This window comes from Phocoena phocoena, chromosome 8 (genome assembly GCF_963924675.1).
Source record: "Phocoena phocoena chromosome 8, mPhoPho1.1, whole genome shotgun sequence".
Lineage (NCBI taxonomy): Eukaryota > Metazoa > Chordata > Mammalia > Artiodactyla > Phocoenidae > Phocoena > Phocoena phocoena.
Genome location: NC_089226.1, coordinates 5,503,110 through 5,791,467, shown reverse-complemented (window position 1 = coordinate 5,791,467; position 288,358 = coordinate 5,503,110). Strand labels below are relative to the sequence as shown.

General features: G+C 41.3%; 2 protein-coding genes across 4 annotated transcripts; one reads left to right on the top strand and one right to left on the bottom strand.

Moving 5' to 3' along the window:
- The first annotated feature begins 6,293 nt into the window (after positions 1–6,293).
- KCNJ5 (potassium inwardly rectifying channel subfamily J member 5) lies at positions 6,294–30,392 on the top strand. Its single transcript, XM_065882016.1, has 3 exons — positions 6,294–6,515; positions 25,128–26,066; positions 29,587–30,392. The coding sequence occupies exons 2-3, from the start codon at positions 25,130–25,132 to the stop codon at positions 29,907–29,909; spliced, it is 1,260 nt and encodes a 419-aa protein (XP_065738088.1). The 5' UTR covers positions 6,294–6,515; positions 25,128–25,129; the 3' UTR covers positions 29,910–30,392.
- A 47,828-nt stretch (positions 30,393–78,220) lies between these two features.
- ARHGAP32 (Rho GTPase activating protein 32) lies at positions 78,221–247,001 on the bottom strand. Of its 3 annotated transcripts, XM_065881481.1 has the most exons (23): positions 246,886–247,001; positions 229,311–229,419; positions 202,351–202,442; positions 201,763–201,804; positions 201,301–201,385; positions 178,316–178,402; positions 160,119–160,256; positions 157,978–158,070; positions 157,016–157,138; positions 155,396–155,473; positions 144,725–144,806; positions 114,114–114,263; positions 109,823–109,925; positions 101,783–101,927; positions 101,250–101,332; positions 93,675–93,782; positions 92,919–93,064; positions 92,109–92,304; positions 90,412–90,557; positions 86,763–86,834; positions 84,046–84,921; positions 82,393–83,366; positions 78,883–81,135 (listed from the first exon to the last, which is right to left on the bottom strand). In XM_065881481.1, exons 1-23 carry the CDS (start codon positions 246,999–247,001, stop codon positions 78,883–78,885), a joined length of 6,297 nt encoding a protein of 2,098 aa, XP_065737553.1. The 3 variants fall into 3 exon arrangements, with proteins under 3 accessions (XP_065737554.1, XP_065737555.1, XP_065737553.1); XM_065881482.1 differs by lacking the exon at positions 201,763–201,804 and having other exon boundaries at positions 78,221–81,135; XM_065881483.1 differs by lacking the exons at positions 144,725–144,806; positions 155,396–155,473; positions 157,016–157,138; ... (6 more) ...; positions 229,311–229,419; positions 246,886–247,001 and adding an exon at positions 131,802–132,076 and having other exon boundaries at positions 78,810–81,135.
- Positions 247,002–288,358: the final 41,357 nt, after the last annotated feature.

Here is a 288,358-nt window from a genome sequence, read left to right as displayed (position 1 = left end):
GGTGGAAAGATAAAGTTGAGGAAATCTACTGGAACATAGAGCAAAACACAAAGAGATGAAATTGGGAGAAGAAGATAAGGAAATGAGAGTTTTCTGAGTTCCAACATCTAAGTGACAGGAATTCCAGAGTGAGAGAATGAAGAAAATAGGAAAAAGGAAACCATCAAAGTAACACGGCAAGAGAATTTCCCAGAATGGAAGGCAATGATGAAAAGAGCTGCCTAGTGCCCAGCAACAGGTATAAATAGTCCCACACCAACCAGGTCCCATCACTGTGAAATTTCAGAACACTACGGACACACAGAGGGTCTCACTTGTTTTCAGAAAGTGAAAAGAGGGCACGTAAAAGGATCAGTTATGGAACTGGCTCTGGACATCTCAACAACGTGATGGAAAGGTGGAAGAAAATGAAGACACCCCTTTAACATTCTGAGGGAAAATGATTTCCAATTTAGAATTCTATACCTAGCCAAGCTGTCAATCAAATAAAGTAGAGATATTCTCAGATAAGCAAAGTCTCAGAAAATTTACCTTGAATGCTCTCTTTCCCACAAAACAACTATAGAATGTGTTCCTCCAAAGTGAGGGAGCGAACCAAGGAACAAAAGTTCAGGAGACACAGGAAACAGAGGATGTGATACAGGAAGGGGGTGTGGAGGGAAAAGAGATGCCGGAGGCCAGCTGTGCATCGGCAGAGGGCAACCTATCCAGACCAAAGGGAGTGGATGGCTCCTGGGGAGATTTCTCTAAGAGATGAAGTAAATAAGACACATTACGTATCTGGACATCTTGAGAGGAGATTGAAACCGTAGGTGGAGAATTTTCCTTGAGACTGGTGATGAGAACAAATAGAACCAAGAAAATTAGTGACTCCACGGAAAACTAAAAGTTGTGCAGGAAAGAAAAAGTAATCTGGCTTACTGCATGGATCAGCTATGAGTAGAGTTTTATAGACTTGATAACATTAGACCTGAATATTATCCAAGGAGAATGGCGATACCACTCCATTGGGAGAATGGAGCACGGGAAGAGTGTGCACATGTGATAGGGATAGGGGAGGAAAAAGCTAAGTTCCATCTTCAGTGATAGCCTCTAAGAGCGAAGCATCTAAAAGTACGACGATAAACATAGTAAGTACTTAGACACAATGGGTAAAACCAAGGGGGAAAGATAACCAAAGAGGAAAGATGGTAGCCTCTAGGGATTGAACGAAGGAGGAGGAGGAATTCTGACTTTTTCACATCAAACTAGTTAGAACAATGTGACGCTTTGACTAAAAGCATATGTTACTTTCATAAAACCAAAACTAAAGGTTAAGATAAGTGAATGAGTCAATAAGGTATTCTACCTACTGAGAAATCCTTTTCAGCCACTAGATGGTGCTATTGGCCACTTGTGGAAACTGCCAAAGCAAGGCCAGTGCTGGCTGGTCGGTAACGCTGTGGTGTTTTCCATAAAACAGAAGAAAGTGAGATTTGATCAATAAAGATAGGAAGGAAGTAAAGTTGTTTGTTTTCTTTCATCTTCAAATATTGTCCCTCTCGTGGAGCAGGAAGGAAAGATTATTTGCTCCTAGTGTTGCAGTAACTGAAAACTGGAATCTGGCGACAAAATCCAGAGTCCTCAGGCTGTTGGGTTTCCCCTGCCTCCAGGCACACAGGCGGTGACTTAAAATCAACCGTGCACCCGATCGTGGTAAGTGTCTCCCTCGGGCACCTGGGCCCAGACTCAGGAATAAGAGGAAACTCGGGAACTCAGCTGTTGTTAGAAAAGCTGGAGCTACAGTTGTGCTACAGCCAGAATTCCATGAAAGTCCCTGAAAGGTGATCTGGTATCCTCTCCCAGCAGGTAGATGCTTTTCTACTCGGGGAAGCAGAGGCACTGGCATGGCGATCAGGCACGAGGCATATTTAGCACCAGCACGAGGCATATTTAGCATGACCTGCGAAGTTACTAGTGACATCTGGAAAGCCGGAGCAGTGGCTTTTACCCTCAGCTCTACTGTCCCTGATTTTTCTGGCTCTGCGGTCAGGAGGACCTGTGGGTACACGTTTCTTGCCCCCCTGCTGTGTTGAGCACAAGTCTTCATGAGATAAGTACCATTTAGCTAATATTTTATTGGAGATGGAATCCGGTACACCGCCCACTCTGAGGTCTTGCCACCCTCATCCTTTCAGGGTGGTGCCACCACACGGGTCATTCTGATCACAGCCCTCTGTCCCCTTCTGGACCCGCCTCCTCCTCCCTCCCCCCAGGTGTGAGCATCTGGCCGCTTCTCCTATTCCTCTCCGCCCTCCTCCAAACATCTAAACTGGCCTCAGAGTCCCAGTCTCCTCCTCTCCGTAGATGGCATCCCAAAGTCGACACCTCTGTCCCCGATTCCCTCAACCCCAGACGCCCACTCCCTCCTCTTCTCAGACAATTCCATGCGGGCGATGCGCCCAACCTTTGGTTAGCACATACTCTGCCTAAAACCACACTCTGCATCTCTGCTCTCCAAGCGCCCTGTTCCTCTTGCCTTTCGTATTCCCATCATCAGACATGCATGCTTTCAGTAAGCATTTGCTGAATAAAAGAGAAGGTGCCAGACTCTGCGAATTTCACGGATTTGAAAAAGCAAGGCCGTCAGCCTCAGGGAACTTAGAGATTCCAGGTAGAGGAAAGAGACAGGAAACAGACGCCCCAGCACGCGCCGATCAGAGCCGTAGTGCGGGGACTAGAAGGGGCTCCATGCGCACAGGGAGAGCCCAGCCTCAGGGTCCCTGGGGATTCTGGGAAGCTTAGCCCAGCTCAGCAACAAGCCCAGCTCTACTCCTCCTCTCCCTGTTCACCGGTGCTATCAGGCACTGGCGTGTGCCGGGTCTTTCTCAGCTGTGTCTTCTCTCTCTCTTTCTCAAACCCCAGCGTGCGTGGGAATCACTCGGGGATCTTGTTAAAATGAAGCTTCTCTTTGAGCAGGACTAGGGCGGAGCCTGAGACTCTGCATTTCTTACAAGGGGCCCGAGACGGTGCTGACGCTGCTGGGCTGTGCACCACACTGTGCGTCCTCAGGGTCTGTCCCCCCCTGCCCTCGTCACCGCAGGGCAGCCCCAGTGCGTGGCCCACGAACGCGCCTCCTGCCTCCAATCCTAGACTGTGCCACGTGGGAGCCACCAGCCGTCCTGCTTATTTCAGTGAAAACGGAATAAGATTTAAAATTCAGTTTGTTATCTGCAGCAGCCATATCTCAGCCTCACTTCTTACCCTTGAGCTCCCCTTCGTCCCAGCAGCAACCCCCCCCTCACTGCGGCTCCCTGAGTGCTTGCCTCCCCGAGGCTTTTTCAAACAAGCCCACTCCTCATGTTCCAGTGTTATTCTCTTCCTCGTGCCCCACTTCTCTCTGCAGTGAGATGTCAGCCCCTCAGCTCCCTCTCCAAGCTGTGTTAACACTATTATCAACTCTACACCACCATCCCGTCAATTAGCACCTGGGAATTAAAATCCCAAGTTGTTAATTTTTCTGCTAACTTTTCTTGCACGTAGGCTGACCCTCCCAATTAGACTGTCAGGCGTTTGAGATCAAAGCCCACCATTATACTTTTTAGTGCCCATCAGAGTGTCAAAAACATAGCAGACCTTAACTTATATGTGGTCAATAATCACTATTCAATATACACATTCTATATATACAAAATGTATATATATGTGGGGAGTGGTCTTAGCGTAAAGAAACCATGAGAAAGAGAAGTACCACCGACTGAGACAGATCTGCTGTTTATAGACGAGGTGATTAACAGGCACAGCTAATGTATAAAGAATTCTCCTGACATGAAAAAAAATACTTAGAATACTTGTCTTAGAAGAGTTTTAGTTAGGACTTCAGAGTCCAACTCAACAAACTCTTTTAATTAATATTTTATCTGGCTCATTACCATCCTCATAAATGCAAATGGAATTTCTATAAATAGGAGAAAAAATAATTTCCTGTGTGTCATATTCTGAAGAGAAAACTTTAATTGTGAATTCATCTCTTGCTCGACGAAGGAAGGTAAGAAGCAGGGCAGGGTGCACAGAGGCAGGGGTTCTGCGCGCTAATTACCAGTGATGACACACCTGAATTCCCCCTGCTTTCGAGCCCCAGCCTCATCAATTTTCAATGAAAGATGCACTTATACCTTCCAGGCCCCCTGAGTAGTTCTTCAATTGTGTCCCCCATGCTCCAATGTCCCCTGTGATCTTTGAAGGATTTGGACGTGAAACAGTCAAGGCTCACCTAATTCTGCAAAAACCAGCCAGGAATAGAATCCTATTTCAGGTCTAGGCGGAGAACTAGGTTCTCCGCCTCCTGGTCCAAGGTCCATCACTGTGAGAATATTTACAAAATAACATTTTCTTACCCTACGTTTTGCTTCGCAATCAGCCGGGCTCCCTCCATCACGGCAGAAGAAATGCCATGGTCTTTATACTGAACCCAAAGGCAGCTGCCACCCCAAGACAGAGCACCTCCTGGGCTCAGTAGACGCTTACAGCATGTGTCATGTGGTCCACAGACCTACACTGCCAAGGCCGCTCTGAGAACTAGGACTTCGGAATTTTCTTCCCAGAGTGATAACCCCTAAGATCAACCTGGGATGGATGAGCGGAAGACAGGCTACATCCCCGAAGGGGCCGAAGAGATGTCCTCGTTAGTCGGAACCATTGCAGCCTCACTGGATAAAGACCCTCTGCAGAGACAGGGGAGGGGCATCCAGGAGACCAACCCCGGCTGCTCTGAGCTCTATCCCTGGGGACGGTGCCTAGACGGTGGCTGTGTACACGCTGGTCCACGGCAAGAGGAGCCCCCAGGTTGCCACCGAGAGACTAAGCTGCTTGGTCGCTGCCGCGTTACCGTGCATGGAGGAGAGGACAGGTTTGGGGCATCTTAGCCCCGGGGACAAGCATCTGTCATCTCGTAATTAATAAACCAGTTTTCTTGTTTTTGACGATGTTCACTTGATAAATATTCACTGAGCACCTGTGCTAGGTGCTGAGGGCACAGCAGAGAACATGACAGCCAGGGTCCCTGCCCTGGCGGGCACTGGTTTCACACGCCTCATCTGTTGTGCCTGCCCCTGAGGGGAGACAGGCTCGGGGATTAGGGCAGGGGTGTGGATCCCCAAAGGCTGGGCAACAGGCAGAGACAGGCCAGGAAGGGCCCCCCGATGGACCAGTCCTCGGAGAAGCTTGCAGGCCCTGCCCAGACAGCAGCCCTCCCTTTGGAGGGGATGTGACGTTAGCAGCTGGCTTTCCTATAACTCACAGGAGTTACAGAATGAATGTAGGCACTCATCTTCCCCCAGGCAGGGAGGAGCTCAAAAAGGGAGGGAAGGGAGGCGGCTGCTAGGCGATGGCTCTGCATCTGGATTGCTCTGGGCTTCTCCTCGGGGCAGAGAGGACATTTCCTGCTATTCCTGCCCGGCCACAGGCCACATGCCTCCGGAGAGGACGGCCAAGGGTGAGCACAGAGCCTGGGAGCCGCAGGCCTGTTTCCTGTCTCTGGATCTGCTCCATCTCCAGCCCGTGAGTCAGGGCACCCCAGACCCTCACTCCACCCATGGGAGCAAGGTCCGTGGGGCTGGGGATGCAGTGCCAAGACTGTGGCCCCTCCAACTTCCCGAGGAAAGCCTCTCACCTGCTGGGTTCCATCTAAGAAGCGCAACTAAATTTCGCCAACCGCCCCATCAACGCACGGCGGAGTGAATGAGCAAGGCTCTGATCCAAGATTTCTGCTCGCCTAGTTTCTTCCTTCTTTCGGTCTGCGGCACCGCACCCACTAGACACGCGTGCACACGCTCACACACGCGCACATGCGCGCGCGCACACGGATCTCTGTCCTTGGCACCTGCACGACCAGAAGCAGCCCCGGCACCAGCAGCAGGTGTGGCAGGGAGGTGGCGGGAACCTGGGGGAGGGACGGAGGGGGCGAGGCCCGCGGGGAAGGGAGCGCAGAGCCGCCGGCCCCCTCCCCGGGGGTGTCTCTCCGCCTTCCCCCTCGGATTCATTCAGAACTGACGGCGCCCCCATCACGTCGCACTGAACCCCCGCCCGGCCCCGGCCCACCTCCCCACCGCTTCGCCCGTGTTCCTTTACATCGGTTATTACACATCAGTACACAGAGATTCATTGTTCTGGGGGCAGAAGGGGAGGAGAACCAGGGGAGAGAAGAGGGCGGAGGGGAGGTAGGGAGGAGGGGACGGACGGACGGAGGGAGGGAGGGACGGAGGGAGGGAGAGAGCGCGCGCCTCCTGCCACTGTCGCTGGAGAAAGGGAGTGACTAGTGGCTGGGACTGGAGGGGCTGGCGAGGGAAGGGACAGAATGGCTTAGAAGCCTCTGCCCACTGGACCGCACGCAGGGAGAGGCTCCCCGCAGAGTCCGAGGCTGCCGTGATGGCTGGGGCTGGAGTATCCCCTCCCGGGCCCTGAATGCTCCCGCACCGCCTCGGAGGGGCACCCCAGAAGTTAGCATCAGTGTGACGTGGAAGCTCCGATCTCAACAAGTAAGTTGTCTTCTTTCCTCCTCCGTTTCTCCCCGGCTCACCGGTTCTGGAAGGCAGGACGGGCACTCTCAGGGTGCCCACTGCCCGAGCAGCTGGCTTTTCCCCGGCACCTGCCAGTTTGGGAGCCCTGGGGACAGGGAAGGGCTTAGGATGGGTCCAAAGTTCAGCCAGGAAGTCTGAGCTCCCCGAAGACTGCGCGCTGCCCTGGGCTGCGAGCTTAGGCTTTAGAGGGCTGTGAATGTAGCTCTTCTGCTCTAGAGCTGGGATCCTGTGGCACCAAAACCCGCATCAGGGTGGGCGAGGCCGGGGCAGCGGGGAGGGGAATCCTTCCCCTGGGCAGCCACTCTGCCTTCAAGTGCGGGTGTGGAGAGCCGGGGAGGGCGACCAGCCCTTTTAGCCTTAAATCAATCCTCACCTTAGTCTTGCTTCCTTTTAAGTCTGGCCAAATTGGCAACATGGCCTTGCTGATTCTGCCCTCCTGCCGCGCCGTTCACCTCCTGCGTGCCTCCGTATCTCTTTGTAAACATCTTTCAAACTGTTCAGAAAGGGTGGGGGGGCAAAGCTCCAAGGACAGGCTTAGGGACTAGGGAATGGCACCATTATTCCCGTGCTCCCCAAACCCACATATCTCCCTGGAGAGCTGTGGTGCCTCCCCTCAACCAGGTCTCTCCTCCTCCCTGGACCACGGGGCAGCCTGTGTGCTGCCGGCTCCTTGGACCAGCTCTGGCCCCGAAGCTCCAGGGTTTGTGCCAAGCATCGGGTCAGACAAGGTCAGCTCAGCACCTGCTCTGAGAGTCCTTTCAAACACCAGCAGACCCCCCAGGCACATGAGTGGTTGTTTGGGGTCAAACCATGCCAAGCACTTTGCTCTCCTCTGAGGCTTTTAATGGAGCAGATATCGCCATCCTCGTTCTACAGGTGAGAAAGCACAGCTGAACGAGGCTACGTAACTTGCTGCAGGTCCACAGCTTTCAAGTGAGATTCTCACCTGGGCCTGACTCCCAACCGTACCTCTTTTTCATCACTAAGCCATGCATTGTAGCGCTTTCTGCTTCCCAAAGTACTTCTCCATGTGGGAGGGAGGCAGTGAAAAGAAGCTAATATTTATGAACCAAATACCGAGCTGGACACGCTCCTGTGCGGTAATCTGGACTCCAGTCCTGTGACACGGAGCTCATCCCACCCACGTTATAGATGAGGCTGAAGCTTGGAGAGCTCTGAGCGCTAGTAAGCAGCCATTAACTTCTAAACGCTTGTCCTCTGGCTTCAAATCCGGATTGTTTCCACTGTCAGACAGCAAGCCTGAAAGGTGTTCTGGCCTCCCGTATCTATACCTTTCCTTAAAACCCAGGTGTAAATCCCATCAGCTGGCTGACAGAGGCCCTCGGGCTTCCTAAAATCTGGTGGGAGGATCAAGCAGAGCCATTGGTATGGGCGTTAGAGAGAAGGGCCCTTGGCTGGGCTCCGACATGAGAAGCCTGGTCAGCCTGTGATTTTCAACTATTGATCCTGCCTGAGATGCCCTCACTCCAGGTAGAGGAAGGCATGGCCCTCAGAGGAAGTGCTGGGGTGCAGGGTAGGGGTGCTTCGGGGCACTGATATCAGGGAATCGTCACTTATGAACACTTCCTGTGGGACCTAAGGCATTTTATGTATGAGGAGGAGGTTCTGCTTTTCTTTTCCCATCCAGTGCTTTTCCTACTATTGCTCCCAGCCTCCCCTGACCTCACCTCCTCCAGCCCCCCTACACCATCCTATACCCACACAAGCTGAAACCAAGTGTCACAGAGTAGAGATTTGGAACCCAAGGCTAGAAAAAGGCAAGCATTCTTTTACCTTGGAAGGAATATTTTGGGGCATTTATCAAGTGTTTACTACTTCTCAGGCTCCGTTCATTCACCACAAGATTGATAATAAATTGTTACAACAGCATCAATTATTAGAACAGCACCAGGGCCATCGCTGAAAGAGGAAACAGCCCATAGAGAAAAGGTCTGTGCTTTCCACGAAAGCACGGGGCTCCCAGTTTCCCCAAACCACATTCTAGACTCCGTGTCTAGCTCTCCAACAGGAAGGATCACTCAGACACAGACTCTCCCGCAGCCTTCCTTATTTAAGTAGCCCGCCGACAGTAAGCAGAGATGGGTGAACTCCGTGCAGAGAGCAGCGCGGCAGGAGGCAGAGGCAAGGGTGAAAGGGGAGGGGAGAGAAGGGTCCGCGCTGCCCAGGGTCAGATCCCAGTGGAACTCCCCGACTTGGCTTCCCCGGAGTCTTTGGGCACATCCTGAGACAGGCAGAGCTCTTCCCTCTATCTGTGGGCCAGCAGAATCAGTGTGGCCCTGTCACCAGCATCCTTCCCACCCCACAGGCTGCGTAGCAAGATCCCCCTGGGGCTCTCTGCCGGCACCCTCCTGGGTGTCCCATCCAGGAGGCACTAGAGGTGCCCTAGTGGCCCGTGAGGATGCTGACGTCAGCGTGAGGTGACAGCAGGGGTGCCACCCTCCCTCCTGTTTGCTCCAAATACGGCCAAGCTCTCGTTGCGTCCTGTGGTCAAAGCCACCAGCAGTGTCCTGTGCATTCACGTACTTGAAAACCGCGTCTATGTCTGTTTTTTGTGTTTAAATCAATTCAGCAACCGTGGATTTGATCTCCTAGCATGCTCCAGGAATAATTAATTTTTGAAAACCTTGGAACGTGATCATTCGGACAGGGAGGGTTATGCTTTCCACTTAGGAGAACGTTAGCAGAAGTTTGCATTTTCTGAGCAATCCTGGTGGAGAGAAGGGTGTGGCCCGGGAATCCATTAGGTGGTTGGAAGGAGCCATTTTTAGATTAAATTTCCACTGTGTCTGAGCTACAGATGGGCCACTGGGAGCCGGGGCCCATCGTCAGTTGTCTGTAAGACTGTGGTCAGCCGTGGAGGAATTGCTCTGTTTTTCCTAAAGACAAGGTAAGAAGGATGGGAGAACCAACACAAAGGGCTGTAGGGAGACATTTGAAAAAAAAAAAAACAACAACACCTGAATGTATTTCTCTAAGAGACCTGTGGAGTGGCTTTCAATTATTTTAAACCAGAGGGGACAGCTTCCCCTTCCGGAGCCCTGGCTGCTGAGGGACCGAGTGGTGGCCTCTGCCAGTGCAGCCCCGCTTATCTAACGCCTCCTACCTTGACATTCTGATAAGTGAGCTATTCTAGTCCCCAGAGCCCAGGACGGCAGCTACACTGGCCAACGGCCCTGTTGAGCTAAATGTCAGAGCCAAACCTTTAACACATGACCCTGGAGATCCTGGCTTGTGCATCCATGTTAAGTTCCATCATCATTCCAGACCAGAGCAGGCTGAGGGGCAGAGGTCAGGGATACCTGACCAGTTTGACAGGTGGCAACGGCACTTCCGGGTCACCAAGGGTCAATCCATATGGTGGCCAGAGAAGCTGGTGGGGACACTGAAAAGGGAAGTGGACGGGGGGTGGTGGTCAGAGATCAATGGTGACAAGGACAAGCTTTTAGGTTCTCACTCTCATCTCCTGAGACTTGGTTGTTTGGGGCTGTGTGTGCCACCTGCCACTATGCCCTCTCTTACGTTTCAGGCTCCCAGCATTTAAAGTCAGGTAGACCCTAGTGCCATCATCCTGTATTATTTCTTGCTGCTCATAAAGGAAAAGAGGGGAAAAGGCAAGAGTGGAAGCGTGTCATCCAGAGCTGAACCTGTGCCCCACGTCTTGCACTTGGAGTCTGCTTCCCCCCTTCCCCAAGACTGGGCTGTTGAGAACTTGATCCCCAGAGCCTGGCTGGGGGATCACAAGAGCAGCAGGGACCCGGTGCCACCCCTGCCTCAGGAAGCTGCTGTCCAGCTGGGGTAACAGGTCCATGGGGGCCCAGGTCCAAGGCACCTCTCTAGCAAGGCTATGACAGCCAGCGCTCCTGGGCTATCGCAGACGACCCCACTGGACATTAGGGAACACAGTCCCGAGTCAGGTTGCCTCAGTCACTTTGGAAAGTGCCCTTTATTGGATGAACTTAAAAAGTCGCTCGCGTGTTCCTTCAAAAATGTGTATGGAGCTCCTACCACAGGCCAGACCTTGTGTAGGAACTTGTGATACAGGTTGGGTCATGTACACACCCTGTCTGTCCTGCCTGGAGCCTCTCCCAGGACTGACTGGGGGAAGCAGCCGTGCCACAGCATCGGGGGGCGGGGAGCATTGCCAGAGAGATGCAGGGGCCAAGGAGGTCCCACTGAACCACAGAAGGCTTTCCAAGGGGCTTGAAAAACCACATGGTCTTGATCACTGTGCCTGTATAGTAAGTTGTGAAACTGAGTAAACTGGCTTCTTCCATCTTATTCTTTTGCAAAATTGTTCTCCCTATTCTAGTTCCTTTGCCTTTCCATATAAACTTCAGAATAATCTTCTCTGTATCTACAAAAAAATCTTGTGGGAGGCTGATAAGAATGGCATTAAATCTATACATCAGCCTGGGGAGAGCCGGCATCTTTTCTGTGTTGAGCCTTCCCGTTCATGAACAGAGCATGTGTCTCCATTTTCTAGATGTTCCTTGGTTTCTTTCATTGTCATTTTGTACTTAACATGGTTCCTTTTGATCTGCCAGGAACTGTGTGACCTTGGGCGAATCCCTTAGTTCCTCAGACCTTCATTTTACTTTCTGTAAAATGGGTATAATGGCATTGCAAAGGGCAAGTAAGATAGGCTGATTTCCCCTTGACTGATTCTCTTCTCTGTTCTTTCTCCCAACTCACGTTCTGATGCCCTCACTCACTTCTCATCACTGTGTCGTTTCTTTTCATCCTGTGTTACCTTAAGCGTCTTTCATGCTCAGCCCTTTACTCAGTTCTCTTTGCTTCCTGTTTCTCTTATTCTCACTGCTTCTCCTGGTCACTCAGCATCCCGTGATGTTCGTCTTCTTCCTCTTTACTGCATCACGTGGAGGCTCCCTTTTCCTTCTTTTCCGTAGATGTAGTGTGTGACGCTAGTGCCGGTCAGCCTGCGTTCAAGTCCAGATCCACGACACTAGCTTTGGGGCAGTTTACTCACTCTCTTTCTTCATCTATAAACAGGGGAAACAGTACCTATGTCACATCTTTTCTGAAATGATTAAATGAGTCAAGACATATAAATCACTTAAAATACAATCTGGGATGATACTATTACTGTCGCGCCCTGAGTCTCTGGTCCTTTCCCACTGGTTCTCTTACCTTCTTGTCACCATACCATCTTTTCACTTGCATGTAAGTCTGTTTGTATTCACATTATCTTGCTTTCTTGCTACCGTCTCTCTGCGCTACTGTATCTCATAGTCTGATCGTCATTGATAAATCGGCACCAGCCCAGGAAATCTGTCCCTGGGGCTGTTGAGAGGAAACAAGTGGTTTTTCGTTTTGATTTAATTATTGATCTGCTTTATTCTTTAATGCAGGATACATACTCACAGTGCAGGGTTACAGTGAAGAGAATGTATTATAACGATTCTGCTCACTTTCAGAGAGCTGGCCGGCTTAAAAGGGAAAAGTACTGGATGGACAGACATGAATGTGGGGAAAATGTAAAATGAATTAATTTGATTTTCATGCCCTTTTATTCGTGATTTTTCATACTTCTCCTGCAGGGGGCTGGGAGGGTGAATCTGGATTGCGGCCAGTAAACCATGGCTGAATATTAAGACGAATAGATGTAAGGACCCATGAGGGCCTGCAGCAGTCTGCCAAGGAGGGCAACAAATGTTCCGTCTTAAGCAAATGGGAGCCAAACGAGTTGGGAGCTTCAGTCACAGCTGCAGTTCCATAGATGCATTGCCCAACAATTAGGTGCTTACAAAACGTCAAATTGCTTGACAGGTACATGTGATTAAGCCTTTCAAATCCATAGTCCATACCTCAAATTAAGCCTGATTTTCACCCTTTTAAAAAGTAGTGAATAGGGACTTCCCTGGTGGCGCAGTGGATAAGAATCTGCCTGCCCATGCAGGGGACACTGGTTCGAGCCCCGTTCCAGGAAGATCCCACATGCCGCGGAGCAACTAAGCCCGTGCGCCACAACTCCTGAGGCTGCGTGCCACAACTACTGAAGCCCGCACACCTAGAGCCCGTGCTCCACAACAAGAGAAGCCACCGCAACGAAGAATAGCGCCCGCTCACCTCAACTAGAAAAACCCTGCACGCCACAATGAAGACCTAAAGCAGTCAAAAATAAACAAATAAATTTATTTTTTAAAAAATTAGTGAATATATTTGGACTCACTCAGATATACTCAGCTAGATCTTTTAAATGCCGCCAAAATGATCTTTCTGTCTGTGTTTCCTCCAAAGAACTGAACTCCACAAGCAAATGACAGATCTGTCTGCTCTCATTTCAGACGAGAACTCTGTCTTCCTTTAAAAACCCTTCAGTGAAACACCATTTAATCCTCTCTTTTCTTTGTATGTGTATCGCAAACTCCCCGTGTTCTTGTGTCTTTAATGACAAAGTAAGCACAGGATTAGCCCACAGCACTTCAAATAAGGTTCACGTTCCTCTCCAGATACCAAAAACATAATGCAGAAGCTTTTATTCCTTCCTTGGAATGGTGGTGGAGACCCGTCCGAGGATGCAGTCTGAATGAGTGGCCTGGCCTGGGCTGCCCGAGGTCTGAGGGCTCAGGTTCACCCTTTTGGCACTGACCAGCCCCTTCTCTGTGCGGCCAGGGGTCAAGGCCACCTGCTAGACCTATTGTTAAATCTTTCTTTTTATTACCCAAAACCTCATAGTCTGTGTTTCCATGTCAAGTGTCATCGTCGTGGGAGCGATTTAACCAGCATGTGCGTGTCCTTGGACAACTAGCCAACTACAGAGTGGGACTAAAATCATAGGATTCTCATGAACCAGTCCAAGAGTTATGAATGGGCCCCACAGAGATAGCAATTACCATTATTATTCCATAATAATTCCATATAGTAATAACACTGCTATCATTTCATACCTTATACCTGCCCTTATCCAGTAACAATTCGGATTAGGGGGCCGAGTGCCTTGTACTGGTATCTGGTGGAGTAAAATTTTCCTGATAAAGTAGCAGGTATTTCACTGACACTACGATTCCTGTGGATATTTCCATTTCTCATACAGGAAAGAGACCCAGGGTAGGGATCTATGGAATGGTGTACGGTTCAGGGCAAGGTACGTGGTCAGGAGAGTTGGGATTATAATTCAGGATCAAGACTGCATTCTGTCTAGTGCTCCGGACTTGGATGGGCGTCGAGTGGCAGAGCAGGAGAGCGTGGACCCTGTGGTCAGCCCAGTGTCGGTTCAAGCGGGTCCTGCGGCTTCCCAGTCACGTGACCTTCCCTGAGTCTCAGTCTCCTTATCTGTATAATGGACGCATTGCGCTTTCTCCATAGTGTTGCGGAGAAGATTAGGTGAGTGGACACACATAAGGTTAATACACATCTGGTTCAGAGGAAAAACACCACACACACACACACACACACACACACACACATTGCACTTCTAGGGCTATTTAAATAAAATAAGTCAGCACAACCCACTGCAGGAAGTAAATTGAACACATATTTAAAACAAAAACAAAATGAGTGCAAAGGGCATGGGGGAAGCAGCACACGTGGGATAGATGCTCCCTAAAGAGCTGGCTCTGGTCGGGGCATGTCTGAGGCGAACCTAGGGACAGGTGACTCACCTAGGAGTGACCCGGCCCTGCAGCCACACCTCTACCTTGACTTTGCTTAACAATCCCACCCATGCTGAGGGACCAGATTCAAGGGCTCCCCTGGGAGGGACAGAGGCAGCCCCAGGAAGGAGACCCGGGAGGCCTCAGCAGGTGGGGCCGGGGAGTCTGTGGCAGCTCCCCAGGGAAGGTCATTCTGAGCAGTCGCAGGCAACACAGGACACTCATCCCCTGAACCCCCCCCACCTTACAGAGCGGCCCCGCTGCAGCAGCCTCTCAGCAGCTCAACAGTCAGGACGGTGACGCGCAGGGACACCGCGGTGACCAAGGGTCCCGCCCGGCGAGACCTGTTCCTCCATCCACGTGGTCCCGCCTCCACGTTCCGCTGAAAGCCCCCCACCCTTCTCCTGGTACATGCCCCCCTCATGCAGTCACGGGACTGTTTAATTTTTATTGGCGTATAATTGATTTACAATGTTGTTAGTTGCAGGTGTACAGCACAGTGATTCAGTTATACGTATACATATATCCACTCTTTTTCAGATTCTTTTCCCACACAGGTTATTACAGAGTATTGAGTAGAGTTCCCTGTGCTACTACAGTAGGTCCTTACTGGTTATCTATCTTATATATAGCAGTGTGTATATGTTAATCCTAATCTCCTAATTCATCTCTCCCCACCTTTCCCCTTTAGTAACCGTAAGTTTGTTTTCTACATCTGTGCCTCTATTTCTGTTTTGTAAATAAGTTCATTTGTACCGTTTTTTTAGATTCCACATATAAGCAATATCATATGATATCTGTTTTCCTTGTCACGGGACAGTTTTGCATCTCAGAGAGAGGGGTGCCGACGTTCAGAGTGCTGTAGCAGACCTCGGCAGAATCCTCTTTCTTGGGCATTGGTCCAGGAGCAGGGCTAAAAGGAGCACACGTGTCCTGAGCCCTTGTGAGCCTGCGACAGCAAGAAGCCTCCTGGGCACAAGCCAGCACCTGGGGGCCACCCCGCTCCTCCCGCTGAGTTCTACAGCCCTCCTGGCTCCGGATCCCCTAATGATGGATGACCAGACTCCATTACGTCCCAGCCAGGGACAACTCCTGACCTGATCCACCTCCTGGCCTCACAGCCCACCTCCCCACCCCGGAGGGGGCGCTCCCTCCACCTTCTCAAAGCAGTTATAGTCAGAATCTCTTCCCACTCGGAACCACTTCTGCCATCAGTGGAGAACGTAAGCCTTCCCGGAGACCCTGCTTCCTGCAGCATAATTGCAAGGGGTGTGATTGGGAGGGGAAGGCAGGTAGGCAGAGGATGCACGGTGAGAAGAGGGGGGCCACGGCAGCCCTCTGCACGATGGAGGGGTCTGGGGAGGGGGTACAAGGCTATGGGAGGGGGCACGGGGCTGGTTAGGACCACGGTGGGAACGAAGCAGCAGCCCATTCCCTGTCTCTTTGCTGTCGTGTGAGTCCTACATCGGCCTCCTGGCTTCCTCCGTACTGAGGACTGACAGGCTGTGTACATGGCAGACTCATTAGTGCAAACAGGAGGCCCTGAGGAGAATTTATTGGCATGACCACAACCCTTAACACCACGCTCAGCATAACTCAAAGTCCAAGCCAACATGTCCACGTGGGGAAGGAGCCTCTCTCTGCCTCGGGAGCTCAGGAGTATAAATTGGCAGTTGACAGACCGAATCTGACTCACAGACGGATTTTTTTTGGCTCGCTCGGTGTTTCAGAAATCGTTGAATTAGTTGTCAACATTGAAAAAAAGAAATTTCCTGTTGAAAAGTCTTCATTTCTAGCTTTTCTAGAAAAAGAAAGTGGAAGATGTTGCAGAACCAGCTCCGCATTCTTGCGTGACAGTAATTAGCTGGAGCTGAGTAACACTGCCCCCTGTAGCACCACAGGTGTACTTTGCTCACCTCAGTCCCCACCACTCCCTATAGTGTCCCCAAGACACAGAGCAAGTTTTTTTTTGTTTTGTTTTGTTTTGTTTTTTTGCGGTACACGGGCCTCTCACTGCCGTGGCCTCTCCCGTTGCGGAGCACAGGCTCCAGACGCGCAGGCTCAGCGGCCATGGCCCACAGGCCCAGCCACTCCGCAGCATGTGGGATCTTCCCGGACCGGGGCACGAACCTGTGGCCCTTGCATCGGCAGGCGGACTCTCAACCACTGCACCACCAGGGAAGCCTCCCCCAGAGCAAGTTTTGATTTACCATGGGTTTGTATAATTGCTTTTCCTAGAATAGGAATTATATCTTTTAAAATCTTTTTCTTTATCAAAAATGTGGAAAAGAAGGTCTGAGAAGTCTCACATTTGAATAAAAATAAGAGAAAGCACATTGTCTGGTCAGTACGCACATGAGGTGTGTCTGTGTTCAGAGAAGCAGCAGCTCTGTTCGCTGACCTCACTCATCTGCCTTTGGAGGCGGCAGAGTTGGGCACCAGCCTCCTGGGTTCTGGTCACTACAGCATGCACATCCCATTCAGGAGGGACAGGTATTGGATCCACTCCTGGCAGAGGCAGGCACACCTGACATGCAGGAAAGTCCAGCCAGAGTCATTCACAGCGAGATCAGTGGCCACCGGCTAGTGGTCTCTGCCCTCGGAGAGCCCAGAGCATCCACACAGAGATGCTTCTGGGAGTGAAAGGGGCGCTTGGTGATTTACACCAAGACACCCGGTGTTGGCTGGGATATGTGGACACCCTGTCTCCTTGGAGCAACTGGGGACCTGTGTGAGCAAATACTGCTGCGGTGAGAAAATGTCCAGGAGCAGATGTAAGCACGGGGAGCTTTCAGCTCAGGAGAAAAGCAGGAGGGTGGATGGAGGAGAGGGGGGCCCCAGCTCCACTCTGCAGCCCAGGCAGAACGGGTAGCACAGCAGTAAATCATGAATTGGTTTCCAAGCACGGATCGGAATGTGTCGTCAGCTGCCTCCTGGACCAGGTGTTTTAGAGCTGCATTTAGAGTCAAACATGTCTAGTCCTGCCTCTTAATAACTGAGTGGGCTTAAGCGAGTTACTAAATCACTCTGCTTTTGTGATCTGTAAATGAGGCTGCTGAGATATCTGAGCACTAAATGAGACAATGCACTAAAAGCACCCAGCACAGCGGTGGCATGTAGTGGGTGTTAAGTACATGAGCTTTTATGAGGGGCCCCTCCCGGGTCTCATGTCCAGAAGGCTCACCTCGAGGGGCTTCCCTGGTGGCGCGGTGGCTGAGAGTCCGCCTGCCGATGCAGGGGACACGGGTTCGTGCCCCGGTCCGGGAGCATCCCACATGCCGCGGAGCGGCTGGGCCCGTGAGCCATGGTCGCTGAGCCTGCGCGTCCGGAGCCTGTGCTCCGCAACGGGAGAGGCCGCAACAGTGAGAGGCCCGTGTACCGCAAAAAAAAAAAAAAAAAAGAAGGCTCACTTCACCCCACCCGCTGGTCATCCTCTTCAGCACATCTTTCCTTACTCTTCCTCGCCCACTCAGGCCAAGCTGAATCAAGAACTGTGCCGTGGTCCCTCTGTCACTCTCCATCGTACCGTCTGCCTGTGTGTCCCCACCATTCCGTGAGCTCCTTGAGGGCAGAAAATAGAGCAGGGGTCCTCAGTCTCCATGGCCATGAGAGTGGCCAGGCTCGGGCTTCTGGGCTGTGGGACCCGGGCCTCAGCATGGCGTCCAGCCCCCAGCTGACCGGAAGCATCAAGGTCACTGGGAGCTCCTTGAGAAAAGGCAGATTCTGGGAACCCCAGAGCTACTGCATCCGAATCTGCGTTTGAGCAAGAGCCCAAATGGAAAGCGCAGGAAAGAGGTGAACTGCCACTCCACCTCCTACAGCCCCAGGGCGATCATGCACGTTTGCAGGGGATGTTCGGTGAGGGTCACCGGCTCACTGACTGACTGACTGAATGAATGACTCTCGTGTGCCACGGTTTCCAGCGGGCTTTCACACGTGTGGTGCCACCCAGATACTTTTCGAGCTTGGGTTCAAGAAGTAAAACCACAAAACATCCAGGAAATAGAGAATAGACTCGCACCTAAGTTGATAGCTGCAAATAGCTGCAAAATGATGAGGTTTTTAAACAAAATATCCGCTGGGTTTTTCAAGATGTATTACTTCTGACTCTTGGCCATTAAACCTCAGAATGCACTACAAAGAGTTCTGTTTTCGTTTTCAAGGTTAGTAATCGTGAAAGCTGGGAAGCCAGGGCTGGGAGGAGCCAGCCCATCGTGCGGTTTGCGCCCAGGCTCTAGGGGCTGGAGCTGCTGGCCGATTTCTCCCGGTTGAAGAGGGATTTGCTCCGCCATCAGTTTCCGGGCCAGTCCCACCCATGCTGGGCCAGCCCCTGGGTCTCCCGTGTCCATGGGCCCTGGCCTCTCTCTCTGCTGTTTCTACACCAGGCTCCAGGTGAGCGGCCCGTGGGCTGAGGCCAGGCGCCTGCAGCTTCTTCCCGGGCCTCTGAACTGTCCGGGGACCACAAGGCAGGAAGGAGGCCGGAGCTGCCCTTTCCAAGCCCAGTGGGGGTATTTGGCCCGAGACAGGTGGCTGGGAGAAGAGGGGTCCTGGTCACGGAAAGCCAGGCTGGTGACCCAGATTCCATGCTCAGGCCACTGCGCTCAGGGGTCCCCTGTCCCCCAAACCCCGGTGCCTCCCCTCCGCCTCTTCCCACGCTCCTGTGTGGAGAAGGCAGGTCCCAAGCAAGAGAAACGCCCTGATCTGAGCACCGGAACCGTCTCTGCCTCGGTGTGAAAAGAACCTAAAGTGAAGGTTCTTAAAAAGTTCTTCAGGCACGGCTTCTGGGGAAAGAGAGTGAGGGGTTCCCCACCAGGACCCCACAGAGACCAGAGCCATCTAAGACCTCTGCACCAATCTGGTGCAGCCGCTGTGGAATCTAGACACTGCGTTGGGTCTTAGCTCCCAGCAGACGCTGTGTGACTCTGGGCGTGTTATTTAAGCTTTCTCCTAGCTCCTGCCTTCGTAAAATGAAGACGATGCCCTCCTCGCAGGAGTGAATGAAATGAAGCCACACGGCGGCACGATGCTGGTGCGGCAGGCACAGGGCCCTGGTGGTCCTCCTTCCTCATCCTTAATGCTTGAAGCTCTCCTGCCCCCCACAACTCCCACCCCCATCCCCAGACAGAGGATAACAGAGCTACCACTTCGAAGAGCTCGCATCAGCCATGCACTGTGCACACACCTTTCATTTCATCATCGCAGCAACCCTCTTTGCGGCCCTATTATTGTCCCCATTTTACAGATTAAGTAACTGAGGCTTACAGAGAAGTCACTTCCCTGGAAGTCCCTCAGCTCAAGGTAAAGTAGGAAGCTGGGCAATCCGGTGCCTAACTTGTCATTACCTGGTTTCCTCTTCTGTCGTGTTTTAGTTGCTTATTTCTGCCGTCACATCTGACCACAGACATACTGGTTTAAAACGCCATTGGTCGGCTCACGGTTCTGAAGGTCAGAAGTCCAGACACCACGTGATCACGTTCTCCACTCAGAGTCTCACAAGGCCAAAACCCAGGTGTCAGCGGCTGCACGGCATCTGGTGCTCAGGCCCTCCTCCGGCTCCTGTGCTAGTGGCAGAATCTCGTTCTTTGAGGCTGTAGGACTGAGGTCCTCGTTCCCCTGCTGGCTGTCAATGAGGGGCTGCTCTTGGCTCCTGAGGGCCACCCACATTCCTCGCCACAATGCTCCTCTGTCTTGAAAGCCATTAAAGGAAACACCTGTCTCGTCAAATTCCTCTCATGCCTCCAGTGTCCTGCTTCAGGAAAAGCCCAGTCTTTTTAAGGGCTTCTCTGACTAGGTCTGGCTCACCCCCAAACAATCTGCCTTGCTTAGAGTCAACTGGGCTAGCACAAAACCCAGTCACGAGAGTGAGAACCCCATCCCCACGTCCGGGGATGTACAGGGAGTGTATGGGGGAAGGAGTCATGGGGGCCTCTCAGAATTCTTCCTATTCTCGGGACTTCCCTGGTGGTCCAGTGGTTAAGAATTCGCCCTCCAATGCAGGGGACACAGGTTCGATCCCTGGTCGGGGAACTAAGATCCCACCTGCCACTGGGCAACTAAGTCCACGCACTCTAGAGCCCACACACGGCAACTAGAGAGAAGCCCGAGCGCCACAACGAAGAGCATGAGTGCTGTAACAAAAAGCGTGCGTGCCGTAACTAAGACCCAATGCAGCCAAATAAATAAATAATTTTTTAAAAAAAAAGATGTAGGTAAGATTTAAAGAATTCTTCCTACTCTCATGTGCTCTCTCTGTTCCAAGTACATACTCTACTGGTAAGACCTTTTATACTTCCTGCTCACCCTGAGGGTCTTTGAGGGCACTGGAGCAACTTATTCATCAACGAGGTTGGAGTCTTTTCATATGTAACAAGCAGTACAGCCGTATAGACTCATATAGAACAGTAGACAAGTATCTCAGTCTGAGAACTGGGTATATTCCCTCCATAACTCTTCCTCCAATCTCACACCGAATCCCAAATCTCAGGGAACTCAGACTTTGATCCAGTGTATCTAAGAGAGAAAGGAGGAAATTGCTAAGAGCGCCTGCTATGCCCATTTCACAGTAGGGAAACTGAGTCTGAGACAAGATTCCCAGGCCAGTGCTGTCTTCAGGAAGCCCTGCTGGCCCCCAAGTTCAGTTTCTATCAAACTTCTGCGTCCATGACTTTCTAAAATACCCCCATGACACAGAGTTTTCTTCACTGGGGCGTGAGAGGAGTTTTGGGAATTCTTAATGCAGAGGTGCATTTAAATGGGTGTCAGATTCACTCATGCATTATCTAAAATACAACTGCCTCTGACTGTGCCTCTTTTGATTCTTTCTCCACTTGTGTTTTTATATCAAAGAGATTCAAGCACTTTGCTGGACTTGAAGCTCTGTCTTTCCCAAGACCTTTCATCGTGTCTCGGCACAGCTTTCCATTCAGGGACGCGGGAGGGAATGAAAGATGAAGATGAAGAGGTGGGCTTGCTGAGACTGAATGGGATTTGCTCAAGTCAGGCCCTCTTCCTGGCTCTGCAGACAGCGGTGCCCACACGCAGCTGGCCACGGCCAGGCCAACACTTTCTCCCTGCCTCTGTCTCCACAGACCCCTGGGTTCAAAGAGGCAATGCTAGAATACAAACTATACAAGGCCTGGGTCTGCATTCATCTTACTGCTTTGTCACAAGCTCTTAGCATGCAAGTTGAACTATTAATAGCTCTTCAATTAGTGTTTGCTCGATGGATGCATAAATTAATAGAATGGATCTTGGAAACCCGATTAAAGAATCTTCATTGTCTGAGAAAACCCTTTGACTTGTTGGGCCACAGCGCTGGAAACCAAGATTTCTAGGGTGGGCAATTTGCTTACCCTTAGAAGGAATCCAGGTAGTCAAGGGACCCTGCCTGATACCTGCCCTGCAGGTTGCACACTGGAGCTTTAAATACTTGACTTAGATGCTCCCGGACTCTGTCTTCTTTAAAATGGTGTTATTGGGAAATTGCATTAAATTTCAGTTCAAGGAGAGTTTGTAACTCTTCACATTTATACTTATACTTACGTTTATTTTCGTATATTCTTTCCCTGGGTCCCCGTAATGGCCTCCAGGACTGGAGGGGTGGAGAATGTTATCCGAGGTTTATAGCAGATTCGACTGAAGCAAAGAAAGTTAAGACTTTTACTTTGGATCACAGAGCAGGTGTGCTGGAAGCTGAGCTAGAATCCAGATCTCACCCTGGGTGGAATGAGCAATAACTCCCGCAGAGCGTTCGAGCTCGCGTGGAGAACGGGTGCCAATATCAAATCAGAAGCCAACCTCTTTTCCTGTCTGCTGGACACAAAACGTTTTCAGATCCGGGCTGAGGTGTCCCGGAAAGCCTTTTTCTGTTTCCATCACAGAACAAGGCCTTCTCCTGCAAGAACGTATGCTGAAAAGTAAAGAAGGAAGCAGAGCAGAAAATCAGAAAGCTCCTTTCCTGAAAGAGCTGAGGGCAGCTAATGTGTTTTCCAGGCGCCCTAGCCGGTGACTCATTCTTGCCGGTGCTGACCCTGCCCTGCCCAGTCACGGGCAGCGCTCCTCACGGACCCCCACCTGCGTTCCGGCAGCTGGGGTCCCCAGGAGCACCCAGAGCCTCAGGATCGGCAGCCTTTCTCCCCATTTCTGGGCACTCTCTGGTCGAGTGTTCAGTACACGGTCTCCTGGCTAAGGGGCAGAGCAAAATCGTGCTTGGGATTCTGCAAGGCAGCAGCAAGCATGCCCTCCTAGCTCCAGTTATCTTTGCAACTACCACGCGAGGCAGACGAGGAGCAGGTGGCCTCTGCAGAACGGGAAATGGCCGGTGGACGTCTGAGACGCACAGCACTTCCTACGACCCTTCCATATGATGTTTTAAAGGTTACCCTGGAATTGCTGCAGCCACTCAGGCAGCAGAGGAAAGGTCTGCCTCTCTGTGATGGGTGAGCTCTCCCTCACACAATCAGGCAGTTGGCTCGTGGTTTATAGAACATTCCTGTAGGTTGTGCTATCAGGGACACAGTTTCCTGGGCAGGGACGTAACTGTGAAGTCAAGAACTTGCTTGTAAAGATGAAGAAGGGCTGAATGATAGGATCCCCAGGATCAGAAGCTCCTAGAACCTTCTGGAAGGAGCAGCTCATCAGTCTCAGTCTGCTCCTTGGAACCTCAAGGTCTGCAGGCCACTGGGTGTTGGGGGCTGTGAACCCCCTGGGCTGGAGCCAGACAGACCTAGATCCCAAACCTAAGTCAGCCACTCACCACCCGAGCTTCATTTTCCTCGTCTGAAAATGGAGTGATGATAACAGTACTGGAGTAAGAGCTCTGTTGTGAGGAGTAAATGAGCCCATATGATATTAGTATCTTAGCGAGGTGCCTGGGCAGACACTGAAGCTAGTGCTGTTGCGATCTCACGGTCCTGCCCAGCTTCATCAGGGTCTTGGGAGCATTTTAAATGACTGTGGGCACAATATCAGAAACACGGTAGACTGAATACTACAGGATTCTGGGTGTTTAAAGGGCAGCATATACTCCAAAAATATCTTCTAGCCCTTTTGAAAACCTTGGGGCATTAACATCCCGCCCATCTCAATTTCTTAGAGGGCAGGGAATTACTGTATCCGAATTTTTAATGGTGGGTCTACACAGCAATTTTTCATATTCGTAAAGGTTCAAACGGCCACAGACCTTCGGCTCAGACGGTAGGAGTGAGCGCAAGGTGAATCAGACACGTGTTGCCTTTTCCTTTCTGTCTGCTGCTAAGATCTCAGGTGAAAAGACGGAAGACAGGGAGGGATAAAGGAAACAGCATAGACTTTGGGCCTGACCAGCCAGAACCCAGATATCAGCTCTTCCACCTGGATGTCACTTATCCTCTTTGGGACTCATTTCTTATTAATTCATCCATTTATTCAAGAGTAATTTTTGAGTACAAAGTATGTGCGAGGCTCTGCTGTGGGTACTTGGGGTGTATCAGGGAACAAAACAGACCCCAAATTGAGCCGGGGGGTGGGGGCTTACATTCTATAGGAGGGAGAGAGACTGTTGGAAATAAGCCTGATGCCTGAGCAAATAGTGCAGTCTTTCTATAACGGAGATCTCAAGCTCTCCCTCCCACCGGTTGTTGTGGCGATGACAAGTGACTGTCCACGTATCAGGCATGGAATACGGTAGCCGTTTAATAAAGTGTTGCAATTACTAGTTTTTAAATTGCTCCCAGATTTCTTTAAACCCTTTAGACACTAAATGTGGAGTTTGCACCTGGAATGTGTTCATTTATTCATTCAACAAACAACTATTGAGCTTCCATTATATGCTAGAACCTGTACTAGGCACCAGGGATATAAGTGAATAATATAAGAGAACATGGTCCCCGCCCTGAGCATCTCCCAGGCTGCTGCTGGTCCACATCTATTGGTCCATTGTACACTAGAGGAGAGGCCTTTGAGGGCACAAAGGCAGAGTGAACTTGAAGTTCAGGGTCTCTGAATCAGAATGGTCCACCTCACTGATGATGTTTTTTTTTTTTTTTTTATTGACATATAGTTGATTTACAATGTTGTGTTAATTTCTTCTGTACATCAAAGTAACTCAGTTATACATATATCTATTCTTTTTCATACTCTTTTCCATTATGGTTTATCACAGGATATTGAAGATAGCTCCCTGTGCTATACAGTAGCACCTTGTTCTTTATCCATTCTGTATATGATAGTTTGCATCTATTAACCCCAAATTCCCATTCCTTCCCTCCCCCCAGCCCCTGCTCCCCGTTGGCAACCACAAATCTGTTCTCTATATTTTGAGTCTGTTTTTGTTTGGCAGATATGTTCATTTGTATCGTATTTTAGATTCCACATACAAGTGATACCATATGGTATTTGTCTTTCTCTTTCTGACTTACTCCCCTTAGTAAGTTAATCTCTAGGTCTAACAATGTTGCTGCAAATGACATTATTTCGTTCTTTTTGATGGCTGAGTAATATTCCATTGTATATATATACCACATCTTCTTTATCCATTCATCTGTTGACGGACATTTAGGTTGCTTCCATGTCCTGGCTATTGTAAATAGTGCTGCTATGAACATTGGGGGTGCACGTATCTTTTCGAATTAGAGTTTTCTGCAGATATATGCCCAGGAATGGGATTGCTGGATCATATGGTAGCTCTATTTTTAGTTTTCTGAGGAACCTCCACACTGTTCTCCACAGTGGCTGCACCAACTTACATTCCCACCAACAGTGTAGGAGGGTTCCCTTTCCTCCACACCCTCTCCAGCATTTGTTATTTGTAGACTTTTTAATGATGGCCATTCTGACTGCTGTGAGGTGGTACCTCATAGTTTGATTTGCATTTCTCTAATAATTAACTGATGTCGAGCATCTTTTCTTGTGCCTATTGGCCTTCTGATGATGTCTTCTTTAATTCAGCATACCCCAGCTATGGCTGGCGATTCTAGGAATGCCATGAACCAGGATATGGAGATTGGGGTCACTCCCAGGGACCCTAAGAAGGTTCCCAAGCAGGCCCGCGATTATATCCCCATTGCCACCGACCGCACGCGCCTGCTGGCGGAGGGCAAGAAGCCCCGGCAGCGCTACATGGAGAAGAGTGGCAAGTGCAACGTCCACCACGGCAACGTCCAGGAGACCTACCGCTACCTGAGCGACCTCTTCACCACCCTGGTGGACCTCAAGTGGCGCTTCAACCTGCTCGTCTTCACCATGGTCTACACCGTCACCTGGCTGTTCTTCGGGTTCATCTGGTGGCTCATTGCTTACATCCGGGGTGACCTGGACCACATCGGGGACCGGGAGTGGATCCCCTGTGTCGAAAACCTCAGTGGCTTCGTGTCTGCCTTCCTGTTCTCCATCGAGACCGAGACCACCATCGGGTACGGCTTCCGGGTGATCACGGAGAAGTGTCCGGAGGGCATCATCCTCCTTCTGGTCCAGGCCATCCTCGGCTCCATCGTCAACGCCTTCATGGTGGGGTGCATGTTCGTCAAGATCAGCCAGCCCAAGAAGAGAGCCGAGACCCTCATGTTCTCCAGCAACGCCGTCATCTCCCTGCGGGACGAGAAGCTCTGCCTCATGTTCAGGGTGGGCGACCTTCGCAACTCGCACATCGTGGAGGCCTCCATCCGCGCCAAGCTCATCAAGTCCCGGCAGACCAAGGAGGGGGAGTTCATCCCGCTGAACCAGACCGACATCAACGTGGGCTTCGACACGGGGGACGACCGCCTCTTCCTGGTGTCCCCGCTCATCATCTCTCACGAGATCAACGAGAAGAGCCCTTTCTGGGAGATGTCGCGGGCCCAGCTGAATCAGGAGGAGTTTGAAATCGTGGTCATCCTGGAAGGGATGGTGGAGGCAACAGGTGAGCTGCTTTCTCCTCCTCGGCCCCTCCCCTCGGGCCACTGCCAGGACTCCAGAAGGTGGAGTCTCCAGACGGCAGCTGAACTGCCCGACCCCTGCATGGTGATCTGGGGGGTACCGTTCCTCAAGATGGAGGGATGAGAGCAGCTAAGGTGTACAGAACCCGCCCAATGTCTGGGCCCGTTCTAGACTCTAAACTCGCAGTAGCTCAGCGAGTGAGATAGTTTTCCTTCAGTTGTAGATATGGAAACAGAGACACAGGCAAATTATTTGCCCAGGAGCAAGGGCTCCTAAGTCATGGAGCCAGGATGCAGGTCAAAGCCAGGTGACCCAAAGCCAGCATTGGTTTCCAACAGGCTACACCTAACTGCTATCGTGGAGGTGGTGTCACCCAAAGAGACTTCTGTGAGCAAATAACTTTGGGAAACTCCCAGTTAAACAAAGGTGAACCGGCTTCTTACTGTAGGACTTGGCATTGTCTTTTTACGTGTGAATTACCTCCAGAGGAGAGGACAGGGTACGGCATTTCCCAAACCCAAGGTTCCCAAAGTCACAGAATCCTCTTTTGGGAGAGACACCTATGGGCCCCTGTGGGCACCTGTGGAGCAGGCTGCCCCTCATCTTCCCTGTGGAAAGGGCTCCATGAACACGAGGTGTGCAGAAAACAATGCATCGCACCCACACATGTCCGGCCAGCCCCTCCCTGCCCAGCAACTGACTCACGGGCAGCCGAGCGCTTCCCAAGGCCAAGCTCCGTGCGGGGCTCGGGGAGCCCAAGGCCTGGGGGACCCCGTGTCCCCGCTGTATTCCCTGGGCTGAGGAGCCCCCGTTAACCTTGCACCCACCTCTGCTTCCTCCCCCTCTCCTGCCCCCCTTCTCTTCACTCACGAAGGAGTCTGAGCCACAGGTCTGACCCTAAGGATGGCTTGCAGAAATCTCACCCGAGCTCGGAATATACATATTTTTCTAATCTGAAAACAACACTGGAGGGCTGGCTTTAAGCTCCTGTTAAAGATGTGGTAGCAGCTTTCTGCAGACAGGAAGGGTTCATGCTCAGGTCTGTGACTACAGCTTGTCTGCCACACCACACTCTCCCCCAAAACGTTGGGGGTCCGGCACAAAGGTGGCCAAACAAGGCTTCCTGGCCTCCTGAGAAGCTGGGTGGGAGACTCGGACCGGGCAGCCACAAACCCTCCCGATCGGAGCCAGTGGAACCGGCTGGGGTGCGAACAGGCTCCAGAGGCCTGGACGGAGGGGGCTGCTTGGCCATCTGCCGGGGGGCCGAGGCTAGCCACGCGGCATATGGTGGCAGCCGAGGGAGCCCTAGGGGCCAGGACAGCTGGCATGCAGGGAGCCTCCTCCCACAGGGCCAGGGGCTTGCGGGTCACCCTGACCTTGGTGCCGGGCTCGGATCAGAACGTGGGCTGAGATTCTGGGAAAAGAGCTCCACTTGGAGGCCACAAAGGAGGGGTCAGGTCAGAGACGCAGGGACAAACAGGAAAGCAGTGCCTAAGCACGGCCCCTCATGCCCCAGCCCCGCCCTCACTGCCACCTGCTGGCCTCTCCCTCACGATGCCTCAAAGTCAGGCCTGCCCCATCTGGCTGACCTCCTCTGCCCGCATGACCTGGGTAATCCTGGGTCTGCAGGGAGACAAGAGAAGGAGACCACCCACCCACACTGGCTCTGATCTCAGCATCTCTAAGAGCTTGGTTGCCACGCCTATGGAGCCAGGGGCGGGCTGTGATTCAGGCCGAGGTTTGACCAGCGCGGCTCTGTGTAGCCTGCCTGTGAGTCTGGGCAGATCGCTCAACCCGTTAGCAAGATGAGGCTGATAAACTTCACAGGCTCACTGGGGTTAAGTGATGAAATGGAGTAGCATGTGGGAAGCACAGTGCCTGCCACCCAGAGCGGTTTCTGTCCTTTCCAAGTGCATTGGAACATGGATGCCAGATACACAAGTAGGTTTCCAGCCATGGGGCAACCCCCTCCCAAGCGATGGGACAGAAGGGTAGGAAGACCCCAAGAGGGTTGGCCCAAAGCTTCCGTGGAGGTCCTGTCCTGCTGTTTTCCCTGAGGCCCCAGAGACACCTGGCCCGTGTCTAGGCTGGTCAGTGCCCAGCTTGGGTCTGTGCACCTCTGCTGAGCTGGGGGGCTTGTCCAAGGACCGAGGGGAGAGGCCTGGTGCAGGCAGCACCCTGAGAGCAGAGAACAGGCTGCGAGCCGCAGCATGTGGGGCACTGGAGTTGCCCAGCACCGGAGCGCCGAGTGGGAGTAGCCTCTGCCCTGGGTCTGGTGTGTATGAGACTCCCGCCAGAGAACGTCCAAACTGGGGGGCTGGAACTGGTGTCTCCTTCAGTCCCTGAAGAGCACAAGCTAGGACCTTCCTTGGCCGAAAGATTAAATATCAGAGAGCTGCTTCCCCATGACCCTGAGCTCAAAGGCGTCCTCATCCATAAACAAAGCTGCCCTCTCTGGAGAGAAAGCAGCACCTAAAAATAACACAGGCATGCCGGGGCTGAGCGGACAGGGAATAGAGACATTGGAGCATGATCCAATCAAGGAGCCATGCTGTGAGTTTGTGTGTGTGTGTGTGTGTGTGTGTGTGTGTGTGTGTGTATGTGTGTGTATTTGTATGCACATGTAGGCCCATGTGTATCCACCCAAAACAACCCCTGGGTGTTCTAATTGCCTGTCAGTTTCTCTGGGTTCAGCCATGCTGAATTTATCTTTGTTCAAACCCTTTTCCTGTCTCTTTTCTTGTCTCACTCTTCTAGAACTTAACTCATTTTCAGGAACGACGTCCATTTCTGAATTATCCACTCCAATCTCTAGGAACCAACTCCAAAATCTTGCATTGTTAATTTCTAATTTTCTGCCTCCATCACCCCTCGAGCTCCTTCGGGGCAAGGACCGTGTCTTATTCAGCGTTCTATCTGCACCATGCTTAGCACAAAGCAGATGTTCAACAAGTGCCTGATGAATGATTGGATGGATGGAGGGATGGATAACAGGGTGGATGGATGGATGGATGGATGATGGGGTGGATGGATGGATGGATGGATGATAGGGTGGTTGGATGGATGGATGACTGATTGGTGGGTGATTGGATGGATAGGTGAATAGATGGATGGATGGATGGATGGATGGATGGATGGAGGGATGGATGGATGATAGGGTGGATGGATGATGGATGGATGGATGGATGGATGACTGATTGGTGGGTGATTGGATGGATAGGTGAATAGATGGATGGATGGAGGGATGGATGGAGGGTTGGAGAGATGGATGGATGGATGGATGATGGATGGATGGATGACTGATTGGTGGGTGATTGGATGGATAGGTGAATAGATGGATGGATGGAGGGATGGATGGATGATAGGGTGGTTGGATGATGGATGGATGGATGACTGATTGGTGGGTGATTGGATGGATAGGTGAATAGATGGATGGATAGATGGGTGGATGATGGATGGATAGCTGTGGCCACTCCTAACACACGTGCCTTCTGTTCACCCAGGCATGACTTGCCAAGCACGGAGCTCCTACATGGATACGGAGGTGCTCTGGGGCCACCGATTCACTCCAGTCCTCACCCTGGAAAAGGGCTTCTATGAGGTGGACTACAACACCTTCCACGACACCTATGAAACAAACACGCCCAGCTGCTGTGCCAAGGAGCTGGCAGAAATGAAGCGGGAAGGCCGGCTCCTGCAGTTCCTCCCCAGTCCCCCACTGCCAGCAGGCTGTGCTGGAGCAGAGCTGGATGCAGAGGCTGAGCAGGATGGAGAGGAAGAGCCTGAGGGTCCGAGTGGGTCCCGGGAGACCAGGGGCTTGGTGTGAGGACGGTACTCTCCCCGCGACCTCCCCTCACGGGCTCGTGAGCACAGATGCTGCAAGGCTGGGGGTGGAGGGTGAACCAGCCGAGTGTGCTGGGGGTCAGCCAGGAGCCGTTAGGCTCTGTGGGGAGGAGCAGTAACCCAGTCCTGGCACCTCCCAGCTCTTGCCTGGGTCCCCGTGGCAGTGCTGCTTCTTCTCCCCTGGCCTCTGTCACACTGGCTAAGGGCCAGGCCAGGAGGGGTTGCCCCACAGTGAAACACACAGGTGGCCTCTGTCCTCACACCCCTCTCTCTGCCAACTGGCCCGGATCACCTTTCTCTTTGGGTTTCACACACCCACTGGCAGAACCCCTCCTGGGATGACACCTAGAGAGGGCTGTCACCCCCTTCCCCTCATTCTGATCACCCTGGGGCTTGTGGATTCAGGGCGGGGAGATTCTGCCTGCCCGGAAGCTCAAACCCCCGGCCCTCGGGGGAGCTCACAGACTTCGGGGTTAAGGTTGATCCACGTCTTGCAGCAGTTCCTTGCAAATCTGTGACCAGTGACCACTTAGTGCGCTACAGAGTGCAAGGCCCTTGCTGGACGATCCCTGCATTACCTGTGAAGTGTGTGTTTTCCCCTGCTGTGTTCTGCGTGTCTAACGTAGCCTACAGATCACTGCTTTCCTTTGGGTAACATTTAGTCGGGGCCCTGGGCTGCAGAGCACCTTGGACACATGCAGCCTCACCGTCGGTCACTCCCTGGCCTTCCCAGCCACACCGTGCCTGCACCTCCCACCAAAGAGAGGACCCCAGCAGCTGGATCTTTGCTGGGACTGTCGGCCCAAGAATCTCAAAGTACTTCTGAGCTTCACTGTGGTTTAACTCACAATCTCAGAAATCCCACGGTGCGATCCAGGGAGAATGCTGAGGTCAGAGGACAGGATGAGCCAGTCGGTGTGAAACAGGGAGGGGGAGGGAAGAAACACAGAGAAAGGCGGGCAACTCGAATTTTAAAAGCAGCAGCAGCAGCAATTTTCGCTGAGATCGCTGACTTCAGTCTCTGTTACCAGGCGATGTATGGACGTGAAGCAACGGGAGAGGTGCCCGCAGAGGCGGCGTCACCTTTGAACCCAGGCTGGCCACCCTCAGCTGGCGCCTAGGCCTGGGCCCTGGGCCTCCCTCCCTCCGGCAGGCGGGAGTCTAACACGGCGGCTGGGCCTGGAGAGCAGAGATGATGGCCAGGGGAGGGGGGTGGCGTCACCCTCACCTTGCAGACACGGAGAATCAGGGAGGGGGTGAACGTTAAGAGAGAGTTGAGTGGACAGTGGCATGGGACTTCCCTGGCAGTCCATTGGTTAGGACTTGACACTTTCGCTGCCAAGGGCCCGGGTTCAATCCCTGGTCAGGGAAGTGAGATCCCACAAGCCATGTGGCAACAACAACAAAAAAAATGACAATGGCAGGAGGTTTTCCTTTCCGGTCTAGAGGCGCAGGAAGAGGATGGACAGACGGTGCAGCTGTCACAGCGATGGGGCACGTCTGGCATGGGCGGAGGCCGACAGGTTTCTCATTAGCTGACCTAGACCTGGAGAGAGCTGTCAGATGTTCTGGCCACAGAACTAGGGAGGCCTCACCACCACTGCACAGCGCTCGGCTGGCCTTTGAAAATGGAAGCACCTTCCTGCCCCAGACACGAATGGCTTCCCTAGGACTGAGAGCAGGTAGCTGAGGCAGAAGCAAGGGGACTGGGTTTGGATCTCAGGCCCAGTTCCCCTGGGGCTGGGTTTTCCAGGTCCTGGGGCTGCAGAGAAGAGACGCAGGCATCCACACTTGGGGGGAGGGGCACCCTGGTGCTTGGGCCCGGGGGCTGGACCTGGACAGGTGGGCGCCGGAAATCAGTGAGCAGTGGGCACCCGACAGAGGCGTGGTGCTGAGTCCTGGCTCCTGGCCTCCTTCTGGGTGAAGCAGGGCTTGGAGGGAACGGGGAATGAGCTGGAATGCTGCCCTCTGGGGGAAAGGGAACAGGCAGGCTGGCGCACCCCAGTGGGGCACTGCTCACAATCAGGAATCTAAGGCAGGGAGCCTGTAACGAAGAGCGGATGCCCTGGGGCTGGAGGAGCTACAGCTGGAACTGCCAGACCGGAGGGCCTCAGCTCAGGCTCGCCAGGTCCAAGGCTTGCACTTCAGGACTGTTTCCTCGCCCCTCCCACCCCCAGCAGATCTAAATGCTGCTTTTGTCAAAACCGATCAGTGCCTGCAGGCTTAGAGCCCTCGGTGAGGCAGCTAAGCAAGGATGGGGAAACCATGGGAGAAGCTAGCCTTGCAGCTGGACTGGGTCCTGGGCCTGTTTCACACCTGCCTCCTTAGCATCCCCAGGTGGCCACACGAGCCATCCTCCTGTTCCCTAGCTCGGCAGTAGCTTCGAGGAACCTGGGCCACAGCACGTCCGTCAGCCAACTACAGACACTGTGGAGGCCACAGAAGAGGAAGAGAAGAGCACAATCCTATCCCAAAGCCCTCTGATGGGCCGGAGCTCACCCTACTGGGATGAAGCAGGTAGTAAGCCCAGTGTACACGTTAGCTGCTTTGTCTCAAGAAAATTCAAACGCAAGACGACTGCCCTTTGTATCCCAAGGCAAGCCTTTCTTGATGACCAATTGATCTAACTAAAGTTTTGAAACATTCTTCAAATCATTTTCCGGAAGTTCTTGTATAAACATGGGCTCACTCAATGTAAAGCCTGACGAAGGTCAGAACCTCAGTGGAGGTCACTTTAAAAACATTGCATCGGCCCACAAGCCACCTGTGGGTCCTAGCCCTTAGCTGCATGGCTCTGAGATCGCCCATCGCCTCTGATGGGCCACAGAGAGGTGAGCCAGGCTGTAAGGGGGGCTTCCCACAGGCCTCAGCATCTCCTAAATCTCAAAGAATGTTCTCACGGGTCAGACCCTAAAAGCCTTGGGAGCTAACTTCCTGCCTCAGCTTCCATGTCCTTCCTATCTGGAGCCGTTCCCTGTAAGGGAGAGCCCCCAGGAGCTCAGAAGAAGGTAAGTCCCCCCTAGTCATCCTCTCGCCATCAGTCTGACACCCTGCTAGGTCTCCACAGCCTTGCCCAAAGGCCCCTGGTCCTGGGCCAGGTTGAATGGGTTTTGCCCGTGACTCTCCCCTCCAGGTGCCACCCTTGCTGTGCAGTGCTGTGCACTTTCTGTCATTTCCTCATGCTGCTTGAGGCCCTGGCCGGAGCAGCTGGCCTTGACGGAGGGGAAGGAGCCCTTGTCCGTCTGGGGGAGCCCTCCTGCTTGTGATCGGTAAGAGCCGGCACCTTCTGCGACATGCTGGTCCCACGCCTGCCTTCCAGCATGCCTCAGCCCTGTGTCTCCCGCGAGCTGAGAGCCACAGAAACGAAGTTTTTGTACGGAAGCTGCCAGAAACTAAAACGAACCCCCCCACACACCAAAAGTTGCCTGTTGTTGTCTAAGAATATGCCCTGAACACATCTCTGCGCAAACACCATTTACTGTGCACCTACTACGTGCCCAGCGATGGGTTAGGCCCTTGCCCGGAAGATGGCACTGATTTCTCAAAACACTGCAGAGAAGCTCTTGGGAACCCCTTGCTACCAAAGACATAACTGAGGTTCAGCAAGGTTAGTTCGTTTGCTCAAGGCCACAGGTAATCAGAGGAGGCAGGGCCTCTGGGTCCAACAGAGTCTCCCAAACAAACACAGATGTGCCATCATCCTACATAACGCCCGCCCCCAGGGCAGCTCCTGAGCTCGGCTGCAGAGGTAAGGCCGCCCACCTCTTCCGGCCCCCTGTGCCCTGCTGCCGACTGTCAGCTTCCAGCCCCCAGCAATGTTCTCCTGTGGCAGGATAATTGGGAAACACCTCTTTTCTGATCCTGAGAGAGTTAATGAGCTGTGAAAAGAGATTAGATGGGTAGTCATTGCTTTGGGGAAGAAGCCACTTATTCTGCTCAACTTGGTTTTTGCTAATGACATCCTCTTAAACTCCTGTGTCAAATCCCTTCTGCCCAGTGTAGGATTCGTCAGTCTTCTTATTAAAAAGAACACCATTACACTGCTAAAAAAAAAATCATACAATAAAGTGGATTTGATCTTAACAGAACTTTTTCTCGTTTTAAGTAGATGGCCGTTGGTTTCCCATTCGAATTCACTGCCAGTTTAAGCAAACTTGTCCGTCTTGTTTTCACCAGTCTAAAAACACAGTATCAATATCTAAACTAGAGTGGAGGTGGATTCTGGGTGAGGAAACTGGAGGTAGAGAGCTGGACCAGGGGTCAGGGCTCAGCCTCAGGCCAAGGGCAGGATGAGGGCACCATCACCCAGAGGATGTGAGCGATGTGTTTCTCCTGCACATTCATTCCCTCCCCCAGATCATTCTCACACACTCTTTCATGTTAAATATTCAGAAACTGGGACTTCCTTGGTTGTCCAGTGGTTAAGACTTCACGCTTCCACTGCAGGGGGTGTAGGTTCTATCTATCCCTGGTTGGGGAACTAAGATCCTGCATGCCATATGAACCAAAAAATAATAATAATAATAATAATAAATATTCAGAATCTACACTACCTAAATAATGAGTGTCTCAAAAATAAACTCAAAATGGATTAAAGACCTAAATGTAAGGCCAGACACTATAAAACTCTTAGAGGAAAACACAGGCAGAATACTCTATGACATAAATCACAGCAAGATCCTTTTTGACCCACCTCCTAGAGAAATGGAAATAAAAACAAAAATAAACAAATGGGACCTAATGAATCTTAAAAGCTTTTGCAAAGCAAAGGAAACCATAAACAACACCAAAAGACCACCCTCAGAATGGGAGAAAATATTTTCAAACAAAGCAACTGACAGAGGATTAATCTCCAAAATATACAAGCAGCTCATGCAGTTCAATATCAAAAAAACAAACAACCCAAGCCAAAAATGGGCAGAGGACCTAAATAGACATTTCTCCAAAGAAGATATACAGATTGCCAACAAACACATGAAAGGATGCTCAACCTCACTAATCATTAGAGAAATGCAGATCAAAACTACAGTGAGGTATCATCTCACACTTGTCAGAATGGCCATCATCAAAAAATCTATAAACAATAAATGCTGGAGAGGGTGTGGAGAAAAGGGAACCCTCTTGCACTGTTGGTGGGAATGTAAATTGACACAGCCACTATGGAGAACAGTATGGAGGCTCCTTAAAAAACTAAAAATAGAACTACCATACGACCCAGCAATCCCACTACTGGTCATATACCCTGAGAAAACCATAATTCAAAAAGAGTCATGTACCACAATGTTCATTGCAGCTGTATTTACAATAGCCAGGACATGGAAGCAGCCTAAGTGTCCATCGACAGATGAATGGATAAAGCAGATGTGGCACATATATACAATGGAATATTACTCAGCCATAAAAAGAAACGAAATTGACTTATTTGTAGTGAGGTGGATGGACCTAGAGACTGTCATACAGAGTGAAGTAAGTCAGAAAGAGAAAAACAAATACCGTATGCTAACACATATACATGGAATCTAAAAAAAAAGGTTCTGAAAAACCTAGGGGTAGGACAGGAATAAAGACGCAGACATAGAGAATGGACTTGAGGAAACAGGGAGGAGGAAGGGTAAGCTGGGACGAAGTGAGAGAGTGGCATTGACATATATACACTACCAAATGTAAAATAGATCACTAGTGGGAAGCAGCCACATAGCACAGGGAGATCAGCTCCGTGCTTTGTGACCACCTAGAGGAGTGGGATAGGGAGGGTGGGAGGGAGACACAAGAGGGAGGAGATATGGGGATATATGTATATGTATAGCTGATTCACTTTGTTATAAAGCAGAAACTAACACACCATCGTAAAGCAATTATACTCCAATAAAGATGTTAAGGGCTTCCCTGGTGGCGCAGTGGTTGAGAGTCCACCTGCCGATGCAGGGGACACGGGTTCGTACCCCGGTCCGGGAGGATCCCACGTGCTGCGGAGCGGCTGGGCCCGTGAGCCATGGCCACTGAGCCTGTCCGTCCGGAGCCTGTGCTCCGCAACGGGAGAGGCCACAACAGTGAAAGGCACGCGTACCACAAAAAAAAAAAAAAAAAAAAAAAAAAAGATGTTAAAATACTACTAATAATAATGAGTGTCTAAAAGCACCCAGTGCAGCGAGCCCCTGCACTGGTGTCTGCGTTCATCACATTAATTAGCAAAAGGATTGATTTTACTGAAGAATGGGGGAGGGGCAGAGGAGGCTGCGGTGTGTCATGGGCACAGGACTTCAAGCATTTTCAAGTGAAGGCCAATCTCTCTGCCAAGATTATCATTAGAGGATTTACAATTGGCTTCCCTTCTGCTCAGTCCACCCGATGGGAATTGAACAGTTCAGATCTACGAAATAGGTTAAGGAAACGTCCCTCACTTAAACCATTCTGAAAGGATAAAACAGCTCTCCAGGGCTTTGATTTAGGATGGGACGCGGTATTTTCAGTTGTGGAGGAAATGCAGCACTGATGTATGGGAGCATCTTCCTTGTCTGGCTCTGTGGCCCACCCATGTGCCCAGGCATGGCTTAGGCTGGTCCAGCTGCTATGACAAAAATACCACAGACTGGGTGGCTTACACAACAAACATTTATTTCTCACAGTTTGGTAGGCTGGGAAGTCCAAGATCAAAGTTCCGGCAGATTTGGTGTCTGATGAGAGCCTGCTTCCCGGTTCATACACGGCTGTCTTCTCACTGTATCTTCTCACAGTGGAAGGGGTGAGGGAGCTCTCCAGGGTCTCTTTTACAAGGGCACAGATGCCATTTGTGAATCACCTAGTCAGCTACAAAGACCTCACTTCCTTGTACCATCACCTTAGGGGTCAGGATTGCAACATGTGAATCTGGAGGGGACACAACCATTCAGTCCATATGTAAGCAAAAGCAGATCAGTGCATGTGACCAAGGCCGTAGCAGGTAAATTAGCCTTGGGCAAAAGCACCTGGTAATACTGAGGGTGAGATGGCCTTCACGGTGGTGATGTGGAATACAAAACACGCACAAAGGCCAGGAAGTTCTGGGAACGGCTGGCTGTTTGCCTGCAGGGATGCCTCTTTGCTGGGGATCGTACCGCAAAGACTGTTCAGTATCAGAAGGGAAACTCCAAGTCAGGGGACAACCAATGTCCCCTCAATAGACACATTTGCCACTCAAGCCTGAATCACAATTTGAGGAAGGAGAATTACACACAGGTTTCTAGGAAAACGCAAAAATCTGAACCTTTTCCTCAGAAAACCGACCTTGCCCAGAAGGTCCAGTCTTCGCTTGTGCCAGTCAGAGAAGCAGGGTGAGACGCGTGCCCTGGGCATCCCTTTGGACCCTTAGGTGCAGCTGTAAAGCGTGCTGACTTCTGTACGGCGGATAAATGTCTAGGAAGGAGTTTCAGAAACAGAAATATTTTAGACTTTTTCTCTAAGGAACTATTTACATTTACTCAGAAACTGCTACTAAAATAACCTCGACTCTCTTAGTGAAGGCAAACACCCTAAATCACAGGGGAGGAATTAATGAGAATGTGGGCACATGGTACTTTGAGCATCATTCTTCTATCCCGTGGCAACAGTGTAAGTGGAGAAATCCAGGGCTGAGGACGTGAGGCCGCTGGTAGTAAGAACGTGGTTGATAAGTGCACGCATTAAGGAGCCCTTTGTGTGCACACACCGAATGTCATGGTCGCATTCCACATCGCCTCTTAAATAACCATGCTCACGGATCATATGCTAGTTCTATATTTAGTTTTTTTAAGGAAACTCCATACTGTTCTCCATAGTGGCTTTACCAAGTTACATTCCCACCAACAGTGTAGGAGGGTTCCCTTTTCTCCACACCCTCTCCAGCACTTATTGTCTTTTCACTTTTTTTTTTTTTTTTGGCCACCAAGCTGCGTGGCTTGCAGGATCTCAGTTTCCCAACTAGGGATGGAACCTGGGGCCACAGCAGTGAAAGTCTGGAATCCTAACTACTAGGCCACTTGTTGGTAGATTTTTTTTTTTTTTTTTTTTTTTTTGGGCTGCATTGGGTCTTCGTTGCTGTGCAGGCTTTCTCTAGTTGTGGCGAGCGGGGGCTGCTCTTTGTTGCAGTGTGCAGGCTTCTCATTGTGGTGGCTTCTCTTGTTGTGGAGCACGGGCTCTAGGCACGCGGGCTTCAATAGTTGTGGCAAGTGGACTCAGTAGTTGTGGCTCACGGGCTCTAGAGCACAGGCTCAGTAGTTGTGGCACAGGGGCTTAGGTGCTCCGTGGCATGTGGGGTCTTCCTGAACCAGGGCTTGAACCCATGTCCCCTGCATTGGCAGGTGGATCCTTAACCACTGTACCACCAGGGAAGTCTGGTAGATTTTTTGATGATGGCCATTCTGACTCCTGTGAGATGATACATCATTGTAGTTTTGACTTGCGTTTCTCTAATAATTCACGATGTTGAGCATCTTTCGATATATACACACTACTATATATAAAATACATAACTAATAAGGATGTACTGTATAGCACAGGGAACTCTACTCAATACTCTGTAATGAACTACATGGGGAGACAATCTAAAAAAGAGTGGCTACATGTATATGTATAACTGATTCAGTTTGCTGTACACCCAAAACTAACACAACATTGTAAATCAACTATATTCCAATAAAAGTTTTTTTTAAATAGTAAAACTAAAAAAATTTGAAAATAAAAAAATTTAACCATGCTCATGGAAGAGACTACAGTCAGCCCTGTGTGATTTGACCCTTCTCAGCAGTGACCATTTTCTCTCCTAACCTGAGGAAGCCATCAGCCACGGTTATTGAGGAATTCGCCCACCATCTGTCTGCTCACAGAGGAAAAGTCCAGCTGGATCTGGTCCATGGAGACAGGTGGGAAGGAGGGGAGGGGTGTTTGCTGAATCCAGATGCACCTGATGGGTAGAAACCTGGCTGTTTACCTGCCTGTCGTTCCCATCGGAACCGGCCTGGGTGCAGCCCTCACCTTCCTCCTTTCCAGGGTGAGCGCCAGACGAGAACTCTGCCCAGCGGACACACCCCCACCTTCAGGGGTCCTTGTGGCCTTTTCATATATAAGGAGAGAATCCCGTGGGGTAGCTGCTCTTCAAGAGCGTCCCAGGACGCTCAAGTGGGTCCACGGTAGCAGGAGAACCTGGACCCTGGTTCATCCTGACCTTTCCCTCCAGGCTCGGCGGAGGTGTGCTCGGCATACCAACGTCATCTCATCCGTTAAAGGTTAAAAACTACTCATCAGAAAACATGACACCAACTCTGCACACATCCAAAGTATCTCTGATTTCATTGCCCCAATCTTCCCACACATTCCTCAGTCAATGTTCACGGAGCACCTTCTAGGCACCAGAGGCAGGAACAGGCACTGTGGATTCAGCAGCGATGGAGACCGATATGTCTCTGCCCACCCTGGAATTTCCCAACTGGTGGGGATCATGGAGCGAGACAGAGAAAGTCCCAAAAGAATGAGAGGATGAGAGTTTGCAAGAAGGGCTGTGGAGGAAATACGCAGGGGCCTGAGGTGGAGAACGGTGGGGCTGGGACGGGCACGTGAGGAGGGATGGGCTGCCATGTGCGGTGGTGGCACTGAGTGATTCTGAAAGGCCTGCAGTGGAAGATACTGGGAGGAAAGGCCAGGAGGCTGCAGCCCTGGGGGCGGGGCAAGTAGAGTTCAGACCTGCCTGACCGGGAGACAGGGCTGTGAGCGTGGCTTTTATTCCAATGACAGCGGAAAGCAATGCAGAGAGTTTATCAGATAGGCGGCCAGGCACGCTTCTCTTTGAGATGTTGCGGGCTCAGGAGCGGGGGGCCCTTTCCCCCCCCGGGGGCTCACAGGTTCTCGGCCACATGGGGACGCTTTGAGCTGCTCAGTCTGGCTGTTCTCAACCTTGGACCTTAAGGTCTAAAAAGCCACAGATAGTTCTAAATACTTCATCATAAATATTAACAAGTTGTAAACTCAGGAGCCATTCTGAGCAAATTCATTCCGAGTATGACTGCCCATCCCATACACGTCAGACGCTGATCAGATTGTGTGAGGACCCTTATAAGTGCCACAAACCACACCCATGTCCACCTGCTGCATTTCCCACCTGTGCCTGGGCTGCAGCTTCACGAGCCCCCTACACGGGCTGTGCTCTGGCTCCTTAAGGATGTGGAAAAAGGCTTCCTCCTGTGTGGCCCTGACCTTGAGCTCTTCCCATTTCATCTCTCACAGACGGCAGGCTCTCTTCGCGGCAACACTTCCAGGCAGCATCCGAAAGAGAAAACTAGTCTCTTTTCAAAGCCTTTCAAGTTTCCACTTTAAAAAAGGAAATTTCATTCCTTAAAGCGCTGCTCGTGTATATGACCTGTGCATGACACCTCGAAAATTGGCGTTGCTTTGTGTGATGCCCAGAGAAATCCAGCTCTCACTCTGCTCCCAACCCCTCTCCCTCGCAGGATCTCCCTCCCCAGTTTCAATCATGAGCCCCCGAGATGCCCACACCCTGCCCTCCCTCCCCACCCACTTTCTGCCACTTAACGCCTCATGGCTCCCTAAATTTTTTTCTCTAAAGGCTACTCCAAGGATGTTAGCCTCAAGTTACACTTACTTCTCCTTCCTCCTCTGCATATGCAATAAGGTTGTATTTAAGACAACAACAGCAAAACCAAAACCTTTTCAGGATGAAAGCGTTCAAGGAGATGGTTCTTTACGGGTGGAATTAGGACGTCCCCAGAAGTCTTTTCAGGCATCCTTTCGGGACAGACTTAACCTGCGATCACTTCCTCAGCAAACATTTGATGGGTACCTCCTATGATGTGAGCATCCTGCCAGGAGGTGGGGACACAGAATTGACTAAGACATGGTCCCTGCCCTTAGGGAGCCCACAGCAGAATTGGGTAGAGTTGCTCTGATTCATCTCATTGACCAGTCATCTCAATCTGTTTTATAGGCACAGAAACGCCCATGTTGTTGGCGACTAGAGGAAAGAACGAGGTAAAATACATGAACACGTTCATGAAAAATTATTGAAAGACCCAAAATGCAGGTGCTGTCTATAAAGTCAGTGATTGGCCATCAAATCAGTGCTAATGATTTAGCACATGTAGAATGTGCTATTAAAAGGCATTCCAGGCCAAACCTTCATACCCTCCACACCTAACACTTTCAGATCGTGTTCAACGTCTTCAGCTTAGTCTGTGGAGAACTGGTCGACCAGCAGCACTTAACCCTACATTCCATCAGCCATTTACCATCTGCGATGTGTACAGAGCTCACAGTATGCAGAGAACAAGTCTGAGTATTAGGATTTTTCCTGGCTTCCTCCCGGCTAAAACATAGGCACGGATTGGATCCATGCATCACTTTTTCTGATATAACAATTGTGAGCACAGTTTCCAGGATGTTTTTCATGCTCCAAGTAAAAATAAAGGAATCACAGCCTTTCCTCTACAGACCTGGAAAAACTCTGGCCATTCTGCCCCGCCCTCTCTCATTCATATCCCTGAAGATAGCCAGAGAGAGGCAGTGTTTCCCAGCTGGAAACTCAAGACCCACAGAGGGAAACAGCCCTCTCACTCACACACCCATCCTTGAGCAAACTCCACGGAGCGCCTGTACTGGTAGAGGGAGGACACCACGAACCTGGTACAGCCCTCAAGACTGGAGTCTCCACACTGGGCAAAAGAGACACAGCTCTTGTCTCTGAGGAGCTTATATTCCAGTGGGGAGCCAGGCATTCATTTAATAAAGTCACACGTAGTGTAAACTTTTGGTCTGTCCCGTGCATATGGTGCAATGAAAGTACAAAAAGCATATAACAGGGGATCTTCTCTGGTCTGGAGAAGCAGCACTTGAGCTGAGATCTGAAGCATGAGAAGGGCTCACATTGGGTGAGGGGGGGAAAGATATTCTGGAGGATCTAAAAGGGAGGTGAGGGGGACAGCATAGGGGCGGAGGGAAGGTGTGGGAGCCGGGGTCTTGTGGGTGGCAGGAGCTGGGCCATACAAGGCTGTTGTGGTGGTGGAGATTTTGATTATCTTAAGACCCATAGAACACTACCAAAAGATTATCATTTAAAAAAATAATTACTCTTGATTAAGAGTGGAGAACGGCAAGAGGATGTGTTAGGAGACCAGTTGGTCGAGAAATGATGGCAACTTGAACTAAGAAGGCAGCAGAGGAGCTGAAAAGATATAAGTAGGTTTGAGAAAATACAAGAGGAATAATGTACAGAACGATGGGACCCTGGGGAGAGGGGAGTGTTAGGGACAACCCCCAGGCCTTTGGTTTGCAGAACCACCTGGACAGCTGGGTCATCCCCTGAGCCTGGCTGCCCTGGAGTAGAATCTAATCTAGGTGGTGGTGGGAAGGGAGAGATTAGTATGAGCTTGGTTTCAGAGCAAACCACCGCATTTGCATGTTTGCCTTTGAGGTACGGTTGAGGACACTCAAAATTAACCATTTGAATATATAAGTTTGGAGCCCAGAGGACAGAACAGTAGATTCTATCAGCATAAAAGTGGGAACTGGAGCGGAGTTCACAGACGAAATTGTCCTTGAAGAAAGTAGAAGCGGAAAGAGAAGCAGGTGTAGGGCTGATCCTTGAGGTCCTGCAGGACATTTGGTCCTGCTGAAAACACCCATAAGCCATTTGGTCCATGCCAAAAGGTACCTGAAATTCAGTTCAGTCCAAAAGTTCACGAGCATATTTGGTCCATGCCGAGCGGTTTTGGATGGGACCAAATATCGAGGACTTTTGGCATGGACCAAATGTTTCCATGGATGTTTGAGACGGGACCAAATATGACTAAATATCAAGGGTCTTTTGGCTTGGACCAAATGGCTTATGGACCAAATGTCTAATGGACGTTTTGGACAGGATTAAACACCTGCTAACCGCTTGAGGAACTCCTTCATTTAATGGACACGCTGGAAAGGAGGAGTCTGCAAAGGAACTAGAGAAGATCTTGAGGGCCCCTTGCCTCCAGCACTCCACGGAACGATAGCTTCAGGGAACCTTCCCACAGACGTGCACAAATACTGCTTCTAGAGCCCACAGGATTCCATGGAGATGCTGAGCAAGGGACCCATGGAAGAGCCATGAGGTGAGCACACAAAAGGACCCAACATTTATCCACCCCGTAAGCAAAGCACATTCTTCAAAGTTCCCACCACGGAGACCTGCTTGTTTTCAAGCACGCCAGCTCCCGAGAAGCCCAAACAAGAGAGGATCCATCTTCAAACAAGAGGATCCCTGGGTTTCACGCGGATAACCTCTTCTCCTCCCTCTGAATCTGGCCTATTTTGCTTTCTTTCTTGCATGTTGCGCCGGTCTAGATTGCTCTGAATTTCTCTCCTAATTAGTTCTTTTTTACATTGTAGCTTTGCAACTTCTTTTGATTTCCACTGCCCATTTAAATGCCTTATTTTCATTTTTGAAGCATTCTTTTAAACTCACGTCCCCTCGTTGGTTTTTATTGTGATATCTGACAATAAAAAAGTGAGGTAGCTCGCTTGAAAGAGTGGAATTTCCACAGTCTCCTTACAGATTTGCATTTTCACATCAACTGGAGAACAGACTGTTGAATGCTTTGAAATAGCTGGTGGGCAGAAAGGTGTACTGAATCAAACAATGGGCTTCCTTTGCAGTATGAGACTCAGGGAAGAAGACGTAAGGAATTAACCAGGGGCGAAGAAGTTGATCAATAGATAATATAAGATTTGATTCCTACATCACTGCCTCTCACTCTACCCCATATCTCTTAATTTATATTCACTATGCCTAGAATAGCCTGTTCTGGAAGGTAATCCAGAAGCGGGCTCCGCTGTAGTTCAATGAACCGTCCCAAATAGTTCCACTTTATTAGTTTTATTCACTTAAAGATGGCCTTCGTGTGTTATGAGTCAGGCCTTCCTTTTCCAGGGCGACCACCCATCATTACTCTTCACTGGCAGGACAGTCGTGCTTCAAGTTTCTGTAGCAAAATCCTTCAGCCACGTTTTAGAAAGAGCCCAATAGATGGTGATTTTTTCATTCACCCATTTACAGCACAGATACACACACCCCTCCAAGATGCGCAGCCACCATTAATTCACGATTCTTTAGCTCACTTTTTTCCTTACTGACCTTTGAATTGATTATAATAACCATTGCCTTACTCACTGATCTCAGTGAGAGTTATAAATAGAAAACCATGCACAAACGTTAATATCCTACGGTTGCGTTAACATCTCACCATTATCTTTAAATGCCACACAGCTGAGGAGCAAGACGTGCTAACGCAGGAAGTGTCTCTGTCTGAACTTGGAGCGTGCACACCATCTCGGAGAGAGAAAAGCCTTTTCGGCCATATTAAACCTCCACATCTCTTTCCCTGCTGGAGAACAGTGATAACTACCTCACAGAATGTCATAGAATTATATGAGATTTCATGGGAAGTGCCCCATTCAAAGTGGCATCTCTGTAAATATTAGCTCCTCTCCCTTGAAACTGCTGGCCACCTGCAGAGAAAGGAACCTTCATTTTCCACCCTCCTCTCCCCTCAGATCCCCCCTCCATTTAACCAGCCTCTAAAGGAGGCATCCTAGCCCCTCCCACCTTTCCCTCAGTCCCTCCTGTTCTCTTGTGCTTTACTTCTCCATACCAGCGTTTTCCACCCAATTACTGGGCTTCCAAGAACCTCCTGGGCCTCCTACCTACGTCTTATGCACACGACAGCCTTGTTCCTGGGCTGGTCCTCTAAGCAGGACCTTCTGCTCCCTGACTGCGAGGGTCTCCTGCCCCGCCCCACCTGCTTGCCCCTCCCCTCCCCCCACACCGGCTTCCTCCTCCCCTCCCCCACACCTGCTTGCCCCTCCCCTCCCGCACACCTGCTTCCTCCTCCTCAGCAAAGGCATCTCGGCCTTTCCTTCACTCCCTGATTCTTCCCTGATGTACAGAGCACGTACCGGGCTCTGTGCGAGGCCCTTGCTCAGGGTTTGGAATCGGGATTTGAGGGACAACCCAGCCACGCTCCACACCTACGCTCTGGTGCAGGGCAGCCAGGCATTGGCCCCTCCTGGCCAACAGGGTTCAGATCCCCTTTGCTCCTTCACACAGGGCAACAGTTCTGAGGGAGGGCTCAGCTTCCGCAGGCTGGAGTCATCCAGGGCCGGCTGTGCTCAGAGACCCACCAGGTCCCTCCAACCTCCTTTCGCTTGCTCAGCTGCCCCCATCTGTTGACCTTGGAGGGGTGGGGGTCCCCTGTCCTGTCACTCAGGGCAGTGGCGGGCGAAGGCACAGGGGGCGGCCCTGGGGGCACGTGCTGCCTTTGGGGTGGGGCTGATTGGGACATAGTGCCCTAGGGCTGCAGCAGTGCTGGGGACCCTGCCCTTCTGAACTGTCCATGGTAACCGGTGTGAGCAGAGGACCTGGGAGATCCACCGGGGCTCTGAGGGCTCTGACACGCCCAGATGCTGATGGCCTCGGGCATCTGCCACACATGCACTGTGGGGCTGCCACCCACTGTGGTTCCCAACCCTGCTGTCTCTCAGCATCCTGGACAGCACCGCTTCTCCATGGCCTCACAGGTTCGTGATTAAGCATACGGACCCTGGGGGAAGCGGGGGAAGGGAAAATTGGGAGATTGGGATTGACTTATACACACTACTATATATAAGCTAGGTAACCAACAAGGACCTACTGTGTAGTGTGGGAACTCTACCCAATACTCTGTAATGACCTATATGGGAAAAGAATCTAAAAAGGAATGATAAATACATATGTAATTGATTCACTTTGCTGTACACCTGAAACTAACACTACATTGTAAGTCAACTACACTCCAATAAATATTAATTAAAAAATAATAAAAGCATACGGACCCTGGAGCCAGAGAACCTGGAGTTAAGCCCTGGATCTACAGCTTGCCCGTGTTCTAGAGCCAGTTACTTAATCTCCTCTGCAAAAGGACATAATCATTTCCCTTCGTGACAGACCGGCTGGAGGAATGCAGTTAGCTGATAGCCTACAGCTGCAGGTGACTCCAGGCTCTGCCTCAGCTTTCAAACCCAAAACCAGGAGCTCCGCAGGCAGGCAATCAGTTGCTGGGTCCGTGAGGCTCCCCTGTGAGCACCACTCCCACACCCCACTCCCCGGGGCCCCCAAGAATTTCTCCAAGCCGCACCGCAGTCTGGGGGTCTTCCTGCCCCCTCCTCCTTCCTTCTCCCCCTCCTTTCATAGACTGCAGACCCACATAGTGACCTGGGAGCCCTCTGCCCACTTCTGCTTAGTCTCCCCTCTCTCAGGACCATCCCTCCCCACACATCTCCTGGACATTCTTCCTGGAAGATGCTACTTGCTCACCACTGGCCCACGGAGAGAAGCTGGCGAGGGGACTCACACACCAATGCTCTTCCCTCATCAGTTGAGGGTGGCCCTGGGGGTTTTCAATCCCCAGACTTTCAGGGCTGGGCTGCCCTGCACACTGGCTGAGCAAGCTCTTATTGTACTGAAAAAAAAAAAAATACTCTCAGGCAGAGAAGCAGAGAGAAGCAAGAACTTGTGGGCAGGAGCAGAGATTGCCCGCTGCATCTGTGGAAACCCCAGAAGTGGACCACAGGCATGCGGCTGGGCCTCAACGTCATCTGTGATGAATGACAGCAAAGCAGCAATTCTCAGACTTAGGGACTCGTATTTCTGGGAGTGCATGGTGGTCATGGTGGTTTGTGAAGGCCCCACGGTCAGTGTGAGGTAAGTGCTTGCAGCATCCATCTTCTTGCAGGTTTTTGTAGGGAAGCACAGTTTTGTTATTTTTTTCGCAAATGGATACTATAGATTGGAATGCAGACCTCACATGCGTTTTTAAACAACAACACGAGACTTCAAGCAAACGTCGTGCTTGACACTGGCGGCCTTATGGGGCCTCCTAGTTCCCCGTCATCCAAGTGGAAAGGCTGACAAGTGGAGCTGTGGGTCATTGAAGCCACTGAAGAGTTTTAGGTGAGAAAGTGCAGCGGGCAGATCCGTGGTTTGGAGGGTGAAGCTAACAGCGGAGAGAGGTCGGGTGCCCTAGGGATCACGGAGGGCCTGGTGTGTTCAAGACCGACCAAAGTTCTCATTCTGGGGCGAGGGGGGGGGGACTCCAAAAAGTGATTCTACAACGAGTGTGGAATAAGCATTTTGAGGTCTGCTCTGGACCGTGGGCTGCGAGAGAACATATAGCAGGAGAATGAGGGATGCTGGGCACGGCGGTCACTGACCAATTCCTCAAGGTCAGAACACTGGACTTGCGCTCCAAAGGACCAGCAGGAATGAGTTAGGTAAAGGTTTAGAAGAAAACATCCCAGGGAAGAGCTTGTGCAAAAGCCAGGAAGAGGGGGAGCCTGGGATGTTGGAGGAACGGGCAGGTGTGAGCCCCAGTGTCACGTGGGATGTGCCTGGTGAGGCTCTTGGGAGTGGCCCCGCCAGGCCTCCAGGACACGTGCAGGGATCTGGTCAGAGCAAAAAGAGCCTGCTGGCAGGTTTTGCACAGGGGAGCAAAGAATTATATTTGTAACTTTGAAAAGATCAGTTTGACTGCAGTGTGGAGAATAAGATGGAGGAAGGGCAGGAACAGATGTGGGGAAGTTGCTTAGGAAGGGATGTGCTTGTCCAGGGGGGAGATGCTGGTAGCTTGGACTAGCGGAGTAGAAGTAAATCAGTAGATGTGTGTATCAGTCAGGGTTCTCCAGAGAAACAGAACCCATGGGAGGTTCTGCCGTGTGTGTTGTGTGTGTGTGTATATATGGGGGGTTGGTTTGCAGGAAGAGAATCAGTATTGTCTTGCAAGACAGTTGCCTCAGGGGAGGCCATCACGGTTTCTCCAGGCAATGCAGGGTTAATCCCCTCAGATGGGGGTGAGGATGCCACTGCCTCTGGGGTGGCGAGTCCTCTCCCACCGGTAAAGATGACATTATCAGAATTCAGGAGATTAATGTCCCCAGCCTCATCACAATCTTCCCACGGGTCCCCATCCCAGCTCAGGATCCCGTCCTTCCCCAACCAGTGCCCGCACTTTAACAGCAGACACCCTGGGAGGCTGGGAGTTCAACTTGCGTAGTAAGTCAGCCTTTGCGTAGTAAGTCAGCGGGAAGAGATCTGCATTTGACTTTCAGCCGTCTCAGCCCTGCAGCTCCGGGAGCTGAGGGTGTCATCAGGGCACACCCCGATACTCTCGGGTCCTATGGCACTGGAGCTGGGAATTCCAATCCCTGAGCTCGGCCTTTTCTTTTGCCACTTTGTCCAGTGACATTAGGAGCAGCCACCTAAGGTTATTATATGCATTTCCAAAAACGGTTTCCAAATCAAAAGTATATACACGGTCACCCAGCATCCTGCTTCCTCCTCAACTAGGGGTATCTTGGTCACCTTACTTCTTAATCGACTAGGAGTATCCAGTGAAGATATTTTGCACATCTCCATAAACAGTTCATGCCATGACCTATCTGTGCTCTCTTTACTACTGGAAATAGAGTGATTAGCATTTTTAAATCTAATCAAATTAGAGAACCAGTTCCAGAAACCCCACAACCAATTCAGAAAACCCATCCTTCACATTGTTCCTTTACAACCACTGTCAGTACCCACATCTGTATTGGTCAGGGCTCTCCAGAGAAACAGAACCAACGGGAGAGTGTGTAGGTATGAATGCAGGTATGTATGTATGTGGGTATGTATGTAGGTATGTATGATGAGGAATTGGTTCATGTGATTGTGGAAGCTGACAAGTCCCATAATCTGCCATTTGCCGGTGGTGTAATTCAGTCTGAGTCCAATGTTCGGAAAACCAAGGGAGCCAGTGGTTTAGATCCCAGCCCCAGAGCAGGAGGGGATGATACAAGGTGTCCCAGCTCAGCAGTGAGGCAGGAAGAAGGGGTAAATGCCCCCCACCTCTGCCTTTTGCTCTATTCGGCCCGTCATGGAATGGAGGATGTCCACGCACATTGGGAAGGGCAGTCTACTTTACAGAGTCCAATAATCCACATGTTAATTTCATACCTAGAAACAATGCTTGATCTAGATATTCTGTGGCCAGCCAAGTGAACACACAAAATTAACCTTCACTATAAAAAGAAGTGGACAGCGTCAGGTGATATTTAAGAGTTAAACTTGGCAGGACCTAGTAAGGAATGAGAGAAGTGGACAGAGTAGGGTGAGAGATGTAAAGACTGACTCCCTCACTTGGGGCTTGAGCCACTGGATGACCGTGATAAAGTAGGGCAGTGGGCGTCTGGAGAGAAATGGATGGGGGAAGACAGTTTTAGAGTTTTGATTGTGTGCTGCTGTTTTAAGATGCTACAGACTTAGTGCATTTAAATGCTGATGGGAAACATCAACCAAAGAGAAGCAGACAACGCCCAGCAGTGAAGGGATCATCGACAGACAATCCCAGAGAAAAGGGGAGGGTGGGAAACGCAGCACAGTGGACAATCCCTCTCCGAGAGATGTTCACTCTTCCCGGGCTTTTCCCATCACCTCCTTCTCCCTTCCCTTCGCCCCTTTTAAATCCTGTTCATCCTTCATTGCCCAGATGAAGTTAGCACCCCTTTCTCTTCTTCCCCAACCCGACCTCCGTCCTCCTCGTCCCACTGAATGCCCAGGGGCTCTGTGGCGCTCATCACTTACACCAAATGATGACCCATGTCCTCTGGATGTGCCGAACACCTACCGGCTAGCCTGTCCATCAAGGTAGCATTTCCTTTCTTTCATTGACTCCCTCAACACCAACCTCTGACCTAACATGAAAGATAAAGGGGATTTTTACTGCCAAAATGAACCCATACAGGAGTCAAGGTAAGGAGGAAACCTCATAGCTCCCCTATGCACATCAGGACTCCAGCCTTTAAGTGATGCTCAGAGACAGACGGATGTCCTGCTAACAAGGTCCTCATTTCTCAGGAGGATGGTAGGGCTGAGCCACTGGCAATGAAGAAGAAGTGCAAAACGAGAGCAGGATGGTGGACCTCGGAGAGCCTGGGGTGTTGACAGCATCCCTGGTTCTTGTCTGTGTTCTCCGGCCTCATCAAACGTGGCCAACTGAGATAGGAGCTAATCTCAGAAGCCATTAGAAGGTGCTAAGAATTGACGAGGTGAGAACACCATGGCGTGGGCATGTCCACCACGCACAGGCATTAATCAGCTGCTCAGTGAAAACAGCAGGGAAGGAGCTTGGCAGGAGAGAGAGCGGTAACTAGCCCCAGGCAGCAAAGAGCCCTGCCTAGGCAATGTCCACTGCAGGCATTTCTCACCTTCAGATGACTGGTTTGTCACATCTGTCTTCGGAATTCTAGGGGCAGGTTAGGAAATTGAGTTAATTAAGAAAGTGAATCTATGTAAAGTGCTTAGAATAGGGCCTGAAACACAGTAAGCATCAGTGTTAAATATAATAATGAAATAGCAACAGTAAAAACTATTAGTATCCTTGACAAGCAAGAGCTAAAGTCAGAGAAACCTGCATTTGAATAAGGCATCTTCTAGTTTCCCAGAGTTATCTACTATTAATAATAAGACATATAGACTCAGATTTTTTTGTCTTCATTTGAAAAGTGAAGTTATTCCAGCCTATGGTGCAGGACTACGGTGGGGACAACAGAAGATACTACTGTAAAGTCTAGCCAAGCCCTTCAGGATTTCCCAAGGGAGGGGTGGGCTCTCCAAGGCAAAGATGGTCTTGACAAATGCACACCCTTCGCACCAGGAATCTCCCCTATAAGTCACTGCGATGGTGAATTTATGCGTCCACTTGGTTGGGCCAAGGTGCCCAGATATTGGGTCAAACATTATTCTGGAGGTTTCTGTGAGGGTGTTTGTGATGAAATTAACATTTAAACCAGTGGACTCTGAGTAAAGCAGATTGCCCCTTCTAATGTGAGTGGGCCTCTCCAATCAGCTGAAGGCCTGAACAGGAGACTGATGACCCCCAAGCAAGAAGGAATTCTGCAGCAAACCTGAACTGGAACATCGGCTCCTTGCTGGGGCTCCAGCCTGCTAACCTACTCTGCAGATTTTGAACTTGCCAGCCACATAATCTCATGAGCCACTTCCTTAAAATAAACCTAAATACTCATCGTATTGGTTCTGTTTCTCTAGAGAACTCCGTCTAAAACAGACACAAAACTCCCTCTGGTTTTCAGAATGATGCAGGTTGAGATCCCCTACCTCCCCAACGTTGCAGGACCAGCTAGAATGTCTGTCCTGATGGCTAAGGAGAAGAAAAGGAAAGGACTGCGCCTCTAGTACCAGTGCTGTTTGTCTGCCTGATTCAGCTGAGCCCACACTGATGATCACAATGGCAAACCTTTCATTACTAGGACTCCAGGAAGAGAAGACCTAGAGAGAACTTATTTAGTCTTTGCAAAAGTATATGGTGCCCCTTATTGACCAGAGACTGTGCTGGAGATGGGATAATAACAACAATAATGGGTTTAGTTGGATCTGAAACACAATCCATCGTAAGGCACACCATATTTTATGTTCCCAGAAGACAGAAAAAAAAAACACCTTCAGATTTCAGAGATGTCAAAATGGGGAAGAAATGCATCTCAGAATAAATAAAATAGGATAATAATGATAATAATAAGATGTCTAGGACTTGCTATGCACAGGTACTGTTCTGAGCACTTTACGTGTATTAATTCTTTTAATACAGCAAACTTATGAGATAGAATCCATTATTGTCCCATTTTATGGATGCGGACACTGAGACTCAGACAGGCTAAGTGCCCTGCCCAGGTTTACTCAGCTCTTAAGCAGCAGAGCCAGGATTTGAACCCAGGCAGACTGGCTCCAGAGTCCGTGCTCTCAACAGCTCTATAAGAACCGCAGTTAGGAGACAGCTCATCCCGAATCTGTCCCATTGTCCAAGGACCTGCTGAGCGGCCCACGGCCCATTCTAGAAAGTCCAGGGGCTGTCAATCGGCTTGACTGTAAGCGACCACTCTTAAATGTACCGCTAGCTTTTTCGAGAAGTTCAAATAAAATATATCTACAGCAGTTCATGACTCTGTCATGAAGTCACTTTGTCAGATGGCCAATTTGGGGAGAGGACAGAACTCAAGGAGCCACGTGTGGTCATCTGGATTTACTGAGAGGACATCACATCACTCCATCTTATCATGGCCCTCACCCATGAATTCACTAAGTAAGAAATTATCACACCAACCAGGTTCAGGACAGCTGCTAAGGACCAAAGATCCAGATGCAATGGAGGAGACCGCCCGTTCCCCACGGCCTCCCTGAAGTGGAGGACGCAAAGCGAAAGACCTAACTCAGGAGAAGACGGAAGCAGAATATAAGGAAGGGCCCTGCAGGGTAATTTCTGAGATGGTTTATTCTTCTCTGATAGTTTTCTCCTGGGTATTCATGGCATCCTGGGGGCATCTCACCTCAGTGGAGAGATGACGCTGCCACTCCGGTTCCCATGGAAACCGAACTGGGACAGAAGGAACAGAAGGCTCTTCAAGGTCATCAGAGCACAGGAGAGAGGAGACAAGGACAGCAAGGAAAGGGAGCTCTTCCTCCCACTCATCACTGAAACACGTGGCTCCATCAGCAACACGACCTTGGGGCCCCAGGCGGGGAGTTCTGGGGGAGGAGCCTGTGCGCCTCTCCCTCGCCAGCCCCCGCCCCCCGCCGGAAGTGCAGGGGCGGCCCAGGACCAGGCTGGGGGTGCGGGCTGCTCCTCCAGCCTCCCGGCCCATCCCTGAGTCTGGTTTCCAGGAGACGTGCCCTGCAAGTTTTGGAGATGAATGACTGTCCCCATGTGCCCTCCCCCCTCCTCAGAGCCGCTAGGCTTCCAGCGCCATCTTCGTTATCAGCTTCCGGAAGATGTCCTGGAGTCCAGGACTGCCTCTCTGAGGATCCTCTGATCAGAAAGCCGAGTGTGGGAGGGGCCAGCTCAGGGCCAGGGCCAGAGAGATGCTGCACCGGCGGCTTCATCTCGCTTTCTCGTTCTTGTCACCGCGCTTCCCCGCGTGTGTGGCTGTTTGCTGCAGACTCTCTCCTTTCAGCCCTTCCTTGTTTAACACCCCGGCCGTGAACTTCTCCTTCCTTCCAAAAGCCTCAAGAAAAGACCTTTCTGCCTCCCAGCCGCCCAGGCTTCAGAGCAGGGCTGGCCGTTCCCTTGGAACTGTTTGTCAGGCCTGTACATCCCCAGCTCTGTCCGGGCCCAGAGCTGTGGGGTGGGGGGACAGGTCACCAAACCTGAGGACCCTGCCACCAAGGCACGTGAGGCTGGGAGTCCAGGTATCGGACTCAGAGACTGAAAGACTTAATGGGGACAGAGTCTTCTGGCAGTGACTGGCAAAGACAAGTCCACGAGGTCACTTCCGGTTTTCATTAGGCTGCAGATTGTGCCAGGCACCTGCAGCATCACCGTGGGTCTCTGGGTCTCCCAGCAGCCCAGGCCCTGCCTCCGGACCCCATTGCCTGAAGCCTGAGCATCTCTGAGCTCCCTGGGGAGATCCTGTCTGCTGAAATTGGCTTCTCCTCATTTGTCATTAGGGCCAGCACTTAAGAGGTTAAAAAAAGTGCAGGATACAAACAGAAGTGGTGGTGGTAGCACTGGGGTAATAACGATTATTAATATTGTTACGGTTGGTTTATTCCTTCTACAGTTTTCCTTGGATCACCGGGGGAGACGTCTATCCACCCAGAGTGATATTGCAGGGCTGGGCTATACTCACGCATCTAGGCGATGCTTTTACAAACTCAAAAGCTTGGACTGGGTTTGGGGGAAGGGCGCGGGGTAGTGGGGCCCACAGCACAGTCAGCTACTAGCCTACTAGCCCTGTGACTTTAGGGACGGCAACAGCCCTCTGTTTCCACAAGTGTAACATGTGGGCTATAATGATTCTCTAAGGCCGCTTCCAGCTGCAAAATCTTATGATTCTCCGGAAAGAAATTATATTAATGATTAACATTCACTTCATCAGGGCCCAGGCTTAGGGCTGAAAGCTGCCTGCCCGAAGCTGAACTCCCTGCACCATCTACCTGGAGACCACGTGCCAGCTGTCCAAATGGAGAGCTGTGGACCGAGCCTCTGGCAGCTGGAAGGGGCCGGGGGCGGGGTGGGGGTGGGGAAGTTCAGGTGGAGGAGGAGGGGAAGGTGGGGAAGGAGGAGGGGGGAGGGGGAAGAGGAGACGCAATGACAAGTTTTGTGCCCATTTCACAGGTAGGGAAAGTGAGGCTTAGAGAAGTGATAGGTGGGGCCCAGAGTCCCAGCTGGGAGGGTGGAGACATGATTTTGATGCCAACGGTCTGGCTTCAGAGTCCACACTAAGAGGGCCTGGCCCCGCGGAGTCCCAGCGGAAACAGATGGCACCTTCCAACACGACGACTGAGGGATGTGAGTGACAGGGGAGCCCGGGGACGGCACAGTCTCTGGAGCTGGGGTCAGGGCGAGGGCAAGGTTACCTGCCGCGGCAGGGCCGGAGCCCAGGCCTGTGTGCGGGACGCAGCCAGCCAACCCGAGCTCGCGGAGGGCGCCCCGCTCCCGCCGCCGCGCGCCTCTCTGGGCCGGGCGCGAGCGCCCTCCGCTGGGGACAGTCCCCGGAAGCGGCCATTCTCGGGGTCGCCGCCGTACTGCTCCCCGCTGCCGGGCGGGACACGGCCCTGAGGAAAGGACTCCCGGCGAGGCCTTCGTGCCTGACACCGCGGCTAAAACTACGCCCGAAAGCCGGCGGGGCCCGGAGAGGAGCGAGGAGGTGGGCCCCGCGCGTGAGGCCGGGACACGGCCCAGCCCCTGGGCCCTCCCGCCGCCCGCGCCGCCCTCTCCGCGCCTCCGGACCACGGCCCCCGGGCCTCCCGCGCCCCGGCCCGTGTCCTCCCCGAGGAGAGCCTGGTGCGGAGCCGGCACCCCCGCGGCCCCCCGGGCGAGGCGGCTCTGCCCGCGGGCGCTGAGCAAAGAGCCAGCCGACGGCGCCGGACAGAAGCGGCGGGGGGATGCGCGCTCCGGCCTTAGGCTGAGAGCGGCGGGGTCAGGCCCTGGGCTAAAGAGGACGGGCAGCGCCTCATCTCCCCCGGCCCCAGCCCCCAGCCCGAGTCGGACGAATCTGTCCTCTCAGCCGATTTGGTGAAGACCATGCTGAGTGCCTGCGTGGACCGGCTCCCAACATCCTTCCTGCGATCTGAGCAAGTTCCTTCCCAATGTGATCAAGGAACAACCAGACTCAGAGGGAGTTGCCCAGTGAGCCCAGTGAGTGCCCAGACTGGCCCACGTGATCTGAAGGACAGAAGAGCTGAGTTAGGGCCGCGCCTCCCTCCGTGCCTACCAGCCTCTGGGAACCAGGTTCTCAGGAGTTCACGCCCGTCGTCCGGTCTTCCTCCTGGCGTTTTGTCCCGCGTCAGCTGCGGGACAGTGACACGCTCTCCTCAGGGACCACCTTCACCTCTAGACCCAACTTAGGGGATTTGCTTTCCTGTCCTGAACTGCTTGGCTCTCTAAGAGTTCCTGCAACAACCCATCTTAATTTAGGAGGAAGATGGGTCAGAATACCTGGGTGGCTTTCCAGAAACGTGATGCCTCCATGCAATGAAAAGACAGCTGCTTCTTTTGAAGAACTGGGTGCTCCTACCTCCAGCTGGCTGCATGGCTGGTGTTTCCAACTCATAAGTGGCTTAAAAATCAGTTTTCATGTCAAAACAAGCTTTATTCTCTTTCCATCTCCTGTTGGAAAAGCGAGGTAACTAAGAGCAGTAGGGGTCCCAGCTGTGCTCGTGGGGGTTCAGACGGCACACGGCTCAGAGGCAGGGTTTCAGAGGCAGGCCCAAGTCGAGTTTCAAGGGTAGCGCTTCCACTGGTCGCTGGAATTTATCACCGCCCTCTTCCCTCCCGGTTCTGGACCTGCCTAGAGAGTCCTCAGTAAGGTGCCCTGGGCAGCTACTCTCGAACATCTGGGGGCTAAATATGAGATGCAACCCCTTTGCCACCCCTGGGCTGTTATCACAATGAACCTCAGGGGCTCCTGGATGGGAACCCACTCCTTGGAGGACTCAAGGGCTAAGTCTTGGTCAAGTCCCTGAGCTGGTGTTGGAGGGGAGAGGTGACCAGCCTCTCCTCTGTCCCAGCTCCCAGGGCAGGGAGGACAGGCGGCTTCGGGCTCCCTTCACTGGCGTGGAATTCGCACACCCGTCTCAGGCAGAAATGACCTTGGGGGCCCTGGCCCCGGACAGCAGGCCTCCTCAGGGGCACTGGCTGTGGCGGAAGGGCCTTTGGCCTGCACGGTTGTGGCACCAGCAGCATCAGAAGGGGCACCCACTATGAGTCAAAGCAAGAGAGGAGAGATGCGGGGGCAAAGAATCACCTCCAGTGAGGCCCCCGGATCACATCCTGGGGACTCATAAAACTCCTGGGAGGGATGGAAGGAACGGGGCTCGGGAGTGTAAGGGGGCAGAGCTAGGAGAGCGGAGTGGGGTGGACAGTGGGGGGATCGCCGCGGGGGAGGGCAGGCGTCAAGAGAAGTGAGGGTGACAAGAAGCAACAGCTTTCTCTCATCCACTCTGGCCCCAGGAGGTGGTGTTCTCTGCAGTGGGACTCACTCTTGAGAAGATGAAACCTCAGTATCTGCAGATCTCTCTCCTGATTGGCTTCTTAGAAAGTCCATCATCTTCTCTGTGTTCTCTGCCTTCACCCTATGCCTTTCCGCTCCTTCCTCTGGCCGATTTCCATGGGTTTTCCAGGACAGAATAGAACGTATTTCAAGGACGACTTTGCTAACCACTTGCCAACTGGGGTGAATGCCTCCCTCAGGGCCACCATGCCTTCTCAATTCCAAAAGGCCATTCACATTGTAGTCTAAGTAAGTGGATCGCTGGCGTGTGCAGTTATCAATTTCTTGAGTCTCAGCTCCAACTGCACCCTTCACTGCCTTACTCTGTGGTAACGAAACGGGGCCTGTAAATCTTTCTTCTTCGCCAGCAGGCATGATGTTAAGCTTGCACAGGGCACTGGCAGGACATTGCAGAAGGAAGGGGCCCCTCTCCCGGGTCTGTGCTTCCTTCCTGCTTACCCAGGGCTGCCAGAGGTGTGGGAGCTGAACACGCCGTGGTGCTCACCTTCCAGCAAGTGTTGTTGCCAGTCCCCACCTGGGTCCCCGGCCTGCTGGCTCCCCAGGAGGGCTGGCCAGCCTTGGCCCGTGATCCCCAGCCCACCCTCCTTGGTCTCCTGCTAACCCAGGGGGGAGCTCACAGCTTGCCAGTCCCCATCTGCATTTCCTCGCTCTCCAACCACAGTCTGCCACCTGTGGACCAGCTGTGGCCCAGAGCATCCCAGTCAGCTTCTCACCGTCCAGCAGGCTTCAGCCTCACCCGCTCCAAAGAAAGCTGGAATTCTAGGCTCGGGGTGGCGAGGAGGCCCCCTTGCAATCATCTGCCTCACTCAGCCTTGGGATGGTTTTCAGAGCTGCCTTATTCCTTCTTCGTAGCTAATCTCCTGCAAAGAGTTACTAGTATTTTATATCAAACTTTCCTGTACAAATTACATGTGGGGATGTAACCCACGCTGATACACCTGGAGTAGTTTTGCTCCAAAAATAGGGATGGGAGGAGGGGGTGCCGTTTACCTCGACCGTTACGTGACGAGACCTGCGCCCCTGCCCAGAAGTTGCATGAACAGGAGCCCTGCATCTCTCCCCTGCCACGGCCCCGCTGCCACGGCACTTCTCACAGATCAGGTGGCCGGCCACTGTCTGTGTCCCCACATACTGTGGGCACCTCTGCGTCTCACCATGCGGGCTCCGGACCTGCAGCAGCAGTACCACCTGGGAACTGGTTGGAAACGCACATTCTCGGGCCCCATTTCCGATCTGCTGAATCAGAAACCCTGCGTTCTGTGCTGTCACGAGCCCTTCAGGTGAATCTGATGTTAGCAAAGGTTTGAGAACCACTGGTATGAAGGAACTTAACTCCTTAGGCCTTACCTGCAAATGGTAATGATTATATCTTCCTCACATAATGGTTGTGAGGATTTGATAAGATGGCACAAAGTAAGAGCACAGTAATGGTGGCAAAAGTACAGACATAGAGGTAGAGAAATGATATAAGGCGTCCAACCTTCTTCACTGCCTCCTCGGCACCCCTCCTCTCCTTCCTAGAATTTGGAGGTCCTATGAAAGTGGTCTCCTGCACACCGTTCCCCAGTTGACCTGGGGTGCAGGGACAGAGGTCAATAGGCAACGGCCGGGTGAGCAGGGACAAGGTCGCTGCCCAGCCAGGAGCTGGGAAGTCAGCCCGCGGCAGGGCCGGGTTTCCATGTGCAGGTGGTTCTCACGTGTGCCGGGGAAATCGGGGATCTCTCCAGAAAGCTGATTTTCGCACTGCTCCATGTCTCTTCCTCAGCTTACAACAGGCCTCTCTCAAGGTCCATGAAGGCGCATGAAGGCCAGGCAGGGGGTGTCCACTCAGCCTCGGGAAATTGACCGCTCTGTGTTCACCCTACAGAGTGGTTCCCGCCCACACGGGCCGTCCTCAGAAGCTGCCACCCATCCCTGGCTTCACCGTGACCTCATCTCATCCTAATTACCAGGCCCGACCAAGAGATGCAACTCAGACCCCAGGTAAAACGAGGGACGGATGGGAGGATAGCAGGTGAAAGGGCAGCTTTCTCTGAGAATGGAGCTGGCCGTCGTGTGGATCCTACGTTTGGACCAGCTTGAATATACTTTATCGTTACCCCGTGAAATGCTGGCTCCTATCTGGAAGGGAGACACATCTGATTCTGAATGAAGCACTACCCACTAAAGGTATTATCACAGGCGGAATATTAATTTTTATCCCCCATACATGTTTCCGACCTTCAGAAGTACAACTCCTTTTTCTACCTCCAAATTCTTGGAAAGATGCTTATATTTGGGAGCTCTCTATTCCCCGTCTTGAGGGGATTTCTCACTGACTGTGTTTCTATTACAGAGAAAGGAAAACTGATGGGTTGAATGCTCACTGGATAGAAATCCTGGGGCTCTTAATTAAACCGGATGAGACATCTTACCCTGAGAAACACTCTCATTTGCTTCTTAAAAATTCATTTACATTCTCTGAGAGATGTAATTTGCATTTCCCTGTCTCATTCCTGAATCAAAAGTTATAATGTTGCAGAGAATGGTTTTTGCCTAAATATGTTTTCTCTCTAGTATCCTGAAGAGTCTGTGATAGCAAGGAGTGTGGGCCTCTGTCCACGAGGGGCTCCGCTTCCATCGCTTCTCCAGCAACCTGGGAGCCACAGGTGTCAGGGAGAGAACCTCTGCGCTCCACCCAGGCTTCCCGACCTCCCCTGACACCCTTCCAAAGCGAGGCAAGAGAAGTTCTACTTAGCTACGTTCCACTAGGGAGCCGTTACTGTGGCTTAACGATTGTAGCCATGTGTGGTACATCTCTTATTAAACTTTGTGCTCCCAGGCAAGAAGCACACCTTTCTAAGGCTGTCCCCTCGAACAGACTTTGGCGACCGTCCCCGCTCTCAGATCGCTGCCGGGCACAGGCCGGCCAAGCTCACCAGTCGGGCGCGTGAATTGAGGGCGACTTTCTAGACTTGGACGCTGTTGATGGGTGAGGGGTCTGGCTTCCTTCCCTTCATCCGCTGCTCAGGAGTGTTCAGCATTTCCATTTTTATAAGAGAACCATGAATGCAAGGTATTGGCATAGTCTGAGCTATTGGTAATATGGTACTTTTCTCACTTTTGCCTATTACAGCTTGGACGTAGCGCCCCTCTTGTTAGATCTGCAAAGTGAGAATGAGTGAGCAGCAGGCCTCTAACTCAGGCCTAATGCCATCCTGGGCTTGACCTTGAATGCTGGGTTTTAGGACGTGAATGGGAGAATAGACACGGATGAGGTTAGGTGAGTACATGGCAGAAAGTAACACGCGCTTGTGCCATTCCGAGGGGTCGGGACTGTCCTGCAGCGTACTGCCTCTCAGAATGCGACCCAGAGACCACCCGTACAGAGCAGCCTGCCGTGTTTGCTAACAGTGTCATTCTTGAGCCCTGTTCCCAGGTCTACTGACTCTGAATCTTTGTGGTAGATCCGGGACCCCATGTAGTCACAAGATGCCTGGGTAATTCCCAAGCACACTTTACTTTGAAAACAATGGCACCCTTGATCGAGAGGTTCATTCAAGAACCTAAGCCAAGGGATGACGTAATCAGAGTGATCACTTTGGTTGCACTTTGTGGGACGTATTTTAAAAACTGGAGGCCAGACAAGTGATTATCTTAATTCTCCAGGTGAGGAATGATGAAGGTCTGAACTGAGCAAGTGTGGTCAGCTGACCTGAGGAGGTCAGCTCTGGAGTTTCCCACTTCAGTGATTGAGCCAATAAAGGATAATTAGGGGGTTTCGAAGGAAATGTAATTTGTGGAGGAAAATTCTTAGTTGCTTTCGATATGCTGAGTTTGAGGAGCCTGGGGTTACCTCGAGGGGAGCAGTCCAGGGGGAGGTTGGACGGAAGTTCGGACTCAGGAGGAAATTCTGAACAGAAGATACAGAGAGGTGGGGAAGGAAATCCTTGGCGGCGATGTGATTTCTCAGGAAGAATGCGAGAGCAAAGAAAAAGCCTGAGGACAAAATGTTTAGGACTGGGGCTTCCCTGGTGGTCCAGTGGTAAAGAATCTGCCTTCCAATGAGGGGACACGGGCTCGATCCCTGGTTGGGGAACTAAGATCCCACATGCTGCGGGGCAACTATGCCTGTGTGCTACAACAAAAGAACCCACAACGAAGATCTGGCATGTCACAACTAAGACCTGACACAGCGAAAAATAAATAAATAAAATTTTAAAATATTTTTAAAAATTAAAAAAAAAAAAGTTTAGGACTGTCAACATCCAATGGTGAGGCAGAAGAAAAGTTGCCTGATGAATGGGGCTTAGAATTAGGGGAAGTAACTTTTTTAATGTCCATTTTATTATTTTTTAATTTGAATACAAAGTGTTTTAATAAACAAGAATGTAACCACTGCTAAATTATCCGTATAAATTATCAAGGCAAAAATGTCACCCTAATTAAAAGAACATAGACATGACAGTCCATGAAGCCAGTGGGATGAAGTTAAAAATAAGAGTTTAATGTCCATTTTAGATCAATTTAAATTTTAACAAGACGGCATGTTTGCGTAGGTAGTGATTAATAAATACAACTCTATTTAAATATTTATCCCAGGCTATTTAAGACATTTAATGAGATGAATGCAAGCACCAGAGTTAAATGTTGCAGGTGGGGCAGGAGGAGAGAATTGAGTTGGGTGGGAGAACAGCCATATCACCAGTGAGAGTTCAGGTGATGCGGACATAAGTGAACCCTCTTCATTAAGGCTGCACACAAAGTAAAAATGCTTTCGGTAAAATTGCCTTCAGTAAGAAATGCCACCAGCCAGTTCTTCCAGGCATGAGTGTAAGAAAAATCAAAGAGATATTTTGGAAGGACAAAGTGGAAACTGCTTTCCTACACCTCACATGTGAGTGGAGGCAGGAAGGCTATTGGTTTAAACAAACGTCTCTTGGCTGGGAGCAAAATGGATTTTCCCCTTTCCTTCTTTATGTGTATGCTGTTGCTAATAATTCACAAAGTACTTTCCTATTTACACCTCAATGCCCCCAAGTAAATGTTTAACCATGATTACAGAAAAATAAGAACTTACCCTGAGAGAGTTACCATGACCCAGAATTGGTTTTCAGTGTATTCTTTCTTTTTTTTTTCTTCTTTTTTTTTCTTTTTTTTTTCAGTGCCTTCTTGATCTCAACTCATTCGTTCTGCACAAGCATGTTATAAACTAGGTACACTCATCCTTATTTTATAGAAAAGTAAGCAGAGGGCTGGGGAGACCTAACCAGGGTCACCCAACTAAGACATCCACGTAAAAATTCACACCCAGGCAGTCTATCTCCTGTGCCTGTTCCTTTGTCTATCATTTTATTCCACTTTTAGTTCATAGGTCCTAGTGACTATTAATACATAGAAGCTGCTTAGATTACCCAGTTACTTTTGATTTTCTCAGAGGAAGCCCAAGGTAGTCAGTAACTAGGAACTGCCATGAGAGTTTATGATAAATAATCAGTGAGGCAGCATAACTCATAAATGTTCTCTCTTGCTGTTAGGCTCTATAATATATGTACATTTCATTACATGACCCTATGCATATTTATTACGTTAGATGGTTTTCACCTCTCTGGTTTTAGCTAGATTATAAATTCTCTGAGGCAAAGTAGTACATATTCCTAATATTCAGAGCCTAGCACAGGAAAGCAGTGAAAATCCACTGATGCATCTTTAATGAATAAGTCAGGCAATGAAGGGGAGCTTGGAAGAGCTTCTTTTAGTCACACAAATATTTTTCAGTTATTTTCCAAATAGCCTGAGTTGGTAAATCTAAAATATGTTTCAGGGCTTGGTATTTATTTCTCTTTTAGAAGATATTTTGAATACATTTTTACAACTTCAAGAGAAATGTATCCATATAGACATGATTCATTTTGAAAGGACCCTATGGTATCCATGGTATTAAGAACTTTTTTTTTTTTTAAAGAAAAGAATGAAATTTCTTACTTGAGCCAATCTCTGAACCAAAGGGCGGTAGCTGAAGGTTGATTGTGGTTCAGAGTTACCCCAAACTCTTGAACCACCATACTGAATGCTCCTCTCTCTCTCTCTTTCCATCAAGTATATTCTCAAATACAACCCCTGCCTACTGGAAATGTTTGATACGAAATGTTAAAGAATAAATGCTGGTGGCCAGAGGCCCTGTGCTGAAAGCCCCAAGAGGACCTCTGCTTTCGGTAAATGGAGATTCAGTAATTCAGAACAAACCTCTGACTGAGGACAAATATAAGAAGTAGATAAAAATCTTTTAAAACTGCTCTCAAAGGCACTGTTAGCTCTTGATAGTAAGCTAACAAGATCATGATGAATTATTGGGAGAAGATCTAGGAGAGAGAGCAGAAGCCCAGAGAGGTAAGCCCAGTAGTTGGGACCATTTCCCCTTTCGGAGTATGGGTTAGTTCTAGAGGAGTTGGCTGAAGGGCACATTGCATATTGCATGTGGCACATTGCAGGGCTTAATGCACCTGAGTTGGAGTGTGGAGCTCACCAACATAAGGATGAGCCAATATATAGGGGAGTGGCCTGATGAACCCAGTTCCTTTTGGGTTGAGAAAGTCTGCACCCTAGGAGCAAACTGAACAGAACCAGATTGTTCGCAAGGAGACTGCAATTCAGCTTCAGGCTCTCTCCATGTCTGGTACTGGATTAGGTAGCTCCAAGTGTTGGCATCTGTAGATGTATAGCAGAAGCAAGCACAAATTCTTTCTGGAGGAAGGTGATATTATTCTAGTCCTCCAATTATTTTAGCAAACAATTTCTCGAAGAGAATGTTCAGCACACAATAAGAAATAGCTAGTGCCAAGAAGAAAAGAAAACAAGCTAAGAGAAAAAATAGACGACAGAAAGAGACTTACAGGGACCACAGAAATAGCACTTATCAGACATAGACTTTAAAATATCTATGCATATGTGTTCAAGATGACAAAAGACAATATCGAGAATTTTGGCAGAGAAGTAGAACTATTAAAGGAGAAAAGGACATTCCAGAACTTAGAAATTTTTAATGTCGATTTTTAAAACTCGGTGATGTATTAAAAAATAGATTACTCTGAAAAGCTAAAAATCTGAATTATGAACTGGTGAAAAGAAAATATCCAGCATAAAGCATGGAGAGACAAAACAATGGAAAACAGGAGAGTAGGAGACAGAGAAAATATAGCGAAACAGTCTCACATACGTGGAATCCCAGGAGAGGAGAGCGAAAACAAGGCAGAAATGATATTTAGAGATATAATGGCTGAGAACTTTGCAAAAATGCTGAAGAATATTAAGCCATAGATTTTAAAAGTTCTATACCCCTAAGCAAATTACATTAAAAAATATATTACATGTATTTGTATAAATACACACACATACACACACACATCATCATCATCATCATCTCCATATCTAAGCACACTATTGTAAAAATACTAAAAAAAAAAGATAAAGAGAAGATCCTTTTCTTTTTTTTTTTTGAGAAGATCTTAAATGCAGACTGAGGGGTGAAAAAACAATACCTTCAAAGGAGTAACAATTAGACTTACAGCTGACTTCTTCATAAAAATAATGGAAATCAGCAGACAATGGAAAGAAAATAATAGCCTATATCCATGAAAATGTCCTTCAAGTATGAAGGTGAAATAGAAACATTTTCAAATAAACAAAAACTAAGAAGTAATTAACATCAGACCCACACTAAAGGAGATAGTAAATGTTATTCAGGCAGAAAGAAATGATCCCACATAGAAGCTCAAAGATACAGTGAGGTATGAGCAGTGGAAATGATATGAGTGAATCTCAATGAATAGACAAACATTTGATTTATAAAAACATGGCATTGGTGAGCTTTGGGTAAAGGAAATATTTTTCAATAATTGGTGTTAGACAATTATATCCATATAGAAAAAATAAATACTAAGCTGACCCCATCTCACATTATATGGAAAAATCAGTTCTAGCTAGATTTGAGTCACAGGATAAAAGGTAAAACAATAAAATTTCTCAATTTGTGACCTCATGGTAGGGAATGACTTTTTAATAGGACATAACATTCACTGATCCTAAATGAAAAAATTGATATATCTGACTAGATGAAAATTAAGACTTTGTTCTTTAAAAATTAGGTGGTCAATACCAGAAGACTGGGACTTCCCTGGCAGTCCAGTGGTTAAGACTTTGAGCTTCCATTGCAGGGGGTGTGGGTTCAATCCCTGGTTGGCGAACTAAGATCCCACATACCTCGTGGGGCAGCAAAAAAAAATTTTTAATAAAAAAAAAAATACCAGAGACACACCTACAAGAATTGAAGAAGTTTGCTCTGGGCAGTAGAAATTGGAAAGTGAGTGGGAGCTGATGTTTTATTATACGGTTTGTGATCCTGTTTGACTTTCAAGACTAATTACGTGAATGATTTTCGTTACAGTAAGTCCCCTACACACAAACCTTCAAACTGCGAACTTCCAAAGATGCAAACGTGCGTTCGTGTGTCTAATCACTTACGTTGGTTCAAGTATCTGGCCTACATTGTCACGTGTGCGCATCCTCTGAAAGTGGTTGTACTTTTGTGTACTTTACTATACAGTACTGTGTAGAGTACAGTATCTTTATTTCAAGCCCGGGGTGTCCTGAAGCAAGCGTAAACAGCAGCGGTGATACAGCTGGTACTGTTAAGAAGCACCAGGAATTGGAGGCCCAGAGGAAGGACGAAGAGAGACAAGAGGAAGAAGTAACTAAAGAACCGAAGAGAGTCACGATATGGGAAATGGCAAGGGGTTTTTCTTTATTTGAGGAGGCACTGTTAGTTCTTGAGGCACAGGACCCGAACGGTACATGAAGGTTGCAGCAGCCGTTCAGAATGCAGTCCAGTGCTACCGTGTCATCTATGATGAGAAAAAAGAACTACTTTTTCCCCAGACATCACTGGATCATTTTTTCAAGAGGGTAGATAGAATTGAATCCAGCAAGGAACCAGAACGTGTGCCATCACTGTCAGGCGTGAGTGGAATCGCAGCTTGCCCTCTGTCTCCTATTGCTGACGATCCTTCAGCTCTACCGTCTCCCACCTCCTCTCCCTCCTGCAGTCAGTAACTCCTCTTGCCTGTTCACTCGATGCCAGACCCTGGATGCCAGCTGTTGGACTGTATACTACTGCACTTTTCAAGGTACTGTACTGTAGGATTAAAAACGTTTTCTTTATGTTTTTGTGTTTGTCTTTTATGTGTTATTTGTGTGAAAAGTATTATAAACCTATTACCGTATAGTACTATATAGCCTATTGTGTCAGTTGGGTACCTAGGCTAACTTTGTTGGACTTACAAACAAATTGGACTTACGAATGCGCTCTCGGAACGGAACTTGTTCGTATGTAGGGGACTTACTGTGCAGAAAAGTTGTTACAGATGACAGCTGATTATGATAATGGTTATAAATTTATATGCCAGCCTGAAAACATTCCACTCTTTGGAGCTATTGGACTAAGGCTCACGTTCTGCTGGATGCACAACCGCCTCTTACTTATTTGGTACCAGAGCACTTTCTCAGATAATGAGGGGCTTCATTAGTCCCTCACCGCTTCTGAGGTTGTCCTGACTGTGATCACTCTCCCCATTTTACAGACAAGGCAATGGTGGCTTCAAGAGATAGAGTAACTTAGCAAAGTCCCATGGCCTGTTCCCTCGAATTTGGTGTGAAATCAGGTGGGGATAAATAAGGTGGTCACATTATTATTAATAAAGCAGCTGCGGCCAAAACCAAAAATTCCTGACACCCAATCCAGACCATATTCAACCAGACATGTTTCCTAAAAAGTGTTCAGAAGAAATATTCTGTGAACAAACGCTCTACAATCCAACACCAAATACTCCTTCTGAGAGGTTTTCATGTACACGTGCCATGTGGATCTCCAAGAAATTCTGCAGTCAAAAAACCAAACAAACCTATTTAATCCATTATTTTCCAAACTTTGGGACCATGTGGTCTTTGTGGGCTGGGGAGACTCCCATTTACAGTGACGACCGTGAAACATAACTTGTGACACTGCACTGGTGCCAGGTGAGCCCTGGCCAAGCAGGGGAGTGGTGGGCAGAGCCGCCTGGTTCCAGAACAGAGCCTGGGGGAGGCGACGGCTCTGCTCTGGGAACGATGGCATCTAAATCACGGATGACACGGATTCTTCTGAGGAGTTCCTTTTAAAAATACAAGTTCTGTGGATATATGTATTATATACATATAGCTGATTCACTTTGCTGTATACCTGAAACTGACACAACATTGTAAATCAACTATACTCCGATAAGAATTTTTTCATCCACATCAGAGTTTGGAAACTCTGCTGGGGCTCAGAAGCCCTGTCTGGACTTAGTCTCTAAATGTTTATGCCATTTCCTAAAAATAGCAATAAACAGTATTCGAGAATTGAAAACCATGAAATCATCCTTAGAAATCACGGAGTCTCCTAATGAAAGCAACCCCTCACCAGCGTTCTTGGGCGGATGGCGTTTTTATCCCAGTGCTGTGCGTCACAGCTCCAATCTTACCCTCCTGCTTTCAGTACTGGCTCCTCACATCAGCTCCGAACCTCTGCGGCCGGGTCCGTGCCCTTGAAGTGCCTGGACCTGTGGTAGTGGATGAGAAGAGAGGAGGGAGAAAGCAGCCTATGGAGCATCTGGGGGCCCCCAGCCGCCCTGGTCCACACACGGGACGCTTGCGAGGAACGAGCGTGTCACTAGCGCCATCTGGCGGCTTCTTCAAAACCCCGCTCTCCAGGCAGCAGGAAGATCAGGTTTTGGCATCCGGAGACGCCCCTGGTTACAAAGGCAGCCCTTCCGCGCAGGGCTGAGCATGGGCAAAATAAGTTTCCTAAAGTTCTTCTCTCCAAGACCCCTTTCTTTCTTAAAATGATTTATTTATTCATTCGTTCATTCAGCAAACCTGTTTGCATATGCACCGTGTGTCCCCCGCTCGTAGGTAGGGCTTACAAACTAGTTAAGAGATGCAATTAGTAGACAATAAATACAAACCATTTCTGAATAATACGTGCTATTTAGAGAATTAAGAGGGGGAGATGATCAAGTGGCCTTGAACTGGGTCATCAAGGAAGGCTCTCTGATGGAGTGAGAATGCCGTGAAGAGAAGTGGCCTCCCGTGAGAAGGGCATTCCTGGCAGACCTGGGATGTAGGAATGAGAAAAAGGCAGGTTCTGACTGTGATGGGAAGTGGGGAGGGAGAGAGGCGTCAGGGAGCCGGATCATATCGACCAGGCTGAAGAGCTGGCATTTAAGGTCAAGTGCTCTTGGAGCTCTTTGGAGGGGCAGCGGCCCGCAGCGGGAGAGGGAGAAGGGTTCTGCAGGTGCAGAGAACAGGGCATCACCGGGTGGCAGAGCAGGTGGCTCCCAAAGGACCTCCAGGTGGCATCGGCCACCAATCATCAAGATTTCAGGAACACCGCACACCCTCAGGGCTCGGAGGGTCTTCGAAGGCCTGTTCTACTTGCCCATGCAACATTTCCATCCCTCTTACAGCATCCTTGCTCATGGCTCTCACTTCTGATTGCCTCTGCCATTTAAGGCCAATCAGAACAAGCCTACATCCTTCTCTCCAGAGAACCCTGTGTGTACGTGGGCTGTGACTCTCATGCTCACCTCCTCCCTCCCAAGCCTCCCCTCTTTCACTGGGATGTGGTGACAGGTGAGAGGAGCTCGTTGCTGAAGAACTGAGGAGAAGCCAGCGCAGATGATCAGGAACCTCCCTGGACGATAAGGAGGTCTTTGGACAAGCATCCCATTCTCTAAGACAGGGGACAAAAGGTGCCCATCTCTGTGAGGTGTAATCACACCAGAAAACCAAGGAAATTACCTTAAAGTAGGAAAGTGATGGTATTAGCAGGACCTGTGGGGCCTTCCCGAGCACAAAAGCCTTCCTGCATCCCCTGTTTCTTGTTTGTAGGAAAAAGGTTTTCAGCCTCCTAGACCTTCCTTGAGTTCCAAAGGGCTGATTCAAACAGTTACTAATTAGAGTGAGGGGATGCAGAAACAAAGGAAAGGCAGTGAAGAAACAACAGTGCAGAGATGGGGCAGAGTCCTGGTTCCTCCTCAAGGGATATACAGAACAATATATAACAATCTCTGAGTTCTTCTACAGTAATGAAGGCCTCCACCCAGGTGGAGGATGGTAACTTCAGACCGAGCGGACTGGTTGCAACCAGAAGGCTGATGATTGAGATTCCTGGATCACCACCCTGTGACCTCCCCACCAACCAATCAGAGGGAGGTCATACACCCTGCAGCGCTCCCCACAAATTTTGCCCATAAAAACTCTTCCCTGAAAACTTGTGCTTTCTGAGCACGAGCCACCCTTTCTCCTTGCCTGGTCCTGCAAAAGACCTTTCTCTGCTCCAAACTGATGTTTCGGTTAGTTTGGCCTCACTGTGCAGCAGGCACACGAATCTGGGTTTGACAACATTCATACACTATCCTGGAATACTCATATTAGGGTAGCAAAAGTTTTTTCAAGTCCAACATTGGCTGCTTTTGACTAGAAGCTATTCCTACGTGTTCTAGGTTTATTTAAGAGTTAAGATAGCCTTTGGCACCCTAATCATCATAAACTCTGGTAGGAAGAGAACCATTTCCTCCCATTAATCAGTATAAAACACTTGCTAAGTGGCATTGAGAGGAGCACCAAGAAGAAGGGTGGTTCCTACATCAGGAGGGGCCAGGCAACAGTGAAATCCAGAGCCAGGGCAGCTCCTTTCAGAGAGTTCCGGGGGGCCAGCGACTTTAACCTGTAGGGTCCAAGTAACATCAGTGAGATGGTTTCCTATACTTTCTATCCCCTTTAAGCTCCTGTAACTTAGAGAAGTGGGTCACTCAGGGGCTCACCTATTTATGTTTCTGGAGGCTCTCATCCCTTGGTACATAGGTTACCCTGTATGTTTGTTGAAAATGATTCAAACCTTGATTTTTCCTTCTTTTCCAAAGTTGCCGTGGCCTTGAGGAAAAGGGTTCGTTCCATCTTCTCAGGCCCACACTCTAAAATGCTTTGTAGGGTGGATGTGAAAGTGGGAGGGAAGTCTTTCCTGCGCACTTAGAACATCTCCATTCCTCTCTTCCAAGTAACTCCCCTTCACTACCTTGCAAGCGATTTTCAAATCTGACCTCCTTTAAAAGAGATTTTCTGACGAATGCTGGTAGCATCTAGTGACTCTGGCAGTTGAAGTTGAAATAACTTAAGCTAACTTGCTTTCCTTTGGGGGCCATCAAGCAACACTACTAGTCCAAACGTGCTTGTAACACATGAAAGCAAAGCAAACGAGGTTGGGTCCGTTCTTGCCGCTGAGGAGAGCTAACCGGTTATATTCCACTGTCCAGACTAAGGGTTCTGAGCTCACATGTTGCACTGCATTACCGTGGAGGACAGGCACCCATCGGTCCTTCGTTCAATAGGCGTCGAGGCACATATTCTGCTACAGCACTGCTTACGGCGCGAGAATATCATAGTGAACAAAGTCCTTGTCCTCTCGGAGTGCACGTTCTAGAGGAGACACGGATGTACATCTATAGCATAGGAAAGCGGAGGAAGTGGACTGACAGCAGTAAGAGATGCTATTTGAGATGGGGGGGGGGGTCAAGGGGAGTCTTTTCTAAGGAGGTGACACTTGGGCAAAGATTTAAAGTGAGGGAGCAAGACAGGTGAATACTGGGACCTGAGCGTGCAGGGGAGGGACGTGCGTGCGAAGGTGAGACGAGGGGACGCGGCCCGTCTACGGAGGAACAGGAGCTGCGTGAGGCCGCAGTGACGGAGCGGGTGAGGGGTGGGCAGAGCGCTGTTTGACCCTAACAGCCTTCACAGAGCACCTCCGCACAGCAAGCCTTCCTCCGTTTGTCGGGACTGAGCGAGGTACACCGGCTCCTTACCTCCAGAGGCTTTTCTCCGACCAGTGACCGGAACCTTGTGGGTACAGGGCCAGCTTCTTGCCACCGTCGCAGGTGGGCTGAGAGCCGAGCGGTGTGCAGAGCGCCGAGCTGCCCGCTGCTCTGGGATGGCCTCCTTCCAGGCGCGCGGCAGCCTCGCGGGGCCTGGGCGCGGGCGGGGCCTGGAGACCAGCTCTGGTCCAGCCGTGCGCGGGAGCCCCTGCCTCCCCTCGGGGCCGCCTTCCAACTCCTCGTCCAGGACCCTCCAGCCGCCGCCCCAGGAACACGCGTCTCAGACGAGGCGGCTCAAGGGGGGCAGCCGGCCGCCGCATAGAAGACTGTTCCCGGGAGAGTCACCCGACCTGCAGCAGACTTGGCTAGAGCAGAGAGTACACCGTTTTTGTGTGAAGGTACTGAGGTGTGGGTGACGTCACCACAGCGTGAGCCTAGCCGAGCCCGAGGCGGGGGTGAGTTCCCTGCAAGTTCACAGCCCGGTGTCTCGGCCGGTCCAGGGTTAGGGTGTTCGTGACCTCTGAAAACCCCCTTTGGGCAGGCAGCATAGAAGTGATAAAAGTGCAGCCTCCGAGTCAGAGAGCTGGGCCCTGAATCCCCCAAGCCTCAGAGGAATGAGCTCGGGCACATCACTGAAACTTTCTGGGCCTCAGTCTCTTTGTCTGTCAAGTGGTATACAAGTAAAAAAGCTACTTCACATAACTGTTGGAAGGCCGAGAGAGTACTAATACGTGTAAACACCTAGAAGAGCCTGGTATATGGTATCGACCAATAAATTGTTAGCGCGACAGTTACCATCACTTCAGTCACTACACTCTCTCCTCTGAATAAGCATTTCCTTCCACGGATCCTGAATCAAGAAAAATGGTCGTGTGTTTAAGAATAATGGAAAGACCCTTATAACTGACCCTAAGTTTTCCTTTTCAAAAATGGAGAGACAAAGTCATCTCGCTTTAGCCACTCTTGCGTAAAGCAAGCTGTCTGTCTCCCCCTGTGATTTTTCTGCGGCAAGTCAGAGCGCGGCTCCTGTTCCTGCCACCGTGTGCTTTAACCAGCCCGCGAGCCGCTGGGGCCACACAATGAAGCGAGGCCTGCTGACAGCTGCTCCGCTAGTAGAGAAGGCACCACTCCCTGGGGTCATAAGACCACTTCCCTGAGCTGCAGTTACGAGTCAATGGAATGGGACGGAGAGAACCCTGCTCTAGCACAGGACGGATGTAGCGTCGTCAGTGGTCGTAACCAGGGCGGTCTACATAAAGGTGTCCGCAAAACAACTGCCAAGGATCTTCAGAAAGCAAGGGCTTTCTCCACTGCCAGTCCCACTCCAAGTCTCACTCTGAAGTTTCCTTTTAACCACTAAATTACATCTTGCGTCTCTACTGGTCAAAATTCTCTTCCTGCAGGATATATGTCAACTATGTGAAACCTTCCAGTTTTTCAGAAAAGTTGACCCAACTGATTAAATTCTTAATGATACAATTGTAGAAGCATAACATAACTTCCCCTTAACTGCTGTGTGGTCTTGCACTATCTCACAATACAAAGCCTGGATAACTTTTATTGGGTACTTGCTCTTTTGTCAAGCCCTTTAGGCACATGTATTATCTAATTCAGTCCTCAGAGCAACCCCAAGGGGTAGGTGATATTATTATTATTCCCATTTTAGAGATGAGGAAGCCACGGCTTAGTATGAGTTTTAGAAACAGTTTTAGAAGGACTTCGTAGTTCAGTTAAGGATTTTAGAACTAGTAGCAGTTGGGACTCAATTACCCAACCTTAAAGGCTGCTTTTATTAGAGCATAAACTCGTGTCAGGAGAGCCTGGGTCTGGATCTCAGCTCCTTCACTCTTTACCAGCTGTACGACAGTGGGTGAAGAGTTGAACCTCTGTGTGCCTTGGCTTCATCTATAAACCGATGAGGAACAAATGAGTTAACAGATGTACAAGGCTTACAGCACTGACTAGCACTGTAGATAGTAAGCAGTGTCACCACTGGCTGTTAAAAACATTTCTATACCATTGCCCACAACTGATGACATACATGAAACTAAAAAGTCCAATAAGCTAATTATGTGCTGGTGGTTCTTGTAAAAGTTTTGGTGCGAAGGCAGATCACTTGGTTTTAAGAGTTATTTGTTTCCCCTGAATATAGTATTTGAGTTGGCTGTCTGAATAGCAATGTGCGTGAACTACACTTCCTGACCAGCCTGAATGGCTCACACCCAAGACTTGACTATGTAAGTATATAATGGGAGTTAAGGACGGTCATGAGCATCTTACCAGCTTTAGAACATGTTAAATTGTTTTCGATATTGCTTGTCAGCCCAATGACACCTAATTTCTATGTGTCATTGCTATAAATAGTTGAACCTGGGCTTAGTATGTAATCACCGGGGACAGAGAAATTAATGATAAACTTCTGTTCTAGCCATCAGTAAAGTGACGGGGAGCCAAGGTGCAAATGCGAAAAAGTGGCAAAGCTCTATAAACTGGAACCGGTATACCCTCTGCGAGAAGCCTATTACAGCTGCTGTCTAGTTATTTCTCAACCACCTGTACCAGAATCACACAGTGGTTGCTAAAATTGTAGATTCCTGAGTCCAGTCCCAGACCTACTGAATCAGACTGTCCGGCGGTTGCTCAAGGAATCTTACGTTTAGCTGGCTATCCAGGTGCTGTATATGGATTCTGAAGTTTGAGAACTTCTTGCCCAGTTTGAAACATGAACAAGTGGCTGAGAATTCTCAGGGTGTTTTGCAAAATGCTTTTAGGGGATTTAAAGAAAAAGGGCACTAATTGAATGACTTGATGACAGCTGAAGCTGTATGTGCCTGGCACTCCTTTCTCTCTTCCCACTGGAGTTCATGGTGGAGCTGGATGTCTTCTGTGGGCCAGCACTCCTCTATGGGGAGTTATTCACATGGAAAATGCCAGTCTGTCTAATCACGTAGCTTGCTCACAAAATGTCAAATGCAGGGAGAACTCTTAAGAGTTTTTGTTTTATTCTCCCTTCTAAGCATCTTATATAATCATCTCACCTTCTGAAACTCGGCTATCCAAGCACCTTGTTAGGAGAAAAGAATCAGAGGCTCCAAGTAATGAAAAACAGATGACACAAAGTCCCAATCTTTCAGGGCCCCAGTTCAGAATTTGTTTTGCTCACCAGTTTGACAAGCTTATTTATTTTGAATGGTTATTTAGAGGAAGAGGAAGTTTTACAGGTACCACGTAGACAGCAGCAGGCAGTGACAGCAGAAAGAAAAGGAGGATATAGGAAATTAAAAAAAAAAAAAACTGCAAGAACATAATAGGACAGTGGTGGTAGAGCATTTGGTATAGAAGCGAACACTTTTTATCTCAGTGTGTCCCAACAGTATCACTATCTTGTGGTATAGTGATCCATAGATGTAAATGGTGAATCGTTAGGTATACTGACAGCAAAGTTTGTGGTTTGAAATATATTCTGGAAATACTTTAATTAAAATATTTAAAATAAAAATTAAACCTCACAATTTTCTTTTTAAGAGGTACACTCTCAATTATGTGAGAAACATAGCAACTAAAATGTCTTATTTCAGGTGGATGCAGGTGCCCCAAGTTTTAATGGAACAGGGAGTCAGTATCACTTTAAAGTGTGCCTTTTCCCACAGGACCATGAATGACTAAAATCCCAAACACCACCAATGTATTCTTCACTGATTCCTCAGTGACAAATAAATATACATTTTTAAGAGGTAGGTACTGTATTTTCATCAGTATGAAGGAAATTTGGTAATGAAATACTTGGTATTGAGAATTTCAGAAAATTAAGTAGAAGACCCAGTGGCGATGTCATACATGTCTTTAATCCCATCTGAGCAGTTTCCGTGGGAACACATGTTCAGGCTGGGAGTGTTTATTGAAAGCAGATGTTATATCTTGCTTCCGGTCTGGAGTGTGGTACACAGATATATAAAAGATGGCTGGCACGCCAGGGTCATCTGTACTAATGGGCAACTTCCCTTTTACTGGCAAAAAGGGACAGGCCCTAATATTTTAGGACGAAGAATAATTTGTAATTTATCATTCCTAGTAGGAAAACTAGGATTCCAATAGCTTAATATTGAAGTGTTTTGTTTTTTTTCCTTCACAAAGTCCTGGTTGATACGAAGTATTTCTTTTGAGAAGAACGTTGGCACAGGAAGTCGTCTGGACCCCCATCAGGCAGGCGGGTTACTGGCAGCAGCTGTCACATCTGAATGCTTTATCTTTATCCACAAACCACCTGGCCACAGGTGACTGCGTGTAGGAGTTGATTCTTTTCTGGTCATCTCACTCTGCAAAGTACACAGGATGTCCAAGATGCTGCGTGGGAATCTTTAGAAATATGGTTGTTATTCAGAGCCCCCTTCGGGGGAACCCTGAGAAGCCAATTCAGCCTCCTGGAAACCGCAAGCTTGGGAGCCAGGCGGCAGCCCAGTGCACAGATGCCTGAGGGCAGCCCTGCGTGCAGCAAGTCTGCCCATGCCCTCCAGTGCAGGACGAGGTTTCTGCAGTTCTGAAGGTACCATCTTACCTGGTGAAAATTCGGCCAGGCAACATACTGTGACAGATAAAAACAGGAGACATTAAATCGCTTCCCTCAAATAAAATAATATTCCTTTTGGTATAATAGTCTGTGTCATACAAATGCTAATCTTTTGGTCTGAACACCCCCAATTACCCCATCTATTTTGTTATAATTCATATTAGGTTAAAAAGGAAACACATACACAAGGAAGTCTGTTTTAGCCTGAAATAATTTTGTTGATATCTGAATTGCTTTCAGTGGGACATTTGCTTTAAACCACAAGGTATCTCCATCTGGGTTATCAGAGTACAAAATCCCTTCGCTCCCCCCACCCCCATCCAAAACAAACAAAGAAACAAACAAATAAAACCCCAAACCCACAACTCAGCTTCAAATAACTTTTGAAGAAATGAGACTCTAAATATTTACATATGGGGCAAGAAATAAATCACAAACTATTTACAAAAATACACAAGCTTATATGCATTAACAATTTACACCAGTTCACAAAAATATTAAAACATAAAAAAACACTATATAAATTAAAGAACTCAGAAGTATGATCTAAGACTTCCTAGGATGCTTGTCTCATGCAGGTGATGGCTGAAAAATCAGATTTTGCTACCTTGGAATCTAAACTGTAAAACAACCGTTTTTATTCTTTGAACACTAACAGCACTAATCGAAAAAGGAAAAAAGACCCTCTGTGCACACGGACGTTAGCTCGCACACAGGTAAAATATACCATTCCTGACATTTCCGTCACACACAGTACTAAAAATCACATGCCTCTAACCATTTGGGATCAACTTTCTGACATCCTTTTGCTTTCATCATTACTTCTTACACACACTGCTCAGACGATACTTTGCCAACATATTGAATGGGTGACTGACAGGGCTGGGAACAGATATATGGACTTTGCAGGCTCCTTTTTTAAACTAAAGGGCAAATTTCCAATTTACACCTTATGTGTCTACTGCTGCTTCAGATGTGGTGATAGCCTATTCTTCTATCCCCACTCACATTAATGGTCCCTCTTCTTTACAGGATTAGTCCTAGAATATTTCAACGTGACCCTTTTAGAAAAGGCTTTGCCATTATAAAAATGTGCAGGCCCTATCCTGAGACCATCCCCAGGGACTTGCGTGTTTGGAAGGAAACTGACTACAGGAAGCGATAAGGCTCAGATGAAATTTACTGAAAGAAGATGGCATCTCCGGGGCTGTTAGCAAAGTCTCTGGCCAGACATCCAGGGAATATTTATTTCAATCAAACAAAGCTGTGGTATCAGAATTTTGCCAAAAAGTGTAAAATCTGGAGACATGGCTGTGGAAATACCAACAGAATTAAATTCTGGGTTTAATGCATACGGCAGGTCCATGTTCTCATCGTAATATGCTCCGTGTCAACACAGTTACTCAGTCTGCAGTCACACACAAGGTGAATTATACTGAGGTAACCGGGTCACAGTGACCTGCCGTCTACCCACAATATGAGAAAGGGAAGGATACTGGCAAAGTCCTTCAAATAACTGAACCCAGAGTTAAGGCTGTACCTACACCAAGTGCAGCAACTGTAGATTTTACCTAAAGTTTGTGTTTCACACTTACACCAGGAATTTGAGTCGTTATTCTGTATTCAAAATATTAACCTGACATTTCTAAACCCATAGCACTTTAATAAAGTAACCCCCTTCAAGAATTAACCTTAGTATTTATAAAATAGACCTTCGTTTCAGGAGTAAATAATGTGTGTGACAAACCCACAAACGTTAAAACTGGACACCTTCAGCCACATCCTTCTAGGCTCTCAGTTCCTAAAGCCATCTGTATCCCCAGGTCACACCAGCTCCGCTTCCTAGTCTCCCTGCTGTTGGTGAGAGCTTACAGGGCTTGTATTATCTCAGGGGGACAATGGATTGCCTACTGACAAAAAGATGGCTGTGGCTGAAAAAACATTAGTGCCGCATATTCACCAGAGAGCCAATACCTGCACAGAGCTCTTGATGTGTGTGTGTGCTAAGTGGAAGTATCCTATCAGGTTCCCTAACACTGTGACTATATACCAGGTGGGTCTGCACTTTTCATCTAGAGGTCTGAATTTCTGCAGACCTTTTCCATAATTTTAGGACTTCTACCATGATCTTCATTGAATCTCTCTGATCGATTCTGGGGGAACGAAAGAAAACCTTACAGCATATTTCCACATATAGATAAATGTGTTGCTCTTCAAACTTTATTTTTTTCTAAATATAAACCCTTAAAATGCAATCACATGATATTTTAGATTTAAAAAAAAACTGGCATGAATCCTAATCTTTATACAATTTCACAGCAATAATAGCAGCATGAATTTAGCCTCTTAAAAGATTTTTCTTTGCTCTAAATAAAAGCTAATTCCAAGTTTTAAAAAGCCAGAGCAGCAACCATCCAGTAAATGGAATGAAATTCTCCTAGTATCTTCTACAAACTGAGCATTTAAAACATGTGAATGTATAAAAATCAAGTATTATAAAGAGCTATGGAATGACATGACAATCTCAACTCGTTTTATAAATACAGGACTGCCTTCTAGTCTGGCATACGTGGTGAGGTGGGTTGAGAAAATGGAATGCAACTTTCAAAAGAAAGCCCTGGGTACGAACATGTTTAACATGTCTCCAGCGTTGTAAGGACTATACCTGAAATGCTGGTGTGGATGGCAATTACAGTGAGACTGTGATCGCACGAGGACAGAGGGAAGAAACAGTACGTTCATTCCTCAGGGTGTAAACGGTCACTGCCCAGAATTCCAGCAGGTGAAACGGGCTGTGCTAAGTGGTTATTGCAGGAACGCTCAGTTTACTAACAGATAACCTGTAGCTACTTTAAGAATTCCCAGGACACCTGGTTTAAAAAACAAATTAACATGTAAATTTGTAATCATGATAAATTATGTGTTTATCCAGTCAAACCACGCTTTTTTTTTTAAATGAAAAACAAAAGTTGCTTTAGGAAAAACAAATGGTGTGAAATATTTCACTAGGATCACAATTTACCAAATATTACTGCGAATAAAAACAAAGAACTGAAGGCAGGCAGCAGCTTAGAACCACTGATGTCGTTTTCTGGTACTAACAAAGGTCACTGACTTCCAGCTAAGAAGGTTCTTTAATTCTAGCTTACAAATCCCTCTGCAGTGAGAGGCGTCTGCCCGCTGCGCTGCGAGGAGCAGCTATGGAAGGGTGTGACAAGCACAGTTCAGCCTGGATCTAAGTGGTCTGACATTTTGTGATGGTTATTAAATACTTAAAGTCTTAATTCCTTTTTTTTGTTATAATTTTCTAAATGTCCAATAGACGTATGTGAAGGATCAAGGAGAAGTTTTTCTCCACTCTAATATAACACACAGCCCCTTCTAAGACAGGGGGAATGAAGTTAGAAAAACGGGTGTCCCTCTAGGCAAGACATGGCTACTGGGAAAGCAAGTGGGAACAGACAGGACACACAAAGACCTTCAGGGAAGTGGGCATCAGGCTCTGAAGGACACAGAATATGCTAGGAAGGACGAAGTCAAACTCAAATTCAGTTAAAGGCAGTCCTCAGGCTCTTACAAATCAGCCCTTATATATGGCAAGTATGGTCTGTAACAAATTTCTTTATGAGATTTTCAACACAGTGCTGTACAATCTTTCAGATCTTTAAATGACAAAAATGACAGTTTGTAGATGGAAGAGGTGGTGATGAAGCAGGGAAGGGGGAAAAAGATGGTGATTTATTTTTCTTCTTATTTTTAAAATGTGGTCGGGGGTTCTGTAGCCTTTTTTTTTTTTTTTTTTTTTTTTTTGGTTACTGAAAAAAATAGAACAGTCCACTGTCCAGCAGAGGCTGCTTCAACTCTATTGCTCCCGGGGCTCATTCCGCATGGACGTGTGTCTCAGAATGCTGCAAGGACAGCTCTGTGGGCAGGAAGGCGCCCTGCCCCAGAGCTGTAGCGTATGTCCTGTTCTGTGGGTAGGGAAAGCTGGGGGGCACATACGTGCCCATCGCCGCTGCTCCGAAGCCTCCTCGCTGGTGCTGGGGCGGGGAGTGGTAGCCCTCCAGGTTATCGTACTGGGGCCCGACAGTCCCACTGCCCTGGCGCCTGCCGTGTGTTTGGTACTGGTACAGCACGCCGGGGTCCCTCTCCACGTTCTGGGTATGGTGGAGCTTCAGGCTGTGACTCCTCTCTGGCTTAGGGGGTGGGACTGCTGCCTGCGCGAGGTGTTCCCCCTCCTTGCAGCAGTCTCTGGAGTGTTTCTCTGGGGCTGCAATCTGCCTAGCCCGAGGCCTCTCCAGCTCCTTGGGGAGCCTCACCTCTTTGTGGTTCAGTCTTAGAGACTCCTGCCCTGATGGAATATATTTCCCTCCAGAGTTATGGTAGCTGACTGGCTCAGAAGTGTCCGGAATCCCTTTGGGCCCATAATCTAACTGGCCGGCTCCCTGTAGGTAAGGTGGCCCGTTTTTTGATTCACACAATTGCCTATGGCTTGCTTCCTGATGTGCCCTGTGCTCAGGGAGACTACAACCCATGTCATGCAGCTTCCGGTTCCTGAGGCTACTTTGCTTCTGAGGGAGGGTCGGCTTCTCTGACTGCCCACTGCCGTGTCCTCCATGGTGGTGGGCTCTGTCGAACTCTGGCTCCAGATGCTTCCTATAGAGGCGGTCATCTCCCTCGGGACTGAGGGCCTTGGCTGGGTGCCGCCCCTCCTTTCCTTCTGCCACCGAGAGAAGTCCAGTTTTCCCAGGATCTGATTTACTCCGCAGGTGGATGACATAGATCCCACCCAAGTCATCTTGCACCACGGGGGTCATGTTGTCATACTGGGACATAACAGGCCCTTTCACCTTCTGCCGCGCACGGCTCTCCCTCCGGATGGACTGCAGGCGGTATTTTTCCATGTCCTCAAAGTCCCATGAGGTGTAAGTGTGCTTTACCTCGGTGACTGGAGGCACGTTGACTACACTGTGGTCATTCGCAGAGAACGAGCCAGTCACGTTGGCCCGGGGACGTGAAGGCAAAGCAGTGTAGCCGTACACGTTCTTTCCTTGCAGCCTAGGGTTGTAGAAAGCCAAGTCGCGGTTGGGCAGGCGGTGAAGGGGCCTCAACTGCACTGTGCTGTAGGCATCCACGTCACACAGGGCCCCGTCTGGGCTGTAATAGGAACCAGAGCTGGAATAGGGGCTGTAGCGGTAGTGCACCCGGCCATTCTCAAAGTAAGGCTGGAGCTGAGTCACGTGATAATCTGAGCGGGCCTGGGAGGACTGATATGGCTTATACTGGTACAGGGGTCTTGGGCAGTAGGCTGGTTCATCATCTGGGGGCACCTCTGTCCTCGAAATGGGGACAGAGCGAATCATGGACGACGGAGGGGTGTGGAGAGACTGCACCCTGCGGATGGTGGGGTACAGGGGCATTTCTTCGGAGTAACAGCTGCCCCTAACGGAGGAGCTCAGAGAGGACACGTATTCGGCCGGGCCGCATGGCTTCGGGTGGTGTCCAGACACGTTTCTTCCCGGGGCCACGTACGTGTTGTAGCGAGGACCCATGGAGGCTGGCGGCTCTGATCTGGAGCCGTACGCTTGCTGCTGCGCCACTTTGCCGTGATGAGGGGGGACGCTCTGGGGGCGGTGCTGGCAGCTTGGAGTCATACTGAAATGCAAACAGTTTTCTGGACCAAAGGGATCAGTGGTGACGTCAGGCCTAGCAAAGGTGGAATAGGCAGTTTTCTGAGAGGCATGCTTGGCTTGTGGGACAGGGACTGGGAAAGGCAAAACGTCCTCCACGGAGGCTGAGGAAGTCGTGACAAAGGTGTGGTGCCCGGAGCTGCTGGACGTGTCTGGGCAGCTGGAGTGGATGGCAGCGGCGATTTTACTCTCCATGGTCCTGGTGGGGGGCCCCGGGGTAGGGAAGCCACAGGAGGAGTGCACGGGGACGGGCTCGCCGCGCAGGTGCAGTGGGGGGGCCCTGGCACCTTCCCGCACCTTTTCGGGAAGGCTGGGCTGGGGGGCGGGCGCAGAGGCGGGACACTGCGCGGCGGCCCCACCGTCACCGGCCAGGACAGGCGTGGGGTCACCCAGGGCTCTGGGTTCAGGCGGCCTCTCTGGAGCCAGAACTACTCCTTGAACCTATTGAAAGATGATAACAGTGTGAGTTTGTCTTTTCTGCTCCCCTCTATGGAATCAAACGCTATTAAACTCACAAGTTGAGGCCATTGGGGCAGCAGCTTGAAATTTCCCAAGCTGTGCGGATACACTGCACAGGACAGAGACCGACCTGTCCCCACCGCCACAGAAAGAAGGCCTGTGTGGCCATCTGGTGTAGCAGCCATCCCATCTTTGGAGAGCTGTTCTCATTTATGATAGGTTTTTAACGTGAGATGAGGTGGCCCATGACACTGTCTTACTGTGCAGACCGAACAGAAGTTTAGCCAAATAACCACCAGGCTTAAAAACATACACCCTGTCTATGCAGCTCAGTCTCAACACCAAGAACATTCTGTTAAACAAGAAGCATTGGTTCTATCTGGAGAGGTTTTTAAAGTGACTCACGGCTGCCCAGTGGACAGTTTTTAGCCCCCAGTCCAGGGAAGGACAGAAAGGGACTTGTCTAGGTGGCATCCAACAGTCCCTGTCTCTCCCTCCCTCCTTGTGCTCCAGCCGGTCTGCGGCATTAGAAGCCAAACGTGGTCCTCACTGCAGGGCTGCAAACACTCTCCCCTTGAGAAGCAGCCACTAGAAGGAGCACCCCGCACAGAAGACTAGGTATGAAGTCCTTTTAGTTCAAGGTGGCCACAAAAACCCTTATCATTCTGCGTGTAACATTCTCTCATCAAAACAGGTGCTTAACTATAGAACAATCTGCTGGTTAATGTTGAGAAAATAACAAGTCCTAAGACACTGTCATCTCTGATATTGCTAAAAAGTCTGTAAGGCAGAAAGTCTTTCAAATGTCCTGAGAATACAGCGCTTTGGTAGTGCAGATGTGAGTAACTGGCAGAGATGGTTGGACGACTTGCCCAGAGCCACAATGAATCAGTGATGGAGCCGGGAAAACCCTGCAACCCTGACACCTAAGGCCCAGCTTGACTCGTTTGTTCACAATCTCTTCGTATCTCCATGAAAAAACTACCTACATGCTTAGGAACTAAAGGGAGCAGGTATCGTTAAACTAGAGCCATCGAGTAACCACTCCTTTTTCAGAGGAAAACTAGCATCACAATAAAGGCAGATCCCAACCTCAACTGGGAAATGTTTCATGGAAACCTGCCACAGGACTTAAAGGCAGATGTCAGATCTCACTTAAGGTAACAACACACCCTGCTGGAGAGTGACATACCTTCGGAAAAATACACATTTCATCTCACTGACTTCCCCCCTTCTTACCTTGTGGGCGCTGTTTAGTCCTATACTGGCTGCGGCTTGTACCTGCCCCAGGACTGGGAGCTGCTCTGAGGGTCTCTGGGAAGGAGGCGGGGGGAGGGGACGATTAGTTCTGTGACCGCGCTGGAGGGTGGCAGCGGTGAACCCTGCTGCGCTGGGCTGTTCGACCACATCCCAGTTGGCTTCTCTGGCGCTCAAGTCAGCTGCTGCTGGAGCAGTGGTCATGTAAGCCACGGGGACTGTGCTGGTATTCTCTTCAGGGGACCCAGAAGGAGGGTAGATTTTGTCCCTAGGCAAATTAGAAGGTGCGGGAGCTGTGTCTGCAAGTTCTGAAGGGTGAAGGGGCTTATCCACACTTGCACCAAGATAAGAAGGAGGCTGGTCTCCACTGTAGAAACGAAGCTGATCCTGGCCCACAAAGGAGACAGTCGGCATACTGGTCTTCACAGACTGGTCTTCAGGGAAACTTATGTGATCATCAGACTCAGAATCTATTAAGGGAACTGAAGTGACTCTGGCTTTTTCTGGGTCCCCAGATAAACAGATTCGAGGCGGCTGATTGCCTGGTATGTCTGCTGGGTGTCGTTGCTCCCCAGATTCAGTGGCGCTGGAATGGGTATAAACCCCAGTAGCTGCCATATCCGGTGCTGGCTGGTCACAGTTTCCGGAGGCCTTGGTCTGGAGGTGGAACTGCTCAGCTGGCCTATCGGTTTGGAAATAGGCTTTATCTAAGGTAGCACTAGAGTAGGCAGTAGGCAGTTTCTCTTCAGTCGCAGCCACTGCTGTGTCTCCATAATGGGTACAAGCAGCCTGGGAAGCGCCCGGTCTCTTCAACGACTGGGTCGAGGCTTGCTGTGCAGACTCAGCTAAGGCCAGCGCCAACAGGCGGGCAGCATTTTTCGGAGGCGGTGGTGGTGGGATAAGAGAGACTGAACTTACAGGAACGGAATCCTGAGGGGGGTCATGGGTATCTGCTCCTGGTGGGAAATTGGGAAAAAAAATGAAAGTGAAAAGGTAGCTTGTGTTATCCTATACGGAAAGCCAAACACTCCCCATTTCATCACTAAAAAAATGGGTGCCTTCCATATTTCAAAATGGCAATCCACGATCTTCTATCCCACATGCAAATGCTGTAGAAAACACATCTGGTTCAGAAGGAAAACTAAAACAAAAGAGTGTTTAAGATTGCAATCTCCTCTTGGATTGCTACAGAGATGGGGGGTGAAGCAGGTCCCTCACCTGGCTCAGAAAAGATTGCTTAAAAAACAAGCTTCAAGCGCTTGCAGATTGTCATTAAGAATAGTTTTTATATTTGACGGTGTAGGCTGGCTGGTTAACTTGTAAGGCTATAATTTAGGTATTTTATCAGAAGAGAAAACAGAATCAAGAGCTACGAAGTTGTGCAAAAATTATCCAGGAATTCTGACTGTCCAAGGGGACTTTATGAAGGTTTGAAGCAGGACCACTGGCCCTTTGGGGGATTTTCTGTTTGATTGATTTTAATTTAGGGCTTTGAACCATCAGCACCACCTAGAAAAACATTCTGTTTGATTAAAGGCTAGCTGTGGAGTAAATTTCTCTTAAAAGGCACAGTTGGCACACGGGATTGAAGATCCCTCTTAGCTTAAAGAAAGAATGGAGGAAAACAAATGGTACCTGTCTGAGTCTGTCCAGAAGGTACAGCCTTACTCTGACTGCTTGAGGCAGGCTCCTCCTTCCCTGGCGGGTCTGCGTCTGCAGCAGCCACCTGGTCCAGGGGCTGGACTTCAGACTCACACCCTTCCTGGGCCTCTCTCTCGTTTGCTTTTATCTTTACTACCTGGGTGGGGGATCTATTTATGACATCACTTTCTTCGCCACTTTTGTTCCAAGCTGGAGAAGGTGCGTTCTGGGCTGCTGTGTTTGCGACGGTACCGATGACTTCCGACACCCGAGCGGGAAGGGTCACTGAAATTGGCTCAGATATGTTCAGAGAGGGGGATTTGCTTAATTTCCGTCCAATCTTTGGAGAGAAAGCATAGACGACCTTTTCAGTGAACGAGGCTGGCTTAGATGATTTCTCTTCAGTTGGGCTCAAGTCCAGGGTAAAGAATGGACTCAGTTTCTCCTGAAGAGGTGAGACAGGTTCAGAACTTGCAGTGCTTCCTGGAGTCTGAGACTGGCTACCACCTGCTTCTGTGTCCTTTCTGTTGGTACCCTGTTTATCCTTGGAGTATCCCAATGAGTCTAAAAAGGAAGCCCCGCTCTCCAGACATTCTGATTCGGCCTTAGGAGGACTGCACTGAAATGACATCGGATCAAAATCCAGGCTGGCTACCCCGATGTCTGGTGGGCTCAGATCAACATCCTCAGCTGAATGAGGAGACACGAGAGCCGGAATGTGCAGCAGCCCTACTTCCTCCTCACTTCCATTGTTGTGAGGCAGATTATCGTAGGAATTACAGCGGTTCCCCAGCATCTCTCCATTAAAAGAGGCACTCAGGGCATCACTGCTAGATCTGGGTCTTCTGGGTCGGAACAGCTTGGAATCACCTGGTAAAAATGGATACAATATCACAGTATGAATGTCATAGGATACACGGTGCCGTGAGAAATCATCTACTCCGTACAGCAGAAACATACCATATAGAGTAAGAAAACATAATTGTCTCTTGGGGCACACAGATGGAACTCCCAAAGCAAATGCTAAGTAACAAACACATCTGATACAATCAGAGGAAGAATGCATTTGATGGTTTCAATAGGAAAAAGGACTCAAAACTCTTAGATTCTATTACTAGCCCAACACTGACTCTTGTGACTTTGCCCAAGTTTTTCATTTCTTTTTGTCTGATTTTATCACTGACCTCACACATGATTTGTGAGGTAGAACTAACCACTTTAAATGGTACTTTGGATATACAATAGCAAAAAGGGTTTTCTGTTTGTTTTTCTGAGGAAAAATCCTCATACCCAAATTACTACAAAATTGAACTTCTCAAAAAAAAAAGTGTTTACATATATTTAGTAAAGGATTCCTTTCAAATACTTAAAAATAATTTTTTTTTTCTTTAACAAGAACAGGCTTTAAGTTTCTCAAGGAGAGGCCTTAAGAGTGGTAGAGTATTACCTGATTTTATGATACTGCTAAACGTCTAACTGGTAGAAGAAGTCCTCTGTCTCGTTATTCTATTACAATGACTAGAACTGCCATAGTGAAAATGTACTATAAGGAGGCACTGTCTTAACACAAACACATCCGCTAGCGTGCTGACCACTTATAAAACTAATCCCTACTCAAATATTATTTGCTGCTTAATACAAGCACCTACCCAGCCCACTGCATTGTTTTTGTGAACCAGTCTCTTGACTTCAGTGAAATGGAAAATCTTGGAAAACCAGTAAGATGTCAGACACCCAACTGGAGTGAAATGCGAGGATTTGTTGAATCACAAGCAGAGCCATTGGTCAATGAGGACCTGGCAGTTAGAAGTTATAAATGAGGATGAGAAGGTTGACCAGAAGGAAGACACCCCAGGAAACTTCAAAAGAGCACAATTTCAATATCAATGGATTAAGAAAAGTCCGTGGGATACATCAATGCAGCTCTTGATTATTTTTGCAACAAGTGCCTTTTTTTTTTATCATACTGCTGCACAAGCCAAACACGACGTGGAGGATGTCCTATTTGCTAAACTACATGGTTTTGTCAAAAAAGTTCTACCTCCCTCCAAGTCAACATGGAAGTAATCTTTGTTCATTCTAAAAATTAGTACAGAGTTGCAACTATAACCCGATTTATCCTAAACGGAAGCTAAAAAGTTATTTTCAAAAGTTTTAAGTTTTGTTCTTCAAGTTGCAATCAAATCTTTTTGTACTATTTACCATAAAATTTTGGTCCCCATTTTAAGCAGATTCACTTTAAGTTGCCTTCTCCTGGTACTAATCATCCTCAGATAATGAGGGCTACCTCTAACCAAAGTGATGTATGAGATTTAACCTCAGGTTAAATTTGCAAGACAAAAGACTACTGGTCTAAACATCAAAACTGCTTAATTTTACACTTTGTAACAAACATTGTGCTCTCATTGTGAAATTTAAAGAAATACTATTAACACCATTTCCCACTGGGCCTTAATAAATATAAATGGTTAACTTAAAACACTCACCTATTTTTATGTAAATTGAATAGCAATCATGTCAAAAGTGAAGAAATTAAAGACTTACCATATTAAAACATCAATGGACAACACTAAATATCAACAGATTCTAGTATTTTTAGGAAATCATAGTCTATAGCCTATTTATTAAGCATGTACTTATAAAATATACTTAATTGTGTGTCCTTTTATGAAATATATTCTAGAATAAAACAACTGATGCTTTAGTCTTACCTTCGGCTGCGTGGAGAGAAGAGAGAGACTCCTCACTCTTAGCTGAGCGCAAGGTCCCTTCTGCCCTGCCACCTGAAGAGTCGAAACCAAACAGTGTCAGGCTTTATTCACCGTTACATATGTACTGAAAGGGAACAGTGCTTTCTGTGCATATATTTAACTTCCAAGAGTAATTATATTTTTGCAACCATATTCAGTTTTGCATTGTATTTTATAATGTGTTGTACCGTTCTCAAGTGGTTTCCTATGTGAAAAATCTTTTCTAAAGGATTATGAACTTGAGAATAGAGATGAGTTTTAAAACTTGCTTTTATATTTCCTAAAGATCAGTATGTCTTGAGATGATCTCATACTGTTGCAGTGAAAATAGAAATGAGACTTTTCTGATAAACAAGAAAAATAAGCAACAATGAACAGGCTGGGGAAACAGCATAAACAGCCCTGAAAGAGTTAAGCGATCCTGGTTATTCTTTAGCTGTTACTACTAACAAATACTTGTAGCTAGACATGTCCTTCACAAAGCGAATTTACTCTCTGATTCCATATGAACTGTACCCTGCACCTGGCATTTACTCTCTGCTGCGTTCTCTTGTAGCAAATCACCCCTTGTAGCTGTTTACATTTCAGAAAGAAGGTCGCAGGCTGATAAGCCAGAGACCAACGGACCCAATTAACAGGCTGCCTGACGCCAGCAGTGACTGGTTTAAAATACTGGAAGAAGAAGAAGAATGCAAGACCTTCACCACTTTGATCCTATCACTTATCCTTGGGAGTTCCACCTATAAGAACCCCTGTAATTCCCCAGGACAGGGGGGCACAGCTCTTGAGGCACTAGCCTGCTGTGTCTTCCCTTCTGCCTGGCAGAAAAATAAAGCCATCTCTCTCTTCCTCCAAAATCTCTGTCTCCATATTTCTGTTCGGCATCGGTGCACAGGGAAGCCGATATTTCAGCAACAAAGCTGGATTTAGGGTGAGCCCTAAATCCAATGACTGGTATCCTTTTAAGAAGAAAAGATGCAGAGAGACAGAGCAAAAGCCACGTGAAGATGGAGGCAGGACTGGAGTGGAAGCACCGCAAGCCAAGGAATACCAGGTGTCCCCAGAAGCTGGAAGAGGCCAGGAAGGATTCTTTGGATCCTTCAGAGGGAACATGGCCCTGCTGACACCCTGATTTCAGTTTTTAGCCTCCAGAACTGTGAGGAAACAAATTCCTGTTGTTTTTATCCACTCAATATGTGGCAATTTGTTAGGGCAGCCCTAGGAAATTAACACAGGTCATTTAATTAATTACACATGTTGAATCTTCTTTGTTAAACATCCTCATCCTCTTTCAGCCTCTTGGCAGTGCTCAAGGCTGCTGACACTTCCTTGTAAGCCCTTCCTCCCTGACTTCCGCTGCTGGCGCCCAGCTCTTGTTCCCTGCCTAGGCACCGTTTGTTCTCACTCTCCTTTCATGACAGCTCTGCCTTCTCCACCCTCTAAACACTGCTTTTCTCCAGGACTCGCTTCCCAACTCAACTCGCCTCCCAACTCAACAGGCCCCAACTCGCTTCCCTCACTCAACGGGCTCTCCTTTGGCCATAGAATACATCCCTAGGGTTTTCACCCTTGGTTTGCTGATGACTTTCAAATCTGCATTTCTAGTTAGATTAAACCCCTTTATTGAATGCCAGATCTATACTATTAATCACCTCTTGGGCAGGTCCAACTCACTATGTCCAAAATTACATTATTTTTCTTCCCCAACCTACTGTTCCCTACAGGCATAATGGCACTACCAACTCCCTTACCATTTAATCAAAACCTGAAAATTATCTTTCTCGTTTTTCACCACCATTTGGTCACCCACCCCGTAGATTCAGCTTCCTGAACACTTCTCCGATCTATTTCCCACTCCCATGGCCACTGCTTATTCCAGACACTCATCGTTTCTTGCCTGCACAATTTGAAGTGTCTCCTGATTTACTGTCCAGTCTCCAGGTCTTGTCTTCTTCCCATATATTCCCTATGCTGTTGCCAAAGTCATCTTTCTTAAACCCAAACCCGATCATGTTATATACTGAAGGTGTAACAGGGAAGAGACAAACCGGGACTACATGTTGGATCTGTTTCTTTCACTTTAACCTTTGCTCTCCGCTGCTTTGGTTCACTAAAAGGATACTGTCTATACGTAATGGCCTGCCTCGGGGAACCCTGCTCCTCTGCCTGAAGGTTAAACCAAAGTGCCTTTGTTCAGGGAAACATCCGGACCCTGTCCACCTGGGGATGGCTGCAAGAAAGAAGGAATTAACACGTCCCCTCCCCGAGGCTGGCCATTCCAGGTGATATATGCAAAACTTACAGCCTTTTTACTTTACTTCCTCATCTCCTCCCCCTCTCTGTGCTATACATAAAAGAAGCTGGCATCCAAACCCCCGATGAGATGGTTATTTTGAGACTTTAGTCTGCCATCTTCTCGGTCTGCGGCCGTATTCCTTGCCTCAATACCCCGTCTCTGATTTACTGGCCCGCTGTCGTGCAGCAAGCAGAGCGGGCTTGGACTCCGTAACAAAGCCATTCAATGACCCCCCCGCCACAAGGAATGCAGGACAAAACCAAAACTCCAGCAAGCTTCCCGGGCCCCTAAGAACTGGAACCTCTTTGTGTACCATCCCACCAGCCACCTTCGTCATGGCTCCCTGTTCCACACACCAGCACACACTCTGCTCCCACTTCCTGAAATACCTTTCTCAGTCCCTTGTTGATCAGGTGAATCCCTACTTATCCTTCAGAACCCAAGTCAAGGTTCTCTTTCCTCTCCCCACATGAACTGACAATTCTTGCCATAAATACCTCACATAAGTCTCTATTTCAATAGCTATGATTCTGGATGAAATTTATTTTCTTACACATATGATGTCCCACATAAGACATGGAAGGCAGGGGCGGTGTCTTAATTTTCTTTCTATCTGCAGAAGCTGATAGAATCAAAATATCTAGCACTTGCTTAGTACATGATTGCAAACTGAATGAATGATGAATTAAATGAACTGAATGTTGTATTTCTAACATTACCCAAGAAGTAAGCACTACTTTCCTTCCTAGATTCAGAACCTGTTAACATCAGTACATTTAAATGATTTTTAAAAGGGCAGTACTTTCAACAACACAGTAATAGATTTATCTATCCAATAAGATACTCTCATCAATGAATATCTGGTAAAAAGATACCTTCTTTGGTTATAAGACTTATAAACTCTTAGAGGCATGTCGAAATATGATTTTGTCATTTTTAAAATCTATAAATATGTAGACTAGTAAGTTTAAATACCACAGCAGTTATTTTTTATTACCAACAATATACAAACTACATCACAAATATATTGTGAATTTTTAAACACATTTACACTACATATTATCTATATAGTTTCCAAAGGAATTGGGAACTTCTACACACATATATAATATGTATTTGGGGATAAAACACTGGTAAAAGAAGACAATTCACGTGTAACAACACAACTAGGACGTATCCTGTTGAAGCCTGTTATAACAATGTGGTGAGTTTGTGTCTGAGTTAGAGAAGAGCCGCATGACAGGCTGGGAAGCGTGGCCCTGCAGGCAAACTGCTCCCACAGCGCAGAGAGAAGGGAAGGTGTGACGCACTGACCTTTCAGAGCCATGGCTTTCATCTCTGAAGGCTCACTCTCATTACGTTGCAACTTTCGTTTAGAAACAGATGATGATTTCCCCAGGTTGAAAAAGGAACGCCAGCTGCCCACAGGAGACTTTTTCATTTTATTTTGAGGCCTCCTCCTATGAGAGAAAATAATCTGTATAAAGATACCCAAGGGGCTACCTTTACTTATGGACAATGAATAAATGATGGAAAGAAGCAAGCAGCCTGGAGAGGCCCAGCTGACACAGTAAACCTCCACCTTCCACAGAGCTCACTCTACTCAGTGCGGCTGAGCTGTGCAGCTACATGAAGCAGGAAATGAAAATTAAATCCATGAATTTTAATAGCAGTCACCAGTTTCACAGAGATAACTTCTATACAGATTTTCATATTTGGATCTAACCTCACAATCCATGAAATAAGTGAGAATAAGACATATTTGGGAATAGAAAATATTAAAACTCCAAAAATAAAACAGAGTTGAAGAAAATGATTTTAGCTGTGAGGAAAGAGAATTAAGCCAAAAAAGAAAGGTATTAAGAAAAATAACTAACATATATTGAATGCCAGGCACTATGCTAACTGTATATGTAGTATCTCATTTAAGTTATATAAAACCATATGAGGTATTATTATTCTCACTTTACAACTGAGGAAATTATGACCCTAAGGAGTTGAAGTGACTTCCTTAATGTTGTAAAATTAGTAAATAATGCAGTCAGAGTTGGAACCCAGGTCTATCTGTATCCCAACATCGACACTCTTGATTACTATTCTATAAAGAGGTTTTTGAGAAAATTACAGAGGTATCATGTAAATTCAAGAAACTGAAGATAAACTTAGAATGACAAAGATGTTCTAACTTACTATTGTCAAGGGAAATGAAAGGAATTTAGAGAAGTATACTAACATGCGGAAATAAGTTCTCAACTTTCATTAGTACTATCCAAACCCATGGAGTTGAAGTTCTCACATTCCTATGTAATAGCCAAAGCAGTAACCCGAGGTCAAAATTAACTCACATACATTAGTCTTCCCACAGTAACTTAGTAAAGAAGATATAAAAACCATGTTATTACCATTTCTTTAGAGAAACAGAGAATAGGAGCTGGAAAGGACACTGAGAGAGTGAACAGTAGCGGTTCTCAAACTTTGTCACACATCAGAACCACCTGGAAGGTCTGATAAAAGACTGACTGCGGGACCCCAGCCCAGAGTTCTGGTGCAGTGGGTCTGGTGTTGGGGCTGGCCAAGAATGATCCGCCAGTTGGGAGATGCGCTGTGAGGAGCACTGGTCTACTGTGAACTCAGTGGGAACCCATGTCACGCCATCATCCATTCACTGTTTTTTGAATAAACTGTCGCAGTGTTTATTTCTAACCAAATTTCTCAACAACATATTTCAGAGAGAAAATGACACCCTACATAGAGGAAATGTATCATTTTCCTAACAATATTCCCTGTACAGCAGACTTTCCTCTCCTTTCCAACAATGACATGATGTTGTAATGCTTTTCGAGAATCCTTCACATCAGCCCCTATGAGGTAACATCCGGAGTCGAAGGAACAGGTTTTTCTGGGACTGGCACAGAATCAATATAGTAATACTAAAATGCAAAAGTAAAAGAAAAGAAAATTACAAATAGCCATGAAATGCACATTTTTGAGGAGGACTAAATGAATTTTACCTTTCAGGTGGGAACTCAATTATGGTGTGAAATTTTCCCTGAAGTGCAGCAGGTCCTTCTCCTACTTCGATATATTTGTTTTCAGTCACAATTGGAGAATTGACCTGAGCCTGTGTTCGTGCCTGGGCCTCCTCCAGTGTCAGCAGTTTGGTGGATGGAGATGAAACCAGCAGGGACTTGGGTCTTGATAGAGAAGCTTTGGAAAGAAAAAAAAGCAATGAAGAGAGTCAAACTTCATGACACGGTGGGGGGGGGGGGAGATATAAATATCTGTGGGTGTATATAACAATCTGCTTATCTGTCCATCCATCTATCTCCCTTTCTGTGTTGTTTTACATTTTCTTCATTAAGTTTTTTAAATGGTAAAAGTAATACAGCCTTATACTAAGTGAGGAATAGAAGATTACATACCAGGTTATTAACAGTGATAAATATAAAATTCCTTAAGTAATTTAACTATTTTCTTTTCTTAAAAGATTCTAGGCAAGGCCTAGTATCAGTCATGTATTTTTAGTTTTGGAAGGAATTTTACTTCTGCTGCTCTATATTACACCTTTATATACATCAATAATAGGTGACATGATACATTTTTTATGGGCCCTGAACTTAGATCGTGATAGGTCTAATACTTAGTAATCACTAAAAACATACAAACTAACTGTTATATTGTGCATTTTGGGGAACAGATATAAATTAGCTGCTTTCTACTAAGACAGATTTATTAAATTGAGATAAGAAATGCAGTTTCCCAATCTGGTAGAGGTTTTAATACATGTTCCTGGTAGTGAACAACATCTGTTAGAGCCATACCTGCCCCTTCCTGAATGACCGCGCTGATCTTCCCACTGAAAAGGACGTCAACATGATTGAGGATGAACTCAACAACGACAGACTGAATTCTCACTTCCATGAAAGCTGCTGTCCCACTGAAGCAGGCCGATTCTATCTGTTTTGATCTGTGGGGTAAACAACATTACCATCACAGGGTCCCCAAAACAGCAGTCTTAAAGAGCATTACTTTTCGCTTTATGTGTAAATCACAGACAAACCAGAGGAAGAAAGCATACTTTTACAGTGCCTTGGCTAAACCCCGATTGCCTGTTTTAGAAAGATGCTCATAAAAACAACATATTAGTTTTACTTTTAAAAATTATCCTTGGACTTCCTTGGTGGCACAGTGGTTAAGAATCCGCCTGGCAATGTAGGGGACACGGGTTCAAGCCCTGGTCCAGGAAGATTCCACATGCCGCGGAGCAACAAAGCCCATGTGCCACAACTACTGAGCCTGCACTCTAAAGCCCTCGAGCCACAACTACTGAGCCCACACGCCCCCGTGCTCCACAACAAGAGAAGCCACCGCAATGAGAAGCCTGCGCACTGCAACCAAGAGTAGCCCCCCGCTGGCCGCAACTAGAGAAAGCTCACGCGCAGCAACAAAGACCCAATGCAGCCAAAAATAAATAAATTAATTAATTTAAAAAAATTATCCTTAAGGAACACTGATGAATTACTTTTATTTAAAGTCACTCTGCTTCTGCTTCAGGTCATAAGTCAAATGCAACTTACCTTAGCAGGTTTGGAGCCCAAACAATTGCTAGGTTTTTTGCATGCATATTTGTGATGGAACAATAGTCAGCTAGAAGAGACAAGTGTCTCATTAGGAACTCCAGCGTTCTGGAAAATGAAATACAACATATTAACAAAAAGAAACACCAGGTATCAGTATACAGCATAAAAGCTCTACTAATTAACTTGTAAGTTTTCAGTGGCAAAATGGAAAAAGAAACCATAAAAACCCCAGCAAATTTTTTTGCTGCCTATTACGTTCGAATATTATTACTACTACAGAGCTGTCAGAATATTACGGACTCTACATTTTATATATGATAATTACATCTACAGAATACTAAGACAAAAAGTCTAAGGCAGATGCAGTAAGAAATGAAAGCTTCTGAGAGAAATGGCTCAGAAAACGAAACAGCCTTAGTTTTAAAGAAATCTTTAGGAATATTTGCTCCTGCCTGTTAGAAATTTAGTTTCAGGGACACCAGTGAAGTGAATCCTCCACAAAATTTAGTTTCTAAACAAATACTATCAAGAAGTTATGCTATTCTACTTGCAGCAGACATGCTAACAGGAAGGAATTTAAACTTTTCTTCTGTAAAAGAAAACATTTCACAAGTCTAAAAAGAGTTGAAAGAAAAATTCCAGTAGGTACCCAAGAGGGAAAATATTTGAACAAATAACATGCTCTTGGGATAGAAAGCCTACTTCAAATCCTAATATCCTGGTTTATCTTATACATTCTAAGTGTGATTTATTTAAATAATTTTTTATATATAGAGAGATTAAACAGTAGGGCAGAGTATTTTGGGAAATAAAGCATGATCAGCTTAAATGTAAGTCAAGTCAGATAAACACAGAGGTATTAAAGACAACGAACAGGAGACAGAAGTTTAAGACTATTATTTGAAATTAAATTGTGGTCAACATATAAGGCTTCAAGATTCAGACGAGCCTGACATGAATTTGAGAAAAGGAAGATAACAGCTCAAGGCACTGTTCAAGAAGCCTCTACAGGGGATCTCACCAGATTCTCACAACAGACCCCACAAGCACAGTGTTACCATCCCCCATTTTATGGGTGAGAGAGCCAATGTTGGCCCAGGTTACAGAGACAAGCGGTGCTGGAATCAAATCCAGGTCAGCTTGGCTCCAAAGTCTGTGCTCATCAATAGCATTGAGTATCTACTCTAGCTGGCAAAAAAAAAAGGGGTAATTTTTGATCCCTCTTCTGTACAAGTTAAATAAGGAAAGACACACAGACAGAAGTGAGGCTGGCCTGGAGACAATGTAGAGACAGGAAGCTTGAGAAATGTATTTAGAACACAATGTAAAATTTTATTATTTGGAGTCGGAGGAGTAGAAGAAAGAAGGTAAAGATTAAAGCACTTCAGAAATGTATTTTAAAAGAAATGCAAATTAAAACAAAAGACACCATTTTATTCACACACCTAATTGTAAAGATTTACATCTAAGTGTAAATCTTTACATCTAATTGTAAAGATTTTTTAAAACCTAAGGGGGAATTTTAGTCAGAGTGCCATGAAGTGAGCATTTCGTATTTAGCAGAGTATAAACTGCATATACCTTATGGAATACAAGTTGAAAACTGCTTTATGTTGGGAAGAAACTTTTAAGATCTTTTGATTTCCAAGAATTCCCAGATTTTTATCCAAAAAAATAACCCTGATTCCCCAAAAGATTCAGGTAAATGGATGGTCCTCATAGCAGTGTTCAAAACTGGAGAAAAACTCCCACCATACAAACAGATTAAATAGGCAAATTAGGGGAAAGGTTTATATAACATACGGCTCATTCACATGAACGAACACTATTAAGAATCACGTTTTTCAAGAACAATTAAGGAATTAGAAAATGTGAACGTTAAAATCTTAGAAAGTCTGAATCAAAAGAGATATATGAAGTACAAGATACACAACTTACATAGAAGAAACTAGAATATAAAAACACATTACAGAGGAGATAGATGCCAAGGAGGAAATATGTATACAGTGAGTAATATGTATGAAGCAGGTGGGCATCATGGTAGGTAAATAATGCACATCAGGAGAAAAGAGGATAATATTAGGATATACGTATTCCATATACACAGACATATATCAGCAATCTATAAAATATATAGTGTACAAAATACGTAAAATGCATATGCAATGAACCGCACATTTACTACGTGCAAGGTTTCTATTCTGAGAATACCGTGATAAGACAGGATTCGTGACCTCAGGGAGCTTAAACTTTAGAGGGGTTATATCTAGAATAGGCAATACAGTAAATATAAAAAACATATAGAAGGATATTTGTACAATATATAATATATAACAGGAAAGGTATATAATGTTCAAGAGGGAAGATTAAATAGACAGCAAGGGAGCTATACATGTAATTTCCTGGGGAAATACCTATGTATTATTAAGAAATATCTATATAATAAAGAAGAATATATACTTTGGTAGAAGAAAATAAATAACAGTAGAGTAGAAAAGCATAATATAGTAAAAAAGTTATATGTATCAATATAGTAGGAAATATATATGTATGTGTGTGAGCATATTTTTAGGTATATATATTCACACACACATTTGTTTCTGTGTACGTGTGTTTGTAGAGATAAAATACACAACAAAGTAAAAACATAAAGATACACAGCAGACAATAACAATGATAATAATAATGGTTATTAACTCATATAAATAGTAATTATTTAACAGGCCTTGTTCTGAGTGCTTTCCTTTTAATATTCGTAACAATCCTATGAGAAAAGTACTATTATCTCTCTCTTACAAACAAGGAAACTGAGCCCAGAGAGGCAAAGGAACTTGCCCAAGGTCACAAGGTCAGACAGCTAACACAGGCCATTGGCTCCAGAAGCCCTACACTATAATTTCTATAATTTCTATATAATAGAATAATAATAATATATAGAAATTATATATAGTAGGTGATATAAATGTACTACACTGCAGGGAATAAATATATAAGGAATATAAATAAAACGAATTGTACTTCACTATATGAGAAATATATATATGTATATAATATACACATATATGTATACATATGATATATACATACATACTCTTTCTCTCTTTATATACACACATATATACTCTCTCTCTGTATGATATATGATAGGGTTTCTTCCTACTCTTCTTAATGATGTTCTCTTAATTCACCCACAAGATTAACCAATAACACTCTCACTTCCCTCTGTAAAACGTACTGATGATTAATGTCCAAGGCACAATAAGTTTCTTTGGCTAACATACTGAACACTTCGACTAATATCATCTGAATTACAAGCTTACCTAAAGCCAATGTTAAGTATTTCTATGACTGTTTATGCAAGGTTATTTTCATTCATAGTTAAGTTAAATGCCATCAACATTTATAAAACAAAATTTTAGAAAGATTTCTACGAAACCTCAGTGGGATGCTCTGCAAAGTCTTGATAAAGATGAGCCGCCAAATGAGGAAGAAACAAGTACCGTGATGAGCAGAGAACAATTTAAAACCAAACCAAACCTGTAATTATCAATAATATTCTCACAGAGGGAAGAGATATATCCATGAAATAAGAATAGAAGAGGATGCTATAAAGGAGAAATATTCAGACAAACAAGAATGAGGGAGGAAGGGAAGGTGGGCAGTTAGTTCTCAGAAGTAATTTTTTTTTTTTAATCATGAGATGGACTGGAGGAAACCCATATGTGGAAACTGACAAAGAGAAGGTGAGAAACTAAAAGAGTTAGTTCAAGAGTTAAAACAATTCCAGAAAGAGAATAAAGAAGAACAGGGATGAGGTTTACATTGCAATGAGAACCATCAAGGAAATAATATAAGAAAACGTCTCAGAAGTTTCCAAAAAAGCCCAGTGAGTGCCCAGAGCAAAGAATGAAAAAGAACCCAATCCAAGATGAGTCACTAAGGAAATGGACCACTAGGTATGTTCTAAATTTAAAAACATCCAGAAAGGATATACACAATACAAAACAGATCATATAAAAAAGTAGCACTCTCGCGTCAGACTTTGCTGCAGCGTTTTTGCTTAGATGCCAAATAGTGTAATACCATCAAAATTATGGGAAAATACTATTTACAGACTAAAATTCTATAGCCAACTATCAGTCAAATATTGAGGAGAATAAGAGCATTTTCATATCAAAGTCTCAAAACATTTACCTCCCATACACCTTTTCTCACAGAGCTACTGAAGATGTACACTAGGAAAGCAGGGAGTAAAACATGGAAGGTGACAGCCAGAGATCCAGAAGAGAAGGGATCTAACTCGTGAAGAAAGTTATGGAGGGAATTCCCAGGAGGAAGGTGAAGGGCTGGAGCTGCATGGAGATCCAGGGAGCAATCAACCCGGACAGAGCAGTGCGACGGAAGGCACCAGGAGGGGTGTTTTCATGGGGAAAAACTTCTTTTAAAAGGTTGCTTGATATGTTTAAATACAACTAAGAGAACATCCACAGTTCTGTGAGAGAGACAGGGGACAGACTAGCAATAAACAGATACTCAGCAAACCAAAAACAGGCCATCACTCCAAGAAAACACAGTTATCCCAAAAGGGAAATAAAATCCTAGTATACTATTAGATGCAGCTGTGAATAACAAGTAGTTACAACAACGTAGAAAATAAACTCTGGCTGCACACCAAATGCTGATACAACCAGACTAGGAAGAGGAGAGAAGGGGCCGTGTGTTTGTGTGCTATTGGGGATGGGGAGTTACAGCTACACTCTCATTTACCACAAAATGAAGGCGAATAATTATACCTAAAAATGAAAAATCAGGAAATAAAAACATAAGCATGCTATTTAGAAACAGGGGAGTAAACTCTAGAAGTAAGAGTTGAGAATAGTAACTTCTGGGTAAGAGAAATTAGAACAGGGAGAGGAGACTGCCGCTTATTATTTATTTATTTATTTAATTTATTTTTGGCTGCATTGGGTCTTCATTGCTGTGCATGGGCTTTCGCTAGTTGCGGCGAGCGGGAGCTACTCTTTGTCGCAGCGCGCGGGCTCCTCGTTGCAGTGGCTTCTCTTGTTGTGGAGCACGGGCTCTACCGTGTGCAGGCTTCAGCAGTTGTGGCATGAGGGCTCAGTAGTTGTAGCTTGCGGGCTCTAGAGCGCAGGCTCAGTAGTTGTGGTGCACGGGCTTAGCTGCTCCGTGGCATGTGGGATCTTCCTGGACCAGGGCTCGAACCCGTGTCCCCTGCATTGGTAGGTGGATTCTTAACCACTGCGCCATCAGGAAAGCCCCAGGACTGCTGGTTTTTTGCTGCCAGCTTTGCATAAGCGTTTGACTTTTTAAAACTATGTACATAAGTTATATTGACCATTTTAATTTAGAGAGAAAAGATATTCACGTAGTACCTCATGTAAAACTATAAAGAAGCCTCGGCTTAAATCTAATCATCTGTCTTTCTACGCTTTATACTAAAAAAAATATTAAAGGCCAGACTCATTCACACATTTGATCTCATTACATTAAAAGGCATCCTCTTCAGAAGGCACTGTTAGTATTGTTAGTATTTTCACATATATGGAGATTGATGCTTGGAGAGGCCACACAGCTAGTAAGTGATGAAGCTGGAAATTCAAACTTGGGTCTATCTACGAAAACCAATATTCTCAACCTATTGCGCTAGGTTTCTTTTTCTGGTAAGTTAAAGAAAGTCCTGGTCCCCCTTAAAAATATTTTTTAATAACTGTGTTGATCAGATTTGTCTTCTCAACCTTCTTTTTCAGGGCTAAACACCTAAATTTCTTAAGCTTGCTTCACAGAAGTTCTTTTGAGGTTTTTTTTCACTCTTCAGTGGGTCCTTAAGACCTCCTCAAAGTTCTCACATTCCTCCTAAGAAAGGCCACAGTAACAGGACAAGCCAATGCCGAGTTACCTCCTGACTCGACTGCCAGGCATTTACAGCTACAGAGTTGACTAAAAAAGGTGTTGATTTTTAATGTTGATTGAAAACTTTCATGTTGATTTAGTGCCAATTTAAAAAATATATATATGAACAATGTCATCTTCAAAAGATCAGCACAAAATTACTTAATTTGTGAATTAAAAAAATCTACTGAATTTGATTTCTTGTCAATAACTGAAATTTTAAAATTTTATCTTTTTGCTTCTTTGTACACTATAATCAATCCGTAATTTATGCCATTTTCTTTCTCTCACTAAGCGGCAGTCATCCTCCATTTTATTCTGTCTTCTCAGACATAGCAAAAGTATCTCTGAGAGTCAAAGCTAACATACAAATTAAATTGGGTTTTAAAAAGCAGCAACAAAAGAGAGGGCTCAAAATGGTGGTGCAGGAAGATCCCGAGCTTACCTCCTCGCACGGACACACCAAAGCTATAACTAGATACCCATAGGATGACTCTCTCCACAAAAGGCCTAAAGGCTGGCAGAGCAGCTCTTCTACAGAAAGGACAAAAAAGCGGGGTGGGAAAGCCCCACTGGGATGGAGAGGAGGGGAAAGATGCAGTCGTGCCAGTTACCCCCACCCATGGCAGGTGGCCCACAAGTGGGAGGGATATGACAAACATGGAGCTCCCTCCTCCCTGAGCTCTGACCCCATCTCTGCCAGATCTGGAAGGTGTGAGCAACCCCCTGAATGCCTTGCGTTTCTGAGCCCCAGAGCACTGAAATAATTGGACAGACAGATGTTGTCAGGCTATCACCCCCAGGGCACTGCAGAGACAACAGACCCCCCCCCCCAATCTCTCAGCAGCCACTCCTTCAAAACTGGAGGAGACAGCTGTTTCAACTAATACGTAGAAACAAACACAGAGGGTCAGGCAAAACGAAGGGAAAAAGGATTATATTCCAAATAAAAGAGTAAGACAAAACCTCAGAAAAAGATGCTAATGGAACAGAGATAAAGAGTTCAAAGTAATGGTCATAAAGATGTTCATTAAACTAGAGAAAAGAATGGATGAACACAGAGATCTTCAACAAAGAGAAAAATACAAGGAAGTTCCAAACAGAAGTTACAGAGCTGAAAAATAAAATAATCTAACTAAAAAATATACTAGAGGGATTCAAGAGCAGGCTGGATGAAGCAGAAGGATGGATTAGCGAGCTAGAAGACAAAGCAATGGAAATCACCCATATAAAATAGCAAAAAGAAAAAAGGAATTTAAAAAAGTGAAGATTCCTTAAGGGTCATCTTCTGGGTAAACAAGTAAACAGGCACCCAGCACTGCGTCAATATTTTGGATTTAAGCAAAGCAATTCACGAAGTATTCACACCTGTGCTCATACACCCACGACCTTCAGCAATTTCTCAGTGTCTCAAAAAACATACGAACAAACAGACCCAGTCAACCATCCATTTGTTCATTCATTCATACAACATTTGTTAAGTGCCTACTGGATGCCAAGCACTGTGCCAGACCCTGAGAATACAAAGACAAATAAATACAAATGTATGGAAAAACAGAAGTTTAAATAGTTAGAACTCCAAGTAAATTTAAACAGAAGCCCCAGAACCCACTTTTACACAACCGACTTCTACTTTTGGCTGTTATTTTACATGTGGTTTACCTGTAGTGTGGAGGGGGGAGCTGCTGGATGACATCATGAATTTTTATCAGCCTTTCTTCATCTGTTGCTGCTGAAACAGCATCCTAGAACAGCCACAATGCAAAATAAACTATTAGGCTTTGTTGGTAAAAATGAAAGCTCTTCATTTACAGTTCAGTTTCACTTTGAGATTAATTGACTTTACTCTTTGATGCTGAACTACGAGGAAAAACAACGCAGTATTCAAGGAAGTAAACTTTGTTTCCACACTATATGGACACTGAAATCTATTAAAAGATAATATTTTTAAAACTTTATGATAACCAGTATCGAGGGTTATAAGATTAGTGGCTCAAAGTCAGAAACCGAAAGAGTGAAAACGTGAAAACAGTGAAGACGGTGGACCAGCTAGCAGTACAGTGTTTTTATTTTCGTTAAAGGACCCCTCTTCCTCATACAACTATCTCATAAGACCAAACCAATCTTCACACATTTTGAACAAAACCACAGGAAAACTCCAAACAGAACTTGACCTAAAAGTGACTTGTACTCACAGAAAACTTCTCATACAGCTGGTAGGTGAGCAAAGGGTTTGGGAGCTCTCGGAAATACAGCTTACACAGGGATCCCACGGAATGGATGTCTTGAACGTAGGGTTCTTTTGTCAGGTCGGGAACATGTTCAGAGTCAAATTCATGGCTAAAAAGATAGATGAGAGACAACAAAACTATTTTTTTGAAAGAAAAGCAAATATGACTTTAAAACAGAAAGGAAAGGTCCAAAGTATTAACCTCTACCTCAGTGAGTTAATATTTTCTTCAAATGACTATATTTCATAGAAGTTATATTTGGACTTCAGTAGTAATCAAATGTCTGATCATGAAACAAGTGTTTTTCTAAATGGAAATTAAGGGAATAGCTATAATATTAAAATGGACAGAAATCTCTGAAATATGTGTGAAAGAGCAGCTCTTACCACAGAGATCTGAAAACAGGACTTCTAATTCCTAATGGTTTAAATACCCAATGTTTTGGCAATTCTGAAAACTAGAGTTGAACGGCAGCTGGTCCATGTATGACTATGTGCAGAAATTCCTCAGGTACAAGAAGTACAGTTCAGGAATGCTTTATGGATGAGGGATAAGGAAGCCAGAAACAATATAAAGCAATTCCCAGCCAACACCAAATTTTAAAAGAAAGCAAAATGTGCAGCATTAAAGTGAGTGAAATAAAAAATTGTGCTCAGAACACTAAGGCAGATGAAGCTCACGCTGAGGAGGTTAACTAATATTAATCTACAGACAGGAGACCACTTATGAACCTAGAGGATTAACGTACGTGGACAATCTGAATATGAGATCTGCTGCGTCCAATCAAAGACTCAATTTGAGGAGGCGGAGTCAAGATGGCGGTGTGGGAAGACACAGAGTTAGCATCTCCCCACAACTAGGGCACCTGCCGGCTGCTGGTGGGGGGCTCTGACCCCAAGGAGACAGGAGGAACCCCCAAGTGAACGAGTAGGACGCAGGGGGACTGAGGCGGGAGGAGAAGTAAAGGCCAGACAGGATCGGCGCCCCTGAGGGCGGCCGAAAGGCAGGCAGGGAGGGAGCCTCCCAGACCGGAAGAGCAAGAGAGGAGAGGAGCGCAACTGCCTCACCCACTAATGGCCCCGCCCCCACAGCCCCCAGGGCCTTTTCCAGCCCTCTGGGTCCTAAACATAGGCCCCGCCCACCACCCAAACCTTGCCCTTCCTTAGGCCCTGTCCTCCACAGCCAAGGCCTTTTCTCCCGTTTAAACACTTTTTTTTCCTTTTCCCTCCTCCTCTTTTTTCACTATTGTGGTACTGAGGTGTCTTCTGGATGTTGATTCATCTATATTTTTTTAATATCCTTTCTAACATATCTGTTAGTTTCCTAATTTTATTTTTTACTTTGTTATTTTTTTTTTTTTGCCACCCCACATGTCTTGCGGGATCTTGGTTCATGAGCCGGGGGTTGGGCCAAAGCTCCTGTGGTGGGAGCTCTGAGTCTGAACCACTGGACTAACACAGAACCTCAGACCCCAGGGAATATTCATCGGAGTGAGGTTTCATGGAGTTCCTCACCTCAGCACCAAGACCCAGCTCTACCCAACAGCCTACAAACTCCCATGTTGGAAGCCTCAGGCCAAACAACCAGTAAGGCAGAAATACAAGCCCACTCATAAAAAAATTTTTTTTAAAAAATGAGAAAGCAAAAAACTACATCACAGATGAACGAGCAAGGTAAAAACCTACAAGACCAAATAAATGAAGAGGAAATAGGCAATCCACCTGAAAAAGAATTCAGAATAATGATAGTAAAGATGATCCAGAATCTTGGAAATAGAATGGAGGCACAGATTGAGAAAATACAAGAAATGTTTAACAAAGATCTAGAAGAACTAAAGAACAAACAAACAGATGAACAGCACAATAACAAATGAAAAATACACTAGAAGGAATCAATAACAGAGTAACTGAGGCAGAAGAACGAATAAGTGAGCTGGAAAACAAAACAGTGGAAATAACTGCCAAGGAGCAGAATAAAGAAAAAAGAATGAAAAGAACTGAAGACAATCTCAGAGACCTCTGGGACAACACTAAATGCACCAACATTCGAATTATAGGGGTCCCAGAAGAAAAAGAGAAAAACAAAGGGTCTGAGAAAATATTTGAAGAGATTATAGTTGAAAACTTCCCTAACATGGGAAAGGAAAGAGTCACCCAAGTCCAGGAAGCACAGAGAGTCCCATACAGGATAAACCCTAGGAAAAACACACCAAGACACATCTTAATCAAACTAACAAAAATTAAATTCAAAGAAAAAATATTAAAAGCAGCAAAGGAAAAACAAAAAATAACATACAAAGGAACCCCCGTAAGGTTATCAGCTGATTTTTCAGCAGAAACCCTGCAAGCCAGAAGGGAGTGGCAGGATATACTTAAAGTGATGAAAGAGAAAAACCTACAACCAAGATTACTCTACCCAGCAAGGATCTCATTCAGATTCGATGGAGGAGTCAAAAGCTTTTCAAACGAGCAAAAGCTAAGAGAATTCACACCACCAAACCAGCTTTACAACAAATGCTAAAGGAACTTCTCTAGGCGGGAAACACAAGAGAAGAAAAAGACCCACAAAACAAACCCAAAAACAATTAAGAAAATGGTAACAGGAACATACATATTGAAAATAACCTTGAATGTAAATAGGTTAAATGCCCCAACCCAAAGACACAGACTGGCTGAATGGATACCAAAACAAGACTCATACATATGCTGTCTACAAGAGACCCACTTCAGACCTAGGGACACATACAGACTTGAGATAGAGGGGATGAAAAAAGATATTCCATGCAAATGGAAATCAAAAGAAAGCTGGAGTAGCAATTCTCATCTCAGACAAAATAGACTTTAAAATAAAGAATGTTACAAGATATAAGGAAGGACAATACATAATGATCAAAGGATCAATCCAAGAAGAAGATATAACAATTATAAATGTTTATGCACCCAACATAGGAGCACCTCAATACATAAGGCAAATGCTAACAACCATGAAAGGAGAAAACGACAGTAACACAATAATAGTAGGGGACTTTAACACCCCACTTACACCAATAGACAGATCATCCAAACAGAAAATAAATAAGGAAACACAAGCTGTAAATGACACACTAGATCAGAGAGATTTAACTGATATTTATAGAACATTCCATCCAAAAGTGGCAGAATACACTTTCTTCTCCAGTGCACACAGAACATTCTCCAGGATAGATCACATCTTGGGTCACAAATGAAGCCTCGGAGAATTTAAGAAAACTGAAATCATATCAAGCATCTTTTCTGACCACAGCGCTATGAGATCGGAAATCAATACAGGAAAGAAACTGTAAAACACACAAATACACAGAGGCTAAACACTGTGCTACTAAATAACCAAGAGATCACTGAAGAAATCAAAGAAGAAATAAAAAAATACATAGAAACACATGACAATGAAAACATGCCAACCCAAAACCTATGGGACACAGCAAAAGCAGTTCTAAGAGGGAAGTTTATAGCAATTCAATCTCACCTCAAGAAGAAAAATCTCAAACAATCTAACCCTGCACTTAAAACAACTAGAGAAGCAAGAACAAGAAAACCCAAAGTCAGTAGAAGGAAAGAAATCAACAAGATCAGAGCAGAAATAAATGAAAGAGAAATGAAAAAACAAAAGCAAAGATCAATAAAACTAAAAGCTGAGGGCTTCACTGGTGGCACAGTGGTTGAGAGTCCGCCTGCCGACGCAGGGGACACGGGTTCGTGCCCCGGTCCGGGAAGATCCCACATGCCGTGGAGCGGCTGGGCCTGTGAGCCATGGCTGCTGAGCCTGCGCATCCGGAGCCTGTGCTCCACAGTGGGAGAGGCCACAACAGTGAGAGGCCCGCGTACCGCAAAAAAAAAAAAAAACCGAAAACTAAAAGCTGGTTCTTTAAGAAGATAAACAAAACTGATAAACCCTTAGCCTGACTCATCAATAAAAAAAGGAAGAGGAGGCAAAACAATAAAATTAGAAATGAAAAAGGAGAAATCACAACTGACACAGCAGAAATACAAAGGATTATAAGAGAATACTACAAACAACTGCATGTCAATAAAATGGACAACCACAAAGAAATGGACAAATTCTTGGAAAGGTACAATTTTCGAAGACTGAACCAGGAAGATTTAGAATATATAAACAGACCTATCAAAAATAATGAAATTGAAAGCATAGTTAAAAATCTTCCAACAAACAAAAGTCCAGGAGCAGATGGCTTCACAGGCAAATTCTATCAAACATTTAGAGAAGAGCTAACACCGATCCTTCTCAAACTCTTCCCAAAAACTGCAGAGGGAGAAACACTCCCAAATTCATTCTATGAGGTCACCAACACCCTGATACCAAAAGCGGAAAAAGATATCACAGAGAAAGAAAATTATAGACCAATATCCCTGATGAACATAGATGCAAAAATCCTCAACAAAATAATAGCAAACAGAATCCAACAGCACATTAAAAGGATCATACACCATGATCAAGTGGGGTTTATGCCAGGGATGCAAGGATTCTTCAATATACGCAAATCAATGTGAAACACCACATCAACAAATTAAGGAATAAAAACCATGTGATCATCTCAATAGATGCAGAAAAGGCTTCTGACAAAATTCAACACCCATTTATGATAAAAAGTCTCCAGAAAATGGGCATAGAGGGAACCTACCTCAACATAACAAAGGCCATTTATGACAAACCCACAGCAAGCATCATACTCAATGGTGAAAAACTGAAAGCATTTCCACTAAGATCAGGAACAAGACAAGGATGTCCACTTTCACCATGCTTATTCAACATAGTTTTGGAAGTCCTAGTCACAGCAATCAGAGAAGAAAAAGAAATAAAGGGAGTACAAATTGGAAAAGAAGAAGTAAAACTGTCAGTTTGCGATGACATGATACTATACATAGAAAATCCTAAAGATGCCACCAGAAAACTATTAGAACTAATCAATGAATTTGGTAAGGTTGCAGGATACAAAATTAATGCACAGAAATCTCTGGCATTCCTATGCACCAACAACGAAAAATCAGAAAGAGAAATGAAGGAAACACACCCATCTACCATTGCAACATAAAGAATAAAATACCTAGGAATAAACCTGCCTAAGGAGGCAAAAGACTTCTACTCAGAAAACTATAAAACACTGATGAAAGAAATCAAAGATGACATAAACAGGTGGAGAAATATACCATGTTCTTGGATTGGAAGGATCAATATTTGTGAAAATGACTATACTACCCAAAGCAATCTACAGATTCAATGCAATCCCTATCAAATTACCAATGGCATCTTTCACAGAACTAGAACAAAAAATTTTACAATTTGTATGGAAACACAAAAGACCCCAAATAGCCAAAGCAATCTTGAGAAAGAAAAACAGAGTTGGAGGAATCAGGCTCCCTGACTTCAAACTATACCACAAAGCTGCAGTAATCAAGACAGTATGGTACTGGCACAAAAACAGAAATATAGATCAATGGTACAGGATAGAAAGCCAGAGATAAACGCATGCACGTATGGTCACCTAATTTATGACAAAGGAGGCAAGAACATACAACGGAGAAAAGACAGCCTCTTCAATAAGTGGTGCTGGGAAAACTGGACAGCTACATGTAAAAGAATAAAATTAGAACACTACCTAATACCACACACAAAAATAAACTCAAAATAGATTAAATACTTAAATGTAAGACCAAACACTATAAACCTCTTAGAGGAAAACACTCTTTGACGTAAACTACAGCAAGATCTTTTTTGACCCACCTCCTAGAGTAATGGAAATAAAAACAAAAATAAACGAATGGGACCTAATGAAACTTAAAAGCTTTTGCACAGCAAAGGAAACCGTAAACAAGACAAAAAGACAACCCTCAGAATTGGAGAAAATATTTGCAAATGAAACAACAAAGGATTAATCTCCAAAATATACAAACAGCTCATGGAGCTCAATATCAATAACACAGACAATCCAGTTAAAAAACATGTGGAAGACCTAGGTATACATTTCACCAAGGAGGACATATGGATGGCTGGGAGGCACATGAAAAGATGCTCAACATCACTAATTGTTAGAGAAATGCATATCAAAACTACAATGAGGTATCACCTCAAACTGGTCAGAATGGCCAGTATCAAAAAATCTAGAAACAACTTAATGCTGGAAAGGGTGTGGTAAAAAGGGAACCCTTCTGCACTGTTGGCAGGAATGTAAATTGATACAACCACTATGGGAAACAGTATGGAGGGTCCTTAAAAAACTAAAAATAGGACTTCCCTGGTGGTGCAGGGGTTAAGAATCCGCCTGCCAATGCAGGGGACACAGGTTCAAGCCCTAGTCCAGGAAGATCCAACATGCCATGGAGCAACTAAGCCTGTGCACCACAACTACTGAGCCTGCACTCTGGAGCCCATGAGGCAGAATGATTAAGCCCGTGTGCCAGAACTACTGAAGGCTGCATGCCTAGAGCCCATGCTCTGCAACAAGAGAAGCCACTGCAATGAGAAGCCCACACACCACAATAGAGCAGTCCCTGCTTGTCACAACTAGAGAAAGCCCGCGTGCAGCAATGAAGCCCCAACACAGCCATAAGTAAATAAATAAATAAATTTATTTATTTATTTAAAAAAACTAAACTAAAAATAGAACTACCATATGACCCAGCAATCCCACTACTGGGCACATACCCTGAGAAAACCGTAATTCAAAAAGAGACATGTACCACAATGTTTACTGCAGTACTATTTACAATATCCAGGACATGGAAACAACCTAAATGCCCAATGACAGATGAATGGATAAAGAAGATGTGGCACATATATACAATGGAATATTATTCAGCCATAAAAAGGAACGAAATTGGGTTGTTTGCAGACATGAGGATGGACCTAAAGTCTGTCATACAGAGTGAAGTAGGTCAGAAAGAGAAAAACAAATACCATATGCTAACTCATATATATGGAATCTTAAAAAAAAAGGTACTGATGAACCTAGTTGCAGGGCAGGAATAAAGAGGTAGACATAGAGAATGGGCCTGAGGACATGGGGTGGGAGGGGGAAGCCGGGGCAAAGTGAGAATAGCATCGACATATATACACTACCAAATGTAAAACCGTTGGCTGGTGGGAAGCAGCAGCATAGCACAGGGAGATCGGCTTGGTGCTCTGTGATGACCTAGAGGGCTGGGATAGGGAGGATGGAAGGGAGGCTCAAGAAGGAGGGGATATTGGGACCTGTGTCTGCATATGGCTGATTCGCTTTGTTATGCAACAGAAACTAACATGGTATTGTGAAGCAATTATACTCCAATAAAGATCTATTAAAAATAAAGAAAAGAATCAATTTCAGTTATTTTCCAAACATGTATTCCTGAAAATAGAGATGAACTCCGTGGTCAAATCAGAACATTAAAATGCTGTAGAATAATGGCAATTATCATGCACCACAGTGAACAATAAAGGATAATAACATGTTAAGAATAGACTAGAATCTAAGAGATTAAGCAAAAATTAAAAATTCTACTGCTGGTGTAAAGGATACCACTATTCTCGTCTCTGAGACTATAATGGGAGAGGATGTGCAAAATGTAATAAATGCACACTTGAACATATACTACAAAGCCCAGGTGAAAGGAGATTAGAAAGTTCGCTCTCATCAATTGTAATTAACTAAAGAATAATTCTATTATAATGTAAATTATCATCTCTCATGGTTATCATAGGTTCAAATTCAATTTTTAAAAATCTTCAAATATTGCAAAGAGAAAATACAAGTACTGAAGAGATTAAGGGACGTGGTTTTCTGATACTACAAATGAAGAGATGGAATTTAGGGAAATATACACAGAGAACAATATGGATATTATTTCCTACTTTATCTAAACTATCTTACGGAAAATTACGGTTATCACTATATGTGACTGAATTTTGAAACAGTTTCATTTTAATGAATTACAGTAAGAACGAAAAAGAAAATGCCATATGAGGTTTTACCGTAGTCTCTGGATATTGGAGGCAACGCCAGAGAGACGATATATTCCATCCACAATGCCATATCTCTCAATGAACGCTGTACAGCTTTGAAGAACCTGGGGCACTAGAGAGAATTTTTGAAGACATGGGTTAAATTGAGAGTATTCAGTGGAAACAAAGTCACAAAAAATGAGAATGTCTTAGCAAAATGAAATTGGCACAATTAAAGTTTTAAGGGGTGGAGATTAATCTACTACAAAAACTGACAAGGGCATATTTAATTAATTTCACATCTATGCTAGATAAGTGGTCACATATGGTCACCTAATTTATGACAAAGGAGGCAAGAAAATACAATGGAGAAAAGACAGCCTCTTCAATATGTGGAGCCGGGAAAACTGGACAGCTACATGTAAAAGAATGAAATTAGAACACTACCTAACACCATACACAAAAATCAACTCAACATGGATTAAAGACCTAAATGTAAGGCCAGACACTATCAAACTCTTAGAGGAAAACATAGGAAGAACTCTTTGACATAAATCAAAACAAGATCTTTTTTGACCCACCTCCTAGAGTAATGAAAATAAAAACAAAAATAAACAAATGGGACCCAACTAAACTTAAAACCTTTTGCACAGCAAAGGAAACCATAAAGAGGATGAAAAGACAACCCTCAGAATGGGAGAAAATATTTGCAAATCAAGCAACGAACGATGGAATAATCTCCAAAATACACAAACAGCTCACGGAGCTCAATACCAAAAAAACAAACCAACCAATTAAAAAATGGGCAGATGGGCTTCCCTGGTGGCACAGTGGTTGAGAGTCCGCCTGCCGATGCAGGGGACATGGGTTCATGCCCTGGTCCGGGAAGATCCCACATGCCGCGGAGCGGCTGGGCCCGTGAGCCATGGCCGCTGGGCCTGCGAGTCCGGAGCCTGTGCTCCGCAACGGGAGAGGCCACAACAGTGAGAGGCCCACGTACCGCCAAAAAAAAAAAAAAAAAAATGGGCAGAAGACCTAAACAGACATTTCACCAAAGAAGACATACAGATGGCCAAGAGGCACATGAAAAGATGCTCAACATCACTAATTATTAGACAAATGCAAATCAAAACTACTATGAGGTATCACCTCACACCGGTCAGAATGGCCATCATCAAAATATCTACAAACAATAAATACGGGAGAGAGTGTGGAGAAAAGGCAACCCTTTTGCACTGTTGGTGGGAATGTAAATTTATATAGCCACTAGGGAGAACAGTATGGAGGTTCCTTAAAAAACTAAAAATAGAATTACCATACGACCCAGCAATACCACTACTGGGCATATACCCTGAGAAAACCATAATTCAAAAGGGCACATGTACCCCAATGTTCACTGCAGCACTATTTACAATAGCCAGGACATGGAAACAACCTAAATGTCCAACGACAGATGAATGGATAAAGAAGATGTGGTACATGTATACAAGGGAATATTACTCAGCCATAAAAAGGAACAAAATTGGGTCATTTGTAGAGATGTGGATGGACCTAGAGCCTGTCATACAGAGTGAAGTAAGTCAGAAAGAGAAAAACAAATATCGTATATTAATGCATATACGTGGAATCTAGAAAAATGGTACAAATGAACCTAATTTCAGGGCAGGAATAGAGACACAAATGTAGAGAATGGACATGTGGACACAGAGAGGGAAGAGGAGGGTAGGACAAATTGGGAGATTAGATTTGATATAAATACACTACCATGTGTAAAACAGATAGCTAGTGGGAACCTGCTGTATAGCACAGGGAGCTCAGCTCAGTGCTCTGTGATGACCTAGATGGGTGGGATGGGGCGGGTGGGAAGGAGGTCCAAGAGGGAGGGGATATAGGTATACATATAGCTGATTCACTTCACTGTACAGCACAACATTGTAAAGCAATTATACTCCAAAAAAAAAAGAAAAGAAAAAAACCTGATAAAAATAACGTACCATCTGTCAAAAAGTATAGATAACTTCCCTGGGATTCTTACAACCATGTGATATTATATTCATACTTGCTTATGTTCTCCCAAACAAGTAGGGAAACTTGAAAATATGGGGAATTAGAGGTCTTTCCCTGATTATACAGCTAAGCCTCTACAGACATCATACTTCATGGAAAACATCTGAACTGTTTCTTTACACTTTATGTTCCCTAAGTAAAAGGACTGAATGTCCAAAAAACAATCACATCATAGAACTTCATAAATAAAACTATATAACTGAACATTGCTATTACTTCGGATTTTAAGAGAGACTAATGAGACATATAATTAAAATTAGTAGCAAAATGAAAGAGAAGAGCATAAACTTTCATTTTGAAAAACAGAGAGTAGAAACTGAAGAACAGTATAGGAAGATAAAAAGAGAAAAGATCTGAATTCTTTTTTTCACTAACATAAGAAAGTAATATGAGAACCCAATATATTATTAGAAGAAATCCTAGTACAAAAAGGCATTTTATTAACTACCTTTTCCCCTCAAATCATCTAACCAACCAGCCAAGTGCACATTAAATAATAACCCAGTCAAAACATAACATTAGAAACCTCCAAAATGGTTCTTCCAAAAGGTGATATAACTTTTTTTTTTTTTTTTTTTTTTTCAGTACGTGGGCCTCTCACTGTTGTGGCCTCTCCCGTTGCGGAGCACAGGCTCCGGACGCGCAGGCCCAGTGGCCATGGCTCACGGGCCCAGCCGCTCCGTGGCATGTGGGATCTTCCCGGACCAGGACACGAACCCATGTCCCCTGCATCGGCAGGCGGACTCTCAACTGCTGCGCCACCAGGGAAGCCCAAAGGTGATGTAACTTTAAGAATTATTCCCACACTCTCCAAATAATACACTTCTAAATCACTCATTTAATATTTTTAGTACTTTTTAATCATCAAATGACAATACAATAGGAAGTAAATGTTTAAATTAAACTGATGACCCTTAAGATTAGAATCATGGCTAAAAGTATAAGTAAGTATGACAAAAATTGGTCTTTTATTTTTCTTGACAGTTTCAGTTTCATTTCTGTTCTTTTCTCTTCATTTATTCAGTCAGTCATTCCCTTTACACATTCAGCCATTATTCAGAGATCCCTTTTATATGCCAGGCATCATGCAAGCATTGTGTAACATAGACGAAACAGTCAAGTTCCATCCTCAAGGCAGTGGCTTCTGGGCCAGGAGTACACGGTCCAGTGTTACACATTAGAATGTGCATCATGATTTTTGGTTAGAAAAATACGATTACCTAAAGGATTAATTTCAGGGGTTATTTGGGCCTTGCTTGTTTCTAGTGTGCTCTGATTATCAACTCCCCGTATATTTACAATAGTTTAAGAAAGCCTCTTGTTGAAAGGGCCAAATAACCTCAAACAGAAATACATTCGGGCAACAGAATTTCCTCACCTTGAGTTTTAGAATACTTTTTACATTTTGTACCTAATGTAGTTTTACCTAGTTTTCTACAAAGTTCTCACTTTTTAAAAAAGCTATCTCATTTTAAGGATATTTGGCTTCAAGTATGTGCAGCACATAAACAAGTCCTACGAAACAATCATGACACCTACAAACCCTTGGTTCCACTGGAATAGATTTTATCATAGTTAGGGAATATATAACCATTACAGTTATTAAACCTGTTATTTTTTCATAAAGAAATAATATATTGGCATCTGTCCTCTCTACCACACTTACTAAGAATGGAAACACAACCAAACCTTCTAAGCACAACTAAAACTTGCTGAATTGATATTTGAAAGCTAATAACAAACTGGAAAACACTCCCTCATAATGATCACATTCATCCATTCATCTAAGCACTGAATTCTTGAATAGGAATTTAATTTACAGAAAAAGGAATTGAAATTTCTAGTTATAAAAGTTGGGAGGCTGGTCTTGGTAATATACAGTCTCAAAACTGACTTTTTTTTTCAAAAGAGAAATAAACATTTTAGAATAAACTGTGAGAGGGAAAACTGGCTGAGGAAGCTATCTGGACAGATATGAAAATAATGTAAACTAGCATAGCTACTATACCCTCTGTGTGAATGTTTCCCTCTTCCTGAACAGATCACAAGCATCTCTGATGCCAAAGTGCATTCCTAGACCCCTCTTGATTCTCGGCTGCCCCAGAACTCAGGTGAGTACCTGAGAACGTTCAATACGTGCTGCTGAACTTACCTGGGATAGGTACTGCTTGCCTAATCTACTTTAATTGATTACAGGAAATCAACAGGGAGAGGTCAGAAACTAAAATTATGAGTTTATAAATTTTATTTTTACCTTCAAAACCAGAATTCAGAAGGTGCTCCCCCAGGTCACAACCAAATACCCTTTCTTTCAAGATCCCACGCTGCTTCAACTTCTGTTTTGTTGGACGAGACTTCATGAATGTCCGTAAGAAAGTAATGAGCTTGCCGTGCTTTTTAGATACTAAAAAATAATAATAAAGAGAAAATACCTTAGTTGGGGCAAGAGGTCACATTTTTACTTAGTGTGAAAAGAAATGCAGATCTCAATAGCTGACTACAAAATAATCTATTACAAGTATACTTTATATTCTGTAGGAAATTTTCAGCAGAAGTTGAAGAAACAGTTGCTTTACAAATAATATCAGGGTTTTTGCATGTTCTTCTCACCAGCCTGTGATCTTATTTGATGGGATTGTGAGCAAACTGAAGTATTATAATTTGTGACTTCTTTAAATCAAGCGTGGTAAATCAGCCATCTTCCCAATGCTACCCAAGCGTGTTACAGGATAACTGGGACCTGAGTTTTATATTGCTTTGGAGATCTTCATGGTAAGTAAGACTTAAAATGGTGTAAATTTAAAAACTGCATTTCTAGTTAATTTCTAAAATATTTTATTTAGTGGTTAGAAATTTTCATGACATTTACAATCTGGAAAGTAAAACTGAAAAAATAAACAACTCCCTCGGGGCTTCCCTGGTGGCGCAGTGGTTGGGAGTCCGCCTGCTGATGCAGGGGGCGTGGGTTCGTGCCCCGGTCCGGGAAGATCCCACATGCCGCGGAGCAGCTGGGCCCGTGAGCCATGGCCGCTGGGCCTGTGCGTCTGGAGCCTGTGCTCCACAACGGGAGAGGCTCACGTACCGCCAAAAACAAACAAACAAACAGAAAAAAACCTCCCTCTTTCTCATTGCATTATGATATAGATCACACTTGTCAAACTAATGGCTATGTAAGTACAAGACACACACACACATAAAAAAGCATTAGATTTTCTATTAACATTCATCTGTAGTCTACCAAATATGTCACCTTAAATCCTTTGTAGATCAAGGCAAGAGATAAGTAAATTACATATAGTAAGATATTTCCACTGACTTATATGTTAGAAAGATAACAGCGAAAGATCTGAAAGCAAACAAATCCTTAGAAAACTGACTTTTGCTGAGAAGTGCAGCCTGCAGGGAAAATTACTCTAGAAGTCAACATACAACAAATTACCATAAGATCAGAGATTAGCTGCAGGACAGAACACTAAGCCACATGGCCTCAATCCTCCTACTCAGTTTGTATATGATCACAGGAGTCTTACTGAAGCCTGCTATAGTTTCTTGAGGGAACCCAAATCATAAATCCCTTGAACTGATGAATCCCCCTGTAGGAATTCTGCGTACTGAGATTAATTTGTGGCCTAAATGGACCACCAGATGGGTTACTCTGACCAGATTAAACACTCTCTTTACATTTTGGGGAAACTCTATTTACAGACTTAAGCCTCTTTTCTATGAACTGTACAAAGGTGATCAACTGTAACTGGCCCATAACTGAGAGGTTTCGTGGGACATGAGCCTTTCAGTGCTAAAACCAGGAAAGTCCTGAACAAACTGGGACAAGGCAGTCATCCTAGACTGTACACAGATTAAAGAGGAAATTTATTTTTTCTAAACCAATTAGTTAAAGTTTACTTAGAATCGTCAGTATAATTGTGATGCTATCTCTAACATGATGTGACACTCTGGGTAAATTACAACCTCACTTGTATCTGAGATCCTTGCTACAAAGTTAAATGACATGGTCCCTCAACTGCTGAGACATTTATAGCACATTGGGGTAACTTCAGAAGTATGTCACACTTGTAATATTAGTATATTAAAAGTCACTGAACTTGTATGAGTTTTATTCTCCCCTAGTCGCTAGCAGACTGTGTGTTATGAATCTTTGTTGTTAAAGTGTGGCCATCAAACCATTTCTGTTCATTTTTGAACATTCTCTAACAAACTTTAAAATAATTTTGAGAAGATTAATGAATAAAAACAAATGAGTCTGCTTTATGGTAATTTAATATTATATTTATATATTTGGAAGAATTTTAATTTCTATAATATTCAATATTTCTACCTGGAAACAGGGTGTGTCATCAGTTTTCTAAAGCTATTATATCTCGCAGTAAAGTTTTCTAATTTTATGAAAAGACACATTCCACATATTTCTTGCTAGGGATGCTGCTAAGTATTTTACCTTTTTTTTTTTTTGCTGCTTTTGTAGAATAATAGTTTTCTTCAATTACAGTCTTAACTGGTAGTTACTAGTACACTGGAAAATTATTTCTTTATGTATGGCTCAAATCTGATCATTTTCTAAACTCCCAACAATTTTAGGAGAATTTTAGTTGATCCTTTCGGATTTCATGGATATATAACTGTGTTAAAGCAAATATGGTAATTCCATCCTGTTTCTGAAAAGAATAATTTCTGATTTCTTTTTCAGATTTTAATAATTGACCAAAACTTCCAAGGCACATGCTAAAAAGTAGGCATTTGTACTTTGATGCTGAATTTGATGAAAATATCTGTTGGATTTGGCAACTGCATATGATGTACATGAGAAAGCATTCTTTTAGTCAGATTTCCAGGAATGTTTCAAAGGGATGGGAACTGAATTTTAGCTATTATTCATTTAGCAACAAACATGTAAGTGCCTCCTGTACCTCAGGAACTGAGAGTACAGTGGGCAACAAGTGAGACAAGCTCTTGCTGTCAGAGCTTACTGAGGAGAGAAGGAATGAACAAATAATAATACCCATATAGCCGGCATTTATTTTATGCTTAGTTACATGCCAACAACTGCATAAGTGTTTATATTTATTAACCATTCATTTCTCATAGGATCCTATAAGGAAAATACTATTACGACCCCCTTTTTAGAGGAAGAAACTCAGGCACAGAGTGCTAAGTAACATGTCTAAGGTCATGGAACCAGGATTAAAAGTCAGATGGTCTAGCTCAAAACCCAAGTTCTTAGCCACTGTATGATATAGCCTAAAATTAAGACAGCAAGGTAATTTCAGATTGCTTTTAACTGCTAGTAGGAAATAAACAGAGTGCAGTAATAGTGATGAGAAAAAGAAACTATTGGGTGGGCCAAAAAGTTCCTTTGGTTTTTAAGTAAAAATAAAAGACACATTTTTCACTTTCACCAAGAACTTTGTTGAAAAACCTATTCACCGTTTTGTTCCACTACCTTCTGCCATTTTTCAGGCAACTTCATAATTCCGTCTTCCCAGAATCTTTTATCTTTTTGAGCAAAGAACTGTTCCAGGTACCTTTTATAGTCTTCCAGGGAATTGAAATTTTTCCCATTAAGAGAATTTTGTAAAGACCGAAATAAATGGAAATCCAAAGGAGCAATGTCTAGTGAATGGAGCAGATGAATCAGAACTTCCCAGCCAAGCTGTAACGGTTTTTGCATGGTCATCAAAGAGACATGTGGTCTTGCATTACCCTGATGGGAGATTATGCATTTTCTGTTGACTAATTCCAGACGCTCTTTGTCGAGTGCTACTTTCAGTTGGTCTAATCGGGAGCAGTACTAATTAGACCTGTTGGAATGAATAGTTTCGTTTTCTGGAAGGAGCTCATAATAGAGGACTCCCTTCCAATCCCACCATATACATAACATCACCTTCTTTGGATGAAGACTGGCCTTTGGTGTGGTTGGTGGTGGTTCATTTCACTTGCCCCACGATCTCTTCTGTTCCACATTATGGTACAGTATCCACTTTTCATGGCCCATCACAATTTGTTTTAAAAATGGAACATTTTCATTATGTTTAAGTAGAGAATCACATGCAGAAATACGGTCAAGGTTTTTATTCGCTTAACTTATGTGGAACCCAAAACATCAAAGCAATTAACATAACGAAGCTAAGACAAATGATTTTCAGCACTTGATTTGAATATTTTCAGTATGTCAGCTACTTCCCGAGTGGTATAACACTGATTGTTCTCAATTAATGTCTCGATTTGATTTAATGTCTCGGTTTGATCGCTATCAGCTTCAACTGGTCTACCCGACTGCGGAGCATTGTCCAGAGAGAAATCTCCAGCATAAAACTTCGCAGACCACCTTTGACACGTTCGATCAGTCACAGCACCTTCTCCATACACTGCACAAATCTTTTTTTGCGTTTCGGTTGCGTTTTTACCTTTCTTGAAATAATAAAGCATAATATGCCGAAAGTGTCACTTTTTTTCTTCCATCTTCAATATTAAAGTGGCTACACAAAAATTCACCAATTTTGATAAGTTTTTTTTAAATACACGCTGATATGACAGCTGTCACAATACAATCTAACAAAATTGTTTCGAACGAAGTTGAAGACAACTAAGCGCTACTAAAGCCATCTTATGGAAAAAACCGAACAAACCTTTTGGCCAACCCAATACCTTGATAAGGTGGTCAGGGAAGGTCTGAGGAAGCCATATATGAGCTGGAAGATGTGAGTGTAGTGAACAAGTTAGACTGTGTGAAATGAGGCTGAAGAGGTAGGTAAAGGTCAGCACTAGAGGCCATAATACAGAGTCTGGATTTTATGCAATGAAAACACACTGAAGAGTTTAAACACTTTAGAAAGGTTACTTTAAAAATAACCCGATAAGTGTATTAGAAACCTAAATGTGCATTAACAGCAAACTGATTGAATATTAATGGATACATCTGCACAGAGGACTGCTGTTCGGGTTTTTTTTTTTTTTTTAAAGAGGATCTCTACCTATTGATATGAAGCAATCCCCAGAATATATTAAGTCAAAAAGGAAGGTAGGGAACAGTATATTTAGCATAAGAAAGGATATGGAATAACTACATCACACACACATAAATTCATAATACATAATAAACACATGTATGTGTGTACATAAGAGCTTAGTTTTACAAAGAGAAACACTGGAAGGATAAACCAGAAATTAATAATAATGGGTAAAAAAAATGGGTGGGGAAAGGGTGGGGATAAAAAATGAGACTGTTCTGAATATACCTTTTTATGTAGTTTGACTTCTGAATTATGTTAATGTTATTTCTACACGTTCAAATATAAATTTAGAAAGTTAAAAAAGCAAATCCTAAGACTGGAAATAACCTAAGAAATGTATCTAATAATATATCAAATTGGTAACACTGTCACCAGAGAGAAAATATTTTAAATGCCTTGTCAACAATAAACTAACTGCACATGATTACCGGGATATATTCTAGGGACAAAACAACTACCAAGTAATATTTAACTTCTTTCAACTGTGTGAGAGAAAGGAGATACAATAATAAAATAAAGGAATTTAAGAAAAAATATCCCTAATGTTAGCTATGAGTTGGAAATGTGAACATGAACTCAAAATTAAAATATATACACATTTTCCCTAAGCTCTAGCTACTGAAAAGGCTTAGAAACAATGACATTCCAGTTGTATGAACACCTTTGGTCTCAGATCTGGATTTCTAAATATCATTCCCTAACAAAATAAACCAGGACTCCTTGGAGAAGTGCCTGTTTGCAAGTTGACAGCAAGCAAGCACAAGGTGAGACTGCGATATTTTTTTGAGACAGAAAGCAGGGGAAGCACCCACACCCATCAGGAGCCATGTCAAAAGAACTGAGTTGAATGGACTCCCACTGGCCAGCTTTGGGACGTCATAAAGATATGAGTATCATGAAGAACGACCATGACTTCGTAAAATACTCCCCAGAAGGAAAGAAGGAAGGGAGTGACGATTTTCAGCATAAATGGAGCGAGAGCATTAAAAAAACCTGCCATGATAGTTTGCCATATTGAACTGGGCTCCCTGCAAGTAGAGAGCAATAGGCTTATTTCTTTCACCTCAGTTGGCAGTATCGTATCTCGAATTACTGATTGAAATTAATTATATATTAACCAGGAAATACGTTCACAATTCAGCGATACCTGTAAGGAAATAGATTTGTATTCATGCTCCTCCGACCAAACTCTCATACACAATAAAATTACATTAGTCAGAGGGCAACCTGGGTAGAACTGGACTTTCCAGGACACCTGGTAGCTTTGACTGTCTTTGGTGTCCTAAGTTTGGCTCAAGAAGAAGGAAAGCTGGCTATCTTTTCCTGTAGGGTAAAGACCATTCATATTTATTTTTCCTAAATAATGACCTAAGACTCAAGTAGGAGCTTGCAGTATGACACAAAATTAAGACCAGTGGAGAGTGTCATTAGCAACTCTGTGCCCCCATCTGGCACTTGTGGGTTCTGGGAAATTGTGCTGATATACGCGTAACCTGGCTTCTACTCGGCGTGGCCATGCTGCTTCTGTCACCTTTCTAAAAACACTACTAAATAAATTGGGAACTTTAAACCTAAACTTGTAATGGGAATGAGGGGTGGGTGTGGTCTCTTCCTGCCAACCTATATCCCAATGTGAGATACCAAAATAATATATTCATGTTATTCATAATGGTGACCAGACATACAATCTTAAATAATTTCTAAGTCTTCAAAGAAAGACTGAACTATGTTCTACACAGTTTTACTGTTCCTGTTATTGTTATTACAACTGGCATTCCAATTTAGAGATAGTAATGGTGAAAAACTCTGGCATCCATAAGTAATCAATCGATTACCTATTGAGATAGACAAATTTCACTGCACTGGAAATTTAAACTAATAAAAATACTCAATTTAGTTACAAACTTGAAGATCTAACAACACTTCCAAATATAAATGTCTCTTCATATTAATTTTTTCTTCACTTTATATTTTCTTCCCATTTCTTAGACAGTAAAATGGCTTTTGGACACTACACTGCCCCCACCCATTTTCTTATAACAAACTAGTAAACTTCTTAGTAAAACCACCTTTCGAAACAGAGTACGGAATACTGTCAATGAAATCAGGAGACTTCTCCTGAGGAAGGGAGAGTGGGGGACTGGCTTTAGACAGGTAAGTGCCTATAAACCCACTTCAGCAAAGGAACCTTGGAATACAGTGCAAAGTGTGTTAGGGTTAAGGTCCACCAAATATGGTGGATCAGAGAAATGAAAATGATAACAGACATTTCCACAGATAAAAAAATACAACACAAAACAGTACTTAGACAAAAGCAAATCATACCACTGTGTATTCAAATTCCCTACTCTAGGGTTCAAATGCAACATGTGCCACAAGGCTACTTTCTTCCGTATCATTTAGACAAGATTTCATGCTTGCAATTGCTTCAAACTTGACACAAACGCAACCAGACCAGTTCTTCCAGTAGTTAAAAGCTTTAGCAGTATGACACACAACTTGGTATCTCCAAGGTAAATCTTTATGATACCAACAACCAGTTTATAGGGGCACAGTGAACCTTGACATCGAGAGGCAGGGCACCAGGAGTTTCTAACTACACAAGTATTTCTCCAGCAAATCCTAAGAATTCTCCTTTTCTCATAATACTTCAATTAAATCAGAGTTCTCTAAATTGGGTCTTAGAAATCTTCTAGACTGACGTGAGAGAAGTCTGGGCTTGAAGTAATTTCTCAGTAAATTAAATTAAAGGAAGATGATTTGTGTCAGATAAGAGCCTCGGCATTAGTTTTATTTGATTATATGCATCAAGTTCTAAGATCTGTAATGAATTCATATGGCCAAGCAGACAGAGTGAGAGGGTAGAGGTGGGATGCATAATACCCGAGGAGATTATCTTGGTTAACCTAAGGTATAATAAAGTATGAGTGTAAGGTTTACATGTCCAATGGATTTTCACAATTGTTCACAATGTCCTGCCTTTTGCTCAAATTTTTACAAACATAGATTAGATGACCATTTGATGGAAATTTAAGAGACCGGAATAGAAATACAGGCAACTGGACTCTGGGATATTTAAGGGTCTTTATAACCTCTCAAATTCTGTCTCTGTTGCATACTTTGAAATATTTTATGTTAAATAAATATGAAAAGATTCAAATTTTAATACAAAATTCCATAAACTTGCTTTCATTTAACGCACAACAACATATATATTCATACCAATAGATATGGAGAAAGGACTTTTCTCTAAGCAATGTCAAATTGATTTTTCCCTTACTTTGTTATTATATCCACAGACCAGTTTTCTAAAAAAAATTCTGCTCTTCAAGATCAGCCAAGATGGTGTAGAAAGACTCTGAGCTTGCCTCCTCTCACGGGCTCCCCAGAATTACAACTATTTGCAGAACGATCATCGATGAAAAAGACCAGGACCTACCAGAAAAGATCTTCTACAACTAAGAAGAGAGACAGGTAGGAGGGGTGGAGTTGCAATACAGTCAAACCTTCAGGGTGGATGAACCACAGCAGGAGACTAGTAATAACTACGGAGCTTCTACCAAAGAAGTGAGGGGTCCAAGCCCAATGCTGGGCTCCCCAGCTCAGGAGTCCTGCACCAGGAAAACAAGCCCCCAGAGCATTTGGCTTTGAAGGTCACCAGAGCTTACTTTTGGGAGTCCCGGAGGGTTGGGGGAAATAGAGACTCCACTCTTAAAGGGCACACAGAATCTCACACACTGCGGGACCCAGGGCAGAAGCAGTGATTTGAAAGGAGGCTGGGTCAGACCAGCCTGTTGATCTTGGAGAGTCTCTCCAAGGCAGCGAGCAACTGCAGCTCCCCTGGGGACACAGACACAGGTGGTAGCCATTTTTGAGGAGTCCAGTCTACCACGTGGACACTGGTCCTGGCAAGCACCATTCTGGAATCCTCCCTCTAGCTTATCGGCCTCAGGACCCAGCCCAGCCCCCAACCCATCAGCCTACAGGCGCCAGTGCCGGGGTGCATCAGGCCAAGAACTAACTGGGTGTAGAAACAGCCTCACTCACCAACAGACAGGCTGCTTAAGACTCCCAAAGCCCACAGCCGCCCCTAGACAAGGCCAGGCCCACCAGAGGACCCAGGACCCGGTCTCACACAACACTGCACAGACAATAAACCTGGGACCCCCAGGGACCTCCAGAAAGAGACCCTGGGACCCAGCTCCAACCACCAGAAAGCAGGCAGCAGGCCCAGCATCCTCTGGGCCTTGGCCCCATCCTCCAGGCGGCTAACACAAGCTCTGGGACATCCCAGCCTCCACAGCCAAGGGTGCCAGGAAGCAGCGCTACTCACCAGCCATCTGATACCAGCCCTAGGACCCCTGGGCTCTGCAGCCAGAACCCAGGACCCAGCCCTGCCCTACAGGAGGCCAGCACTAGTCCCAAGACCTGGCTTCACTCACCAGTGGGCAGGCAACAGCCCCGGGCTCTCCTGAACCCTGACTCTGCCCCCAGTGAGCCAGCACTAGCCCCAGGCCCCCACAGGGTTCCACAGTCAGCCGCTTGTGACCCAAGCCCAGCACAAAGCTCTGGTGATGAGAGGGGAGTTCGCTGCTGGGACACCAAGGACACCTCCTACAAAAGGCCACTTCTCCAAGGCAGGGAAGTGCAACCAACCTACCAGATACATACAAACAAAAACAACAAATATTTTCTCCCATTCTGTGGGTTGTCTTTTGATTTTGCTTATGGTTTCCTTTGCTGTGCAAAAGCTTTTCAGTTTAATCAGGTCCCATTTGTTTTTGTTTTTATTTCTGTTACTTTAGGTGATGGATCCAAAAAGATATTGCTGCGATTTATGTCATCATTTCCATGCATGTTTTTATACTTTAGCTGTACATGTATACAGCCATAAGCAATATATATTATTCTGCATGTTTTTAAAATTTGTAGAAATGGAATCATACTATACCAAACCTTCCTCAAAGTTATCTGTTTTGAGAATAGTATAATTGTGGCTCAGTATATCCCTTTTAATTGCATTACAGTATTCCCCTGTCAGTATATACTACAGCTGTACTCCCATTCTGTTGACTGTCATTCAGAGAGTTCTGAAGTTTTTGTTATTACAATCAGTACTGCATTGAGCAATCTGGTGTCTCCTGGCACAGCTGAGGGTATTTCTCTGGCACTCATGCTGAAGACTAGGACAACTGGGCTGTAGAGTATGTACTTTTCAATCATATTTCAACTCTGCTAGAATATTCTCTAAAATGATTTACCAACATAACATTCCCATAGGGTGTACTTCAGGATTCCACTCTTCATTTCTTTGTCCTATTCAGTTCTGTCAGACTTTTTCATTTCTATCAATCTGATCAGTATGAAATTTTATTCCACTTTAAAGTGCACTTCTGTGCTTGCTAATGAGATCAGGCATTGTTTCATGTTCATTGGTCATTCAGTCTTCCTCTTCAGTGAAATAACTGTTCACACCCTTGGCCCATTTTACTATTTGGTTGTCTTTTTCTTACTGATGGGCAAGAATCTTTATATAATCGGGAAACGAGTCCCCTGTCAGTTACTTATGTTACAAACGTGTTCTCCCAGTCTTTGGCTTATCTTGTCTAAATTTCTAATCACGTCTTTGTGTATGGTTTCCATGCTTTAAGATATCTTTCCCTACCCAAGGTCATAAACATACTGTCTTATTTCTTTTAAACCTTTTATTTCCTACACCTTTTTCACTTTAAGGTTTTTAATTGACTTTGAACTTTTTTGTATGTTTAGGATGAGGCAGAGATGTAATCACATTACTTTTTTCTTTACGCACAACCAATTATTTCATCACCTTTTACTGGATAATTCTTTCTCCACTGATTTGTAAGGTTAATTCTTATATGAAAAATGTGTATAGTATGTGAGGGGTCTGTTTCTGTGTTCTCTCAATCCTACCAGTCTCTCTTCATCAATTCCTCACTTTCTTAATTTCTAGCATTTTATAGGTCTTAGTACCTGGAAAAATGAGTCCCTCCACTTATTCTTCAAAACTGCCTTTACATTTTTTGTTTTGTTTTGTTTTGCAGTACACGGGCCTCTCACCGTTGTGGCCTCTCCCATTGCGGAGCACAGGCTCCGGACGCTCAGGCTCAGCGGCCGTGGCTCACAGGCCCAGCTGCTCCGCGGCATGTGGGATCTTCCCGGACCGGGGCATGAACCCGTGTCCCCTGCATCGGCAGGTGGACTCTCACCCACTGCGCCACCAGGGAGGCCCTGCCTTTACATTTTTAGCCCTTTACTCTTTCATATAAATTTTAGCATCTGCTTCTCTAATTATAGGAGGAAAAAAAACTTTGGGGAATTTGATTGAAGCTGCATTGAATTACAGATTATTTTAGCGGAAAACTGACTTCTTTTCAATATTGAGCCTTCCTGAGCATGAACACAGTATATCTCTCCACGTATTTAAGATTCTTTTATGTCCTTCAGTAAGTTTTTCTAGTCCTTCTCCATAAAGGTCTTACTTACTTTTGTTATAGCTATTCTTAGGAACTTTATGATTTTCATTGCTATTGTAAATGGTACTATTTTCTAAATGAGAGTTTCTAATAATTTATTACTGGTATATAGAAACACAATTGGCATGGTGTGACAGACTACTGAGGTTCCAATCATGCCTCTGCGACTTCTAGCTGTATCACTGTGGACAAGGTACCTAATTCTCAGACCTCATTTTCCTCATCTATGAAAAAGTTAAAAACAGGAATTACCTAATAGGATTGCTGTGAGAATTAAATATAAAGCACTTTTTTTCTGCTGGATAGAAAAAAAAACCTTAATAAATATTAGGTACTCTGTTGTCACTGTATTATTTATCTTTCATTCAGCAACCTTGCTCAACTCTGTTTTTACTTCTAATAATTTGACAGTAAATTCTTCTGGATTTGAAGACAGTCATCTACAAATAGTACGTATTTATCCCTTCCATGTCTTTTTGTCTAGTTTCACTGAACCTTGAATAAATGATGATCTTGTTCTTGACTTCAAGTAGATTGTTTCTTATGTCTCACCATTAAGAATAAAATTTTCTTGGGTTTTTGGGTAGAAACCTTAAATAGATTTAAAAAACTCCCTATTCTTAATTGCCAAGATACATAAAATGAACAAGTACTGACCTTTATCAAATGATTTCTCTGTATCTATTAAGATAATCATTTAGTTTGTTTTGTTTAGTTTTTAAGTTTTGAACGTGACAAACTAGATGCACTTTTTTTTTTTTTTTTTTTTTTTGCGGTACGCGGGCCTCTCACTGTTGTGGCCTCTCCTGTTGCGGAGCACAGGCTCCAGACGCGCAGGTGCAGTGGCCATGGCTCACGGGCCCAGCCGCTCCGCGGCATGTGGGATCTTCCCGGACCGGGGCACGAACCCGCGTCCCCTGCATCAGCAGGCGGACTCTCAACCACTGTGCCACCAGGGAAGCCCTAGATGCATTTTTAAAGTCTTGCTTTTATACTCATGTCGTAAATCTCCTTTACTCCTACTTGCCCTGTATCCATTGCAGGGATGTAAATGAGTACGAAAGACTGGAGAAGGCAAGTGGCAACTTAATAAACTAAAGCCTTAAGCCAAGGGAAGAGTCCCTCTTAGAAATTGTAAAAAACACAGGGATTCTGCAAACATATTAGAAGTGTCTTTCAATAAAAGAACACAAACATAAAATTCTATAGGGTACAAGTATAGACAAAGAATTCTAAAAACAGGAAAACTGTAATAGGTTGCTGATGCCTTAAATAGCAGCAAAGAAATATGACATAGATTTATATTTACATTCTTAATCAAAGAGCTGAAGTGAACTGTGTTACTCAGCATTTTCAAATTTATTAAAAGGGATATTGGGAAGAGATGCCAAAATTAACTTATTTTTAGCATGTCCTGAAAGGATCTGTCAGCAACTCAGCAACGTAGCTTTTGAACCAGTTTAGTCAGCACTCATGCTGGGAAAAATATGATATAATATTTACTTAGTTTATAGCTTTGAGTATATCAGTTAAATTAGTTTTAAACTAAACCAACAAAGCTTTTATTTGAAAATAAACGGACTTAGAAATTAAACTGATTCACTAGAGTAGTAATTTGACAAAATTTTAAAGAAAAATTTCTATATGAGCAAGATTATGTTACTCAAATATTAAACAAACTGAACTAAAAACACTTTTTCCAGTAACTGAAATATAGAACCTTTTGTAACTTTTCCTTTTTCATAATATAGAAGAGCTTTAACATAAATAAAGCAAAAGGATGAAAAATGATGTAAAGGAAGTTCTTCAAGCCAGTGACTGAAAATACACATGAATGATTCTGATGATGTGTTTTTTTTGTTTTTGTTTTTTGTTTTTGCGGTATGCGGGCCTCTCACTGCTGTGGCCTCTCCCGTTGAGGAGCACAGGCTCAGCGGCCATTGGCTCACGGGCCCAGCCGCTCCGCAGCATGTGGGATCCTCCTGGACCGGGGCACGAACCCGCGTCCCCCGCATTGGCAGGCGGACTCTCAACCACTGCGCCACCGGGGAAGCCCGATGATGTGTTTTTTTAGTCTTACAAAAAAACAGCATCCAAATCAGAGTTAAAGAGTTTCTTGCAAACCAAACTCAGAGTAGGTTTTTATTTGATGGAGTAAGGACACATCTAAGAAACTCTGTCACTGACTCTCTCTGTAAATTTTTCTCTCTGTAAATCTTCTGGTCTATCTTGCTAGATCTGCCCTTTCCCTGGCTCCACTCACTGGCATCTTCCCAGTGCTAAAAAAGGCAAGATGAAGAAAAAGATAAACTGAATCCTAAACTAGATCTCCAATGAAAACTGAAGGAAAATACAGAAATTCCAGTAATTTCATAATATATGATACACTACTGTTTCTTTGATTTATTTGCTAGCAAGTCCCTGGTGAACACTACAATGGCCATTTATAATACTGCTTTTACTAGAAAGTGCCATATACTTTATAAAGATTAATTTTTGAACTATGTTTCAGGAATTCACTGTAGTAAGAGAAAAAAAGGTAAATAGTATCTATACGTTCTGAATTTCTGAAAACTTATATTCTACCAGGTTGATACTCAAAATGCAAAATCCTCACTGTCTCTCTAGGAACTACTGAGTTTTCTTCTAATTTTTAAAGCAGGAATAAAGCAGTTTCAGCCTTGAGTTTCACTGACGCCCCCCCCACCCATCCCAAAGTAGATGTCAAAGAAAATATGTAGATGTCAAAGAAAATAGGGAGATAAGCTTGAGTATTAAATCTTAACATACTGTTGAAGTTATTATGAAATAAGAAAGTAGAGAATCATTTCTGATCAATATATCATAAACAATTTCAGAAGTAAGAGAAAAAGCACAGCTCTCTAAATGATGTGTGTAACAGCTGCCAGGGTAATATCTGGGGCCAGCCCAGGGATGAGGTTCTGGAATGTGGACGACTGTAACAGTTTTGATATCTGTACATTCCAACCTCAAAGGGAGGAAACCAGGTATTTGAGAAATGTCATGTACATGCAATACTGAATTTAAAATAGCACTGACAGTGATGGCTCTTGTTTGAAAATTTGTAAAGCTACTAACAGTTACATAAGTCAAATAGGCTTCCATTTACTCATAAGAGAGAAGAGGAGGCATTTCAAAAGGCACTACTGAGTGGAATGCAAATGGATGACACTAATAGATATGGAAAATAAATCTGTAGTAAATTTTAGAGAAGAGCTTTTCAGACACAGGAGATGCGAACAATTCACCTGGAAAAAGAGAAGCAGAAAACTGTCAACCAACTGCTTCTTCAGAATATCCAACACAACTCTTACGTGGAATAGCATGCCTGTGGTTAACGAAAATATTTGAGTATTTGAATAAAAATACGTCTCTTTTTCAGGGTTAAGAATGAAACCAAAGCAACCTCATGGCGTTGCTCTTGCTAGAGCAGGACATCAACAGTGATAAACCACAAAGGGCGTGCTATGTTGAAGCTTTAAAAATCATAGTTCCCTTGGGAAAATGGGCATCAGGTTCCAATAAGACATTATTTACATGATCCTTTTACTGTTCTCGGAGCTACGAATTTCAGAAACCAACATGGCTTTGTGACCACCTGGAGGGGTGGGATAGGGAGGGTGGGAGGGAGAGGCAAGAGAGAGGAGATATGGGGATATATGTATATGTATAGCTGATTCACTTTGTTATAAAGCAGAAAATAACACAACATTGTAAAGCAATTATACTCCAATAAAGATGTTAAAAAATAATAATAAAAAGAAAGCTCAAATTTAGCTTATGTGATTTTAGGGTAATATAAGTAAATTTTACATTCTTCCTGCTAAAACTGATATTTATTTTTTTTTTTAAATAAATTTATTTATTTTATTTTTGGCTGCGTTGTGTCTTCGTTGCTGAGCACGGGCTTTTCTCTAGTTGCGGAGAGCAGGGGCTACTCTTCATTGTGGTGCGCGGGCTTCTCATTGTGGTGGCTTCTCTTGTGGTGGAGCACGGGCTCTAGGCGCGCGGGCTTCACTAGCTGTGGCACGTGGGCTCAGCAGTTGTGGCTCACGGGCTCTAGAGCGCAGGCTCAGTAGTTGTGGCACACGGGCTTAGTTGCTCCGCGGCACGTGGGATCTTTCCGGACTGGGGCTTGAACCTGTGTCCCCTGCGTCGGCAGACGGATTCTCAACCACTACACCACCAGGGAAGCCCCTGATACTGATTTTTATATTTTAAATTATAAATTAAAACAATATATGTGATTGGTTTTGTTCCTCAACTCTGTACAAAAACAAAGTAAGAATTTTTTTTTTACTTTACCCCTTTAGTTATATAAAAGACTCTGACTAATTTCATTTCTAAATACAGAACAGAAAGATTTGCATTTTAGCAAAGGAGAGTAGGAGGAAACATGAGGCGGCTATAAATTCCTGACACTAAAGGATTCTAATACTAGAGTGGGTTATAATAAAAAGACTATAGAAGCCTCTCTGCTAAGAATTTTTAAATGATCTAAGCACTTATTTTTCCAGGATGAACTAGTACTATTTGATATGAAGCTTAAAAACTAGTACTATTTTAAGAGAACACTTATTTATAAATTATAATAACTACATATTCTTAAGAAATCAGTAACATGATAAGGTTCTAGAAGTCTGAACATGTAGAGCCTTAATCTTAACAGTGTGAAAATACTTTTCTTGAAATTCTTTCTTTTTTTATTAGATTAAAATGTAATCATATTCAGTTTGATGTCAAATAACCCTCTGCACTTTATGAGGCTATGAAGTTTGGTGTGGAACACTGATATGATCAGGGTGGGTTTTGTTTGTTTTTGTGGGTTGTTTCTCCCCAACCCCAACATTTTCTTTTGCAGGGGCTGGAGGGGCAAAGCTCCATATTTGAAGAAGACAGAACTGATAATAAGAACTCTTTATTTAAAGGCAGAAGTCTTAGAAGCCTGCCCTACAAAAGACCTGACCTTTGGCATGAGAAATAAGAACATGGGCCTTGCAGTCAGACAGACCTAAGGGCTTGAATCCATTCTCTAATCACTTCCCAATTTGCAAGGTCTTGAGCAAATGACCTATTTAAGTCTCAATTCCCTCAAATACACAGTGAGAATGACTATAACAATACCATCACTCGGGGTTACTACAACGCTTACATGAAATTACATATGCCAACCACTTAACTCTGCAAGTGTCAATAAACAGGAGTTACTTCACCACTATAATTTCCCTGAACACTTTCAGAATCTTCCACGGTACAAGGCTAATCAGACCCTGAGTCAGCTTTCCAAACCAGGTTTGATCACATCTGGTTGTACCTCCTAAATTCAGGGCTGAGATCACTAAGGAAGGGTGCACACAAACACAGGGTCACTTCCTAGTTCTTCCCCCTCTAATTGTCTTATGTGTAAACTTAACCTAAGAAACTTTAGATTTCTGCTGTCTCCTACTGAATATCATATAGTACTACATAATATGTTAAAAAAGAGAAGTTACAGTCTCAAACCATTATCATATGAGCAACTAGTGCCTCTTTAAAAGTTGACAGTGAAAAAGAGCTCTAAATTCTGAGGTTCCCCCATTTGTGGTTTTGAAAATTAAAATATCAATATTATTTAAAGAGTAGTAGAAAAGAAAAATGTTCAGCTTCTTAACAGGACTAATCTGTGATTCAGAGAAAATTGTGGTCTCCATGTTATCTTAATGAAAAGCATTTATAACCAAGATCTGAAGAAGCACCATATAAATATGGAATACTACCCTAACGGTAAGAAAATCTCTGCAAGAGGAGAAAAGAGTTAATACCAAAATATCATGGATAGACAGTTATCCGTACTAATGCCAATGAGGGAAAAAAAGAAAAACAATACTTGAAGATAAAAGGGCAGAAGGGTTACTTCTTTGTGCTAATTTGAACAGTCTCTTTATACAGTCTACCAAATTCTTTATGGTAAAGCAGTGCTGCCTATTTTCTATGAGTCAATAATTGAGATGCTATTTACCCAGCAGGGAAAATCTTTTAAATATGATATATACTTGTTGCTTATGAAACAAAGGTATGTTCTTTTAAACATGCAAACCTTTGTACCTTAACCTGAGGTCTAGAAAGCATTAAGAAATAAGCTGATTTGAAATTTTAAGATGAGTATTTCCTAAAACTAGGAAAGTAAGAGATAATACCTACGTAGTACGATCTACTTGAAAAAATGATCATCGCTCTACAAACATGACAAACCTTAAAGCTCAATTATTCAATTTTTTGGATAACTAAATAATTAACCACTCACCTAAAAGCAGCCAAGGAAGCATGTGCCCAAATGTAATATAAAAACAGTCTCAGGGAAATATTCTGAGTATCGCTGGGGTCAAACGTTTGAATAATTGATTGAGATGTCCTTACCTCTTGCTGTGGCACAAGTTTTAGGATCAGTAATTAAAATTATTCCAGATGATTGCACTTGGCAGTAGACTCGACAGGATACCACGGCTCAGCATTCCATGCAAACGTGTGCCGAATGAATCAAAATCACACTGGCTCAGACCTTATCCACCGTGGGATAACTCCAAGTCAGAGCTTCACGGCACTGAGGTTCCAGCTCTGCTTCCGGGCCCCCTTTCAGCAGTTTTCTTGGCCCTGTTTCTGGTCTTTAGTCAAGCCGAGCAGCTTGTGTGTGCGAGAGCGCTGCTTGGAGGAACTTAATCCTCTCTCTCTGCACATCCTGCTTTGCAGTGCAGGAGAACTGCCCCAGCCCAACCACACTTGCAGAACAGGCTTTACCAGTATGACTCCACCCACCAGCTTCACACAGGTGCATATTTTCTGCTCAGAATAACACCACTATGAAATTGATATTCAGTCTTTAGTTTTTTAAAAAGCCACTTGCTGTTCAGTTGTTTATATTTGCTATCCACATGGGAGACAATGTATCCTATAAAAATGATGGTATTTACGCCCAAATAAAATAAGAAAAGTAACTGATCAAGCAGGAAGTATTGTCTGTAAAAGGCTGAGTCATTAAACTGGCAGCAACAGGCTAGGAAAACGTAACTTTGAATATCTTTGCTGATAATGAGCTGTGACTGTTTTCTACTTAGACTGACCAAAAAAATGATCAATTTATACTGCCTCTGTGTGAAAAATTCTGAGATTGGAATGCACAATTTTTTAATATGCAAATAAAAAGTTTTAAAACCTGAAAAGTTTTTTTAGGACTAAAAATCCAGAATTGTGCAACAGTATAAGTCAGCTATACTTCAATAGCAAAAAAATCCAGAATTAAATTTTCCTGATTATGACCTCCTCCTTTATACACTGCCCCAGTGTTAAAATTGTAGCTCTACTTATACAAACATTGAAAAGATTCATTATTTATACTTAGTAACAGTACTGCACTGTGTTAGCCCAATTAGAATTAGTTGAAGAAATAAATGAATGGGAAGAGATTAACGTATTTTCTGTTCCAAATGACTTTTTACTTATACCAATGTAAATTCATGTTCACATATTTATTTTCAGTTAACAAAATAATGTTACACGTGCCAGACAGATTTTAAGTACTTTACAGATAGTCTTCATTATAACCCTATAAAGTTGATTCGAATACTATTCCCATCCTAGACACGAGGAAGCCAAGGCGGAGGATTAAGCAATTGCCGAGGTCAAACAAGTAGGAACTGTTGAATTCAAGACACCCAGGGAGTAGTTATCACGCACAGCGCCCAAATCTGCTACTGATCAAATGTATTCATTCCTTCCTTTCTGCTCGTAGCTCTGAATAAAGAAGTGTTGATAACTGGTAGGCCACAATAAGAAGAACAATGAATTGATGTGACTTCACAATCTGAAAGACCACAAAGAACTCCAGTGTGTGGCAGGAACGAAACATGTTCATTTTCACCAGTGGGACAGCTGTGCATTTATGGATTTTGTTGAATAGGAAATGAGGCTCTTAAAGTTTATTCATGGTGGAGAAAGCAAAGCCACCCCTCCTTCTACCCCCTCTCCCCAGCACTGAAGACAGCAAGGGAGGGCAAGGGAAAGAGGAACGAGAGAGAGCGAAGGAAGGGGGAAGGGGAAGAGGAATCCATGCTGTAGAAAAGCCATCTGGGGGAATACTCGGTACAACTTAACACATGAGCACAGAGAGGAATAAATAAATTCGACGGTAGTTTGCCTGAGTGCAGGAGAGTGACAAAATGACCCTCACCTGCAACCTAAAGGCTGCACTCTGTGCCACATAAAAACACGAGGTAAGGATGAGTTGTGCCGACACTGGTGAAGCTGGAGTGACGTCTGTCAATCTGGTTCCCTGCATTGCGACAGTGCCGATTTCCTGGTTTTGATAATGTACAGTATAGTTATGTAGGGTGTTACAAGTGGGAGAAGCTGGGTTTTGAGTATACGGGGCCTCTCTGTACTATTTTGGTTACTTCTTTTGAGACTATAATTATTTCAAAATAAAAAGTTAAAAAATATGGCTGACTGAAAAACATTATGCTCTGTCTTCTAAAGACTGCTGATGGCACAGGAGAGGTCACCTGTTATTTTTCTCTTGTAGGAGGTTATCCTGTGAAGGACTAAGATGTATCTGTGTGGGCAGTGGGGGCAACAAGACAACTCACTGGAAAGGCAAAGGTTACCTTCCAATCATTCTGTCATAAAAATTACCCGAATTATTCAAACCCTTGACAGTACGTCTGTAAATTCTGCCAGTTTCATGGCCAAAAACATATCCAGAATTAGATCACATCTCACTCCTTCCACACTACCCTCACGGTCTAAGCCACCAACATCTCTTGGTGGGCTCATCTCCACAGCGTACACCCATGTCATCTCCTGTCCTGAACACAGCAAGCAAGGTGATCCTTTACGTAAGGTGAGGCAGGTCACAAAGCTCTGCTCAAAACCTTCTAACGTCTTCCCATCTAATTTTAAATGAAAGCCAAAATCCACACAGTGTCACCCGAGCCCCAAGGAGAATCTGATGCCCTTTCACTTCCAGACCTCATCCTATGTCTTGACTCACTCACTGCTCCAGTCAAACTGGCCTTCCCACTGATCCTTTAACAAGCCCCGAAACACACTCGCTCGGTGTCCTTACACTTTCAGTTCCCTCTCTGGGAAGCTCTTCCCCCAGGTAACGTGCGTATCTCTACTCCTCATCTCCTTCAAGTCTCTGCTCAAAAGCTACCTTCTAATGAACCTGTCCCCAACCACTCTACCCTCCTTTGAGGTAGGAGGGGTACCCTCCTACCCCACATGAACCACATCCAGTACTTCCTAACCCCTGTACCAACCCCCTTTCTAGGCTTAATTTTTCTCCAGAGCACTTACCTGCCTTAGTATATATGTAATGTGTTTGTTTGCCTCTTTCTCTCCCTCTCATCCCACTTAAATACCAACAACAAAATAACACTATTTTTGTCTGTTGTGTTCACTATTTTAGCCCTAGTACTTGGTATGCACTCAATAATTGTCTGATCAGTGAATGAACAAATACTAGAAATGATCAGAAACAGAAAAGTTGCTTTATTTATGGCAAGGATTAGATGGAGCCCACCCCTAGCACTGGCTAAAACATAAATGGGAGTTTAGGAAACATGTTTGATAACTACAGTGGACATTATTCTTGTTTATAATTATTAATCAACCGGTGTAAAACAAACACTATGTATAAAGGATACAAATTAATATAAAATAGAATATCTATCCACGAGCAAAACAATCTAAGTGAAGAAGAAAGACACACAAAAAGTGAAGTATCAAATTCAAAATAACTCATTGCCCTACACTATTTCCAAGTGAGTGACACAAAGAATAGCTACTGTAGGCTGAAATGTAGTCCCTCGTTATTCAAAACAGTCTTAGGACCAGTATTATGGAATTACCTGGGAGTTTCTTAGACATACAGAATGTCAGGCCCCACCCTAACGAATGATGGTCTACAGTTTCTAACTCTCTCTCTCTCAGGCAGACTGAATGCACAATCAAGTTCGTGAAGCAGCAGCTTAAGGAGCCTTCGTGAAGAACAGAGCAAGTCATCTCAGGCAGAAGGAAGGTCACAGGCAGGGAAAGGGGCAGACCCAAAGTATAAATGAGTGGAGAATAAGGAAACATGTTCTGATGCTGAGCAGAGAGGAGAAAAGGAAAAAACAGGTTACAAAGATAAATGAGTTCTCAGTATTTATGGAGCATCTTAAATTCTAGGCTAAAGATTTTGTATATAATTCTGGCACAAAGGGAAATCACTGAGGTTTTCTGAAGTCAGGGATTACAAATTAAAAGCTGTATTCTAAAATTTTATTTTAGTAGTAAATATTAAGATAAAGTAATTCTACAGGCATTAATTGTGCATCCACTGTGCACGTATCCTGTGGGGGAGACAAGGATGAATGAGACACACTTGTCAATTGTGAGGAGACCGCAATTTCGTGAGCAAGTGGAACAGGTGCTGTTAGATCTGACTTGAGGACAAACAGGACACGGGCCTAGGGAGAGGCGGGCCAGGGAGAGACAGGCCAGGGGGAGACGGGTCAGGGAGAGACGGGCCAGGGAGAGACAGACCAGGGAGAGACAGGTCAGGGAGAGACGGGCCAGGGAGAGACGGGCCAGGGAGAGACAGGTCAGGGAGAGAAGGGCCAGGGAGAGACGGGCCAGGGAGAGACGGGCCAGGGAGAGATGGACCTAGGGAGAGATGGGCCTAGGGAGAGATGGGCCTAGATAGAGACAGGGCAGGGAGAGACGGGCCAGGGAGAGACGGGCCCGGGAGAGACGGGCCCGGGAGAGACGGGCCCGGGAGAGACAGGCCCGGGAGAGATGGGCCGGGGAGAGATGGTCAGGGAAACTTTCATGGACAAGAAGATTATGGCCTGAGTCTAAATACAAGGAAAATTTTAACTGGGCAAAACGGGGAGGAGGGCATTTCAGACTGTAGGAACAGTCGGTGCAGTAGGAGCAGAGGGAAAGCTATGACACCACGTGGTATGTGCTGAGGACACAGAAACAGAGCCCAGTGAGCACAGGGAGAGAGAGCAGAACGGGAGAACGGAAAAGGAAGATGGCCGGAAACGACACAGTAAAGTAGTCCGGAGGTATGTTTTATATGTAATGAGGAACTATGGAAAGATGTATTTTAATTAATTAAAGAAGTCTTAGAAAGAATGATGGCTGAAACAAAATAAGCAAATTAAGTAGGTTCCTATAAGCACTTCTTTTCATCTTCCATTCAACACATCTTTTGCCCTAATATCTCTTCTGTTCATATACAGAAATACATTTTTATTTACTCTTGTTGTAATAAAAAACCAAAATATTCGTTTTTAGAGAGAAAACAATAAATTTTACCTCTATTCAATGTCCCATGGTGGGAAAATTCTGGGTTTTGAGTTAAACAATCGCAAATGAGTGTAATCCATCTGGTGCACAGCCAGGGCTACCTAGGTGTGGACAGTGGTTACTAGGAGAGGTCAGAAGACTTCTGCAAGTTCAGCTCTGAAAGCTCAGGCACAGCGTGGAGCTTTCTGAGTCTCAGTTGCTCCACTAGTTAAAAAACTAATAAGAACCTGCTGTATAAAAAAATAAATAAAATTCAAAAAAAAAAAAAGCGGTGTGTGGGGGACAGAAATACATTCCGCATTCTTAGTACACTGCAGGGCTGTATCGAGATTCAAATTCCCATTTAAATAACAAAAATACAGTATTCAAAAACTCTAAGGCAACTACAAATATGTGATGTTATGAATTTTCTGTTTTTCCCTGATGCAGGGTGAGAAAGTATTATCTTGATGTATCCCTTACCATGTATTCCGAGAGAAAACCACCCGGGCATTCTAGCATTTTGGAACTCTTTTAAATCTTATATCAATGCCTCCTAGGGTACTGATTTTCATATCTGATTCTTAAGGTATTTGCCTCCAGAGTAATAAAGTAATGTGTTCAATGGGAAGAATATTTAGTACAACATTCCATTTCAGGTAAGTAAAAACCTGAACCTTTTTACTTGCTATAGAGTGGTCACCTCATACTAAAGTGATGTCAGGAAACATGGTTACAGAAGAGCAAAGTGCTGGACACTCAAAGAAAGAAAATGGAAATAATCCAGAAGAAAACAAATGAAAACAAAAGAAAAAAAACTATAATTAGGCAAAACTGCAAATAAAACAACAAAACACAAGATACTAGAGGACCAGTTTCCTAAAAGGATAACACAAGGACTTTTTCATTTCAAAATTATGCCACAAATTCAGGCTGTGTTACCTTATAAACTACTTATAAGGATTTCATCAGCATTACATCTGATTACTAAGTCTTCCCCCAAAAATGAAAGCCTCAGCTACTTCTATGTCTGCTAACAAAAAATTCAGACAAAAATCTGTGATGCAAACTCTACTCAAGTGGCCATCCAGAGAAGCTCCTTTCCTCACCGTGGTTCCATGAAAACTACTGCAATTCATTTGTTTCCGTGGTATACTGTGAAATATTTGCATATAGATTTATACCAACAAATAATATATTAAATAAGCACCTACATAAACTAAATAGACCTAGTTTCAGACACTCCTGAATTTAAATGATATAACATAGTAAATAAACATAAGTCGACAAAAAATAACAGCTGATCTTTATTAAGTATCCAGGGGCTTTAAATGCCTTATCTCTAATCCTTAAAAGAATCTTGCCTCACTTCTTAGATGAGGAGATTTAAAATCAGAGAAGCCAAATGACATGCATATGGATAGTAACACATGGCACAGGGATGAAAATTCAAGGCTGAGGCCTGTGCTCTCACCTCTTTGAGCTGCTTTTCACATAGGTATATACATTAAATAAAACATCTGCATTAAATCTGTTATCACAAAATATCTATTTTATGAGGCGGTTGCATTAAGACTCTAAGAAATTACCTATTTGGACAGGGTGGAGTGAAGGGTAGATTATAATCTATGTAAAGTAATATATGATCATTGTAAAGGAGTTAAACAATACAGGAGCAGAGGAAAACAATGAAATGTCTCTTGTTATAGCTACAATCTCATTCCGCTTTCCAGTCAGGTATGTATCCTTCCTAATCCTCTTCTATGAGTTTACAATGGGATTATACTGTTGGCGTGATTTGCTTTTTCATTTAACAAGACATCACAGAAAAAATCCCCTGGGTTAGCACATAGGCTTCTACCTCATTCCTTTTGAGGGTTGCAGAGTATTTCACAGTATGGAAATATAAAATCTATTTTGAAAAAGTAATTTCAAACATTTGTGTATTAAAGCGATATTGTAAGGAATATTTACCTGGATAGGAGGTAAAAAATGCAAAGTGACCAATTCAAAAATGACAAAGGACTTGAATAGACACTTCTCCAATAAGCACATGAAAAGATGCTCCACATCATTACATTTCTGTATAGTCACCATCTGGATCAACAGAACATTACCAGCACTTCAGAACCCTCTCTCCTACCCATCTACTCACTCTCCTCTCCAAATGAAACCACTGTCCAAACTTTATCACCACAGAACAGTCTTGAACTGTATGATTTTGAACTCTCTCTTTATATACATGGCATTACCCAGTGTAAATGTGTGCATAAATCCGGCTTCTCCCACTCCGTATTTATTTTTGTGAGACTCATCCATGTTGCTCCACACAGACATAACTCATTTCATTTTCATTGGTGTAGAAGAATCCACTGAATGAACATGCCTTTATTTATCCATTCCACTACGGATATACTTTTGAGTTCTTTAGTTTTTTGACAATTAGGAATAAGGTTGCTATGAACATTCTATACACATACCTAAGAACGGAACTGCGGGGTCACAAGGTATACACATGACAAACTTAGTAGGTAGTGCCAAACAGTGCTTGTCCTGCATTACGCTTCCCTGGCAGTGTATGAGAGTCCCCACAGGTTTACATCCTTGCCAACTTTTGGTATCGCTACTCTTAAATTTTCAGCATTCTGGTGGATGTGTTTTGTGAGTTAATTAAGTTTTTACTTGCATTTCCCTAAAGACTAATGATGTGCAACATTGTGTCATGCGCTCATTCCGCATTTTGGTATTTGTTGTGAAATACCTGATCAAGTTTTCACTCAATTAAAAAAATCAGTTTATCTGTCCTTTTCTTACTGATTCTTCACACACTGGTTACGTGACCTTTGTCAGATATAGATACTGCAAATATCTTTCTCACCGTGTGATCTGCCTTTTTCACTATCTTAATAGCATATTACAATGACATTCTGAACTTTAATTAAGTTTAATGATTAAGCTTCTCAGTTATTATTATAACTGCTTTATGTCTAACCCTAGGTCATGAAGATATTCTACAGTATTCTCTTCTAAGTCTTGTAGTTTTACCTTTCATATACAGATCTATAATTCTCCATGACCTAGCAACTTTTACTGAAACGGCTGTCTTTTTCATAATGCTCTGCAGTGTATGAATCAAGCATCTATATGGACACAGGTTTGTTCCTGGACTCTATTCTTTTCCACTGTTCTATCTGTCTATCCTTGCATTAATCTCAGTATCTTAATGAGTGAAGCTTTAACAGTAAGTCTTGATATCTATTGTATTAATTTTCCCACTTTTTTGTTCTTCAAAACTGTCTTGTGTGTTTTGGGCTCTGCATTTCTATACAAATTTTAGAATCGATTTAGAATCAGTTGTCAATTTCTAGAAAAATCCTAACTCAAAGCTTGGGGCATTATCAGCAACTCTGCCCTGTTGGGCTCTGAACTCCATTTGTTGTTCCGTGAGTGCTGCGACATTCTCTACTCCATCGGCTGATACCCTAGGGGGCTAATGTCCCCATACACTGGGGTCACGTATCTGGATGTCCTTCTTCTGCTTAATCTTAGCTCAGTAATTGTTTACTACCTTGTTAACTCTCCAGTCCTTCAAAGAGATCTTATATTTTTACATTTCTGTCCAAATTTTCTGTTTTCAGAGGGAGGGTTTGTCTACATTCCCTAGTCCTTCATTTTTAGAAGCTCATGCTTCAAAAGTAAGCTTTGCTTTTCTTCTCTCTTCACCCTCCTCCCTCCACCTTCCGCCCTCTCCCTCCCTCCCCCAAACCCCCTCTTTCTTTCTTTCTGGAAGAAAAGGTGGATACGGTGGGAAGGTGGGGACTCCACCATGGAAATTATAAAAAAGACCAAATGTTGATCCTAGAAACAAAACACCTGATATGAGAACTGAAGAATTCATTAGATGGGCTTCAGAGAAGCCTGCACAGAGGGAAGAGGTCAACAGAAAGCTCCCAAGCTGGAGAGAGGACCAATGAGCCAACATCAAAGACGTAACTGACATGTGGAGGAGGAGAGAGACAGAAGGGCGCAAAACAAATATCCGAGGAGATAACAGCCGAGAACACTAAAAACGTGAAGACAGACACCAGTAAATAACTGCTGGGTAAATGCTGCACAGGATAAACACACAGAAATCCTCACCTGCTTCCTTCCTCTTCCTCCCACCTCAGCCTCACCTGCCATTCAACCAGAACCTGTGGGGACTGAACTAAATGCCAATTTCTTTGGGACAAGCGTCTACCTTTCTTCCTCTTTTCTTTCCTCTTCTTTTCTCCGCCCCCTCCGCCCCACACACGTTCTTTTCCTTAAGGCACCATGGATACATGCTATCTTGGTCAGGACACAGTGACTCATTCATTTTATTTTTACGTACACAAATAATTGGACATATGGAGAACACTAAGAAGAGCTCCAAAGGGAAGGTTTTCCCCATTGCCCTTGTTGTGCAATAATATAGGGAGCTTTAAGTTGCAGTCTTAAACTATCTGCATCTTTCAGATCTGGCATCTAACATGACAGATGGCAATGTTAAAAATAAAGAGAACATTAAAGTTATTTGTACTGCAGGCAAAGACAGTTTTAAAGTGTGAAACAAGCCTGAGGCTGATAGAATTCACATCATCCTTTTCAAAATGTATTAAGAATGCACATTTTCCTATGCCAACCCTGCAATGTTGCTCACAAAAGATAAAATACTAGCTTTTGAAGGTGTGCTGTCATTATGTATCATTACTAATTTAGAATTAACAATGCCATACAGGTCTATTAACAGAAACCTATTTTCTAGAACTGTCAATAACTGATTAACTTTCTCAAGTTTTAAAAGTTTTGGACATTATCACTATTAGAAAATCACTTTCATATTCAGAACATGAGAAAGTATAATATTTGATTGATACAATGTAATATCAATATTAAGCTAATATTTAAATACAGTATATCTCTGAGGTGAAATTATCAAAGATAAGACTTTATAATTAATAAAAGTTAAGCTTACACAGCAGAAATACATAAAAATAATGTACAAGAAATAACAATAAATTTTTGATGTTGAATTTTAATAACTTTAAAATAGTGACCACAAAAACCCATGATCATCTCAATAGATGGATAAAAAGTATCTGACAAAATCCAACACCCTTTTGTGATAAAATCATTCAACAAACTAAGAATTGAAGGGTGCTTCGTCAACCTTATGAAGGGCATCTATGAAAACCCCACAGTTAAAAAGTTACTTAACGGTGAACAACCAGATGCTTTCTCCTAAAATCAGAAGTAAGACAAGGATGCCTGTACTCAGAACTTCTATTCAACAATGTAACATATCCAGGGCAACTGGAAATAAAAAACATCCAGACTGGAAAGGAAGAAGTAAACATATCTCTATTCACAGATGACATGATCTTATATTTAGCCTATCCCAAGAAATCTACTAAAAAACCTATTAGAACTAATAAAATTTCAGCAAAGTTTCAGGATACAAGATTAATACACAAAAATTAATTGTATTTCTGTGCACTTGCAGTGAATAATAAGAAAATGAAATTAAGAGAACAATTCCATTTACAATAACATCAGAAAGAATAAAATAAATTTAACAACAGATATGTAAAACTTATACTCTAAAAAAAACTACAAAATATTGAATGAAATGAAAGGTCTAATAATCAAATGGAAAAATATCCACGTTCAAGGACTGGAAGACTTAATGAATACTGGCAAGAAGGTAATACTTCCCAAATTGATAAACAGATTCAATAAATCCCTATCAGAATCCCAGCTCTCTTCTCTGTAGAAACTGACAAGATGATTCTAAAATTCATATAGAACTGCAAGGTACCCAGAAAAACCAAATCAATCCTGAAAAAGAATAAAGTAGGAGGACCTCCCAATTGAAAAATTTACTACTAAGCAATGGTAATCAAGACAGGGTGGTACTGGCATAAGAACAGACATAGAGATCAATGGAAGAGAACTGAAAATCCAGAAATAAACTCGTATGTCTAAGGTCAACTGATTCTCTACAAGGGAGTCAAGTCAATTCAATGGGGAAGGAATAATCTTTTCAACAAATCGTGCTCGGACAACTGGATACCCAATGGAGTTGGACCTCACACCACACACAAAGATTAACTCAAAATGGATCACAGACTAAAATATAAGATCTAAAACTATAAACTTAGAAGAAAACATAGGAGTAAATTTGACTTTGGGTTAAGCAACATCTTCTTAGATAAGACATCAAAAGCGTAAGTGACAAAAGAAAAAAATAAATTGAACTTCATCAAAATTGAGAACATTTCCACTTCAACAGACATCATCAAGAAAACGAAAGACAAACCAGAATGGGACAAAATATCTGCAAGTCATATTATCTGATATAGGACTTGTATCTGGTATGTATAAAGAACACTTACAACTCAATTAATGAAAAGACAACTCAATTAAAAAATATACAAAGGATCTGAACATTTCTCCAAAGATATACAAATGGGGAATAAGCGCATAAAAAGATGTTCAACATTATTAGCCATCAGGGAAATGCAAATCAAAATCACAAAGATATATCACTTCATACCCACTAAGACAGCAATAACCAAAAAAAAAAAAAAAGTAACAAGGATATGGAACAATTGGAATTCTCATACACTGCTGGTGGAATTGTAAAACAGTGCAGCTACTTTGTAAAACAGTTTGGCAGTTCCTCAAAAGGTTGAACACAGAGTTACCACATGGCCCAGCAATTCTACTCCTAGATATATACTCAAGAGATGAAAACATACATCTATACAAAAACTTGTACACTAAGTATTACATTATTCGTAATAGCCAAAATGGAAACCCAAAGTGAATGGATAAAAGAAATCTTGTATATCCATACAATGGACTATTATTTAGCCATAAGAAAGAATGAAGCACTGATACATGGATGAATCTTGAAAACATTATGCTAAGTGAAATAAGCCAGTCACAAAAAGACTATATATTGTATGATTCCATTTATGTGAAATGTCTAGATTTGAGAAATCTAGAGACAGAAAGTAGGTTAGTAGTTGCTTAGGGCTGGGGGGAAGGGAGAGGATGGGGCAGTGTCTGCTAATGGGCATAGGATTTTTTTTTTTAAGTTAATGATGCCATATTTAAACAAGGAAAGAAAACTACAGCCATCACAACCACTAACGAATAAGTACTCACTGAGAAAGTGCTTTTATGTTTAACAAGTTTACCCAAAGAAGGGGGATTTAACAGAGGATAAAAATGCCTTGAAAAGAGACTGAGAATCCCACGGTGAGGGTAGAGAAGGGCAGAGGGAATGTAATACAATCAGGAGAAATACACTTGATTACTCCCTCCTCCTTCTAAAATCTTTTAGTCTTTGTTTTTATTTTCTTTCCAAAAATTTACATCACATTAAAAGGTTCCAGATGAGGTATTCTGTAAAATTTGTCTAGATTAAATCACCCCAATAAAAACAAAAATTTCCAGTTTTAAATTTTTACCCCCTGTAACACATTGCTCTACATATCTGTAAAGTACTCCACATACTTATACAGCACTGTAAATATACTATATAAATGATAACAAATGCTGTTTAAAATCGTTTTGATGTTCACAGGCACTGATAAAATATACATTCCCTTCATTTATTAATTTTCAGCTAATCATACTATCTCCGTGTCAGTTCTTTAAACCTGGTATTTTCTTTTTATCGTTTTATTCATTAATAAGCTACATTCCTACTATATAATTGTAAAAACAAATAATGACAAAGCTTAATGGAGCCAACAGTTCTTAAAATTGTCTAAAATTTTGAATGCATGTAAACCTCTGTGAAGTGATCAATAGAGAAAAAAGAATCTATTAAAAATCAAAACCACATAAAATTAAGAGTGCATATTATGACAATAAATGCAAAGAATAATTAGACAAGCTATGTGCTTGACTGCAAGAGAAAATCTGAATCTTTAAGCAGCTGATAAATAGTCACATTCATGAAAAAGTGTACTCACCGGGTTTTGGCACTGAGTTGGTCACTGACTGGGGAACTTTCTGATTAATTAACTCAACACAGTGTCCAGGGAAGAGTCCCACCTAAAGAAGAAAAGCAGCAAAGAGAGGATTTTAAACCAGAGAACAGACCAGTGTATGAACACTGCCAATTCAATTCCAGTAATGTGCTCCACAGCCCCTCCCAATGATTCTGTTATTCCAAGACTCTAAATCACTGATGATGCCAATTACACAAACAATAAAACAATCTGTTGCTATGAGTATATCGAGTTACGTGTTTTATTTGTCTTAATATCTATGTCTGCTTTCCTAGTTTTACCTTTTAATTTCCCAAGCTTCTTTTACACCAATTAAAATATTTAGTCTGATACCAAGCTGTGCGTGCAAGAGGTATAATTTATACCTGTTAATAACTTACTTTGCTGAAATTTCAATCTAGCTGTGTTAACACCTCTACTGTCAACTTTCATATTTACTGATTTCTCTATATGATTTTTAAAAAATCAGCACTAAACCTCATTCAAATTTTTTTGCAAATTTTCTCTTCTTTCTCTCACAGGTTCCATGAAAAATGACAAGACTAAAATAAATTGGTGAAACAATCGCTCACTTAAAATCCTGGTATCCACTGTTGTTAAAGAGCCCAGTAGTGCGTGCATAAGTGGGAAAGCAAGAGAAGAAAACAACCAATCTCGGCAGTGGTAACAAACTCTGGCTTCACACCAATTTGACATGGTAGCAGGATTGCTCATGGTGTTAGGTAGATTCCCAAGGAGCTGTATTAGTAAAATATTGAGCTCCAGATCACCCAGAGATACTACATAGCCAACAGAATGAATACAGAAACAAAGAGCCAGGAAACAAAAGTAAAAAGGGAATTTTTACCAATATTTATAGATGTTTTCTTAGATGGGAATATAATTGGGCTGCCAAGCAGCAGATGTTAAAGCTGAAACAAGAAAACTACATCACTTTGTACATCCCTCTGTTGTCAAGACTCTGGGGGAGAAAGGAATGGTCTTCCAAAAGTATGATTCATCGTGAAGTTCTGAGCTGTGTAATTTCCATCTGTGTGGGATTATTTTCACGTGCTCACTTGCTGCATTCTTACTTCAATTTCTTGATCGATATTCTATGTTAGTTCTTAAAATTATGAAGATGTAACTAGTTATCAAGAGCTGAAAGGGCTTATTAACAAATTTTCAGTTTTGTTTGAAAGATTTGAAACTTGGGTCTTAGAGTTCCTATATGCTTTGCTTTCCAAAATGATGCTCTAAGTATTTGCTTTTACTGGTGAAATTCTATATCATACTTTACTCAACTTCCTATTTAACTAATAACAAGTAGAAATTCTTCCAAGATTGGTTAGAACAAGAATCAACTTGAAAAATTATTCTCATTCTCTCTTACGCAAATCAGTTATAAGATAATCACTTATGGTTAAGTGTAGCCCCAGGATTAAGAGGGCCTGGGTTCTACTCCAGGTCTGCCACTTACTGGTCGGGTTTATAACTTAGCCTCTGTGTTTCGGTTTCTTCCTCTAAACATAATAATACTGTACCTAATTCATAAGAGTTGTTATGAGAATTAAATGGATCAGTATAAGCAAAGTGCATACAGCAAGCACTTGAGAAACGCTGTTTATTCTTTATTATCTCAATATGCTGGCCACTGGAAGATCTAGAGGGTTCCAGCCCCTCCACTGTATGGATATGACACACAACACCTACCACCTTTTGCCTGAGTATACTTAAGTTTCCTCACTGTCAAATATCATCCTTTCCATAAAATTCGAATTCACTTCGATTTGTGAACATTTTCTGCAATCTGCTATAGAGAAAAGACCCCCATTTACTAGGCTCTGTGATCTGCAGCAAACTGCCTAACGTGTCTCTTAATTTGTAAAAATGGGACAACATTAGCTACCTCAATAATGTGTGTGAAAGCACCTAGCCTGGTTTCTAAACTCAAGCATCTGTCAGCAAACAAAGCTAATTTTCCATCACTTCTTCACAAAGACTGAACAAAGCTTAATGATCTTCTTTGGGGAACTGTATCATACAAACTAGTTACACTTTCACCTTTTGAATGTCTCAATGCATCAGGTCTAGGTATATGGGGGAAATGCTACTGTGTACTATGTAGAGGTAGGTCCGTGATAGGTTCATCTGACGCCTAATTCCAATCCCTGCTCACCTGTCTCCCTTTATTATAAAGTGCAATATTACTAAATATTAGCTGAACTAAATATTCAGTTTCCCAGATTCCTTGCATTCAGGTGTAGCCACGGCACCTGTAAAAAGCTTTACTGCTACTATTCTGTCTCTTCTTTATGCTGTGTACGTAGGTATTGGGAGTGGATCTGCAGTAGCCATCATTTGACCTTAAAAGGCCAAGAGAATCTTAGAGAATTCTGCCTAGCATCGTTGAGCTGCTGACTCAACTGCAGCAATGCTACCTTTTCTGTTCACTTTTGTTTCTTGAAGCCAAAATCACTCTTAACTGTAACTGTTTACAGTTAAGGTAACTGTTTTATTTAAAGGAGTTAATTCTGTATACTTGTGAAAAGCAAATAGATTCTGTTTTCCTATTATAAAATTTCCATCATAAAAAATGAAACTGTGTTCTATTGAAAATATACACATAATATAACTAACCCTAAAAATATAGTTAATGAACATTTATACTTTTCTGATGTATACTTAAGCTAGTATTTCACCAAATATAAATAATTCTAATAAACTCAAAATGTCCAATGTTAAAAGTGACTGGAACTCTAACAATATGATCTATGAACTACATCATCCTGTTTTATTCACATTAAGTTATATTATTATAATTATATTCATCACATTATTCTTTCTGCTGCAGTGGCATTTTCTAAAGCTCTAATGTAAATGGCTAAAAAAGGTGAGGGAAATTCAGTATATTTTGCAGGACTCAAAATGAGTTTCTACTCTAGGAAGATGGGAGGAAAAGAAAAGACGAGCATCTAGGGCCCATGAGGGTAGAGGAGCAGGTAATAAAAATATAGTAACAGAAGAAAAAGATAAGGCAGGAACAGGTTAGGGATGGGCTTAAAGGAGAGAAAGAGAACCTTCAATTTAGTCGTTTTTCCCCAAGTCAATTTGGCATGAGGAAGAAAGAAAAGTGTATGAATGTAAGAGACACAGAGGTAGAAAACACAGGAATTATCAATAGCATTAGATACATGAAAAGTTAAATCAGATGCTTCTGCAGTTCTTTCCCACTTTTACTGACAAACTGTGCATATTTAAAGTGTACATTTTGATAAGTTCTGGCACCCATGAAACTGTAACCACACTTAAATTTATGAATATATGTATCAACCCCCAAAGTTTCCGTGTATCTCTTTGTAATCTCTCCCTCTCCCTACCAGCCCCTACCCTTGCCCACCAGGCAACCACTAACCTAGTTTCTATCACTAAACATTACTTTGCAATTCCTACAATTTTATATGAATAGAGTCATGCAGAATGTATTCTTTGTCGTCTGTTTTCTTTCATTCAGCATAATTATTTTGAGGATCATTCATGTTGCTGTATTTATCAATAATTCTTTCCTTCTATTCCTGAGTAATATTCTACTGTATAAATACCACCATTTGTTTATGCATTAATCTCTTGTTCATGAGATACCTGGGTTGTTTCCAGCTTGAGGCCATTATATGTAAGGCTGCTATGAACAGTCATGTGTGAGTTTTTGTATGAACGTAAGCCTTCTTTTCTCTTGGATAAACACCTGGGAGTCGAATGGCTGGATCATGTCATCAGTGTATGTTTAAGAAACTGACAAACTGTTTTCCAAATTGGTTGTAACATCTTACATTCCCCCCAACTGTGTCAGCGTTCTAATTCCTCCACATCCTCGCCATTCTAATAAGTACGTAGCAAGACTTCACTGTCATTTTAATTTGCATTTCTCTAATGACTACTGGTGTTGAGCATCTCTTTATGTGTCTGTTTGTCATATATCTTTTTGGTTAAGTGTCTATTCCCACTTTTGCTACTTTTTAAATTGAGTTCTGTTTTCTTGTTGAATTTTGAGAGTTCTTTATATGTTGTGGATACAAGTCCTTCATCAGATATAATCATCACAAATATTTTTTCCCAGTCTGTGGTGTGTCTTTTTATTGTTATAAGTAATGTCTTTCAAAGAGCAGAAGTGTTAAATTTTGATGAAATTCAATTTATTATTTTATGAATTGTTCTTTTGATATTACATCTAAGAAACTTTGCCTAAGCCAAAGTCACAAAAGTTTCTCCTATGCTTTCTTCTAGAAGCTTTGTAGTTTACGCTTTACATGTTGGGTATGTGATCCATTTTGAGTTAACTTTTGCATATGGTGCAAGAAATAAATCAGAGGATTTCTGGAGGCATAAGGATATCCAACTGTTCCAGCATCATTTGTAAAACAGGCCATGTTTTCTTCACTGAACTGACATTGAACCTCTGTCGAAAATAAGCAGTCCATGTATGTGTGGGTCTACTTCTGGAATCTATTCTGTCCTGTTGACTTACTTGTCTATCTTTCCCCTAATGCCACACTCTCTTGGTACTGCAGTTTTACAGTTGAGTCTTCAAATCAATTAGTGTTAGTTCTCCAACTTTGTTCTTCTTTTTCAAATTTGTTTTGGCTGTTCTTTTCTAGGTCCTTTGCATTTCCATATGAATTGTTTAATCTGCTTATCAATTTCTACAAAAAATCTACTGAGATTTTGATTGGGGTCAATTTGAGAAGAGATGGCATCTTAACAATATAAAGACTTCCAACCCACACACAGGGTATATAATCTCTTTTCTAAAATATTCTCTAATTTCTCTCAGAAAGGCTTTGTAGCTTCCAGTACACAGATCTTTTGTATCTTTTTTCCGATATATCCCTAAGTAGTTCATAGTTTTGATGCTATTACAAATAGGTTTTATTATATTTTCTGACTGATGTTAAATGCTACTGGTCTGTGGACTAGATATGAAATAACAAGACGTCCATGCAGTTGTCCCAAGTATATATATTTTAAATATACACTGTGTATTTTAAATACACAATTACTTTCCTTTTATTTCTCCTTTATATTATATGTGACACATTATACTGACTTTTTTGAAATTGTGTTTGTAGGTTGGTATATCATTTGTAAATTTCATTTCAGGATCATAAGGAAAGATTTTAGAAATTATTTATCATAACAAGGGGGTACAGGGTTTGATGAGGTTAAGAACTACTACTCTAAGCCATTTTGTCAATAATTTCCATGAAACTGAATGTTTAAGCATCATTTGCTAGGACATATTCTGATGTTACAAATTAACAAAAGGAGCTATCTAGGAACTAATTTCTCTCTAAACATCAGTGGCAGCTGCTAATGGCACCAATAAGAAAAATAAAAAACTGCAGTAAGTAACACAGAAAATAATTTAAGAAAATTTACAGATTTTTGTGATCCAAGGGGGGGAAATACAAAATTGGAACTCACCAAGCTTGTGTTCTGGCTATATCACTGACGTACTGTCTTTGTAAATCAGAACAATCTATCTAAATTCCTTTGTCTCAGGATTTCTATAATTTTAAAATGACAGTTTAGGACCAGATGATCCACTACCATCTTTTCTAATATAGAAATCTATGATTCACACATGTAGACAAGCAGAAGCCACTAGAAGTTCATTAAATTACTACTATGATCTGTTCTTTGCCCAGAATGCCTAAATTTCTACCTAAGCTCTGACACTAAACAGCGAAATAACAATGGGCTTGCAGTTTAGCCCCCTTTTGCTTTAGTTTCCTCGTCAGTAAAAGAGAGGTAATAATAGTACCTTCTTCACAGACTGTGAGAATTAAAGGTTAATGGAAAGCACTTAGAAAGCACACGTAAAAGCAGCAATTGTTACAATTCCTTATATTGGAGTACCACATACTCCCTCTTCCCTTGAAATTCTATAACATTACAGATGAAAAATTACAGTATGTGATTTCCCATTACTTAACTGGAGAGGAAATATTTTGCTCTACTTAATTTTGAGTAATGAAAAGGTGTAGCTTTGAATTCCGTACATAAAATGATGGTCTTCATAGAAATAAGTGGGTAAACTGTCTTCCTCTATTAAACTACTTACTACAAGGGACAAGGTTTCCAAATATCTTCCCTTTGGGATAAAGAATACGTTTCTGAAAATAAGCTACCTGGAACCACATTAAACTCCTGAGGTAAGGAAATGTTTACTGCCCAAGATTTGCTTCTCTGTCATTGTACACAGAAACCCTCACACAACCTTCTGGGGCAACTTTGAAAAATAAAATAGCCGATCCTTGACCATCTTGAGGAGAACCAAGAGAACATGAGCTGTACAGAGTTCTGTCACTCTCTAAATGGTATTTTATCTCTTAGATTGACTGTATCCCAAATATGTTTTAGAAGATTTTCTGGGGGGAAAGGAGAACACTCACTAAACTGTGTTTAATTTCTTCCTTTATCTGTGCACAGGATAAACAATGGGAGGCTGGGTCAGTGGTTCTCACATTTTGTGCTTATTCATCACCTGAGGAACTTGATAAAATTCAGATTCGTCTCCCCATCCCCAGAGATTCTGATTAGTAATATCTGGTTTCAACATGTTTTGGGGTCATTCTGATGCCAGTGGCTCCCAGATAAAATTTTGCCAAACATGGCACTAACAAATAATGCTCAAAGATTTTAACATTTTACATTTGTGTTATGGCTTTTACATAAGAAAAAAAGACTTTCCAGACACCTCACCTCACATTTCCAACCACAGTCCCCAGATAAGTACAAAAGCTAATGACATTTATTTTTAACAAGAAAGAAAAAGCAAAGAGCTTTTTTTTTTTTTTTTTTGCTGAAGTATAGATTATATGATGAAACACCTCAGAAAACAGAGGTAAAAGATTCAATATACTCTTTAGAAGACAAGTAAAAAACAGATTTCGGAATTTCAAATTACTATAGTTAATATAATTTCACACTTCCTACTCCCAGAAGTTTAAGAAAAGAAACATAGTCACAGTATAATTTAAACACATGGATGAACTAATCCTTCTGTTCCCACAGCAAAATTATGGTCGAGGTTAAAACAATACACAGATGGGCAGAATGCTGATCTTTATCAACCACCTGCTGATTGGTAGAGTCTACCTACAGCTCAGAGTAAGCACTGCTTCCAGAAGAGTGGTCTGAGGAACACCTGGGCCGGAATCACATGGATAAAAATGCAGTCTTAATCCTGTCCCACAACCAGTGAAACAGCATTTCAGGGCTTCGGTCATAGGATTTTATGTTTTAACATGTTCCCCATGTAACGTGTCATAAGCATATCAAGTAAAGTTTGAGAATCAGTGGCGAAGGGAGGGCAGAAGGAGTTACTGGTAACAGAAAAGTGAAGATGGCAGAACAGCGCCCTTAACTATATTGGTAAATGCTACTCCTTGGACTGCTTTTATTTGCAGATTAAGAGAACAATGCAATAAATACCATCACACTCCTATTAGAATGGTTAAAACAACAACAACTGAGAACTATCGGATGGGGATGAGAATGCAGAGCAGCATCACCGCTGTTGCTGGTGGGAAGGCAAAATGGTAACAACTACTTTAAAACACAGATTGGTGGTTTCTCACAAAGCTAGACAGGATCTTACCGTACAATGCAGCAAGTGCACTCTGCGGTATTTACCCAAAGGAGGGGAAAACACATCTGCACAAAAGCCTGCACATGGATGTTTACAGCAACATTATTCATAAATGCTCCAAACTAGAAGCAACCAAGATGCACTGTAAGAAGTGAATGGGAGAATAACTTCTGGCGCATCCACAACAGTGAGCACCTGACGGTGGGAAAAGGAACTATCAAACCGTGAAAGACATGGGGGAACCTAAAACGCATGTTGCTAAGTGAAAGAAGCAACTAAGTGAAAGAAGCTAAGTGAAAGAAGCCAGTCTGAAAAGGCTACATACCATATGATTCCAATTATACGATGTTCTGGAAAAGGCAAAACTATGGAGACAATAAACAGTCAGTGCTTGTCAGAGGTTAGGAGGAGAGAAGAGAAGGATGGGTAGGTGAGCACACATTTTTAGGACAGTGAAAATACTCTGTATGAAGCTGTAATGGTGGATACATGTCATTATGCATCTGTTAAAACCCACAGAACTACATACATCACAAAGAGTGAACCTTAATGAAAATATGGATTATAGTTAATAATGATGTATGAATATTGGTTCATTAAAGGTAACAAAGAGCAAACCCCAAAACTGTTTCCATCATCATGGAGGAGGACGTGATACTGACACACTTTATTCTTATCCTTGTGATTCTGGCCCCAGCGTTCCTCAGACTACTTTTCTAGAAAGAGTGCTTACACTGTGCTGTATGTAAACTGCTAATCAGCTTGTGGGTAATAAAGTTCAGCATTTTGCCAATTCTATTCAATGAATTGTAAAGCAAGATGTTAATAGGAGAAACTGTATACATGTGTGGGGCAGGGAGTATATGAAATTCTGCATATTATCTGGTCAACTATTCTGTAAACTTGTACTAAATGATAACATCTATTAAATTTTTTTTTTTTTTGCGGTACGCGGGCCTCTCACTGCTGTGGCCTCTCCCCTTGCGGAGCACAGGCTCCGGACGCGCAGGCTCAGCGGCCATGGCTTACGGGCCCAGCCGCTCCGCGGCATGTGGGATCTTCCTGGACCGGGACACGAACCCACGTCCCCTGCATCGGCAGGTGGACTCTCAACCACTGCGCCACCAGGGAAGCCCTATTAATTATTTTTTAAATAGTAAAAAAAAAAAAAAACCAAAGTCACAAGCCAGCAACTGCACAGCATCAGTTCACAGGGCTCTGAGGGAAAGGCTTCCGCATGCCACGTGTACTCTGTCATGCCCCGACAGCTGGCTGGAGAAAACGACACACGAGACTGACAAAAAAGGAAAGGGAAGTCCACGTAACACGCTATAAACACATTAGGTTGAGCAGAGCTGCCTGCACACCGACACCGCATTTCCAGAGCGCGTCCCTTCAGCGGCCAGAGCGCCACAGCTCAGAGCTGGCCTCCATCCTGGGACACAACAGCCCACATCTTTGCTCCCCTTCACCCTCTCTCCCGAGAGTGGTCAGCTCTAAATGGCCTTAGTTCCCGGAAGACCACACTGTCCAAGCTACCCCAAGGCCAAGCCCAGCCCCTCGTCTCCTGCTACTGTATCAGGAAGACAGGTTTCCTGCCTCTGTGCTTCCTCCTTCATGGCTCACTGACAAAGCGCAGTTTATACAGTCCATCTGTGTGACCAGGACGGGTCAAGCTGGCTAACTGGTCACATGGCTGCTTCACGTCTAGCCAGTCTACCCAGGTCATCTGGACATCCTCTCCTCTGAAGACATGCACAGGACGCTGCATTTCAAAGTCACCACCTCCAGAAACCCCTCCTAGATCTCTTAGGGAGTCCTGCTGGGCCCAGAACCTCCCACTCATCTGAGAAGCCCTGAAGAGGGGACCAGTACTGCCTGTCCTCCTCGTCCTGCCTTGGGGCATGGCGTCAGTGCCCAGAGGGCCTTCTGCCATGAATGAAACGAAGGCCCTGTACCAGCCTGTGAGTACCACTGGGCCCCTTCTCAGATGCTGCCTGAGGACAGTAGGGTGGGGAGAGGCACCCATGAAGCAGTCATTCCCAGGGCTCCTTCCTCCCAAGGCCCTCAAGCTCTCTGCAGTCATGGCCAACACCCCTACACTCTGCCTGCCCTTGGCCTAGGAGCCAGCCTGGCTCAAGCAGGGCCCTACTCTTTATCAAGTCTGTGAGAGAGTCCAGGAAAGGCCTTCAAGCCAGCCTGGCTCAATCAGGGCCCTACTCTTTATCAAGTCTGTGAGAGAGAGTCCAGGAAAGGCCTTCAAGCCAGCCCTAAGAGTGGCCCCACCCACCTAGCCATCCGGGACTATCTAAATAATATCTCCCCAAATTCTTATGCTGAAGCCTTTAACCCCAGCATCTCAGAGTGTGACTGTACTTGGAGATGGGAGAGAGGAGGACTGAATTGTGTGGGTTCTTCCCTTAAAGTATTCAGTTCCTTTTTTAAATGAATGTCTTTTTTAAAGGCATTTTTAGATGCTCTTCTAGTGATAGTTTTAAAAGATAAAAGGAAACTTTACCATCCTATGGAAATTAGTGCTAGTCAATCTAAAATATGCCTTTATCAGGTCTCAAATTAGTTAGGCATATAAGGAAAAAGAAAGAGTTTTAGCTTCTGCTGTTGTCCTGCAATTCATGCATTGTTTACATTAACAGTTACAGTGCATGAAAAACATTGATCAAACTGACAATTCTAGAGAGAGAACATATGTGATTCATGATTTTAAGCCACTGTGAAAAGCAAGGCAGAGTCACAGTCCCGATGATCTAAAAGTGGTCACCAGGCATGTGATTCTGCTCACACTTTGGCTATACCACCATACAGCAAAGAAGAAGGAGATCAAAACAACCACAGTAGTAACTAGAAAAGGAAACCCAAGTCTAATATCATCTACATTTTTTTTATCACTGCAGACAAAATTTCTGATGACAAAGTCCACTGCCAGCACGTATGAAAGAAAAGACGACCTTTGAATTTTCCGCACCAAATTCTTTGTCGCCTACCTGAAATCCATGCTTGCCTCTCCACCACGTGCTTAACACTTTTGGGGGCATGTCAATAACAGAAACAATGTCTCCCACCTAGGAGAAAAAATTTTAAGTGCAACGTTTTAAATCAATTTTTAAAGCAATTGTCTGTCTAGAATTTAAATCTTAACTGTAACAAAAGGGTAAAGTACTATCTTATTTTCTGGCTCATTATTTCTGGTAAAACATTAACACTTCTTTCTGTAAGGAATTTCATAACCTTAACCATTTGTTAAGGAGAGGTTTACAGAAAGGTAAGCAGCACAAAGACTGTGGTCCAACTAACACCTGTAGTGACTTCAGGACGCCGGACTGACAGCATAAGATGTCTGAACATCAGGCATCTACCATCATCACTTCTGTTACAATACTCTGTTAACTGCTGTTACTAAAGGTGATCGGGTTCGCTTTAGTGAATCTAAAAGGCTATTTTAAATACTCATATTTAGCACAACGGCGGCTTCTATTAATACATTTAGTGAGCGCTTACCATGTGCCAGGCACTGTGCTGAACATTTGACATATCTTATTTCATCATATAGGAAAGCTCTAAGATGTCTACAGTTACTGGGTTATTCTTAGTACATGTAAAACTGAATGACAACTACATTTCTTTTAATAGATGGTTCAATATAACATTCCCACTAAATAGCTTTCTTCCCTTTAAAAGACAAACTCATGAGTTTGTACAAACTTCTACAAAATTGTAAGTATGAAAATAGCAATAATAGTTTTTAATAATATATTTAAAGGAAGTTGTATTCTTCAATCAAAATAACTGATGATAAACCAGTTAAGCACTTCAGACCAACGTTGCTAATGTATACAATATTGCTTTAAGAATTTTTTTGTATATTCACAACTAGTTTTTCCAGTCATGAAAGTCCTCTTCACAAAACCATACTTGCTAACAGACATGGTATCTCTCAAGACCAAGGATTCCTTTGTGTATAGAGCTAAAAATTTAGTTTGAAAACAGTTTGAATTCTACACAGTAAAAATTTACACTCTGTTTCCTCTTAAACTGAGTAACTGCCAGCATTTTCCTTGGCCTCTCATCAGCCAATATTAAAGGAAGAAACTTAATTCCCCTCCTTTTGCATCTGATAGCAAGAGATGTTCATTTCACTTTTCATCTGGTCTTTACCTCAATCTAAGAACAATGAGAAGAAAGTATCACTAGGTATTGTTTTTAGGTGCTAAAAACACAAAGACAGAAGAGGATTTGGCTTTCAAGAAGCTCACAGAGACAAACAGGAGAACAATTATGATTGAATGTAGTAAGTGACATATCAGAGATAAGCCTTGAGAACAGCTCAGAATGACGTTCAGTGCAGGTTCTGGGGGGTATGTATTTCCATGGAGTAGAGGGAAGGAAATCAAGGAGACTTCCTAGAAGAAATGGGACACATTTAAGCTGAATTTTCAAGAATGAGTACAGTCATTAAAATAAAAATAGATGGCATGCCAGGCTGAAAGACAATGATGCACAGAAAAACCTGGTGCTTTTCATTAAGGAAATGATTGCAACAGTTAAAACTGAGGCTAGAAAGATAGCAGGGACTGAGCTAACACATAGCATCTTTAGTCATTTACCTCTAAGGTCAATTCATCCGGGGCCCGAGCAGTGTACCTCTTGATAACATGGGCAGCACCAACAGCAGGAGTGTTAATGGACGATTCTTCATGAACTAGAAGGTGATTTCCCTTATTATCAATCTGTAACAAAGAAAATGTACTATGAGATGGTTAAAGACATGGGACTTGGAAGTTTCTTTGTGTATCTATATAATTCAACTTGACTTAGAAAAACCATAACCCAAAGAATATTAAAACAAACCCACCACTTACCGAGTACTTACTATATGCCAGTCATTGTATTGTACATATAACATACATACTTTTAACCTTTATAACTCTAAAAGATACTTATCATAATTATCAACACTTAAAGATGAAGATGCTAAAGCTAAAAGAGGCTATATAAATTACGAGAGATTAAATAATTTGTCCCAGATCACACAGCCAATAATGAAGAACCAAGATCTCAGGGCAAGTTGGCCTGGCTCTAAGGTCTATATTCTTTCTACTTTTCATTGCCTTCCCAGTTTCCACTGAGAGGAGAGAATAATGTAACTCTACATATGCAAATTAAGGAGAAAAACCTAATCTATCACTCAAGACATTCTTAAATCAGACTCTTTAAAAGGTTGTCTCTTGTTCATCAATGACTAAAAACTATTTTCAGTTACTAAGCCAATTATATATATACATGTATATACACATACACCTTGCTAAATGTATATACATTAATATATTAAATACAAAAATAACAGGTGTCATTGTGATTCATAAAATAATATTAAAATTAGCTTCCTGTATTATCAAAGAAAGATTTGAGATGAAGAATATTTAATGTATCACATATCTATCTTCCAGAAGAGAATAAGTACCATTTATTCAATTCGTGAAACTCAACAGCTATGAAAATTAATATTAAATTTCTTAAGTAGATAATTTAAAAATTAACTTTAATAAAAGATGAACTGGATTAATACCTCCATCCAAGTAAGGGCAGGTCCACAATTGATCTTGTTGCCAGCAATAGCTGAAAGGCGGGACAGGTAAGCCATAAGCATCTGAGTGACTGACTAAAGAAAAAGAGAAGATTCAGTGGTAACAGAATAAAGATACTACACTCTCTGTCAAAGAAACTGGTGTTAAGTTGGTTGTTTCTGGGAGAAAAAAATCTGCAGATTTTTATGCATTTTCGTAGTTACGGAGGTTCTTCATAGAGGCTTAACAGTTCCATGAACTGACACTACAGGCAATTACATAACTTCCTGTCTGGTGCAGAACTTTCACTTTAGCCCCTCACCATCAGGGCTTATACTACTGTACAGCTTCTAATTTGGTTGCCTTCTCTTTCTATTTTTGTATTGAAAATGTAAAACGATAGCAGAGACATACTTGCTTTTCCAGCTGGCTTCCCCCTGCTACTCTGAAATGCTTTCTTCAAGGCCTGCTGCAGTCTTCACACACCCAGCCATGGCAGGACAGTTCATACGTGATCCTACACCACGAAGTCAACTAATGGGTCCAGGAATGGGACCCAACATTAGCTGACCTAACAGGAGTTGCTGCAGGAATTAGGAACCATGACACAAAATTTCAGCTCAGTCTGGCTGCTCTCTTAAAAAGAAATGAGAACCTGGCCCCTGTTGGGAGTGGTCATGTTGTGAGACAGTCTGAGAAAGAAATACACAACAGACAAGGCAGACAGGGAAAAGGAGGCAGAGAGACGTCCAGGCTTTCTATAGTACGAAAGAATCTGTGGTTTTAGGACATTCCTGAGACCTTGTTGCGGTGTCAGTTCTTGCATGACTGAAGTCTCCACTTTGCCCTCACTACATAATCGCCTGGGAATTAACTATAGATTTGAAATGGCTTCCCTTCAGGACTTCCACTGTTTTCAAGCATCCACTGTGGCTGCCAAGGAGTCTAACACCAATACGTTTCTTGTTCCTTTGAGAAAAACCTTGTTTTTGCTCTCTGGAAGCCATTTGGGTTTCCTCTCTGTTTTGGCATTTTGAAATTTTACCACAATGTTTCTAGATGTGTGTCTTTTCACTTATTATATTTAGCACTTAATGGGCCCATTTAATCTGAAAACGGGCCCTTTTTTAATTTAGGGGAATTTATTATATTTTTAGTTACTGCCACCCACTCTCTCCTCCTATAACTCCTACAAGAGGAACAGGAACTTGTAGGAACTTCTGGGTCTATTCTCTGTGATTCCCAACAATTCTCTCACAACTTTTTGTCCCTTTTGGGGCTGTGTTCTTACAAAGTTTGCTCTTCCTGCTCACTAATTCTCTCTTCATCTATGTCCATTTTGCATGAAGTCCAGCTGTTTGTTATTATTAAAATTAATTTTAAAAACCACATGTTCATTTCTAAGGTCTCTGATTATTTTATTTTTTAAAACTCTGTTCTCATTCCATGAATGTGACTTCCTCACTTTCTCTCTGAGGGTGGTAATCATGCTTCTGAAAGCCCTCTGGTTTGCTCTTCTGTTACTTTGTTTATTCGGTTTTCACACTGAAGATTTCTAGTTTATCTGTCCCTCTGCAGTCCTCCTGTACAAGTTTCTTATGCTGTATTTTCTTGCCCCCATAAATCTTATCCCATCTACTTTCAAAGATTCCTCACAATTTTTGATGCCCTGATGGTTCTTTTTATTTTCTGATGTTAGAATCTCTTTCCTCTTAAATTAAAAAAAAATCTCTTATATTTTTACTGGAAATTTTTGGCAGGAGTGGAAATAAGTGCATGGACACAGCCTGCCATCATAAACTGAGTAAACAGCATCATTTGAATACACATTTCTTTGATTATTAGTGAGGTCAACACTTTTCCATATTTTTGCTTTTATATTTTGCATTCTCTCTTAAAAATGATCTGCTCATATATATTGCCCATTTATATATTAAGATATGAGATTCTTCTTATAAAATTATACACTGAACCTATTTCAATTCAAAATATCCTAACAGCATTACTAATTTTTCAGTTAAGAAATAATTAAGTAATCCCACGAATCTTCCTGAGCGCTCAATGTAACCTTTTATTTAGTATACTGGCAAAAAAAATTCTGCTGATTTATAGCGATTACTTCTGCAAAGTACTGAATGCTTACCTCTAGACTGTCCTTCAAGGCATCAGAACGGGGAAGCTCTGAGAGCTGGGAGAATCGTCGGTCATAAATACACAGATGAAGATGTTTATCAAGTACCCGAAAATCTTCATAACTTCTTTTAATGATCCAACTTTTGCCCTATGAGTAAGAAAAAGAAAGACTCCTATAATTTGTCTCTATTTGGAATGGTCAGGAACCAGGATTTGTTCCATAACGATGTTATTCATGAGATTTTATATTTACTAATTAACTTGACAATAAATAAACTCCAGAACCCTATAGTGAGTTATATTACATTAAAATGTCAGTAATGGAAAATAAACTAGAACTGTCCACTAAACCTCTTCCTACCACTAATCAAGCCCACTGGCTCTCCCTGGGAATAATTACTGGTAGATGGGAAGATAGCATGTGACCTTAAACCCACAGAAAGAACCATAAAATGATTTTGTATGAGAGAATATTACCAGAAATTAAAGAAAAATAAAACCAGGTCCCTGATCAGTTACCATGAATATTTCTGTGACTGAAACTGGAAATACACTGAAAATTAATTTTCTTAAATTTCATCTAGAATTTGGTGTGCATATATTATCTAGAACCCACTATATCTCCCCACTTCTCAGTCTTTCTTCCTTTCCTTGCCTAAACTCACAAGCTCATTAGAAATGAAAATCTGCTCACAGAGCACATTTACTACACACTGTTTTCTAAGTTTCTCTTGAATCTATCACTTTGTAGCCCGAGCTTTATTAAGGACTGACATCATTTCTGACCTCCCTGCTTTTGATCTTCTCTGCCACTCCCCTCCCCCAACACAAAATACAAAGCTTGTCAGGTCACACTGACAAAAAGCCTTCAAAAGCTCCTTTGGGCAGTAATGATGAGCTGGTCCCCACTACACACCGTTTGGTTTGACAATTCAGTCCACTTTTATATGGAAGCTTTCATCTCATAGCAATCTGGAGGGACTGGGAGACAAAGCAGCCATCTCAGAATTGAAGAAAACATCTCTACTGTAGCTCTTTTCCATTTGCCTCCGCCAGATGGGGCAGAAGCAGAAGGTACCATTTCATGGGAGAGGTGCTGAATTCTAAACACAGGTATGTCCATAACTAACAGGATAAACTTGTCTAGTCCTACTTTGGACTACAATTCTCCATTACACAGATGGAAAGCAATACCACCTCCCTCTTTCAGAGGGCTGTTAGAATAAAATAAGAGAACAGATGTGTCAGATATTTTTAAAGAACAGTCTCCTGGTTCCTATTCTAAGAAATGCTAGTTCAATAAATCTGGAATGAGATCCAGTTAATCTGATGATCAGCCTGAGTTGGGAACCACTGATCCACAAGATTAAGTCCAAACATACTTGCACATATCAGGGCTTGCATCATCTGGGCCTCTCTAAATTTATAGTGTGATCCCACTCACTACTCCTCCATGCCGTTTCTTTGCTTCCAGTTATGCTCAATCACTTGCATTTCTTCCATGTGTGAAATGTTCCCTTTCTTGCCTACATGATTTTTAAGTGCTGTTCTTCTACTATGGAAAGTTGTTCTTTTACTCTTAGCTCAAGTAAGCTCCTTTGTTTTTTCAGTTCTACCACTGCCTTCTACCCAAAGCATTCCTGAGTGACAACAGGTGGTTAAATACTTGTTCCTTTGGAATGGCAAAAATAAAAATGAACAACAAAGCAGAAACAACTTATCACATAGTTGCAAATATTTTTCTTTCACACATACACATTTCAAAAATTATGCAACACTTCAAATATCAGAAAATTACAAAAATTAATTTAACATATGTATATCTCCATCACAGAGATTAAACAGATGTCGACTTTTTATTTCAAAGCTCTGGATTTTTAAAATTGAAATATAGTTGACAGTATTATGTTAGTTTCAGGTGTACAGCAAAATGATTCAGTTATATTATTTTTCAAATTATTTTCCATTATAGGCTATTACGAGATATTGAATATAGTCCCCTGTGCTACACAGTAAATGCTTGTTGCTTATCTATAATGTATAGTAGTTTCTATCTGTTAATCTCATACTTCTAATTTATCCCTCTCCCCCTCCCTTTCCCCTTTGGTAACTATAAATTTGTTTTTCATGTCTGTGAGTCTGTTTCTGCTTTGTATATAAATTCATCTGTATTGTTTTTTAGATTCCACATATAAGTGATATCATACTTTCTCCATCTAACTTACTTCACCTAGTTTATTCTCTAGGTCCATCCATGTTACTGCAAATGGCAATATTTCATTATTTTTTATGGCTAAGCAATATTCCATTGTATAAATATACCACATCTTCTTTATCCATTCATCTGTCGATGGACACTTAGGTTGCTTCCATGTCTTGGCTATTGTAAATAGTGCTGCTATGAACATTGGGGTGCATGTATCTTTTCGAATTAACGTTTTCTCCGGGTATATGCTCAGGAGTGGGATTGCTGGGTCATATGGTAGTTCTATTTTTAGTTTTTTAAGGAACCTCCATAGTGTTCTCCATAGTGGCTGTATCAATTTACATTCCCACCAACAGCGCAAGAGGGTTCCCTTTTCTCCACACCCTCTCCAGCATTTATTATTTGTAGACTTTTTGATGATGGCCATTCTGACCATAGTGAGGGGATACCTTTTTAAAAAAAATTTTAATATTAATTTTTTTATTGGGGTATAATTGTTTTACAATGTTGTGTTAGTTTCTACTGTACAGCTAAGTGGAGTTCCTGTGCTATACAGCAGGTTCTTATTGGTTATCTGTTTTATACATATTAGTGTATATGTGTCAATCCTAATCTCCCAATTCATCCCACCCCACTCCCCGCTTCTCCCCTTGGTGTCCATACGTTTGTTCTCTACATCTGTGTCTCTATTTCTGCCTTGCAAACAGGTTCGACTGTACCATTTTTCTAGATTCCACATATGTGTGTTAATATACAATATTTGTTTTTCTCTTTGACTTACTTCACTCTGTATGACAGTCTCTAGGTTCATCCACGTCTCTACAAATGACCCAACTTCGTTCCTTTTTATGGCTGAGTAATATTCCACTGTATATATGTACCACATCTTCTTTATCCATTCATCTGTCGATGGGCATTTAGGTTGCTTCCATGACCTGACTACTGTAAATAGTGCTGCAATGAACATTGGGGTGTATGTGTCTTTTTGAATTATGACTTTCTCTGGGTATATGCCCAGTAGTGGGATTGCTGGGTCATATGGTAATTCTGTTTTTAGTTTTTTAAGGAACCTCCATAATGTCCTCCATAGTGGCTGTATCAATTTACATTCCCACCAACAGTGCAAGAGGGTTCCCTTTGTGCCACACCCTCTCTAGCATTTGTTTGTATATTTTCTGATGATGCCCATTCTAATTGGTGTGAGGTGATACCTGACTATAGTTCTGATTTGCATTTCTCTAATAATTAGTAATCTTGAGCATCTTTTCATATGCCTGTTGACCACCTCTATGTCTTCTTTGGAGAAATGTCTACTTAGGTCTTCTGTCCATTTTTTGATTGGGTTGTTTGGTTTTTTTTTTGATATGGAGCTGTATGAGCTATTTATATATTTTGGGTATTAACCCCTTGTTGGTCACATCGTTTGCAACTATTTCCCCCATTCCATAGGTTGTCTTTTCATTTTGTTGATGGCTTCCTTGCTGTGCAAAAGCCTTTAAGTTTGATTAGGTCCCATTTGTTTAATTTTGCTTTTATTTCTTTTGCCTTGGGAGATGGTCCTAAGAAAATATTGCTATGATTTATGTCAGAGAATATTTTGCCTATGTTCTCTTCTAGGAGTTTCATGGTGTCATGTCTTATACTTAGGTCTTTAAACCGTTTTGAGTTTATTTTTGTGTATGGTGTGAGGCAGTGTTCTAACTTCACTGATTTACATGAGGCTGTCTAGCTTTCCCAACACCACTTGCTAAAGAGACTGAAGAGACCTCTGCCCATTTTTTAATCAGAGTGTTTTCTGCTATTGAGTTGTAGGGGTTCCTTGTATATACTGGATATTAACCCCTTATCAGATACGTGGTTTGGAAATATTTTTTCCCATTCCACAGGTTATCTTTTTACTTTCTTGATGCTTTCCTTTGCAGTTCAGACCTTTTAGTTTTTTTGTAGTTCCACTTGTTTATAAACATTTGCTTTTGGAATCAGATTTTAAAAAATCATCACCAAGACTGATGTTAAGGGGAATACTACCCATGTTTTCTTCTAGGAGTTTTATGCCTTCAGGTCTTCCATCTAAGCCTTTAAACCATTTTGAGTTAATTTTTGTGTATGGTACAAGTCTATTTTCATTCTTTTGCATGTGGTGGTCCAGTTTTCCCAGCACCATTTATTCAAGAAACTGTGCTTTCCCCATTGTATATTCTTGGTTCCTTTCCTGTAAACTAAGTGACCATATACGTGTGGGTTTATTTCTGGGCTCTCTATTCTACTCCATTGATTATTTTTCTGTTTTTATGCCAATACCATACTGTTTTGATTACTATAACTTTGTAATATAGTTTGAAATCAGGGCACATGATACCTCCAGTTTTGTTCTTCTTTCTCAAGATTGCTTTGAATATTTGGGGTCTTTTGTGGTTCCAAACAAAGTTTAGGGGTGTTTCTTCTATTTCTGTGAAAGACACTATTGGAATGTTGGTAGGGATTGCACTGAATTTGTACATTGCTTTGGGGAGCATGCACATTTTAACAATATCAATTATTTCAATCCACGAGCAAAGAATTATCTTTCCATTTATTTGTGTCATCTTCCATTTCTTTCAGCAGTGCCTTACAGTTTTCAGTGTACAGATCTTTCACCTCCTTGGTTAAATTTATTCCTAGGTATTTTATTATTTTTGATGCAACTGTGGGACTGTTTTCTTAATTTCTCTTTCTGATAATCTGTTATTATAGTTTATAGAAATGGAACTGACTTTTGGTAAGAAGTTTGAAGCTTTCCAACTAAGATCAGGAACAAGGCAAGGATATCTTCTCTCATCACTGATTTAAAACACTGTGCTGGAATTCCTAGCTAATGCAGTAAGACAGGAAAAGGAAATAAAAGATATATAGATTGGTAAGGAAGAAATAAAACTGCGTTTGTACACAGATGACATGATCATCTAGGTAGAAAATACAGAACAAAACAACAACAAAAAAGCCCATCTAGAACCAGTAAGTGATTACAGCAAAGTAGCAGGATACAAGGTTAATATACAAAAGTCAATTGCTTTCCTATATACCAGGCAATAAATAAGTGGAGTCTAAAATTAAAAACACAATACCATTTACATTACCACCCCCAAAATGAAATACTTAGGCATAAATCTAACAAAATATGTACAAGATCTATATGAGGAAAACTATAAAACTCTGGTGAAAGAAGTCAAAGAACTATATATGGAGAGATATACCATGTTCACGGACAGGAAGACTCAATATTGCCAAGGTGTTAATTCTTCCCAACTTGATCTACAGATTCACAATCCTTCCCCAGCCTAAACCCCAGCAAGTTATTTTTCTGAATATTGACAAACTGATTCTAAAGTGTATATGGAGAGGCAAAAGTCCCAGAATAGCTAACACAATATTAAAGAAGAAGAACAAAGTTGGAGGATTGATGGTATGTAACTTCAAGACTTAACATAAAGTGACAATAATCAACAAAATATGGTATTAGGAAAGGAACAGACATATACATAAGTGGAACAGAACAGACAGCCCAGAAACAGAGCAACCAAAGTACAGTCAACTGATGTTTGGCAAAGGCAATACAATGGAGAAAAGATGGTTTTTTTCAACAAATGGTGCTGGAACAACTGAACATCCACACACAAAAAAATAAATCTAGACACAGACCTTACATCTTTCACAAAAACTAACTCAAAAAGACCTTAGCATAAGACACAAAACAATAAAACTCTTAGAAGATAACACAGGATAAAATATAGATGACCTTGGGTTTGGTGATGACTTCCTTTAGATACAAGAGCAAAGGCACAGTCCATGAAAGAAAGAATCGATAAGCTGGACTTCACTGAAATTAAGATTTTCTGCCCTGTGGAGAGAATGAAAAGACAAGCCACGGACCTGGGAGAAAATATTGGCAAATAACATATCTACTGATAAAGGATTTTAACCGAAATATACAAAGAACCCTTAACAATCAACAATAAGAAAACAAACAACTGATTTTAAAATGGGCACCTCACCAAAAAGACATACAGATGGTAAATAAGCATATGAAAGGATGCTCCACACCATATGACATCAGGGCAAGGCAAATAAAAACAAGAAGATATCACTACACATCTACTGGAGTGGCAAAAATCCAGAACACTAATAACACCAAATGCTAGGGAGGATGGGAAGCAACAGGAACGTTCCTTCACTCCTGGCATGAATATAAAATGGTACAGCCATTTAGGTAGACTTTTCAGTTTCTTACAAAATTTATCATACTCTTAGCACAGGATCCAGCAATTGCACTCCTTGGTGTTTACCCAAATGAGCTGAAAAGTTATGTCCACACAAAACCTGCACACAAAGGTTTACAGCAGCTTTATTAAAAGCTGCCAAAGCCTGGAAGCAACCAAGATGTCCTCTAGCTGGTGAATGGATAAATGAACTGTGGTACATCCAGACAATGGAATATGACTCAGCACTAAAACAAAGTATCAAGCCATGAAAAGACATGAAACTTAAATGCATATTGCTAAGTGAAAGTAGGCACCCTGAAAAGGCTACATACTATATGATTCCAACCATATGACACTGTAGAAAATACAAAAGTATGGAGAAAATTTAAGAAAAATATCAGTGGTTGCCAGGGGCTAGGGGGAAGTGAGAGATGAATAGGTGGAGCACAGGAGATTATAGGACAGTAAAACTATTCCACATACTATAATGGTGAAGACACATTATAAATTTATCCAAACCCACAGAATGCACAACACCATGAATGAACCCTTAATGACAATGGTACGTCAATGTAGGCTCATCAGTTGTAACAATGTACGACGTTAGCAGGGGAATGTCCATGGTGGAGGAGGATGTGCATGTGTGAGGACAAGGGATACAAGGGAACCTTGTACTTCCACTCAATTTTGCTGTAAATCTAAAATTGGTCTAAAAAAAAGTTTATTAAATTTATAAAAAGTAATCATGTCTATAGAGTATTGCTGAAAGAAATAAATAACAGTAAGCAACCACATAAAGGAAAGAACATTCAGAGCCTCAAAAGGTAAATACTGGGGACTAGATTTCAAAATTCATTTCTTCATATACCAATAAACTGATTTCTTTCAACTTTTAAAAACTGTTCTTGTGCTAGTAAAAAGTCTGCGTTTTTATACAGATTTATATGCAGGAAATTAAAACCGTAACACATAATTTGCAAATTCTCTCAAACTGTTTTAAAGTCACTCAGTAAAATTCTAAAAATAGTAAAATACCTATCTTTTCAGTAGACGTGGAAGAAAAACTTTAAATTTCATATGTAAAAAAACAACCTTAATCATGGAATTTCCAAATGGGCTGAATAAAATACATGATCAGAGAATTTTAGAAGTTCAATTATTTTATGAAGAACAGAACAAAAAATTCACTATATATATGTCTAAATTTTAATTTGCAGCTAATTTATAACCTTAATAATTATTACTATCAAGTAAGTATTGCTCTCCAAGGATAACAAAAATCAACAATTCTTAACAAGGCTCATAAAGAAGAATGAGAGAAAAAGAAAAATACCAGTGTATATAGGATCAAATTTCTAAGACAAAATTTTGTTCTTCCTTCTTTCATTCATTCACCAGATATATACTGAGCACCTACATAGTACCAAGCCCTGGAGTGAGCATTAGAGATACAACAGAGAAAGTACCATCAAACCTCTGACTTCTTAGAATTTATTTCTAGTGAGGAAAAAAATACTTTTTAAGTTAATAAATACATAAATAAAATAATGATACTTTTGTGCTATAAAGAAGTGATATCTAACCTGCCTCCTGAGAACTAAGCAGGCACCAGACACAGCAACTGTGTGTGTGAATGGAGTGACAAGCTGACCAAAAGGTCAAAGCCTTGTTTCAGGAAAAAACTCAGGGTCTTTTAGGAACTGACTGAAAGCTAGTGAGACCAAAGCGTAGGAGTGAGAAGATTGTCCCATGATGCTTAGAAAAAGTAGGCAAGGTCCAGATCCTGCACGGCCCACACAGGCCTTGGTAGCAGTTTGGGTTTAGTTTTAAATTCAATGGAAATCTACTGAAGAGTTTTAACCATGAGAGTAACATGTTTAAATTTACATTTTACCTCATTCTGGCAGTTGAGGGGTTATAATCAAGTATAGGGTGCAAACGCAGGTGTTATCAACAATGGCCTAACAAGATACAGCGATTGAGATACAGCTTGGTAATAATAGAGGTGGAAAAAGACAAAATCTACACATACTTGTGGTCCTTTCTGAGAAGAACAGTCTTCACCCATGTCCTCTGAAGACTCTTTTATCATGAGAAAGTTTATCTTGCAAGAGAATTAGTACTTTGAATTAACTGTAGGTATGATGAAGTTCAGTGAAAAGAAAGACCTGATTTAAATCTCAGCCTGGCCTTATTCCAAATAAGGGACTTTACACAAGTTACTTAACACCGACGAATAGCAGTTTATTCTTCTACATAATGGGAATAGTAACACATATATTTCAGAGAAAAGTTTTTAGGTTTAAATAAGAATGTTTGCGATCTGCTTATATTCAATACATTGTGTTCATACACAGATGCCCTTCAAACGTTAATAATCAACTCCACACCCTTAGTAACAACATATTCTAAACTAACCAAGTGGAGGAGTTATTTAATACCGAGGAATGCATTTCTGATGGTGGAATTTAAAGCATCAGAGAACAAGAGATATTTTGAGACAGAAAAGCATTCCCCTAAAACCAACTGTTTACTCCATCAATGGGGACACAAAGAAGCTTTCACATGACTGTAAATATTTTTTTCACATCTTTACTGGAGTATAATTGCTTTACAATGGTGTGTTAGTTTATACTGTATGATAAAGTGAATCAGCTATACATATACATATATCGCCATATCTCCTCCCTCTTGCATCTCCCTCCCACCCTCCCTATGCCACCCCTCAGATGGATACAAAGCACTGAGCTGATATCCCTGTGCTATGCAGCTGCTTCCCACTAGCTATCTACTTTACATTTGGTAGTGTATATATGTCCATGCCACTCTCTCACTTCATCCTGGCTTACCCTTCCCCGTCCCTGTGTCCACAAATCCATTCTCTACGTCTGCATCTTTATTCCTGTTCTTCCCCTAGGTGAGAACCTTTTTTTTTTTTAAGATTCCATATATATGTGTTAGCATGCAGTATTTGTTTTTCTCTTTCTAACTTACTTCACTCTGTATGACAGTCATTAAGTCCACCCATCTCACTACAAATAACTCAATTTTGTTTCTTTTTATGGCTGAGCAGTATTCCATCGTATATATGTGCCACATCTTCTTTATCCATTCATCTGTCGATGGAAACTTAGGTTGATTCCATGTCTTAGCTATTGTAAATATAGCTGCAATGAACATTGTGGTACATGACTCTTTTTTTTTTAAAATTATTTATGTATTTATTTATGGCTGTGTTGGGTCTTCGTTTCTGTGCGAGGGCTTTCTCTAGTCGTGGCAAGCGGTGTGCGGGCCTCTCACTGTCGCAGCCTCTCTTGTTGCGGAGCACAGGCTCCAGACGCGCAGGCTCAGTAGTTGTGGCTCACGGGCCCAGTTGCTCCACGGCATGTGGGATCTTCCCAGACCAGGGCTCGAACCCGTGTCCTCTGCATTGGCAGGCATATTCTCAACCACTGCGCCACCAGGGAAGCCCACATGACTCTTTTTGAATTATGGTTTTCTCAGGGTATATGACAGTAGTGGGATTGCTGGGTCATATGGTAGTTCTATTTTTAGTTTTTAAGAAACCTCCATACTGTTCTCCATAGTAGCTGTATCAATTTACATTCCCACCAACAGTGCAACAGGGTTCCCTTTTCTCCACACCCTCCCCAGCATTTATTGTTTGTAGATATTTTGATGATGGCCATTCTGACTGGTGTCAGGTGATACCTCAGTGTACTTTTGATTTGCATTCTCTAATGATTAGTGATGCTGAGCATCTGTTCATGTGTTTGTTGTTAATCTGTATATCTTCTTGGGAGAAATGTCTATTTAGGTCTTCTGCCCCTTTTTGGATTGGGTTGTTTGTTTTTTTGATATTGAGCTTCATGAGCTGCTTGTGTATTTTGGAGATTAATCCTTCGTCAGTCCCTTCGTTTACAAATATTTCCTCCCAGTCTGAGGGTTGTCTTTTCGTCTTGTTTATTGTTTCCTTTGCTGTGCAAAAGCTTTTAAGTTTCATTAGGTCCCATTTGTTTATTTTTCTTTTTCTTTCCATTTCTCTAGGAGGTGGGTTAAAAAGGATCTTGCTGTGATTTATGTCATAGAGTGTTTTGCCTGTGATTTCCTCTAAGAATTTTATAGTGTCTGGCCTTATCTAGGTCTTTAATCCATTTTGAGTCTATTTTTGTGTATGGTGTTAGGGAGTGCTCTAATTTCATTCTTTTACATGTAGCTGTCCGGTTTTCCCAACACCACTTACTGAAGAGGCTGTCTTTTCTCCATTGCATATTCTTGCCTCCTTTATCAAAGATAAGGTGACCATATGTGCATGGGTTTACCTCTGGCCTTTCTATCTTCTTCCATTGATCTATATTTCTGTTTTTGTGCCAGTACCATACTGTCTTGATTACTGTAGGTTTGTAGTATAGTCTGAAGACAGGGAGCCTGATTCCTCCAGCTCCATTTTCCTTTCTCAAGATTGCTTTGGCTATTCGGGGCCTTTGTGTTTCCATACAAATTGTGGAATTTTTTTGTTCTAGTTCTGTGAAAAATGCCATTGGTAATTTGACAGGGATTGCACTGAATCTGTAGATTGCTCTGGGTAGTATAGTCATTTTCACAATGTTGATTCTTCCAATCCAAGAAGATGGTATATCTCTCCATCTGTTTGTATCATCTTTAATTTCTTTCATCAGTGTCTTATAATTTTCTGCATATAGGTCTTTTGTCTCCTTAGGTAGGTTTATTCCTAGGTATTTTGTTCTTTTTGTTGCAGTGGCACACAGGAGTGTTTCCTTAATTTCTCTTTCAGATTTTTCATCATTAGTGTATAGGAGTGCAAGAGATTTCTGTGCATTAATTTTGTATCCTGCTACTTTAATGAATTCATTGATTAGCTCTAGTAGTGTTCTGGTAGCCTCTTTAAGATTCTCTATGTATAGTATCATGTCATCTGCAAACAGTGACAGCTTTACTTCTTTTCCTATTTGGATTCCTTTTGTTCCTTTTTATTCTCTGATTGCTGTGGCTATAACTTCCAAAACTATGTTGAATAATAGTGGTGAGAGTGGGCAACCTTATCTTGTTCTGATAATAGTGGAAGTGGTTTCAGTTTTTCACCACTGAGAACGATGTTGGCTGTGGGTTTGTCATATATGGCCTTTATTATGTTGAGGAAAGTTCCCTCTATGACTACTTTCTGGAGGGTTTTTATCGTAACTGGGTGTTGAATTTTGTCAAATGCTTTTTCTGCATCTACTGAGAAGATCATATGGTTTTTCTCCTTCAATTTGTTAATAAGGTGCATCACATTGATTGATTTGTGTATATTGAAGAATCCTTGCATCCCTGGGATAAACCCCACTTGATCATGGGGTATGATTCTTTTAATGTGCTGCTGGACTCTTTGCTAGTATTTTGTTGAGGATTTTTACATCTATGTTCATCAGTGATATTGGCCTGTAGTTTTCTTTGTTTGTGACATCCTTGTCTGGTTTTGGTATCAGGGTGATGGTGGCCTCATAGAATGAGTTTGGGAATGTTCCTCCCTCTGCTGTATTTTGGAAGAGTTTGAGAAGGACAAGTGTTAGCTCTTCTCTAAATGTCTGATAGAATTCGCCTGTGAAGTAATCTGGTCCTGGGCTTTTGTTTGTTGGAAGATTTTTTAATCACAGTTTCAATTTCAGTGCTTGTGATTGGTCTGTTTATATTTTCTACTTCTTCCCGGTTCCGTCTCAGAAGGTTGTGCTTTTCTAAGAATTTGTCCATTTCTTCCAGGTTGTCCATATTATTGGCATAAGGTTGCTTGTAGTAATCTCTCATGATCCTTTGTATTTCTGCAGTGTCAGTTGTTACTTCTCCTTTTTCACTCTAATTCTGTTGATTTGAGTCTTCTCCCTTTTTTTCTTGATGAGTCTGGCTAATGGTTTACCAATTTTGTTTATCTTCTCAAAGAACCAGCGTTTAGTTTTACTGATCTTTGCTACTGTGTCCTTAATTTCTTTTTCATTTATTTCTGATCTGATTTTTATGATTTCTTTCCTTCTGCTAACTTTTGGTTCTTTTTGTTCTTCTTTCTCTATCTGCTTTAGGTGTAAGGTTAGGTTGTTCATTTGAGATGCTTCTTGTTTCTTGAGGTAGGATTGTATTGCTATAAACTTCCCCCTTAGAACTGCTTTTGCTGCATCCCATGTTGTGTTTTTATTGTCATTTGTTTCTAGGTATTTTTTTATTTCCTCTTTGATTTCTTCAGTGATCTCTTGGTTATTTAGTAGTGTATTCTTTAGCCTTCATGTTTCTGTTTTTGCAGGTTTTTTCCTGCAATCGATATCTAGTCTCATAGCGTTGTGTCGGAAAAAAATACAATTTCAATTTTCTTAAATATACCCAGGCTTGATTTGTGATGCAAGACATGATCTATCCTGGAGAATGTTCCATGAGCACTTGAAAAGAAAGTGTTTGTGCTGCTTTTGGATGGAATGCCCTATAAATATCAATTTAAGTCCATATTGTTTAATGTGTCATTTAAAGCTTGTGTTTCCTTATTTATTTTCATTTTGGATGATCTGTCTGTTGGTGAAAGTGGGGTGGTAAAGTCCCCTACTATGATTGTGTTACTGTTGATTTCCCCTTTTATGGCTGTTAGCATTTGCCTTATGCACTGAAGTCCTCCTGTGTTGGGTGCATTATTATTTACAATTGTTATATCTTCTTCTTGGATTGGTCCCTTGAGCATTATGTAGTCTCCTTCTTTGTCTCTTGTAATCGTCTTTATTTTAGAGTCTCTTTTGTCTGATACGAGAATTGCTACTCCAGCTTTCTTTTGATTTCCATTTGCATGGAATATCTTTTTCCATCCCTTCACTTTCAGTCTGTATGTGTCCCTAGGTCTGAAGTGGGTCTCCTGTAGACAGCATATATATGGGTCTTGTTTTGTATCCATTCAGCCAGTCTGTGTCTTTTGATTGGAGCGTTTAATCCATTTACATTTAAGGTAATTATCGATATGTATGTTCCTTTTACCATTTTCTTAATTGCTTTGGGTCTTTTCCTTCTCTTGTGTTTCCTAGAGAAGTTCCTTTACTTAGCATTTGTTGTAATGCTGATTTGGTGGTGCTGAATTCTCTTAGCTTTTGCTTGTCTTTAAAGGTTTTAATTTCCCTGTTGAATCTCAATGAGATCCTTGCTGGGTAGAGTAATCTTGGTTGTAGGTTTTTCCCTTTCATCACTTTAAATATGTCCTGCCACTCCCTTCTGGCTTGCAGAGTTTCTGCTGAAAGATCAGCTGTTAACCTTATGGGGATTCCCTTGTATGTTATTCGTTGCTTTTCCCTTGCTGCTTTTAATATTTTTTTCTTTGTATTTAATCTTTGAGAGTTTGATTAATATGTCCTGGTGCGTTTCTCCTTGGATTTATACTTCGAGACTCTCTGTGCTTCCTGGACTTGCTTGACTATTTCTTTTCCCATACTAGGGAAGTTTTCAACTATAATCTCTTCAAATGTTTTCTCAGTTCCTTTTTTTGTCTCTTCTTCTTCTGGGATACCTATATATTAAAATGTTGGTGCATTTAATGTTGTTCCAGAGGTCTCTGAGACTGTTCTCAATTCTTTTCATTCTTTTTTCTTTATTCTGCCCTGTGGTAGTAATTTCCACTATTTTATCTTCCAGGCCACTTATCCGTTCTTCTGCCTCAGTTATTGTGCTATTGATTTCTTCTAGAGAATTTTTAATTTCATTTATTGTGTTGTTCACCATCGTTTGTTTGCTCTTTAGTTCTTCTAGGTCCTTGTTAAACGTTTCTCGTATTTTCTCCATTCTATTTCCAAGATTTTGGATCATCTTTACTATCATTACTCTGAATTCTTTTTCAGGTAGACTGCCTATTTCCTCTTCATTTGTTTGGGCTGGTGGGTTTTTACCTTGCTCCTTCATCTGCTGTGTATTTCTGTCTCTCATTTTGCTTAACTTACTGTGTTTGGGGTTTCCTTTTTTCAGGCTGCAGGTCGGCAGTTCCCGTTGTTTTTGGTGTTTTTGGTGTCAGTGGGTAAGGTTGGTTCAGTGGGTTGTGTAGGCTTTCTGGTGGAGGGGACTGGTGCCTGTGTTCTGGTGGATGAGGCTGGATTTTGTCTTTCTGGTGGGCAGGACTACGTCCAGTAGTGTGTTTTGGGGTGTCTGTGAACTTCTTATGCTTTTAGGCTGCCTCTCTGTTAACGGTGGGCTTATGTTCCTGTCTTGGTAGTTGTTTGACATAGGGTGTCCAGCACTGTAGATTGCTGGTCATTGAGTGGGGCTGGGTCTTAGCATTGAAATGGAGGTCTTTGGGAGAGCTTTCGCCATTTGATATTACGCGGGGCCCAGAGGTCTCTGGTGGACCAGTGTCCTGAACTTGGCTCTCCCACCTCAGAAGCTCAGGCCTGACACCCGGCCAGAGCACTAAGACCCTGTCAGCCACACAGCTGGTTAGTCATGGCACAGCTGGGACAAATTTAGGCCTCTTGACTGACAGTCCATTTCCTTCTACTGTAAATATTTATGAAAGACTTGATCTTCAGAAAAAATAAACTATTATACATTGATGAATTCTGGTAAATACAAATCAAAGGTAGTTCATACAATCGAACTTCAGTAAGAACCATTCATTTCAACTTCTCTAAAGCTTACTGTGGAACAATAAAATACTATTTCATTAAGCAACCATTATTCTTAAACCAACAAAACTATACTCAGAGGGGGAAAGATCAGAACCAAATTTTCATTAGGGCACATGTTAAAATAAATTCTTGCAACAGTTAGGTTTAAATTAGTCATTTTAAAATTAACACTTAGGAGCTTCCCTGGTGGTGCAGTTGTTAAGAATCTGCCTGCCAATACAGGGGGCACAGGTTCGAGCCCTGGTCTGGGAAGATCCTACCTGCCGCGGAGCAAGTAAGCCCGTGCACCACAACTACTGAGCCTGTGCTCTAGAGCCCGTGAGTCATAACTACTGAGCCCACATGCCACAACTACTGAAGCACATGTGCCTAGAGCCTATGCTCCACAACAAGAGAAGCCACCGCAATGAGAAGCCTGCACACCGCAACAAACAGTACACCCCCCCTCGCCACAACTAGAGAAAGCCCACATGCAGCAATGAAGACCCAACGCAGCCATAAATAAATAAATAAATAAATGAGTAAGTAAATAAATTTATAAAAAAAAATAACACTTAAAAACTGATGTTTTTAAACCAGACTATTTGCCTCACAGAGGTTTTAAGAATTAAATGACATGCTGCATGCCATAACACTTGTGTACTAGACATATAAGTGATCAAAAAATGCCTACTGAATTTGGATCTATGCAGTATGGAAGATATGGCTTACATTTCTGGGTTCACAATTTAAAAAGAAATTAAAACTGTAAAAGGCAGAGACAAAGACACCATTACAAGATTCAAAGGTAATACCTAAAGAAATCATATCACTTAACCTACAGAAAGGAAAAAGATCACAGCTGTTTAACTAGACACTTTCGAAGATAAAAGATAAAGCAAAGAAAGTGGGTTCAGATGAAGGACCAAGAATTTTGGTTAAATAAACAAAATTTCAAGTGCACATTATTAGAAATTAGCAAAGATATGAAATATGAAATTAGCTTCTATAACGAATAGATTACAGGGCGTAAGGGTGATCGTATCTCATCTGAAGATTAAGCAATCTCTAAAATCTGTTGTAGATTGCAAATTCCAAGGTGATGCAAGAAAAGCTGGCAATCAGGAAACTGAAGTCCTCAGTAGCTCCTGCTAAGATTTCACATAGCTTAGGAAAGCAACTTCCATAATTTGGGCCTCAACTTTCTCATTTGCAAAATTAGAAGGTTTGATTGTGAGTCTCTCTTGGTTATATAAAAAAAATGATTCTAGTTTAATGTGGTTTGTGGTTGACATATACGGCAAGAATACAGAAGGTAAGCCATGAGAACATATCAACGATTACTTACGGTATGAGGCAGAGGAGAAACGTGACAGCATTATGGCAATGCAGTAAATTACTACTTTCGTGTGGTAAATAGTATAACAAGTCTGAAATTTTTTAAGCAGCTTGACAAGATATTTACAACCAGGAAATAGCCTTAATTATCTAGGTCACTAATTCATGGAGGCATAATCAAGTAACGATTATACATTTTAATGTATGGTACCAAAATACCATGCTGACCTTCTGAAGGTCATTTTTTAAGAACAGCATAGGTATTTTTGACATTATGTTTTGCTTATGAGAATAAAAATATTTGCATTGTCAGAACAAATGGAAATCACTGCTAAGAAGAGAAGATGCTAAAAGGTGTAGGTTTTATTTGGAATAATAAGTTCATGACTCACATGCCAATCAGGTACTCTAGATAAAGAAAAAATGTCTTATATTCCTGTATTAGCAATGGGTCATCATGAAAGCATTTGATATTTTCACTTAAAAATTAACTCACCAAATAGAAGCATTTTTATGAAATATGACATGAAACAGTGATTCAGAGCTGCCCACTTCCTCAAAGGAACCAAGATGACATACAGTAAAACATGTATAAATGATATGTAACTTTGAACATATATATACAAACTAAGTTCAAATTCCAATCTCATATTCTCTCACCTACAAATAAAAGCACTTAATTATAAAAGGTTTGCCCTTAAAGTCACACCAAGACTAAGAATTTAAGTATTTCCCATACGAAACAGCCATTAGACTTTTCCAGACTATTTAATTTTTAATTTCAGGTACATGAATAGTACTTTTTAGAAAAAAAAAAAACCATAAACTCCCCTATCTTACTCTCTCAAAGAAAACTAAAAACTTTGTACATAAGAAAGCTTTCCTCGAAAACACTTGCTTTACAATGACTAGTTCAAAGATAGGCAAGAAGGCTCAATGAACAAAGAATAAATAAAGGAACTAACTGCTTACTTGATGGAGGAAATAACGCTACAAATGACATATTTTAAATCTCATTAAGAGCAAGTCATGGTAATTACCCTCAAAAAAGTTCTAATACTAAGAGCTAAGAAACAGCACACTTCTGAAACATACACACATTGTTACACCACAGTGGAACTTACCATCTTGGTTAGAAAAGTGTGCATCTGATGCAGACACTACTTAGTCTGTTCTTTTATTGTAATATGTGACCAGTAGCTGACTCATTTAACCTCATCATCAATAAACAATATATTTCCTTTACTCTTTTTTTTTTTAAAGGATTTTATTTATTTGGCCGCGTTGGGTCTTCGTTGCTGCACGCAGGCTTTCCCTAGTTGCGGCGAGCGGGGGCTACTCTTTCATTGAGGTGTGTGTGCTTCTCATTGCAGAGCACAGGTTTTAGGTGCGTGGGCTTCAGTAGCTGTGGCTCACGGGCTCTAGAGCACAGGCTCAGTAGTTGTGGTGCATGGACTTAGTTGCTGCACGGCATGTGGGATCTTCCTGGACCGGGGCTCAAACCTGTGTCCCCTGAATTGGCAGGTGGATTCTTAACCACTGCGCCACCAGGGAAGTCCTATTTCCTTTACTCTTACAGGAAGAATTTTTACTTACGTTTGTAAATTAAATATCTATAAATTGATTGTTTCAACTCTGAGTATATGCAGAAATGCCAATATGAATGGGAGAAAGAATAAAATAAAACATTTGTGTTACCACAGTCAGTGTTATTTGTTCATATTTATTCATTCATTTATTCAATGTTATTCACTCATATTTAATTCTCATTAAATTTTATGTGAAATGGAGAACACATCCACAAAATTACCTGACAAGCAATGTGCACGAGGTAGACCAGCTCTTTAGATTCACAGCCATTTTTTGTCACTTCATTCTGTTCTTCTGAAAGTGAGAGCTATGTCAAAGAAGAAAGGGCAAAAGAGAGGAAGAGAAAGTCACGATTAATGAACAAAATAAAATAAGCATTCAATAATACCTGTCCTTCCCCATCAACTTAATGTAAGATATGCCTTATAACAGAACTCTATTGCTTAAAGCAGATAAAATGAAGAATTCAGGATTTTAAAAAAATATGTTTCTATTTGAAAAAGAATAGGTACATGTATATGCATAACTGACTCACTTTGCTGTACACCTGAAGCTAACACAACATTGTGAATCAACTACGCTCCAATATAAAATAAAAAGTTAAAAAATAAATAAGAAATTAAAAATACGTTTCTAAAATTTTTCTTTGTAGCTTATATCTAAACTAGCACAACGGTATAACAGCAGTAAATAAAATAGTACATTCATTCCAAAGCAGGCCTTCACATCCCTGAGGTACAGCACAAATGTGAAAGGAAGGCATTCAGGCGGGCCCTGAGAGACAGCGTGACCAGTGGTCTAAAAGAGCTCAGGCTCTATTACGGAGACTGCACACTGGCTGCCCATAGAACAGGTTGGGCCGGTAGAAACACTTTATTTCAGACTCACCATGCAGGTCTGAACACTGGATTTTATTTTATTTTTATTTGAACCAGCAGCTAACATTTAGAAACTAAGCGGTTTCATATGAAAAATACAGATTTCTGACTTCTATCGAAAAATCTGAAAATCTGAACTACTAGACCCATATTCTCACATGGTCAACAAGTGGCTGGAGCTAAGTGACCACCTGCCTCTGAATGAGGCAAGTATTCTCCCAGAGACTTTGTCACAGAAGTGATTACTCTTTATGTTTTAGTCAATATCTAGGTTGAATGTTAACTGTCATTCATCATGCTACTTGCTTTGTTATTTTTTTACACCCTACTCACTTCACTCATTTATTTACATATCCTTCCCCCCTAGGGATGTGAATCTGCAAACTCAGCTCCAGATACAGACAACCCTGAGTTCAAAAGTGCCACTAACTGGTTATATAATGTTGACCTACCTACTTAATCTCTCATCTGGAAAATGGGAATGATATAATAACACCTATTCCCAAGTTCGTTAAATGAGATAATGCATTTAAAGTGTTTACCAAGGTGCCTGGCACTCAGTAAGTACTTAATAAACATTATCTATCATTATAGTTAATGTTATAAGAAATATAAAGTTGATGAGAATATAGTCTCTATTTTTTGAAAGCAGTATCACTGGAAGTATTAAAAAAGAAAAGAAAAAAAAAACAAACCTCCTGGTATTAAGTAGAAGTTCAGAGGATAATGATCATTCTCACACTAGCCAAAAATAAGCCAGATTAACTACAAAATGAGTTTTTTAAAAAGTGAAGAGAAACCTACACGAACTAAGTTGCAAACAGGGACAAGACTTTCCTGAGACAGAAGAGATTCGTATGGGTGTGCTCTGATACCTGGCAAAGACGCAGGAGGATAAAGAACCTGCCTTAGACACGGTAAGGAGAAACCAGCCAAACCCCAACTGACTGCATGTGGGCTGGAGTGACAAACTAAAATCCCAAGGAGCACCATCAACACCTAGCCAGCAACTGACTCCCACAGGTGTTCACCAAGTGGACACAGTCAGTACACCAACGGCGGGGCAGGGGGAGAGAGCAGGAGAACTGAGAGATATGAACCCATGAAGTGTGTGGAGTCTCCCCAAGCACAAGGCAGCGCAGCGGAGACGGGGGAGAAGGCGAGAAAGCTGAGCAAGATCCTCTGCGGCTCTCGGGGCATTTAACAACTGGTGACTGGAGGTGGCACAGAAAAGCTGAGAGACACCCCACTGAGGCATCGCGGGTGCTATAAGAGTATAAGGCAGCTACACACTAGGATCTGGGCAAGGCTAGCCGGAAGAGAGCACTTGTTGGCACAAAGAGCTGGGGAGCAAAGAGAATCAACAACCAGGTGGGCTGCTCTCCCTCAGTTCAGAAAACTAGAGGCTTAGCAGTAAAGCACTAAGAGATCTCACCAATTTTCACTTTTCCCTGCTGGAAAAAAACAAACTTCCTGAACCTACACTCAAAATATTTAAAAGTAATGATAAACTAAAGCAAAGTTGCCAAAGGCCAGGTCTATATCAGCCACAGGTCAGCGTAACTCAGGACCCCATCAAACATGACTAACAAAATCTACCACAACAATCTAACAGAATGGAAAAAGAAGGGATAAGCCCATTCCCGAAGATAAAAATTACTGACTTTAGTCTCTACTGTCTCTTATCTAACATATTCGGCATAAAAAATTACAAAACATACATGGAAGCCAGAAATTGTGATCCAAGGTCAAGAGAGGAAACAGGATAAGGGACAGACACAGAAATGGCCCAGATATTGAAATAATAAAAAGAATGTAAATTAATTATGGTAGAAATTCTAAAACTTAGTCTGAAAAGATAATATGTAAGAATATAAGAATACAGGGAATTCTAGCAGAGACTGATCTACAAATATATTCAAGAGAAACGCTAAAAATAAAACTATGCTGTCAGATATTAACAGCAAACTGAATACAGTAAATGAAAGAATCACTGAACTTAAAAACAGGTCAACAGAAAGTACCCAAGATGAAAAAAAAACAGAAAAAAAAGAATGACCAAAAAATAAATAAATAAATAACAGTACAGTTAAGATCTCTGAAAGAATACCAAACAGACAAGCAATATGTACAACTGGCGTACTAGAAGGAAATGGGATTGGAATGGGGCAGAGAAGTATTTGCTGGGACAGCAGATGAGAACTTTCTAAAACAGGTGAAAGATACCAACTAACAAATTCAAGAAACAGTGAACCCCAAATAGGATAAATTTCAAAAATCACTACTAGGCGTATCATAATCACACTTTTGAACAACAAAATAAAGACAAGAATCTTTAAAGCAGGCAAAGAGAAAAACATATAACATTAAGGGGAAAATAGATAAGTGACAGCTAAATTCTCACCAGAAATAAGAGAGGCCAGAAGACAAAGAGAAACAGAGTTAAAGTGCTGGAAGAAAAATACTGTCAATTCTGTATCCCACTAAAATAAACTTCAGAAAATTAAGAACTATAAACACATTTACAAGTGACAAAAGCTGAGAGAATATGTTTCTAACAGACCACTGCAACATAAAAGCTAATACAACTTTCTAAGATTGAAGGGAAGTAGTACTAGACAAAAACACAGAACTTCAGGAAGGAATAAACAACATCAGAAACGGTAAATATTAAGTAAACATAAAACACCTAAATTCTCAACAGTAACAGACAGTAGAAGTTTGAGACTATCTTAATAGTTTTGAGAAAAGAAAAATTAACCAAGGTTTTATTCATACCTAAACCTACAAGAAAAGAGCAAAAAAAAAAAAAAAGAATTTTCTGATGAATGAAAACTTAATGAATTTGGACTTCCCTGGTGGTGCAGTGGTTAAGAATCGACCTGCCACAATGCAGGGGATACGGGTTCGAGCCCTGGTCCGGGAAGATCCCACATGCCATGGAGCAACTAAGCCTGTGCTCCACAACAAAAGAAGCCACCACAATGAGAAGCCCGCACATCACAATGAAGAGTAGCCCTCACTCACTGCAACTAGAGAAAGCCAGCACGCAGCAACGAAGACCCAACGCAGCCAAAAATAAATAAATAAGTAAGCAAATAAATAAATAACATTTTTAAAAAAACAAAACAAAACTCATTAGTTCCCATCAACAAATCCTCACTAAAAAGACTTCCAAAATATGTACTTAAAGATGAAAAAGGGGGCTTCCCTGGTGGCGCAGTAGTTGAGAGTCCGCCTGCCGATGCAGGGGACACGGGTTCGTGCCCCGGTCCAGGAAGATCCCACATGCCGCGGAGCGGCTGGGCCCGTGAGCCATGGCCGCTGAACCTGCGCGTCTGGAGCCTGTGCTCCGCAACGGGAGAAGCCACAACAGTGAAAGGCCCACGTACCGCAAAAAAAAAAAAAAAAAAAAAAAGATGAAAAAGGATTCCAGGATAAAGAACTAAGGTATAAAGCAGAAATATTGAGCAAAGAATTCAGCAAATAAGTATTACATCTAAACAAATCTTAACGTATAACGAAAATAATGATTAATTATAAGAAATAAAGAGATGAAACTATAAATCCTGAACAACACTACCATGGAAGACAAGAAAGAGTAATCCCACTTAAAACATTCTAAGTGCTGGTATTGCTTGAGAGAAAAAGTAAAGACACTGATAAACTTCAGACTAAAAATTAGGTGTTCAAGTTAAATTTTTAATGGTAGCCACTAAAAGAACAGAAAAACCCGCTGTAACTTCCAAACAATAAAGAGGGAGGTAAAATTTTTAAATGTCAATACCTGTAACAGAATTAAGAATAGAAGAAAATCAATCTTCCTAAGTAGAACAGAAGGGGGGGGAAGGAGAGAGCAAATTTCCAAATTAAAGCAAGGAGATGGGGTGGAGGGAATTAAAAGCAAAACAGTATAGTCAAATGGTTATCAACAAAATGGTGGAGTAGGCAGCTCCAAACTCCAGTCCGTTCACAGAAACATGAGAAAACAAGCAAAAACTCTCAGAACGAACTTTCTCACTACTCTAGAAAACAGCAGAAACCCATGAACATGTTCAGGGTGAGACACATACACGCAAAGGACATAATAAGACCCTAAGCTTTAACCTCTAATTAAACTTTAGCTAAGACAGAGCTGTAAACAGCTTGGTTAAGTGCTGAATGAACACCTCATAAAAATGAGCTTTTTGTTTGTTTTATTTTTAGCTCCCGGCATTCAAGGAATTCCCTGACAAAACCCTTCTGGAACACAAGCTAAAAGAAGGGAGCGTTCAGTGAGCACCTATGACAAGAAGTACAGTCTTTGCAAAAACAGTCTGGAAAAGTCACAAACAGACAACTGCAGCCTTCACAAAAAAAGACAGCAAACCTGTATAAAGGGGTGGAATCTGATTCCCAGGGTTACACATTATAACAGTCAAATGTCCAGTATGCAACAACAACAAAAAAAATCACAAGATATGCACAAAAAAATTCACAAGAAAAAATAAATAAAAGAAAATATCCCTGAGAAGTCCGGATACAAAATCTAGTAGTTTTTTTTTTTTTTTTGGCTGTGCAGTGCAGCTTGCAGGATCTTAGTTCCCTGACCAGGGATGGAACCCATGCCCCCTACAGTGGAAGCAAGGAGTCCTAACCACTGGACCACCAGGGAAGTTCCAGTTTAGTAGATTTTAAACAAACTACATAAAATACACTCAGAGAGCTCAAAGAAACTACACAGAACTAAAGGAAAGCAGGAAAACAATGTATGAATAAGTGAGCATATCAATAAAAAGAAAGAAAAAAAAGGAACCAAACACAGATTTGGGGGATGACAAATCACTATCTAAAATGAAATTTTCACTAGAAGAGATCAACAGCAGATTTAGGCAGGAAGAAGAATCAGTTTACTTAAAGAAAGGACAAATAAAAGTATATAGTCCAGGGCCCTGGTGGTCCAGTGGTTAGGACTCCACGCTCTCACTGCTGAGGGCCCGGGTTCAATCACTGGTCAGGGAACTAAGATCCTGCAAGCCACCCAGCACAACCAAAAAGAAAAAAAAAAAGCGAAAGAAAGTATACACTCCAAAGAACAGAAAGAAGAAAGAATTAAGGAAAATGAAAAGTACCTAAGAGACTGTAGGACACCATAAAGAGGACCAAAACAATACATTATGGGAATCCCAGAGGAAAAAGAAAAAGTCAGACATAAAGAGATTATTTGAGGAGGGATATGAGGAAGATGCAGGAATAGGAGAGCCCCAACTCTAGACCCCTTCACAAAAACAGGTAATAGCAACTGTCCATCAAAGTTTCTAAAGTTATCACAAAGGGCCACAATAAACCAGGTGAAAAGATGAGTCACAAATGGGGATAAAAATCTTTGTAATACACATTGACAGATTCCTTGAACATGATATAGTGAAAAAAATGAGATAGGTGTATACCTACCCCAACATCTTAAAAAGTATCTGGAATTTAAGTGGGGATCACTAATTATTTGATGAATGACTGAAGAAGTAAACATTGTCTCACTGGAATACAGCACTCATTTTCAAAACTGAATTCATTCTCTTTCCCTGCATATTCTCTTCTACCTCTTGAATTCCCAAAGTAAATAAATATAACTATGCACCCAATTGACCAACCTAATCACCCTTGATTCCTCTACCACCCCCTCCTCTCCACACATCCTTTCTTTTCATATTCCCAGGGTTAAGATCTAACCTAGACCTTTGATTCCTTAATCTCTCCTGTCTTCCCAAAACTTGTCTCTCACACGCGTTCCTTTCTTCCTGCTCTCCACTGCTACTTCCCTAGTTCTGGGCCTTGCTGCATCTGGTCTACACCAGGGGTCCCCAAGCCCCGGGCCACGGACTGGTACCAGTCTGTGGCCTATTGGGAACTGGGCCGCACAGCAGGAAGTGAGCGGCAGGTGAGCGAGTGAAGCTTCATCTCTATTTACAGCCGCTCCCCATTGCTTGCGTTACTGCCTGAGCTCCACCTCCTGTCAGATCAGCGGCGGCATTAGATTCTCTTAGTTACTGCCTGAGCTCCACCTCCTGTCAGATCAGCGGCGGCATTAGATTCTCTTAGGAGCACGAACTGCACACGCGAGGGATCTAGGCTACACGCTCCTTTTGAGAATCTAATGCCTGATGATCTGAGGTGGAGCTGAAGTGGTAATGCCAGCACTGGGGAGTGGCTGCAGATACAGATTATCGTTAACAGAGAGGTGTGACTGCACAGAGACCATAATAAATCAATTGCTTGCAGACTCATATCAGAACCCTATCAGTGGGCTTCCCTTGTGGCTCATTAGTTAAGAATCTGCCTGCCAATGCAGGGGACATGGGTTCAAGCCCTGGTCTGGGAAGATCCCACATGCCTCGGAGCAACTAAGCCTGTGCACTATAACTACTGAGCCTGTGCTCTAGAGCAAGCCACAGCTACTGAAGCCCGTGGGCCTAGAGCCTGTGCTCCACAACAAGAGAAGCCACTGCAATGAGAAGCCCGCGCACCGCAACCAAGAGTAGCCCCCGCTCACCACAACTAGAGAAAGCCCACGTGCAGCAACGAAGACCCAATGCAGCCAAAAATAAATAAATATATGTATATGTATATATTAAAAAAAAAACCCTATCAGTGAGTGGCAAGTGACAATTAAGCTGCATCTGGTGGCAGGCTTTACAGTGGCAAGTGAGCTGCTGTACTTCAATCGTACAGCTGCATCTGGTGGCAGGCTTTAAGTCAGAACCCGACACTTGTTTTAGTCCACCCATGGCCCGCCCATTAATTTATTCATCACTTCCGTCTGCGCCTCTTTCCCATACTGCGCAGTTTTCTCAGTCATAGTTTTGGTAAGCCCACGAGCTAACCCTAGCCAAAACTGAGTAAAAAATAAACATCACTGGAGAGCTTCTTTGAAAAGGGGGGAAGACCCAATGATGAGACAGCAGAAGACTCTAAGACTGCCAACAAAAAGAAAGCTGCTTTTAAAGGAAAATACAAAGAGTCCTACTTAAATTACGGGTTCATCACAACAGGTAATTCACATTCTCCAAGCCCAATTTGTATAACATGTGGCAACTGGCTATCCAACCAAGCCATGAAACCTTCAAAACTGCTTCACCACGTGGAGACCAAGAACCCTGCATTAAAAGACAAGCCTTTGGAGTTTTTCAAAAGAAAAACACATGAACACGAAGAACAGAAGAAATTATTGAAGGCCACCACTTCATCAAACGTGTCTGCCCTGAGAACATCGTTCTTAGTGGCTAACCACATTGCTAAAGCTCAGAGAAGCCCTTTACTATTGGTGAAGAGTTGATCCTGCCTGCTGCTAAGGACATGTGTTGTGAACTTTTAGGAGACACTGCGGTTCAAAAGGTAGCACATGTTCCTCTTTCGGCTAGCACCATAACTAGACAAATTAATGCAATAGCAGAGGATACTGAGGCACAACTGTTAGAGAGGATCAATGAGTCACCGTGGTACACAATCCAGGTTAACTCTATCGATGTCGACAACAGGACAACAATGCTTGTTTTTGCACGATATATTTTTCAGGAGCATGTGCCTGAGGACACGTTATGTGCACTTTTGTTGCCAACCAACACCACAGCTGCAGAACTATTCAAGTCTTTGAATGATTACATATCAGGAAAACTGAATTGGTTGTTTTGTGTCAGTATATGCATGGACAGAATGGCTGCCATGACTGGACGGCTTTCTGGTTTCACTACTCGGGTCAAAGAGGTCGCTTCTGAATGTGAGTCTACGCACTGTGTCATCCGTAGAGAAATGCTGGCTAGCCGAAAAATGTCACCTGAACTTAACAACGTTTTGCAGGATGCTATTAAAATTATCAACCACATTAAAGTACATGCCCTTAACTCACGTCTGCTCACGCAGCTCTGTGAGGAGATGGATGCAGAGCACACACGTCTTCTCTTACACACAGAGTGAGATGGCTTCTAAAGGTAGATCACCGGCCAGAGTTTCTGAGTTAGGAGAGCCGCTCCAGAGATTTCTTTTATAAAAACAGTCACCACTGGCAGCACGTTTCAGTGACAGAGAATGGGTCACAAAACTTGCTTACTTGTGTGACATATTCAACCTGCTCAGCAAACTCCATCTGTCACTTCAGGGGAGAACGACAACTGTGTTCAAGACGGCAGATAAAGTGGCTGCATTCAAAACCAAACTGGAATTATGGGGGCAATGAGTGAACAGTGGGATTTCTGACATCTTTCAAACATTAGAAGAGATTTTGAAAGAGACTGAGCCAGGGCCTTCTTTCTCCCAGCTGGTGCATGATCACCTATCTCAGCTTTCAGAAGAGTTTGAGTGTTACTTCACAACCACAAAAGACCCCGGAACTGGGAAGGAATGGATCCACAACCCATTTGTGAATAAGCCAGGTGAACTGACTTTGTCTGTGCTAGAAGATAATCAACAGCTTGAGATCACAAATGACGGTGGCCTTAAAAGTGTGTTTGAGACACCATCAAGTCTCCACACGTTCTGGATTAAAGTCACGGTGGAACGTCCTGAGATTACCACAAAAGCACTGAAAAGCCTGCTTCCATTTCCAACATCCTATCTTTGTGAAGCAGGGTTTTCTGCAGGGACGGCGACCAAAGCGAGATTACGGAGTAGACTGGGCATAAGCAACACACGTCGGGTGTCCCTGTCTCCCATCAACCACAGATGGGACCATCTAGTTTCAGGAAAACAAGCTCAGGGCTCCCACTGATTCTGCATAATGGTGAGCTGCATAATTATTTCATTATATATCACAATGTAATAATAACAGAAATAATAATAATAATTACACAATAAATGTAATGCACTTGAATCATCCCAAAATACCCCCCCCCCCGGCCCCGTCCGTGGAAACGCTGTCTTCCACGAGACCCGCCCCTGCCGCCAAAGAGGTTGGGGACCCCTGGTCTAGACAACTGCAGACTAGAGGATTACAGTGGTCTTCTAACGGGTCTCTTTCCACTTCCTACTACACACTGATCATGGTACTTTCTTCTCAAAATCCCTCAATACTTTGTCAGTTCCTACTAAGAAATTAATTCAAAGGCAAAGTCCAAATACCTTAGATGAGCCCTGAAGGATGGCACTTCTCCAAATTATCTTCTAAACCACTATGAAAGATTAGGCTACATTTGCCTATAGAAACTTATGACATGAACATAATGATTTATTTTTACTTCCTTCAACTTAATGATATCTCAATCCTTTGCCCATAAGAAATGGAAAACAGAATTTCCAAGTCCCATACTTCTGGATTCTTTACAAATCTATTTTTGGAGTTTTTTCTCCTATACTGAATTCACTTTCTATCACCATGGAAACCAATCTGAAATTAGTGTTGTTAGGATCTTTAAAAATACAACTCTATTCAGCAAGCCTTCAAATATTCAAAAAAGTCCTTTCTCTGCATGGAGAATGGAAATCAGCGTAAAGCTGGGTAAAAATACATCACCCCACCCACATGAAAAACATTCATCAAAGCTTAATCAACAGACTGCAAATGGGGCAAAGAAGGAGTTCTCTTCTTTTTATTCACCTTTTATAATGCTATTACGGTTTCAGTTATTATGGGTTCACTATGACATACCTATGGAGTTTGTAAACAGTTTTCTTCACCCATCATAGCTTGTAGAATATGTGAACATGAAAAATAATTTCTGTTGCACAATATTATGTGGTCTGCTCATCCCAACCATCAACATCCTAAGATTCAACACTGAAAATACCACTTCAAAACACCTGAGCTGAGGATGCCAACTGGAAGAACAACTCTATATTTGAGTTACATCTTAGGTGGGTAATGAGTGAAATAAGTTCTAATTTCAGAACATAGGGCAAAAATCAATGAGACAAAACTGCAATTCAAATTTCTTAGGAAAAAGCTAGAGACCTACATGCATCCTAATAAACTTAACAGTCAGTTTTTCCGTCCAGAACCGGAATAGAGCACTGTTTCCTCAGGTGAGTACCACATGAAGGAACTGGTTTGCTCATCCTTAAACACCAAAACCACCCTCAGCTCAATGAGAGGTCCACAGCATGAAGAATACATGGGAAATGAGATTAAATGACAGAACAGCAGAATCACATCTCCCATCTTACAGATGCTCACTCCAGAATATACACTTGTCAGGAAACAATACTTCAAGAATATTTTCACACTTCTATCGGTCAGAACTTTTTGAACAAACAGCTTTAGCAGCAGGGTTAAAGGAAGACTGAATGGGAACCCAAATAATAGAGCCCTCCAGAGAGACAGAAAGTCTTTTCTCTCCCCAGGGCCATCTGTTTGTGAAAAAGAACCTTTCCTTCTTTTCCCCAGAGAGGATGTGCTTACATTCCAGAGCAGTGTTCCCTCTCTCCATCTCCAGAAAGGCAAATGGACAGAAGTGCCAGCTATCCTACATAAACTCCAAGTTTCATAATTTCAGAGTTTGTCTCTCGTGGTACAAAATTCCAGCGTGCTCATAGGGTATATCTCGTTCTCACATCACCTCATGGAGAACAAGCCCCTTGCACAGCAGCTTCAGTAGAGAACACTCCGGAAACAGGTATTACATTCATACTTTTTCTGTGCTGTATTTCAGTCAAAACCTGAGCTCTTGTATTCAGGCTAATTTAACTTAATGCTTTATACGAAATTGGATAAAAAGAAACATTAACTCACAGCTTCAGATAACGGAATGATAAAAGAAAATGTAAACCCACATAGTCACTTAATGTTCTACACACTAGATGGCGGTATCACATAAAGCACAGCAGAAAGAGGCTCATGCCCCAATAGCATCAAGCTGAATAAACTGATTATATATCTTCGCGTGTGGCAAGAGATTTTTTTTCCTTCTTACTGAAAAATAGTTCGTGAATGTGAATAAATGTTTGTTTTTGGACAATGGAGATGATACAAGGAGAAGTGCAATAAAGATAATAAATATACAGAATTTAAAACTACATGTGGTTTTACTTAATAAATAATAAGAAGCCCTTTCTAGCAATTGCTTATCATTATATTTTTCTTCAGGTTTCAATTTCTGTAAATAAAATATAACACTTATACATCAAATCCTGTAGAGTCTGTTCAAAGTACTATTCAGGGAGAAAATGTCCAAACTCAAATGCACTTATTAAAAAACAATGACCAAAAACAAATAAAATATCAATAGTACCGATACAATTTTACTTATCTAAGGAAAAAAGTATGCTTAGGAATTAATAGTTAATTAATAATAGGGAGGGAGAGATGAAAGGAGGGAGGGAGAAGACAAAGAGTCTCACGTTGATGAATAAAATCCCAAGCCGGTTTCTTGATGAGACCAAGTGTTAAGAATATCTTGTACACAACAATTTATACCCACAAATTTGAAAGCCTACATTAAATGGACAATTTTCTCAGAAAAGATAAAAACTGACCTAAGGAGACATTGACTAGACCTAAAAAGAATCCGACTAGACCAATAATCAAATTATAAGTCAAAATGGTAATTAAAGATTAAGCCCTCAAATGGGAACCAAACAGGAAAACTGTACTAAACTTTCAAAGAACAGGTAATTCCCATTTCCACAAACTATTCCAAGACATTTACTTTTTAAAGGGTATGGGGCAGTGAAGTTCCCTAACTCAGGCTAGCGGACAAGTACAGTACACAGACCAACAGCACTAATGAACACAGACAAAAAAATCATAAAATCCTGATAAGAGTGAAAAAGGGAATTTATTTTTTAAATATTTAGCCCAGAAGTAGAGTGTGTCCTAGGAATACAAAGATGTTTCAACAATCTATTTCTGTGACCAGAGTAATGATCTGTACTAATTTTTAAAGACAGCTTATTCATGCTCTATATAAAAGTGGACTAAGAACATGACATGGTACAGCCTCTCCTGCTGCGTCATTACATCCTTTTACCTCTTCTTCACCTTGTCACATCCCCAGTTCATCTAAGTCAGAGCTCACAGTTCATCTTAGCTAGAAGGATCATTAGCTGTCATCTGGTTATTCTAGTGTATCCAGTATGAAGATAAGGAAAACAAGACCAAGATTAACTGACAATCTCCCTCAAGGTCAAGACTATGTGGCACAATGAGAGCATCCTGCCAGCTGGCCACACCCATTCCACCCCACACCAGTATCCTTTCTCCTCAACAGGACAATGCCATTTTATGTCACGTGTTAAAATGGAAAATAGTGAACTGATACTTGAACAGGAAAATCAGAGATAGGCTAAGGTCTGCTAGAACTGAGCTGAAGTAGGATTTGAACACAGATGTGCAATCAAAAGCATATGTGTTGCCAATTCACTGGGAAAAGTATACACAGGCTTGGTAATTATTTTATCAGGCACAAATTAAATTACAAACAGGAATGCTGGAGGATGCTCAGTGTTTACAGCAGCATCAAAAGGAATAAAATACTTAGGAATAAATTTAACCAAAAAACTGAAACACTTGTATGCAGAAAACTACAAAATAATTGTTGAAAAAAATTAAAGAATAAGGGCAGACACCCCATGTTCAAGGACTGGAAGACAATATTATTACGATGGCTATATTCTGCAAATTGAACTACAGAATCAACGTAATTCCTATAAAAATTTCAACTGCCCCTTTTTTTAAAAAAAAAAAACAAAAATGGACAAGCTGATCCTAAAATTCACATGGAAATCCAGGGGACTTCAGAATAGACAAAACAATCTTGAAAAAGAAGAACAAAGTTGGCAGACACACAATTCTCAATTTCAAAACACATTACAAAGTTACAGTGATAATAACAGTGTGGTACTGGCATAGAATATATATAGTCGAAAGGAATAGCGGTGAGAGTACAGAAATAAACTCATACATCTATCGTCAATAGATTTTCAACAGGAGTGCCAGGACCAACGGAGAAAGAACAGTCTTTCCAACAGTGGTGCTCAAAAAACTGGATATTCGCATCCAAAAGAATGAAACTGGACCCCCTACATCACACTATATACAAAAATTAACTCAAAATGGATCAAAGACATAAATATAAGTGATAAAACCATAAAACTCTTAAAAGGAACCACAGGAATAAATCTTCATATCAATCTTCATATTGGGTTAGGCAATGATTTCTCAGATATAACAACAAAAGCATACGTAACCAAAGAAAAAAGCAGATATCAGATTTTACCAAAATTACAAATTTCTATACTTCAAAGGATACTATAAAGAAAGTTAAAAGACAACCCACAGGATGTGAGAAAATATTTGCAAATTATGTATCTGATAAGGGTCTAGTATTCCAAATAATATAAAGAATTCTGACAACTCAACAACAACAAATAACCCAATTAAAATATGGACTTGATAGACATTTCTTCAAAAAAGCATGTAAATGGCCAACAGCACATCTGTCCAGTCACACCCACTAGGGTGCTATATTCAACAAGACATATAAAACCAAGAGAATCAAAAACGCATGTTCACACAAAAAATCATACATGATTGTTTACAGTGGCCAAAAAGTGGAAACAACTCAAATGACAACAAACTAAAGAATGGTTAACAATATGTGGTAGGTCCACACAACAGAATAACATTAAGCCATAAAAAGGAATGAAGCACTGATAAATGCCACAACATGGATGAACCTTGAAAATACTAGGCCAAGTAAAAGAAGCCAGCACAAAAGACAACATAGTGTAAGATTATATTTATATGAAATGTCAAGAATGGACAAATCTACAGAGACAGAAAGCAAATAAACTTAGTAAAAACTGTCAACATTTTAAATGTACATACCCTTTGACCCAGCAAATCCTCTTACAGGATTTTATTTAATGGATATATTCATATCAATAAAACCTGGAATATCCGTCGATAGGGAACTGATTAAATAAACTATGGTATAATAATAAAATGAAATATTATGTAGCTGTGAAAAAGAATGAGGTGAATCCAAATTACTGAAATTTTAAAAAATACAAAATATACTTTCAAGTAAAAAAGCAATTTTCAGGACAGTATGTATAGAATTCCATCTAGCTATATTTTTTAAAGGTTATAGATAGCTAGGTAGATAGTTATAGCTATAGCTCTATCTAGAGATACTGCTATTTATTTTATAAATATATAGAAAAATTCTAGACAGACACATAATAGTTAATAAAAGAAACAGGGCATAAAGGGAATTTTAACTTGCATTTGTAGTTTTCATCATCCATTCTATTTGATGCTTTACTGTAAATAAATAAATAAATGCACACTCATAAGGAAAATATATTCTTATCCTAGGAGAGCAAATTTAAATGGTGAAAAAACCCAAAATATTAAAAAAGCATTTTTAAAGCAGATTTTATCTCTTCTTCAAATTCATTCATGCAACAAATATTCATTGAGTGATTTTTTATGTGTCAGGCACTGTTCTAGATAGATGCTGAGGTGGAAAAAAAAGAATAAATAATAATAAAATATTTAGCATGCCAAATAGTGGTAAATGTTACGGAGAAAAATTAATTACAGAAGAGAGATGAAAACTGCTGGTGACCAGGAATTGCCGTCTTATGTACAGAAAGTACACTTGCTCTGAGAAGACAACATTTGATCAAGTATTTAAGAAAGGGAAGGTAGCAAGTTATGTGAATATCCAGGGAGAAGAACTTTCCAAGTAGAGGAAACAGAGAGCCCAGCGGTCCTGAGGAGGGAGCCTGTACACCGGAGGGAGAGCAGAGGCAACTGTGGCCAGAACTCTAAGTCTTAGGGGAGGAGAAGTAAGAGATGAGGTCAAAAAGGTTAGAGGTAGAGCTTGTAATCCACGCAGGGAATTTCAAAGAATTTGACTTTTACTCTGAAAAACAGGAGAAATAATTGGAGGGTTCCGAAAAAGTCACATGATCTGCCTTAACATTTGACAAGAATCATTCCTGCTGTTATGCCAACTATATAAGACTAATGAAATAATCCCCCTGAAAGGACAACAGCTAACTTAAGGTGACAGCTGAGACAGGCAGGGTGGCCAGATCCTGGATACATTTTAAAGACAGAGCCAAGAGTTTTGCTGATGGACTGGATGTGAGGAGTAACAAAAGGAAAGAAATCCAAGATGACTCCAAGGTTTGGCTGGTCAGGAACTGGAAAGACAGAGTTGCTATTCGTCACGCTGGGGAACACAGCAGGAGGAGCAAGTTTGAGAGGGGACTGTACTAAGTATGCTAAATTTAAAAGGCTATTAGTCATCCAAGTGAAGATGCAGAGAAGTCCGCTAGAGACACAATGCCACAATTCTAAGAAACCATTAAAATTTCCTTTGTATGTTATATGGTAATGATACTACTAACCCAAACTAACGCCTACATCTAAATTATTTTATAAACAATTGTGTCTCTCAGTCTAAATAAAATTGAGAATCAGAATTTATAACATATAGGATTAAGAATAATTACTTTCATTTTATAACTGAAAGCCTTAAAGTTAAATATAATACTGTCAGATTTTTAAAATTTAGTGGACAGTGACATTTTCTAGGATACAATGGCCTATTGAAACTATAAATTCTCCATATCTGAGGAAGAGAAAGAGATATAAATATGAGCACAAGAAATCTGCAAGTCTAAGAGAAATTCCTCAGATCAGAGTGAAAAAAAAAAAAGAAGGTATGCTACTGCAGAATGTCCCACAACTGGGACATATTAATAGGCAAAACTGAGTCAGTCAACTGACAGTATGAATACCTATGAGGATGTAACAGAGCTAGCGAGCTTAAGGTTGATGACGTCTTCCAAACACATTTTACTAAGTTTTCCTACTTATTTTCTCCACAGCACATACTGTCAATCCTATATTAAAAACAAGTAAGGGGCTTCCCTGGTGGCGCAGTGGTTGAGAGTCCGCCTGCCGATGCCGGGGACACGGGTTCGTGCCCTGGTCCGGGAGGATCCCACATGCCGCGGAGCGGCTGGGCCCGTGAGCCATGGCCGCTGGGCCTGCGCGTCCGGAGCCTGTGCTCCGCAACGGGAGAGGTCACAACAGTGAGAGGCCCACGTACCGCCAAAAAAAAGAAAAAAAAAAAAAAAAACAAGTAAGGATTCTGAGAAGGAGGATTCTGGGAAGATGGTGGAATAGGAAGCATCAGGAATCTCCCACCTAGACAGTAACTGCACTGGCAGAATCTGATGCAATTATTCTGTAACTCTGGAGTCTACTGAAGGCTTGGGACTTCCAGGTGAAGGCTTGGAGGAGACACTGCAGAGAATTTTGGTCCATCTCAGCTCTTAGCACAGTAGCAGCTCCCCATCCCCAGCACCTCGGCACATGCCGCATACACTCAAGGAGCAGCCTGCATGCAGCTTGCGACAGCCAGGGTGGGCATAAAGGAGCCTGCCCCATAAATAAGAAGGACCTGGGCTCTGACGGCTGCTCCTGATAGCAGAGGTGCACACAGGCAGACAGTCATGTTGTTACACCCCCCATATTGTTGCAAGCCCCTCCCCCACTAGCTGAAGCAACTTCCAAAGAATTTAAAGGCCCAGTGCCCTTTCCCCTCCTTAATTTTTCTTCTTCCCCTTTGGGGAGCCAGACATTATAGACTAGGACATTCCAAACCAACTGCATACATGGGGAAGATGTCCAGGGACACGTGCAGGCTCAGGAAATACCTGAGGAGACCTTAAGTTTATACCTCAGGCTAGTCCTTGGCACAGACTGAGGCTACAACAATTAAAAATAAAATAAAATAAACAAAAACAAAAAACAGCAAATGTCAGGGAAGGGGCAAAAATCAGATTTCCGAAGTTAGTTACTACTACCACATTCAAATGTCTGAATCAACAAAAAGCCATAAGGTACACAAAGAAATAGAAAACTATAGCCCATCCAAAGGAAAGAAATAAATCAACAGAAACAACCATAAAAAAAAAGTGATAGTAGATCTACTAGGAAAAGACTTTAAGGTAACTTTTTTAAGATGCCCTCCAAAACTAAAGAACAATGTAGAAAAAGTAAAGGAAATGACATATGAACAAAATGGAAATATCAACAAAAAGACAAGTTTCTAAAAAGAAATTCTGCACCTGAAAGTACAATAACAACAATGACTATTTCACAAGAGGGACTTAAGGGCAAATCTGAGTAATCAGAAGAAACAATCAGTGAACGTGAAAATATGACAATGGAAATTACTGAGTCTGAGGAACAGGAAAAAAAAAAAAGAATGAAGAAAAGTGAACAGAGCCTACAGGACGTCTGGGGCACCACCCCATACACACTGTAGGAATCTCAGAACGAAACAGAGAGACAAAGGACAGAGAGAATATTTGAAGAAATACTTCCTGAAAACTTCCAAAATTTGATTGAAGATATGAATATAAATAGCCAAGAAGCTCAACAAACTCCAAGTAAGATGAACTTCAAGAAAGCCACACAAGACACATTATAATCAAACTTTCAAAATCCAAATACAATGAAAGAATCTTAAAAGTATCAAGGGAGAAGCAACTAGTCACATACAAGGGATCTTCAATGAGATTATCAGATTTCTTATCAGAAACTTTGGAGGCCAGAAGGCAGTGGGGCAACAAATTCAAACTGCTAAAAGAATAAAACTGTCCACCAAGAATACATATCCAGCAAACCACCCTTCAAAAGTGAGAGATAAAATAGGACATTCCCAAATAAAAGCTGAGGAAGTTCATTAACATTAGGCTTATTTTGCAAGAGAGGCTCAAGGGAGTCCTCCAAGTTGAAATAAAATGATGCTTGATAATAACTAGAAAACATACAAACAAATAAAGACCTCAGTAAAGGTAAATACATGGGCAACCATAAAAGCTGGGATTGTGTAACAACGCTTCGTAACCAGTTTTTGTTTTCTACGTGACTTAAGAAACTAATACGTTTTTAAAATTGTAAGTCTAAAAGCGAGGATTGGAAATTTAGTTTGTAACCCCACGTTTTGTTTTCGACATAATTTAAGAGACTACTGTATTCAAAAGAATTACTAGTTTATGTTTTAGGGACACACAATGTAAAAAGATGTAATTATATGACATCAACAACTGAAAGGTGTGGGGACCAAGCTGTAAAGGAGCAGAGCTTTGGTATGTCATTGAAGCTAAGCTGGTATAATTAGAGTGTTATAACTTAGTATGTTAAATGTAATCCCCATGGTAACCACAAAGGAAATACCTATAGATAGACACAAAAGGAAATGAGAAAGGAATTGAAACATTTCACTACCAAATAAAATAACTAAAAGCAAAAGAGGACTAATGCGAAAAATGAGGGACAAGAAATCTATAATACATAGATAAAACAAATAGCAAAATGACAGAAGTAACTCTTCCTAATCAGCAATTACCCTAGATGAAATGGATTAAACTCTCCTATCAAAAGACAAAGATGGACCCAATGGATTAAAACAAAAAGTGATCCAACTATATGCTGTCTAAAAGAAGACTCACTTTAGATTAAAAGACACAAACAGGTTATATAAAAAGAATTCCTAAAACTCAACAACAACAAAAACTAAACAACCCAATTCAAAAATGGGGGAAGGACTTTCAATAGACATTTCTCCAAAGAAGATATACAAATGGACAATAAGTACAAGAAAAGATGCTGAACACCACTAATCATTAGGGAAATGAAAGCCTTGTTATACTCATTAGTTTTACAAAAATGTTCAAATGTTATATCATATATATGTTCATCCAGAACCTTGTCTCCTATAAGTGTTTGATTCCAAGCATCCAATGGCACATTACGCATATCTCTACTGCCTCATCATGCCATGGACTATCCATGCTCTCTTTACTATTGTACATAGAGTCATTAGTGTCTTTAATCAGACTGGAGAACCAGGAATCAAGGGGGTGGAAATGGGAGTGGTACCACTCAGTGTTACTCATAGTGACTCACTAGCAAAATCAGTGTTTCCTGTCTCCATGACTATATGCTCTACTGGCCTAGTAGTCTTAGTTCCAAGGGGAGGAATGTTTCCACCAGAAAACACAACAATGATTCCAATGAACTGGAAGTTAAGAATGCTGTTCAGCCACTTTGGGCTCCTTATGCCTCTAGATCAACAGGCAAAGAAGGGCATTATGGTATTGGCTGGTATGACGGATCCTGATCCTGACTACCAGGGGGAAACTGGACAGCTCCTTCACAATGGAGGTAATACAGAATATGTCTGGAATAGATGGGATCCCTTAGGGTGTCCTTAGTATCACCATGACCCATCATTAAACTCAATGGAAAATAACAAGAACCCAGTTCAGGCAGGACTATTAATGGCCAGACCCAGAATGAAGGTTTGGGTTGCCTCACCAGGTAAAGAACCACAACCGGCCGAGGTTCTTGCTGAGGGCAGAGGGAAATACAGAATGAGTAGTGGATGAAGGCAACTGTAACACCACCTACAACTATATGACTGTTTACGGAATCAAGAACTACACTTGCCATGAGCATTTCCTCCTTACTTTGTTATGAACACGTTCCTGTGTGTGTGCGCATGCATGCACGTGTAACAAATATCTTTGTTTTCTTCCCTCTCTTATCACCTTATATAATGTAAGATTTATATCATGGTATTTAAGTATTTTTAACATTACATCACAGTATATTAGTTATGGGTTATCAAGAAGAGTAAACACTACCCAAGGACTTTACATCCTCCTCTAGGAAAAGGGTTAATGTTTTTGGTTGTATGAAAAATAGTTGATGGTGCTAGGCAGAAGTATGACTTTGTTATTGTCTTTATTTGGCAATAAGTATGGTTTAAGGGGTGCCAAGTTGAGAAGGGGAAGACTGTGATGGTTAATCTTATGTGTCAGCTTTTGGGCAAACATTATTCCAAATGGCACTCTTATTTTTTAGATGAGATTAACAATTAATTCAGTAGACCCTGAGTAAAGCAGATGACCCTCCATAATGGAGATGGAGATGGAGAGGGAGAAAAGAAGATTACCCTCCAATCACATGCAGGTCTTAATAGAAAAAAAGACTGACCTCCCCGGTAGAAGAGGGAACTCTACCAGCAGAGTGCCCTTGGACTCAAACTGCAACAGCAACCCTTCCCTTGGTCTTCAGCCTACTCTGGAGATTTAGGACTTACTAAAGCTCCACAACCACATGAGCCAATTCCTTAAAATCTAAATATCTATCTATCTCTCCCTCTCTCTCTCTCTACACACACACACACACACGCACACAAATTCATTCCGTTTCACTACAGAACTCTGACTAACATAGCTAATCACACTTTAAAATAATAATAAAATTGGGCTCCTTTAAAAAAGGACTGGTGGGTATCACAGTGTTAAAATACTGAGATATTGTACCACCAATGATCCATGCAACTACAGGGGCAAATGCTTTGCACAGGAGAAGGCCATCAGGACTCACCTCCAGTGCTATGGTTTATATCCACTCTGACTGGTTGTCACACTAGGGGGTCAAAATTTTTAACATCACTCCTTTTCACACTATACATAAATATCAATTACAAGTAACCTGAATGTTAAAGTCAAAACTGTGAAACTTCTAGAAAAAAATAGGACAATATCTTTGTAACTTCAGAGCAGGGAAGGGCATCTTAAATATGACAGAAAAACTACAAGTCAGAAGATTTGTACAAACATACAACTACATAAAATAAAGAATAAAACAGTCAATGCCTGAACACTAAAAGCAGAATAAAGAGAGTGAAAGAAACATACTACAGGGTGAGAGAAAGTGTTTTTAGTTCACATACAAAAACAATAAAGGACTAGATGCAACATGAAAGGACTAAGATCCAAAATATGTAAAGCATTCCCATGAATGAATAAGAAAAATACAAGCAAATCTATAAAACAAAATGAGCAAAAGGCTTCATCTAGAGTTTAAAAAAATAGGAATCTCAAATGCCCAATAAACATTTGAAGAGCTGAGCAACCATATCAGAAATGAGGAGACTGCAAATCAAAATGCAGTGAGAGGGCTTCCCTGGCGGCGCAGTGGTTGAGAGTCCGCCTGCCGATGCAGGGGACACGGGTTCATGCCCTGGTCCAGGAGGATCCCACATGCCGCGGAGCGGCTGGGCCCGTAAGCCATGGCCGCTGAGCCTGCGTGTCCGGAGCCTGTGCTCCGCAACGGGAGAGGCCATAACAGTGAAAGGCCCGCGAACCGCAAAAAAAAAAAAAGAAAAATGCAGTGAGAAGTAGTTGGCATTTGTACATCAGAATTCACGTAGAACAATGTTCACTGAGATGTTGTTTAAAACAGCCAATAACTGACAATAACCCAAATTTCAAAAAAATAAAAGAATCAATAAATTACTTGTGACATACGCACACTATGGATTAATACACAGCTGTGAACAAACTGAACAAACTATGAGTACATACATCTGCAAGGATAAATTTCACAATGTTAAATGAAAGAAGCAAGAAGGAATACATTCAATAATGAAGCCCAAACTGGTTTGATATTTCAACTTACCCCCAAGAACCCCTGATCCTTTTAACCCTGCTCTACTTTTTTACCATAACTCTTATCTTCTTGGCCGTCTTCTATGCTCTTTAAGAATGGGTCTTTGATTTTGGTGGTTGTTGTTCACTAATATAGCCAAGGCACCTGAAACAGTGCCTCGTATATAGTACTTGCTCAGTAAGTATTTGCTGAACAAATTAGAATAATTCCAATTATGTTAAGTTCAAAAAGGTAAACCTAAATGCCATATTGATTAGGAATGCATGTAGAGAGTAAAACTGTTTTAAAAATGTAAGGTAATGAATATTACAAAAGTCATGGTATAAGTGACCTCTTGGGTAGGGAAGGCAAATGAAACACAAGAGGGACACAGGAAAATTTCTATCTCTTAACCTAGGCTTTAAAATGTACACAAATATGTATATAAAATATATTACAAATGTGTTTTATATACATGTATATACATAATATACTTTACAATAAGAAAAATATTGAAAAAAAACTCCATTAGCACTTCTCTCCCTAACCCCTACTCCACCTTCACCCCAACTCTGATTTATCCATCACCACTATGACCCAACACAACAGTGAGGTAACGACTAAAATAGTTCATGCTATCAAACAGTGGCAAACTCTGTCTAGGAATCTGATAGAAATTCTGAAATTTATACAGATTCTTTTATACTGTTTCCACTTGAAACAGGAGTCATCAGGTGTCAAATATTAGTCGACAGAAGAGAAAAAAGTCTTCACATCAACCAATAAGACATCAATAGAAAAAACTACTTCTAAGTGTCACCTATCAGATACACAGATAAAGATACAAATATGTCTTGATTCCGTATGCAGGAAGTATCGCGAATGTACCTGTATGCTGCCAAACTCAACGTTCTCATAATGGAAATGTGCACATTCAGCCATCTTCGGAAAGTGACCTTTAGTGAAGGGTAACCTGAAGTACATGAAATAAATGAGATACAAGATACTGGAACAGTCAAAATTACTAAACTTAAGGAGGAAATAAACAGGTTGAAGAGCTCATGCAACAAGCAGAACTACTGCATAAGCACATGCACACAAGCACATACATCCACACATACCTTTTCAGAGACACACAGAATCAAATGGAAACGACATTCAGTGCGCAAGTCAAAACCAAAAGAACAAAATAAAGTCAAATAAAAAGCATCACTATAGTACTCTTCTAATCCTGACCCACGTCAATGGCCCTAGAAAAACGAGGCTTTCAGTGAATGTTATAGAAACTGTCAACAGCCTGCTCTAAGCAGAAGCAGCATTCCCACCACAACATACAAAACCAGATTTTACCTGTGAATGTTGTCACAGCCCATCAGTCCTGGATTGGTGGGTCTGGATGCAGAATGAACATTTTTATCCTTGTCTTTCCTCTACTTAGAATAAAAACATAGCTATCTAACCCTTCACCAGGTGAAAAGACGGTTTTTCTGCCTAAAACTGAAACGGATACCTTCAGATATTTCACTTAATAGTCAAATACTGGCATCCATCTCAGGCTTTCTCAAAAGCATAGCTGAGAAACAGCAATTTCATAACTCAAATACCAAAAGTGATTTTTCCAAATGACTGAGAGCATGTATTAAAGCTACCAAAGAGGACATACTTGGATTGTTCCCATTGAACAAATGCAACCTAATACACAATAACATAAAAGTTGTTACAAGAACAAAATTAAAGTGTATTTTTAGATAAGTAGATGATCCTCAGACCCATTCTGCTAACAGTTGAGTGACAATTCAAGGCTTAAAAGTATTAATTTAATGTATGGACAGTAAGAGCTCATTTAGTAAGAAATCTGGATAAAAGTTTTAACAGAACTAGAGAACTGATTTCCGTTGATAGAAATTCACTTAAAACCCGCTGTAAAATTATACTTACTTTTTCACATGTTTCACCTTCATACTGGCTGTACTGCCACATGTCTTAAGACTAAGGTCTCCAGGAATCTCTGGAATGTCTGCTCCTCTTGCCTTAAAAAAATAAAGACAAAGGATTTATGACTATCCCTTTATTATGAATACATTTAAAAAAGCAGATTATAGCTCATTTCAATGGTTCTGCTGACTCCACACCAAAAGAAATACATACAGATTTAATAATCTCTTCTTAAAATTATAACTTACTTGACTTTTAATTGTTAAGAATAAGGAAAAATATTCACCTAAAAATATTTAACTTTACTGTAAAAGGAAAAATTTTTTGTCAAACTAAGAATTTTCATTCTTTTATAATCAAATTTTGAAATCAATTATTATATTATATGCCTCGGCACAAACTAAAATCTCCCGCAAGAGTTGTTGGAACAAAATAACTGTGGTTACAATGATTAATAAAAGTTTAAATGGTATATGTGAACATAATTAGGAGATCACAACATACGTTTCTCACACTAAAATTTGAAAGTACCATCTATGTAATACCTCCAAATTACTTCTTAGTCTGCCAGTTTTCATCGTAGTGATTTTTTAACTTTAATGAAACATACACCTGTATCATTTTAACAACAGAAACTGGAAAATGAAAAAGTTCTTCACACTCTGGAGAAAGCAAACAGCAAATCCAAATATCTATATTAAAAAACAAATTTATGCTATACAATCTATGACTTGTAACAGAAAAAAATTACTATAGCCAATGTCACATAATGCAATAGGGGAGAATGATGTGGGTTGAGCATTTAAACTGAGTTAAGAGGAGGTCCACAAAGAAGATACGGTAAATATATACAGTGGAATATTACTCAGCCATAAAAAAGAACGACATCTTGCCTTTTGTAACAACATGGATGGACCTTAAGGGCGTTATGCTAAGTGAAATTAAGTCCGAAAAAGACGAATACTGTATGATCTCACCTATACATGGAATCTAAAATCAAATCAATACAAAAAAAAACCAAGCTCACAGATACAGAGAACAGACTGGTGACTGCCAGAGGTAGGGGTGGTGGATAGGTGAAAAAGGTGAAGAGGTCAAAACATACAAACTTCCAGCAATAAAATAAATAAGTCATGGGGATTTAACATACAGCACGATGACTATAATTAATAATACTGTATTGCACATCTGAAAATTACAAAGAGAGTAGATCTTAAAAGTGCTCATCACAGGACTTCTCTGGTGATTCAGTGGTTAAGACTCCATTTTTCCAATGCAGGGGGCATGGATTTGATCCCTGGTTGGGGAACTAAGATCCCACATGCCGGGTGGTGTGGCCCCCCCAAAAAATTTTTTTATTAAAAAAAAAAAGTACTCATCACAAGAAAAAAAAAAAACATTTTGTAACTATGTATGGTGACAGATGTTAATTAGACTTACTGTTATGATCATTTCACAATGTATACAAATATCAAATCATTATGTTGTGTACCAGAAACGAATACAGTATTACACATCAATTATACCTCAATAAAATAAAAACGAGAAGAAACTGACAACATCAGTTCACTTTTTTTTTTTTTTTTTTGCAGTACGCAGGCCTCTCACTGCTGTGGCCTCTCCCGTTGCGGAGCACAGGCTCCAGATGCGCAGGCTCAGCAGCCATGGCTCACGGGCCCAGGCGCTCCGCAGCATGTGGGATCCTCATGGACAGGGGCACAAACCCGTGTCCCCCACATCTGTAGGCAAACTCTCAACCACTGCGCCTCCAGGGAAGCCCTGCTAGTTTTTAAAAATGTTTTCTTATTAAAAAAAAAAAGAGCCAAGGAGGACCTTCAAGATGGTAGAGGAATAAGACGTGGAGATCACCTTGCTCCCCACAAATACATCAAAAATACATCTAGATGCAGAACAACTCCTACAGAACCCTACTGAATACTGGCAGAAGACCTCAGACTTCCCAAAAGGGTGCTGGTGCTCTGGCTGGGTGTCAGGCCTGAACCGCTAAGGTGGGAGAGCCGAGTTCAGGACACTGGACCACCAGAGACCTCCCGGCCCCACATAATATCAATCAGTGAGAGCTCTCCCAGAGACCTCCGTCTCAACACTGAGACCCAGCTCCACCCAACGACCAGCAAGCTCCAGTGCTGGACACCCCATGCCAAACAACTAGCAAGACAGGAACACAACCCCACCCATTAGCAGAGCGGCAGCCTAAAATCTTAAGAAGTTCACAGACACCCCAAAACACACCACCAGTCACAGTCCTGCCACCAAAAAGACAAGATCCAGCTTCATCCACAGGACACAAGCGGGCACCAGTCCCCTCCACTAGGAAGCCTATACTACCCACTGAACCTACCTTACCCACTGGGGGCAGACACCAAAAACAGCGGGAACTATGAACCTGCAGCCTGCGAAAAGGAGACCCCAAACACAGTAAGTTAAGCAAAATGAGAAGAAAGAAAACTACACAGCAGATGAAGGAGCAAGGGAAAAACCCACCAGACCAAAAATCTGAAGAGGAAATAGGCAGTCTACCTGAAAAAGAATTCAGAGTAATGATAGTGAAGATGATCCAAAATCTTGGAAACAGAATGGAGAAAATACGAGAAACGTTTAACAAGGACCTAGAAAAACTAAAGAGCAAACAAACAGTGATGAACAACACAATAAATGAAATTAAAAATTCTCTAGAAGGAATCAATAGCAGAATGACTGAGGCAGAAGAACGGATAAGTGACCTGGAAAATAAAATAGTGGAAATAACTACCACAGAGCAGAATAAAGAAAAAAGAATGAAAAAAATTAAGGACAGTCTCAGAGACACCTGGGACAACATAAACACACCAACATTCGAATTATAGGGGTCCCAGAAGAAGAAGAGAAAGAGAAAGGGACTGAGAAAATACTGAAGAGATTATAGTTGAAAACTTCCCTACTATGGGAAAGGAAATAGTCAATCAAGTCCAGGATTCATACAGAGTCCCATACAGGAGAAATCCAAGGAGAAACATGCCAAGACACATATTAATCAAACTATCATAAATAAAATTCAAAGAAAATATATTAAAAGCAGCAAGGGTAAAGCAAAAAATAACATACAAGGGACTCCCCATGAGGTTAACAGCTGATCTTTCAGCAGAAACTCTGCAAGCCAGAAGGGAGTGGCAGGACATATTTAAAGTGATGAAAGGGAAGAATCTACAACCAAGATTACTCTACTCAGCAAGGATCTATTCAGATTTGATGGAGAAATTAAAACCTTTAAAGACAAGCAAAAGCTAAGAGAATTCAGCGCCACCAAACCAGCTTTACAACAAATGCTAAAGGAGTTTCTCTAGGCAGGAAACACAAGAGGAGGAAAAGACCTACAATAACACACCCAAAGCAATTAAGAAAATGGTAAAAGGAACATACATATCGATAATTACCTTAAATGTAAATGGATTAAAGGCTCCAATCAAAAGACGCAGACTGGCTGAATGGATACAAAACAAGACCTGTATATATGCTGCTACGAGAGACCCACTTCAGACCCAGGGACACATACAGACTGAAAGTGAGGGGATGGAAAAGGATATTCCATGCAAATGGAAATTAAAAGAAAGCTGCAGGAGCAATTCTCATATCAGACAAAAGAGACTTTAAAATAAAGGCTACAAGAGACAAAGAAGCACACTACATAATGCTCAAGGGATCAATCCAAGAAGAAGATATAACAACTGTAAATAACTATGCACCCAACAGGGGAGCCCTCAATACATAAGGCAAACGTTAACACCCATAAAAAGGGAAATCAACAGGAACACAATCATAGTAGGGGACTTTAACACCCCACTTTCACCAATGGGCAGATCAACCAAAATGAAAATAAATAAAGAAACACAAGCTTCAAATGACACATTAAACAAGATGGACCTAATTGATATTTACAGGACATTCCATCCAAAAACAACACAATACACTTTCTTTTCAAGTGCTCATGGAACATTCTCCAGGATAGATAATATCTTGGGTCACAAATCAAGCCTTGGTAAATTTAAGAAAACTGGAATTGTATCAAGTATCTTTTCCGACCACAACGCTATGAGACTAGATATCAATTACAGGAAAAAACCTGTAAAAAATACATACAGTTGGAGGCTAAACAATACTAAGTAACCAACAGATCACTGAAGAAATCAAAGAGGAAATCAAAATATACCTAGAAACACATGACAATGAAAACACGATGACCCAAAACCTATGGGATAGGGCTTCCCTGGTGGCGCGGTGGTTGAGAGTCCACCTGCTGATGCAGGGGACACGGGTTCGTGCCCCGGTCCGGGAAGATCCCACATGCCGCGGAGTGGCTGGGCCTGTGAACCATAGCCGCTGAGCCTGCGCATCCGGAGCCTGTGCTCCACAACGGGAGAGGCCACAACAGTGAGAGGCCCGCGTACCACAAAAAAACAAACAAAACCTATGGGATGCAGCAAAAGCAGTTCTAACAGGGAAGTTTATAGCAATACAATCCTACCTCAAGAAACAAGAAACTTCTCAAATAAACAACCTAACCTTACACCTAAAGCAATTAGACAAAGAACAACAAAAAAACCCAAAAGTTAGCAGGAAATAAATCATAAAAATCAGATCAGAAATAAATGAAAAAGAAATGAAGGATGCAATAGCAAAGATCACTAAAACTAAAAGCTGGTTCTCTGAGAAGATAAACAAAATTGATAAACCATTAGCCAGACTCATCAAGAAAAAAGGCAAAAGACTCAAAACAGAATTAGAAATGAAAAAGGAGAAATAACAACTGACACTGCAGAAATACAAAGGATCAGGAGAGATTACTACAAGCAACTCTATGCTAATAAAATGAACAACCTGGAAAAAACGGACAAATTCTTAGAAAAGCACAACCTTCTGAGACCGAACCAGGAAGGAATAGAAAATACAAACACACCAATCACAAGCACTGAAATTGAAACTGTGATTAAAAATCTTCCAACAAACAAAAGCCCAGGACCAGATGGTTTCACAGGTGAATTCTATCAAACATTTAGAGAAGAGCTAACACCTATCCTTCTCAAACTCTCCCAAAACACAGCAGAGGGAGGAACACTCCAAAACTCATTCTATGAGGCCACCATCATCCTGATACCAAAACCAGACAAAGATATCACAAAAAAAGAAAACTACAGGCCAGTATCACTGATGAACGTAAATGCAAAAACCCTCAACAAAATGCTAGCAAACAGAGTCCAGCAGCACATTAAAAGAATCATACACCATGATCAAGTGGGGTTTATTCCAAGAGTGCAAGGATTCTTCCATATACGCAAATCAATCAATGTGATACACCATGTTAACAAACTGAAGGATAAAAACCTTATGATCATCTCAACAGATGCAGAAAAAGCTTTTGACAAAATTCAACACCCATTTATGATAAAGACCCTCCAGAAAGTAGGCATAGAGGGAACTTTCCTCAACATAATAAAGGCCATATATGACAAACCCACAGCCAACATCGTTCTCAGTGGTGAAAAACTGAAAGCATTTCCACTAAGATCAGAAAAAAGGCAAGGTCGCCCACTGTCACCACTATTATTCAACACAGCTTTAGAAGTTTTGGCCACTGCAATGAGACGAAAAAGAAATAAAAGGAATCCAAACTGGAAAAGAAGTAAAACTGTCACTGTTTGCAGATGACATGATGCTATACACAGAGAATCCTAAAGATGCTACCAGAAAACTACTAGAGCTAATCAATGAATTTGGTAAAGTAACAGGATACAAAATGAATGCACAGAAAACTCTTGCATTCCTATATGCTAATGGTGAAATATCTGAAAGAGAAATTAAGGAAACATTCCCATTTACCATGCAACAAAAAGAATAAAATACCTAGGAATAAACCTACCTTAGGAGATAAAAGACCTGTATGCAGAAAACTATCAGACACTGATGAAACAAATAAAAGATGATACAAACAGATGGAAAGATATACCATGTTCTTGGAATCGAAGAATAAACATTGTGAAGATGACTATACTACCCAAAGCAATCTACAGATTCAATGCAATCCCTATCGAACTACCAATGGCATTTTTCACAGAACTAGAACAGAAAATTTCACAACTTGTATGGAAACACAAAAGACCCCTAATAGCCAAAGCAATCTTGAGAAAGAAAAATGGAGCTGGAGGAATCAGGCTCCCTGACTTCAGATTATACTACAAAGCTACAGTAATCAAGACAGTATGGTACTGGCACAAAAATGGAAATACAGATCAATGGAACAAGACAGAAAGCCCAGAGATAAACCCATGCATATATGGTCACTTTATCTTTGATAAAGGAGGCAAGAATATACAATGGAGAAAAGACAGCCTCTTCAGTAAGTGGTGCTGGGAAAACTGGACAGCTACATGTAAAAGAATGAAATTAGAACCCTCCCTAACACCATACACAAAAAAACCTTAAAATGGATTAAAAGAAACTCGGTACTGTACTACCGCAGGAAAGCAAATCAAGACTTTTATCTCTCATTTTTTAATTCTCCTGGCTAATAAATAATATGTATTAAAGTCTAAATTAATAAAGTTATTCATTTTAACAGCTCTGTTTTTATGGTTAAAAATATTTACTCTTACTATTTTGATGTACATTGCTAAATAATCTTCCAGAAAGGAGTATGTGCCTATTTTCTCACAACCTCAAGAACACTAAGTATTACCGATCTTTATCTTTACCTGATAAAATTACTTCATCTATTTTAACAATAAATAAAAGAGTTGAACAAAATTCCACAATTTTAGTAGACATCTGTATTATTTTGTATAATATAATTTATTCTTATATTCCTTACTTTTATATTTTTCAGAGTAAAGAACACTTTAAGTTAAAGCTAGTAATATATGTGTGACATAATATATCAAGATACTTAATAATTTTCCATTAAAATTATAAACCTGGAAATTGTAGGCATTACACTTACTGACTTCAAGACTTACTACAAAGCAAGAGTAATTTAAAACAGTGTGGTACTGGAGTAAGTTAATGAGATACAACAGAAAGTCCAGAATTCAAAAGAACAGTACTGTCAATGAATAAGACTGATACAAGTTCCTAAAGTATGCAAAAAGGAAAAACCCTGAACCTTCTCAATGATACACAGAAAGTCATTCAAGGTGAAAATTCACTCAATGTGAAAATTAATAAAATAAAAATGAACACAGAAAAATAAATCTTAAGATATCTTTAAAAGGAAACAAAAATGTACTACGTGTAAGAGAAACAATAAATTCAACGGCATCAAAATTAAAAACAAAGAAGCCATACCCTAGCATGTATAAAAAAACTCCTTATAATAAAAACTGACACCCCAATTTTTTAAATGGCAAAATATACAAACAGATATAACTAAACATACAACTACCCAATAATCCTGCAACTACACTCCCAAATATAGACCCTCCCCCTGCAAAGTACTCATATGTACAACAAAAGACATGTACATAAATGTTCACGGGAGCTTTATTTATAATCACCAAAAAATGGAAACACAAATATGTATGAAGGGAAGAATAAATTATGGTGTATTTATGCAATGGAATGCTGTGCTTGAAAAAAAGGTATTTATTAACACATTAAACAACATGACTAAATCTAGCTGTTATTACAGTATGTGAAAGAAGAGAGTTAAACTTCAATTAAAAATTAACAGAAAAATGTCAAGAGAAATTTTTATGGAACTTAAGCTGGTTCTACATTTGCCTGGAATAGTTAATGATCACTATTAAAACAATGAGGAATGAGGAAAGAATACAATTCCAAAGAACAGAAAAAGAAAACTGTTTTCTAACTTATTTTATGATACCAGTTAATACAGACATCAAAACCAACCAAGAGACTTTCAACACCAACCAGGACTAGACTAAGATCTAGACCTAAACTAAAACCACCAGAAAAGCTGGATAAAATGTGTAAACCAACTGTTTTAAGCACTAAAGTTCAACCATACAGAAAAGACATAAGAGGTGATATAATATTTGAGAGAAACAAATTATGTAAGATGAACTCGATATTCAGCCAAACTGTTGAGATGCAAGCACTCCCAAACCACAGCAAGAAGGACTACAGTCCAAACAGAAAGCAGCAGTATTACTGGTGAGGAGAAACAGGTGTCACGTTTCAAAGCTGCCATATGACTGCCCCTTAAAGGGAAACTCCCAGAAAGGAGAAAACTACAAGTGAATGAAAATATTCATATACAAATGAACCTGAAATAATTTGTCATTCCTATTCTCCACATATACAGGAAAAGCCTAAGAAATCTAGCCAAAATTGTATAACCAGGAGAAAACTCACTAACTAGAAACAGACCTAGAAATAACAAAAGTAATGGGACAAGCAGGACAAAAATGTAAGAACACTTTGTAAATATGCTCAAGGATGGGGAAAAAACAAACATAATGAAGAAAGAAATGAAAACTAAACAAAAAAATCAAAGGGACTACTATTGATGAAAAAATATATCTGTAACTAAAAACACCTAAAAGCATATTAGACACAGCAGAAGAAACGATCAGTAAGCTTAAAGAAATAGCAAGAAAAACTATCCCCCCCAAAATTTTGGGGTTTTTTTTTTAGTTTTTGTGCTTTGTGAAAGAAAAAAGACAGGAAAAAGTCACAGTGACATGTGGGACAATATCAAGCCATTTAATGTAAGTGTAACCAAAGGCAAAAAAGGAGAGGAAAATGCCGTCCTCTCCCGAGGCTGGTGGAAGAAGAGGCATAGAAAAAAATTTTGAAAAAACCATGGGTAAAAAGTTTCCAAATTTCATGAAAATTATAAACACGTTATCCAGAAAACTCAATAAATGTGAAGTATGATAAACACTTTAAAAAACAACAAGGCATATCATAATCAAATGGCTGAAAACCACTGATAAAGAGAAAATCTTAGCAGCTGGGAAAATATGATACACATTACATTCACAGGAATAAATATGAGAAAGGCAGAACACCTGGATTGAGTTCTTTCAGCTGCTTTTTAAAACGACTGTCTATAGAATTCTATATGCAGTGAAATTTATTTCAAAAACAGAATGTGAGGTTTCCAGTCTCTTCTACTGTTTATAATAAAAACTCTACAGGAAATAAAATGAAATAAAATTAAAACATGCAGCTATTCTAAATTAATGAGAGCAGGTGAATTGGGGAGCAAAGTTAAAACTTGAATGAAGAATGACTAATGCAGTGGCAGTGTACTTCCTGGTTTTTTCCCCACCCATTACCTCTTGAATTACCCAAAGACAGGCAGAATCAGGATATGAGTAACAGGCACAGTAAGAAAAACTCTTCAGGAAGTCCAACTTTCTGGCCAGAGGACTTGAGGGGGAAATGCCCCTCAAATGTAGGGAAAGTAACCAAGAGATTTTTTTCCTTTCCTCTTCCAACTCGGCCCAAGGACAGGCCTGACAGCAGCACTTCAGCTGCAGCATGCGCACGTAAGACCCTAAGTGAAGAACCCATTCTTCTGAAGAGAGGTACAATAAAAGAGGACCCTGTTGTGTAAAGACTGTGGGGGTAATCCTTGGGGTTTTCTCCTCTCACACTTTTTCTCTCTGTACTTAGACCTAACAGCAGCCCCACTCAGGAAAAACTGCATGCGCTAAAGCGCCATCTTTCCAGCCAGAGAAACCATGAAAAGCATCATCTGAGGGCAGACGGTGTGCAAAATCCCCAATAAAGGTAAGAGTACAGCAGATGCTATGGAACTGAACTGATGTTGAAACCAACAGCTAAAGAAGTCCAGAAAGAAATTTCAATCTAAACCCAATCAGGCTGATGCCTGATAAGATAAAAAAGTCAACACTCTCCAGAGGATTTCAACAGGAGTCAGATTCACAGCATAACATTCAAAGAGTCCATGATACAGTCCAAAATTACTAAACACACCAAAAACCAGTAAAATGTGAACAATTCCCAAAGGAAAAGATAATAAAGAAGTGCCAAATATGAGATGAAACAGATGCTGGACTTACCAAAAATTTTAAAGCATATATACTCATACACAATTGCCCCTTGAACAACACGGCAGGGTTAGGGGCACTGATCCTCCTTCCACACAGTCAAAAATCTAAGTATAACTTACAGTCGGCCCTCCATATACGCAGGTCTTCCATATCCGAGATTCCACACCTGCAGATTCAATCAACCATGGATCAAGCAATACTGTAGTATTTGCTACTGACAAAAATCTGCATGTAAGTGGGCCCATGCAGTTCCAACCCATGTTGTTCAACAGACAACTGCATTATAAACATGCTTCATCAGATATTGAAATCAACAGAAAAACAGTAACTCCTTAATGAAATATGTAAACTAAAAAGACAGACCAAATTAAAAACTTTAAATTGAAAAATGTGGTATCTGAAATAAAACATGCTGTCTTGGCTCCACAGCAGAATGGAGATGACAGAAGAAAAGAGTTAGTGAACCTGACAATTTATCCAATGTATAGAGCAGATACTTAGAAGTTTTTTAAAAGACTGAAAAATGTGAATAGACCCATATATATACCCATGGTAAAGAAACATACTGGCACAGAAAAAAAAAATACTATTTGAAGAAATAATTCCAGAAAACATTACAAATTAGTTGAAGGATATATATTTACAGATTTAAGAAGATTAACAAAATTAAAACAATAAAAGCAAAGAAAAGCATCATAAGCTGTTGAAAACCAAATATAAAGTAAGTATTTTGAGAGCAGACAGAGAAAAAATAAATATTACGTATAAGGTAATAAGGATTTAAATCCTTACTGGATTTCTCATTAGAAACCAAGAAGACCAGAAGATAATGGAGAAACATTTATAAAATGCTGTAAGAACTCTCAACCCAAAAATTACATCATGTGAAAATACCTTTCAGAAATGAAGTAAAAGAACATACTCAGATGAAAAAAATTAAGAATTTATCACCAGCCCATAGGCTCCAAAAGAAATGCTAAAGAAAGTTCTTCTTATAAATGGAAAATGATAACAGTAAAATTTGAAACCTCTGGTATAAAGGAAGAGCAAGAGAAATGGTAAATAATTGGATAAATGTAATAAATCATTAATCTCCTCTGAAGTTTTTAAAAATATATGTGCCAGTTAAAAGCAAAATTATAACACCGTTTGATGTAATACTTTAAAAAAGTACAACATAAAGGGGGAAGATAAAGGAACCTATGTGGTGACAAGGTTTCTACATCTTACTTGAAGTATAAAATAATAATTCTAAGGAGAATATAAAAAGTTAAAAAAATGAAACCAACAACAGATTTAAAAGATAAAACACCATGAGCAGGTAGATTATCCTAGGAATACAAGATCAGTTTAATATCTGAAAACAAATCAATGTAGTTCATCACATTAACCAAAAAGGGAGAAAAAATCACATAATCATCTCTGAAGCAGTAAACACATTTGAAAAAATTCCAAATCCTATTCATGAAAAAATAAAAATCAGTAAACAGAACATCCTTAATGTGATAAACAGTATCCAGAAAGAAACTAAAGGGAACATCATACTGAATGATGAAATATTTAAAGTTCCCTCCTCCAACATCAGGAACAAAACAAGGATGCATGCAATTACCACATCTATTCAACATCATTACAGAGTGCCTAGCCAGTGCAATATGGAATATATGGAATATATATGCACATATAAAATCCAAAAGAATTTACAAACTCTTAGAATTTACAAAAGAATGCATCAATGTCTCTCGGCATAAAATAAATATACAAAAATTAATTACATATCTATATATTAGCAGAAAATAAAATTTTAAAACAAGAAACTTTTACCTACAACAATAATTATAATAATATTGAGGAAAACATCAAATCCCTAGGAAAATACCTATTATATGAAAAACCTCTACACTAAGAACTACAAACGTTTTTCAAAATATAAGAAAATATAAATTAAGAGATGTACACATACACACACCTCATTTGCATAGCTTGGAAGACACAATACTGCCAGGGTGTCAGTTTCCCCCAAAATTATCTACAGATTTACCTGTGTAAATTGGCAAGCTAATTCTAAGGATGTATATGGAAATGCAAAAGACATAGACGTGCCAAGGCTAAGAAGAGCAAAGCTGGGATACCTACTCTACCAGATAACAAGGTATGCTATAAAATTAAAATAACTAAATATGGTATTTCCCCAAGAACAGAAAAGTGGATCAATAGAGCACATTAGAGAATTCAGGCAGCAGCCAATAATATGGCCATCTGATTCAGGACAAAGGCACGACTGCAATTAAGTCAGGAAAAAGGACAGTCATTTTAATAAATGGAATCTTTTTTTTTTTTTTTTTACCATTTTCTTCTTATAATGGCAAAAGTACAAAGTTCCATATGAATAAGGTTATTCTTTGCAGGACTGTCTCTAGTAACTAAAAGGTGGAAACAACCTAGGTGCCCATCAAAAAGGGAATGGTTAAATAAACTGTGTTCCATCCACACAATGGAATAGCCACAGCTATAAAAGTAATGAGGAAGATTTCGATCTATTGCTATGAAGTAACCCTCTGCATATATTGAGTGGGGGAAAAAAACATTACATAAGAACAGGCTACCCTTTATCTAAAAAGAAGGTAAATATGAACATTTTGTATATAAAATTTATATTATGTATAATTTGTTACACTTAAAAAGTGAGAAACGATGACCAATTAGAATGTTCACATATGAAAAAAATAATAAAACGTTCACATATGAAGAACAAAGAGACAGGGATAGAAGCCTGATTTTTCTGAATGCTTTATTCGGTCATTCAGATTTTAGGGCCATGTAAATAAATGTTTTAAATATTTGTAAAAACTAAGTTAAATTAAAATGGGGGAAGAAGGCAAACTCTTAAAATCAAAACCCAAATAAAATAAATGAACATAATCATTTAAAGCTGGAAGCTTAAGCACACAGAGAGGAATTACTTCAAATGACAGTAATGCAAAGTAACACATTCCAAATATGATATATCCTATAGATGAAAGGAAACAAATTGCTTTCAATAATAGTTGCATTATTCCTTTAAAACTATTAAAAGTAGATTAAATCAAACTAGCAATTGTTAAGGTCATTAAAAAGGTTTTCAGCATAAGACATAGTTCAAATATAAAGCAAAGACATTAAGTAGAAACCCTTACTCATTTCCTTTGGGGGGCAAGTGGCAGTGTTTAAATAAGACTGGCAGAATGGCAACAGACAAATGTAGAAGGCATACTGAAACTAGATTACAGCCAGGTATATAGCTGAGTCTTCTGTGATAGGCTAGTGGATACAATTTTTAAATGGGAATTCAATATTACTACAATGAGACGAATGTGGAGCTGATTATATACTCAAGAATGTGAAGTAAGTGTCAATGGCACTGCAAGTTACTGTGTGACAGGAAAGAGGCAGCAGATCACAGGGCTGTTTTATTCCCAAATTTATCAAAATTTTTATAAAAGACAAAAACATATATGACGTATTTATCAATTTCATAGATAGGAGAAAACTTAAAAGCATATTAATACTCTGAGGGACAGAATTCAAGAGATTTTATTTAATAGGTTGCAAAGACCAACTAAAATGATTATAAAGTTCATCAAGAATAAAAATTAAAGCCTTCAATTTATATTCAAAACTCAATTACATAAGTATGGGGGAACACACTTTATTTGACAAGAATTTGTGTAACAAAATCTAAGCCCTATAGTTTACCACAAGCTAAACATAAGCCAAAAAAAAAAAAAGAAACCCTCACTGGTAAAAAACTAATGCAGACTGAAAAAACTGTATCATCTATAACAAGGGAAGTTTTTGTTTCTCCATGACCTGAACCAGTTAAACCACATACTGTAGAATTCATCCATTTCTGGAAAACATAATCTGATGTTGAAAAATTGCAAAAATAGGAACTGGCAATGTTTTATCCTGTTTGCTTCTATGCTCCCTAACCCAGAAAAATATTCTCATTCCTACCACTGGTACAGATCTTTAAACAATCCTTCAAATGCCAATTCTCTTGATCCCAAATCCAAATAAAACTCTAATGCTGAATGGGTAACTGTAAACTGATTTAGCACCAGTATAACACACTATCCTCTGATACAGAACCATAGCGCTGGCTGCTTCCACAGTGAGCCCCATACAATGCCTGCCCCTTCCATATTGTCTACGTGTGTGACTATCTTCTCCAAATACTATGAAGTCCATCTTAACAGGTATCAGCAGGATGCTAATGGGTATTACACATTTTTAAATAAGGAAAAAAAGAGTATGGGAAGGTATTTAACACATAATCACAGAACTTCAAGAAATCTCATTCAGCCATTCCACCGTAGAGAGGAAACTGAGACCAAGAAAGAAGCAACCTGCCATAGTGCATTAGCTGCACGGGTTAAACTGAATTATCACAAAACCTACTACCTCTAATATAGGCATATGGAAGTAAAAAAGTTCAAAGACTGGAATTTTTTTTTTTTTTTTTTTTTTGCGTTACACGGGCCTCTCACTGTTGTGGCCTCTCCCGTTGCGGAGCACAGGCTCCGGACGCGCAGGCTCAGCGGCCATGGCTCACAGGCCCAGCCGCTCCGCGGCATGTGGGATCTTCCCAGACCGGGGCACGAACCCGTGTCCCCTGCATCGGCAGGCGGACTCTCAACCACTGCGCCACCAGGGAAGCCCTGGAATTTTTTTAAATGAGAAATTACAACAATGATAAACAGCTCTATTCCTATCAAAATATGAAAGACTAAAAATTTTTAAGATTGAAAATATATGGCACAAAAGCCCCTAAACATTATAGTATGAATTAACAAAACTTCTTGACAAGTAATGTAGGGATCCTCACACTCTTTGGTTAAGTAATTCCCCATAATAGTAAAAAGAAAAGGCAAAGTTCACCATAAAGATATTCATCAAGGTGAAGAGTATAAAACAAGCTCAAGGTCCTACTAATTAATAAAATAACAAAACACATTCTGTATTATAGGGTATTATGTAGTTATTACATTTGTTTATTAAGAGTTTTCATTTAATACCAATTACAACACACTGTATACATATATTTCTTCCAAGCAATAGGTTTTATGGAGTGTTAGTGGTTTTAAAATTTCTTGCATATTTGTAATTTTCATCAACTAATGTTATCACATATGTTAAACATATTATGAAGCATAAATAACAAAGAAAAACTATATAACACTGTTAAGCAAAAAAATTCTAAACGGGCCCCCAACTCCACCCCTGACAAAATTCCCACCTCCTGGTTATTCAAACATTAACCTAGGTAATGCTGTGAAAAGATTTTGCAGATGTAATTAAAGTCTCATGTCAGTTGATCTTAAAGTATGAAAATTATCTGGGTGAGCCTAATCTAATCACATGAGCACTTCAAAACCAGAGTTTTCTCCAGCTGGTAGCGAAAGTCAAAGACAATTTACAGAATGAGAAGGACTTGAAGTGCAACTGCTGGCTTTGAAGATTGAGGTAACCAAGTGAGAAGGAATTCAGACAGCCTACAGGAGGAGAAACAGTCCTCACGCCACCCCACACCCTGCTGGCAGCCAGCAAGGAAACCGGGACCTCAGACCTAGGAACCAGAAGGAATCACAAGGAACTAGATTCTGTCCACAACTGAATGATGTGGGAAGCAGATTCTTCAGTCTTCAGATGAGAGCCCAACCTAGCCAACACCTTGATTTCAACCTTATGAGACCCTGAGCAGAAAACCTAGCTCAGCTTGCCCAGACTTTCTACGGACAGAACTGTTAAGATAACACATGGGTATTGTTTTCAGCCCCCAAATTTGTCATAATTTCTTACACAGCAGTAGAAAACGAATACTAACAATGTGGACATTTAAGACCCTAGAAATTCCCAAGCGACCTCAGGCTTTAAGTGCTCCTTTACTTCTCATGCAATTAAAACTCTCTCTCTTCCCAGGACTGTGAGGCAAAGGCTCAGAAGCTCTTGCCTTCCAGAACTCCCAGAACTCCAAAGAATGCACTGACTTCAGTACTTGCCCAAGACTCTGCTGAAGTACCCCTCACAGAAGTATGCTCCCCACACGAAGGCAAGCCCTGGAAGAAACTGCGAATTCTGCAGGTGGGGTAGGTATCTGATGGGAGGTGTACAGATGTGACTCAGTGCAAGAGCCATCTCTCCCTTCTCCCTTGTAACCCTGCGTTTCACTATGCACACTAAAATCTGTTCCATTTCCCATCTGCAGCTCTCAAGACCCTCACTCTTTTCTGCCATGAGGAGGAAAACTGAATTTCTTTCCCTATCCATGGCAATGTTTTGTATTCCCCCTTCACAGGTGTCCCTACACTATGTCCACCAGCCAGTCTTTTCCAGAGGTCTCTTCCCTCCAGTAAACCAGCCAACTCCTTCACCTATGACACTTCCCATAATGTAAAATGGGGAATATTCTATTTTCTCTTTGCTGCAGCACCTTAATAACAAGGCAGAAAGCTTATATTAAATGGAGGAAAAAAGGAAACAAAATGGTGTACGGTTTACAACTGTCAAATCATATTCCCAGACATGATGAGAAAGTGAAATATATCAACAAAGCAATATTCTTTGAAACTAACAATTTGGGGAAATTTATATAAGAAAATCATGGTTATATGGATGTTAAGTTAAAAACTCTTTGATTATAAGAAATCATGAAGGAGCTGCAATGAACATTGTGGTTCATGACTCTTTTTCAATTATGATTTTCTCAGGGTATATGCCCAGTAGTGGGATTGCTGGGTCGTATGGTAGTTCTATTTTTAGTTTCTTAAGGAACCTCCATACTGTTCTCCACAGTGGCTGTATCAATTTACATTCCCACCAACAGTGCAAGAGGGTTCCCTTTTCTTTACACCCTCTCCAGCATTTATTGTTTGTAGATTTTTTGATGATGGCCATTCTGACCAGTGTGAGGTGATACCTCATTGTAGTTTTGATTTGCATTTCTCTAATGATTAATGATGTTGAGCATTCTTTCATGTGCTTGTTGGCAATCTGTATATCTTCTTTGGAGAAATGTCTATACAGGTCTTCTGCCCATTTTTGGATTGGGTTGTTTGTTTTTTTGATATTGAGCTGCATGAGCTGCTTGTAAATTTTGGAGATTAATCCTTTGTCAGTTGCTTCATTTGCAAATATTTTCCCCCATTCTGAGGGTTGTCTTTTCGTCTTGTTTATGGTTTCCTTTGCTGTGCAAAAGCTTTTAAGCTTCACTAGGTCCCCTTTGTTTATTTTTGCTTTTATTTTCATTTCTCTAGGAGGTGGCTCAAAAAGGATCTTGCTGTGGTTTATGTCACAGAGTGTTCTGCCTATGTTTTCCTCTAACTACTGGGCATATATACCCTGAGAAAACTGTAATTCGAATAGACTCATGTACCACAATGTTCACTGCAGCACTATTTACAATAGCCAGGATATGGAAGCAACCTAAGTGTCCATCAAAAGATGAATGGAGAAAGAAGATATGGCACATATATACAATGGAATATTACTCAGCCATAAAAAGAAACGAAATCGAGTTATTCGTAGTGAGGTGGATGGACCTAGAGTCTGTCATACAGTGAAGTAAGTCAGAAAGAGAAAAACAAATACCGTATGCTAACACATATATATGGACTCTAAAAAAAAAAAGGTCATGAAAAACCTAGGGGCAAGATGGGAATAAAGACACAGACCTACTAGAGAATGGACTTGAGGATACAGGGAGGGGGAAGGGTAAGCTGGGACAAAGTGAAAGAGAGGCATGGACATATATACACTACCAAACGTAAGGTAGATAGCTAGTGGGAAGCAGCCGCATGGCACAGGGAGATCAGCTCGGTGCTTTGTGACCACCTAGAGGGGTGGGATAGGGAGGGTAGGAGGGAGGGAGATGCAAGAGGGAAGAGATATGGGGACATATGTATATGTATAACTGATTCACTTTGTTATAATACAGAAACTAACCACTGTAAAGCAATTATACTCCAATAAAGATGTTAAAAAAAAAAAGAAATCATGAAGGAAATATACCAAAATAATCTCTCCACTATGGGAAATCGGATTACTGGTCTCTTTTTTTTTTAAAACCACTCTTCTGCATTTTCTATGTTAGCATGCTAAACATTATCAGTGTCTATGAATTATAATTACAATCCAGCCATCAGTCAAAAGTAAACTGTTAAACACCACACAGTAATAAAAGAGCTAAAGATATTCATTTAAGGAGCATTTGCAGTATCTTTCTTTCCTTTTATTCAAATTGCAAATGTTTTCCTAGCTTGATGGGTAAAAGAAACCAGTCTCAGCACCACATATGATGGACACCTATCAATCCAAGGAACAACAAACAAAATACACACCTCCTCCAAAATTACCTCTTCCTCAAATTTATTCCAAAAGAAAAAATCCAGCTGCTCTATCAATCCTCATTCTTCTTTAGAAAGCAGGCATTAGACAAGAAACGCAAATGTTCGCAAGGACATGGAGAAGAAGGTACCCTCATGCACTGTTGGTGGGAATGTAAACTGGTGCAGTCACTGTGGAAAACAGTATGACGGGTACTCAAAAAACTAAAAATAGAACTACCATATGATCCAGCAATCCTACTTCTGGGTATTTATTTGAAGAAAACAAAAAGACTAACTCAAAAGATATATGTACCCCTATGTTCACTGCATTACTGTATAAAAGCAATCTAAGTGTCCACCAATAGGATGAATGGATAAAGCACATACACACACACACACACACACACACACACACACACACACACACACACACAGAGGAATATTACTCACCCATAAACAAGAATGAAATCTTGCCATTTGCAACAACATGAATGGACCTTGAGACTATTTTGCTAAATGAAATAAGTCAGACAGACAAAGACAAATACTGTATGATTTCACTTATATGTGGAATCAAAAAAAAAAAAAGAACAAACAGAACAGAACAGAAATAGACTCACAGACAGAACAAACTGGTAGTCACCAGAGGAGAGGAGGGTAGTGGGATGAGTGAAATAATGAAGCGGATTAAGAGGTACAAACTTCCAGCTATGAAATAAATAAGTCATGAGGATGTATGTATAGCATGGTTGACTATAGTTAATGACTTTGTATGGTGACAGATGGTAACTAGATTTATCCTGGTGTTCATTTTATAATGTATAAAGATACCAAATCACTGTGTTGTATACCTGAAACTAACATAATATTGTAACATAATATTGTAAGTCGATTATACTTCAATTTAAAAAAAAGAAAGTAGGCAATAGAGAGGGAAAAAGTCCAAACACAAAGAGCATTTTTTAAAAGTCTAAGAAAAGTGTACCAATGGTCTCACTTTTGTTTTAAAAAAGAAAGGAAAGAGAGAAGGGGAAAAAAGAAAAAAAGAAGAGAAGAAAGGAAAAGAAAAAAGAATTCATATTAATATCTGAGAAATGATATAAAAATGTAGGAAAATTCAGGGCATTTTCCAAGGAGAAACAAATAGTTCAATTTGTCCAGAGAATGACAATTTCATTCATTCAAAAAATATTTACTGAGAATTTACTATGCCAGCCAAGGGTGCTAAAACAGTAAACAATAGTGATGAAGTCCTCATACTCAAGGAGCTTACACTCTAAGGGAAAAGAAAGACAATAATCATACAAATATTCAGGATTTGCAAGTACTACGAAGAAAATTAAAACAGAGTAAGAAAGAAAGAGAGAGGAGGATAGGGTTATTACTTCACCTAAGGTGGCAAGTAAAGGCAGCACTGAAGTGTGCTGAAGTGTAACATCTGAAGAAAGGTCTGAAGGCGGAGCGAGAGCAATCTTTGCAGATTGTGTAGGAAGAGCACTTTCCAGGAGCAGAGAACACAAATATAAGGCCCCAAAGGAGGGGAATGTTTGGCCTATTTGAGAAAAAGTAAGGAGGTCACTGTGACTGGATCAAAAATGATCAAGCTTTTGCTTTTAAGAAAAATGAAATGAAACCATTTATAACAAATGCAAGGTTTTGAACCTAGGGGACTGGAATAAAGTTAGCGTTATTAACATAAACTAATGTTAAAAAGAAACAACTCATTTCAGGGAGAGGAAAGACAGGATTTAGTGAAAATGTGTAGCCCATGGTTTCTACAGGACCTTCATGTAGGGAATGAACTCTTACAGGGCTAGAGCTATGGACATGGCAGTCATCTGTACAGAGATGACAGTACAATCTACAGGAACAGTAAAGAACTAGCAAGAAATAAACATAAAGAGACAAAGTACAGACCCCTGTGAATACCTACATTTAGCAGGTAGGAAGAAGAGAGACAGGAAAAGACCAAACCTTCAGGAGTGAGTGGGTGTGACTGTGATGTGCGAAGTGTGAATTTCTGTGTGTGCATGAGTGTGTGTGTGTGTGTGTGTGAGAGACAGAGAGAGAGAGAGAGAGAGAGAGGGAGAGAGGGAGAAAGAAAGAAAGGGAGAGCGCGAGAGAGAGCACGCTCCAGCACCCGCTTGTTGCTGCAGAGGGAGAAGGCAGAGGAGGGGGACAGCATGTGCCTGAGCACACAGTGTTGACAACACTGGGCATTAACTTTCTGTCTTCCTTTTTCAATTTTTTGGTATTTTGGGAGTTCAAAATTTGTAACTGGTTTTAATTTTCCTGATTCTGGTTGTTAGCACATGTGTGAGCATTTTCAGCCAGGACCATTGACTTTATTTTATCAATAATAACTTCATTTGCTACAACATGACCTGCTGTAGCACTGAGCCTTGAACACATTTATTTTAATGGTAGAAAAAGCAACTGAAACTGTTCCTAACAAAAAAATTCAAGAATTAACAGGCTCCATTTTGAGAATTTTGCAGTGATCAATACTAAAAATAAAGTGAATGGAAAAACACTAAGAAGTATGACAATTAAGGTGATTTTAGTTAAAATATTCAAAACTGGTGAAAGATTCTCTCTCTCTTCAGGTGTTTAATATTATTTTTTTAAGATCCTAATATTTATTTCCTAAATGATATCATTGTTAAATAACTTCAAATAAATATTTCAATTTAGTAATTTAGAAAAATTATATAGCTTTTTATTAGATTTCTTAAAAAACTTAGTTTTAGCTATACATTTATGAAGAGTAATAAATAAATCATAAGCCATAAATCACAAAAGGATAGAGCCCTCTTTTAGGGTTTACTGTTGTTGCTGTTTTGACTTAAAAATGACTATGTAGTACAGACCAATTACCAGTAAGGAGATTAAATGAGTAATTAAAAAGCTCCCAATCAACTGAAGTCCAGAACCAGGTGGCTTAACCAGTGAATTCTACCAAAGACTGAAAGAAGAATTAATACCAATTCTTGTCAAACTCTTCCAAAAAATAAAAGAGGAAACTCTTCCAAACTCATTTTAAAAGTCCAGAATTACACTGATACCAAAGCCAGGCAAGGATGCAACAAGATAAGAAAATTACAGGCCAATATCCCTGGTAAACATTGATACAAAAATCCTCAAAAAAATATTAGCAAACCAAATTCAGCAAAACATCAAAAGGATCATACATCCATGATCAAGTGGGATTTCATCCAGGGATACAAATCTGGTTCAACATCTGCAAATCAATCAACATGATACACCACATGAACAAAATGAAGGATAAAAATCATATGATCATCTCAACAGATGCAGAAAAAGCATCTGACAAAATTCAACGTCCACTTATGATAAAAACTCTCAACAAACCAGGTATAGAGGGACTGTACCTCAACATAATAAAGGCTATATCTGATACAGCCACAAATAACATCATACTCAACAATGAAAAGGTGGAAGCTTTTCCCCTAAGACCAGGAGCAAGACAAGGATGCCCACTCTTGCCACATCTATTTAACACAGTATTGGAAGTCCTAGCCAGAGCAATTAGGCAAGAGAAAGAAATAAAAGGTATCCAAATTGGAAAGTGATAGTGTTACTATCACTATTTACAGATGACATGATATTATACAAAGAAAACCCTAAGAACTCCACCAAAAAAATAACTGTGAGAACTAATAAATTTGGTAAAGCTTCAGAATACAAAATCATTATACAAAAATTAGTTCCATTTCTGTAAACAAATAGTGAACTGAACTATCAGAAAAAGAAATTAAGAAAACAATCTCATTTACAATTGAGATTCAACAAATTGAATAAAAAGAATAAAATACCCAGAAATTGACTTAACGAAGGAAGTGAAAGACCTGAACATTGAAAACTATAAGACACTGATAAAAGAACGTAAAAAAGATACAAATAGAAGGATGTTCCATACCCATGGATTGGAAGAATTAATACTGTTAAAATGTTCATTTTACCCAAAGCAATCTGCAGATTCAATTCAATTGAATTCAATGCAAAACCAACATTCCAATGGCATTTTTCACAGAAATGAAACAATTCTAAAATTTATATGGAACCATAAAAGACATGGAATAGTCAAAGTAATCTTGAGAAAGAAGAACAAAGCTGGAAGCATAATACTTCCTGCTTTCAAACTATATTACAAAGCTATAGTAGTCCAAACAGTATGATACTGGCATAAAAACAGACACATAGATGAATGGAAACATACAGCCCAAAAATCAGTCCACTTCTATACTGTCAATAAATTTATGACAAAGAAGCCAAGAATATACAATGGGAAAAGGACAGTCTCTTCATAAATGGTGTTGGGAAAACTGGACAGCCACATGCAAAAGAACAAAACTGAACCACTATCTTACACCACACACAAAAACTAACTCAAAAAGGATTAAAGACTTGAGCATAATAACGTGAAGCCATTAAACTCCTAGGAAAATACATAGGTAGTTAAGCTCCTTGACATCAGTCCTGGAGATGACTTTTTGCATTTGACAATAAAAGCAAAAGCAACAAAAGCATAAAACAGACAGGTGAGACTATATCAAACTGAGAAGTTCTACACAGCAAAGGAAACCATCAACCAAATGAAAAGGTAACCTTTCATGGGAAGAAAGAGAAAGAAAATGGGAGAAAATTTTTGCAAATCATATATCTAGTAAGGGATTAATATTCAAAATATAAAAGAACTCACACAACTCAATAGCAAAAAGAAAAAAATATCCAATTAAAAAACTGAGCAGAGGCTCTGAATAGACATTTTTCCAGAGAAGACATACAAATGGCTAACATGTACATGAAAGGGTGCTCAATATCACTAATCATCACGGAAATGCAAAACAAACCCACAATGGGTTATCACTTCATACCTGTTAGAATAGCTATTATCAAAAAGATAAAAAATAAGTAACAGCAAGGATGTGGAGAAAAGAGAAATAGTACCCTTGTGCACTGGTATTGTAAATATAAATGGTGCAGCCACTTCAGAAAACATTATGGAGGTTCCTCAAAAAAATGAAAATCAGAGTTACCATATGATCCAGCAATTCCATTTCTGGGTATTTATCTGAAGAAAATGAACACACGAATTCGACTGTTAATTACAGCATTATTTACACTGGCCAAAAAATGAAAGCAACCTAAGTATTCATTGATTGATGAACGGATAAAGAAAATGTGGTATATATACACAAAGGAATATTATTCAGCCATTAAAAAGAAAGAAATCTTGCTATTTGTTACAATATAAATGGACCTTGAGGGCACTATGCTAAGTGAAATAAGTGAAAAACAGAAAGACTAATACCATATGATCTCACTTATATGTGGAAGCTTTAAAAATATATAATTAATTAATTAATTAATTAAATTGAACTCAAAGATACAGAGAACAGACTGGTGGTTGCCAAAGATGGGTGAGCGAAATGGGTTCAGGTGGTCAAAAAGTACAAACTTCCAGCTATAAAATAAGTAAGTCCTGGGACATAAAGTACAGCATGGTTACTATAGTAAATATACAATATTTACAGAGTTGTATATTTGTAAGTTGCTAAGTGAGTAAATTTTAGAAATTCTCATCACAAGAAAAAAAATCTGCAGCTATGTGTGGTAATGGACGTTACCTAGACTTATTGTGGTGAACATTTCACAATATACACATATACTAAAACATTATATTGTACATCTGAAACTAATATAATGTTACAATCAATTATATCTCAATTTAAAAATGATTGTTTACAAACTTTTTAAAATTCTTAACAATTCAGAAATTTCTGACATTCTTTTAGATATGTATTAAAAAACTAATATTCTGGCTTCCCTGGTGGCGCAGTGGTTGACAGTCCGCCTGCTGATGCAGGGGACACAGGTTCGTGTGCCAATCCGGGAAGATCCCACATGCCACGGAGCAGCTGAGCCCGTGAGCCATGGCCGCTGAGCCTGCGCATCCAGAGCCTGTGCTCCGCAACGGGAGAGACCACAGCAGTGAGAGGCCCACGTACCGCAAAAAAAAAAAAAAAAACTAATATTCTGGCCACACCACACAAATCGATAAAAGTTCAACACTTAAGCCCTTTTATTTCGAAAACTATTAAAAAATTAAATAAATGGAATTGTTTTGGAAAAACATTTTATAAAGGTTTCTCTTAATAAACTTCATTCTCAACGTAATATTTCACACATATTATTATTGAAAGAGAAAAAGGTCCCAAACTTTCTTTACTCTTACTTCCTCATTAAAATCAGTATAATTTTCTAGAGAAAGTGTAGTAAAACAGCAGCTCTAATCTCATTTATATCCTTTTCATCATTCGTTGTACACTTTTTGCAACCTTGCAATGTACTATTTATTGAGTGTAATGATTTTTTCAAAAAATAGAATCATAGCACTTGCCTTCAAGAAGTTTACACATAGGGCTTCCCTGGTGGCTCAGTGGCTAAGAATCTGCCTGCCAATGCAGGGGACACGGGTTCGAGCCCTGGTCCGGGAAGATTCCACATGCCGTGGAGCAACTAAGCCCGTGCGCCACAACTACTGAGCCTGCACTCTAGAGCCTGTGAGCCACAACTACTGAGCCCACGTGCCACAACTACTGAAGCCCACGCACCTAGAGCCCGTGTTCTACAAGAGAAGCCGCTGCAATGAGAAGCCCACGCACCACAACGATGAGTAGCCCCCGCTCGCCACAACTAGAGAAAAGCCTGCGTGCAGCAGCAAAGACCCAACACAGCCAAAAATAAAATAAAATTAAATTAATTTAAAAAAAAGTTTACAAATAAAGAAATTAGAGTACCAATATAATAATAAAAGATGCTAAGAACATATGATACAAATGGTAATTTCCATAAACAAATCAATGTGAACTCCGGAAAACAGAATTCGGTAACTTTCTATGTTACGCGTCATATGACATTTTAATACAGAGTAAACAAACCACCACATAACAAATACCGCCTTTCTTCCCATTGATAAATTCAATGTAGACTTATTGCAGGTTATCAAAATACATGGGAAAACTGTGAAAGATTTCTAAATAAGCAAAAGAATTTATTGAATATGCTTTCACTGGCATGCTGGCACCTCCAGGGATTACTTGATTCAATAGGGGTGTGGGGCATGTTTGTCTTCCATGAGACTACTTCACATCTCCTCAGCATAGAAATTTGCAATGTAATGTTATGCTAAAAGGAAAGTATCAAGAGAAGAAACAGAATTCCATAAACACCTTCTAAGCAACAAATATGCTCAGTTAAAATCATATGCTCATAAATTGATATATTTGGCAGTACCTGAGGGAAAAGCCATTTTCAAAACTGAAATATGTAAAATCTCATTACAAACCTGCATTGACAAATGAACATTTGCATTCAAATTTTGACAAGAATCACTAACTTTTAACTCCAATTAAGTAAAATGTTATTCTCTGCAAAACAAATTTAATTGTTCTCATTAACAGATCTGAATTACAAAAAGCTATAAAAGTTATAATAGATTAAATGACTATCTCAAACTTATGTGGAAAAACTACACTGCACAGGATTTTCCCACCTAACTCCCAACAAACAAGAACTGCTTTTCCAGTATCTCAGTGAACATCAACTCCATTCTTCAGGCTGATCAGCCAAAGAACTTGAACTCATCCTTGACATCTCTATCTTACTCTCTCTGTCCCATTCATGAGTAAAAATGCTTGGCTTTATCTGTAGAACTACATCCAGAATCGAACCATTTTCCCCATCTACCATCCTGGTTCAAGCTACCATCACTGTCCATCTAATACAGTAACCTTCTAACTGGTCTCCTTATTTCCTCTTTTTGCCTCCCTCTTTAGCCTATTCACAGAGACCAGAGACTTCCTTTAAAGTTTTAAGCCAGATCATGTCACTTCTTGGCTAAAAATCCTCCAATGGTTTCCCAGCTCACTCAGCATAAAAAACCAAAGTCCTTATAATGGAGTACAACAAACCACTTCTCTGACCTCATCTCCTCTACTTTTCCCAGCTCAGTTTCAGCCACATGTCCTACTTGTGTTTTTTTTCCAACTTGCTTTTTATTTCTATGCTACAGCCTTTAACTTGTTCTTTCACTGCCTAAAATGATCTGTTCCCAGATAAACACACTCCCTCACATCCCTCTGGTGTCTGCTCAAATCTCAACTTCTCCCAGAGGCCATCTGTGTCCATCCTATATAACTAGCAACTATTCTTTCACACTCTCTTCTCCCACTCTGTAACCCCACCACTCTGCATTAATTTTCTACAATGGCACATGACATATTATATATTTAATTATTTGCTTCTCTTCCTATCTCATTAAAATATAAGCTACAAAGGCAGGAAATGTGTGTGTTTTATTCACAGCTCTGCCCAGAGAGTCTAAAACAGTGCCTTGAATAGATAATTCTCTCAACAGATATTTCCTGAACAAATGAGCAAAACAACAAAAATTTTTTTATGTGAGTAATGCTTCCTCAGTTCCTTTTCTTTATGTAAGTAAAATAAACATATATACATATGCATAAAACTGATTTACCATTGCACTAAGTGTTTCTTCCCAATCAGGCCGCTCTCGAGGGTGAACGTTTCTGTGTAGTTCTGGAACAAAATCATCCTCTTCAGAATGTCCTGAGGACTTCATCTTCCTAGAGATCAAAACATGAAAGACTGTGAGAAGAGTTCCTGTTTCTAGGACAGCTTTCCAATGACCACAATTCAAAGAACAGATAATCATACCAGATTTGAAGTTCAGTTAAAAGAGTTTTAGTGGCTAGTACTGGCCCTCCATTTCTGCTCTGCTTTCAGAGCTCTTTCCTGATGTATCAATACCTGCTTTTATTCCAGGAGATAAAACTAAGGTTTATAACTAGTTATCCTTTATTCTATGGTAATTATTATATAAGGACTGATTTTATCTGTTCAACACAGTTGGAACCTTGAAAAGATTTGCAACAGCCATCAATATTTATAGAACTCTGCTAAGCATTAGTGAACATGCAAAATAAGAGATATGGCACTTCTGGTTCCAATTTATGGAACATAGTGTATTGCACTAGCATTCTCAAGAACAACTATGAATGCTGAAAAAAAACATATAAAACGACTTGCCTGAAAGCACAGGAAAGCAAGCTTGACAGGTAGGATTTCTGGGGCTACATCCTTGGAGAGCAGGGGAGCCCATGAAGCAAATTCCACATTTAATCATTCTTTGGTATAAGAGATTTTCTAGACCAATGATGGCAAATAGAGCCCAAGCACACTGCTGTACCTTAACTGGGCTGAGAAGGCAGAGCCTGGAGACTGGGGTTGCCAAAGCAGAGGAGGCTCCAGAGTGAAAAATGTCCCCCAAAAGATATATATAGAAGGAGCCTAAAAATCTACATGAAAATTCCCCTCAAACTGTTAACTGATTCCTAAGCTTACATAAGTATATAGGACAAGATGCCAAAAAAAACTATCAAAAAACAGCTGATGGGCAACAAAAAGCCAAGCAGATATTTCAACAGCCCAGCCATGCTGAGGAGATGGAGATTGGCAGGCAAGCACTGCCAAGATAGAGGAGTACTGAAAAGAAAAACGCTGGGCTCTCAACTAAGACTCCAGAACAGTCATGCCTTGGGAGTACGGTCAAAATAGCAATAAACAAGCTCTAACTGAGTTTAAAAACAAGGCCTGACATGATCAGAACTGCCCGAAGAAAAATTAACTGTCCTCAGAGGAAAATAACATCCTATAGACCCTCTGCAAATTTCTCATCCACCTTGTGTGGCATCCAATAAACATAACAAGGGATGCCCCCAAAATTAATAATAATAATAATAAACAGGAACAAATGAATAAACATTGGGAATAAATTGTCAAAACAGAAAAAGACTCACATTTCATTCAGATTTTAGAATTATCAGAAAAGGACTTTAAAATTGCTATCATGGATTTCTGGCTTCTGTTTACAATGCAGAAAGCTGTAAAGAGCATCACTCCCAGCCTAACAAGAGGAAGAAGCAGATAATCTATGAAAGCATGACTTCTTTTGGATCCATCAGAAAACTGAGGTCTCCAGGCAACCAACTAGCCTAAACTCTAACATAAAACAAGAATCTCCAAGATGAGATGAATTACAAACAATTACTTGCCTAGGACAAAGCAGAGAGAGAAGAGTAATATACAACTTGATAAGAAAAATTCAGCTACATTTTTATCAAGTTGTTAAAAACATTTATCATTAATGTTCAATAAAATGAAAGAAATAGATGAAAAGATGAAGAATTTCAACAGAAAATTGGAATCTATGGAAAACAACAAAATGTTCATCCTAAAACTGAAAAATACCATATCTGAAATTAAGAACTCATTGGATCAGTTTAATAGAACAATGAACATGACTAAAGAGAGGATTAGTGAACTGGAAGACAGTTCAGTATAAAATATCCACATGGAAGCACATTAAGAAAAAAGTGACAGAAATACATAAAACAGCATAAAATATGTAAAAAAGGTCTCAAATATGTCTAAATTCACAACTCAGAGATAAGACACATGAATTTAAAAAAGAAACAAAAGCAATATTTTAAAAATAAAGGCTGAAAATTCTCAAAACTGATGACAGTCATCAAACTACAGATCAAACGAATCTTACAAATCTCAAGCAGGATTTTAAAAAATAAACACCTATATTACACTCAAACTGCTATAAAAAAATTAAGAGAAATTCTTAAAAGCAGCCAGAAAATAAAAGACAAATTGATTTCAAAGGAGCAATGATAACAATGTGAGGACATTTCAATGGAAACGATAATAGCATAAATCTTCAGCATAGTAAAAGGGAAAATACTACCAACATAGAACCCTCTGCCTCACAAAACTATCCACTAATAAATCAGGTAAAATAACTTATTTTCAAACAAAAGCTGAAAGAATTTATTATCAGAAGACTTTCAATAAAAGAAATAGTAGAGTTCTTCCAACCAAAAGAAACTGATCCAGATCTACAGAAATGCATGATGAGCACAAAAAGTGGGGAAACGTAAGTAAATATTGATGTAAAAGCAGATGTAAACACAAAAATAATGTCCTACGAGGTTCATAATAGACATAAAAAAGCACAAAGGATAGGAGGGGTACATGCAGCCAAACAGTTTAAGAATCCTCTATTGGTTGGGAAGTGAAATAAATCCTATTTTAGAGAAGAATGCAACATTCCAAAGATATATGTTACAATCCCTATGGTAACCACTAAAAGAATAATAAATGTACAACTAAAAAGCTAATAGAGGAGAAAAATTTGAAAAATAAAACATACTTGATTAATCCCAAAGAAAGCAGTAAAGGAAGAATAAAGGCACAAAGAACAAACAAGGCAAATAAATAAATATCAAGATGGTAAACTTCAGTCCAAGGATATTATTAATAATTTTTAAGACGACTGGACTAGTTAGCAAGCACGTGTAGAAACTGTAACCCTCATTCATTACTGGCAGGAATTTAAATGGCACAGTCACTACAGAAAACAGTTTGGCAGTTTCTCAAGATGTTAAACATAGAAAAACTGTATGAGCCATCAATTCCACTCCTAGGTATTTAACCAAGAGAAATAAAAGCGTATGTCCACCAAGAACTTTTACATGAATATGCATAGCAATAGTATTCATAATAGCCAAAAAGTAGAAACAAGCATCAACTGAAAAATGAACCAAAAAATTTACCAGATTCATACAATAAAATGATATTTGGCCATTAAAAAAAGAACGAAGTGCTAATCCATGTTACCACATGGATGAAGAGTAAAAGCATTATGCTTAATGAAAGAAGTCACACACAAAAGACCACAGATTGTATGATTCCATATGTACAAAATATCTAGAATAATCAAATTCACAGAGACAGGAAGTATACTGGTGGTTACCAGGGGCTTGATGGAGGACCAAATGGAGAGTTGCTACCAATGAATAAGAGATTTCTTTCTGAAACGTTCAAGAATTAGATAGTGGTGGTGTTTGTGTAAGTCTGAAAATATACTAACAACCACATAATCATATACTTTAAAAGAATGAATTTTATGGCATGTAAATTGTATCTCAATAAAAAAGTAAATGGACTAAAAATTCTAATTAAAAATAGGTAAAGGGGGACATTTCATGATGATAAAAGTGTCAAATCAACAGAGTAAAATAATAATAAAATCCATATGCAACAAATAACACAGCTTCAAAATACATAAGGCAAAATCTGAAAGAACTAAAAGGAAAATAGCTATATCCACCTTACAGGTGTAGATTTTAACAAACGTTTCTCTGTAACTGATAGAATAAGCAAGCAAAAAGAAAAAAATGTAAGTATATAGGAGATTTGAACAACCCAATTTTCCAACCTGAGCTAAAACATTAAACCCAACAACTACAGAATATACATTCTTTACAAGTGCATACAAAACATTTACAAAAAGACCATATGCTAGACCATGAAGTGGTCACAACAAATACAAAAAATTTAAATCATGAACGAAGTGTTTTGTGACCACCAGAGCATTACACTAAAAATCAATTACTGAAAGGGACTTTACTGGTGGTGCAGTGGTTAAGAATCCGCCTGCCAATGCAGGGGACACGGGTTCGAGCCCTGGTCCAGGAAGATCCCACATGCCATGGAGCAACTAAAGCCCGTGCACCACAGCTACTGAGCCTGCCCTCTACAGCCCATAAGCCACAACTACTGAGCTTGTGTGCCACAACTACTGAAGCCTGCGTGCCTAGAGCCCATGCTCCACAACAAGAGAAGCCACCATAATGAGAAGCCTGCACACCACAACGAAGAGTAGCCCCTGCTCTCCGCAACTAGAGAAAGCCCGCGTGCAGCAACAAAGACCCAATGCAACCAAAAATAAATAAATTTATTTTTTTTAAAAATCAGTTACTGAAAGATAACTAAAAATTCTCCCAAATGTTTGGAAATTAAGAAACAAAATTCTGAATAACTCATGAGTCAAATACACAAAATCACAACAGAAATTAGAAAATATTTTGATCTGAAAAACAAAAATAAACACATTAAAATGTGTAGAATAAAACTGAACTGGAGCAAAATTCACACCTCTAAATGTATATTATCTGAAATAAGACAAGTTGAAAAATAAATGATTTATGCTTCCATCATAAAAATCTAGAAAAAGAACAGAAAATTAATTCAAAAAAGTAGAAAGAAAAAAAATTTAATAAAGAAATCAATGAAATAGAAAGCAGGTGTATAATAGAAGAAATCAAAGCCAGAAAGTTGGTTCTTTGGAAGATTAATAAAATGGAGAACGCCTAGGAAAAAACATTGAGAAAAAAACAAGGAACACAAATATAAAGAATGAAAATGGAGATATAACTAGAAGCCTGCCGACATTAAAAAAGATTCTGAGAGGGACTTCCTTGGTGTTCCAGTGGCTAAGACACTGCGCTCCCAATGCAGGGTGCCCAGGGTTCAATCCCTGGTCAGGGAACTAGTCCCAACATGCCGCAAGTAAGAGTTTGCATGGGTAACTAAAGATCCCACACGCTGCAAAGATGATTCTGCACATGGTAACGAAGATCCTGCCTGCCGCAACTAAGACCCACCACAGCCAAATAAATACTTTAAAAAATAAAAAAAAAAGACTCTGAGGATACTACCGACAACTCTATTCCAATATATTGAGAATTTAGTTTAAATGAACAAATTCCCTGAAGAACACAACTTATCAAAACTGAAACAAGAAACAAAAGATTTAAACAGTCTTATAGCTATTAAAGAAAATGAATCTGTAAGAAAACTGCAAGCCCAAATGGATTCATTGGCGAATTCTTTCAAACATTTAAGGAATAAATAATAATAATCTTACATACATTCTTCCAGAGCATAAAAGTAAAAGGAAGACCTACCAACCTGTTCCATGAGGCCAGAACAGCCTTCATAACAAGCTGATAAAGACACTACTAGAAAAACAAATTATGGTTCAACATCATGAACACAGTTGCAGAACTCCTAAGCAAAATATTAGCAAAATGGATAGTGAACAAGTGAGTTTCAGTCCAAATTACAAATTATTTTAATATTCTAAAATCAATCCCTATAAACTGACCACATCATTAAAATAAAGGAATAAAAACATATAATTTCAGTAGGTAAAATTTAATACTTATTCATGATCTTTTAAATACGTGTATGTTTTGATGAGGATTATTAAAACACACACAAACACACCTAGCATCACACTTAATGGTAAAACTGATACTTTCCCGCTGACAAGCATGGTCAAAATGGTCATGAACATGACAAGAATGTCTTCTATTCAACATTGTCCTTGAGATCTTAATCAGTTTTTATTTATTTATTTATGGCTGCGTTGGGTCTTTGTTGCTGTGCGCAGGCTTTCTATAGTTGCGGCAAGCAGGGGCTATCTTTGTTGCGGTGTGCAGGCTTCTCATTGCAGCGGCTTCTCTTGTTGCGGAGCACGAGCTCTAGGTGCGTGGGCTACAGTAGTTGTGAGTCACAGGCTCTAGAGCGCAGGCTCAGTAGTTGTGGCACACAGGCTTAGCGGCTCCACGAAATGTAGGATCTTCCCGGACCAGGGCTCGAACCCACGTCCCCTGCACTGGCAGGCGGATTCTTAACGACTGCGCCACCAGGGAAGTCCCTCTTAATCAGTTTTATTTAAGAAGGTAAGGAAAATAAATAAGAGGTATAAAAATTAGAACAGAAAAAATAAAATTCTCATGTGAAAATGATACAGTATGTAAACAATCTAACAGACTCTAAAAACAATCCTAATAAATAAAATAATTTAGCAAGATCACAGAATAGATTTGAGTATATTGAAGAATCCTTGCATTCCTGGAATAAACCCCACTTGATCATGGTGTATGATCCTTTTAATGTGCTGTTGGATTCTGTTTGCTAGTATTTTGTTGAGGATTTTTGCATCTATGTTCATCAGTGATATTTGCCTGTAGTTTTCTTTCTTTGTGACATCCTTGTCTGGTTTTGGTATCAAGGTGATGGTGGCCTCGTAGAAGGAATTTGGGAGTGTTCCTCCCTCTGCTATATTTTGGAAGAGTTCGAGAAGGATAGGTGTTAGCTCTTCTCTAAACGTTTGATAGAATTCACCTGTGAAGCCATCTGGTCCTGGGCTTCTGTTTGTTGGAAGATTTTTAATCACAGTTTCAATTTCAGTGCTTGTGATTGGTCTGTTCATATTTTCTATTTCTTCCTGATTCAGTCTTGGCAGGTTGTGCACTTCTAAGAATTTGTCCACTTCTTCCAGAATGTCCATTTTATTGGCATAGAGTTGCTTGTAGTAATCTCTCATGATTTTTTTTATTTCTGCAGTGTCAGTTGTTACTTCTCCTTTTTCATTTCTAATTCTATCGATTTGAGTCTTCTCCCTTTTTTTCTTGATGAGTCTGGCTAGTGGTTTATCTATTCTGTTTATCTTCTCAAAGAACCAGCTTTTAGTTTTATTGATCTTTGCTATCGTTTCCTTCATTTCTTTTTCATTTATTTCTGATCTGATTTTTATGATTTCTTTCCTTCTGCTAGCTTTGGGGTTTTTTTGTTCTTCTTTCTCTAATTGCTTGAGGTGCAAGGTTAGGTTGTTTATTCGAGATGTTTCCTGCTTCTTAAGGTGGGCTTGTATTGCTATAAACTTCCCCCTTAGAACTGCTTTTGCTGCATCCCATAGGTTTTGGGTCGTTGTGTCTCCATTGTCATTTGTTTCTAGGTATTTTTTTATTTCCTCTTTGATTTCTTCAGTGATCACTTCATTATTAAGTAGTGTATTGTTTAGCCTCCATGTGTTTGTATTTCTTACAGATCTTTTCCTGTAATTGAGATCTAGTCTCATAGCGTTGTGTCGGAAAAAAATACAATTTCAGTTTTCTTAAATTTACCTAGGCTGATTTGTGACCCATGATATGATCTATCCTGGAGAATGTTCCATGAGCACTTGAGAAGAAAGTGTATTGTGTTGTTTTTGGATGGAATGTCCTATAAATATCAATTAAGACCATCTTGTTTAATGTGTCATTTAAACCTTTTGTTTCCGTATTTATTGTCATTTTGGATGACCTGTCCATTGGTGAACGTGGGGTGTTAAAGTCACCTACTATTATTGTGTTACTGTCGATTCCCCCTTTTATGGTTGTTAGCATTTGCCTTATGTATTGAGATGCTCCTATGCTGGGTGCATAAATATTTACAATTGTTCTATCTTCTACTTGGCTTGATCCCTTGAACATTATGTAGTGTCCTTCTTTGTCTCTTGTAATAGTCTTTTTTTTTAGGTCTATTTTGTCTGATATGAGAATTGCTACTGCAGCTTTCTTTTAATTTCCATTTGCATGGAATATCTTTTTCCATCCCCTCACTTTCAGACTGTATGTGTCCCTAGGTCTGAAGTGGGTCTCCTGTAGACAGCATATATATGGGTCTTGTTTTGTATCCATTCAGCCAGTCTGTGTCTTTTGATTGGAGTAAATTTAATCCATTTACATTTAAGGTAATTATCAATATGTATATTCCTATTACCATTTTCTTAATTGTTTTGGGTTTGTTACTGTAGGTGTTTTCCTTCTCTTGTGTTTCCTGCCTAGAGAAGCTCCTTTAGCAGTTGTTGTAAAGCTGGTTTGGTGGCACTGAATTCTCTTAGCTTTTGCTTGTCTTTAAAGGTTTTAATTTCTCTGTCAAATCTGAATGAGATCCTTGCTGGGTTGTAGGTTCTTCCCTTTCATCACTTTAAATATGTCCTGCCACTCCCTTCTGGCTTGCAGAGTTTCTACTGAAAGATCAGCTGTTAACCTTATGGGGATTCCCTTGTATGTTACTTGTTGCTTTTCCCTTGTTGCTTTTAATATATTTGCTTTGTACTTAATTTTTGATAGTTTGATTAATACGTGTCTTGGCGTGTTTCTCCTTGGATTTCTCCTGTATGGGACTCTCTGCGCATCCTGGACTTGATTGACTATTTCCTTTCCCATAGTAGGAATGTTTCCAACTATAATCTCTTCAAATATTTTCTCAGTCCCTTTCTTTTTCTCTTCTTCTTCTGGGACCCCTATAATTCGGAAGTTGGTACTTTTTGCTGTCCCAGAGCTCTCTGAGCCTGTCCTCAATTCTTTTCATTCTTTTTTCTTTATTCTGCTCTGTGGTAGTTATTTCCACTCTTTTACCTTTCCGGTCACTTACCCGTTCTTCTGCCTCGGTTATTCTGCTATTGATTCCTTCCAGAGAATTTTTAATTTCACTTATAGTATTGTTCATCATTGTTTGTTTGATCTTTAGTTCTTCTAGGTCCTTGTTAAACGTTTCTTGAATTTTCTCCATTCTATTTCCAAGATTTTGGAACTTTACTATCATTACTCGGAATTCTTTTTCAGGTAGACTATTTCCTCTTTATTTGTTTGGTCTGGTGGGTTTTTACCTTGCTCCTTCATCTGCTCTGTATTTCTCTGTCTTCTCATTCTGCTTAACTTACTGTGTTTGGGGTCTCCTTTTCGCAGGCTGCAGGTTCATAGTTCCCACTGTTTTTGGTGTCTGCCCCCAGTGGGTAAGGTTGCTTCAGTGGGTTGTGTAGGCTTCCTGGTGAACGGGACTAGTGCCTGTGTTCTGGTGGATGAGGCTCGATCTTGTCTTTCTGGTGGGCAGGACCACATCCAGTGGTGTGTTTCAGGGTGTCTGTGAACTTCTTATGATTTTAGGCAGCCTCTCTGTTAATGGGTGGGGTTGTGTTCCTGTCTCGCTGGTTGTTTGGCATGGGGTGTTCAGCATTGGAGCTTGCTGGTCGTTGAGTGGAGCTGGGTCTTAGCGTTGAGATGGAGATCTCTGGGAGAGCTCTCGCAAATTGATATTACGTGGGGCCAGGAGATCTTTGTTGGTCCAGTGTCCTGAACTCAGTTCTCCCACCTCAGAGGCTCAGGCCTGACACCCAGCCGGAGCATCAAGACCCTGTCAGGCACACAGATGTTCGAGGGGTGTGGTTTGGTACCAAAGGGTTGCAGAGCTCCCTGCAGTCAGCCACGTCAGACTCAGAGCAGAGCTTAGACTTCCTGACAGACCGGAAGCTAATGGGGCTCTATGGGGAGTTTTGCATTTTAAGTCAGTTCAAAATGCCTTTCCTCATCTAAAACAATTTTTTTTTAATTTTCCATGTTTTCTTTTGAATAGTTCATGGTTTCCTTTAATACATTATATCTTCAACCATTTGGAAATTATCCCTGGTATGAGGCAGATCTCCAATTTTATTTTCCACAGATGCATATGCAGTTTCCCCCAAAGTCTTTCCTCAATACTTTGCTGGTGGCCCAGTGGTTAAGAATCTGCTTGCCAATGCAGAGGACACGGGTTCGAGCCCCGTTCCGGGAAGATTCCACATGCCACAGAGCAACTAAGCCCCTGAGCCACAACTACTTAGCCCACGTGCCACAACTACTGAAGCCCACGTGCCTAGAGCCCATGCTTCGCAACAAGAGAAGCCACTACAACAAGAAGCCCACGCACCACAACGAAGAGTAGCCCCCACTTGTGGCAACTAGAGAAAGCCCACACACACCAATGAAGACCCAACGCAGCCAAAAATAAATTAATTTTAAAAAAACAAACAAACATAATGTCTCTGTTGGTTTTTGAGAAGCCATCTTTGCCATATCTTCCCTATGTATTAGGGTGTATTTCTAGGCTTTCCATTTTACTCCCTTATGCCCTCTATTCATACCGGTACCACAAGTTTTTAACTATTGACACTTTATAGCAATGTCTGCTCACACTAATCCTCTATCCAACATCCTTGCTTTTTTCTTTTCCCCAAAGTTTCTTTGCTCAATTATTTGGTCAAGGTCAATTTCTTTCAAAACCAATTAACCTAGGTTTTTACAAGGATTCTTATTATCACATTAAATTTATAAGAAACTGACATTTTATGATGTTGAATATTTTGTTATGAACAAGGTATATCTTTTCATTTGTTCCAAACGTCTTTTATGTCCTTCAGTGATATTTTAAATTTTCTTCATATAGGTTTTAGAGTTCCTTATTAAGTTTATTTCTGAGTATTTTATCTTCTTTGGTGCTCTTAAAAATGGCACCTTTTCTTCCATTATATCTTTTAACTGGTTACTGTTTGATACACTGTTATTAGCCTTATTTTGCAGATGGGAAAACTGAAATATATTAGTACATCTCAGTCACTCCAGATGAGATAGACCATTTTCTCCTAGAAGTTCCCACTTCCCAGCCTGAAGAGGACACTAAAACAAGCCATTCTCACCTCTAGAGACCCACTAGACTAGGTGACAGACACCAAGATTCTGCCTCACTGAATGCCCCCTTCAGAAGTTCCCTCTCAAAAGCCATGAAAATAACTACCAGTGGACTTCCAATTCAAGACTGCATATATGTTGAGAAACAGAGCTCTCCTTCTCCGAGTCTCTGAAAAGCAGTAAGCCAAATAAAAGGAAATAACTCCTTAAGAGATTAATATGGGTGGGATCAGCAGGCCAGAAATCTCGATCAACTTCTGGAAGACAAAAAAGCAAATGGGATCATACTGACTGGTAAACCGGCAGAGAAAAACAGAGGTTCAAGGAGGCTACACTCCCACTTCTCTCCACAACAAAAGAGGTACTTGGCCCCAAGGAATTAGTAAAAACTGGAAAATTACTCTGTAAATAAATGTAACAATCAATTAGAAGGACTAGGGCTCCTAATGTGGGTGTTTGCACCTAAGAGAAGGCAGAAGCTATACACATCATGGGACTGCTGGAGAAAACACTGTAGGGGGAGGAAACAAAGAAGGGCAATATTTAGCTTAGCAGTAAAATCTTCAATTCTGTTCAGTCAGAACAAACAGAACACGTACATTGAATGAATCAAGCTCCAAAGCTGAGGAAGAAAGACAATAATCTAAATTTATCACTGTATAAATATTATGTCAGTGGATATGTTATACCTATACATGAAGAAGAATGCTTAGAAATTACTTCTCTACTCAAATTGAATCTGAAAGATTAAAGAAAAGGATGAAATCAGTGGTCTAAAGAAGCGGTCCCCAACCTTTTTGGCACCAGGGACCAGTTTCATGGAAGACAATTTTTCCACGGATGGGGACGGGGCAGGGGGAGGGGGCGGGGGGGGATGGTTCAGGCCGTAATGCGAACAGTGGGGAGCGGCAGATGAAGCTTCGCTCATTCACGCACTAGCCTGCTCACCTCCCGCGGCGCGGCCCGGTTCCTCACAAGCCACGGACCAGTACCTAACGGTCCATGGCCTGGGGGTTGGGGACCCCTGGCCTAAAGAACAAGTACAAGAAATACCTCAAATCACAAAATCAAAATGTAAAGATAAATACATCATGAAAAAAAGATTAAGGAGACCAAATATGCAATAAGTAGATTCCACAAGGAGAAAATTATTACAGATAAAAGAGGTAATAATTAAATTAATAATAGATAACATTAAAATATCTTTCCTAATATGAAGACTTGAATCTGTAGATTGAAAGTCATTGAGCTCCAAGCTGAAGACTTGATGACAAAATACACATAACTACAAATAAAAAGAAAATCCTACAAGCATTCAGAAAGAATAAGTTGCCTACAAAGGAAAAGAAAAAAAACAGCATTGGGCTTCCCTGGTGGCACAGTGGTTGAGGGTCCGCCTGCCGATGCAGGGGACACTGGTTCGTGCCCCGGTCCGGGAAGATCCCACATGCCGCGGAGCGGCTGGGCCCGTGAGCCATGGCCGCTGAGCTCTTCAGTGGGAGAGGTCACAACAGTGAGAAGCCCGCGTACCGCAAAAAAAAAAAAAAAAAAAAAAAAAAAAGGAAACCATTACAGCAAAACACTAGGCCTGGGGGTGAGGGGAGAATGGTGTTAAACAGAAGAGTACCAAAAGTCTTATCCAGAGAGAAGGGGACTGAAAGAAGTATCTAAAGACCTTATCTTATAAGGAAGGGAAATAGGGAAGAAAAGAGAGCACCAAGAGGGGAAAAAACAGCCTACCTAAGTTAAAGAAACTGTTTGATTTGCAAATTATAATAGAGAAAATGCGTATCTGCATATGAGAGCATGAAAAAGGGAAGCTAATCACTAATGGAAAGTAAAAATATAGCAGAACTTCTAAAATTAAGTATCTAGAAAGGTTTTGCTTGTTCTGATTGTAATCTTCGCAGGTTTGTCACTTTATTTTTTTTAAAAAAAAATGAAATTGACTATATTACATTTATAAACAGAGCTTTAAGTGTTTCAGGGATTTTCATTTACTAAGTTTGAACATGCAATTGAATGTTTACAAGAGTTTAATGTTAAGTTGAATCCAAAGCTTAAGGAGAAATAGAAAGAAAGTTAAAATTTTAACTTTAAATAAACAACTTAATAACCAGGAACTTCTACATAGTTTTATACAGTTTCTGTGCTCTAAGGCCCTTCTTGTACATCATAAAACTCATACAGACAAACATACCTTGGATTCCATCCCAAAGAGTTTAATTAGTGAAATACCAAGAAAGTCTTGTAGGAGCATGCTTCATGGTTAATTACAAAGACAGCCTAATGCCTAGACTCCAACACTGAATAAAATTTTCTGAGATTAAGCAATGTTCACATCAGACTCTGCTGATTATCATTAAATTTATTATTTTTGTAACACTAATGAGAGTATATTGGGTGATAGTTATATTTCATATTGAAAGAATATTTTAGGGGCTAAACTATACTCCAGATCACACATCCAAAGTTACACAGTAATAGAAATATCTTTTTTTTATAATGCAAAATACACATCTTTTTGGTATTGTACATAACAGATAATTAAGGGTGTGATGACTATGAAAAGTCACAGAGTATAAAATAGGCCTGGGTGTGATATTGATATATCTGTCACTGGTAAGCTGTTAATGCTACCTCTCTATCCTGGGAATCCTAAAATGAGGAATTTCTATAGAAGACAAAATAACAGTCAGGGTTAAAAGCAGAGAATTGTGAAATAGCTTTATGGGCTTCCAGAGGAATTTAGCCATTAAAATAGCCATCCTAGATCTGAAAGAAATGCAAGAACCTAGAAGAAATACCATATTCCAAGCCCTTGTTACCTACTGGGACTGCTGCAGTATCTTCTAACTCATGGCCTCATTTCAAATAAGGCAGAGAATGAATAAAGCAAGCAAGCAACCAACCAATCAAATGCATGAGCCATTATCATTAGTTCTATGATGCTATAAACCAATAAATACATTGCAAAAAAATTAAAAGATGTACACCAAATTCTCTGGTTTAACTAAAATCAGAAGCTTCTCTTCTCACTTAAAATCAATTGTCTTATAATGGAGATACAAGTGAAGATCTGACTGAGAGATCTGGGCATCTGTAGACTCTTAATTTTAAAGGTATACAAGTTCTAGAAATGTGGTTTAATTATGCACTATCTCCATAAACATTTCAAACTATATGTCATTGTTTGTCATACATACTAGGCTATGAATCTGCCAACAATGAGATACCAGAGAACATTAAACAAGATCATATGATAAACATTTCTACTCTCAAATGCCAAAGAACTAGAACCTCTCATGATTGTCAGTAATAATTCCCAGGTGTCCTCAAGGTCATATTTTTAAAAGGTCACATTACTGTATGCACTACTTCACTTTTATGTTGGCTGCATAATTTATACATCACTGGTGCTCAAAAACTCCTCAGAGAAGGAATTTCAGAACTGAGAAATAAGCTGTAGCCTCTTAAAAGTTATTACTTACTAGAAAATAATATTTAGCAGCAGATATATCAAAATTTTTTATAAAACTGAAGTCTTTTACTTTTAACATCAGTTACACTGGGGTTCAAGACTTTGCTCTACCATATACTGACAACATGGTGTATGTGGCTTTCTGAGCTACAATTTCTGCATCTGGAAGATAGAAAATAATAATACCTACTTTACAGGATTAATAAACATGTAACTGATGTACTATACCATATTTGGCTTAGTACACTGCATAGAACTCCTAAATAAATTTTTCTCTCTTAAAAGAATTAAAACATTTTTGTTTTTCCTTTCTGCCTTACATTCCCCTTTCATATTTACAGCAGCATTCTTCTAATGATCCCTAAGGACTATTCTACTCTAAGGACTCTGGGGATCTTGAAATATTCTAGTCTAAGAACTCTTTTACCGTAATGGTATGATTGATATTAACTTTACAAAATTAGAAATCAGAAAATGAGAGATTTGTGAGTCAGGGGTAGGCAGGTTAGAACTACTGCCATGAAGGGAGACTGACCAGCTTCCCACAGAGCTATAACATAAGAAAAGTTACCCCTTACTCCAACCAAGTCCAAAAATAAAAGTTATTCCAAAAGCTACTGGACATAGTGCTCCTCTGTGAGTACCTCCTCCTAAAGCAGACGATGACTTGGCAGCACCAGAAACCTACACTTCAGGTAGCTATGACTTTACCCTCTTAGCCATGGTGCCTCAAATGACTCAGTGCTATTCTTTTAAGAATGAATTTAAAACCCAGCTCAGAAGCTATTCAGAGAAAAAGAAGAGCACTCAATCTTCTGCCCTTATTCTGTGTGTGTGCATGCATGGAAATTAATGAGTATGTAACCATAATGACAGTTTGCTTAATGTGTATTAGCACAGATTTTAAAGAAACACATAAAACTTTTCTATATATATTTTTAACTATCAAATTGACTTTACAGAAACAACTCTCATATACAGCACTGAATCTATAACTGGTTCTCCCAAGGTTACAGCTGCAACTCCTACTATCCACCCCTCACCACCTTCGACACCCACACACACTTTTTCCTGCAAGGTGTTTCAGCTGGAAAGCCACTGTGAACATTGTGCAAGCACTCTGCTGCCACATTCCCTTATGTCTGACTGCTGAAGAGGTGAGAAACACTACATGGAATGTGGCCTTACCTTGATCTCTTTGTTGCACTTATAAATAAAATAAGATCAAATCTCAAAGACATATTTGGTTTGGGAGAGTCATGGTGACATTCAGCTATGAAATAATATTGTAAACAGACAAATGCCCTAAAGTACCACAATTTCCTAAGACAATGCATACACTAGCTCAGTTTCTCAGGATGAAAACGTGGTGACATAGTCCTAAGGAAAAGAAAAGCTCAATCTTACACAGATTTGCTTTTAAACTGAAATGTCAAAAGAAAATCCCAGGGCTTCCTTGGTGGCGCAGTGGTTGAGAGTCCGCCTGCCGATGCAGGGTACACGGGTTCGTGCCCCGGTCCAGGAAGATCCCACATGCCGCGGAGCGGCTGGGCCCATAAGCCATGGCCGCTGAGCCTGCGCATCCGGAGCCTGTGCTCCACAACAGGAGAGGCCACAACAGTGAGAGGTCCGCATACCACAAAAAAACAAAACAAACAAACAAAAAAAGAAAATCCCAGACAGCCTCCTGTTGCCTCACAAGTAAATGGAGGATCACAGTACCAAATCTATCACAACAACAAAGTCCAGGTTGTTTCTTCCTTTGACAAATATGTCAAAATAACTTCCACAATTTTAACACCAGGCCAGTTTTAACACAAACATAATAAATACCTCATTCCTACTAATTGTTCATGACACACTGACCATATTTAAAACTATGCAATATGTGACGCATCAGCACACCTTGGGAGAGAAGCAGCTTTACTCAAATAAGAAAGGCTAGGGACTTCCCTCATGGTACAGCAGTTAAGACTCTGAGCTCCCAATGCAGAAGGCCCAGGTTCAATCCCTGGTCAGGGAACTAGATCCCGCATGCCACAACTAAGAGCCTGCATGCTGCAACTAAAAGATCCCGTGTGCTGCAACTAAGACCTGGAGCAGCCGAATAAATAAATATTAAAAAAAAAAAGAAAGGTTAAAATAAAACTATGGAGAGAATGAGAAGGCTGACACAAAAAAAGAATTTCATATGCTAATGAAATAGTTCATTTTCATACTTTGAACACTGAATTATTCTTTAAAATGTAAAACATACTTCTTATTCATTTTAACCACTGATTAACAAATTTAGTGTGGGTTATCAAGAGTTCCTAATATTCAATCTCTTCTGTCATTTAACCTAGACTTTAAAAATAAAATCTGTAGATAAAGAAATCCTTTAACTTGAGAAAGGAAAGACTCTTTGAACACTAAACATAAAGACAAGATCTGATGAAAAATGATCTGTTCTCCTACCCAATTACTCATAGATAAGACTGTAAAATATGTTTAATTGCCCATGTGGCTGACAGTGATAATATGCAGTACAAACTTCAAGAGTTTTTTTTTAATACCTCCAAAAGAATTAATTTGCTAACCCTGTTGAGAAAGAAAAGCCAGAATAAAGTCTCCTAAAATTTGTAACAGCCCAACACAATTAATACACAAATGGCACTGTGTCTACAAGTTGGGTGAGACCTCTTTCTTCACCAATGAAAGAAACTTGGAGAGCTGCTTAATCAGGAGGCATTCTCAAACACTTCAATTTTGAAGTTACAGCTAGAGATCAAACCAAGAGAGATTTGCCAGGGCGGGGGGCAGGGGAGCTATAAGGGGAGTGAGATATAAGGTCAGAAGGCTTTGATTCATGAAACAATTAATTTGTACTTAATCAAAATGTTTCATACACATGAATAAGGCAACAAAAGCAGCCATACATACATACATGCATACACACACACACACACACACACACAGACAGGAACATATTCCAAGAAAAAGAAGAAGAAAAATCTATTAGATTCAAATCCAAATCACATCTGTTAGGTACAAATCAGATATATGAAGGGGTAGTAGTTCAGTCTCTACCTGAAATTCTTGAAATGCTACTACAAAACCTGTCTAACACCTTCTCTTCCTGGTGTTCTAACAAGTCATTTAAAATGCCTTTTACAAGCTCAGGACAAGTTGTGGAATGAAGAGTGCTACGTACAACTAGAAACCTGTCCTCTTCAGCTCCAAACCTTCCCCCAGAGAAAAGAAGTCTTACTGGAAAAGAGATTAAAACAAAGAGGATGGGAGGGCTGGGTAGCACAAGTGAAGGATGTGGACAGAGGGACAAAGGTGAGAGAGGGAGAACTGACAGCAAATTCCATAATTACCTGAAATGTTCTTCTCTTTCTCCCTCTTCATTGTCAGTCACCTGGGTTATAACTTCTGAATCCAACAAAAAGACACTGTCATCTCCTGAAGGGCTATCCTCACTTTCTGTTTCCATCTTGTACTTCAAAAATTTAAACCTCAAGCCATGGACTAAAGAACAGCAGTTTTCAGGCTGTTCAGCTCTACTGATGTACACACAGGTGTTCAGTTGAGGCACCAGTGATATGTGATCATGCTGGGCCGAAGTTTATTATGTGCTAGGTTAATTGCAGGTGAGGCAAAGACAGGAAATCCCATGAAGCACCCTCACTGTGTCAGACTGCTACACCTGTGACACCAGACCCCTCCCACTGCCTTAGGCTCTGTGACCTACATAACCAAATGCAGAACCCAAATGAAGGTGAGTTTTCACTAATTATTATTCATTTAATAACTATTCCTCTCTTCTCAAACTTTCCAACTAATAAGTTAAAAAATAGAAGTTTCCAAGATGCAGACTTCTCTTACTTACATCCTTTTTTCTCTCAGACTTTTTTTTTTTAATTGAAGTATAGTTGATTTACAATGTTGTGTTAGTTTCAGGTATACAGCACAGTGATTCAGTTATACGTGCGTGTGTGTGTGTGTGTGTGTATAGTCTTTTTCAGATTCTTTTCTCTTATAGGTTATTACAAAATTATTGAGAATAGTTCCTGGTGCTACACAGTGGGTCCTTGTTGGTTATCTATTTTATATGTAATAGTGTGTATATGTTAATCCCAACCTCCTAATTTATCCCTCCCCCTGCTCCTTCCCCTTTGGTAACCATAAATTTGTTTTCTATGTCTGTGGGTCTATTTCTCTTTTGTAAATAAGTTCATTTGTATCCTTTTTTTTTTTTAGATTCCACATATAAGGGACATCATATGATATTTGTCTGTCTGACTTACTTCACTCAGCATGACAATCTCTAGGTCCATCCATGTTGCTGCAAATGGCATTATTTTGTTCTTTTTTAATGGCTGAGTAATATTCCATTGTATATATGTACCACATCTTTATCCATTCATCTGTCGATGGACATTTAGGTTGCTTCTGTGTCTTGGCTATTGTAAATAGTGCTGCTCTGAACACTGGGTGCATGTATCTTTTCGAATTATAGTTTTCTATAATTTCTTTTCAAATTATAGTTTTCTCCAGATATATGTCCAGAGGCGGAACTACAGGATCATACGGTAACTCTATTTTTGATTTTTTAAGGAACCTCCATACTGTTCTCCACAGTGACTGCACCAATTTACATTCCCACCAACAGTGCAGGAGGGTTCCTTTTTCTCCACATCGTCTCCAGCATTTATTATTTGTAGACTTTCTGATGATGGCCATTCTGACTAGAGTGCAGTGACAACTCATTGTAGTTTTGATTTGTATTTCTCTAATAATTAGTGATGTTGAGCATTTTTTTCATTTGCCTGTTGGCCATCTGTATGTTTTCTTCAGAGAAATGTCTATTTAGGTCTTCTGCCCATTTTTTTATTGGGTTTTTTTTGTTGTTTGATATTGAGCTGTATGAGCTATTTGTATATTTTGGAAATTAATCCCTTGCCGGATGCATCATTTGCAAATATTTTCTCCTATTCTGTAGGTTGTCTTTTTGTTTTGTTTACGATTTCCTCAAAGGAGACAAGAATATACAATGGAGAAAATACAGTCTCTTCAATAAGTGGTACTAGGAAAACTAGACAGCTACATGTAAAGAATGAAATTAGAACATTCTCTAATACCACACACAAAAATAAACTCAAAATGCATTAAAGACCGAAATGTAAGACCAGATACTATAAAACCCTTAGAGGAAAACACAGGCAGAACACTCTCTGGCATAAATCACAGCAACATCTTTTTAGATCCGTCTCCCAGAGTAATCAAAATAAAAACAAAAATAAACAAATGGGACCTAATGAAACTTAGAAGCTCTATCTCAGATTTAAGAAAGGTCAACTAAAAACTAGAAAGGATAACACTGCATGAAAAGGTCTCCTGGGCCAAGCACAATGGGAGGCACAGTTACAGATCTCAGAGGTAGGGAGGATCACAATTTATAGAGAAGACAAGCATGGTCTAGGGACCTGCCCAACCTCATGCCTTCTAGTATTACATCCATCTTTCCTTCCCCACAATAATAACCGCCACATACACCTTTGCTCAAGTATCCAAAGTGGGACACAGCAGCCAGGCTTGTCCATAGCTTTCTAAAGAAAAAAAAAGTAAATATCATAAGTTAACCGATGCTGACAATTACGGCAAATAAAAGCATGCAACATTTTTACACACAACTTAAACTGCAGGTGGTACACTGCAGATGCCTAGCGCAGCAATAAAATGACTCGCTGGGAAATGAGTGAAAAGTATAGCATCTACAACACTGGCAACAACATAACTGTTACTTAAAAAACAGGCATGCTGGTACCAACCACTGACATGTCACCCGTGCATGGGCGTCTGCCTTTTACCGAGCAGCCAAACACTGCCAAGCCTGGTTTTACATTAAATCTGACCAGATGAAATTTTAAAAGGCATCCACTGGGATACCCTTGAATTTTCATATTTGAAAATAAGGGAAATTAACCCTCTAGCTGACTTTGTTTATATGATACTTTTTCCTTTCTACAAAATTACAATTTACATTATGTGTTACTGTTACTGTTAATCTTGTTGCTTCAAAAATTATACAGTTTTAATCCATGGACTATGTGGTCATTACATGTATTCCTGCTAGAAACTGAAATTTGCTATCAGGTCTGGGAACAAATCTGGAAAACAAACTGTTCTTGAGAGCAGCTACACTGGAAAAACTCCTGAACAATTTATACAGAGATATCTTGCAAACTAGTCTAATGATTTTCACTCAAGACAAATCCAGAGAAATTTTGGCCTGAATAACTATAAAAAAAAATTAAAGGATTATTGAGATCTCTCTATACCATAAATCCCCTATCATTTTCCAAAGATTCCAAAGAGATGAAATTAAATTTAATCCCTTCCTCATTCCATCCATTGAAATAAATTCCCAATGGATCAAAGATTTAAATGTAAAGAGAAAACCATAAAAGAAAATCATGGGAAAGCTTTTATCACCTCACAGCGAGGAAGTCCTTTCTAAGTATAATTTTAAGAAGCCCTGAAACCACAAAAGACTGATACACTTTACTACATACAAATTTTAAAATCTTCCCTAACCAAAAAAAAAGTTTTTAATTGTGAATAAAGTAAAATGTAATTAATTAAGAAAAGATATTTGGAACATATCACAATGGGTTAATTTCCTTAATATATTAAAAAAGTGCCTATAACTCTTTAAAACCCAACAACCCAAAAGATAACTAGGCAAAGGGCATAAACAGAATAATAATAGAAAAATATGAAAGAATCTTAAAACATAAAAAAAAGTATTTAACTTCACTCATAATAAAAATGCAAAAAAACAAGATTTTTTTTTTATCTACCAGGCAAAGATTTTTAAAAGTTTTAACAAGCTGTTTCAAAGATGTGGGAAAATAAATATACACTGTTGGTGGAAATATACATTGGTATAACCTCTATGTAGGGCAATCTGGCAAAAACAATCCTGTGTTTTCATGAATCCTACTTACCTTTCCTTTTAATCATTTCTTTTGCTCTTTCACTCTCATGGTTGATTACCTCCCTTCCTCAAGCCCTTTCAAACAGGAAAAAGTGACCTGTAAGCAGAATTTGTACACAGCACACTATGGGCAGCCTGACTAACGTCAGATCGCTCAGGAAGCCTCTTCTAGTTCTGCTGCCACATCAGAACCCTACCTCCCTGTCCTGCACCCCTGCTGCAGCGAGAGCCTCCTCCCCTCCCAACCTGACTTATACACCAAGCAGACCTCCCAACACTTGTTCTCACAGTTTTGACTGTGCTATTAGAAGTTTTAAAAAAATGTTTCTAACTTCAGAATCAACATGTGTTTTTTCTGTTCCCTTCTTTGATAGCTTATGAAAATGTAGAAAAAACAAAAGATAATGAATAGCAGGGAGGCAGGACAGGAACCAAGCAGAGTCAGTCCCAAGGTCACCAGAAGCTGAGTGAAGGACTGGCCGTTCCTGCAGACCACAGGGTGGCATTAACCCTTTTTCCTGATGGGCTTAAAACCTGACCAGATTCCACTTCCACAGCAAGCTTCTTAGAGCACAAGTCTCTGACCTAAACCCGGGGAGTCATCATCAGTAGTTTAGAACCAGTTGATTCTTCATCTTCTACTGACCAAGAGGTAAGAAAGCTGAGGGAAAGAGAAGTTCCTAATCCCTGCAGGAAAAGCATTCTTAGCAACAGTTGAAGAGTCCCAAAGTAGAATGCATTTTTTTTTCAAGAGAAAAACAATTTAAAGATATAAATCCACTAAAATTTAGAATGAATACATAGTGTAAGAATGGTTAATGATGGATGGCATTTGAACATTAGAGGAAAATCTTCAGTCACTGGAAATATTTTAGACGGATTCTTGCTTAATTTTTCTTATACAATTATTTGATACACATGGATACATTATACTCAGACACACACTATTCATGTTTAGAATACATCATTTTCTGAAGAGTCCATTTGATATATCTATGTGTAGAGTCATAGCTGTAAAGCACTCTGTGGACAAGCTTGGTCTACTTGGTTAGAAAATGGAACATCTGATGTTAGAGAAGACTTTGCTTCGTTAGAAACTTGTATTCAAGGACAGCTCTTAACTCTGAACTGTTCAAAGAACTAAATAAAATTTCCCCCCAAAATGGCTATCTGAATATGTCATCCCTATCACAAGAATATATTCATGAAATAAAAAGTTCCGTTTCAAAAAGCTGTGTATAAAACCTGAGGGGAAAAAACAGTTTTCAATAGAAGTGCAAGTATTTTGAAGTCAAACAGACATGGGCTCAAATCTCAACTATACTGTTTATAGATAGTATGGTTTGGGGCAAGTAACTTAAATTGCATCTCAGTTTGGTAATCTCTAAAAGAGGAATAACAACCTTGTAAGGTTAGTGCACGGATTAGAAATGATGCATGCAATTATCATATTGCACAGTATAGATGAGACCCTCCCAGAAATGACAGCCATCATCCTCATCTTCATCACTGAAGCCATAAAATGTTTTTGTTGTTGTGATTATATAAAAACTGAGGAATAAAATATTTTAACCTGCAAATGTTTGGCTTATCACTCCGTAATTTTTACCATTATTAAGAAGAGAGTAGTAATCTAATAAATAAAAAGAAACCAATCTCAACTAAATTAAGAGGCTGTTTTCTAATTACTTGAATCCCTTTTATGAATGTGAAGGATGCAAAATCAAAAATTAGAACTAGGGGCTTCCCTGGTGGCGCAGTGGTTGAGAGTCCGCCTGCCGATGCAGGGGACACGGGTTCGTGCCCCGGTCCGGGAAGATCCCACATGCGGCGGAGCGGCTGGGCCCGTGAGCCATGGCCGCTGAGCCTGCGCATCCGGAGCCTGTGCTCTGCAAGGGGAGAGGTCACAACAGTGAGAGGCCCGCATGCCACAAAAAAAAAAAAAAACAAAAAACTGTGGGCAATTCTTACTTTCATCTTTAAATTTATCCACAATTTTTAATTTTTAATATAAGAATGTATTCGCTATTTCATTTTTTAGTTTTAAAGAAATTAACTTCATGAATTAAAAGATCTAATCCAGTGTCTTCCCTTGAATAGGTGAATGCTAAGTTTCCATCTCAATATACCATAGAAATCAATGATGTTAAATGAATAAATACATATGAGTGAATGAAAAGTTTAGGTCCTTAGCATAGGGAATACAAAGGCAATGTGCATAAATAAGGCAACACTGTTATACAAACCAAGATAAATCTAAAGTGGAGAATGAAAACAAGAAAAATAGCAAAGGAGAAAAGCAAAAACAAGTATCTGGCCTAAATAACTAAGAATATTAAACAGAGATTCTTTACATATCAGGATCTGAGAATCATGAAATAAACCTACACATCAAGAGTTAATATAAATTTAATCCCTCCTGTATAAATATATTTCCTATCCCAACCTATGAAGAACCAAAATCCATGGTACTTGCACCCCATCAAAGAAATCTAATGCCCATACTATAAGTGTAAAGACTGTATCAAATTCATAAACCACTTCGTTTCACTTCGTTTCCCTTTTCAAAAATTCACAAAATCCAACCCAGGAATACCCTGTTCCAGTACTCAAGACCTCCAGGTGCTCTTGCTCAAAGAAAAAAAAAAAAAAAGCCATGGTAGCAGCATTAACATATTCTAGCAAGTGAAATTAAAGTAGTCAGAGGCTGCAGAGAACTCTGCATCTACCTTGACACTGGCACACAGAACAAGCAAGCTGCACTAAACTTAAGCATTCCACTGGCTGACTCAATAAATAACAAAACACTTGCTTTATGAGACATGTTAAAAGCTAAGGATCTCAGGAAATCCTCACTGGCTAAGCAACCATCTCACTGGTCTGAGGGACTACTCATTTTTTTTTTTTTCAATCTACAGATAAAATAAATCAAAACTGTATAATTGTTAACAATAAAGTCTGAAACGAGGTCTAATTCTTCTAGCAACAAGCTAAAGGTCACTAAAATACAACAAATGCATGTAGTGGTTAAAGGAATATACTGGTTAAAAGTAATGAAAACTTAACAGAATCAATCATCTTTTCAAATGACCACTGGATAGTAAAACAGTATTTCCATCTGAGAAAATCTATAGGACTAAAGGAAGGAAGTGGACCACAGTTAATTCACGTAAAAGTATAGGATTAATTATGGATTAAGGATTAATTATGCCACAACTGATTTGGTAAAAAGGTCTTGTAAAGATAATGAAAGTTTCATATTCTTTAACATAATGGTGAATTAAAGGAAATATTTCTTGAGCTAGAATTTTTACTGAATATGCCATAGTCAGCGAGATACAGAAGAAGGCCATATCACTTTTACAAATTTAGGGCTCTAGAAAATTGTGGTCTTGGCAAAAAAACTGTCTGTACAATACGTCTAGTTACTGCTTAACTAGACTTCCTCCTAATGTTAACAATATTGCAAAAAGAAAAATGCTAAATGTACATTTAATGAATAATAATCAGGGGAGAACGCAAATGATCTCCATCTCCAAGGAAGGTCTGGGGAAGTCTAGAAGGTACTAGTATAAAATCACTAGGGGGAAAAATTAGGGCTATACCCACCCCCCAAGAAAAGAGTTATACTAAGCCTGCATACTTGCAAATCTCAGGGTATTGCATTAACTTATTAGAGATTCTCCCACCAAACTACATTGAAAAAATGTCAACAAATCAAATGTCTTCAATCTACTGTTTACCTCCTGGTATTCTAACCTGAACAGATCACTCTACTATATGCTGATATGAGACAAGTAATTTTAGCAGCCTGCTATTTACCTTACTCTGCCTTCTCCAGTGCTATCACCCAGAGAGGGGGCAAGAATAAAGGTGGGTAGGAGTCAACAATGACGAGTATTACAGAACATTTAACTGCTTATAAAATGATAAGCCTTTTGCTCGTCACAATCATCCTATCCTCAAGTAATAGATGTTAAACCCAGATTTCTAAATATTAATCTGAGGTACATTACTCTGATTTTAAATAAATATACTTACTTTAAATCAGATATCAATAATTCTTCAACTTTATTTTCCTAGAAAGGAGAACTAAGTTCCTACCTGCTCATTTAAATTTATTTCAGGAAACAGGCATTTTTCCCATTATCCTTTGTTATAGAAATTTGTCCTGCTAAATTTTAGAAATTGCAGAATAACACTAAAGTGAATCTCTTAAAGAGTAAAATATAATAGAAAAGCAAAATGAACTTAATATAGGTAGTTCTTTAAAAGATACAGATTTATGTTTAAATTTGAATGACACATTAAGAATTGACTATTTGCCTATTTCTTCTGCTTTTGCTAGCACCAGACATTAACATTATAATCTGTGGTGTTTTTCACATGATATTTTCAAAAGATATAATGAATACAAAGTACATTTTATGATGTCTCATAAAATGAGACAGTACTTGCAAAATAATAATGTTTCTTTTTAATTTTTTTAATGCATTTATTTATTTATTTTGGCTGTGCTGGGTCTTTGTTGCTGCGCGCAGGCTTTCTCTAGTTGTGGCGAGCAGGGGCCACTCTTCGTTGCGGTGCGCGGGCTTCTCATTGCGGTGGCTTCTGTTTCGCGGAGCATGGGCTCTAGGCGCGCAGGCTCAGTAGTTGTGACGCACGGGCTTAGTTGCTCCGCCGCATGTGGGATCTTCCTGGACCAGGGCTCGAACCCTCATCCCCTGCATTGGCAGGCGGATTCTCAACCACTGCGCCACCAGGGAAGCCCAATAAAGCTGTTTTTAAGTGTCAATTCAGAATCCTCAAATTATATCACTATACCTTTGTGGTAAGATAAGTATGTTTAGAAACTCAATTAATTTGGTGCTTACTGATATACAATTCATTAAGCTACTGTTTCACTATTACAAGTAGTATTCAAGTTAAATATACAAAGCAACTGAAAACAACAGTACTACTTTTGAGTCCATGGTTTCCATTTTAGAAATAAAGTTGGATTTTTTTAATTTAATGAAGCTCAGATAATTCAAATTCCTTCCGTGCCACTTATTACCCATATGAACTTGGGCAATTTACTTAAGATCTCTGAAGTGCAATTTCCTCATCTGAACAAAATAAACATGCCCAATCATATTGCAATCAAAGTGATTAGATAAAACAGTATACATAAAGCACCTATGGAACACAACATGTGTAAATAAAAGATGCTAAAAAAATGGAAGGTATACTTAAAAGAAAGATGTTTCATGAATCTAGGTTTAGGATCTACTAAAAATATGTTAAACTCCTTCAGAGAGAAATCAAAATTCTCAAAAGGGCTCCTTTATAAATTACTAAAATATCACTATCTCACCTGAAGAAATATCACAAATACCCAGTGCAGTGTACAAAGTTTTCCAATTGTTACAAACCTGTTTTTTAAACAGTTGGTTTGTTTGAATCAGAAAGCCCACACAGGACATTTTAGTTAATAAGTTTTTAGTTAATAATTTAGTTAACAATCTTGAGATTTAAGGGCTTCCTCTCCTCCTTTTTTTGTCACATATTTGTTGAAGAAATCAGCTCCTGTATAACCTCTAGCATTCCAGGCCTTGTTGATTATATCTATCCCAACAGTGCTATTCTACCAGTTCCTCTAGCTCTCTTATTTCCTTTACAGGCATTAATTCCTAAAAGCTACATTGAATGCTTTAGTTTCATGTTTTTTGCCTTACCTACCAGCCTTCTAAAATAAACATTAATCAAATGAACAGCAAAATGGTAAAATGATACAAAATGCAAAGACAAAAGTAACCAAAGGGCCATAGATAATATATTCTTGCATGACTTAACCAGGCATAGTGGGGTAGCTATCCAAGGTACAGCACATTAAGAAGTTTCAACTGTTGTTTAACTTCTAACCTCCAAGGGCTCTTGCATTCTCTACTATCATCTATGACATTTTTATGTCCTCCTACACAATCTGCTAAGGACAATGGCAATACCTGCACACACCTGAACAATCTATGACTAATACCAAGACTTTACCCAGTATGTCTGTCACTAATTAGTTTCTATACTTTAGGACAACACAAAAGCTGTGTGAACTACGAAATATTCTTAAAGGACAGAAACATAATCACTCCTCTTTGAGCAGGAAAAGGAACAATTGATATACTGGAATAAATGATCAATTACGTGAAAACAGGTGAAATGCAGGACTTAGCCCACTCTAGTATATTAAACCTAGTTCATCAACTCAAACATTTGATATTAAATGATGAGCAGGAATCAAGAGATCAAAGATATATCTATAACAGGCTGCATATCTGAGAAAACATGGGTTCATGATATAATTAACACAGAGGGTAAACATTAATAAACCTTCATGAGCTTGGAAATCCAACCTGTTTGCATCAAGTAACACAGGTTTGCCAAGGAGAACTAGACAAATCTCCTCCCCATTCCCTGCCACCCAAGAAAACATTGTTAACTATCTGGCCAGTCTATCAGAATCTCCAAGTCAAAGAACTACTAAAACAGTGAAAGATTCTACAAATAGCAACTATATCCACAAACTAACAAGGCATTCTTAAGTGAACAAATGGAAAAGACAATTCACCATGCACTGGTTTTTCTGCCAGCTGAACAACCAGCCAGTGAGTATCATCACCCATTCTGTCATTTTCAAATATAAAATACAAAGTAGATACCAGCAAAACAAAAATACCACCTTAGACTATTACAGTAGTTTACTGTTTTCAAAGCACTCTGACATATTTCAAAGCAAATAACAAGTGACTAAAAGAAACTAAACCAAGTGAAGGGTGGGAATTTTACATCTGAAATAACAGATTTTAGAAGACTAAATTTATAAGAAAAAGCACTGAGAAGTGAATTTATTATAATCTTTCAATAACTATACAGTCTAACATTAAAGAGCTTAATAACAACAGGTGTAACACAGGAAATAAACAAACAGTAAAGGATGGTCACTTAACAGCATTGTTTTCCAAGGAAAAAACTGAAGCTATTTCTCCAAGTGTGGCTTTAAAACAGAGGATTCTCAATCCTTTTTTCTGCCTCAAAACAGTTCAAGGATATGCACACACTCATTAGGAACAATGACTCATAAACTATTTAGAGATTTATTTTGATGAACAACCATTTGAAAAGCAAATTATCTTTGAGAGGGTCAAGCTTGTTGAGCATTCAAACCTTAAGGTGAAAATTATTTTAATGAGAACTTAATTTAGTTGAAATCAGCAACACACACAAAAAAATTAGTTTTAGGGAGGGGAAGGGAGGGAGGAAGAGCTGGATGAAATGAAGTCTCTGATCACCTAAGGCAATATGAGGGGAAAAAGGAGGAAGGCAAAAAGTAAACTCTGTCTTAATCCCTTAAAAATTAATGGATGAAATAGATGTAAATCATTAACCAGAATATCTGGGGCTATCAGTAAGGGTATCAATACCCTTCCTCAAAACATTCTGCAAATGACACCAAAGTGACAGAATGCTCAACTGTATGGACACAGGCTGTGAATCAATATGCGGGTAATTCTTATGTTGTTATTGATATTTTTCTTAGGCAATCTTCTCTGAAATTAGGAACATTCGCCTGAATGAGTATCTGGTGCAAATGTCTAGTCTATGACATGATATTAAAGAAGAATTTGGCCAGTGGCTACTTAAAGCTGAAAAGGATGAAGGGCCAGAGAAACATTTGTGTCAGAGAACACAGAGAACTGGAAACAACTATTAGAACTTAAAGAAGTTTCAGAGATTCCAGTATTTTCAAAGCTAGAAGAAATCTTGAAGACCATCTACTCTGAAGTCAGTTAGTAAACTTAACTCCAGAAATGCATGTTTCCTTTTTCTACCTTTCTATATGGTAAATTTTCACATAGTATCTCATATTAATTCGATGAGATGGTGTGATCAGAACACTGTCTCTGAATTACATATGAGGAAACTGAGGCTTGCCCAAAGTCACACAATTTATAAGTGGTATTAACCTCTTGGGTTATTTGAGAAGGAAGAGGTAAAACATCTCCTCCACCAAGAAATTTCAAATTATTTCCCAGTCCAAAGTATTCTTTCTGCTTTCCCATAACACTTTCAAAAACTCTTGCAAGATACTTTAAAAATACAAGAGAAACAGGCATAAAGAGGTAAAGTGATTTGCCCAAGGGACACCAGGGTGGAGGGAGCCTGAGATTATGCACTTAACCACGAAGTCATGCCCCCAAAATGGTCACCAAGTATGATCTCTTCTGCTACAACACATTTCTGTAACACGAATTAGTTCATATGAGGTTGGTAAGTAGGGGAATGTGTCAACATAACTCATTATATGTGACGATTTTTCCCACACATTAAGGTTTCAGCCAGGTACGTTCAGTTTAACACAAAGTTCTCTACACGGGTGAATGTGGCGGCAAAATACAGGGATCAGTGGACTGCACATGATGCCCACTCATACCACTTTGTTGCTGGTTCAATTTGGTCCCATCCTATGTCTTGGGCTTTCTGCACGGTGCTTCCTCCTTTTGGTGTACTTGGCCTTTGTCTCTGTTATCAGCAGTCTCAACCCTTCATTCCACCACTTTCTATCAAGCAACCATCACCCTACTTAAAAGGTGAAATCCTAGGACTTCCCTGGTGGTCCAATGGTTAGGACTCCGCGCTTCCACTGCAGAGGGCATGGGTTGGATCCCTGGTTGGGGAACTAAGATGCCACGTGGCACAGCTCAAAAAAATTTTTTAATTAATTAATCAAAAGGTAAAATCCTAACTTAACTGTAATATTTCTTTACCTATTCAAAATTTGACATATCTTCTTAACTGTGCTATTATTAGGATCGTTATTGGTTTTATTAGTGCTCTGGATATAAAGCTGTATAGATTTTGAGTGATTTGTGCAACCATATTTTTACACATTACTGCAAAAACAACTGTATAAAAAATAATGTTTTTAAAACGGTATCAGGGCTCCCCTGGTGGCACAATGGTTGAGAGTCCACCTGCCGATGCAGGGGACACAGGTTCGTGCCCCAGTCCGGGAGGATCCCACATGCCGCAGAGCGGCTGGGCCCGTGAGCCATGGCCACTGAGCCTGCGCATCCGGAGCCTGTGCTCCGCAACGGGAGAGGCCACAACAGTGAGAGGCCCATGTACCGCAAAAAAAAAAAAAAAAAAGCCCTATCAATATTTACTACATACTCCGTTATGGCCCATTAGAGTTTTACTACAAAATAAAACTGCTACCGTCACAACTACTGGACGCCTAACACAACAGAACAGTTATTCACTCCCTACCCATCTCAGTGCCTTCCATATAAACCAAATGCAGGCGCTCCTCAGAACATACGTAAGAGAACTACACAAACATGTACCACTAGGCATCAGAATTACATGAGTAGCTTTAAAAAAGACAGGTTTCCCCCACACACACACAGACCTACTGTATTTCCAGAGACCAAATTCTAGAATTTGCATTTGAAGTTCTTCAGTTGATTCTATTTATCCGACAGCCCAGCTGTGTAACGATCAGGTATTCACATAAGAGAGCAATGAGAACAAAAATTAAGCCCCCCAAATGATATGCTTTTACTTTCTGAAATGGTCAATAATCCAAGTGAAAGAAACAGCACTCCTAAATGAAGAGTATTAAAACTGTACGAATACCACTTTTTAATCCTGTAACTCAGAATTTATCAATTCAAACATGAAGAGTTGTTCATGAGATGTATGTGGTTACTGAGAGGCTGGAAAATGAGTGAAATAGTAACATAACTATCAACTATACCCTCTAACCAGTTGCCTTATATACAAATAAGTCCCTCATTGTGGGAAATGGAAGGAAAAACATGGTATTTGTAATATATGACAGGTAGGAAGTTGTCATTTCTTGGCTCAGAGCTCTGACAACGTTTGGACTTTTTTATTTTGGAGTTCTTCTATCTACTGAGGCAAATTATTCTCGTTAAGGCTAACCAATACTACCATACTAACCATTACTAACCATACTGCTTAATTTGCCTCAACATAATGTACACTATTTCTCCATTAATAGTTCTTATTTAAATGCTCATATGAATCCACCACAGTTGGTAGAATCTTACAGCTACTACAGTACATAAGGTAGTACAACTGTCAACATTCTAGATGGCAATTAGAGCAAAGTATGCTTACATACAATGTTCTAGGAAACTTCATAACATGTTATGTACTTAAGTAATTGTAGTTGAATATTTGTGATCCAGAATACTTACAAAAAGACAAAAAGTTTTAGTTTGGGGGCAAAAAAATTGCTCATTTTACATATAAACAAACCTTATTTGGACCACCAAACATGACTGATCTGGATCTCAAATTATATTTTTATCTGGCCTTTACCTAGCTGTCCCCAAAATATATATGATATCTGAATTTTATTCTCCAAACCACATCAAAGGTTTATATTTCATAACTGTACATTTCAAATAAAATATAGTATAAAGAATCAATGAGTGAGACTTCCCTGGTGGTGCAGTAGGTAAGAATCCGCCTGCCAATGCAGGGGACATGGGTTCTATCCCTGGTCCGGGAAGATCCCACATGCCACGAAGCAACTAAGCCCTTGTGCCACAACTACTGAGGCTGCACTCTAGAGCCTGAGAGCCACAATTACTGAGCCCGCGCGCCACAACTACTGAAGCCCGTACGCATAGAGCCTGTGCTCCGCAACAAGAGAAGCCCCGACAAGGAGAAGTCTGCGCACCACAACGAAGACCCAACACAGCCAAAAATAAAAACTAAAAACTTTTTTTTTAATTAAAATCTTTAAAAAAAAAAAAAAAGATCAATGAGTTTTCATTTGTCTAAGCCTCAAATGTTCTGACTCACTTTGGAAGTGCTGCTATTTGAAATTTAAATGATGCAAATTGAGATACAGGGTAATCAAGAGATGTCCCCAAGGCAGGATCACACTGCTAAGCTCAATGAAACTCCCATTTCATTGAAAACGGACAAAATCACTGCTTCAGGTAAACCAGAAAAATACCCAAGGAGGTACTGGGTATTACTGACACAAAGGATGTGGTTTAAACCTATAGCAGCTAAATTTTAATCTTCCATTTGTCAGAACTACTTGCCAAAGGCAAATGACAGAAGGTTAATAATGCACTGAAATTTCCTGCAACTGGCAGCAGGTAACAGTAATGGAGAAAAGTGACGGATGTGAGAGCCTGAGACGTCACCCCAGTACCCTGTAACCCACATTAAGTAACGTACTGCGAGACATGCCAAAAATAGTGTGCCCTATTTCAGCTGCATTAGGTGAATTCTGCATTATGCAAATATTAAACCAAAACTCCTAAAAATGTGACAGGTTCCCTTATCTTGAATTAAATTTTTATGTTAAAGGTAACATTTTAATAGTGCAACATTTTCATAACCCTACATAAGCCATTTAAAAACAGATTTACTTCAAATAGACACAGTGCTTTGCATAGCCAAAATGACAAACCTTACATGAAGATGCTATAGGAATGATAAATGAGGCATTAAATGAGGGCAGGAAAAGATAGGGAAGGAGACTCCACACACTCTAGTTTTATAAGAGGAAGGTAGGTATGTTTTAAATATTTTTTAAAAAAATAAAAATTTTAAAAATCTTGAAGGGAAGAACAATAACTCATATTTATCTTATCTTGTCCATGCTTGTTGCTCAAGAAGCAATTTTTAAAAGAGAACTGCAGTAGGACTCCCCCGCAAAATCCCATAACCCCAGTCTAACGATAAGGAAAAAGTCAGACAAACTCAAAGTGAGGACACTCTACAAAATAACCTACCAGTACTAATCAAAACTGTCACGGGGCTTCCCTGGTGGCGCAGTGGTTGAGAGTCTGCCTGCCAATGCAGGGGACGCGGGTTCGTGCCCCTGTCCCGGAAGATCCCACATGCCGCGGAGCGGCTGGGTCCGTGAGCCATGGCCGCTGGGCCTGCTGGTCCGGAGCCTGTGCTCCGCAACGGGAGAGGCCACAACAGTGAGAGGCCTGCGTACTGCACAAAAAAAAAAAAACAAAAAAAACTGTCATGGTCATCAAAACTGCGGAAAGTCTGAGAACTGTCAAAACCAAGAAGAGCCCAAGAAGAAATGATGACTAAAGGTATCTGGTATCCTGGAACAGAAAAAGAACATTAGGTAGAAACCAAGATTCAAATAAAATATGAACCTTAGATAATAATTATGTGTCAATATTCGTTCGTTATATGTGACAAATGTGCTATACTAATGTAAGATGTTAACAAAAGGAGAAATTGGAATGGGATAAATGAGAACTCTATACTATCTGCAACTTTTTGGTAAATCTAAAATTACTCCAAAAGAATATTTTTCTAGAGAACTCTATTATAAGGGATAGAAAATGCAACTGAAACTGGATTAAACATAAAAGAAATTTGTTGAATCATATGACTGAAAATACCTAAAGGTTGCTCTCATTTTAGGTACAGAGACATTCAGGGGGTTCAAATGGCGTCAGGAAGGTGTCTCTCCAGATGTTGGCTACAGTCTTAGGTTTCATGTACAGACAGTTCTGCTATAATACTTGCTTTGAAAAGGCAAATTTGTTCCAAAGTTATTGTTATATTAGGGAACAATTTACACACAGCATGAATTTTGCATTTGCTTATACATGATTTCATCTGCCAGAAGCACTAGGTTAGGAGCCAGCAAACTTCTTCTGTAAAGGGCCAGATAATAAATATTTTAGGTTTTGTGAACCATATGGTCTCTGTCACTCAACTCCGCCTTTGTAGAAGAAAAGCAGCCGTAGACAAGAGTAAATGAATGGGCACGGATGTTTTCCAACACAATTTATTTACTGAAACAACCAGGCACTAAGCGAATGCAGAAAGCTGCACCCAGCTGAACCAAACCCTTAGGAACACAGAGACCGCGCACAACTCCCTAGGACAAGGAGCCGCGCCCAGCCACATGTGCTGTTACCACTTCCATCTGATTTCTGCCAGCCTCCTCAGCCCTAACCACAGGGGGCCACACTCCCACACCACCACCACCTCCTCCTCCGGTAGCACCACAGTGTCCATTTAATTGGGCCATCTTAAGATTTCCTACCCACATCTGAACAGATCACTTTGTCGCAAAGACACTCTGCTGACTGGCCTGGGCTTGAGTCTCGGACTTTATCACTGCAACAGGAAGGTGGAGTCCTGCTTGGTCCCTAAGGAACCAAGACCGGGGCAAGGAAGGACTCCCAAACCAAAATCAAGGGCTATTGCAAAAAAAGAGTGAGAAAGTCAGCGCGTGAGCAAGTGAGAGAAAGAGACAGAGAAAGAGGGAGAGGGAGAGAGAGAGAGAAGAGGGAGGGTGGAAGGTGGGGAGGAGGGAGAGAGAGAGAGGGAGGGAGAGAAGGAGGAAGGGAGGAAGAGAGGGAGGGAGGGAGGGAGGGAGGAAGGGAGGGAGGGAGGGAGGTTGTGGGGGAGAGAGAGATAAAGGGCAGGCAGGAGGGAGGCAGAGAGGGAGGTAGAGAGAGGGAGAAAGAGAGAGAGGGAGGGGGAGAGAGAGAGGGAGGGAGGGAGGGAGAGAGGGAGAGAGGGAGAGAGGGAGAGAGGGAGAGAGGGAGAGAGGGAGAGAGGGAGAGAGGGAGAGAGGGAGTGAGGGAGAGAGGGAGAGAGGGAGGGAGGGAGGGAGGGAGGAGAAAACAAGTATCTAGTACAACCTCTATGTACAAGAGCTAGAGTGGCAGAGTTTGACATGTGATTAATTTATGCAAACTCAACAATACCTATTCAGCACTGGGTTTGATTCCAAGTAATTTAAAGACATGCATTTTTAATACAACAGAGCTTCTTAAAAAATCTGACAATATATTTCACTTGGTGCTGAATTAAAAGAAAAATAGCAAACTTGTTTCATTGCTGGGAAAAAACTATAATGAATTTAGTGATGACAATATGTTTTTATTCTGCTCTTTATAGCAAATTTAAAGGGTTTTCAAGGATACTTTTTTTTTTTGCGGTACGCGGGCCGCTCACCGTTGTGGCCTCTCCCGCTGCGGAGCACAGGCTCCGGACGCGCAGGCTCAGCGGCCATGGCTCACGGGCCCAGCCACTCCACGGCACGTGGGATCTTCCCAGACCAGGGCACGAACCCGTGTCCCCTGGATTGGCAGGCGGACTCTCAACCACTGCACCACCAGGGAAGCCCTATATACTGATTTTTAAAATCAATATGAAAGGCTTTTTAAAAATTAGTCATCCCTGGGCTTCCCTGGTGGCAAAGTGGTTAAGAATCCCCCTGCCAATGCAATGCAGGGGACACAGGTTTGAGCCCTGGTCCGGGAAGATCCCACATGCTGTGGAGCAACTAAGCCAATGAGCCACACCTACTGAGCCTGCACTCTAGAGCCCGTGAGCCACAACTACTGAGCCCGCGTGCACACCTAGAGCCCGTGCTCTGCAACAAGAGAAGCCACCGCAATGGGAGCCCGCGCACCACAACGAAGAGTAGCCCACCCACCCCCCCTGCTCGCCGCAACTAGAGAAAGCCCGCGCACAGTAACGAAGACCCAACGCAGCCATAAATAAATAAATAAAATTAGTCATCCTTCTGTATCCTTGAGGGATCAGTTCCAGGACCCCCCAGGGATGCCAAATTCCAAGGATGCTCAAGTCCCTTATATAAAATGGAGTATCTGCATATAACATACATAACCCATTTACTTTAAATCATCTGTAGATTACTTATAATAACAAGTGCTATGTAAATAGTTGTAAATACAATGTAAATGCTATGTAAATAGTTGCAACAAATCCAAGTTTTGCTTTTTGGAACTTTCTGTAACTTTTTTTCTTGAATATTTTTGATCTGCCGTTGGTTGAATCCACCGATGCCAAGCCCGCAGATACAAAGGGATGACTACTTCCCTTTATCAACTCCACTCAAATCATATCTGAAAATTACTTCCCTGAACTCACCAATTTTTTCACATCGCCATGACTACGTTTGTACTGCTTGGCCCCTTTCCTTTCAATAGGCTTTCACTCATTCACTTGGTAAACAATGACTCATCCCTCAAGCAACACTTTCCTCTTGAAGTCCTTCTTGCCACTGATTATCACTGTTTTATTCTGGTTAATGATAATATTTCCGGTGTTGGCTCAGTAATCATGATGCTGGCTTTTGGATACAGACACATACACACACATACACACACACACACACACACACACACACACAGATTTAATCATTTTGGAGCAAAGAGCCATCTATATTCCTTTTATCCTTTAACAAATATTTTTTCAAAATCTACGTAAGTGATGAAATCAGACTTTTGATTTGATTTGTTCATATGGTGATTTACAAAAGGAACTATCTTCGCATTCCTGGGGTTAGTAAATAATCATATCTGACCATGGTGTATTACTCCTTAATGAGCTTTGATTCTGCTAATATTTATAGGATTTTTACACTGATATTCATTTGTGAGATTGATCAAGTTTCCAATGTACAATCTTTGCCAAGTTTCGCTAGCATCTTTTAAAATTTTTGAAACTGTTCCTTCTTTTTCTTTTCTCTCCACCAGTTTAAACGGCACTGGTATTATCTAGTTCATAAAGCTATGGTAGATTTCCCCTCCAGTGTCACCCAAGTCTGGTAGATTAGGATGCGAAAAAGGAAGGTTTCTCTTTAACAAGTTTTTCTCTTTCTTCTATGGTAATTGCTCTGCTTCCATTTTCTCTATCTTCTACGGTAAGCTTGGTTGTTATAACAACTTTCCTAGAAAAATCATCCAGTTCATTCAGTTTCTCATATTTGTTTCATCAGAGTTGAGCAAATCCAATGATTCTTTAAATTCCTTCTGTACCTATGTTCATTTCCAAATGAAACTTAACAGATTAGTTATTTCATTGTTTTCTAAAACAAAACCGTTCTTCAATTTCTCTAAATAGATCTATCACCTTACTGAAAATGTTATGTAACTTTTCAGTGCCTCGGTTTATCAATAAAAGTTCCTGTTTCGTAAGGTTATTGTGAGAAGTAAATGAGCTCATATATGCAAATTGCCTAGAACACACCCTGGCACTCAATGCATTCTGTTATGTATTCATTTCTGCTTTCATCTTTGAATTCATTTTCAACTGCTGCTGGAACAAATCACCCCAAACTTAGTAGCTTAACACAACATAAATGTACTATCTTAAAGTTCAGGAGATCAGAAGTCCAAAAGCAGTCTCGCTGGGCTAAAGTCCAAGTGTCAGCAGGAATGGTCCCCTGGGGAGAGAGGAGAATCTGTTCCTCGCCTTTTACAGCTTCTAGACGCCACTTGTACTCCTTGGCTCACGGCCCTTCCACACATCACTCCAACCTTTTGCTCCCGTCATCACCTCTGCTACTCACAATGATTCTCCTGCTTCTCACTTTTAAGGACCCCTTGGGCTACCCAGATATCCAAGATAATCTCCCCATGCGAAAGTTCTTAATTTAATCACATCTCAAAGTCCCTTTTGCCGATGTGTGGTAATCTGGTATGAGTCCCAAAGACTTGTCCATGTCCCAATGCCTAGAAAAAGGATTTTTGCAGATATGATTAAGGATCTTGAGATAATTAAATAACCCTGGATTACCTAGGTGGTCCCTAAATGCCATCACAAGTATCCTTATAAGAAAGAGGCAATGGGAGATTAGACACACAGAAGAGGGAAAAGTGATGTGAAGACAGCGGCAGAGACTGGAGTGAAGCACACAAGCACAGTAATCCTAGCAGCCACCAGAAGCAAGAAAAAGTGAGCAACCAATTCTCCCCTGCAGCCTCTGGAGGAAGCATGGCTCTGCCAACACCTTGATTTCGGCCTTCTGGCCTCCGAAACTGAGAGAACAGCTTTACATTGTTTTAGCTACCAGGTTGGTGGTAATTTGTTGGAGCAGCCATGCTAAACTAATACACCATGTAGAGCAACACATTCACAGTTCTGGGGTTTGGACAGGGACATATGTAAGAGGCCATTATTCATGCCCACCAGTCTTTATTCATTTCTTCCTTTGCTCTCTTTGGATTTCTTTTATGATGTTTTCTCTCTCCTTGAGTTAGATGGATAATTCATTAATTCTTTCTTGCTTATTATATGCATATTTGAGACAAATAATCTTCCTACACAAGCATACCTTGGATATATTATGGGTCTGTTCCAGACCACTGCAATAAAGCAAATATCTTAAGTCACATGAATTTTTTGGTTTCCTGGTACATATACAAGTTATGTTTACACTACACTGCAGTCTATTAAATGTGCAATAGCATTATGTTTAAAAAAGCAATGCACATACCTTAATTTTAAAATATCTTATTGCTAAATAACGCTAACCATCATCTGAAAACACAGGGTTGCCACAAACCTTCAATTTGTAAAAATGCAGTATCTGCAAAGCACAATAGAGTGAAGTACAGTAAAATGCGAATATGGTTTTAGCTAGACCCCATAGGTTCTAACACATTTTGTCTAATATGTTTTGTCATTTTCTACATTTTAAAATTTCCTCTTTGATCCAAAAATTATTTACAGAGTTTTAATTTCCAGGTGACGGTAGCATGTAGACTCTTTATTAGGAAGTAGCAGAGGGATCAACACCTGTGGTGAGGAGAAGCAACACTCAGCAAAGAGAGGAGCTGGCCTGCACTGCAGACCTAATGACAGTCAACGCCAATCCCACTGGGAGCACTGACATGGCCCCCAAAACTGAGGAGGGGCAAGAGGGCCCTTTATATCCTATATCAACCAGTCTTTGGGCCACACTGGGAAGGGGTGCTAAATTCACAAACACACACCAGCTAGGTTCCAAATTCAGATTATGCTCTTTGAGAACTTGATGGCTGAATTTTCAAAATTCTTTTCACCTTTTAGTTGGGGCATTAGTTCAAATAGAAATAGCTTTATTTTGAAAGCTGTACTTTTATCCTACCAGAAAATGCAAATTTCAGTTATGTGTACATAAGGAATACATATACAAAAATTGTTTTCTCGTACTTTCTCCACGACGTTTCGGTAATTATCAAATATAAAAATGGTTAAAGATTTACAAACAAAGCATATCTTTTCCTTCTGCTCCTATTGTTTTATTGAGTTCAGGCTGAGGAACCTTTCCTGTAACTTTTTTATTTTTCCTCTCCTCCAAGTGATACCCAAGAAAGCTTAAACCTGTTTTTCAGCTAAATGTTTCTAAGGCCTGTTACGCAAACTATGCTTTACTTAGGAAGCACAAGAGAGCAGAGAATTACAATCTCACACAAGTTCTTAGGCAGTCTCTCAGACTAGCTGGCCAAAATCGCTATTCTTCTGGCCCAGAAATATAATTTCTACAGTAATTTTCAAACTTTTCTAATATTTTGATAATTTCAAAAACATTAACATTATTTGTAAAGATAATTACTAAGACTTGCCTCAAACTTTCTCAGGTCAGACCACAACTTTATTTTTCTGCCATACAATTATTAATACTCTTTCTCCCAGACTGAAAATGGAAGATAGAGACGTGCTCCTACTTGCAAATAAAAAGTATCTAAAACCCAGAGATTAGTGCTATTCACATTAACTACCGTCCACACATACACAGTGCTCATTCTCAATCCCACACAGTTTAGTCCTCCTCAAACAGAGGGATCCATAACCACTTTGTCATGAAAAAAACAAATCCTGGCAATCCCATTTCCAAACACATCTCTTTTTTCTAAAGCTCACAGACAAACAATGAGAAGGAATTATACTCTGGGTAAATGGGGGTTTTAATATGACAGCACTTGCATAAATTGCTTAAGAAAGCTGGATCAGGCAGAGCAGGTCATTTAACAACGAATATGCTTTTGCTTTAACTGGAACATTCTCTAGAATGAATTAACTTTTTTAAAACCAGAGTATCATTAACTGAAATACTGTGGCTTAAGTCCCTATAATATGTTCATTCACCATTTGGAGCGTCCAGGAAAGCACAGAATAGACAAAAGGAAAAAAGATTTTAAAACTGGAGGTGAATTTTAAGGCAAAAGAAAGGATTTGTATATGGCAAAGGACTTGGAGTAAAAGAGACTGTGACTAACAACAAAGACATGTGAATAAGCTTTGGGAGCAAGAGGGAAAGGAAGAAATTATTTTAGCCCTAGTGCAACAATACAACGGAAAACCAAAGGTCACCTTTCACTTCTGGACAAAACGAAAAATGCCACTTTTATCAGGGGGTTATTAACTCAAAAAATGTAGACAGCTTGCTGAACAGGGAAGCCCAAATGTTACTCTTACTACTTATCTTATGCCCAATAAAGGCTTTAAATTGAGTGCTACAGCAGAATGCTGGAGGGTCATTTTCAAAAGCAGGTATGCGGCAAAAGCTGCAGTAAAGTTACTCTCCAGTCCAAATGAGCCTACTGCATACTGCGAACATTCAATTAAAATGGAATTGTGAATTATGGCCAAAACACAGCCCTGCCAACGTCTTTCATACACACTCCTTTTTAATGCAAACAGCACAAATGTCATCAACTTCTCCAACAGCTGCATGTTTTTTTAATAATCAATATAAACAGAAATCACTTCAGCAACCTAGATTAAAAAAACAAGCTGTCCCAACACAGAAAAGGTGAGAGGAGAACACACACTTAAATGTCTGCCTTGCCAGAGTCAGGTTTTCCCAACATGAAGGGATGTCAATTCCTCAGTAAACATATGTCCTCTGACTGGGATCCAGCCTGGCTTCACTCAACGGATGGTGACCCACCTGCATCACGATCACCTGCAAGGCCATTATAAAGGCAGATTTCCAGGATCAACCCTGCGACGATTCCGTTAGCACGACTCAAAACTCTGCATTGTTAACAACCTCTAGGCAATCCCTTCACAAGTTAAAGCCTGGTCATTGTTTTGGTGCAGAATCCATAATGGTAATAATACCTCTGCTCCAAGTTATATCTATTCATTTCTACAAACTATTTAACAAATAGAATTGAACCAACTGGTACAACAGTTCTCAAACTTAACGATACATTAGAATTATCTAAGGAGCTTTTTTAATACTTTCCAAAGCCTGAGACCCATCAACTAAATCAAATTCTCTAAGGATAAGGTGAGGGCATCAGTATTTAATAGAAGTTTCCTAGGTAATTCTGATGTGAGGCCATGTTTAAAAATCACTGACTCAGATGATGCTATACATTCTGATTGGGGAAAAAAGGTGTACAGAAATTAAAAATGAAAAAATAACTTCTAGAAACTGAGAACACTGACGTTTCAGACACATCCATTAGCAAGAGTCTAGTGCAATGGTGAGTTCCCCTATACAAATAATGTAAGTGACATACATATTAAATTTCTTAATAGCCTAGTAATAAAACTTTTTAAAACAGGTAAAATTAATTTTCATAATATATTTTATTTACTCTAATATATCTAAGCCATTATTAGTTCAACATGTGTTCAATATTTAAAAATTAATGATCTATTTTACATTCTTTCATCATACTAAGCCCTTGAAATCCCATATGAATTTTCCACTTACAGTACATATGTCAATTCAGAACAGCCATATCCCAAGAGCTCAATAACCACAAATGACTAGTGGCTATATTTTGAACAGAACAGACCCAGTATATTATTGAAGTTTAGCTACTCTGTACCTCTAGCTTGCTCAGCATGTTTGAATGCTTGAAAATTTCTCATTAGCCAACTATCTAAGCTTAGCTATTAATCTGTGGTATCAGCGGAAGAGCAGATTGTTTATTTTTTGTTTGTTTGTTTTTTACATTTTCCTTTTACCCAGGCTGCCAGACAATCCATGACTGAGTGCTAAAGCACAGGAAGGACATGACAATTAGCCAAATATTCGCACTACAGGGAAAGAAAAGGTGGAAGGCTGAGTAACACCAGGAATGCTAATAGGAAAAGCAGAATTGATGATATTTTTCAATGTAATCTTGGCATAATTCAGAAACAAAATGAAAAAGATATCTGCTTACTTTTATGAATTCAGACTTTTTGCTGACATTTTTAAAAATCTGAAATAAAGATTTAAATATCTTTATTTTGAAACATTCATTTCAAAAACAGTGAAAGGAGTAAAAGCGGACAAAATGAAAAGTAAATTCAACTTTCCAAAAACAAGTTTCTATATGCCAGGATTCCACAAAGAACCAAAGAAAATTAAAGAACTAAGTAAACAAGGTCTACCATGCTCACCAGAACTGAAGTTTCAGGCAAAGAAAGAATCAGCTGGACACCTGCCCACACATATGCCACTTGAACCAAATCACACTGTGGTACTGTCTTGAAGTAAGTATAAAAAAAGCCAATACCAGAAATTTCTGTGTAGAAATAAAAAGACGCCAAGTCCATTTACTGGCCTTCATTTTGAATACTGGTGATGAGCTCACAGGCTCCACGGTGACGGTGAAGTAATAAAATGCCAACCAAGAAAACAGATGAACCAATTGCACTATTATCACTAACTGAAATTTTACATCCACAAGAAAAGTGGCAAACTGATGGCGGTGCCACCGTACTGGGGACTACAGCATCCACACCCTGCCCGTCACTGCAGAACTCTCAGAATTATATTAGAAGATGTGGCAAGAGATTCAAACTTTCGGAAGGCTCTAGTCCCTGCATTCAGATTACAAAAGCTCTACAACGGAATGGTTATGTATTAAAAACTTAGTAATTCAAACCAAAGAAAGTAAAAGAGAGGAACCCACATTTATTGAGGCTTAAATACCGGCCAAGATAGTTATACCAGTGAAAATGGTGAAAAAAGAACCTCTGAAAATTCTCTCCTGGTTTTTTTTTTTGGCGGTACGCCGGCCTCTCACTGTTGTGGCCTCTCCCGTTGCAGAGCACAGGCTCCAGACGCGCAGGCTCAGCGGCCAAGGCCCACGGGCCCAGTCGCTCCGCGGCATGTGGGATCTTCCCAGACCGGGGCACGAACCCGTGTCCCCTGCATCGGCAGGTGGACTCAACCACTGCGCCACCAGGGGAGTCCCTCTCCTCAGTTTTTAAAAAATTCTGAAAATTAACCAAAAGCTTGCAGCAATCCACGGAGCATTTTTTTTTCCAATAAAAATGACTGAATCTCAGTAGAAAGCGTGAGTTTTGTGTTGCTTTAACTTGACCTAATCCCACCCCTGCCTCGCATTTCCACGGTAGCCTTGAAAACCAACAACCTACAACCCATGAAAACCAGCAACCTGGCAGACACCTGAGGTTTGGAGCTGCCTGAAAGCTTCGTTCCCAAGGAATTCTCAATATAGGGACCTACCTGGTTCCTCCCTAGAATACTCCATTTGTACAGATATCTTTATTTGCTATGACTCAGGGACCAAGCTGAGGGTTGGAAGTCTGTAGAGGTTGCAAGGGCAACAAAAAGTAAGATATGGAGAGGCTCAGCAAGGTTTGGGGACACAGGAAAAGAATCACATAACTGAATCCCTTAAAATGAGTCAATTTTTAAAATTGTTACTTAAGGACTTTAATTATCACCTTAACTGGGGCAAAGTCTGCATAATTATATTTATTTATATATATATACATATATATATATATATATATATATATATATATATATATATATAACATGGCCAGATAGCAAGCAACAAACTTATGTCTAAGCTGCTAAATGAAAACACGCAGTTAACTGCTACTGAAGAACTGGAACGTCAGGTGGCACTCTTGTAAAAGAAATAATTATGGTAACAATGGTAACACAGGCTAAGAACATGAACCTCAAGTTTAACATTACACTACTTGGCCAATCCAGATTCTTTTATAAAACATAGTTCAAAAGAAACTACTTAATTTTTTTACAAATACACAATCCATACCTTTGAGGAAATGCTTCAGATGCTACCAGAAAAAGTCATTCTTTTTGGACCCGGACAAAGGTCAAGGCGCTTTCATCTTCACTGTCCCTAATCTCTCTCATGTAAATTTACAGTGAGGATGCAAGTAAAACATATAATGAATGATGCAACGGTACTCCATAACATATTTACTAGTTTGTTCGATTTACTTTTTTTTTTTTAATCTGGTTACAAAACATCTTAAGGTAAAGCATTTTTGTTGGGATATAGCAGGAAAGCAAACAACTGTTCAGGTATTTTTGTCTTCTCCAGGCTAAATTTGTGACATCACGTTAAACTAGAATATGCTTGTTAAATGAAATTTCTCACAAGTAACATTTCACAACTTAGAGAACTGACAGTAAAACTTTTTTTAAAATAAGGCTGAAATATCTTTGGACTAAATGATTTCACATCAAATCAATTCAATGATTGGCTAACATTTAAAATGTAAAAATCTAACAATTAAGAGCCTAAAATTTCATATAGTATTCAATATATAAAATAACTTTTCAAAGTTATATAGCACATACTTTATGGTTCTTGTACAAATATCTACTCTGTTTTGTTGATGTTGTTTTATGTTAAGAAATCCTGCCCTATTTTTTTTTTAACATCTTTATTGGAGTATAATTGCTTTACAATGTTGTGTTAGTTTCTGCTTTATAACAAAGTGAATCAGCTATACATATACATATATTCCCATATCTCTTCCCTCTTGTGTCCCCCTCCCTCCCACCCTCCCTATCCCACCCCTCTAGGTGGTCACAAAGCACCGAGCTGATCTCCCTGTGCCATGCGGCTGCTTCCCACTAGCTATCTATTTTACGTTTGGTAGTGTATATATGTCCATGCCACTCTCTCACTTTGTCCCAGCTTACCCTTCCCCCTCCCCATATCCTCAAGTCCATTCTCTAGTAGGTCTGTGTCTTTATTCCCATCTTACCCCTAGGTTCTTCATGACCTTTTCTTTTTTTCCTTAGATTCCATATATATGTGTTAGCATACGGTATTTGTTTTTCTCTTTCTGACTTACTTCACTCTGTATGACAGACTCTAGGTCCATCCACCTCACTACAAATAACTCAATTTCGTTTCTTTTTATGGCTGAGTAATACTGCCCTATTTTTGACAGCTATTAAACATGTGGCAAACAATTATGTTTTCTGATTACAGATGAAAGCTCAGTAGAGTAGCATTTTCTAATTAAGTTAAATACACTAACCAGCAAGTATTTCAAACTAAATGAAAACCACCTGGAGTGTCTTCACACTGTCAAATGTAAGCATGATACACTACCAGAAAATCAAATAACTTTCAATTTTAAAACCCAGGGAAATCCTGGTTCTGGTAATGGTATAATAGCTTATATTTTTCCACCACGTTGTCTATCTCCAACAGGTTAAGAGCTATCAACTGTGAACAAAATATAAGACAAGTACTTGAAAAGACAGAAGAAGAACATCTAATGAATGGATATAAACTCTGAAGGGCCATCCCATTTCAGAACCCCCTACAGAGTCAGCTACGGCCTTTCTAAAAATGCATCACAGCCCACCTTCTCCCTCTACCCATTTCTTCCTTCCCTTCTCTTCCCCCTTTTTCCTCAGCTGTCAATACCAATAATATACTAATAAACTTCCTTCACATCTCTCTCTGCCCCACAGAGTTTGCTTCCCAAAGGAACCCAACCTACAACAGCAACCAAACACCAGCAAAACTATCAGGGATTCAACCACTTAAACAACCACACTCATGGGTAAGGTCCACATATCTAAGTTCTTCCCGAGAGCACATCCCAGTTCCCACAGTGTGGGAGTAACCAAAATTCCAGCAGAAAGCCACAGTCTTATTTGCTGGAGGTGTCAAACGACAGAGTTTGGGGTCACCAAAGTGGGTGTAAATTTGAATGCAGAAATTCCAGAAAGGAGAGGGCTGCATAGGAAACCCATACTCTAAAAATAAGCTCACTTCAAATTCGTGGCTGACCCATTAACTCACATGTGCAAGAAAGACTCCATGGAGCCCACCGGAGAGCAAGAGCTGGAAGGCTGAAAGAGGCTGAGACAGTATCTCAGCTGCTGCCACCCCAGAGGAAACAGAACTTCAGCCAAGCCTAGAAACTGCTAGGTAAAAACCTCAGGCTTTACACTGAGGCTCTTTCCTGAAGAGTAAAGGCTATGCCCCAGGATTAAAGGGGTCCTCTTGAACTAGGGCAAAACGAGCCCACCCTGGTACACTACAAAACTAAGGTACCAAAGGTTCAATGTGATCACCCAGTAATTTTACTGCCTACTAAAACCAAACTGATACTCAGAGAAAGAAAACAGAAAAGACAGACTCTCTACAACAATCATCCATAATGATTAGGATGCAACAAAAAATTACTAGGCCGTTGTAAAGAGAAAAATCTGTCAACAGAAACAAACCATGGAATGACCGAGATATTGGAATTAGCAGGTAGTTTAAATATAAACAGAGTAAACATTCTAATTAAAATACAGAGGTTGTCAGGCTGGATAAAAAAGCAAGGCCCAATTATATACTAGTGACAAGAAATACACCTTAAAAATAAAGACATAATGGGAAAGAATATAAAAAAGAATGTATATATGTGTTTAACTGAGTCACTTTGCTATACAGAAGAAATTAACACAACATTGTAAATCAACTATTCTTCAATAAAAAATAAAGACAGATAGGATGAGAATAAAAACATAAAAAGATGAACCATCAACATCATAAGCCCAAGAGAAGCTGGCTTGACTATATTAATATAATCACTTTTCAAGAAAAAGTGTATTAGCAGAGGTAAAATGGGACTTTTGCAAATAATATAAGAAAAGTCAACTCATCAGGAAAACTTAATCATAAATGTGTATGCTCCAAATAACAAAACTTCAAAATACATGCAGTAAACACCAATGTGGGCATACCTCATTTTACTGCACTTCCCTGTATTGTGCTTTGCAGATACTGTGTTTTTAACAAATTGAAGGTTTGTGGCAACCCTGCATGGAGCAAGTGGATATATCGGAGCCATTTTTTCAACAGCATTATTTTTTAATGAAGGTTTGTACATTGTTTGTTTAGACATAATGCTATTAGACGCTTATAGACTACAGTTCAGTGTCAACATAAATTTTATATGCACTGGGAAACCAAAAACTTCACGTGACTCACTTTATGTAATATTTGCTTTATTATGGTGGTCTAGCGAACCCACAAAACCTGAGGTACGCCTGCAGAAATAAAGGGAAAAACAGATATCCATACCATAATTAGAAAATTTAACACCTCTCTTCCTCTCTAGAAAATCCTAGACAAAAAAATAGTAAGGATATAGAAAAACTGGATAATATACTATTAAATCAACTTGCTTTAATTGACATTAATAGAACACTACACTCAAACACAGAATACACATTCTTTCAAATGTATGTGGAACATAACACTGAGATGGAGCTATAGCTCCACAGCTATGCCGTGCTATAAACCAGCCAGCTCTAAACCAGCTGTGCTATAAACCAGCCCTCAAATTTCAAAAGATTTAGTTTACAGAGTAAAATTTCTGATAACATAATTAAATTAGAAATCAGTAATAAGATACCTGGAAAAGATTCAAATATTGATATTTGGAAATTAAGCAACATATATACACAGCCAATGGGTCAAAGAAGATATTAAAAGGAAATTAAAAATACTTCATAATTTAACAATACAGAAAATATACTACATCAAAACTTGTAAAATCCAGTTAAAGCAGTGGTTAGAGGGAAATTTATAGCATTAAATGCTTAAATTAGAAAAGAAGATGACTTGAAACCAATCATCTAAATTGCCACTCATAACCTAGGAAGAAATAGGTAGAAAGAAATAATGCAGATAAGCAAAAATAAATGAGATAGAAAATGGAAAATCAGTAACTTAAAAAGCCAAAAGATTAATAAATGTGAAAAGCATCTTGCTGAACTGATGTTAATACTTCAATAAAAAGTTTTAAAAACAAAAAAAATTACAAACTACATAGTACTGAATAAATGAATTTTTTTTCCTAATTCACTTGCAGATGCCCAGTAAAAATGTTAAGTGTGCTGGGTCTAAAAGCGGGCTTTCCAAGGTTGTCTACCTCCATCATAGGATCCAGAAGAGGCATTTCCAAGACAACAGGCCCTCGACAAAGAAGATATACAAGTGCCCAATAAGCACATAAAAAGGTACTCAATGCTCATTAGTCATGAAAGAAATAAAAATTAAAACCACAACGAGATACAACTGTACACCCACTAGATGGTTAAAACTGAAGAACTGACAAGACAAAAAGATGCAGGGCAGCATTTCTCAACATACAGGCACACCTCAGAGATACTGCGGGTTCAGTTCCAGACCACTGCAGTATAGTGAATTTCACAATAAAGCAAGTCACACAAACGTTTTTTGTTTCCTGTTGCATATAAAAGTTATGTTTGTGCTAAACTGCAGTTTACTGAGAGCACAATAGCATTATGTCTTTAAAAATGTAATTACTAATATTTGATCAATTTAATATCAATTTTGTTGCTAAAAAATGCTAACCATCATTTGAGCCTTCAGCAAGTCATAATCTTTTTGCAACAGCAACATCAAAGATCACTGATCACAGATCACCATAACAAAGAAGTCTGAAATATTGTGAGAATTACCAAAATATGACACAGAAGCACAAAGTGGGCAAATCCTGTTGGAAAACTGGTACCAGTAGACTTGCTTGATACAGGGTTGCCACAAACCTTCAATTTGAAAACACCCCATTATCTGTGAAGCACAATAAAGCAAAGCACCATAAAACAAGGTGTACCTGTATAGCTAAGAATCCCCAAAATCCTTTCAGGGGTCTGGCACGGTAAAACTATTTTCATAATAACTTATCACCTTGTCACTGTGTTGCATGATGGTATAAAAGCAGATAGATAAAAATACTGGTGTAACCATGAACAAAGGCAGTGTAATAAACTATAGCAAGCCATCGTATTTTTCACTAACATGCACTCACAATTCCAAAGAGCAAAATCTACTTTCATTTAAAATACATTTGAAGCAGCAAAAATATTAATTGTATTCAATTGTGACCCTTGAATCGATGTATCTCTTTAATATTCTGTGTGATGACATATGGGAAGTACCCATAAAGTACTCCAGGCTTCAATACACAACAGACTGAGATGTCTGAGGAAATCACTCGAGTGACTGAAATAAGGGATGAACTAGTTCCATTTTCACTGAATGACATTTTTATTTGAAAGAAGAACCAATTACAGTTACTCAAACCATATTTGTCAGGAATTTTCTCAGAAATGAAGCAAGTCTCTCACTTCACGGAAAATAATTGTCAGTGTTTGTAGCAAATGATAAAATCTGAACTTTCAAGTTAGATTTTTGGAAAAATTTGTATCTGACACTGTGAGCTTGATAGCTTTTCTGATGAGATCAGTGATAATATTAATAAATGTTCTCACAAGGCCAAAATCAAGGTGTCAGCCAGGCTTGACTCTCAGTTGTCAGCTCTAAGAAGAATTTGCTCCCAAGCTCATCCAGGTTGTTGGTCAAATTCAGTTCCTTGCAGTTGCAGGACTGAAGTTCCTGCTTCCTTGCTGGCAGTCAGCCAAGGGTCACCCTCAGCTTCTAAAGGACACTCACATTTTTCCTCACCTGTGTGCCTTCTACCTCTGGGCCGGCACTGGCACACCTAATCCTTCTTTCCTTCAAATCTCTCTGACTTCCCCTCCTGTCACCAACCTGAGAAAACTCTCTTTTAAAGAAAGGGCCTATATCATTTCCATAACTTAAAGTCAACTGACTTGGACTTTAATTACATCTGTAAAAATCCCCTCACAACAGTACCTAGATCAGTGTTTGACAGAACAGCCAGGGGACAGGAACCCTGGGGGCTGTCTTTGGAATTCTGTCCACCAGTCTTCTCACGGGCTGCCCCCAGACAAGGACTGAGTGCCACAGGGATATAAAGGCAAGCCTGTCCCTGGGAACCATGTGGCTCCCCTGACAGGTAACTTCGGCTCAATGGTTCCCCACTGGCTTTGCCAAAACTCTGAAAACTATGCCACAGTCTGGGTCTTTTCCTAACCACCTTCCTTTACTTCTGTCTCCCTCACAGAGGTCAGATCTGCACAGATCTCTCCCAGCTGGAGGGATGGACTTGCTCTGGACTGGGCTATGAATTACTCAAATATATCCATTTATCAAAACAGAGAACTGTACACCTAAGACATGCATTTTACTATATAAAATTATACTTCAATCTAAAAAGATATATGCTAAATAAATAGCAATGCTACTAAAAAGAGTCCTTATCTTCTGAAGACAAGCATTGTGTATGAAAATAGTTACTGATGAAATGATACGACGGCAGAGACTTGCTTCTAAACAATCCTGGGTGGTGGGAGCAGCTTTGTGGATAAAGCAAAATTGGTCATATATTAAAAACTGTTGAAGCTAGGTGAGGTGTCCGTGGGAATTCATTATATTTACTCTCTACTTCTGTACATATTTGAAAATGCCCATAATAAAAAGATATTTGAACTAACCTATTCTTGGCAGTGAATACAAAACAACAGGAATGCTAATACATAATTGGTCTGAGTACAAATGGGTACAACCCCTTTAGAGATCAATTTGTTTAAACCTTCTAAACCTAAGGCTACACACGCTCTTCAACCCAGCAACTCACTTTTAGGACACCATAACAAACTCACACACAAGTAAACGTTAAAGGCTGTTCCATGCAGCGGAGTCAGCAAAAAATCTGCAATAATCTAAATATCTCTGAGATAATGGATGAAGTAATCGTGGAATACACACAGTGAAAATATACACAATAGTTAAAATGAATTGTATCTTCATATAGCTGCATGACTATCAAAAAATGATGAGGGGGCTTCCCTGGTGGCACAGTGGTTAAGAATCCACCTGCCAGTGCAGGGGACACGGGTTCAAGCCTTGGTCCGGGAAGATCCCACATGCTGCAGAGCAACGAAGCCCAGGCGCCACAACTACTGAGCCTACACTCTAGAGCCTGCGAGCCACAACTACTGAGCCCGTGTGCCTAGAGCCCGTGTTCCACAACAAGAGAAGACACTGCAATAGAAGCCCATGCACCGCAAGGAAGAGTAGCTCCCGTTCACCCCAACTAGAGAAAGCCCGTGCACAGCAACGAAGACCCAACATGGTCAAAAATAAATAAATAAATAAATTTATTTTTAAAATGAGAAAAAAGCTGCAGAGTAACAAATATGATACTTGTTATATAGTTGTAATAGGTACCAAGAAATGGTACATATTATTTATGGCTAGATGTATGTACTTAATAGAAAGGGTATCATGAATGAGTATGATAGTGTACCAAATTCAGGTTAATGGTTACTTCTAGGTAAGAAGAAAGGAAAATAACATCAGGGATTCAACTATACATGTAATGTTTTATTTTTATTTTTTTTTAAATATCAAGCAAGTTGGTAAAATATAAGGAATTAATGAAGCTGGTATGTTGGTTTATGTTTCTCTCTATTCTTTCCTGTTTGTTTAAAACATTTCAAAATTTTTGGAAAACACGAAACAAAAAACAATAAAGCTACTGCAAGAGTTCAAGAGAGTTTACTACTTGATAACTGACAAGTTATCTAACATTAAAGTTTTCAAATAAGATTTTCTTTTAAGAATCATTTTAATCAATTTCAAACATTACATACTATCTCAGAACTATAAACTATCTCACTTCAAAATACCCACAGTTAAATACTGATTTAAAAGAAGTCCTGCTGACAACACTAATAACACATATTACAAAATATGAATTATGAATAACTAAACCCAAAAATGTAGTCAAAGCATTGTACCGAATAATTTTAAGATTATAAAATACATATGTAAGATGAATAGCCTACTATATCTACATTATTCTTCTTAAAAATATATATCCAAAGTAAATATGGCAAAATGCAAAATTTTATTAAGTTTAGATGATGGGCACATAAGTGCTGTGATTCTCTGTACTTTATGTTTTGAAACCTTTTACGAAGTGGAGAAAAATAAATATAATTGAAATATCTGCAGAAAGAATGGTAAATATATAATATGTATATACATATATATACATATACAGCATTCTAGGAAATTCTTCCCAAAGATCTCCATACTAGCTGTTCAAAAAAGAAAAATATTTATTTTTAATCTTCTACCTGAACGAATCTGGCCACTTTTATACAAATTAAACCACCTCTCCAGAGTGGAATGGGGAGAACTACTCAGCATATGAACTTTATGCTTTATGAATTTTATGCTTCTTTAAAGGGGAGGCTCTGTCAGGATAACTGTGTTCTAGGAAAAACAAACAAACAAAACCCAAAGGTAGTTGTTTCTATCTTTGATTCCCCACTTGATCATTACCTTAGTTTTCTAGGTTTAAAGTAGGACTTCACAGGTTTTGATCACTGTAGTGGGTTGAACAGTGGTCCCCCAAAAGATATGTTAATGTCCTAATATTCACATGCAGTGAATGTTGCATCATTTAGAAAAAAGACCTTTGAAGTTAAAGATCTTGAGATGAAATCATCCTGTATTTCCAGTGGGCCCTAAATCCTGTTGTAAGTATCCTTCTGAGACAGAAGAGGAGATTAAGACACAAAGGAGAAGACCATGTAAAGATGGAGGCAGTGACAAGAGTGATGTGGCCACAAGCCAAGGAAGCCTGGAGCTACCAAAACCTGGAAGAGCTAAAGGATCCTACAACCTGTGGAGGGAGTGTGGCCCTGTTGCCACCTTGATTTCAGACTTCTGCCCTCTAGAACCGTGAGGAAATAAATTTCTGCAGCTTTAAGCCACTAGGTTTGTGGTCATTTGTTACAGCAGCCACCAGACACCAATACGATCTCCCCTTCCAGACACTCCTCTACCAATTCAACAAGCTACCCAACATGGTACCTGCCATGACTTATCCTTGCTCTGTAGGATCTCAGTCCACATTTCCTGTGCCCCTCCCCGAGCTCTTGCTTGAGCCCCTACCCTTAGATGCTATATGTGTAGATATATATAACCTATTCTGAAACTTGCATCATCTGTAGCAAGAGTAGGTCTGTACCACTTTTGCTGTTATCAGCTGGAATTAAAGGACTGGTAAAGTGATGGGGCACCATGGACACAAATGCAGGTGTGTGGGTAAAAAGTACCATTGAACTTGGTCTTCAAATAAGAGAAAACCAGCCCTGGGTGGTGGTAATATAAAAAGAGAAGCAGGAATAAGTGATATTATTGGAGTACAGAGTCTCCAGTCACAAACAATTACAGAATTTCTGAGCATAAGTACAACATGATGTGATTTACAAAAATTAATCTGATTAAAATGTAAAGGCTACATTAAAAGATGTGTTTGAACCTAACATCAATTTATAAATCAGCTGTATCTTATCAATTCTAATTTCACAGAAACAAAAGTAATTGGATTCTGCAGAAATTCTGACAGTTAAGACTCAACTACTTTCCTCAGTCCAAGTCTCCAAGGCCTCAGGCTGTTCTGACCCAACCTACCATCCACAGTTTCAGGTTTGGATGTCATGGCCCTGATCCAAATGATGCAGCTTCTGCACATCCCTGCAAAGTAAGTGTGACAGCAAGAATGCAGAACAGGGGCTTCCCTGGTGGCGCAGTGGTTAAGAATCTGCCTGCCAATGCAGGGGATATGGGTTCAAGCCCTGGTCTGGGAAGATCCCACATGCCGTGGAGCAACTAAGTCCATGAGCCACAACTACTGAGACTGCGCTCTAGAGCCTGTGAGCCACAACTACTGAAGCCCGCGCGTCTAGAGCCCGTGCTCCACAAGAAGAGAAGCCACCACAATGAGAAGCCCACACACCGGAACAAAGAGCAGCCCCCGCTCGATGCAACTAGAGAAAGCCTGGGCACAGCAACGAAGACCCAATACAGCCAAAAAGAAAAAAAAAAGAATGCAGAACAAAGAACAAGAAATGGCTGGTGGAACAAGGACAGATGTCCCCAGACAGAGGCCAGAAAAGGGACTGCAGTGATAGAAGTATACAGGAAAGGTCTGGAGCTAGACCCAGGAACCAGTTTTAACATCTGTGCAGCAAACATTTGCAACATCCCAGAAAACAGATTCAAGTGATGAGTGAAAATCAATTAACTCTACTAAAATCACGGAGTATGTTTAGAGCAGAGACAAAGCTTCTAAATTAATAACATACTGGTTTTAAAGACCATGTTTTAGAAATTAAAAGCTTATATCTCCCTAAAAATCCAAAACTAATTTATCAGCAAATACTGTCACTTTATCTGTAAGACATATCCTGAATCTCACTATTTCTCTCCTCTACACTGCTACCTAAGTCTAAGCCATCATCATCTTTCAACTGGACTAGCAGGTGCTTCTAATCCATCTCCCTTTTTCCATTCCTGCACATCATGATCTGGTATTCATTACCAAAATGGTAGTGAGAGTAATATTTTCAAAATATAAATAAGCGGGACTTCCCTGGTGGTCCAGCGGGTAAGACTCCACACTCCCAATGCAGGGGGTCCAGGTTTGATCCCTGGTCGGGGAACTAGATCCCGCATGCATTCCACAACTAAGAGTTCGCATGCCGCAACCAAGAAGTCTGCATGTCGCAACTAAAAGATCCAGCGTGCCACAACTAAGACCCGGAGCAGTCAAAATAAATATAATATGTATTTTTTTAATCTAAATAAGCTCATATCACTCATCTATTTAAATTTCTAATGGCTCTTCACCGCCCTGTCATGCTCCGGCCCTGCTGACCTCTCACTTCCCTCCTGGTCCACTGCTTTCCAACCAGAGTAGCTTTTTTGCACCTGCTACATACCCTGTTCGTTCCTTCCCCAGTGCCTCTGCGCTCTCTACTCGTGGGGTCCCTGATTTGGACCCAGCTGCCTCCTCATCCAGGTCTCACCTCAAATGACCACCCCACTCCAGGCCTTCCATAACTAAAACAAACCCTCCTAATCACTTGCCATCACTCTTTGCTCCTAATGATCAGAAACTGGCGAAAGACCATCCATCGCCCAGCTCCTAACACTATCTATCCTTTGCATAAGACTGCACCAATTCTGAAATTATCTTCTTGTATTTATTTAACTAGAACATAATTCCCATGAGAGCAGGAACCCAATTTGTACGCACAACTCAGAAATAGGAACTTAATTGTTGCATGCAGTACAAGCACTTTGGTGAACAGTCTGGCATTACTTCCTGAAGTGGAACATTCACATATGCCTAGCAACTAATGTCCTAGGTACATACCTGAGGATTTCCTAATTTCCTAGCTATACACCTACCTAGTTTCTACACCTAAGAGAAACTCTTGCACAAGTACAACAGAAAACAAGTACAAAAATATTCTTAGAAGCACTGTTCACCATAACAAAATCTGGGAAACTACTCAAATGTCCACAAACAGAAAACTGGATAAATAAATTGTAGTCATAATCATAGAATGAGATATACATACATTATAAGATGGATACATTTTAGTGACAATAATATAGATGAATTTTAGCAGTGGAAGAAATTCTAGAGATTAGACAGAGCATCATAATCTTTTTATAAAATTTAAAACTAGTTTTTTTATTTTTTTTTATTTTTTTTATTTTTTGCGGTACACAGGTCTCTCACTGCTGTGGCCTCTCCCATTGCAGAGCACAGGCTCCAGACGCTCAGGCTCAGCGGCCATGGCTCACGGGCCCAGCCGCTCCACGGCATATGGGATCTTCCCGGACTGGGGCACGAACCCGTGTCCCCTGCATCGGCAGGCGGACTCTCAACCACTAGGCCACCAGGGAAGCCCTTAAAACTAGTTTTTTAAAAATAAAATATTCTTAGGAATATATAGATGCAATAAAACTATATTAAAAGGAAAGCAAGAGAATGAATATAGGAACCACTGCCTAAACTGTTTACAACTAGGGCTTTATTGTTATTATTATTACAAAACAATATAAAGAAAGTAAAGTAAAAAAGATATAGTCAGTTCATTATTTGGGGCTTGCCCACAGTTCCAATTCAATGGAAGTAAAAACCCAGACCTCTGGCTCTATGACACAAGGTTCTCCCAGTGGATGCTTGAATGTTGCCTGGGGCTGTTCAAGTTTTTTTTAAGCCCTTTCTATAGAATGCTATCATTTATGTACAGACATGAATGAAAGCAGATTTTAAAAGTCCTTAAACGAACTCTTTAACAATCAAAAACTAGCTGAGGACCACCCTTCCTCACCTAGCTCCCAGTAGTCTTTATTCTTTTCATAACTCCGAAACATTTCTGCCTGAAAATATGAAACAAATGATTTTCAACACTAAAATATTTATGGAGTCAAGACAATAAGGCAACAATCTGAAAGTATAACAACAGGCACTGGTTAAAAAAAATGGGATACAGCCATTCAAGAAAATACCAGGCAGTCCTAAGAAAAGAACCATGAGGGAGACACTTTACATAATGATACAGAATTATGTAAAAAAAAAAAAAGTTTTCAAGGTACAGAACAATACATACAGTAGGTTAGAATTTCTGCTTAAAGGAGGGAGAAGAAAAACATATACATGTAAAATAACTATACTCATACTTGCAGATGCTTAAAATATCTGTAGATGGAGACACAAGGAGTGAATATTATAAACTCTGCTATTTCCTTTGAATTTTGAACATCTGAATGTACTATTCAAAAAATAAATTCTAAAATTTTAAAATCATAGAAGAAGACTATAATGGAAAACAAATACATTCTGAAGAGCACTGGCATTTTTCAAAGAGAAACTACTCCAAGATAGCTATTCTGATCTTAACTGTGTACACTTGCAATCCGGATGATGAAAATACCATTCACAGAGAGTGCACTGTTCAGTGGTTCTGACAGATCTTATTTGAAGGTTTTTTAACAACTCTTTTCATGTTCTGAATGCTATATATTTTTTTTTAATATTTACTAATTTATTTGGCTGCACCGGGTCTCAGCTGAGGCATGCGGGGTCTAGTTCCCTGACCAGGGATCAAACCAGGGATCCCAGTCCAGGCCCCCGGCACTGGGAACGCAGAGTCTTAGCCACTGGGCCACCGGGGAAGTTCCCTGAATGCTAGTTATCTTACCTACATATAAATAAGATTGGCTTATTTACATTTTCTTCTGCTTGAAAAAGATTTATATCTATTATTACCAAAAGTGTAGCAACAACCAGTATCAATTCATGTCCATCTTTTGAATCACTAGTAAGATAGTTCACCTTTCTAACTGGAAATTAAAAACTGGCCTTACTTGCTTTTTTGATAAGAATTGTGGGGGTTTTCTTTAGTGTTAGATAAGAGTATTTTTATCTAAAATGACCTGCCTGTACACCCAACCACAGACTTCAAAAGTGAAATGGTGACTGTACTTCCTCGTGTGGGACATTTCAAACTAATAAATTTTAAAACAGATAATTAAATCAAAAACCTACCATCTTCACATTACTTTTCAAAATGGAAGTACTATAACAAGTGCCAAGGAATACAAAAAGTTAAAACGGCACATCTTCAGGGGAGGGGTAATTTTAAACATTGTTATATTTATATAAATTTAAATACATTATGGTGTGGGCATTGTAAAAGTCATGTGGATTCTTAGGACAGATATGAAATTTCAAAGACATTTAGAGCTACTTAACTCACATCTGACATCAGCTATACCTCGACAGAGTGTTTGTGACTTACTAACCTACCATCGCTGGTTTTATTCCAGTTCAGTAAAAATGTATACAAATAATAAAATAGGGTTCTACTTACAAGATCCTTATTCTTTTTTGTTTTCCCAAAAATTTTCATTGAATTTGAAAGCAGCTAAGATAACAGATCAACTAAAATGGCTAGTGTATTTCAAAATATTCCTGATTTTGGTTATCAGTTCTTGCTAGGTTTGAATTACCACTAAATGGTGATGACATATTTATTTATTGTACTTGACAAGTACAGTGTATGTAATATTCAGCAGGTATTAATGCACAAATTGAAAATAATAATATAACCTTTTGCTGATTTGCTATAATGGGCAAGGTTTCCATGCTTACTACCTGAGGTTCCTTTAAAGATGACACGTTTGAGTCCAGCCTTTTCATGCCGCTGCCTGGTGAATAACTGCTGACATTCACACACAACGTGTGAGTTGCTATGTAGAATAGGTGACCACTGGTGACCGATCACCTTTATATTTGTATATGCAGACATCAAATAAAAGAATGATAAATCATTTCACACAGATAAAGCAGGCATGTTGCAGTTGCAACCTGTTTTTTAGCCAAGTTTTGTCGAATGACTTCCTCCAAGCAAACACTGGTTGCTCCCTGCTGGACTGCTTTCCCTGCTACTACTCTCCAGTTCTCTATATTTTTGTAGAAGACTATAGCTCAAACGGTACTTCTGTTGCAGTAGCCTCCAGCAGTATACCCCGTGTACAGTACCTGAAAGAGCAAACTATCAGAAGAACCCAGTATTTGCATTTACATTTGCACAAATCTTAATGACAATTGCAAAATTCCTACACAGTACATTCAGCTTATTCTAAGGCAACTTTCAAGTTAACTGCCTAATTCCTGAGTGTCTATTCCATTTTCTCACCCACTGACTCTAATTAACCATATATTTTTATATTTCTCTACACAGCTGGAGAGGAGAGGAGGGTAGCATATGAAGACTCAGAGGGAGTTTCTAAGTCAAATATATTCTATAGGTAATGACCAGAATATTGCCATAACTGTTATAACAAATGAACTGTATATAACTGGATTTTTTTAAATCAGTCATTACTGCAGCACTGTTTTTATAAGTCTATTAGGTACATCTTATTGCCTTCTTAATTCATATTCAGAGGACTCAGGAGAAATAATGTTTTTCTTATTGCTGCCTATAGGTTCATTAAAATCCGTATTTCATGGAA

Excerpts from the sequence above, each read along its gene's own strand:
- KCNJ5 (XM_065882016.1), top strand. The coding sequence starts at position 25,130 with ATGGCTGGCGATTCTAGGAATGCCATGAACCAGGATATGGAGATTGGG. Across the intron at positions 26,067-29,586 it reads AGGGATGGTGGAGGCAACAG|GCATGACTTGCCAAGCACGG; the intron begins GTGAGCTGCTTT and ends CTGTTCACCCAG.
- ARHGAP32 (XM_065881481.1), bottom strand. The coding sequence starts at position 247,001 with ATGGAAACAGAAAGTGAGGATAGCCCTTCAGGAGATGACAGTGTCTTT. Across the intron at positions 201,805-202,350 it reads AAGGTGAAACATGTGAAAAA|ACCCACCAATCCAGGACTGA; the intron begins GTAAGTATAATT and ends TTCTGCATCCAG. Across the intron at positions 83,367-84,045 it reads TTCTGGACAGACTCAGACAG|GAGCAGATACCCATGACCCC; the intron begins GTACCATTTGTT and ends ATTTCCCACCAG.